Here is a 258,518-nt window from a genome sequence, read left to right as displayed (position 1 = left end):
GGACAAATACGCCCTTTGCAGTCAAAACAAAAGATCCTTTTGAGCTGCCTGGTGCATACCAAAAGGAAAACATGTGCTGAAAACCTCTGCCACGAATTAAGTAGTGATCAGCAGAATGCAAATGCACGGCTGATACAGTGTGCTTATGCTGCATTTCCATATCAAATGCTGTGATCAATTCCTTAGCCTTGTCTGAATGCTAAATGTGTTTGTTGTGTGTGTGTGTGTGTGTGTGTGTGTGTGTGTGTGTGTGTGTGTGTGTGTGTGTGTGTGCGCATAGCTTCAATATTTTAATCTGATAAATGTTCTGATGGATTTCAGTGGAAATAATTTAATAAGCATGTGCATGCTTGAGTGTTTGTGCATCTGAGTGATTGTGTGTGTGTTTTTCCAAATAGGTGTGCAAAGGCTTTTCTATAAATCTTTCATATGCAGCAAATATTGTGTCACCAATCTATGAAAAAAAAATATGTAGAAATGTGTAAACATACTCCCGAACATCTGAGGAATTTTGATTTCAAAGATAGGGGGTAACAGTTAGGCACAGGCACAGATGCTCAAAGGGTCAGATACCATACCCGAAGAAGAACAATTTTACAACCATATTTCTCATTATTTTGATGATGATGCTCGGCGGCTTTTGCCCTCACACTCACAGATTAGGCTAATTCACTCAGCATCGAGTCACCCTCAGCTCAGAATAAAACCTCTGCATGTCCTTTTTTCATAACACTGGACTCTTTCCAGTGCTGTCAGTTTGTTAGAGCAGTCACACAAAAATGTTTATGACACATAATGTGTAATCACAGTTCTAATTGTAAGAGTCTGTATGAAACGTAGACATTTCGGATCAATGAATGGTTATCTGTCAATCATGATGTGATTGGTTACACTGAAGGAACATAATTCCTAGAATATTGGAAATCATATGTTAATATTTCAAAGGGTGTGTATAGTCTGAAGGTGTTTTAACAACATGGCAGTGACTGTGTTTGACTGTAATACATTGGTTGAAGTAGCTAAAATAAAGCCACTGAATGCTATCCAAATAGATCGGGAAAAAAATACTGTATTTTAACTTTGTTGCAAACCACCAAACACATTATTACTGGTTCAGATTACTGTTGATTAATTGATTCATGTTTTTTTGTTATATACAGTATATTTTCATGAAAATCTTCAATTATATGTTTTCATCTTCAGTTCCTGGCCACTGTGTTTTGTCCAAGTCAGGTCGAAGTTAACACATGTATTGTGTAAATTGTAGCCTAATCTAGGCTACAGCCTAATGGATTCCACCACTTTATCACCCATTAAGGAAATGTAAGTCTGGTAAATGATGAAGTAATGGACAACACTGAATACAACTTCATTGTGTTAACTAATTGAGACTTTCCCCCGCTCGGAATCTTTTTTAAGCACGGTCCGCATATTCAGCATTAATGTCTGTCCACTGGATCGTATTATACATGAATCGTATTATACAGTAGCTATATAACCCCCATTTCATCTGTAAGCCATTTTATTTTAGTATTGTGTACTATGGAATTATTCTGGACCATATTACAGATGCCATAGTGAAATAAATACTAATTAGAGTAATATTACATTACATTACAGTCATTTAGCAGATGCTTTTATCCAAAGCGACAATTCAGTATCTATCTATATATCGTAGGCACAGCAATTTTTGGGGTTAGGTGTCTTGCTCAAGGACACATTGACATGAGACTAGTGGAGCAGGAGCTGGGGATCGAACCTCTGACCCTCTGATTGAAAGACACCCCTGCTCTCCAGTGATGGTACCCACACTGGGTACCAGTGCGTAAAATATTACAATTTGAGAGGTCTAAGTGGGAACCCAAGACTGACAAACAAACACAAACTATAGCCATTTGTCTGCATACATCATCGCTGTAGTGTCTAGATGTGGGATTAGCCAGTTGTGGTTTGTATTAATTTAGTCACACAATACAGCAGTGGTTGTTGAAACACCTGACAGAGATCTGCACTCTACTGAGGATACCTTTCTACTTTTGTTTTTACTTTAAAGGAACAGTGTGTAACATTCAGGGGGATCTATTGGCAGATATTGAATTCATATTCATAACTATGTTATTGTATAATCACTTCAATCTTCCTAGGGAGTGGGTTGTCCTCCACGGTGTCGGCCATCCTGCCCCGTCATGTGTCTACAGCAGCCCAAAACGGACACTGGCTCTAGCGTGTTACGAAATCTGAAGGTAGGGATGAGTTCACAATCCCGGCATTAAACGAGCCCCGGTGCTAGTATTTCAATATTATAGTATTGATAAGCCCCGACATTACTGGTCTTTTTTATTAGTATTTTTAATGTTTTGATGTAATTTATTATCACACTGCAGTGTTTATCTGCTCTGCTCTCTCTGTCGGGCTGAGCTCCTCCATCTACACACACACACACACACATAGACTTAAACACACGCACACATGAAGCGCGGGCAGAGAAGTCAGATACTGTCTAACGTTTGTTTTCTTTATGAACTTCACTCAGAAATGTTATTTATTTTATTTACATTTTACATTTGTTTCCAGTGAGATATTAATTATTTTATATAGTGATTTTGCTGTTGTAATCATAACTGTTGCTGCTCAACAATATTAATTTATATCTAAATTATAACTTCTAATTCTGTTCTTAATTTATTTGTTTTTAATTCCTATATATCTTTTTAAAAACAACAATTTTGTCCTGTAGAAAAGCAGAGTATTGATAAGAGTAGCTCCTAGTTGTACTAAAATCCTAAAGATACCTATATATATATACCTGTATGCTACCGCAGTTCTCCAACACGGAAAAGGAAGGGGTAAAGGGGGGAACCTCCGGTTCTGAGTGAAGCCAATGAGAAACTGTCTTAAAACTTGAATTCTCTCTACTGACCAGCAGGGGGCGACTCCTCTGGCTGCAAAAATAATTCAGGTTGTATAGAAGTCTATGAGAAAATGACCCTACTTCTCACTTGATATATTACCTCAGTAAACATGCGTTTATGATGTTCATTTAGTCAATGATGGTCCCTCAATACACCATTAAGTGGAGTGTGCTTTAGGGCGGGCTTACTGTGATTGACAGATCGCTGCTGCTACCAGAGCCATATACGGCGCCTCTACGTCACTCCTCATTCCAAATATGGTAACTTCTCCTCATTGGTTTACGGAAAAAAAAACATGGCAACGGGCGTAATCCAAGACGGCAACGGCAAAATCGACCAACTCAAGGCTTCATAACGTCAGTCCACAAACCAATGGATGGTGTCACAATGACTACGTCCACTTTTTATTCACAGTCTATGGTTGCAACAAGCCACAAACCACTAGATACCACTAAAACTTACACACCGTTCCTTTAAGTGTCAGTTGTGTTGCATGTTAAAACACACTTTTAGATATGCAACCTCAATGGATGACATCTGGGAAAAAGAGGAATGTTATACAGAACATTATACAGGGAAACTGAGACATCTTCTGTGATGAAGCTCTGCGGTAGGATATTTTTTTCCTTTAATTTTAGTTCAATGTTGCTGAATATTGAAACTTTTCAATACTGTTTGATCTACAACCCTACAATATCATTATCTTTGATGTCCAGAACTTCAGAATACCTGAAGCTATATTACAGCCCTTTTTTCTCCTTTTTTGGATCTCAGAGAAAAGACACAAGGTGTTAGGTGAGGAGCAGCAGACTGGATGGAGACGAGAACAACAAGGTGAGGAGAGGTGGACCTGAAAAACACTATTGTCTGTAAACTTGTGGAAAATACAACAGTCAAATGACATGCATTTTTTATTTCAATGATTGTGTAATGTTTCTTGTCGCGTCTCTGTCATCCATAAAATGCTGGTGGAGCAGAAGGGGAACCACAGGGTGCTTTATCAGAAACAGCTCAGCCACCTGCAAAATTAAATTGAAGACAACCAGAGGATGCCGGACAACTCAGCGTAAAGAAACAGCAGTTAAGCAAAATACTGTCTTCATGCTTTGATTAATGTTTAAGTAAGTATAGTAGGCAATACAATTTCACAATATAGTATGTCATAAAATATATATATATATATGGCATTAACCAGTAATTCATTGATAATTCTGAAGTTGTTTTTTTTGTCCCTGTTAATACCATAACAATTAATTTACCTGAAATAAATATCAAACCTTGATTATGTCTGATTATCATTCTTGCTACGCGCCGTGACATACTATACCACGATTCTTTTTTGTGACAAACTAAATTATGGCTTTTCATGAAAACTTTTCATGAAAAGCTTCATGAAATGTTACAGTATTTAAGCAGCTGCTAATGTGAGGCAATAACCAAAATAGGAGCTTCATGTGCTGTATAATTTAAACTAATGAAACTAATGCTGAACATGGAGGTGAAAATGAATCAACAGAATCATGTATGAAGTCTGTACAGTAACTTACAATATCACACAGCATGGGAAAAAAGCGACACCCATTAGCAGCATACATTAACACGTTAACTGCAAGCAGCTTCCTTATTTGTTTCCTTGGTTGTAGGCCTAATACCACTGAAAAGATATTTAAATTGGTAAAAAGTACTAGGTTGATTATTTTCTTCTCCATCTTCTATCTACCTAGATGGGTGATTCAGTAATATTCTAAATTGTATTTCTTTAAGATGAGTGTTTGGCACTCCGGTGAGGCACGTTTATTCTGGGAGGCACGCTATGCTGAACTAGTTTAGCAGGAAAACCAACAGCAGCACACACAATACAAACTCTCCCCGCAGCGTTTAGCTGTTTCCTACTGATTCAAACAGGGCTAAAGGTATATTTATAGCCACGGATATGAGACCCTACTCTGGAGTGGAACGACCATGTGGAGCGAACATGTGCGAACATGCTTAATGCTATTGAGCCCCATGACACTACTCCTTCACGAGCCCATTTCTCCAGACCATAATTCCTGCTTTATAAAAGAAAACAAAAGCCCAAACAGAGAATCAAATGTCCGAAGCACCCGCTGTTGCTCTGACAACAGACGGCTGGACGTTGCTGACTACACAAAGCTACCTGACTGTAACGACACATTACCTCACTGAATGGAGATGACCTGTCTGGCCTGTTGTGTGTTACCTCTATTTCCTCTGATCTCCTCTCCTCATGTGTTCTGTCATTCCCCTGTTTGTTATTGTGTGTCATGTGCTCTGTGGTTTTCCTCTGCCTCCAGACACCTCCCATGGCCACACCCCTGTTTAGTGCACAACTGCAGTAACTCCAGCCAATTACCTCCTGCAGGCTGACACTCCAGACTCTTATCCCACTAATCATCCCCATGGCACATCAACCCTGGTCCTGCAGTCTTAGGTTGTCAGTCCGTACCGTCTTTCACCCGCTTCCACCCCGTACCGTCTTCCACCCCGTACCATCTACTACCGTCATTCCTGCCTGTCAATCCGTGTCGAACCAAGGGATCCACACGGGTGAGCCTGCCTGGTTTCCGGTGTCGGTCCACGGGTAACCACACCGTCAATCCTGCCTTCTGTACAGCGTAAAATAAAGTCTGTTCTGTACCTGAATCCTGTCTCGTGGTCTGCTATTGGGTCCTGTCCTGAACTCCCTTGACAGTGCCACTGTATCGTATTGAACCAAACTAAGAATTTTGTGAACCGTTACACCCCTATTATTACAGCATAGTTTCCAAATATGAACAAGGATATTAACCGTACGGGACACATATTATCTGAAACAAAATTATATCTCATATGTAAATGCCTGATTACTACACTCTAAACAATTTCACCATACATTTATTTTTAATTTATTTTACTGTATCTTACAGTATATTCGATTACAGTATGTGATAGTAGGATAACTGGGTTTTACATAATAACTTTAACTGTACGTTAAAGTTATTATGAAATACTGTAAGATACTGTTGTAAATCCACTGTTAATTTACAGCAATTCATTACAATTATGATTGTAAACACAAATAGTAAAAGCAGCTTTAGACTTTAAACTGGGCGGTACAGCTTTAGCAGGTTTTGTGCGCTCCCAGTTTTTGGCAAACGATAATTTTTTGGCATTGAGGCAGCTGTCCCTGTTGAGTTACAGACACAACAAATGATTTCCAAAGTAGTAAATGTGTTGAGTGAAGAGACACTGGTGGACTGACTGTGCTTATTGAAATAACATGTTGAAAATAACAACAATTCAACAATGCCATTTTCTATTGAAGACGTTTACAAAGGTATATTAATATCCCAAGATCCCATGATCTTGCAACATTAGCTAACTTAATATAGAGCCTATCACATTTTGATTTTGGTGGTGCATGTTGAGTTCATTTTTGACTCAAACCAGTTGCCTTTCAACATAACAAGGTTAGGAGCTTCTCTTAAACCACACAGAGAAAGATAGATACGCGTTCCCCCTCTGGGACTCCCCCTTAATCAAATCAAACGTTTCCAATAGCAATTCATATTAGAGCATGTAAATTACCCAGGAGAGCAAAATGACATTCCCTTGATGGACACCCAGGCCCCAGCTCTAGCTCTCCTCCTTGTGTCCCTTTTCCTCAGGGGACAATGATAGTGGAGGGCTGGCTTGTTAACTGTGGCCTTTCACTATAACTCTACTTTTACCATGAACAGAGGCTGGATGGTCTCTGCTCGTCCTCACTGCCCTGCACAGCTTTAAGGGCTCTGTAGACATATGTGACTAGCTTTTGTTTACAATTTATGGTGCCCCATTTGAAGTGCTGTGTTTAGATGCTAACTGAAACTGGATTTTTGAGGTTGTAATATATGAAAATATAGTGTTGTGTTACAAATAAGACTTGAATCAAAGCCTCTCCAGAGTCACAGAAAATATTGTATTTCTTTCTGTCTGTACTCCCTGTGACTAGTAACAACAATATGTGTCCCAGTGTTAAGAGTTGTGAACAAGATATACCGAGTGGAACATTTAAAAAAAAAAAAGTATGTACAATTGTTCTGTAGCAGTCTGTAAAACTTTAAAAAAGTATAAATTGATCAATGGGTTGTGTGAGTATTATCAGCATAAAAGCTTTGCTAATCAAGCTTTTTAAATTAACAATATATGTAAAGCAGACATTTAAAGTGACAATCCCCCAACAAGAGACCCTACTCTGCAGTTTCCCTCAACTCTGTGCAGAGCTTTAGTAACTTTTCAGCTCATTGCTTTCATCAACCTTGCTGTTTTGTGTAAAATGTTCTGATACACTGTAAATTGCCATACCCAGCAGCAAACAGCAGATAGAGTTAGCAACCAGCTGATGAACAAAGTGAAACATTCTGCAGCTAGAGAGCCAGATAAAAAGAGCGCGGCCATTTGTCTTACATTAAAGAACATACAACCACTCATACAGAATATATACACCATATAATACAATACAATATAGATGTTATCAAATATCAAAGAGGAGTTTTACTGCACTGGAAAATCACATGCAACTGCCAATACAAACACATTTGATGAGGGAAGTATGGATTCCGAAGTATTGACAGGATGTGCAAACCAGCAGCAGAATCAGTATTAGCAGCATCCTAGTGGAACTACCAATGTGAGATATTTACATAATGAGAAACATGTAGCAATGTAAAATAACTACATAAATAATGTCCTCCACATGTCTGCATAGGTTTTCATATTCATATTCATATTTGTGTTTCCACATGTTATGATTCACAGGTGGACTTCATGGAGCCACAAGTCATCAGCAGGGTTGTTGACAACCTAGTCAGGTAGCTTTGTCTTCCAGGTCCCACCATTCACTGCATTTTTCCCATGAGCTGAAATTCATAAGGACTTGATCCAAGATAGAACAGAAAGACAAGGCAAGTTTATTTGTATAGCACATTTCATGGACAGAGTACCGTGGGTTTAATTCACAGTTTTTAGTGAATACAGCTGCTTGATGTGTCTGCTGATGAGCTCGGTGAGAGTGAACCGAAACAGTTAAAGGTATATTCAAGATTGGGAGCATTTCTATTGCCTCTCAACAACTCTCAACATGGCCACGGCTGAGCCTGTAGCTCGCAGCTAATGGTGCTAACAGTGCTAGCAACAGCAACAGTGCTGACAGAGCTTAGAGTGTTTACCAGACGGGGAACCAGTGGGCGCTATGTTTTTTCAGAACAACGCTGTTGGTCTGGATGGTGTTATCAGCTGTAACCACTGTATGACAGCAGAACATTAGCTAACCTGTGGGGCACGCTCACATGCAGTGCCATGCACTAAAAGACACACTCACATGCAGTGCCTTGCACTAAAAGACACGCTCACATGCAGTAACATGCACTAAAAGAAAAAATTAATGGATTCATTTGTAATTCCCCAAATCTCCACTGAGTTGAACTGCAAAGATCTCCACACACCCGATCAGTATCTTGTCATACCTGGAAAAGTTTATCTTTAAAACATGTATTTCACGTTATAGCAAGATATTTTAGGTCAGATTAGATTTCACATATATACAACATACAAACGTATCATTTACTATGTTCATTTATTTTGTTACAGGAATGATGAAACGGTGCACAGAGAATGGATACATTTAGTACACAAGTTGAAGTTCATTGTCCATGTTGGACAGTGTGATGGCAGATTTCCACTGTGACCTATCTATCTGTTTATTGTCTCAGTGCTTTGGCCCTTTTTGTTTTGTGAGATAAAACTCCAAGGTTTTAGGAACCCCAGTTCTAAACAAGGTTAATTAATGTCAGTGAGGGTCCTCTCAGGTTGAGTAATAACCACTGAATGGTCACTGTGGTTCTGTTGGTTCATTCCAGACAAAGTAAGTGACATAATTCTTGTTTTGTGCATGAAAACAGTCCCAGTTAACAACATGCAGTGCATTGATGTACTCTATGCAGAGAACTGTAGGACACATTGGTGGTTAACAGTTCAAATGTATAAGGACTCCTACATTATAAAAACATGTTGCATGTAGCAGCAGGGAATCCCTATCTTAATATAATCGATATTACACATGATGCCACTTGGGAATTCCGTTTGACAAGTATGGGATTTCTATTTTTCAGTTCAGTACAGACGTGTATTAGTTGTTTAGCAAAAGCGAAGATACCGTTTACAAAATGTTGCTTTTGAGTGTGGCTCAAAATATCAGGTCTTTAAAAATAGATAAATTGGTCAGTCCTGGGTATTCATAAATAAACATAAATACACACAGATACACATGGGCCCAATCACAATCGCCATACTCAGACTTTGAGGTGCATTCCTGAAAAGTCTGTGAGGGTTTAGTTCTGTCCCACTGTCACATCGTTGAGTTATTGAGGACTCTCTCACAGACATTTTGAGCCCTTTATGAACACTCTTCCTGAGTCTGCATTTCTGCAGACTTTGACTGAGGGAATTACCCACAATTCATAGCATTGTAATGTTAAACACAGGGTTACCAGTGGAAGGTAAATGCAGAGGAAGACACATGGGTGTTCAGCCTGGCATATTGAATTTACCCAGTGTTGGAGAAAAATAACTTTTAGAATGATCTCTTCTAATGGTTAAACATACAAGGCTCCGTGAAGTCTGTGGCTCCTGTGTGAACTCTCTTCACATCTCAGATGTTCCTCATTTAGCAGTCACTGTGACCTCCTGTAAGGGGCAATTGTAAATCTTACTAAACGTCAAGATGATGTTTGCTTGTGCGGAAGGGGAGAAGAATGTAGCTTTATGCAAATGATTCTGTGTCAATGCACTTGTGTGTTATCCGAAGTATAAATATCAGAGTCTCAGAGACAGACCTCTGAGCAGCCTTGATGCATGACTTGTATATGTTTCAACTCTATCTCCTTCTTGCAAGAATAAATGTCCTGTGATAATGATTTTTACATCGGCCTTGAGTGAATTTCTCTAACACCAGAAAGCATTTAAGATGGTACATAAAAGCACATGAATGCAGAGACTATATTACACATCTGGTTTATTCATCAATCATTTCTTTTTATTTTGTTTTTTAAGCTTTTTTGACAAAAACAAGTAAATAGATTGTTTGACAATTAACAAAGAAAGATCCTGGAAGATATTCACATCAGGGAGTGAAAAATATCAAATAAAAAGCCACAATTGTACAAAACATATGACGTTGCCAAGGTAACGTATTATGTCTCACCAAAGTGCTGTCCCATTTCAAGCCCTTGCACTCTCTCATACTCAACCATTTACCGGGTGACGTCAGTTAAGTCCTTGAGGGTTTAGGTTGTAACATTGTGACATAGGTATTGGGCCATTCTGTTCCTACAGTTTTTTGGTTTCACGGCAGAAAAGAAAGCTCAATAACTGTCAGGACCAAACTTACTGAAGGCAAACAGATGGATATCAGCTCCAAAAGTAAAAGTCTTGCGAGTTTTAGTCACTACAAACATGACAAGATATGATTATCTCATATTTTAACTAAAGTTTTCAACAAATTTAAGTCTGCTTCTGTAGTTGCTTCACTTCCCGTGGAGTCAACATGCTGAAATACAGACAGCGCCACACTGCCATTGTAACCCACATGGGGTCAAAGGGGATTTAAAGAAAAATCCTGTCATAAGGATTTAAGCACTTTGCTGCCACCCTGCGTCTACTGTAAATGAGTGCACACCTCTCTTTTACTGCAAACGTCACTCTGGTAACATGGCGACAAGCACATCAAATGAAACCAGTGACATCTGTACATCTTGTAATTTGGTTACTTTGGTTAGCACTTATCCTGGCTTATGCAAACCTCAGTAAAGACTGAAAACATCTTAACAGGGTAGTAACACATGCACACACACATATCCACAAATGACACATGCACACAGAACCCTGCAGCTACAGTAACATACTGTCCTCCTCCTGCCCTTCAATCTCAGTTTTTACTGTCCAAGCAATTAGTTCCAGCAGCGCTCTGGTCCTTGTCATTAAGCTCAGCTGTTAATTGAACATGATGTCACAAGCCATTGAATCTGACATTATCAATGGTGGCCTAAGAAATATATTGGGAAATGAAAAAGACAGTGGTTATTATAAGCTGAAGATATCTACCATAATAATAATAATAAAAAAATTGAACTAACAGGTCTGTAAAGGAGTGGAATTTGCTACATCTACAGTGAAAAAAGAAAAATACACTGAGTGGCATTTATTGTGGTATTCTTGTAGCAAAGTCTAACTTTACAGTAACTACTTCAGGCATTTTAAAACAAATGGGAAGAATTACTTGACCCTGGCGTGACACTGATCTACATAAAAGGTGGTACATCTTGTCCAGGAGAGGAAAAGTAATCAGAATAGATTAATATTTTTTGCTCCAAAACTTAAAATCACTTTTAACATAGTTTTAATTTGAATGAGACAGGTAGCTCAGGTGCACAGACGCATGCAGGAGAGACCAGTTATATAATGTAAAGGTCAAACGGATCGTTTTCTTTGTGGGCAGTTGTATATTTTTTTCCATCTTACCCGTACTGAAACTAAAACTCACGGAGGCCTTTAGTGGCTGTGTCTCTCTGCAGTCGATTGTACTCTATGTTGAGCTATTCAGGTCACGTTCTAGTAAAATCATTCAGCTTGCTCTCATGTGAATGACCAATGTAACTGCATGACAAAAAGAGGAAGACAGTTTTTACAGTATCGTACCTTACCTTAACCAAAATCATTTTAATATGAAATGTTCTGTTAGTTATTATCGGTTAATTATGAGATATGAATCTCATAATTATGATAATTATGGGGTCTTTGTCTTATATGTGATTCTATATAATTATGACGTATGAGCTAAATCGCATAATTCACATAATTCACATAATTCACATAATTCACATAATTTAATTCTCATAATTACACGGCTATAATTAAAAATATGTCTCCCTTTGTGTTCTTTGATAAATGCAATGTACTTTCACGGTATATAGCATACATGCCAAATGTTAAACACAGAATTTATGTTAAACATGTTCAAAGGAGAGAGAGAGCAAACAATACAATAGTTCCTAATATTATAAAAAAATATATATATATATTTATCCCATGAGTCTATCGACATTTTTGTATTTTTATATATTGTTACCTGAATGGTGTCTTATCAAAATAAACTTCTGTCTTCACAGGAAGTTAGGTTAAGGCAACAAAATAGTAGTTAGGTTTAGGAAAAAAAGGTTGACGTTAACTTGACTGACTAACAACTCAACTGCATTGATATGAGGCAATTAATGTGACTCACGACACAAGACTCACATGACTAATAGCCACTGTGACAAAATGTCACTTTTAGTTTTAGTTTTGCTCGGGACAAGAACATCGGTCTCCTGGACGTTTGTTTGACTCATCCACCTCCCTTTTTCACCCACCTTGTGTAAACTATCTCCCTCATTATACTGCGTCAGTAGACGCACCACACAATCATTTGTATATTATCCATGTAATCATATCTAAATAAGTTTAATGACCAAAACAGCACACACAGGGCAGGTGGGAGGGGCGGTGGATCGGTCCAAAAAACGGGAGGCTGTCTGCCAAAAGATGATCTTTTCCCTAAACCTAACTGAGTTGTATCCTGTGAAGACCAAATTTTATTTTGAAAATGCTGTATGCACGTAATGAGGGTAAAACTGGCTTTCGTAGTAAAATGCAGAAAAAAAACGAGGAGTAACTTTGTGTAAGATATACAAATCGTTTGTATGAGGATGCGTTAGATAATAACGCGTGGGTTGATATTGGAGTTAAGTGAATGTGCGTTGTTTGGAATCACACGCCGAGGGGCACTGACCAACTGTCGGTATTTGAGTAGGGAATGAGACTAAGTTGTAGTTTGATTAAATTACTCAAGGTCCACTTCTTAGCTTTTTTAGACCTTTCAACCACATCTTACTCACGTCATTAGTAAATGGAGTTGTTGGCTCAGCTGTCATAGGTCATGTGTTAACATGTACTGGTGAAGACCACAAGATGTGGCTGAAAGTCACAGAAAAAAGTTAGACAGTGGATCTTGATTTGAAATAATGTTGTTTTTATACACTTTTATTTTCTCATATACTTAAGCACTTAACTGCATGCATTGTCTGCTAAACGTATTCCATGAGTCTAGCGATATGTGTATTTTTAAACAGATTCATCTTCTCTTATTTTTTCTGTTATGATTCATATTGACAGTGTGGACTTGGTGAGGTAGCAGAGTACTTTCAGTTTTATATTGATCTGCTCTCCAGTTACGTGCAACGTGACCATACATGATATCTCAATAATTCTCATTTCTCTTTTTCTGTTGCAGTCTTAATCTAGCCTGGTGCAGCTGTAATTTAGCCATAGTAGGAGTCCCACCCTTGTTAAATTGTAGCATTCTGTGTAATTCTTCCACTATTTCCCTCTCCTCTACTCTGTGTGAGTCTCCTTCACATTAAATCCACAGTAATAGCAGCCTGTATTGGCAGCCATGGCCCACGGGGACACTGCGGTACACTACCTTGAGATGTCAGCAGAGCCAACCCTGTTTTGGAATTGATCTCTTGGTAATCTTCTCTCTCCCCCAGGCTCCCAAGCTTCTTCTGGCTGAGAACGATTAAAGAGTCCATCAACCAACTGCCACCCCACCACCCCCTCCTCAGTCCATTCCAGACCACCCTTTCTGACTCTCGTCAGCAGCAGTAGCATCAGTACACATCAGTAATGACACTGCCCTGTGGCCTCTCTCTGTCTTCTCTTTAGTTAAGGACAATAAAGTCCTCTGGATATGTGCATCAGCTGGACTGTGATGACTCGATCCCATGAGTAACATCATCATCGTTGATCAGATGATATTATGTTGTCTGAATGCTTCAACTGGCCGCATCGATATGAATCAGTCAAACGATCAGTCTGTGTTAGTTGCTGTGGCCATCATCATTATCACCACTGCTGCTCCAACCACAACCACAGCTATTTTAGGAACCACATAAATAAGCGTAAAAAAGAGCCTGCTATAATTACTTCTATTCTTTATGCACTATCACTCACTTCAGCATCATTATATTCTGCAATGAAACTTGTTAAGGTTATGTCCATGTCGAAATTAACATCTTCATCTTTAATGACTCGCACTCGGTTTCTCATCTCTATTTATAAGATTATCCTTTCTGCTCGACAAAGTTGTCCAAACTACTTTCGGCAGAGGAGGGAAAGAGAGCACAGAACTTTTTTTCTATATTCCAGTAAAATTACTGTTAGGTTGCTTAAATTTCTCCCAAGTAAGTTGTCTTTGAATAATTTAGAGAAAAATACTAGAATAGCTTATAAAAAGTGCTTGTGCGAACATTCAAACTTTTGGAGATTTTATTTTCCAAGGTTTCAGTGCTATCACCTACAAGTACAGGGATCATTTTGGCAGCATCCAACTCAATTTAAGATTCAGAGCAATATAGTTAAGCACTACTTTTGAGCAAGAGGTGGCCAGAGTTAAATATTCATTACACACACAAAGGCCATGGGGTACATTAACGAAAAAAGATCCGGCACCTGGATTCCAAATGTCTAAATAAGTTGCAGTGATGAATTTACTTCTCCTCTCTCTAGCTGTTGGGCAGTCGGTATGCCTGAATCCTCTGAATATGTTCATAAAGCTGGTTGTCCACAGCTCTCATTTTAGTTGTGTTGTGGTCCATGTTCAGTGATCTTACATGGGTGTCCGTACAATATTTCATTGAAATCTTCATTGCAAAGCTCCCTCTGAGCAATAAGTGGTAGTTGTAATTACAAACAAAGGGTTGTTACTTGATTCAAGAACAATGTCAGGGTACTATTTGGAATTCCTTTAGGTGTTCTGACTGAAATGGTGTTGATTCTTTGGAGTTAGAACCGGACCTATGCTCAGGTCTACTCAGGTTAAAAATTTAGATGCTGTTGTGCTCGACAAAAAACGTATGTGTGTGAATTTGTAATATAAGTCTTTGTAAGATAAGATAAGGTCTTGGGCTCCAAGCCGCTGCATCACACAATACACTTGCCAGCTTCACAATCCACATGCACGCATAGAACATAAATCATACATGCACTCATGCAAAAACTCATGCTGAAGTAGACATGTCTACTTTGTAACTATGTAAAGTGTCGTTACATTTTCTTTGACCAGCCTCACGTTGCATAACATTACTCTACATTACGCTGTGGCTCCAAAACAAACTAAATCGGTAAAAATTTGTGAAAACAGTCAGACAGACAGACAGATTGCAGCAGATAATGGAGAGGTGAACGGTACATGGGCTACACCGCATGAACTGTATCAGAAAATTGTGTGTGTGACACACACACACAATTTTTTTTTCAGTAAACTAATTTTAACATACAGAGGTGGAAGAGGTACTCAGATTTCTATTTAAGTAAAATTAGTAATCCTACAGTGTAGAATACTCTTACAAGAAAAAGTCCTGCATTCTAAATATTACACAAGTAAAAGTACAAAGTATTAGCATTAACACGTATTAGGCTAAAAGTACAATTATTCATTAAGTAGAACAGCCAATTGTACTTTGGCCCGCGCTTAATATATATTTCTAGAATTTCAATCACATTTCATGGATTTCTTCAGCAAAACACTTGATCTAAATGTGAATGCCGAAGCCAGCTCTGTTCTCTGAGGAGGACAACAATATGCAATGGAATGATTGTAAAAATAAACCTGAGTGGAACTTTGAGCTCAAATTGTATCGTTACATGTTTGCAAATGTCAGTATACATATGTAAGTATATTTATGTAAGTATATTTATGTGTGTAGAATAAAATACCAACACATGTTTGTTTTTTTTCTTTATAGGTTGAATATTACTTCGTCAAATACATAGTATTTCTTTACAAATGTTGTAAGAAAATGAGAACACAGTTAACAGACTTCTTTCCATTTAATAAATATGATTATAAATGCATAAAACAATTACACACAGCACAGTTGAGGTCAAACAAAAACACTGTAACACCTTACCGTCTGTTCTTATACAAAAGCTGTACAGTAATAAAACTCTTTTTTTATTATTATTAATATTTGTCTACAAAAATAATAATCTTGCTAATTCTGCAGGAGACAGGAGATAGAGAGAAAGACGGAGAGAGGGAGAGGAAAAAAGGGTAGATCAAAGCTAGTCTACAGCTCGATTCAGTTTTACTCTCAAGTGCTGTCACATCCCAGCTCCCACTAACCAGGAGGCCCCAGATCCCTCGGGTTAGCAGGACTTCCTACCAGTTTGACCTTCCCCCAATGAAACCTACAGGCAGAAGGGCTTTTATCATGACAGACCTCCTGATCTGGTCTGGCCAGTGTCATTTTTTGTTCCCTGTGGTCTGAGGTTTCAGACTACTGTATGTCTCCCTCAAGCTGTTAAATTCAGTGTCAGAACCCCTTTTCTAAATTTTAACAAAATACTACTCAGTACTTTAAATCCTTAATTTGCAAAACTTGAAAACAATTCCTTCATTTCCTTTATCATAGAAAATCTAATCATTATTGTATTGCTACATTCCTAAATCTTTCATTGATGTTGCTGAAATCACCTCCAGTCTATAAAATTACCCTTTTACACCATGCAATGGAACAAGATAAATTACTTCATAGCTGAGTGCAAAGTCATATACAGCTACAATGGAAATGAAGATGGAAGCCAGAGTTGTTACCAAAATCATCTGAGCATGCAGCTTTGAAATATAAACGCCTAATTTAAATGTAAATTGATCACACTTCATCCAAAAATTACAGTAAAAAAACCCTCTGAAATTGAGACAGACTGTTTACAATGTGCTAATAGCACTGTCCACAACCACTCAAAGACTCAAAACGTATTCAGTATTGCACAAAATTCAGAAGTTGAGAAGGTTCAACTTTATGCAAATACCACTCCACTCAACTACAAAAAATAACTTAAAACAAAGTGGAGGAAGAGCTGATCGTCACGGTCAAAGGCTTCTCAATTCTCTACAATATAACTTAAAAGCAAGGAATATGTGTGTCAGTGAAAGTGTGTGTGCGCCCGCCGTATGTCTTGAGAAGCATTCGTCTGATCTACTTCACACTTGGTGGTGTATTGCTGGGGGCCCAAGAACGTGCAGCGCTGAAGTTGGTGCAGCGTGACATATCAATATCAATAAACTTTGAGCAAACACACGATAGCGCTCTGTTAAGCAGCGGGGGCGAGGCTTCGGGGCTCTGCAGAGTCAAACATGTTGTCTGCAGCGCTGGATGCTGGACATGATAACGTTACAACCGAACTCTTCCTCACTTCCCTGAAGTCAACAGCGGTTTTTCAGAACACTGCAAGCAGCACCACTGGGAGTCAAGCAGTCGACCTGCTCCACACGGGCACGCCCCAAATGGCCACACCCCACACGGGCACTGCACTGGTAACAAGCAACAGAGACTTGAATAAGAGAAAAGTGCATGACAACACATGCCTCTGGCAATGAACTGCTTTGTTCTGCACCAATAGTGAGAACATGAGAAAATACCTGACCAGTGAGACTTCAAACATACATGGTCAAAAAAAGAGGCTGTTTGTGTCTATACGTGTGAGCACACTGCCAGGATACGCCATCATCGTACTTCTTAGCACTGATGCACATCAACAGACCAGAAGAGCAGCAATTGTGTGACATCCACTCCTTTAGCGTGACACACCCAACACAAACGTGTAAATAACAAACCAGGACATGAATAACCCACTCTGTAGTGAGTAATTAGTTGGTGGTAACTTGAAAATGTTCCATGTAGCATAATACATACTAAAATCAAAAAATGTATACTTGATTATAACTCAGGGCCCCTCTACATGATGGGGCCTTCCAATTGGTAATGATGCAAACATGGCCTTAAAGAAGTGTGAACAATTTAATTGCAGATTGCAACCAACTAAATACCCCTCCGCTCACCCCCCTTTTCCAACCATGTCGGAGAACTACGGTGGCCTTCAGGTTATGTAAAAACATGAAAAGCCCTCTCTAGAGCCAGTGTTTGGTTTGTCCATATTGTGCTACTGTAAAAACATGGCGGTGAAACATGGCAGACGTGAGGACCCGCTCCCTAAATAGATATGAAGGACTCATTCTAAGCTACGAAGACACAATTCTTAGTTTCAGGTGATTATACACTGATGAATTTTTAGATATGAATATTATAATCTATTTATTTCAATGCATCACTTACACACTTCCTTGTCATTTAAATTCATAATGAATACTAGTGGTACATACAGTAATAATAAACTCATATTGAAATAAATAGATTATCACAAACTAATTCATACACAGTAAACCTGGCATCCTCGAGTCCCCCCAAGGCTCTGGCCCAAATCCTAAATTGCCTGGTTGGTAGTCCAATCTTGTACAGTATGCAACCTTCCACTTACATCATAAATTTACGTGACTATGTGAGAAACATTACCTCATATTTCTTTGTACTGGCAATCTTAAAGTCCATCTAAGGAGCAATCCCAGGGTTTGGAATAATGATGTTTTTGACAGGTATTTTCACTACAGAGCTACCAATGAATACAGTCAACTGGATTCCTTTTTGAACTTGTGACCCCTACATATTATTTCATTACTGGGCAGTCCTAGCTCCCCTGATATCCCTTAACATCTTAAGAAGTGATTCGCTTGCGTCTCGTCTAAATTCAATCGCTGTAAACTACTCCTCACTTGGCATAGTGTTCAGTGGACCAAATGAAGCAACGCTATGCAAAGCAGCCAGTGTGTGTTGCAGGCAAGTGTCTAATCATCGCTCCTCTAGACCACAGTTACATTCTCTATTGATTGTTTTGTGGGTATATTTACTGTGGGGAATTCTGTACAGCCACGACTGAACAATCGTAGAATAGAGCATCCATAGTTGACAGAACCACACTCTCTCTGTATTTCCACATCTCCACAGAATAAAAAGAGGGAAAACTAATCCGGAAAGGCTGCCTCTGAAGACTTGAAAGGCATCAATCAGGCATTTACATCTGTCAGATTTCGCACACACAGTACCACGGGGCTTGACAGTCCTCTGAACAAGCTAACCATCTGTGTAGCCTGGTAGCATCTGCGCTCTAGTTCTCCTGCTCCTACAGTGTGATATAATGAGCTGGGATGAAGATGGGTGTTACTCGAGAGCGGGTCGGGACATTAGCCTAAATGTGTCACCAACCTTAACCAGCCTTGAGCTTGACTGCCCACATTAAGTATTCAAGAATGTAACCTCTTCTTATTCTGTCCGATAGAACACTCTTAATGCGTCTTGGCCCCAATAAGCACTCTTCCATCTCTCTTAGCACCTCTTTCTCTGTCTCTCTCTTTCTCGCTGCCATGCTCTTTGGATTCTCCCACAAAGTGGTTGTATCTCATTCCATCTGCCATCGTAAATCAGAGCTTTGATAAATTGTACTCTTCCTCTAGTAGGGATGTTGGCTTTGATCAGGGGTGTGGCTGTGAACCACTTTGGAATACTTTTCTTTTTGAGATAGTCCTACTGTTAACTCCTGTTTCTTCCTCTATTCCAAAAAAGTGTAATGCTTGTATTTGATCACTTGCAGCCTGAAGGTGCAGTGTAGCATCATAGCCATCGAGTGGTCACTTATTCTAAAGCACAAAACATTTTACAAACTGGTAAGTATCATGAATAGTACCAGAAGCATTAGATTAACAGCAAAGGTTAAATTTATCCAGAAAACCAAACCCTGTATTTTTGTTAATAAATTAAAATCTGAAAAAAAGGAAATGTTTCAGTAGAAAATGTGTATTGTGCCATTAATCAGCTTTCCAAGAGACAATGGACCAAAAGCTTTGAAGTACCCTATTCACATTTTATAACAACATTTCTGTTTAGTATGACACTTGTTATTAAAGTACACAAATTTATAACATAGACATTCATGATTCACAAAATAAATGTGTAATTCACTTCAATAACATACTTCATGAAAGTATATTCATATGAATAAATAATACACTACTGCTGTTAGCTTCATACAACAGCAAACCAATCTCGGATATGTAAGCAAAACCAAAACAGTGTTAATTATTTCATTTTTTACCCTCTAGATCATGCTGGTGTTCCCTCTGAATTATGTATCTGACTTGTATGGGTTCCTAAAATGTTTAATTTATCGCACATATGTTGAAAGAAAAAATTATAACCTGTACACAGTTTCTTCTGGTTTGAACAGAGCACAGTATGTGTCAGCAAGGTCCAACATGCACAGGTATAAAGCTCAAAACCATTGTGTCCAAAATGATAAAAAAGAAAATATCCATGATGCAGCTGGAGTGGTAATCCAATCCAAAGTTTAGACGATGTACGTAGGGAGTTCTGTGGAGAATTTCACATGTACATGAGGTTTCATACATCCTGGAGATAAACAGGACAGAGAAAGAAACAGGTGTCAGAGGATATTTTGTACTAGTAGATGAATAAATATAGAACGTATAGCCGGTCGCATTACAGTAGGTGAAACTTTAAATATGCATTCATAAATTCATTGATTTTTGGCCATGTGGGGGCAGCAGAACAAGTCGAAGACATACATCTGACATATTTCTTAAGGAAAACATGTTAGCAAACAGTTTAGACATCCAGCAAACATAGAGCAACATTAGTATTCAGTTGGAGTTGTGTTTTTGAAAACTCAATCAATGTAATATGAATCTGCATATGAATGCAGAATCTGTAGGCACCAGGGCAAGGTTTTGGTATTGGAAGCGTTCTGGTTTCTGTTTGTAGTCTGATAAGTATTGACCAGTACGTTGGAGCAGACTTCGGTTGCATGCAAGGAAACAGTCTGTGTGATGAAGATTTAGCTTTTTATAGAGTGAGACATTGTCTCTCAATGCCAACGGCATTCTCACATTGCACGTTGCAAATCGGATGGTAGATAATGACCATCGCGCTGTCCACAACAGTATATTGCTTAACTCCTGTGTCAGTACTAGTGGCCGTTTGTCTAAACTGGGGGCATGCCGACCGCCATCTACAGTAGTTAACGCACTGACTGTGGAAAGGTACCTGATACAACTCTAAGTCAACAACAACAGACTGTAGTTTATTTACTAAAGTTTGAAGGTGTTCAGACATTTTAATTCAAGATACTCTAAAAATATTTTAATGTAAGTTACACAGCAATACTAACTAACATTAAGTCTCAAAATGTGCATAGTCTCAGTTTAAAGAAACAGGACATAGAATGTGAATATGTTCTAATAACAGTATCAGTCAATGTCAATCCCTAAATTTTTATATTCATAGTGCCACAGAAATATAGCACAGTTTATCTCCCCCTGAAAAAAAGACTGTAGTTATAAATTCATGAATGAGTAACAACATCATGTTAGGCAATCACAATCAAATATCATATGAGAATAATACAGGTGTGTGACAAATTACAGGAAGAACCTGAATAAATCAGCGGAGACAGATAAATAAAATGCTAATGTTTCCACACAGGGCACACAGGTTTACTAAATGCTTCGATGAATAGGAAAATGATGAATCATGTACGATGCCTTTACAGCACTAGATTTCAACCCAGCGGCACACCTGTGAGAGACTTTTGAGCAAACGTCTTACACTTGGATTTTTGTTGAATTTGTCACTCATCTGTATTCTCAGGTGACTAAAAGGTGACAGAACTGAGGGGATCATTGGAGAAGCAGCTGTTTTTATCATCATACTCATTTTTGCTTAGCTGTTGTTCACCCCCTGACCGGACCATTTCACTTCTGAGAAACACACAACAAAAAGCACAGGATGAGTCTCATGAAACCACAAACACAATGGTATGAAATAAGCAATGGAGGAAACAAAATGGAAACGCCAGTCACCGATAACAGTCAACCCAGAGTGGATATCTACCTATGGGCCGTGAGTTAAACTCTGTGTCCAGAATCTCCAAAGAATGCACCAAGTCCCGCTGTGAACTGGGTGTGCCCTCTGTTGGATTAGCTGGACTCATCATTTCTTGTTCTTTTTCGTTCTGCATCTGCGCATAGACGTTGAGGCCTGGGATCTTCCTTGAGGAAAGATTTACAGTGAGACAAAGGGATAAAGACAGCAGCCTAACTAAGACAAAGAGAGCAAGGACACAACAACCAGGAGCCATCTGCAACCAGACAACATTTCTTATTTACTCAACTTGTTTGTAACTTCTGATGATATGATTAAGAACATATGCATGCACATACGTATTTACACAAGTCCTAAATGTGATAAGGTCTGAAAAGCTTTATATTGTCTCCGTACATCTTCATGGTCCTTCATGCCCTTTTCCCTTGAAACTGCACCTTGGACATAATTTAACATTTCCGAAAGGTCAACTGCCCACGTTTAAAGGGCTTATATTGATAACAGCTGAAGGTTGACTGACATTTCTTTTGCAAAGAATGACCTGACAAAAGAATCTCCACAGGACTCCCAAAGCCAATTCTCCACTGAGGAGCGCTGGGTTTGCCTGTTGGAGATGTTTGACAGGCAGCTATAAGCCTCACAAGCAGCTTTTGTTTACTGAGCTGTCAGGACACTATGACACCTTTCACCATCTCCCTATTACATACAGCGTGACGACTATATTGTCTACTATTTTATATATATATATATATATATATATATATATATATATATATATATATATATAAAACACATGACATTTAATGAACACCTTACCTCTTGAACTTGTAGATGACAAATACAGCTAAACCAATAACCACCACTGATAACAGCATTAGCATGGCAGAGCCACTGTGGTTCTCGCTGGTGTCCACTAGAGGCGCTGCAGAGACAGGAAGACAAGAGCCACAGAGTGTAAGCAATGCAACACATCAACACAACCTGTATTTCCACCCAGCTGAATCATGCAATAAGCAGTCAACAGGATAAATTACACCTATTGAAATCATAGATGAATCATTTTAAAATACAGTATTATGGACTTCTCTTACTCTTTATCTTATAAGCCTCTTTAGGACAGTAGCAGCATCCCCAATAGGAAGAGGCACACATACTTGTAACGATGCTCACTCTCTGAATGTCTCTGTGTAGCTACATGGTGGGAGCCAATCAGACACAGGGTTATTAGTTGACGGGGGCAGCAAAAAGAATAATATACCTGATTGTCCACTGTGGAAGCCCATAAAGGACTCTATTAACATGATAATGTAAACTAAAAAATGAAAATGTATTTCAACAATAGCATCATAATTATCTACATATGTATATGTTGTTTGAGTGAATATTTTAATGAACATGCAATAATCCATTTGAGAGCAGTTTGAGTCTTTGAAAATGTTGTTTTCATTTTCAAATTGTTAGACAATTGCACTTTGATTTTAATTGTGGCTCGATAACAGAAAACTAGGCCACATTGTTATTATTCCATTTTAATTTTCAAATTTAAAATTGAAGATTTCCAATGTGGATTTGACTCTGAAAAATGAAATGTCAAACATCTTTTCCATTGTCATGTTAATATGGTCAGAGAACGGCCATTTGGAATGTGAAAATGAAAATTGTATTATTTCATTTTCATTTGAAAAGTTTTACTCAAATAACACATACATATGTGGAAAATGATAATTCTACTGTGAAATTACATTTTCCTTTTCAAGTGTAAAATTGTAATTTTAATAAGGTCCCCAATGGGCTTCCATAGGCCACTGTATTTAGGTCTCCTGATAGTCTGCATGCTTTATATCCTGTCCCACTTACTTCATGAACTACAATGGCCCTGCTGGGCAGCTCTAAACATACACAGGCAGTTCTGTTTGTTTACCTGCAGATAAGTGTGCTGCGTACACGGTGACTTGGACCCCTGGCCGCAACGTGAACTGGACAAGGTTTTGATTTAAGGCGTTGAGCAGAACCTCAGAGAGCTGTTGAGAAACAAAATAGTTTTATTTTGTAGAAAAAAAATAATGTTATCATTGAGTAAAGTCATTGCCAAGAGCATCAAACCTCAGTCTCATCGAGCTTTGGTTTTAACTCGTCATTTAATAACTCTGTTCTGACATTTCAGAGCAAATTGGTTTGTTGTCCTGATCAATCTTCTATGGATTCATCCAATTTTTTTAATGTCAGACTGAAAAATAATTGAGTCCAAATATCACATGCCCTTGACAGCACTTCCGAAGATGTTCTAGTTTAAATGTCTGCCTAGTCAGTTGGTGAATGATTGCCAAGCACAGACGGTAGACAAATTAGAAGAAGCACATCATGAAAAAAACTGTTAGCTCAAGTCAAGGTAACAGAGGAAGCTGCATAAATCATCATTTCAAGGGATCACAAGCCAAAACAGGTTGGGTACTGAGATACACAACTGAGTCCAGCGCAACAAGCTTTTAACACAACATTGACATATTTTCCCCTCATTTAGTTGATAAGGCCAACAAGTTAGCAAACTGGATGTGTAAAGTTGCTGATTTACAAATCCACACATACAGAGCAGCGTTAGGTTTATTTGAAGTCGTGTTTCCGTTTTGCTACCAAGCCCTTCAAGAACAATCTGGCTGAGCAGCTAAATGCTCCACTATATTCCTTATCTGCTAGGTAATTTTGTTTATCTGCTGTTTGGTGCTGGGTGGGTAATTTTTTTGGTTGAAGATGATTGCCTGTTGCAGCTGGAAACAGGGACGTTAAGAAATATATTTGTGGGCCAGGAAACCAAAACAATGAGCTAAAAGGAGCTAAAATATTCTTTAGTTCTGAGGGGAAATACAAGTTGGGTGATATTATCTGTGGGTGTGTTACTATCATAGGGTGTGTATAAAAGTGGACACAGTTGACACCATGACATCACCCATTGGTTGGTGGACTATTGCTTTGAAGTGTGATATAAATCAGGATGCTAATTTTGCCTAGTGAAAAACAAAGGCTTCAAAAAAGTCTTAAAACACAATGTGCCTTCCAGCGAAAATGAATAACCAATTCCTTAGAGTGTCTTTTAGTACAACTAAATGGTATGGACATGCCCGTCAAAGCGACCACACCCTTAATTATGCGTAACTATAAGCTTTAATGAAATTCAACAGGAAAGTTGTATACAAATCCACTACGCCTACAGATTGTGAACATGTTTATTTCTGCTGTAAAGTTGTTCATTTTTAACATAGAGGTCTATGGGGAATAACTCGCTTTTGGAGCCAGACTCAAGTGGCCATTTATGGAACTGCAGCTTTTCGCTTTATTCCTCAGACCTGGAGGTTGCTGCTTTGCTCCTATAAATCACACCTTTCACATTACACATTTATTTGATCCATTGTTAATATGAAAATATCGACTATTGCAGCTTTCAGTCCTAAAATAAATGATCAAATAACATTACGCACAACAGACAAAAGACAAGACAAAGTGGTAAAGGGGTTATATATCAATAATGGCTGAAGTATATCATAGCACACAAATGACCCCTCTGCTGCACTTTAAACACTGAACATTATAAAGGTAGTATTCAACTGCATTATTTGTAAGTGCCCATAATCCAAAAAAAGTCCATCTGTGCTTTCCTGTTTACGTAAGAGTCTTTGTCTGTGGGACCTTTCCACTGTGCTGCATGATGCATAGGATGGAGCCTCACTTGATCTCTGCTTTCCAGACTGGCAACTTAACCTTTTGGACTGAGAACATCTAACTTTGATATAAATCGGGCAGATTATCCTGACCCATAGTCATAATCTATTTCCCCACACAGATGCTTCTTTTATAAATCTCTATTCATAGGCAGTAATCCTTATACGATCTAAAAATTAAATGTGCCTCTTTTTCAATGATACTCCAATACCATGAAACTGTTCTTTCTCTGTCTGTTTTCATCTGCACTCAAATATATGGAGCTGCATATATAAGACATAAAGCTAAACAAAATACTCTCTCTGCAGATACCAGTTTTTCCTCTGCAGAGGCTTCATTTATCTCATCTGCCTCATTTGCCAAATTAATAACGATATGACTAATTTCTGTAGTGCTTCATTCTCCCCTTTATATTTCTTAGCAGTTTAAATTTAGACTATGCTATGACTAATTACTTTTTCCCACAATACCAGGGTCAGTAAATCTATTATACATTCTAATAAGCAGGGCGTGCTCTACACTTTTAACATGCCAACCTTGAATGAGGATTTATCACTGGCTTGTAGGAGAGAGGATCTTTCCAGGCGATCAACCAGGTGTGAGCGGGGAGGGAAGAGGAAAATCTGATTGATTTCCTTCCCAGTTTCCTTCTCTACACATGCCCGTGGAATTCTTCCCACGGAAAGCAGATCCAGCATTGTTATCAGTCATTATCTATTAGCGAGGCTCAGAGCTAATTCGGTCCATCTTGATACGCTGGTGATTTAGTGAACCAATCAACCATGATAATTTCTTTGTCTGGCTCTTTAGGCTCGGGACTTCGGCCCGCCTCCCCCTCCCCTCTCCCACCCCAACACCCCACAGGATGTGACTTGAGGGAGTTTAAAAGCCGTTCCCCCTGATAACTTGTTAATACTTGTCAGGCTTATTGATGAGTCTATTGCAGAGATTCCTCAGGCGTATTCTCGAATTAGACTCTTTGAAAGACCTGGACATGCTTCAATAGATCGATACTGACACCTGCTGGAGGAAGGAGGAACTTAAATTTGGGATTATATTTCTGGGAGCAATTACCGGCCAAGCTGCTGCTGGAAAAGAGGATCAACCCATGATTCACAAAGACAGAGAAAAGGCAAGTGCATTTGTGCATAGTGTTATGGTAGAATTACAATGAGGATAACAAGGTGAAATCCTTCCACCTACACAAATGGTGTCTCAGGCTGGAAAAAGGAAAGACCGTTGCACACACAGCAGCAGACAGAGCAGCAGTTGTTGTCTCACCTGATCTAAATGAGCAGAGCTCTTCTCTGCTTTCCCCTCAGTTAACTGTTTGTCAGGAAGAAGAAAGAACTCTGCTGCTGTGGGTAAACCTGGGAGGATGGTGACCAGAAGCTGGTCGTCTCCTACGCCTGTGGCCTGGAGGGGAATAAGACAGAAAGAAAAAAAGAAGAGAGTTCATCCATTCATCTAGCACTGAGAATGAAAAACTGCCATCTGCTATGGAATGCTTTATTCATACTTGTCTGTACTGGAATTCTTACATGAGATAGTTCTTCATTTAAATTACAGTTTTGCCAATTTCAGACTGTCATTTATTCAGACAAAATTTTGTATCATTTCTTTTGTTTAAAGGTTCTCGAAATACAATTTACCAGGGAGTCCCTCTTGTATGTTTTGTTATATTATTAAACAAGAGACATGCATTAGAAATACATTTGAAGAGTTGTAGATTTGTTTGATGAGAACAAAAACAATAAACTATTTTAGAATAAAAAAAAAATTAAATGTTATTTGTTGAAACATGATACTTTTGCAAAAGAAAATAATAAAAAAAATGTCACGGACCCTCTGACAAAGAACAACAGACCCCACTCTGAGAATCATTAGTTTACACAAGTAAATGAGAAACGTGGGTTGAATTGTTTTATCTTCATTTCATATTTTTATAGTTTCAGTTTGACAGTAAAATGTCTCTTAAGAAAAACCAAAATCCACATGAGCGAAGCTCTGAACATTCAGTGCTTTGCTACAGAGGTATTGTGGGCCGGTGCTCATTCAAGTAAAGATGGAAATACAACAATATTTATCATAAAGTATGAATTGTCTATGAAGGTAACTAAAGATGATTATAGAGTGTTACATACTGTGTTGTTATTACAAAATTTTTTTTATTTTTCTATAAGTTCTGTTATTATGGAAAGAAAGAAAAATGAATATAAATCTGTTTGATTAATTGACATAAATCTTCCCATCAATCTTGAGTATCTTCCCATATTGAGCACATGGGCTGAGGGCTTCCATGTGTCTGTGCCCATGTGCTCACCATCTCATAATCCATCCAGGCACCAGCAGCCTGGTCTCCAGGAAATATATTCCATAATGGCGTTGTCATTAAACGCATTTTCTGCCCGACTAGTTTTGTTTTTGACGTATCACAAATAGGTTTCTAATCATAGTCCACACAGGGAGGAGGTCAACTTGGTTGATGGGTTGAATGGACACAGGACTTTCACCCCGGAGACTGTTGTTAGTGTCCCATGTGAAACGTCAACATCATTTAATTCATGACTGTAACTTAAATGACATAACAAAGTGCTTATTTTTAGCCAGACTATGATGTTTTACTTGTAGCTTTGTTTCAATTTACAACATCAATCTCATGTTTAAACTTCAACTGTATTTCCCCTCGAAACGTAATTTGTATGGTAAGTAGAATGTCAGCACATTTAAACCACACCAACCATATTCAGAGACGTTATCAGCAGCATCATGGAGCTGAACTTCGTAGCCTCTGGTTCTTGTCCCAGCTCTCATGGTTTTGCTGCAGTGACTGTGGTAAGGTATCATATTATATAATCAACTGGAAGTTTTTGGTGTGTGTGTTCTGCCTTCCAAGCTGGGGATGTCATGGAAAAATGATGTGAGTAACAAATAACAAAACAGACATGTTCACTGAAGACAGAACAGCCGGGTTTATTTTTGGCATCGATTTTGATTTTGCGGCATCAAAAAGTGTGAAAATATGATGCAAGGCCCAGATTGCTTGCTGCTAGGAATCAGAAGAGCGCCGACGTTTCGAGGATGTTGTAAAAAAACAAAGTTAATGAGGCGAAATCTGTACCTGACATAGCATGTGTGGGTTTGAATCATGTCTAACATTTGACAGGTCGCTCTGAGCGTCCTTTCAGGTCAGTGGAGAACACATTAGGCACATACTGACATTTATTCTCCTATACACAACATCCACAACCTTGTTACCACATGGCCCTGAACTCACACAGAGTGTGTGAGCCACTGCAATCAGCGCGCTCTTGAACTGTATTTTCCTCCTCTCCTCCTTCTTGCCTTGTCATTTATCATCATAAAAGTCAGAAAGATGTCTCAAAGCCTCAGCGAGGTCACACTGCACTAATAGAACGTCAAAGGTCCGGTCGAGCACCGACTGTGTTTACCAGAGTAAAGCAAAGGTTTCTATGAAAAGACCTGAGAGAGCTTTACCTGGATCAGAGAGTTCTTGATGACTCGGCTCACATCCAGCCTCCATTCTGCAACATCAGGGTTGTGGTCGTCCAGGTTTGATGAAAAGGCAAGCAGATGAGAGCGGAAATATTCTGCAGGCAGAGCAGTAAACGTGTGTGAGAAGCTTTTACTTTTCATTTGTCAATAAATGCAGAGTTCAGCCTTGAGATTCAGCTCAGCATCAAAATCTAGCACCTCCGAGAGGAACATTCTATTGATTATTTATTGCAACTTGAGTCTCATTTTCAATGTTTCATTTCAGATCTCATGTAATGGCCACAGTGACACTGATACAACGTAGCCAACATTACAACAAGCATGAGAGATCCGACCATCAGACATGTTAACAAGCCAGCAGGTAATCCATATTAGACTATCTATATAATCGCTGCATCTCTACATGAAAGAAAAACAACAGATAACTTTGTGCTTCACTGAGCCAAGCTCTAAAAGTGTTACTGTGCTTTGGTGATAAGTGCTAATATTTTATGGCAGAGGAAAACTGGGTGCATACAAGTATAATCTAGAAAACAATAAGTCAAACTTACTAAATAATTATTTACTATACTTTATACAATATTTAGAAGCCATTCATAAGAACAACCTTTTCTAAAAAGCTGACTCATTAAAAAGTGGTGCCATTTGAGAAGTGCAATATTACCAATATGTATGGAACAATGAACAACAACAATGAGACCCAGGTTATTACGAAGCAGAATTATCCTTTAATAATGATGACAGTGACATCTGTCTGATGTGATGACCTATCTTGTGTGTACAGAGAATCCCAGTGATGGAGTCTTAGAGTTGGCTCACCGTGGACAGCAATGGTTTTTCTGTCCTGCAGAATAGTATTCCCTGCAGACACCTGCACAGTGACTGTACTGATGCCTTCCCGGGAGAACGTGCACGCCACACTACCCTCTAGGGTGATTACTGGCTGCTGGGGGAGAAAGAGACAGACAGGTAGAGAAGGTAGGGGAGAGGAGGAAAGTGAGAGTCTGGGGGGTTTGGGTGAGGGACCCTTAGCTGGTCTCACACTGCTGTTATTCACACACTCACAAGCACACACTCACACATGCACAAGCATACGTTGCGAGCTTGGCAATAATCTGTGCTGTGCTGAACAGTGTGGGGGCCCACAGAGAGTTCCCTGTGGACGTCCTGTCATCACTCACGTCTCCATTTGTTCCTCAAATAGCTATAAGATGCTAATAATGTCATAATTTATTACCAACTGACATAACCGGCTGTCCTTTTGGAAGGCCACTGATGGTGTTGAACAAACACATTAACACAACTACAATTATGAAGGCAAATAGTAAGAGTGTGGCATTTGTATATACAGGGCTTCCAGCATATAACGCACCTGTTGCACCAGAGAGATGGAGTTTTTTTAGTGTCTCAATCATCTCACAGTGTTTAGAAGTAGTGCATTATATATTACAGTAATGCTTTGTTTTTTAAAACATTACATAAAGAGCAGTGATGGAGCCCTAAATATCAGGCCTGACCCAACAAGAACCCTCAGTTTCTGTCACAGTCCCAACCGAGCGCGAACCAAGCAGTTTTGGGTCCGAGCCCAATATAAAACCATGATCTCTACTGTAAATAGATAAATATACATTTTGTCATAGGCCATTGCCATATTTATTAAATAGAGATAGTATAACATTTGTGCTCAATAATGAGGATCAGGAGTCGGGAGTCCGTTCTATTTAACGACTGTCTGATTTTCTGCAACAGCAAAAAATCAATGAAACAATAGTCAATGTTGATATTCAAATTATGCAAAACTCTATGTTATTGATTATAACACAAAGCATAACGGACGAATAACGAAAACGTAAGGGTGGTGGAGGAAGCTGCAGTGGAAAAACACCATTGCCATGAGCATAACATGAGTCAGGTTATAATGGCCACACTGCTTGCATGAAGATGATTGGACATTGTACAGCTGACACAGTAAACACACCGATGGACATCGTGAACTTATATTTTGACTGGCTCCCAGAGTTTCAGCAGTTTGGATAATTTTTGCATATTCTTGCCCTGTTGTTGGATATATTTTGTATTTATTTTATAATAAAGAACTGTAAATTAAGCTACAGATGTTTCAAAAGCAGAGATCTCAAAATCTGTGCACACAAAACCAAAATTATCTGCATGGCAAGATACCATTAAGGTCCTTTAACACATTTTAACTCTGTGTGTGATTAATCAGCTTTGCCTGGCAGCTTCTGACCTTAGTTAGAGGAGTTTAGAGTAAGAAGGAATGAGGGATACACTTCACTGGCTATCAGTAATTAAATTTTGTGTCCCTGATATGTCAGCATTCTCTGGTGCCAATTAACAAGGCCAGAATGTTTGCAACCTGGATGTTCAAAAGTAGCTGAACAAAATAATGATCCTCACATTTTGGAGCAGAAGAGTCAGCAAACTACTTAATTGCAAACATGCAAAGGGAAAAATCTCAGAGCGAAGACGGAAAGTCTTGAGTGCACAGTACCTCTGTGTTATTTCCGATCCACCAGATGTAGGTGACCGTTCCCACTTGGCTGGGCCACAGAACAGCAGTCAGGTTCACTTCCTTATTCCTCACCGCCACAAAGGGAGCTGAGAGATGGATGTACTCCAGCTGACCTACTCATACACACACACACACATTACAGAGTGAACTCCATCCCAATGTACAAAAACAAGAAGAAAAAAAAGGACAAACTTTTTATTTTATTTTTTCAAATGAAGAAAAAAATGTGGGTTTATAGTTGGGTGGGGAGGCTGAGTTTGTTCAGATTTCTGTCCCTTATTGGGACCGTTGGCTGCCATATGTGTGTTATTTTTCATTCATGGCACTCCTGAGCCTAAGGTGGCTCTATTTGTTCAGCTGGCACATAGGATTGACAGATTGGACGGGGCGATGGCGCTCTCGGATCAATAAGTCAGCTCCTTTACATCTGTCACCTCCTGAATACACCAGGGGTGGTCAGCCCCGCTAGATATGAGTCTGCAGTGGCTTCTGTGGGCTGAGCGGCTGTGAAGCATAAGCTGACTTGAGTGGAGGTGTAATGGGATTTGTTCTATCTCACTTGTTCGTGTGGGTATGGGAGGGGAGCATGTTCTGTGAAGAGATAAAGCACAGAATGCGGTACACTGTGTACGAGCTGACAGTCGCAATTCTACTGAATGTGATAAAAAAATAAGTAGAAGGCAAAAAAAGCCATAGCATGAGCGCAAAAATTGGAGATTCTCCTATCTAAATAACTACATATGCACATTTATAATACAAATCTTAGAAAACTCCTTGGTATCTCACATGTTACGTGCAGGTAGAGCATGACAGTCTCTGAGCCGAGGCTGTTCTCCCCGGTGGCAGTCACCCGGTAGATTCCCACAGCTTTGTAGATGTGTTTGATCCCGTCCTCAATGGAGCTCACATTGGAGTAGGTCAGAGCGTGGCCATCTCCGAAGTCCAGCGTGATGCTTGTCCGCGCCCCATCGCCCTGCACGGGACAAACACTTTCAGGGAATCTGCAGGTTTTGCCTTTTATCGCCCACAGAGTCACTCAGGTTCCAAGTAACTCGTTGTGTTGCACTCTTCTAGCACGGAGCACTTTGTCCTTTCACTGTGGTCCTGCTCATCATAATGTATGCACTTTAGACAGATCGGTCAAAACTGGTGTTTGTAGTCAAAAACCTATCATTTGTGGTGCTGTATTTTACTGTATCTTAAGTACAACGGATGTGGGCTGGTTTCTAGCTATATTGCTGAATTACTGCTCCCTGTGAGCCAGAGTGCGTCCTTATAATTGGGTTGCACCTCCTTCTTGTAAAGTAATTTCTTAACTGCTGTTTACATGTAAAGGTGCTCAGTAAGACTAGCTAGTTTAAAACTAATGATTTACTAAATTAATTTGCAAGACTCATTGTGATACTCCTTTTAAAAAAGTCGCAGGTATTATGGAAACGCTCTATGGGCCACTGGAGATACTTTCTTTGCCATACTGCGAGTGGCCCCTGGGACATATTAGCAGCAAGAGCTCTCTTAATACATCCATGGTCAGTGGTGCAAGAAGAGCACATTTTTATCAGCTCAGTTTTACATTTAAAAATGCATTAGCCATAAAACACCAAGCACAAAAGAGGTTCAGACCACTTTATGGAACTTAACGTTTATCAAAAGGCAACATTATATGAAAAATTGTAAAGTGCCTCTGGTGTTAGAATGTGTCGCTTGGATGAGACAGTCTAATAATAGGGAATACTGTATTCTAAAATATTTACTTAAACTGCGTAATGGAGGTTCAAGTAGAAAATACTAATAATTCAGACTGTAAACTCATGTTTACATTGTGAATATAATAACATTTACTTGGTGTTCATGAGAACTTTAGACAAGAACAGAACACAGCTTACCTCCTCCAGAAAGACAAGGAAGGTGACGTTGGTGCCCAGTGTGGCTGTCAGCGTTCCCTTACTGGTGACCAGGTGGAGACCTTTGGGTGCTTGGATAGGACACTGCTGCCTCCTGGCTGTGTACTCCACACTGACTCCAGCTGTACAGTTATTAGAGACCACTTTTCTGTAGCTGGAGGAGGAAACACACAGAAAGCTTTTAGGTGCAATGCTGAATTTGAGTTTAAAATATTATCAACAGAATGTGAAGCGGTTACAGTGTTGACATTATGTCGAAGATGTCCATATTGTGTCGCAGATATATCTAATGAAACTCATACAAAGGTTTGTATGATGTCTTATGAAAAGTTACTACTAATTTTTCATGCGTTTACCTACGAAAGTCCAGCAACACATGTCAATTTAAGCTTGTTACATTCATACAGTCTTTTTTCAAAATAAACATCTGTCTTCACAGGACACAGTTTCGTTTAGGCAACAAAACTACTTAGTTAGATTTAGAAACAATGGTGGAATGAACTTCCCACTGACATGAGGACAGCGGAGTCGCTGTCCATCTTTCAGTGTAGGCTGAAAACCCACCTCTTCAGGAAGTGCTACACTGAGCCTTCCACTTAGCACTTATTGTATTCATACTAGCTTGTTGCACGTAATATATTCATATTACTTTTTGCACTTACTGTTTTTGTTTGTTTCTGCACTGTACTTTGGCTCTGAGTTATGCTCTGCTTCATGCTCTTAGATGCTTGTTTGGAAAAGGAGATGCACTTATGACTTCTGGTGACTAGTAGTTCTCTTGAATACCAATGTTGATGCACTTATTGTAAGTCGCTTTGGATAAAAGTGTCTGCTAAATGACTGTAATGTTTCAATGAAGAGCTCTGGGGCGTTCATGGGTTTCATTAGCAGGTGGAGTCTGTACAGTTCTTTTTTTATGTTCTGTAGATGTTCAAATACCACATTCTTTCTGAGCACTTTAAGGACTTTTTGACAATGTTGGCTGAAAAATTCAAATTACCAAAAGCTCCTGAACATTGACTTTGAGGTGAGTTTGTTTTGTCAGAGAGTTCAATCTAGGAAAACCATACTTTGCACATTCTTACACTGAACGGGATACATACTCTTTCATTCAGAGCTTTTTCAAACATGCCTTACAAACAATACTTCACCCACAGTAGATCACATCACTACCAGTGGTTTACGTGGTATGATCTTCAGCCTGTCCTTGTTGTTGAAGAAACTAATGAATGTACCCAGGGCTATTCAAATCAGTTGCACCGTACATCTTACCCAATGCCTGTGAGTCACAATGGAGAATACGTGTGCTGATTGTAGTCTGCACTCGTCTTGTGCTTACCCGGTGCTGTTAAGGAAAGTCATCCCTGTGGTGCAACTCCTGGACATTGTTGATGGATGGAACCAAAAGGCGGGGGTGCACTTGCCGTTGGTTCGTCTCTCGTAGCCATAATCACTGTAATGGTCAGAGCAGACAAAAAGAGAAAAAGTTATCCAATCAGAAAGCACGGAGGAAGCACTGAAAGACAAGACAGATGCCAAATATTCCTGAGGCTGTTTGGAAAAGTCAATTCTAAAATGAGAAACACTATTTCGAGTGTAGCACGTACTTTTAAAATGACCAATAATTCTGACAGACAAATCAATCAAAAGATAATAAAAAATATTCCAAGCTGAAAAAGATCTGTCGCTTTGTATTTCAGACATATTGGATATTGTTATTCTGATACAGAATTGATGGGAAAAAAGACATGTAAAATTAATGTCATTTTATTATCGACTTCACAGAAGTTACAGTGACTATTTTGTGCATCTATAAAGGTGCTTTCAAAACACAGCTCACAAGTTGTTTTGTCCTACAAATTATATCAGGCAGAGCAGCGCTGTGTCCCCAAAATGATAGGAACAAATTGCCCCAATTAGTGCGACATGCACACAGATGCAAAAGTGTTGTGATTGTTAATGAAAGCGATTAGGCTTGGTGATTTATAGTTTTTATGGTTCTTATTCCAAGAGCTGCCTTACTCGAGAGACCTGCAGATTTGGGTCCAAAGCAAGAAAAAATGAATACTGCTGATGACTCAAAGAAAGCGGGTTAAAAAATGTATTCTCTGTAACTGCACTTGTAAAAGAAAGAGTGACTGGCTGCAGCTACCAAATCATCTGTGTATTATCATTTGTATTCAGGTGAAATCAATTACCAGTTTCTGGTAATGAATAAACAGACTTGTGTATTCATTACACTGTTTGTTCTGTCTAGGTGTCAATGTGCGTGAGGAATAATGGCTTTAAACTGCTCACATGGCTCACAGTAGGATTTGGATTGAGACATAAAATTAGATAATCTATATTAAGTGTGTGAATGTGTTTTTTTAATCAATACACTTCTCAGATTTAGACATGTCTTACAGATCAGATTTACGACTTACTACTGTAAAAGTACAATGGAATGCCACTCAAAGTTGCAGTGCCACAACAATGTCAGTGCACATTAAAAAAATGGTTAAACCATCAACTAAACTTTATCTTATTAAATTAATACATATAGCATAAAGTAAAAGCTTTTCTGCATGTAAATTAATGAGAAAATATGACGCTATATTATTAGGTAACTGGTCACAGTAAACAATCTCTTCATTTGATCTTCTCTGCACAATGTTGAGGCTGCACAGCTTAGAGTTCTACTGTGCCAAAGAAACATCAATGTGTCGCGGTCAGCCATGGCTTTTGTTTATGTTTGGCGTCCTGCACTTGGAACGCGGAACGGAGGTTCAGAAGCTGAAAATTTCAACAGGAAAAAATGACGTCCGCCGAGTTGTCTGGAATGCAGCATGAGGTTTGACTTTACAACTTTAGTAGGAATTAAGGGGCTCAAGGATGGGTGCCACAGACAGGAGCTGCTGGTGAGAGAACCCCAAGAAAGTCTGAGTTTAATCTTCACAAAGCCATTCTGCTTCCTCTTTGTTTGAAGTTTTAATGGTAGCAGCATTCCAAAGTGGCTGTTTGGGTGACGTCCGTCAGCACACGTATTGCATCATTTCCTGCACATTGTTTTGTTTTTTTTATTTATAGACAGCGACTGTAAAGTTATGGGCTCACAAAAGACGGACTAAAAAAAGAATGGTAAAAATGGAGGAGCCTGAGGCCAAGACACCCTGACCATTCCCCAACAGTACAGAGAGAATGCAAATTAAACTAAATATGGGATGGAAAAAAATTATAGTATACTCACCATTCAAAGTCAGCCTCTGTACAATCACAGGGGCCCGACGTCATTGACACAGAGTACGTCTTTCCCATAACGCACCTGGACGTGGGCTTCAGCTTCCGGTAGATTCTTTTCACCCCCATGAGGCATGGCTCGCCCTGTGGGCCCGATTTCAGGAGCGAACCAGAAGGAGAGAGTTTAAAAAATGAGTTGCTTTTGCAACTTGCCACTATTAATAATTCACGCGATGCAACCAAGCATGTGTGCGAAAAGCACCGTTGCCTTGCATTCCCGTTCAGTGAATATTTACGGCCTTGTGCTGTGTGGTGTTCTAAACTCAACAACTGTTCCTGCTTCGCGAGTGTCACTCTGGAGATTGTGCCGCTTGAGTTCTTTTTTAGAGATTCATTTTTTTTTGGTGACATTGAGATGAACGAATAAGGAGCTTCAGACGCAGAAGCTGCCAGCACCCAATCCATTTTTAACCTTAAATCTATGCATACGAAGTGAATATAAAATCAGCTGGCTTACAAACAAGATGAGAAGATGAGACCAGACTGTTTCACTGCATCCTCCACATACTACACTACTACTCTGTTTTCATGGCCAGAACATTCTGTCTTTGTGCATTAGGTGTCAGTAGTGAGATGCTTAAAAGACCTGGCTGTATCTGCGAATAGACTACCAGCTCCTGCAAGTGTCCTCAACTTTCCCGTGGTCTTTAAGAAACACAAGCAATGTCCTCTGTTTTCAGGTGGTGTTTAGTTTATTCATGCAGCCTGCAGAACCTGCAGTACCTCTACATATAGGCAGGTTCCGCCTGTAATTGGCTTGGACTCTTCTCATCTTCCATGCTATATGTTTTGATCATTAGCCTGCTCTGAGCATATGGGTGTCTCAACCAATTACAGAACGGTGCCATGAATAAAGGCTCGCTGGCTCGGCTTCAGGCCCGGCCAGGTTGAGGGGTTTTGGGGCAGGTTTAATGTATGCAGGGGGCTAAGAGTCGGTTCACTCAGAGCATCAGCAGACAAGGCTGCAAAATCTGCATAAGTGCTCTGGGAACCGAGAAACGTCCAGGTTTAGTCCACTCACTATGCTGCCAGGATAAAGCAGCCAGTGATCACACATTACCCTGAGGCTGCAGCCTGGATGTCCAGTTCAATCTAACGTCTGTATCAACCCAACCTTAAGAGGCAGAGAAGACTTTAGATGATTTCATTTTCCATGAAGGGATTGACACGTTATTTTGGAATAATAAACATTAATCCACACTTTAATCCTCTTTAAGGATTTTTAATTGAAGTGCATTTATATGCCAAGACTGCTGACATTAGACACATAGACTGCATCTGAAATCAATCCCTTTATGTTACCTCGAGCACTATTTAATTTTCACAGTGTCAGGATTCTATGTGGACAATATAGAACCCTCAAAAACTCCCATGCAGAGCACAACGTTTTTGCTGTTGGTGTGTTCAACACACTCACTCCCAACACGTCAACTACTGCTATTTGGTCACAACCCCTTGGTATCGGAGATAGACGCACCAAGTACCCCTCTAGCATTGATTTTGTTCTAGGTTCTATTACCTTGAAAAAATCTTTTCAGAAATATATCTCTTCAGTGGTCCAATAATAAAGGTCATATCTGTACATGTGCTGACTTTGTTCTTCTTCACTGAATGGAAATAGCCCCTATGCATTTAATTAGACCTCCATCACTTAAGAATAGTGTGTGTTAATTGCAGTAGTTGTGTGCTATAATGGATTTACTAAGTGTGAAGAGGAGGCAACTTTAGAATAGGGAACCTGTGTGGGTTAGTAAGTGTCAAACTATTAGTGAATTAGTTATGAGCAAGAGTGCACTTTAGAATGGGGAATATATTCTGCGTTAGAAAATCATTTTGACACTATTGCACTTGACGTCCTTACTTCCTATCAATAAGCAGTAATTAGGAGGATATTGAGGGAAAATTGAGTTAATGGCCTAGTGGTTGTATGCATGCAGAAAAAGGCATTCATAAAGATTTTATATTTAAAAGAGCCAATGTGCTACTAATATGCATAATAAGGCAGCTGGTAATATTAAGTGTTACACATTTTGCATTGTGGCCTATGTTCTTGTGTATGATGTTTGCAGAGAGAAGACTCAGTGTGGATCTGCTTTGAGTCAGACAGCCTCTCTTCATCTGCAGCATGATCACAGTATTTTAACTGAAGCACAGTTTTCAACCAACAACAGAGCACAACAGTTAGGTTCAACCTGCAAAGTGTCACTGAAACAGACCTAACGTTTCGACTAGCCACTACATAAAATGGCAAAATACCGTTGACAGAAAATTCTGATCCAGAGTGGACCCTTGTGGCAAATATAAAGTTTTCCTCCAACTTTCCTGAGATCACATTCACATTAAGATGGGTTGTACAAACGGATGGATGGACGTACAGACAGACAGACAACCACAAAACATAGTTTTATATATATGTTGCCTCGGGCAACAGCTTTTCGCCGACACAGAGGCATTTTAAAACAGGTTAATCTACTTGAAGATTCTCCTCCATCTGAGCTTTAGGTGTAGATTTCTCCACCAACCATGGCGAGTGATAAACATGTCTGTGCTGGCATGTACTGTACCTGGTTGTGCAGGTGCCATGTCTGATAATCCGCCTCTGTACACCTCCTGTTGAAGATGGACCTGAAGTCGATTTTCACCAGCTGCCACTCCGAGCGATGACTGACATGGCCGAATATCCTGGAAAATAGCCATGCACGCTTGTCATATACAAAACATGCTGCAGATAAGGACCAACCAAATATATATAGATTAGGCTGGGTACATTCTAGGTTTTTCTTATTCTTAAAAAATGCTACAAGAAAGCACACCAGTGAGCCACAGTGTTGTACTGACTGACACGTTCCTTCACCACCATGAACACACACTGTAGTTTATGTCAGTGGATCCCACATACACAGTCCTGCAGCCATGAATACTCACTAGAGCACAACATGTGCGTTGATACGCTGCTAAAAATAGACCCCTACAAATGCACTACAACAAGTTCTTTACTCCCAGTGGTGGAATATAACTTAGGTATAGAACTAAGGTGCCCAACTGTAAACAGTGCTGACTGTGTGACGTCACACAGTCAGCAGTTGGCTTTTTCAAAGTTTCATCTTCTGCAGTCATTGCTCTTTGCAACATTTACTTGCAACAATAGCGGAAACCAAAAAAAACCAATACCTGCTTTGTACACAAGTGAGTTGAATAGCGAGTCTAGCGCATTAGCTCCCACATACCATCTCTGGTGAATAACCAGCTAAATGCGTGGGGTTTCTAGGGTTTCAAGAACTTTTGATTGACACTTGAGACCCCCTGAAAGCCTCAAAAGGAAAATGTTTGGGGGTCTTTGAAAAATTATTTTTCACATGCAATTTTCACAAAAAAAAAATTAAGTCTTTTAAAAGCTTTCCACACTTCAGGTTACTCCTTTTGGGTTAATCCAGCTGCTTTGGGGAATGACTGAGCATTTTTAGATGAAAAACTCAATCAGCTGAGGAAGACCTGTTTTTAAGGATTGTCGTCTCTTTGAGATCGGGTTGAGTGCTGAAAAGAGGGGTAGCTGGACAGACGGACTGAGGGCTGGGTTATGCTAGAGAAGAACTCATTTGTATGACTTGTTGCCGACCACGTTGGTGGAAGTGTTTATACCTGTTTAACTCATAGAAGTTGTAGGATGCAGCCCACCATACCCCTCCACCAGACCGGTATCAGGGGAGGACGTTTTTTTTAATCTGACAAGGAAATAATGGTTCAATGAGTGTACTGCACCTGAACACATTGTTGGTTTTGGACTTAACATGGGATTTGTTAACAGTAAATTTATATACAAAACTGACAGCTTTCCCCTTAAAGTCACAACCTGGAATATAATGCCCAATCTGGCATCTTGACATTTTGACTTTTTTGTATAGCAAGTTTGAACTGATATGTTGTTTTTGAAAAGAGTTACCTTATTTCTTGTGAAAGCTTAATCATAATAAATATCCACATATTCAATAGTCAAAAACAAAACAGAATCCAAGGTTATGAGACTAAATAAGATAAATATTCCATCTCCTGCTAAATTGAGTGGGTGTGTTTTTTTGCACTGACCCCTCTCACCATTCATACCCCAGCATATTTATCACAATCAATACGTCAATTAGCTCTCGAGGCACCCGACCATGACAGGCACTTACTGTAAAAATGAGTACAAATTGATAAGAAAACAGTGCATGATGGTCTTTTGAAAACTAATGGTGTGTCTGCAGCTGAGAGGCTCCGTGCTGGAGGAACTTGTTCTCAGTGCAAAGCTGCCAGCATTGTCTTTACACTGCCACTTTTCCCGGCTCTATTTTGTTCTCGTCGAGACTATCGCCGTGCATTTTCCTATTCTCTCCCTCCCTCCCTGTCTCTCCAGCTGCGCCCTATCACTCTCCTGTAGAGCTGACTACAGAGTCGACTGTCAGTCTCTCATGTATGGCAGGTGGCTTGAAACATTGATGTAATGGCTGCGCAAACCCTTTCGTGACACATCCCAAAGTCCTAAATCTCTGCTGCAATGTGGGAGTACTGCTGTGCATACCACATGCACGCACTCCAGCTCTGGGCTATTCAACTGATAATCGTGAAAGAACACAGAGGGAATCTTCATGATTCTGGTTTCTGAGGACATGCTGAATGAAAGGCTGCTAACTGCTCTTCCCACTTCTTAATGCTGTTAAAACTTTAGACCAAAGTTTCTTGTCGGTTTTCTCAGGCATTTTGTGATCATTTTCCTTCATGTTCTTCAAAATGGACAGTCACGCCGTCGCCGGCTGCCAACGCATTGATCTCCTGTGATCATAATCTGGAGACAGACAGTTTTGATGTTGGGAAGACCTTGAGAGAAATATTTTTTATTCATGAAAAGGAAAACAGGGAGTCAGGAATGCTTAATCGAGCCAGCTTAGATATAGATGCATGGCAGATGAGAGTGCACACACACACACACACACACACACACACACACACACACACACACACACACACACACACACACACACACAGTCTATTTGTTGTTGCTTTGATTGATAGATTACCAAGTTGACAAATCTCTGTCACTCACGTCATGATGAGAGTCTCCTCCCCAGGCTCTCCCAGCACCCCGTCCACGAACAGAGGCGTGTTGGTGAAGCTGTACTTGTTCCACTGGCGTCCTTCGTCAAAGCTCAACCTGGGAACGCAAACAGACGCTGCACAAGGCACCGATGCTGACCCAGCCCCCGACTGTGAGCACAAGCTAATGACCCAGAGAGTAGCCTAACAACTTGATTTCATATACATGAGTGAGGCGCTCTGCTCAGTGAACACCGATCAGCAGAACTAGACTCATTATGGCTTCAAACACAGAAATGTGAAATTGAACATTTGCAAAAGCAGATTTCTCCATGACTGATGGGTTTATAACTACAATATGATCATCCCCCAGTTTGAAGACAGGCTCATTTGCTTTTGTTTGACTAACTTAAGACTCGGAGCTTCCTCTGAGGGAATTAGTCATGGTGTGACAAATGGCGTCTCCATCATAATGACTCACCACAGGTGTCGGATGGGAAGCGGAGTGTGCCTTATTGCGACTAAGGCTCCTCCTTGGTCGAGATACAACAGCGCATACTCCTCGTCAAAGATCTGCAGGGACAGAAAAGAGAGTGCTCACTCTGCAGTGGCTTGTTTTTCCGTGTACGTGTCCGACACCACCCACACTGAATAATTTGAGTAAACCAAGTAATAATACACCAAACAAACACCGTATACATCATTGTTAGAACTTGCTACATCAGGCAACAAATTTTCATTGCCGTGTTTAATTAGAAACAAGCCCCAAAAATTGAAAGCTTCAGGATCCAATTGGGTAAGGGGAACCCACGGGCACTGGAGGCAGGGACTGAATCATATAACTCTTGAAATTTAGAAATTTGATTCTCAACCTTAAAAAGCTCTGGCTAGTGAATGCATATTAAAAGGCTATATGATCAAATCAGGGAGAGTGAGTGAGTAGGATATTTTTAGTGATAGCAGGTCAGTCAGTTCATGGTGCTCCATATGGTGAGTGGCTGTGATTCAATTGAGCACATCATTGAAAAAAATATTATACGGTGCAAGTCTATATTATTAATAACATTACATATTTGCTGTACATGTTTGTATATTAGCTGGAAGCTGATCTCAGCCAACAACATTGTCTTGATGAAGTCAAATTGAAATAAAAAATGAATCACTGCTAAGAAATGAGTTATGTAAAAATACTGTATGTTTCTACATGTACTGTGTTATTTTTGATCTGAGTACACTTTGTAATTATGAAACTGTATTTTATTTTACCTTTATTTAACCAGATAAGTCAATTAAGAACCAGTTTACAATGATGACCTGGCCCAAAAGGAGGCATGTCTTTACAAAACAAATAAGACATATACATCTGAAATGATCTCATACAAAAATTACAACATCATAATATGTATAATATATAAAAAACAGTGTTCCTGGTGAAGCAAATTCAGAAGCAGTTGCAGTGATTATCGTATGTAATGAGTTATTGAAGGAGGGTAACAGATATAGAAAACATAAGAATTAAGAACATCATTTAGAACATTTAAGCAGCCCTTGCAATAACGTCCTCCAGTGGTTGTGTATTTTGTGTCATCCCTGAGCGTCATAGTCTGAAGTGCAGGGCAACTCACCAAGTGTTGGTATTTGAGTGAGAATGTGTTTGACATCCACAGATATTTTTTTTTTTGTTATTTTGTCAGAGCATTTGATCTATTAATTGCTGTTGAGATGTAAAGAAAATTTCAACAAATGGAAAAATAAGGTTTCTAAAATGCATTACCTACCCTCGCTTTAATAGTTGGTATCTAATACTATGTGGGTTTATTGAAAATGGCAGAATATGGCAGTACAGTCCTTATTACTACAATAAAAAAGCACCCTCACCTGTCTCCATGTGTTTCCTGCATCCGAGGCGACGAACACACTGACATTGCTGGTGGTCAGCTCTGAGCCGATGGAGCCTGGAGGTGAGGCGGCAGACAGGCAGAGGACAAACTACTGTAAGTGGTTGAGTTGTTTATGATATAATGCAGACACAGGAAATGAATTCCATTTGAGATCAAAATGAATCCCAAATTGTATAAAGAGCCGTCAGACCAGCAGTGGTAATACAGCAGGGGGCTCCAGCCTGCAGCTGCAGACTGGGTCTGTAATTACAGGCCTCCAGAAGATCGACTGTGCAGTGCGACATTTGCCCAAACCCCTAAATTAACCAATAAATCCAGATTACTGTATTCGTCTTTCAGCATATTACGACAAGCTTTCCTAATGCTGTGCAGACTGCTGTAATTGCTTTAATTTAGCCTGTAATTGGTGCCAGGTGGTTAAACGCAAGGCTGGAAAGTACTGTAAGTGTTTCAGAGGCATGGTTGTCCCCTTGAAATAATTAGCTTTACAATCCCTACATTTAGAGAATAACCTAACACCAGCTGAAAATCTCCATTTTGCTGACCTCTAGTGTGTGATGTTCTCACTTCACTGTGGTGATGAAGAGGTTCAGTGTGTAAATGCAACCCACAACAAGTGAGTGCTGTGCAGGTTGGTGTAAAGTTACTATAAAGACAAACTGAAGAAGTGTATTAGCTTGAACATAGCCCCTTCACATATTTACAAGACAACAATTCTCGCCTTGTGGTCGTATGCCTTCGCCAACCAGGCATGTTGCAGTTTACATGTTCGTCCAAAATGTCATGCCTTCATCCTTCTGTTATATTAAACATTTGTGTGAAATTGTCATAATTAACATTTGAATTCCCGAGTTATAGCCAGTGACCTTTGGCCTTTGAAGACCAAAATGTAATCAGTTCATCCTTCAGTCCAGGTGGACATTTGTGCTTGTTCCCTCCAGACACTCCTGAGACGATACGGGACGGACGGTCGGACAGATGGATGGACAGACAGACAAACCGAAAACATAATGCCTTAAAATGCATTCAAACGCAGAGACACAGCTGGGTCAGATCGATTTAATCCGGGCTCCTACTGTCTGCATGTCTGAGCGAAACACTGAACACTGAGCTGAAAGTTGCTCTCTGGGTGCTTCACAGCAGCCCACTGCTCCTGATGCTGAGGATGGGTTCAAATGCAGAGGTCACGTTTCATGTATGTACCAGCATGTATGTGATGACTGTAATAAAGTCTAAGTTTAAGCTGTCGCAGTGGGCTAGAACTGTCAGTCATTCACTGTATTATATAGAAAAGCTAGAACCTATCCAGGCTCACATCAGACGAGAGGCATAGTCCATACACCCCTTCACTGAGCAGGGCTGACTCACATTAACACTCACATTCACACATTGTGAAAATTTGGAGTCCTCAAACCCAAAAAGTGTATGCAATCAAAATGTCAGCTACAATCACCCCTTTCAAAGAAAAACTGCGTGGGGCCAATTCACAACAGGATTGAGCAGCTGCCTGCTTCACCTGCTGCAGTAGGACAAAAAGAAGTTGTGTAATTCTCAAAGCGCCCGCAGAGGGTGCAATGCTCCCCATGTGCTGGAAAGCTCGGTGCACCTTTGCTATTTGCTCGTCTTGTCAGTAGGTGATAAATGAAGAACATTAAAAACACGCAATTTTTTTTACAGTCTGAAGGTGTGCGCTTGAAAACAGCAACATCTCATACAGATGATAATACTGAATCCTAAATACGGTTTGTTTCGTTTAAATTATTCCACCTCGTCGGTCAGGACCTGCAGCTTGCTGTCTGAACATTTCATTTTTCTTTTTCCCTCTGCCATTGTTCTGCCTGCTGTGTTCTTGGCGCTAAGGCAACATGTATACTTTGCCACATGGATAATTGCAATCTGAATCAGTAAATTCTCAGATGATCTTTATTGATGTGTTTGAGCTGTACTATCATAAGCGCAAAATCTTTTGTGAATCAGACGTTGAGATGGGACGGATAGCAAATGATGTGTAATTTATAGTGCTACCAGCTATGACTTCTGACCTTGGTGAGTAAAATTATATAATAAGCGATGGAAATTATGGTGAAAACTACCAGAATTAGGCCCAGAATGTAAAAAAAAATAGTTTTTCTTTGCCGGCAACTCAAGTGGGAGGCAAAGCCACAATAAGACAGAGATGTGTTTGTTATTTTACAAGGTAATTATACCAGATTACCTCTCACTCTTTTTGTTTTGTAGCTTGAATAATGACAGAGCTCAAACTAAATCAGTCGATTGTTTTAGTCGCATATCCCCGAAACCTGTTTAATTCACAATGTTTCACTAAGGTCCAGACACCAGAGGTGTGTGCTGATGTGTTATTGACAGTACTGGTCCATGCGGGAGTAAATATCACTGAGGTGTGAATTCACCAGAGGGGGCTGCTGATCTCATATTCCTCCATTTCTTTGTTTTCTCGCCACTGAGTATTTGCTTCCTCACCTGTGTTCTCAGGAACAACAAGAGAGCATCGTTGTTCCTGAGGGCTAAAACAGGAGGATTATATAGTTTTTTATTCTGTCATTTGCCCCTTTTCAAAGGTGAGGCGACACATGCATGTTGTCAGATGCCTGTGGGAGTTGTGTTCTGATGCTGAACAGCGACAAACTATTGGAAACAAAAGTAATGAGCAAAAACCTGCAAACAGCCAAATGTAATTGCATAGAAGAATGCAGCATTAATAGCTGCAGTACTATATTGGCAACATCACGGTGGTGAAATGTTCAGAGTCAAGAGTTGAGCTGAATAAACATTAAGCAAACTAATAGTACACCATTTCAACAGGATGCATTCTCTTGACATTCGTTTGGAGTTTGACTTTCTTCAGCATGTGCACATTCATTTATAACAGTTAATGCAAGTCTGTTTTAATTCAGTGCCTCAGAGACCAACAGGTTAGCTGGTGATCCCAGTGACATTACTGTCTTTAAGAGGCTGTAGCAGGCTTGGTTTTAAAGCTACTGACCATTTTTTTTAATCTTGACCTAACTGTATAAAATTACATGTTGTGACCTGTAGGATAATCACAGCCTCATGACATTTTAACAGCCACAAAAACCAGACTGAGAGCATTCAAAGGATGTATGGCTTCCGTAAGTATATTGACAATGTGCGGGTTTCTGAGCCGTTTCCACAACATAAGTGCTCGCCATCTAATCGCCGAAAACTGCAATTGTTGCAGAAATCTCCAAAAAGTTTTAGATTTCAAATCACAGCATGGATTTACAAATCATGGGAATGGATATCATAAGCCTCTTCAGGCTCCCAGCTTACAGATGATGTACACCATTTCTATGTGGCATATACTGTTGACCTGCTATCCCTGCCTAAAGATCCCATAGGGTTGAAAAATATACAAACTGTGAGCAACTGGTAGAGGTTCCACTATAATAGTCAAAGACAACAACAAATGCGAATATTATATAATTACTTTGTAAGAAACAAAAAAAAGCTCAGAAAGGGTTTCAATGAGGGGTTTGGTTTTTTTAAGGAAAAAACCCTCCGAACTGCAAGGAGACCAAGAAAAGAGAAACATGTTACTCAAAAGAGATTCCCTCTCACCTACCTGATGCTACAATGATCCCCGGCGCTGTGTCCCTGCTGGCTATGTTTCCAGATGTGTAGGGATTCGCAGACACGTGGAGATGGAGATGTAATGAACAGTATGGCTGCAGAGAAGAAAATCACAAACTCAGTTATCAAAACTATTATACCAAAGACCTTCAAAAGACGCTTCTGAATGAAAGGATGTTGCATCGACGTGGATGCACAACCCTCCCAAGTTGCGAGTTTGATCACAAACACCATTTCCCCATTGGCTGGTTTCACCATTAATTTTGATTGGGTTAACCTTTACCGACACAATTCTCATTACGACCCAGCAAAATGCCAGTAGTGCAGGCCATGTTGTGACGGGCTGTTTGGAGGTTTATTAAAACTCTGACATTTCCTGACAAATGACTGTATAATGTGGATAGAAGGCGAGGCATGCCACAGAATCACTAATTGGTTTATCAAAAAAATAGGTGAGTACTTTTCATATTAAGTCATGTTACAAGAAGACGAGCAGCAGAGACACAAACCATCAAATCGACATCGGTCATCTTTGTCTGGCTTCTTCTCATTCAGGTACACAGAATAGTATAGAAGAGGGAGATGGCAGTGGGTGGGCTTCACCCACACAACACCACATCCGTAGTTAAAGAGATATGCAGTTAGAATCCTTACTCTGACTGTCCCACCTTGGTCTTGGAGTGAAAGCTAGACTAGACTATGAGAAGCAACTTTCAAGGTCTTTCCGGAAGAACGAAATGTCTGCTTTTCTGTCTGACACCTCTTTGTCTTTGTTTTTTAAATGGGAGGTCAGCTTATTGGACTGAATCAAAATGGCTGACCTTTCATCTCAGCAGCCTCAGAGCACTCAGCTTTGACGGGCGCTGCTCTTTCTGAGCTCGGCCTCTCATTGCTGCTGGGATCAGTCAACTCCTGTCAAGGCCTCTCTTTGATTGAAGCACACACACATACATAACCATGTATGAACGCAGCAGAACGCTTGCAGATACGCAGACACTCACCAGCACACAGTGAATGCTGTTGCCCCTCAGGTCTTTGCTCGGCGCCTGCAGTAAACTCCAGTCTCTGCCTCTGTTGTAGGTGATGTGCGTCTTCACTTGGTTATCCGTCTTTTTGTTGGCGAGGAACATCCCCTTTATCCCCGCTACCTGGGGAATCAGAAAGAGAACAGCTCACAACTGCAAATGAAAACAGATGCACACGTCATACGTCCAAAAGATTTTATTATTGTACTTCCATATCTCCGAGTCTTGTTGCAGAAAATGTATGCAATGACTGCAAAGCAAATCATGCATGCCCTGGGGCGATGTAGCGACAAACGCCTACCTCTTCTGTATTCCCAACAAAACCAAACATTGAGTGGGGAATGATTGACTGTCTGGGGACTTTTCAGTCATCAACGTGTGCCTTAAATGAATCTGACTCCTTGTTGGAAGCCCCTCAGGAATCAGTGACAGTCGCATCAGGCGATGAAAGTTCACTTTAGTAATTGACAGATACTTCAATCTCCGTTGGAGGAGAGATTTAGCATATCCTACATTTTGGGTGGCGACCCCAATCAAGACAGCAGATTTGATTATATCGCCGAGGCCACAGCAAGACACCTGCAGCATCATCAACAGCTTAATTATCTGATTCAGAGATATAGTTTTTGCAGATGTCTGGTGCTGCTATGGATTTACAAGTTGTACATGCATGCTACAAGAGCCTCAACATTAGCCCCTAGCACACTTCTTTTTCTTTTTGGATTAGGTGCATTTTGCAAAGTAATATCAGCAGTTATTCATCAAAGAAAGAAATAATCTCAGCCTCCAAAAAATCCATATCCCTGGCACAATCCCCTCTTGCCTTTGTTGATGTCAGCACTTTGAAGCTACTTTGTATTCACACAATGTGCTCTGAAGACTGTTGGCCTACAGCAGCAGGGGCTGTTTCCAAAATGACAAAACATCATCTCTACCTCCTAGCTCTAAAATATTGATCAGTGTTCATAATAAACTTGTGGGCTGAGCTCTCATCAAGCAGGCCTTTATTTGATACTGTTACCTAAAAAGAAGAAAATGGCCAAAATGAATACTGCAGACTTGGGGGTGGAGTGGGGTATGGGGTAGACCTCATGTACAGCATACCAATGGAAAACTGGAGCAGAGTCAACAAAAAAAGAAGTCCACTTTTCCACACCAGTCTATGCAGCCTATGCAGAGCCCCCTGAGGTCGAGTGGAGTGACTTGAGTGAGAATCTTCAAGCTTTGGGCTGAAGAGTTTAGCTCTTGAATTCAAACAAACTTTAATGATGTCGACATAATTCTGCAAAAAACGTGCATTCGTCATGGCTCCGTCTTCAATATGTCTATAAATAAATAGGCTACTGTAGAAAATCCTGATTTTTGGGGACAATCTGATCCTGCTGCCCCCCACAGCAAAGCCTGGACCTGAAGGAGCAGTACTGTCAGACCTGAGCCCTAACACACCCCAAAAAGACTAATATAATGTTTACCAAAATAGGATCAACATTTTAGAATGTTCAACCAAAGAAAAAAAAAAGTGGAGAACTACAATAAACTAGGTTTAGAAATAAGTTCAACTAGACACTTTATTGAGGCAGTTCATGAGCTGAGAAACGCTAAAACTAATATCCAAACCGAATCCAATTTGAATTTTGATAAAACTCATTGAGTGTGTTATTTAACCGATTGCACTCTATGGCAGCGAGCTGTTGGGTCCACTTACAGAACAAGATGATCCTTAATGGGATAAACACCCCTTTGAGACCCTGCATGCATGGTTCTGTAAGATTCTCCTACATGTCAAGAAGACAACTTCAAATAATGCATGCAGGGCCAAAATCCACTTGTAAGAAAAAAATACCAATACAATTTTGGACATAACGTAGTGACCCCCCCACTCATATCATTACCAAGCCCTGCAGTGCCAAGAGATGAGCAGATGAGCAGATCCTGCGGCTGAGCTCACAAACCTGCTCCACCAACACACCAGCATTTAGACTCAACCACATTACAACACAGTTATAGAAAACTACATCGCCTATTGGCAAACACAAACACAAGCACAGAGCTAAATGTCGGACTTTTAAGACTTTATGTTTCAGTTTATTTTATTGATTTTAATACTTTTCAACATTTAAATATGCTTTAGCGATATGTACAATGTCACATCATGCCAATAAAGCCATTTGAATTAAATTGAAGTAATTCTACTTCCAGCACAGCATAATACTTGATGCGCAGATTTTATCATGTCCTGTCAATGTCTCGTGAACAAGACCCTGAGATACTGGCTTAGGGCAGTGACTCACTCCTAACCCGGATGGCACAATCCATCAATTTCCAGCAGAGAATCATGGCCTCAGACTTAGAGGTCTTGTTCACCAGTGAGGGTAAAACAAAGGGTGAGATGGACGAAGGTTATGATGTGGCATCAGCAGTAATGTGGGTGTTGTACTGGACCGTTGGGGTGAAAAGGAAGCTGAGCAGGAAGACAAAGCTCTTGATTTTACGTTCCGACCCTCACCTATGGTCATGAACTTTGGGTAGTGACCAAAAGAATGAGATCGCGAATACAAGCGGCTTATTAAATGAGCCTCCATCATAGGGTGGCTGGGCTCAGCCTTAGAGACAGGGTGAGGAGCTCAGACATCCGGAGGGAGCTCGGAGGAGAGCCGCTGCTCCTTCACATCGAATGGGGTCAGCTGAGGTGGTACAGATATCTAAGCGTGATGCCTCCTGGACGCCTCCCTTTAGAGGTTTTCAGGGCACGTCCAACTGGTAAGAGGCCCTGTTGTAGACCCAGACCATGCTGGAGGGATTAAATATCTCATTTCTGGGTCCCCCAAGAAGAGCTGGATAATGTAGGGACATCTGGAATACCCTGCTTAGCCTGCTGCCCCCGCTGCGGATAAGGAAGGAAGGAAAGAAGAATTGATGGAAGGATGGAAGGATGGATAGATGGAATGCTGGATGCTTACCTCGTAGAGGTCAACCATGACGTTGCCCTCAGGGCCCATGCTGCTGACCACATTCTCCAAAGCCAGGGTGTAGTAGACCCCCGACGTATCCGACACATACAGGTTGTAGGTTTCATTCTGGTTCCACTCCTGTACCGCTGCAACCACTCGGTTTTCATCTGTACTGATCACATGCAGGTCCTGAAAGAGAGGCAAAGTTAACACCAGTATTATACATAATAAATAACTCAGTAGCAGTGATTCATATTTCTATTTTATGCTCCCTTAGTCCTGTTTTTGTTTTTAGGTGCAGGCTTCGTGAATTTTAGCTGCGACCAGCAGGTCCATAACTCACTCTGTTGATCCAAAAAATACTTCCAAAATATCTCAATATGTTCATATTTTCTAAGTAAACTGCTTGATTCATTCCATCGAACGTATTTGAAAACTGTACTGACATTTAGAAGTCAGATTGGTCTTCCGAGTGTATTCTTTATTAAGTTCGACTAAATATTCACACAATTAAAATTAAGATTTTCTCTGAAATACAGTTTAATAAAATAATAATTTTATTTATTCATTATTATTTAATTAATTAATGCTTTTATTAATTCATTTTTGACAGGAGACTGACTGACTGACTGAATCATTTTGAAATTGCCGATCACATTCACCCTCTGGCCGCTTTTATTTTCAAGTCAGCTCTTACACACTTTTACCGTAAAGTCTAGTATACAAGCCTACTGCTAAAAGTGGAGGCTGGCTTCTCCTCATGTAAAAAACTTGCTTTTTTGCACATTAAAAGGAGACTTACAGCGGAAAACTGAGCAGAATGCTTATTTGGAATGTATTGTTTGTATATAATTTTCACTATAGAATTCATTATTTTCTGTAAGGGGGAAACACATTTTGTTTTTTAAATGTATTAATTCTAAAATTAATAGAATAAATAAGCACTTAACTTGAATACAATTTAATTTGTAGTTGACATTTATAAAGGTTTGAATTTGCTTTTTATAATCAAAAAACTGATTATGTCTCAATGAGAACTACAGATTGTAAAGATTGTATAGTGTTTTTACACTCTCGTTGGGCTTAATCATATTCAATAATCTGAACCGTTACATCATCTCTATTCACCTATTTTAATAAGAGGATACTACAATCATTATCACTACGTCAGGCTTATTGGACAGAGATTATGCAGTTGAGGCCATGCTGTTTGGCTGTGTGCTTCATCTACCTCTGGCTGTGCCAATAACACCTTGCAATGAGCCGACAGCAACCGGGGCGCCCAGGGCTTGATTGAATAAAACATGTCTAATTGTCAATGGGGATGTGACAAGCGAGGCCATGCGCACACGGAGCATCACGGAATAACAATTGTGAAAAACACTGTGAGTTACTTTTGGCCTTCATTTGCCCATAAATAACAAAGAGAGAGTGTCACGCAGCGCCAGCGATGAACTGGCACCTCACTGCATCTCTAGCCCACATACCAAACAGAGCTGAAAGCATATTATGTGCTTTTACATGCAGACAATTACAAAACCACAAACTGCAGCACTACCAACAACATTTTAATTGAATTTGTCTGAAAGATTATCAGTGACCCATGATAAGATATGCACTCTTACCAAAGATCAATTCACTATTTTTTAATCACACAATTAGAATGTTGTCAGCCGATTGAAGCATTAGAATGGTGAACACCTCTTCAGACGGTGAATTGAAAGAACACAACTTTAGGTTTAGTCAACAAAACTACTTGGTTCGATTTAGGAAAATATTGTAGTTTGGGTTCAAATACGTTGTTACATAAAGTATGTACGTGGAGTTAGTTAAGTATGTGATTTACATTCCAAAAGTACAGTAAAATAAGTCAATGTTGACTTTGGTTTCAAATGGGACACAAACAGCTGTCCCCTAGATGAAAGTTCTGTGTTTGTTTGACCCATTCACTCCAAACACAGACTTGTATTTTTAACGTGAATGGACTTCCTCCATTGCTCCCGTCATAATAACTACCATTAAATCGGTGGATCCGAAGCAGGTGGTTAATCATCAAGATCTCGTGCATATCTGTTAATTGAATTTGAATCAGGCGGTATATTTGTTACCTTGGGCAGCGTGTACTTGGGCAGCTTCATTGGTGTAAAGACATCCCTTTTAGCAGACACATAGTAGATCGGCCTCCCTGCGGCTGACACCTTAAGGTGATGAAATTGTTGAGTGAAAACATTTTGAAGACACGTCAAATAAAAAACAGACCAAGCATTTTTCACCACTACAGCTGCACTAATAGCACTCTCTGAGAATGACCTTGAAAAATGTCCTACAAAATCCCTTGCTTTCTTTTCTGTCTCATACGTGTCTCGAATGTTTTTCACTGAGCAAACTGGACAATTACCTACCTGGACAAAGACATACTCATCTTGTACCACCAGAGAATTGGGGTCAATGTAGCCGGGGAATGGTTTGCCCTTGTTGGCATCGGTGCAGTTCTGCAGCTTGCAGGTGACATACAGCGCCTCTGCTCCCACGCACAAAGACACACACATACACACACGTCAAGTCATGGCATCAGCGACCGTATTAGCCAATGAAGAAAAGGCAGCCTTCATCCAGAGCCAAGCGGCCTTCTTTGGCTTCCTGCATTACTCGTGTCAATAAAGTGGTCCCAGTCGGAGGGGGAGACAGATGACCACAGAGGCCAATTGCTTTCTTTGCCTTCAATTGCGGCGCCGGCAGAGAGCCTGTCCCCGCATGTTAGCCTCTGCCAAATATATGTCAGCTTCGTTCACAAGCGCATGATCAATAGTCTCTGGCTGTGTGACTGCAATATCTGACACGACTGATGATTGTTATGTGTGTTCGTATGATTGGTACTTTAGGAACAAAAACATTGACATAGACATAGGCATATATTACTGATTGAGTATTGAGTAAAGCTAAAGAACATTATTTTAGTCCGACAAATAACAATAACATAGGATAATAATATAATATATATAATATAATATATAGAACGTAGTGCTAGCTGATGAACTTATGAATGATTCTCGGTCAAAATTAGCTGTGGCACGTAGAAACAGCTGTTTGCTGCTTCTCTCTCTCTCTTCTCTTCTCTCTCTCTCTCTCTCTCTCTCTCTCTCTCTCTCTCTCTCTCTCTCTCTCTCTCTCTCTACAATCATGAAAAGCAAGTGTTCTGTCTGTCTGGCTATTGGTCTCCTCCGCTCTGTTTCAGTACTATAGACAGCGCAGTAAATGTCAAATTTCACAGAAGCAGTCAGTGGGTAACATGATGACATCATCAGGGGACATTATGACTATGGTCCAATTCCAATCCGGTCCTTCCACCCTCTCCCTACACACTTCCACTGCTTTGTGTTCGTAATGGAACACGCTTCGTACTAATGTTCTTCCATGCGACAACCTGTACAAACATTTACTCTGCTCAAACTAAGAGACATTTGATATTGCCATACAGACGTTAACAATTTAAAGGTTACCATGCGTTTAGGATCAAATGTCTAGAATTGATAGACATGTTCATTTGACTGTAAAGTGTATATTTACAGGGAGTGTTGCAAAAACCAAGCAGCTCATAAATAAGTTGAACACGAGAAGAGGTTTACAAAAAAAAGAAATAGCACCAAAGAAGCTTGTGAGTTTTATTTCTCTCCACAGGCGTAGGTTGCTGCTTCCAAAAGAAGCTGATGAAACCATGGTTGCAAAAAGTTATAAGACACTTTCTGTGTCCGCCGGTGATGGGGAAGTTTGTCCTGAAGCTTGCTGCTGTATTTATACTCTGTTTGACTACAAAGACTCACAGCTGAATGAAGCACAGAGTTCTCCGTCAGCGACTGGGAGGGTGGGGGGTCGGATTGGAATCGGATCTATCAGTGGGATTCCCCCTTATAACAGTTTGAAGTTTATCATATTTATAGAAAATGATGATGATGTGTTAAAGTTTAAAATTGCGCTGACAGATAATGTCAACTAGATAATGAAATGACAAATAATGGGGTAAATAAACAAAAAAAATGATTTTTTTCTAATTCCGATAACAGACTAAATAAGTAAATCAAATCAAATACTATATAGCAACTCATAATATCCCAGTGTTCATTGTCATTCAGGAGGACGAGTGATATTTCTCTATTCCAACGCAAGCTCCACTGAGCTAAATCACTTGCTTTTAAAAGCATTCTAATATATGCATTACTTTTCACTCTATTGCCATTGTCTGTCCTAAGACTCGGCCATTTCCGCTGTCCCTCTGCATTACCCTTCAGCAGAATTGTACACACAACTCCCAATTCCTCTCTACTTCAGCACAATGCTCATACAGTGCAAAGACAGGAGAAAGCGGAGCGTTGAACACGGAATTCAATTACTCACGTCCTTCAGAGATGCTGGTTTCCAGGTGAATTAAGCCCGGCTCTTTGTCCAAACCCAGTTTTGACCTGAAAGGCAGAGAAATGTGTTTCAGGAACATCACCATTGGTCTTTAGCCTTCAGGCAGATGCCACCCACTGTAGCTGCTGTCGGACCTGATAGATTGCACGCTGCAAAGTCACACAAATGTATAACTACAAAGAGGTTGAGTCATGTGCTCTGACAGTTGTGGTAAACATCAGCAGGAGTTGGGTGCAGGAATTGCCTTGTCTTTGTCTTCATTGATAAGAGTCTAAAGTGTGAGGAAAACGGACCTCAGGTTTACTGTGTGATATAAATGTGTAGAGCCCCCAGATCGGATGGAGGAAGAGGTTTCCTGGCATCATTAGGAGAGAAAAAGCCATTGATTTTCTCTCTACAGTAGGGATGTCCGCAGATGGAATAGCATATAATCATTAAAGCATTAACTATGTATTAAAAAGACTGGGGGATCACAGGAGAAGCAAAGACAGCACACACACGGAGGGAGAAAAGGGAGGTGGAGAGAGAGAGCCGGGGGGGGGATTTGAGTCCACAGGTAGCACACACCTAAACAGAGAGAGATATAAAAGCGGGTCTGTGTGAGGGGACCGTGAGAGACCACCATAGCATTAGACGCATTGGTTGATGATTTCACTGATGATTTTCTCATCCAAACCCTATTTCCACTTTCACTGAATAATCCCCTCTGCTACTCAAGGACAGGGTGAGGGAGGCAGAGAACAACTCTTCTAGTTTGTGGAGCTTCATGGTTTTGTTTAAACTTTACCTCTAAGCGATGGGAGGCAAAGCTCAGCTTCTACGTTGCCGGCCCACTGCAGCGGCTCTGTGCTCATGTGACACGGGCTCGGACAGCTGTGTGGTCTCTGAGGACACTTGATGTCAGAACAAGTGGAGCTGAGCTGAAATATCCCATTCAGGCAGCTCCAGATGTTTTTATAGCGATTGGTAATGTCATATGCAAAACACTTCACGGCTGTGCTAGCTAAGCTCACAAAGTGAATATAGCTGAATGCGGTGTAATTGAGAATGCCGTTTGTTCAAATCTGCACCGAGCTGCGCCCTATGACCGAGCGCTGCTCATGTTGATTAAATGAGCTGACCACTCTTCATCTCCTTCACATGTTTGGTGGCCACATGTCCACCAGACATAAACTCCCTCTGCAGCCTCATTACCAGGGCTACCACCACACCTACAGCACAGTATGCGTCCCAAAATAGAACTCTGACAGCTTCTGCAGCATCAGCCCTCCAGGCTCCCTTCACTCCTGGCTGCCCAGCTTGTTACTACCCTGACAGTTTATAGAGGTGAAAGCTTTTTGTTACAGTTAGTTACTGTGTAGAGGCCAGACATGCTAGATACCGCTGAGCTGGACCTGACACCTGTGACCTGATGATGACAAGACCATGTAGCTGAAGAGAAGACGGGAGAGCAGTGGGGCTGCACAATTAATTGAATATTAATCACAATTTTTCCTTTGACCACTCAAAGCTCTTTAACACTACATTTCATAATTCACAGCCGTCCATACACTGATGACAGGGGCTACCATGTAAGGTGCCACCTGCCTATCACGACCCTAACTAGCATTCACACACTGCAGGCACAGCCTGCAGGAACAATTTGGGGTTAAGCGTCTTGCCCAAGGACACATCGGTGGACTAGTGGAGCCGCCATACCGCTACACGTGCACCATACAGTGGCAGCCAGTGAGAAACTTTCCTGAAAATTGTGGCTGCTGTCCAAAATGGAAAAGTGATATACTTTATATAACTCGTTGTGCCCATCTGCTCTCTACAGAGAGCCTGGGGGGATTCAACTCAGGAACGGGTGCTCTGTGTGGGAGGACCTTCTCCCCAGTTCTGCCTGGCCCTTGCTAAGTGTATTTCGTCCATGTACGCTGTGACCGGCTCTCGTGGGTGGGCTTCAAAAGGCCTGGGCTGAAGGTGGCTAGCGGCCACCCCTGCCTGGATCTCGCTGCAATACAGGGCCATAGACTTGCGCTCGCTGCGCCCTCTCCTCCTGCAGGGAAGAACGGGGCTCCCGGCACGACTCAGGAGTCTGGGGCTATGTCGGCAACCCACCCAACCCGTCTTCCAACACGGATCCCGTCTCATTTACCGGCTCATCACCATTCATATCTATAACAATGTGTTTATAATGAAATTGTTTACTAGAGCAAACAACTAAACAGTTTATCTAGCCTCTTAATTTTGCTTTCAAAGTGCACCAGATTGGTGCGTTTGACTTTAAGGTGAATCTTCCTGCATGTTTTTCATATTAATAAATTTTGTAGAAAAAAGAAATATTGTAACGTCAGTTGTCCCTAAAATGTATGAATAATCATGATCTCAATATTGATTGAAATAATCATTATCATAATTTCAGCTATAATCGTGCAGCCCCAGTCAGCAGGGAACAATAAACAGTTACAATTTGGATTAGTCTTCATGTGAAAGAATTGATCCAATTCAACCCTTCACACCTTGAACTAAAACGTGTTTTGGATGATCACAATGGTTCTTGAAAGTTAATGCTCCCAAAAGAGCCGGATTGCGATCCAGTCGTTCAAACCACTTCCAGAGGTGACCAGATTGAACACAGGCGGTTGTTTGAACAGAACGACCGGATCTCAATCATATCTCAACATGGACACTGGAGACACATGTTATGACGAGGTGTAAATGTTATCAGTACAAATCATCATCATCATCTAGATACAATGTGGATGCGAGGCACATTGTAATGTGAGGTGTGAAGGGTTAACGATTATGCAACAATTCCAGATAGACACATACTATCACAATTTGGCTTTGAAGGCTTTGCTGAGAGGAACCATGAAGTTATTTCAATCATTCATATACTTTATTTCAACTCAAAGGAAAACAGTACTCAGGTTGAGTCCAAAACAGATTTTGGAGCCTCCTCCACGGCTGAACACTGTCGGTCACATAATGTAACTGTCTGCCACAGAGGAAGATCAAGTATGTCAGACACATGAATAATTAAAATCTTAAAAACCTCTTTGGCTCATCCGCTCTTACTTTGTGGAGACGCAGAGACGCATCAGGACATTTACAATGTCAGAAGTGCCCTTCATGTGATGACGTCAACACTAGTTTTACTGATAAGTTGTCACATAATTATTGTTTCGTAATATTAATGCAACAGTTTGTCTAGAACTGCATGAAATATTTGCAGTTTGTTCAAGAATTAAATAATACAGCACCTCTTAAATCATTTCATTTGTACAGTTATATAATTGTTACTAAAGACATTTAATAGTTTTCCAGAGATGGATGAATCCTATCCTGTAACTGAACCTGAAAATCCAAATCAGAATTAAAGCTGAATGATTCATTCCTTTTATATTGAAACTGCAATAGTAATAATAATATTTTATTTATAGAGCGCTTTTCAAAATTCTCAAAGACACTTTACAAACATTAAAATCATCATAAAAAAGCAATACACTGAAAACAAGAAATGTTTGTCATATTTATCATGTATGGGTAACTATGCAGCTGTTATCAATTAACATAATGCCATTTGGACCGCAGTGGCTCCCCCAGACATTTATCATCAGGGTGGCCAGATGGGTTTTTATGCTGTGGTAGTTCATAGGCTCGTTGAGATCTATGTCAATATGTCATTCCAGTGATTGATTGATGGCCGAAATGCACGTACTAAATTGGTATTATTTCTGTACAGTACTAGCTAGGTTAGGTATTAGTTAGTCAATTACTTCTATCTGACTGGTTTGAATTACACAATCTTGGGAGGATAGAAACAACAAGCAACATCATGCATCGTTATGCAACATGCATAGTTGTATCTGATTATTTTCATGGAGAAAAAGCATACACTAGCTTGAAGTTGAATTTATAGAAAACAATCATTAGGTAATTGCAAGTTAGATCTTTTTTTCAATTAGCCCTGACCTGAGTAGAACAAAATCAGTGCTGTATGGTGAATGATGCCAGATCAAGTTCTTAATTTCATATTGCCTACAACTTGTTCATCAATGTCTACGTCGCTGTACTTACCAGTAGAACCGGTTGGGGGCCACTCTCTCATGCACCACTTGCCACCTTCTCCCAAACTCCACCGAGCTGTAGAGCTGCAATAAGACAACCAGGTGAGAATTCATTCACATAGCATCTAAACAGCGAATCAGATGTACCGCGACACAAACCATCCTACTATCACATGCTGCGCATTTCCACTTTTCTCTGAGTTTTTTTCAAACTTTGAGTTACTTAGTACCTCAGTGATCCTTTTAACAGCTGCTGTGCAACGTGTGGGAGACACACACACACACACACACACACACACACACACACACACACACACACACACACACACACACACACACACACACACACACACACACACTGTATGTATGTCTTTATTTGAAGCCACTAAATTAGATTGTAATTTACATAAGATTCAAACACTGCAGAGGAATAACAAGGCTTAAGGACATTTAGGGATACAAGCATTATCTGCCTTCCAACACGACTACCTATTACTGCAGAAACCTGATTATTGCTTCACACATGGACACAATGACCACTGAGCTAAGAATGGGACCATAAAGAAAGATGTGCAGGGCGTCAGTATGCCTGCACTAAAGAAATGCACTGTGCTGTAGGAAGCCTGTGAACGGGAGGGAAGATGAGATGAGAGCAGCCCCGGCCTGGTGGGTGGTCTCAATACAGCCATTGTTCCCCAGTCAGTAAATCACTGGATTGCTCACATTATTACCACGCGACACAGAGAGGGAGGAGAACGCATGGGAAAACTCTGTGGAATGGAACCAGCTGTCCATAAAAATGTACTTGTTCCATTGTAATTTCAGACGTCCCGTTTTCCCCGTTCAATTTTAATTTTTTACCTATATAAATTATTGAGTCAATATTAAAGGATTGGTTCACTTAAATGACAAAAAATACATTCAATACTTTATTTTAAATCTCCTTTTTTGCTTGCTATTGAGTCACACCCCAAATTGACAAAAGGAAAGACTAATGAAGCTTTAAATATAATTTTATGAGCGCCACAAAAAACTCAAATCATTCCCTTTTTTATTGGGGTGGAGATAGATACCTCTTAACTTAGGCACGTAAAACTCAAACTATTTGCATGGCTGCTGTACAAGTGAGCATGTTTTTTCTCATAATTTAAATGTTCCGACCCTTCAAGTTCTAAGGGAAGCTCTGAGAGTGGGGAAAAAAAATAAGCTCTTTCCAAATTCCCCCCCCAAAAATGTTTCATCTGTGAAACAGTTGAAAAAAAAGTTTAGGCAGATGAAACAAAAAAAAATTGTAATAATGATAATACTATCTCATGTTCTATGTAGGACTAAAAGTTTCATGTTTTCTTCCAGGTGAGTTGTAATTCACAGAACTTGTTAACACACAATATACCTTGTGTTTAGATTGTGTTTAGTAATTACAACTCGTTAGTGAGCTGACAAGAAATGATGGGAGAGAGACATGACGAGCAACAAAGGCCAGGGCGTTTGCGGTCAGATCGGGCACTTTAACCCCCTAGTGCCCCAAAAGTCTCACAACCTCACTGGCATACTCACTGAAGTCCTTTTGTCTCCAAACACACCTGTATTCTCTGACAAAGCACAATGACAAACCTGTTTCCTCTGGAGCTCACAGCTGGAATGTAATGAAGCATAAAACTTATTCCACTGGTTCAAGCTGGACTTTTTCCATTTTGAGAATGATCAACCATGCAAAATGTGTAAATAATCATCTATTACTAGATAACAGACATGTGACTCTGTTTGTTTATGTTCACTTATTTTATAATTGCATTTATTTACTCCATCCCCAAGGGTGAAGTGTAGGCAGGCCTGCATTTCAAAAGCATCCCTGTTGAATCCCATACAGATGATCACGGTTTTCAAATCAATTATTCTTTTATTTTACTAATAGGGGAGTTATTCTTTGAATTTGACATTGCTTCCTTACATTTCGCTGTATTTTAACGTCACAAAAACGAAAGACAAAGATTACTGCTCTACTCCCCGGGCACATCTCAGCAGCCCACTGCTCCCAATAAGCTAGGGATGGGTTAAATGCAGAAGTTAAATTTCGTATATGTGTATATGTATATGACAACAATAAACTGAACTTTGAACTTTAATAGATTATTGCTTCAACAAAAATCATCTTAAATGCACAATATGTAGTTTCCTGCTGTCTTTGGTCATTAAAACAATGACTAAAGACAGAGTTCGCACTACCCTATTGACCATCTCGCAAAAAAGTGAAATTCACAATGGGTTTTCTACAGAGGCTTAAGTCCTGTTTTTCCATGGCATCATAAAAGCTTAGCTGCTGGCTCAGATCGATTTTGGTGATAGTACAGGTTTGCCTGACCACCCACCTACTCCAAACTTGACCCCCTGTATTACTCAGCCCTGAAATGTGTCAATGTCCCTTAAATAGCATGCTAGGATGGTCATCCCTTGTTGTGAAGTGGAGCTTCTAAAGAGGACCAAGACACGTCTGGTTTGAATGGACCATTTTACTGTCTGAACTGCAGTATTAGAAAAAGTGAACACTCGACATGTGGCTTTCTACGTATCATCATCTAGGTTAGCGTCAAGAAGCACATATCATGCTACTTCCTGGCTCTTCAAAGTAAAATCACTTCCGGTTTTATGCTTTTCACAATCTACAGCTTAACATTATATTATACAATCAAACAATTCACAACATCCCTCACTTTGCCTAGGTTATATCACAAGTACACTTTAGTCTGTAAGATCATCTCAGGCAAAAGCCATAATGTTAGGATGCACAAATGGCTTCAGTTTAAAGAGCCTTCTATCAGTACAGATAGAAGGCTCCGTATCCATTATTAAAGTAACAGATTTCTCATGTTGAAAAATTGTTTGACATTTTGGATAATGTAAGTACAAAACTCAACAAAATATATAACACAGGTCTAACTGTTTTTAGACATTGTAATGTAAAAAAAAAAAAGAAATTATATATATATATATATATATAGTGCTGGGCAACAATTACAATTTTCAATTGCGATTAATGGCATGATTTCTTTGTTATGCGCAAAGTTCAATAATGATTCAAAGATAGTGTATGGCGCACTTTTATTTTAAAAGTACAGCTGTAGAACAAAAGTGCAATAACATTTGGTTTGCAAACACTTTAAACAAATGAGGTGCTTTTTAACAGCAGTATTCCCTTTACACAGTATTTTGGTCGGACACATATGGAACGCTGATTACCTTCTAATATGTGTGGTATTTGTTATGTTAGGAAGAGATGCCTCACAAACAGCTGTTCACCGCTCGCTGCGGTTCTTGTTAAAAATATCCGCTTAATAATTTAAAAAAAACTGCGTTAACAAGTGATAAAATAATTGTCTGCGTTAATTAATGAATGTGTTAACGCGATAATAACGCGTTGACTTGCCCAGTCCTATATATATATATATATATGTATATATATATATATACATATATATATATATATATGTATATATATATATATATATATACATATATATATATATATATACATATATATATATATATATATATATATATATATACATATATATATATATATATATATATATATATACATATATATATATATACATATATATATATATATATATATATATATATATATATATATATGTATATATATATATACATATATATATATATATATATATATACATATATATATATATATATATATATATATATGTATATATATATATATACATATACATATATATATATATATATATATATATATATATATATGTATATATATATATATATATATATATGTATATATATATATATATATATATACATACATATACATACATATATGTATATATATATATATATATATATATATATATATATATACATACATATATGTATATATATATATATATATATATATATATATATATATATATATATGTATGTATATATATACATATATATATACCTTATTATACCTTTAAGACTTTATATTCCCCTCCACCTATGAGAATGATATTGCAGTCCTGACATTAAGTGACGCATATATATTTTCCTCCTCCATTGTATCTGCTTCATTGGATCGCTCCACAGTGGGCATATGCAAACTATATATTCACTGTGACTACTGCAGCTGGTGTGTGTATATTCTCATGTCAAAGAGGGAGAAACAAACTGCATGGGTGACGACATTACAATGACGTCCATGCCAAGCTGTGCTAAGCAGATGCAAGCAAAAGTGGGAGAGGCAGGGGGAGGGGTGCAGGAAATCACTTTGCCTAATTATCCTCCCGCAGCAAGTTAGTATGTAGCCAAGCAAGTGACAGTGAAGAGGCAGAGAGCGGGAGGCGGGGGAGGTGAGGGGTGGATTGGTCGACACAGACTTTACAACCTCCAAAAGTCTCTCAATCAACAAATGCAGCAGCACTGCCAAAAGGAGGTGAGGAAAGTGAAAGAGAAGCAGTTTTGGGGGGGAGATGATGTGTGAGAGAGATGGCCCCAGACATATAGGGAGTGACCACACAGACTAAATAGTTAGTGAACTGCCGTCTGTTTCCACGGGCGCATTACCAAACAGGGCCCAGGCCTAGGGGCCCAAGGGCTCAGGGGCCCCTAAGCCAGAGCCCCTGCATTAAGTTGTTGTTACTGATTTGCATTTCTTGACGCATTGTCAAAGAGCTTAGTCATTCCTGTCAAATAGCTCTAAAAGTCTGACTGAAAAAACTGGAGGAGCAGCCTAAACCTTCACTTTGAAGGAAAACAACATCGTGATGCATTTTATGTCCCTCAGCTTATCTATGGGACTTCAAGAGCGGCGTATTTTGTTAATGCACTGTTAATTGATCGTACGTGCGCTGTATATCCTGTGTTCATTAGAATCATTAGTACCATTATCTCATCATCTATCTATGCCTGATTCCCTAAAACCTTCACAATGGCCCCGAAATATGTCAAACAATGACAGTCTGTTAATCTCAATACAACAGGCATTGTATTGGCATACAACAGGTTTTGGACGAAATAAATATAAAATAAATAAATATTAGATTTACTTTATTGACACATCTTTATCTTCAGTGTTTGTCATGCAGGACTGGGAACCCCTATGAGATCACAACATATCTTTGAGGGGGTGGTGAGACACTGGATGGAAAAGCAGCACTTCTAAGTAAATGTATAAGTGCAGTTGTATTTAGTAATTGTAAATGTATAAATGTGCATTACTTCATTCATTTTAAAAAGAGACTGTGCATGTAAAGAGCGTAAACTGACAAAATGTCCCTGAAATGTCCATAACTGGCTCTAGATGGGTATGTAGAGCTGCAGAGTTTAGAGCAATGGCATCTGACCAAGCAGCAGTGTTTGACAAGCTGAGTGACAACGTGTTGGGAAAAACTGAATGGTTGCAAACAAGTTCATAACTGAAAGGCTTTATGTGACACTGAAATATGCTCCAGACTTTTGAAAGAGGACGATTCAACTATACTCAGATGGGATTTATCTCAGACGGGATTTGTCAAAATTAGAGGACAACATCGAATTACTCCATCTCTCTTTAATACAACCTGAAGACATGTGTATGTAATGTTTATAGAAAAAGTTCATAGAAAGTTGACAGAAAGAGAAGAAAGCTATTCTCCCGTCACAAGGTCTGTGAAGAGTATTCTATGTGATTTAGTATAACGTTAGTTAAGAGCTGAGTGTAGACCCAATATCCTACTTTGAATTATGTGTCTCTAAAGAGGCCGTTGTCATAGACCTAGAGGGAAAAGGGAAAAGCATTCTGATAACTTAAACTCCAAAACTATGCCAGGATACATTTCAAGGTTCAGATTCTTTTATACAATATTCTTTTAATGTAAAAAATGCTGTGATGACTTCTGAAGCCTTAAACCCATAAACCCCATCACATCATTGGTTTATGATTATCATTTAAGAGGGGTTTGAAAGCCCAGACCCTTATTTACATGTATTCATGCTCTGCATTCAGTCTGTGTCATTTAAACCAGTAAGTTGGTGGTATAGCTGAATTCTAAAACAGCTAAAATGAAGTGAAAAATGGCTGAAAACACAACTTAAAAATGGCATTCATGGCTTTCAGGCATCTCAAAGTTATCAAACAGCAAATTGTAGCACTGTGTGTAGGTATGTGTGTGTCTGTAGGTATGTATGTGTGTGTGAATGAGTGTATATGAGGGATTATACTTTGCACAATGCAAGTGTGATCTTCCTTCAAGAAGGGAAAGGAGGCATGCTCGCACACACACACATTCACGCACGCACACACACACACACACACACACACACATGTCTCGTCAGCAAAGGAGAATGCCTTCATTATTCATCACAACTGAAACATTAGACCCAAATGGGCTGAGCTGCAAGAAAAGCATTTTATTAATGCAAACGGTTATTTTAAAATGTGTATAAATTTGACCTCTCTCTTTTCTTTCTCTCTGCCTCACGTTCACAGACACAATTATTTTTGCATATATCCTGCACTGCCTCCTTAGATGAGTATCTATTTCAAAACCATTTGCACTTTGTCTCTAAGCTCCAGCTGAATAGCTTGATTGTACAGGGGTAATTTATGAGGAAACGACTGTTGTTTTGATACCTTACTTTGAGAAGTAAAAACGCTTTTTTACAAAAGCCTACCACTGGATGCCACTAAATCATACACACTGCTCCTTTAAGTCACTGTCTACTACCGAATGAGGTAAAACAATGGTGATTGAGCCAAAGTCCCACTGATGAAAGTATAGCAATTCATGTTATAAACTGGCTGTGCTGCAGCTTCACATTAAAAGCATTGAACTGGTGAAACACAAGTTGACTTTTATTATGACGTAGTCAAACAAAAAAGGAATGTGTTTGACTCTGACCGCTATCTTTCATTCAAAAATGTGACTTAAAAACAAGACAAGGGTCATTTTGTTAATTTTTGACACACGTCAGGGAGTAATGAATGGTGAGGAGCAGCCACAGAGAGCGGAGAGCGAACCAACTATATCACGTCTGATTTTGTGCGGCTCATGCAGCACAAAATCAGATCACATTTGCTCACAGAATGATGGAAAAGGGCTAGTTGGTCTTTTTTTATTAAAATGACAATAGTATTGAAACACTCTTACTATCACCACCAAATCAACCAAGACTGAACTCTTCAGGACTGACACTTTAACTTTGACCTAAAAGCCACCATTTTGAGTGGCTACCTCAAATTTACAGTAGAATCTCATAAAAATAAATTTATGGATCAAAATGTTAAAATCTTGCCATTTTGACTTGATAGGTAAACATTGTGTTGTTTTATCTAAGAATTTTTATGTAGAAAGTCAAACTTCGGATTTAGTAAGATATCAACTTCAATTATCCAATCTATGTCAGGGACGTGTGGTCAGCGGTCATGAAAAGTAAAAAACAAATAATGCTAAAATAAAATAAATATTAATATTTCTCTACTGATCTGTGGTATAAATGTAATTTCTGTATGATTCCAATCATTTCAAGCATTTTTATAATCAAAATCGCTGAATTAGCGCATGTCCTGTTCAAACAGAGGAGACACGTGAGGTGAGGCAGTGATGAGCTGTACCTCACCTCAGATTGTGAATCCCTCACTAACTGGGTTGAGCGCGTGTCTTTTGCTTTCTCATTGTTTGTCACCACTGTAATATCTGTAGACACTTTTATTATATGTCCTTTCTTTACATAGAATACTGTGTTTCACGTCTGTGTAGAACATATTTAGTGTTGCTGATCTGACAGAAACCACAGTGAAAAAGCACAGAGGGGAGGCAAACACTACTCTGTCTCAACGAAGAGGGCGAGCGAGAGCCCACGGGTCGGGTTTATGCTTGTTCTGTGGTTGCTCTTCTTCTACACTTCTCTTCTTCTTCTTATATTTTGCTTTGACCACAAAAATATAAGATTCAATATCTAAGCTTAAAAATGTCTCAAAAAACAAGGACATATGAACAAATCAACAGCAATTCAACGTCGGACAGGTAAAGTAACCTTTTATGTGTTTGTTGTTCTCTTTATACATCCGTGGTTGTTACGCAGATTATCGCGGAATCTCACGATTTTCGCGGGTGGCGCTTCTGAAACGCTCCCGGTGAGGCAGGTCGGTGGGGCAGATAGCGGCGCACACGCTCCCGGTGGAATCAAATATGTACCTTACCTATGTGTATGTAAAGAATGCTGATATGAAATGTGAAAAACAACCAGTAGTCAATGTGCAAGTTGCCAATTGAATAGTGATTTAAGCTTCTCTATTGGGTTCATATATTTGTAAATCTGATTAATGTAGTGTGCAGTCAGTGCCTCACCAGCCACGAACCTCACCGCACGTCACTGAGCTATGTGTATCCGCTTCTCTCCCAAATGAACATCATGAACTCTGTGTGCTTTGAGCCACACTCTTGTGTAACAGGATCTCACATTTATCAATGTTGTTTCTAATCTGACTTTATAATCAGCTTCTTTTGATACCTTTGAACAACCTTCTGCTACACTAGCCTTGGTGCCCGCTGTCTAACCTTTTGGTCGTGGCTGTAGGCCAAAATCCAGTCCTCCTGCTCGGGGTGGAAGAGCAGGCTGAGGATATAGAAGCTCAGCCGGTACTTCTGATAGGTAGCACCTTCATCGGAGCTGATCAGGAGACTGCTCTCCACCTCCGGATCAGTCAGCAGCATGATCTGAAGATGACAGAAGAATGAGAGATTAGCGACAATGTGGAGCTCCACTCTGTGGCTTTCAGCACTTAACAGAAGGAAGGTCTGCATCGTTAAAAAGACAGACACAAAGTGACGAGTCAGTCAAAACGTATTACCATATCTGAGATGTAAAGCGTATTATTACAAATGCAGATCAGCATGCACAGCCAGTTTTCCACTGATGTTGCCACATCAAAAATAATAATTGATATCTGTTAGGCTTGATGATATAATCAGTATGATATATATATATATACATACTGATTTTATCATGTGTGTGTGTAAGTGGAATTACTGTGTGTGCCTCATCATTCACATTTCACGTCTCTTTTCATTCTCTCTGCCGATGCTCAATCAGGCCTTGAAAGCTATAATTTCCCATGAGCTTCTTTCTTTTCTTGGAGGTCCCACTTCTTTCTTTTTTTTCCAAATTCTGGAACGGCCCCCAGAAGAAAAATCACAAAATCACAAAGAAATCCCTGGATAATATCAGATGCAAATATAATTGAATCAGTGGATGACAGAGACACACAAGAGCTCTCATCATTAGCAGAGTGCAGTGGCAGAGAGTTTGGAGAGGCACGCTTGTGGCTGTGTGGATGTGATACTGCATGCTTATGTCTTTAGTAAAGTCTGTACTGGTGCTGGAAAACACTGGCCCCTGGTTTGACCCTCATTAAAGATGCACATTGACTAAGGAACAACATACAGATGTTTAAGAGTCAGCTCATAACAGACAAAAGACCTAGTCTAATCTTTTATTCTTAGTCTCTCTTAAGGGCATAATATTCACTGGGGAATATTTGAAATTGTATTAAAAAAAATTGGCTTAGTGCAGTTGATGTAGAGAAACTGGCTGATTGTGTAAAAAAAACAAAAAAAACCTTTAACTTGTTTGATTTTACGTTAGAATTATGAAAGTGCGGCTTTGTTTTTGGTCGGAGCTGAAGTACTCTCCCTGCGGCGCACTCAGGCTTTCATGTAGTTTAGGGATGGCGTTCGGCCTGCCAATCTCTCTGTGGCCATTATGTCATCAGACAGCCGTGAGAAAGAGAATACATTGCTCTCACAGTCAATATTCTCAGTATGGCACTGCAGAGCAAAGTGGTTCTGGTCTCTCATGCTATTGAGTCATTTGTCAGCACTCGCTTGGGTAACAGCAGTTACCACTAACACCAGTTCATCAATCACAAAAGGCAGATATAATGCCACATACGTGAGCCCCATGCTGACCGATTCAATCAAATGTACTCAAACTGTCTGAACTACAAATCCCAATCAACACCGGGCTCACTCCCTGGAACTGCAACTCAGCTGGAAGAGTGGACAACTTTATTATTGACTGATGTATTTCTGGTAAATGGGGGATTACAGGCATGTACATATGATTCAGCATGCTTACAGAAATGTGTTCCACTAATATACATTGGAATAAGAAGATTAATACACCCAGGTGAAATCTATATGGAGATTGCTACAGTTCTGATGCAAGAGGCTTGTTTCTGTTTATTCCATGAAATGAAAAGCCTTATTTAACCTTTTCAATCCCAAACAAACAAGAGAAAAGGCTGGAGGACAGAAAGGATTCTAGGCTTTAGTATAATGTTATTCAGTTCAGGAACGATGGTGTGAAATCATTGGGGCTTTGCCTTGTTTGCATTCTACAGTTATTCCCTCTCCTCAGTCGCTCCACACGCAGCTTTGCTGCATGCTAAAGTGTGTCTCAAAATATAATTTTTTGCATGTTGACGTGTGCATGAGATCCCATAAATTTATTTTGTGTGGGCTTGAATGAGAATATTGGATTCCGCTGTCTAATGAAAAGGAGAATCATGCTAAAATAGAACAAAACTTAATAAAACTGGATTAGAAGGAAAATGTCACAATCCTGTCTATCCATACTTTATATCTGTACGTAGTAAACTGGCTGTGGTCATGAGAGACAATTCAAGGAAAACCATTTTTGGCAGTTGTTCTCTCTTAATTTAACGAGTATTTTAATTTAAACTCAACAAAACAATGGCTACAGCGACAGCGCTGCATCTAACCTAACAGAACGTTTGCTGCCATTACACAGGTTAGAGCATGATGACCAACATGCACCAGGCAAAAGACAAAGGTTTGTATGAAGTTGAGAGCCTAGACCACTGAAGTGAGTGAACTCATTTATGACCCAGTTGCGTCTTCCTTTCACTCGCTTCCTAAACCAATGCACATGCTGGCCAGATCAAGATGTTTAAGACACGAGGCCATGGTGCTCATAGAAACACTACAGTTCCTGTCCACAGGTTCATTCTCCCTTGAAAAAAATAAGTTGCCAAAACGATGTTGGTCCACTTAATAGATTCTTAATTTTTCAGCAACATCTGCTGGTTGAGCCCAGATTCCCCCACTGATAAAAGCAGTGAGATGTGATTAAAAAAAGCTAACAAGTGGACCATCAAATAAGATTTGTCAAAGAAATATGTTATCTTGCTGTTGATTTTGCCATAAAAGATGTTTTTATGTGCTGTTAATGCAAAAAGCTTCTTTCGCTATTTCGCCAACGTTTTTGATGTTATGAAACTATTCAAAAAAGGTATTCTGAGCCACAACTGCATAAAATCTGAATGACACTCAGTATATTATTTCTAATTTAAACTTTAAATCACATTTGTATAGCTCCACATACTGGAAAGTCTTCAGATATGGCGCTGATGACTAATCATATCAATGCTTTTCCAGTCAAAAATTTGAATTTTCAATTTGTGCTGTGTGCCATCTTAATTTACTCTTAACCAGTAACATATATACTGATATTTACACATATCAACACATCTCACAAGTGTTAGGGTTATTTTACTACCAAAAGTATTAAAATAGCCCTTACAGTTGCAACGCTACACTCATTATCGTATGGGTGTGCTATTTTCGAGCTGAGGGCCTAAAAATCGGTCTAGGGTCCAAAAGGTTAATAATGTTATATTAATGAACCCAAAACAGAATTGTAACCTGACAGATTTGGGCAAACAGAATAACCTTTGGTTAAAAAAAGTTATCTAAGAACTTCATAGAAATACAGTGGTCTTGGGAACTTGCCATAAAACTTTAGTAAGCACTGGATAAGTAAAGGATCAACATTTGAACACTCATAGAAGGAGAATAACATTTCACTCAGTGGAAGAGTAGACTGTGTGTGTGAGTGTGTGCATGTTTGTGCGTGAGAGACTGTAAATCATGAGGCCAAAAGGTTGAAAATGACAAAGGTTAATGAAGCGTATATGTGCCAGCTGGAGGACATTTAGGATATGTGTAAGGAATACTTGAATTCATTCTGCCGACGCAGTACCGTAAATACTCCAAGATAGAATATTAATGAAATTAGCTTCATACTTTCCATTTCACACAGTCCCCCAGTAATTGGATTATGACTCATCGCTATAAATCTATAACTAGTTTCCCACCCTGCAATAAATAGATTTTTTTGTTGTTGTCAGATAGTGTTCAGATTGGAAAAGTGTTCAAAAAGTGGAACAATAAAAAGAGCCTGAGATTTAATCTCTTTGGGGTGAGTCAATTTTCTAGCTTTGCCATGACACCAACTTGAACGATTAAATACAAGTAAATAAACTGGTTTCAACCAATTCCTGTTTATTTTGATTTCTGAGAACAAAAACAACTCGCAAACAATGAACGATCCACCTGAGTTTCCAGTTTTGAACTTACAGAGCTTAAGATTGACAGAGCTAGCAGAAACCCAGGAGCTATCTCACTAGCTCGTAATTGAAGCCAATTTTACATAAGTAATCAGGGACAATGAGAGTGTCAGTTCCCATTTATCCCATACACTAATGTTTGTCAGTGACTCTATGTTTCAGAACTCCTGTTGAAGCATTCAAGTATATTCCCTTTTTACTGAAAGCCCTTTTGCCTGTCTTTTTGTCGCCACTATGAATGTCCTGTGACTCTCAGGAAAAGGATCACTTTGAAAAAACACTTCTTTACAACACATCTCATTTATTGATTATATGTGTGTGATGAAGCACAATATATGTACTATAACAATAATAGGATTCTATTAGTTATTTTGTTTGAATACTCCCCAAAGCTACAGAAGCAATTGTGGACTTTATCACATCCATATCAGTAGGGACTGCAGGGAAAGGAAACGTGCACTTAAACCAGAGATACTGAAGCCAAAGGGCAGTCAAAGGGGAGCAGGTCTAGCCAGGAGAGGCTAAAGTATTCACAATAGGTTGATAAATGTCAGTAGTAAACATGTGCTGGACCGGCTAAAGGTCTCAACATCTCCTGCCGTCAATGCAAACTCCTTGGCAAAAAAAGTAACAAGGCTAGAACCCAGAGAAAACTTATAGAATCTATTCACCCACAAAATTTCATTGAGGTGCTCAAAACAAAGGTTATGATATTGTACCCCTATTTACATTAGCACAGATGGAGCCCTTCACTAGACTCTATGGGTAATACTCTCCTCCAATCACAAGCACGTGCACATAAGCAAAGCTGGACAATCAGGATGTGCCTACCCAAATACATACAGACCCCACAGTATATAAGGCAGCTTACAATGCTGTCTGCCATCCACCCTCTTCAGCCAATGGCCCCCTTGGTAGAGGGCTGTGCTTATAGAACTAGGGTTGAAATATTGTGACCTACAACTCACACAGGAACAGCGGGTGGAGTCTGCCCTGCCGTGACTTAACATAGACTCAACCACACTGATCCTGACCGATTAGAAGTTTGTTGCCAGAGGTCATCCATTTCTTTATAATGTAGACCTCCACAGAATGGCCTAACCCTGCAGTGGTCAAAAGACACCTTGCACACAACAGTACCCACTTAATCAAGCAGCACGCTGTACATATGTCCTCGACCCTCATTCCACCAAACAGGGCCGCCAACTCTGCTATGCTGTACGTAGCGTGTGAGCGGAGCACAGTGAGAGAGTTTCATCCCACCTGCCTATAGGCTTGGGAGACGCAGTCACAAAGCCATCCAGCCAGGCTTTCCTTGAATAGGGCTTTCTCAGCCACACCATCCCTGAAGCCCACAAGCAGCAATTCAGTGTGACTGATGAGGGCCATGTGTTCAACATAATATGCCAAAGCATGAACTGGGCAAAGCAAATTGCCTCCATGTCCCTCACATGGGGTGGAAGACAAAAAGGATCCAGCTGTATAACCCTCGGCATGAAAGAACTCCTTAAGTTCTTGGGAACAAAGGAGGGATTTGGTCTGAGGGTAGCCCCTCTACGGTCACCATGAAGCAGCAAGCTATTGTGGTGCACCGACAGGTCGCTCCAAAGGCTCAAAAGGACCCTTAAACGAGGCCTTGATTACCAATGGCAGTTCCCACTGTGGGGACGAGACACAGAACACTTGGCATTGCCTCTGACCCCATGGAAGAACCACTTCATGGGAGGGTAGCCAATGACTGGTCTGTTGCCAAAACTCTGATGTCTGAAAGAAATGGGTGCTACATTCACTGTAACAGTGGTATGACACAGCCCTATAACCACCAAACACTGTAAAAAGAAGAGAAAAACCCAGATGCACAGGACAGTGTTTCTAGACAGTTTTCTTCGCACCAGGGTTGGAACCCGGACCACTTTGCCTTGTAACAGGCAGTGGTGGATTCTGCTCTTGCTACCTGGATGGTCTGCACAACCTGTACAGAGAGTCCAAACCTCTTCAGTTTGTCCATCTCAGGAGCCAAGCCTGGAGACGATGGCCTAGAGTCGGTGATGCGCTTAACGCCTATATAGATGTTTAATGGGTCTGAACTCTCTCATCTTCTTGGGAACCAGAAAGTGCGTTAAGTAAAACCCTCTCTGTCTGTTGTGAGTGGGTTTTCTGTAAAAGGTTCTGGATTTCTGCTGAGAAGTAATCCATCTCCTTCTGGGAGGATAGATTCACCTCCTTGACACCCATAAACGGGGGAGGGACACTGCAGAACTAAAGAAAATAACACAGTCTCTCGGTCCCGTCCACCCATTCTGTTAACGTGCAGGTGTTAGAAGACCAGCGACCAGCTGTGGAGCAGCACTTAAAACAATGTGATATCCTGTCTCGGCCCTCTCCCCGTCAGGCCGTCCATGAACAGAAGGCTGGGCCAACAAGGAAAGTGCAGAGTCTGTGATGAGGTATGTGAACGCATCACAAATGGCTTGTCTGAATATGCAGCTACAAACATTATGTCACTGTGTATTTAATCTCTCTGGTTTCCGTGTGGAGATGGATAACGGAGGAACAGACACGTGTATACTCCCCCTCCCAGGGTTAAGCTGGAATGAGGTGTATTATCCCGATGGAGAAGTAACACAAACAAAATCCCACTGTTAACCCAGGGAGCTATTTGTACAGGCTGTTCATAGAAACAGATTAATGGCAATCGTAGCATAACAACACCAGCCACCCAGTTGAAAGTCCTGTGTTTGTTTGAGTATTCACCTCCCCTTCCACCCGCCATAAGAAGTCTTTCTCATTTCTTATAACTTGATCTAATATTTGTATTTTCACATTTATGCGTTGCATTGCACATTGCAGTCAGTACAGACTGCATGGTGTAGAAATACACGCAAACAAAAAAAATGGCGTTGTATTTAATGTTAATACCACATTCTTTTATCATGTGAAACCAAAGTAAAAACTAAGTAATGTTTGATTTCTATCTACAAACATGCAAAGCGAACAGGCTAATAAACCTGGTCTGTTGCTCCGTTTCAGTACTTTGGACTGCACCGCACCTACACACACACACACAATAGCATTGTGCATTACACTGAAACACCAGCTATGCGATCGTCACATATATCTCGCCCCCGCCCCCGAGATGTTGTTGTTTGCACTATTTTTTCTACAGACACATAACTTAAACAGAGGGGGATCAATGAGCAATAATCTACATTTTTAGTTGGGAACACCCTAACAATAAAAATGCTGCTATCAGATATAAGGGGAGGCTGGCAGTATCACTAATGAGTTAACTGTACCCCTCAAGTACCAGACGGGCCTGTGTGTCCATGTGAAACCATGTTAACTTAATAAAAGGTCTCCATCGACAGCACCTAGCAAATCACATCACTCTTGCTGCTTCTACCATAAATATTCATGACACACACCGGCTATGTGCTACATGGCTCTAAGTGGAGGACACAGAAAATAAAAAGAGTTGATGCACATATTCATAATCATTACTTCTCTTTTCCCCACTGCCTCGTTCACTACATCGACCAGGTGCTTTTCAAACTGTTTGATCAGTCTCATTAAACGCAACTCCTGTCTCTTGATCGGAGCATTTACGCTCAGCCTAATTGAACACTGCCTGACATTTTAGCTCGCCTAGACTCCTGCCAGACCTGACAAACAGTAACATGTCATGTTTCTGCCTCTGGTATAATTGGGTTTCCGTCTCAGCTACAGCGAGCTAGCTGCCCCTTATGGCAGTACATAGGTTGGAAGGCGTGCCAGCTGTGTATAAAAACACAGAGCTACACCGTCATTACTTGTGAATGAACAGAGACAAGACAAACAAGATGCGTTTAGATAATTAACCAGCAGCATTCCCTCTTTAGAAATGTTGATCCGTGTTGAGCTACTGCAATAATAAATTCTTCACAGTGATCACTCATAAATAACATAACACCATATTTAATTTTGTGCATGCCTTTATTATGAACACTTTATGTTGGCATGAGTACATGCTTTTGAAGGGGGATTCAGGTCCCTTATCCTGGCAGTGTCAGGCGCATTGAATTGCTTTTACTCTCATGCTGAAAAGTGGACAATGTCCCGTAAAGGCAAGTAAAAGATTATTGATGGAATCCACTGCTCACCTAGGTTTACCCATCCCATCTTCGTTACAACTCTTGTTCTCTCTCTCTCTCTTCCATCTCTGTGTCTCACACTCTGTCAACCTGTCTCCGTCTGCCTCTGATTCTCTGTCCATCTGTATTTGTGTCTCTCATCTTGTCTCCCCTCCTCTGTCGCTGTGTCTTCTCCCGGGGTCCAGGGCGCTTGCCTCTCTGCTCGTCGCAGCCATTTGGAGATTGTGCCTCAGGGCTGACAGATGTTGCGTCCCCCTCTCAGCGCCACCAAACCCCCCCCCCCCAACCACCACCACAAACAAAACCATCATCCGTTAGCCTGTCCTTGATTGCGTTAGCAGCGCTGCGTGCATAGCATGTTCCAGCCAGCAAAGCATGGCTGATTCCCTGTGATTCATTTGGCATGCATTGTGTCCTTAAAAAGCTGGCGGACAGAGAGACACTGCACCTCCCTTTCCCCTGCTTCGTTTCCTTCCGCGTTGTGCAGTTAAAGGATGTGTTGATAGAATGTTGTTCCTGCACCAGGTGGTATTGCTACATCTGGAGTGACGTAATGACTCTTTACTTGTTTAATTAAGAGGTGAAGTGTGTCTTTGTCCATATATATACTGTATATATAGTTTATAATAATTCATCATATTTTCATTATATTATATTGTGCGAGTCAAATCTGAATCTGCAATGTAAACAGTCACTCCGTCAGGTAAAGGTAGTACTACAATGTTTAGTATAGATTATACACTGTATATAAGTATAAATTCACAGTCAGTAGTATACGGTTGAGTTGCATATCTTTTAAGTGCTTTGGGACCATGTAAGTTATTTCAGGGTACAATGAGTTAGTAGAGTAATAGTAACGTGATTAAATTATTTTTTTTCTTCTAAACATTATAATACATTTATAGCTGTTAGGGGCCATAAGCCCAGGTTGCAGTAAAGTTGGCCCCTGGTATTATTCCCGTAAACCAATTTTTTTTTCATGGTTGGATTAAGTAATTTGAGGGTCACAGGCAAACGTTGTCGTGCTAACTGGGAATATTGGTATTTGCAGTGGTAGAAAAAATATTCAAAACGTTTTTGCTGACGTTAAATTATAAACTAGTGATAGTAAAGCTGAAAATACCACAAAGTAATAGTCCTGCATTCTAATCTTTATTTCAAGTGAAGAGTGAAATAGAGGCATTACCAGCACAATGTACTAAAATGTACTTAGCGTCTGTTTAAGGTGGAGTTTCATTTTTATATTTCTCTGTCAGGTAAATGTAATACTACAATGTTTTCCTGTAGAAGTACACAGTAACGGACTTCAGCCCATTCTGAACTGACATGGCATTTCAATTTTCAGCACACTAACAGGTATGTGTCTGTAACTCTGGTTACATAAACCTGTCAAAATGTTTTTGACTGCCTGTTTAAATATTTAATTGTAATACTGTGCAAACATTAAAAATATGTCATAGCACCAAAGTTACTTTTGTATTCTCTGTGACCAATGTTTCAAGACATTTTAACACATTAGAATTTTTCTAGCACTCAAATTCTTTCAATTTGGTGTTTGACATATTTGTTTGAGGCTCGATTCAATTTACTAGATGGTCAAAAAGTTTATTTAATAGGCTTTTTCACAGCAGGCAGTTTTTCTTGTCATAATGGAAAAAAAGCAGTCTTGGTGGCTTTTAATGTGAAGTAGCCACAGGAAACACAAGGTAATTGTCACTGCAGTTAAGATCAAAAAGTGTCTACAAAACAAGACATGTCAGACATTTTTAACATTTATTCAACAGTGAATCTGTAAATGTCTGATTTTACACATAATTGCTTTGTTTCCCCCAATAAATCATGATATATAGTCAATTAGGTATTAATGGACAATTAATAATACTGTTAATTTAAAAAAAAAATAACGTATGTGTTTCAATCTCCTTATTGTGCGTGAATAAATCCCCATGTAGACTAAGTTGCACCGTCCAAATTTGTGGGACCATAATAATTTCTCTGCTGTGACTGAGTGTCCATCTTTCCGCTTCGTTTCAGTCCTACGGACAGCGGCGCACCCACAAACACACACCTCTTACACAACAAACAGCACTGCCTCCTCATGGCGCCTGGCCTGGAGAAAATGGATGGAACACTTCCTATTATAGAATACATTCTTATGCCAAGTCAAGAAGACAAATAGTTTATATCGATGTCTCAGCTCTTTTGTCTGGTGTGGAAAGAATGGAAGCCAATCTCGCAAATGACAATATGGATCAATGAGCAAAAAAAAGAAAAGAAAACATGATTCAACGATCAGCCAACTATAGGATAGACTTCACCAATCTAACCTAATGGAAAATGTCCAAGCAAAGGCAAATATTGTAAACCTGTCAAATCCATTTAAAAAAGCTTGAGAGATATTTTGGTTATACTGAATATATATGAAGCCTAACCTTCCGTACAGTGACGCTCACCGCTACTGCAGAGAAAGGCCTCAATGTAATATAATATTGAGTTTATGTATGAAATTCCTCAAAGTATTTGCATCATACGTCTTTGGACACCCTCTTTTTTCTAATAGATTCTGTTTGTCTTTCTGGTAGACTTCTTTGTCTCTGACATTTTGTGGACAGTTCGGGGATATGAAATATTAAAGTTCACTTTTAAGTCAGAGCTTGTATCCAGAAGTGAGACAATAAACAAGAGTCTTTGAAGCTCGACAGTGGGAGAGGCCCCATCTGAGGTGAATTCATATTCCACCCACCTGCCCGTCGTTGCCGTTTGAGCCACACAAGGTCGTAATTGTTTTTGAACGCCATGCAGGCAAACACATGCAGGCACATACAGACGAGAAGGCAGACACACACAAATACAATTGAGGCCTTTGCCGGGAAAACATTTAAGGCCGGCAATTGCTGTTTTAGTCAATACGTTCTTGAGAAAAAAGCAGTTCTGTATTCCTAAAAGAGAGCTCACAGACAGTGTAAAGTAGCAGAGACTGAATCCATCTGTCACTCATATGCTTCCTCTGGAAAATTCCTCTTTGTTTTCAAACCATTAGAGGCATTACCCATTTGTAGGAGACTGTCAGTTGTTGTTTTTTTAACCAGCACTCACCATCCCCAGCCATTTACTGTAATAATGTGCTCTCACACAAAATCTCAAGCTAAAACCCTGAATCATTTTCCCTAATGTGTACTCGAGATGCGTTTTCTCATGTACGGGCTCAGTGTGAAGCCACAGTATGAAAATTGATGTAATTGCTGTGCTGTCAGACTGTTTTCTCTATGGGTGACCCCTGGGCCATTGCTCTACTTTTTTTGCTTTGTCACTTTTTTTCCTCCCCTCTCCACTTTTCCATGCTCACTTGCCCTTTGTCAGTTTATTTGTGGTCTCTTCCCCCTCTTGTATCTCCTACTCACTCTCTCTCGTTCGCTCCTTATGCCCCCCCTCCCTCAGTTCTCCAGTGCTTTACACCCTCTATACCCTGCAGCCACAGAGGCCTGATTTACTTCCACTACTGAGTGAAGAGAGGGGCTTTTGTCTGCCACTAGCAGCAGTCACATGGCGCCATGCCGGGGGTGACAACGAGAGTGACAAACCTGCAGTCCCTGCTACCCTCCCTCACCAACATGCAAGCTGTGTGCTCGGAATGAACTGCATGTGGGTGGAAGAACAGAGATTGTGCGTGTGTGTGTTTGTGTGTGTGTGTATTTGAGAGTGAGAAACTTTTATCCATGTTTGTTTTCAAATCTGTTTCTCTGAATTATGTTACCTTGTGTCCGATTTTAGCCACACTAGGATGGCAATCTCCTTCCATCAGTCGGACTCACGCTTCGAACCAGGGTGAAATATCTCAACATTTGTTAGGTGGATTGCCATTGGATTTGCAGCCCACAATCATTGTCCACACAAGATAAACGCTTAGGCTAGGGGTTCCCAAATGTTCCCATGACAAGGCTGCCCAAATAGCATATATGGACGGTCTACTAACAAACATAAAAATAATTTCTCTGGTGATCTCCTGTTCATATACCACAACAGTTTAAAATGTTCACGTCCAGCCCTTTGTTTAGTGACTAAATACCTCGAAAACTAGTTCCTGTCAGCCTCACCTCTACTTCGATATTAATGCTAATGTAGCATGTTAAAATGCTAACAGCATGCTGTATACTAATGGAAATGATAAATGGACTGTACGTCTATAGCGCATGTCTAGTCCTCCGACCACTCAAAGTGCTTTAACACTACATAATTCACCCATTCATACACTGATGGCAGGTGCTACCATGGAAGGTGCCACCTGCCCATCAGGACTATCTAACATTCATGGGTTAAGTGTCTTGGCATGGACTGGAGGAGCTGGGGATCAAACCACGAGCTTCTGATTGAAGGCAGACTAAACATAAACATTAGCAATTGTTAACACGTTAACATACCATCTGTAAACATGTTAACATGCAAACCTGTCAGCATGCTAAGCTTAACACTAAAATCTTAGCATGCTTACTGTGACCTTGTTTATAGAATGTGGTAGATTACTAGTATGCAAATACGGCAAGCATTACATGCCAAGCATCAAGCATGATAGTTGTTAATGAAGCATTGATGGGATGAATCAAGAGATGGGGAAAGATAACCATGTTTAAGATCTGCAAGCGTTCATGTGATTGCTGAGTTGGTTGTGTGAAGAAATACTTTGCATTGACATTTAACACCATTTGGGTTTAATTACATTAAACAATGGGCTTTTCTTGTTTCTTTGGCTTTCATGAAGGGGTTGGCAATATGAAGAAATATTTATGTCACAGTATTTTGGGGATTTTTTACAGTGATGGTGTAATATCATGGTGTTACAAAATTTAAAAGGAATAGTCCTCACATAACATGATTCCACCGATATCCATATGTAAGGGAACATATCTTAAGAAAGAACAAATGTATTTGTTTATTATATGGGGTCCAAATAAGAATGAAAATGAAGTATAGACCCATAATGTAAATTAAATGGCATTCATTTAGCGTTTGTAACATAGCCATTTTTTCACACATTTACTCTTGTTTTATTATTTATGTTTTCGCCACAGCCAAAGTGGGAATTACATAATACTTTAAAGAGATTACATCTCTGAAGGAACCAAAAGCTGACATAACCTTTCACATCTTAACCCACACAATAGTTTGAAAATATGCAGTGGAGACGCTGTTGGACCAGTACTGTGCAAAAGACACATGAGCCATGAGCTGGGCGCGGCTCATCTAGAGATGACACCGGTGACGGTGATGAAAGCGATACACCGCCCCTCCCCTACTTTCAGGCATTTCTTCTTCTGCATTATTAAATGGGAACAAAGCCCATTTTCAAAATTCATATATGTGATTCCTCTGGTCTAAGACAATCTTAAAATACTTCATCAACTGCTCCATAGACAATGAACTGGAAGAGATGTTCTAGATGTCACTGAGAGCACCAGGGGAATGTTCTGAGTGTGTGGCAACATGTTCAGTTCTACAACTAACACTAGAATAGAATACAGCTCATTTGGGTATAAAAAAGAACAACCAGTCCATTAAAACTAAAAGTTCTAACAACAAAAAACAAGGAGATTGTCTTCTGTCTCTAGTTGAGTGAAGCGTTTAGAGATTGACTTACTTGTGAGTCTGAGATGTCCTAAAATGAACATCGTTCAGAGGATGAACACCTTTGATTGAGGTAACAGCCTCTCCTCTACTGCCTCTGTCAAGCCACTAGGGTTAGGGATGAATAGTATTTTATCGATACTTCTTTTATCGGTTCAGTTCTTTATCGATACTCTTATTGGTTCTTTTTCATGACTAAATAGTTCCTTCTTTTTTTTAAAAAGGACCAGGATTTGAATTTATTCCTATTTTAATATAACAAAATGTTAGAGAGCTGCTAGAGTAGCCACAGCAATGTTTACAACATACATCAACATATGACCCTATACCTATACTATAAATGGTAGAGGGAGGAGGGCTGGGTTAAACAGTAAGACTACAGACAGACAAGTTAGCGTGCTGTACTGTAAACACAGCCGTGGTGAACGAGACTGTGGACAGAGCAAATTAAAAAAGGTTTCACTTTTGTTTACATGTTCATGTTTCATAAACAGCTGTATTAAAAAAGTATTGTGTTTTTACTCACTGATATTTTATCATATGTTATTGTAACAGTAGAGAGCGTAGTTAGTGTCGTAGTAATTGATCTCTTCACCTGGTTCACTTCACTGTCTCCACCATGGCCTCTCTGCTTGCTGACTTAACTTTGTGTGTGTGTGCGTGTGTGTGTGTGTGTACTGTTAGTTGGAGGAACTCAACCCTACACCGAGAGCAGATGAGTTTCTGCAGTGTGATAATAAATTACACAAACACATTAAAAAGTACAGATAAAAGAATAGATAATGTTGAGGTTGTCAATACCGCAGTCTTTAACAAATAGGTCCCTAAACGTCACCATCACATTATTAATCAGACTTGTGGTAAGAACCTGACAATAGCAAAGTTATTGTTTTATTTTTCATCCATACACCATTTTTTTTGACATGCATGTAATTATGATAGCCTCATGGGGCCGCTGGTGTAGCTGTAGACTTTTAGTCTTGTTTATATTTTTACAAATGTCAAGCTTTGGCAACATGGGGATACTCTGCATGTGAGGGAGAAATAAGACCCAGAGAGCGTGTGTGAACATGTGTAAGGCATAGATAATTGGAATTTGCTTGTGTGACTGTTCACTTAAATTACAGATCTGTTAGAGATTTAAATATTCATGTGGTGTCTTAATCAAGTTTAATTATTACCTTTTTGTTGATTTGGCACACTGATTAACAAGAAAATGATGACAGATTAAAATGACAAAGATGTTTGGACCCATTACCCCCTTATATAAACCCAAAATGGACATGGATAAAAGACAAAAAAAAACACAAATGCCCAAAAAACCTAATGGCCCAGGGCTGTAATGAAACCAGTAAATGGATCCAAATGGACCTGAGCGCAGAATTTTCTTTTAACACTCATAATTTATGAATGTGCTGCCTCTAATTTCTTTTAGCCTGCATAAGTACCTTGCCTCTGTCACCTCATCCAACTTAAAACCAGCTGAGAAATGATTAAAAACTTACTGACTTTCAATCATTACATTCATCCATCCAGGTTCGATTCACCATTAGGAAGGAGTCCTCTTTACGGACAGGCAATTTTATTTTTTCTGTGGCGATAATTTAGAACATGCAAAGGCATGTATAGAAAGGCATATTGTGAAATTCAGTTGGGTTGGCTAAGGCTGCATTCAGGCACTCTTTAGCCATCCATGAAAAACTGCAGCCCCCTTATTCATTCGAGTGGGGCCACAAAGATCCGTTACTCCAACTGGACTTCCTTGATCATATTTCATTGTCTCACCTGCAACCTAAGCAGTTGTTGGTCTGCAAAAAAAACAACAACCCCGTGGCCTGCATGGCTTCCTCTTGTCCAAATTGCAATACTCTTAAGTCACAGGCACAAATTCCAACATGACTTAGCATTTCAGTTAATAACATTCTGATTTCCAAACTAAATATGCAGCTTGTACAATCACTCTTGATTCCTCTCAGGTCATGTGAGATCCAATCTAAATGTTGCAGGCAAACTTGGTTGCAATAGAAGTTGCTGGGCCAACCCATCATTAAGGTCGCTTGTTACAGTGAACTCATTCTTTCCGACACCAAAACTCGTGACCATGTTTGGAACGGATCACTGCTGATGCCACACTCATGTTGACTTAATGCTTTATTTACCCTCTTTCACGACCAAGACCAGAAGATACTTGAACTCCTTCACTTGGGACACCAACTCACTCACTGGGCTCAGCGTTGGTGATAAGGTGCCATGCCGTTGTTCTGACTGCTCATTAGAAGTGGGAAACCCTGTTCCAAAAACAAACGGCCATTGCTGCGAAGGCCAATTGCTTCAAAAATAAACACTCCCTATGCAAAGAATAGAATGACAGCCAAGGCATGACATGCACTATACTCCATCTGATTGGTTTACCTTGATATTCTCAACCTAACCCTGACTAATCATGCCTCGTACCTAAACCTTACCCCAACCCAACCAACAAAGGCAACGAGTATTAAGAGGCAGAGGGCGGGTCAGGCCTAGGCCAGTAGAGAAAAAAAAGTTGTAAAGGTCAGATGATGTTCTTCATAACAATAAACCATGTCCTCCTGTTTGTTGCACAGAAAGGCTTTTGGTCCAATGGGACAATTTTCAGAGTATTGGGGCTTGGAAATAATGTGTCCCAGTCCCCGGAAGTAGGGTCAGGATACCAGAGAACTTCTACTTAATAAAGGAAATATGTGAATATAACTGAATCACATGTTAATATGAAAGGAAAGTAAAGGAAAGAAAAATACACCCTGGATGTGTCACACAGATAAAAGTCATTAAGATACAGAATCTGGCATATGATAATATATATATATATATATATATATATATATATATATATATATATATATATATATATATATATATATATATAAAATAATCTGTATCTATAAAAATAATAAGCATATGTAGATGGCTTTGTTTAAGTACAAAAGGTTTGGTAAGGCATTTTCTCTTTTATTGCAAAATGCATATTTGTATGTTTATTTCTCAACAGTATTCATTGTTTTTGCACTTTTTAAACAACTTTTGCTTGGACTAACTGGCTATGTTAGCCTTATGCACAATCTGCATATGAATTTGTTCAATTTGTATTTTATAGTATCCATATTAATAATTATTCTTGCACTGTTTGTACTTTTTAATTACTTTTTAATCCCCCTTACATTTGCTTGGCCTCTATTAGCATATACTCTTTTATCTCTGTATCTATCACTTCACTGATGTGTTTCTATTGTTATGTTTCTCCTCTTTATTGCCACGCGTATCGTCGTCGGCTCGATTCCTAAATTCTAAACCCTCCCCCGATAACAACATAAGGACATTCCAGCCTCCCTCTGTAGCCTCTATGTTCAGGCTCCATTCACTTACTCTGTCTCATCAGCTGGCTCCTCACCTTTAACCGACCGCAGGGATGTCCCAATCACTGACAGACCACCTAACTGGATCAGGAAGGGCAGCCGGGATTCTGATCTGAGGTGCCGCTGCGTTTCATCTTCAATATTTGACAATAATTAACTCTCAGAAAATGACCGCTTCGGATTAGAGCGGTGTAAGGGGAGAAAGGTGAAACTATTGAGGGAACCGAGCGGGATGGTTCTAACCATGAATTGACCCAAACTAAGGAAAAAGAATGGCTGCAAATATGAACCCATCTCTGTCTGTTCCCCATTTCGTCTTGCTTATAATTGATGTAGTTCTGGGAGAAAAAGAGGGACTATAGCCAAGTTATTCATTTTAGAAATTGGAGAGTTTTTCTTTTTGCTCCCAGCTAACTGTCCAGGTGGATTAATAAATGAAGTGCTGCTTAATCAGGCAGCAGCCTCCGGGTCAGAAAAGTGAAGCCAATGCTGAAGTGACTTAAACTGGCATTCTTTCGGATGTCTGATTGTACAGAAGTCTATAAGATAATGACCCTGCTTCTCACTTGATTTATTACCTCAACAAACATTGTAATTGAGTCAGGAACACTTTACTCAAAGAAAACTTTCATTTCTATTTGCAGTAAAATATATTTGGTGGTATAGCTTTGTTCCGCAAGCATGCGCTTATGTAAAAAGCCTAAGGCAGGAAAAGCAGCATCAAAGACCCCCAGAGGGTACAGAACAGAGCCGGCCTAAATGACAACATAATAACGTTAAGTCAGACACAGCATGAGGAGGAGGAGCTGGGGTGCAGACGGATTGCAATAGCGGCTTGCAGAGGAAGCAGCAAGGGTAGTTAGGCTAAAGCAGCTTAAGGTTCCTGTATGATAATTTGCCAAGAGAAGGAAATCAACTGATCCATGAACCACGTCCAGTTCTTATTTCCAGTGTTTGTGTTCAATGCATCTCACTGACATTGCCGTAAGTGACAGAGGAATGCACACAATTAATTCATCTATCAAATGCAAAGATAATAAAAGTAGAACAATACCTTTCTCTTGTTGTTGGGACTCACGTACAAATAACTGAGTATTGTCTTCGATCCTACTTTGTCATTCAACTTCTGGTACGTTGCTCCATAGTCAGTTGACCTGAAATTTAATCAGAAAGGTTGGATGAACACTTGATGAATTACTTGTTGCAATTAAAAGTCACCCTTGAGAATTCAGTGGGAGAGGGGAAAGAGCACTGACGTAATTAAGTCCCTTTTGTGCTCAACACAGCAACATGGATCCCAAAAGGAGAACAGCAGGCACATCATTATGGTCACTGTGTGGTGACTTCAGCTGCTGTGTTTGTGATGCACAAAAACAACACATCCCTGAAACCTTTCCTCCAGATGTCCATTATCAGAGTGATTCACTACAACTTAAATGATTTGATTTACTAATAGCAATGCAATCACACAAATTAAACTAAAATAGAATTTTTAAACTTAAACCTAGAAATTGAATAATTCCAGAATAATACATGACATAAAACATCATCAGTTGCAACTCTTTTTTGGCTGTTCCCATAAGGGATCGCCATTCCATCTAGTTGGTAAACCAGACCTCAACTGATCCGGTATGGAAATCTGATTTTATGATCCACATCCTTTGATTTTACATAGGATTATGCTAGATGCCCTTCCTGATGCAGCTCAAAAGGGCTGAGCGTAGGCAAACCACAATATGTAATGGTCTGAAGGACAGACAGAGGATGGACCCAAGGAGCAGAAACCTGTGATTTTCATGATTTTCAAGAAATGTTCAAAACAAAACCTACATGACAGGTGGGTCCAAAAGTGAGTAACTGAAATCCAAAAAACAGAAATGGTCAAAATGACAAACAAAACAGAATCAGGTAAAAGGGACAACTGCACGAGGGGTACAAACAGAAAAGTAGCAGATGAACCGACCACCAACAGACAAAAGACAGGACTATAAATGCACAATAAACTAATCAGACAACAAGACACAGGTGGGCAGATAGGAGGGCAGGCTGAAAGCTAATAGGGGGAAGAAACACAAGGGGTACATCCCAAGTCTCTTAATTGCATTCCTGTTTCCCTCACTTGCGTCCTTGTGAGGAGAGAGGAAACAAGGAAATATGTTTTAAGAGACATGAGACGTCCTTTCCTCTGAACCGTCACATGATAGTACTTAATAATAGTAACTAATAATAGTAAAAACTAATAAAGACACGGTAATCATCACTGTAGAGGTGTTTTCTCTCTGTAGTCTGTTACCTCTTTAACAAACTGTTCTGTGTCCTGTTTATAAGCGCAGGACCAATTACTACGGCAGAACGTGTTTGTTTTATTTATGACTTATTTGCGTATGTACATTTTGAAATTGTGATTGTGACGTCATTATTAAATAACCCAGAATATGATTATGGTTTCTCTTAAATGATATAACTCATCAAACCCGACACTCAGGAATGATCAGCCTCACGTGACTGAATGAAATGATGATAAATTATCTAAAAAGCTCTCTCTGACTTTAACTGTATTCATAATAAAAGTTGAGAGACATATCAGATCATGAAAAGACAAATCTTTTGTTGTTCAGTCTACAATGAACATATATTTAAACCAGATGGTGAATCAGAAAACTAATCAAATTGAGTCTAATCTGCAATCTGTCGTCACTGTTTACATGTTGAAAAACATCTGATCAGTCCGATCGGCTGCAGCGTCCAATCACATAACAGATGAACAATGAGGGAGCGTGTCGGCCACTCAAACACTTCCTGGAAGGCTGTTCTCGTGCGCCCTCGCTCATGGCTCCTCGGAGATCCCTCCTCGATCCTCGCTCCTCTGAGCTAAATAGGAGCTTTGGGACGGCCGTCAATATGGCAGCGCAGAACAACTTCAAGCGAGGAGCGAGGAAATGACAATTAAGAGACTTGGGATGTACCCAAGGTAACAGAGTGAGGCTGACGAGACAAATCTAACACAGGTGATCCACAGAAAAAAGTAGGGAAAACCACAAAGACAGGAAGTCAAACAAACAGGACTGGGAACTTCAAAATAAAATAGGAAACAAACTAAACCAAAACACATATGACACAATAATCCAAAGCATTTGACAATGAAAGCGATTGCCCCACCCTTATGTCCCAGTAATACAAAGCATGGCCCATGAAGAAGTGTTCCCAGTTTGGTATGGAATAACTTGACTAGTTTGACCTTAATCTCTACAAACAGATATTTGTATATGCAATGGGAAAAGATTTTGGGATCAGAAGTTTGTAGACAGAGTAAGTCAAGGCAAGTTTATTTGTATGGCACATTTCAACAACAAGACAATTCAAAGTGCTTCAGATAAAACCATTAAAAGCATCAAAACACAAGGCAAAAAAAGGAGATTTAAAAACAATTAAGAAACATTAAAAACAGTCATTCAAACACTAAAAAGCAGTGTAAGAAATAAAATACTGTAGTAAAATGCAGAAATGCAGGAAATTGATTAATATCCTTGAATCTGGTTCAAGGCAGCAGCAAACAGAAAAGTCTTCAATCTTAAGGAGCTGAGGGTCTCAGCAGACCTGCAGCTTTCTGGGACTTTGTTCCAGATATGTGGAGCAGAAAAACTGAACGCTGCTTCTCCATGTTTAGTTCTGACTCTGGGAACAGAAAGTAGACCGGTCCCAGATGAACTAAGGGGTCGGATGGTTCATAAGGTAGCAACAGATCAGAGATGTATTTTGGCCCTAAACCATTCAGTGCTTTATAAACCAACAGCAGCATTTTAAAGTCAATTCTTTGTTGGACAGGAAGCCAGTGCAAAGACCTCAGAACTGGAGTGATGTGATCCACTTTCTTGGTCTTAGTGAGGACTCGAGCTGCAGCTTTCTGATTGACTTTTTACAGAGACCTGTAAAAACATAGTTACAGTAGTTGAGTCTACTGAAGATAAATGCACGCAAGTTTTTCCATGTATTGACCAATCAGGTGTGAGCAGGCTTTTGTTGCATGTAGGAACAGTCTGTGTGGAGAGTAAAAGAGGAAGAATACATTGGCTATTGCTGACGATGACTTCGCTTTTTTTTGGCTAAAAATTATTGTAACTTGTAACTTGCAACTTGTGAAACCATCCAGTCGTAGACATCCTCTATTAACTCCAACTCTCTTCTTGCATCTCAAGTTGCTAATGGGAATTTGAACAACTCACACACGAAAGTGGAAGTCTTGGCCTGGATATTTGCTGGCTACACCGCAATCCTCGAAATATTGGACACTGCCCCCAGAAGCTAAATTGTCATCAGACCGATAGACGATGGGTTCAGAGATTGGTCTGACCTCAACCCACTTCAAAATTATTGCTCTTGTGGTTGAATAGTAGGGTATCCCTTTAGACAGGTTACAAAATCTGGCTGAAAGGCTTCCAAGTGGCCAATGAGGGTTGGTATAGTAGCATATTAATACCCATTGTTTGACTGTTCATCAATAACATAAAGTGTAATATTCAGGTATCTGCCGTATCATATCAAATTGTAATAAAATTAAGCGGCAACCTCCGGTGCTGAAATATAAAGCCAAAAACTGGAGTTCCTTTAATGGCCACTTGAGGCTGGCTCCAAAAGAGAGTCAATCTCCATAGACCTCTATGTTAAAATTAACAACTTTTACAGCCAAAATAAACTGTTTGGTGGGAGTGTGCTCACCTGTGTGTGTGCGCACGTGTCTGTGTGTGTATGTGCACATATTTAGTTTGTTTAATAAAAGTATAAGGTATATACCTGTTCTATAGGAAAGGGAAACTTAAATTACTTCTGTTGTGATCTGGCGCTATATAGAAAATAAAATTAAACCAAATTAACTAGACCTTCAAGGGGGGGCAGAGGGTGCCGTTGGGGGGTTGGGGCTCCCCCTAATATAATGGGAGGGGAAACACTGTGTTTACAACCCAGAGAAAGAAAGGTTTTGGTCTCTAGCTTATATCCCCGTTACTGATAACTGTACGGAGGGGGAATTTTTATTTAACTTACCCGTTTTATAACATATTAAGGCTTAAAGTTAGGCATAATCATAAGGTGTTGCCTCTTTGATTGACAGGTGGGTGTTGTCTCATAGCACTATCTGCCAGCTGTTTGCTCTGCTGCTTCACACGCTGCCACAGCCCCACCTACGATCCAGCTCTTTGCCCATTTTTAGAGTTAGGCGGTGTCGTCACCGCCGAGGTGGTGACAGCTGGAGACACCGACTTTGAGCTTCAAAACAGCTCTTCAGAAACTATGGACTACATCACAGATCATCCATATTTTTACAGTCTATAAATAAATATAGATAACATTTACATAATCATTAACACGTTTTACGTAGAATTATGTAAAGATACAATAATAATACAAAACAATACCAAAGATGCTGGAAAGACAAAAACCTTGAGGACGTTTACAATATCTAACCTGACAGAATAAAACTGACCAGTTTGATACACAGCTTTGTAGTCTGGAGCTGACTGTCCAATAATTTAATGGTGGAACATTGTGCATGATTTTTTTTCAATGGAGAGGCTACAGATACAATACACATAACTGTCGTGCTGCCTTCAGATTGTCACTTTAATAAGCGGTTGAGTCTTAGAAGCAGCTGTGGATGACAGATACTGCTAACAATCACTCATTAATCTGCATAAACAAAATGGTTAGAAAAATACCATCTTTTTTTAAGTTTTATGTGGGTGTAAATTCATGCAGTATACAAGTTGTTCTGTCTTTAAACTGATTCAGAAGATATGTTTCTAAATTTAGGTCACAGGAAACTGTGTTCTAGCTCTACTAAATTATTACTTGAGAAGAGTTCCAGTATCTAATTCAATCCATAAACACAAATTAATTTCAATCTTGGATGTATAGATTATTGCTTGTGAAAATAGATAGTAATAATAAATAAAACACTTTAAGAAGGTGTGATGGGATTAGGATAAAACTGAGAATACTCTCTTTGCCACATGCTTCTTCTATCCCAATAAGTAAACTATGACTATAAACCAAGACCAGCTTTGAATGAAATATTCAAATGTTGGTCAAAACGCTAATGCAAAATTTGTGTTTGGTTGAAATTCATCATTTCAGTCTCCGAAAGTTTGAACAACTTATCTGAGCTGTCACGTCTAATTTGTTTTGAGTGGACTGAGGCTCAATCAGCTCAACAAGCTATTCTAATTTCACATGAAGATAGAGAAAAAGGCCATAGCATGCACATCTTAAAAATGCAGCAAAGACACCGCAGAATGCCTTGTGTAACTTGAAATGAAGCAATCACTCACATTGACTGATGTTTTTTTCTCTCCACCTTCTTTCAGAGTAACTGTTAAATCCACACTAACGTCCTTGTTTGAAGGGTTCTGAAGGAGTTTACTGAGAGCTTCACGCTTGAAGTTTACTGCCATGAAAATACGGAAATATTCATGGCACACTAGCAATTTTGTCTCATTTACCTTTGAGATTTAGCCCAAGTAGTTTATTTCAGTCATCTTCTGTAACATATCACATTGGAATACAAAAAATTGTATAATTTGCCTAATTTAAGTAGAATTACGTAAAAATACATGTTTTGCTAAAGAGGTTGGAAAGAAAATGATGCATTAACCTGTTTCCCCCCATAACCTGGTGTTCTATTTATTACGGACTAGTTCCATACATACTCTGCTGGATCAGTCCACTATGACGTCATCAGGTTATCGATCAGCTCCTCAGAAGCCCCTGTCACAGAATCACTTGATTTAGGGGCTAATGACTTATTTTTAGTGTCACAGCAACTTTCAACATGAACCAATAAAACAGCCGAACCCCAGCAGATGAAACCCCCCGGGATGATGGTAGTTACATTTAATGGAAAATGACAGTTTCTCAAGGACGGTGATTCTGAGTGAAACTTCTCCGCCTTGCTACTGGCTTTTGAAAGGCTATTCAGTGGTTACGTGTGAGTGTAAAAAGCTGCTCTGAGTGACCGCACTGCTGTGACTTCATCTGTTGTGCGGATGTTGGCTTCACAGGGGCCGTAGGTGAGCCAATGCGGTTCACTGTCCACATGTTGAATTAAACAAGGAAGGAGTAACTGAAACATTGTACGAGGACACAATAAGGATATCAGTCCTATTACAGTGATATGGCTCACTGAGGAAAATTCTGGATATGCTAGGAGGACGATCAAAAGCCTAATACTCCTTTCTACTTTCTCTGAGATAGATAAAAATTATGTCTATGGCCACTAACAGGCTTATTAGATACAGTTTCAATTATAATTGCCAGGGTCTACTATACATTGATAGGCAGCTACGATACAGCTTTTACATTTTCCGTGAGGGATTCATCATGGTTTGGGGGATTAGAGCTGCATGCATCTCGGGATAGTTAACATGAGGTCACTCTATGGAGTGCAGAAAACCACAACAGCACTGCTTGAGACAGAAATGAAGGTGGAATTCAAATGTGGGTGTGGTCCGAGCAAGGGTGCAGGAAGTAGGGGGGTGTAAAGTGGGGAAGCCCCCCCACACACACACTCCTGGCCTGAATTGGCATAGTGGCTGGTATGATCCAAGATGTTTTCTAGTTTCTTCTTTTTCTTTTGCGTAGAGTCATGTTTTCTCATCAAGATGGCAATTTTAAATCGGTGTGCATTTTAATGTATTTTCATTCATTGTATGTAACTTAACCACTTAGTTTACCTACAATTTACTTTAGTCTGAACATACCTTTGGAAATCTGCTACCCAACCTAAAACTTTGTAAGAGCCTGTTAGGTTTGGACTGTTTTGTTGCATAAAGCTTTGGGCGATGGCTGGGTCTTGTTGATTCCAAATGTTTTGCATTGGCCTAGTAAGCTAACGGTCGGTTAAAGATGAAGGAAAGCACATATATAGCCATAGTTCTTTAGTCAAGTTTGGTTCTCAAAATTGGCAGTGTAAATTGGGATCAGCTGGGTCAGTTCATAGGACGCTTACACAAGCCATTAAACTATGTTTTAATTAAACTCGGATGAAGTTCAACCCCCGATGCGGTTTGTTTGGGCAGTTGTGAACACAATAATCATACTCTGCTGTTGACCAAAACAAACTGTTTTCAAGCAAACCCTATAATGTGGTTTGACAGCAATGAGAACATAATCTGACCAAATTGCAGGAAGCGTGCGCACAGTAGACCAGTGCAGAGCCACTCCTTAGTACATATCCCTCAGCAAATATTTTTTATTTGGTCTGTTCTGCACTGAAACCGAACAAGACTAATAGAAAACCATCCATCCATTGTCTTCTGCTTATCCGGGATCGGGTCGCAGTGGCAACAGGCCAAGCAGGCTGACCCAGACTTCCCTCTCCCCCGCAACATTTTCCAACTCATTCTGGGGGATCCCGAGGCGTTCTCAGGCCAGCTGGGAGATATAATCCCTCCAGCATGTTCTGGGTCTTCCCTGGGGTCTCCTACCAGTTGGGCGTGCCCGGAAAACCTCCAGTGGGAGGCGCCCAGGAGGCATTCTGATTAGATGCCCGAACAACCTCAGTTGACTCCTTTCAACGCGAAGGACTAGTGTTTCAACTCCAAGTTCTCATGCTGCTATTTGGGACCACAACAGGCAGAGATACCTAGTGTACCTTTAAACTCCCCTTGAGGAGTGCTGGATTTCTGGCAGACCAATTGGTTATCTTACTTGCAATTATCGGTTGCGTTGCTGCACTGTCTATCTTCATGGCTGTAAATTACTTACTAGTGTTCTGTACTGTCATTATCCTCTTTGCTCTCTCAAAATGTATATCATCTGTTCTCTCATCTGTCTTTCTGTCAATCTGCCTGCTTTTTCTGTTGCACCTTTAATCATCCATCCATCACTAGAAGCTCCTTTTTCTCAAGGCATCAGATTTATAATAACTTCAATGAAATAGCAGTAGCAGATGCACCATTACAAGGGTAATGTAGGACCTTCATTAGAGATCTCTTGTGTCTGTATGAGGTAAGTGCTGTCATATAATGCTACGTACATTTGATGGCATTTTTGGTGGGAGATGATGGGGCAACAGCTACTTTGCACAGATGCAAAACCAGAAAATGTTTTACAATTTGACATGTACTATTTCACATTTTTCACACAATTTACCACAGGCGATAATCCAATTGGGCACATACCTGTTCTCTTCAACTTGTTAAACGGCTCAATTCCCCGTTTGTATGCATTGTTTTGCTGAGCAAGCCCAATTTTACCGCGTTGTCCTGTTGCTTTGATGTTGCTGAGATTGTGAAAGCATGTTCATGACCAGGTACAATCCCTTCTGAATAACACACACGAGTAGCAAAAAGCATCCTCTCTGACAAGCTTGCAGTTTGCCATTTTTTTCTGGAAAAATAATCTTTGTTAAATTGCACATTTGTTACCGAGGGCAAGATTAAAATATTGATCCTACTCTTCTGTGTTTGAGCTGCGTGACCTAGGTCAGCATATATTTTGGCAGCAGCGTGAAACGGTGTCATTCCTATGTTCCCCGATGTAAATGGCACATAATTGGAACATAACAAAGGGTCCTATGTTGCCCCAACTCATTCTTATTCCCAACTCGTCACATATGGATGCTTGGTAAGGAACCCTTGGTGTCACCTTAGCTTTAAGCAACAAAACTACTTGGTTACCGTAACTTTAGCAAAACATCGTGGTTTGGGACCTTGGGAACATTGGACCCTGGCAACATATGACTTTGGGAACATATAATCCTGGGAACATAAGACCTTGCACAGCAACGCTCATAATTCTGCCCTTCATGTTAGAGTGAGACAGAGCTGTGCAAGATGGCAGGACAACATGGCATGCTCCACGGAGATGGCAAAATTACCCAATCATTTGTTTAATGCTGCAAAAAAAACAAATTATTTTAATATTAATCATGGATCAAAAGTGTTTGTGAAAGGGGTCACTTGCAGACAAACCCACTGAAAATTGTGACTCGATTCTGCAGTTCCCCTTAGCTCTAAGAGCTTTAAAGCAGAGTCAGGTGATTTTCTTGGTTTTACAGCCCACAAGTGTTTGATTAGTATACTGTTGGATTCACTCTCACTGCTTTCATCATTGCAGCAACTGTTTTCAGCAAACAATCTCTGAGAAACCAACTGTACGCTAGCAGCGCAGCACCAATGGATAGACAAAGTTAGCAACTGGCTGGTGACCAAAGTAGAGCACTGAGCAGCTAAATAGCTAGAAACTTTCCTCAGTAGTTGGTAGAGACAAAAACAGAGCTAAAGAAGAGTGAATATTAGTATTGTATTCGTCATGTGGACACAAACACTGCTACGAATGAATGCCAATGTTTATCTGTGCCTTTTTCATGTGTAAATGTGCCACTGGTTGGTACACCTCTGTCACCTTTAGGTGTCCATGTTGTGGACCCAAGCAACGACAAAAATCAATTGATACAGTTATAATGACTCTTCTACATATTAATTACTATAAACTAGGGCTGGGCGGTATGACCAGAAATGTATATCACGGAATTTTGTAAGATTATACCGGTTTCACGGTATTTTTTTTCCACGTTAACCCATTAACTAATTAATGTCGAAAATTATTTTATCGAGCATTTAATTATTAAGCGGACATTTTTAACACAAGATCTGGCCAGCAACGAGCGGTGAACAGCTGTTTGTGTGGCGTGTCTTCATCTCTTCCTGCTTCCTTCACCTACATTCCCCTGGGTCCTAAGACCGTCCAAGTACAGCTTATTATCACCCTCTATGTACCAACGTAACATTACATTTATAACTAATACCAGACATAGTACACGGTAATCAGAGCAAAAAAAGCAAAAAAAAAAAATTACATTTTTTTTTTTTGAGTTTGTAAAGTGTTTTTGTTTGTAATATGTATAATAAGCATATAATTTAGTTATCCTACTGATAATTTAAGAAACACAAAACTATGACATAGATAGGTTTGCAGTTTTCAAGCTTTACATTTCAGATTGCATCTATTACACACATGAAAATAACTCACATGGTCTGCTGAGGTGATGTAAGTTGCTCGTGTTACCACCAGCGGCATCAACAGTGGCTCCAAACTCACAAAACGTCGGATTTTTTAAAACCAAAACACTTCCAAACAGCAGACACAGCTCCTCTCTTGGGCACAGACTCTATTGGTGCATCTTCGGTCTCTCTTTGTTCCTCCTGCATCGCTCTTTTCTGTTCTTTAAGTAACATTACTGTAGCGACGGAGACTCTCCCAGCTGTTAGCAGATTGCTGTGCTAACGGCTAGCTATTGAACTGTACTCAGCATGCTGTTCGGCGGTGAAATTTTATAAATGTACAATTATTAGTGTCACAAATTGTTTATGTGTCACAAACTGTTGTGAGCCGTGGTGTTTCCCTGTTAAAGAGAGTTAGTTGTGGGTTATTAATTGTTGTGTTATAAAGTTATAACCATAACTTAGGGGTCCCTCTCACTACATAAGTAGCTCCAACCGTAGCGCTCACAGCGGCGAACAATATATTTTGCTTCCTGTTGAAGAGTGACAGGAGTTGTTTCGGCTATACCGGTATGACGGTGTATGAAAAATTCATGTCATACGGGAAATTAAAACCCAGCCCTACTATAAACCCTGTTAAGGGTGTATAAATTTAAGCATAAATCCCAACACATTGATTTTTTGCACAGTATTATAGCGTTTGAGCGAATTATTGTGTGACCTAATGTTTATTTTGCTGAATACAGATTAATAAAGTGAACGTTTTTCATCTCTATTTAGCTGTCTCAGTTTTCTCAAAGCACTAATACAAAATGTCAAAAATGTGTAAAAATCTATTTCCTTACAGCTTAAAATTAACTTTGGAAACAGGAATTAAATGTATAAACCTTTAATTTACAAATTTAAGCTGACAGGTATATGTATACCTGAAACAGCTATTTTACCTTCCATATCCTTAGAAGTACTCTCGACAGCAGTAAAAAATTGATGGAACTGAGACTTTACAAAATAATGAAAGGTAGTTAACTGAATGCCTTGACCTTACTGTCAGTTGTCCATGCACTGAATTAGGTATTCATACAGAATCTTGTCAATCGTAGACATCATATGAATATAATATTAACTGAATTCACTAAATTTACCTTTATATTAGCCCTCACCTTGCTCTCAGTTCATACGAAGAAAAAAATACACATTTCCAAACTGACACTCACTGACAGTATCAAATGTGCAGCATGAGCTTGTATCAGCACTTTGTTGAAGCTTCATGATGCTTATACCAAGAAAAACATTCAAATCCAAGATGCCCTGTTTTTAGGGCTGCACCATTACATCAAATGGAAATCATCTAGATGTCTTGTGCATTTTTTACATACGTGTCTCTCTCATAATTATGTTTGACATATCTGATATGTTTTTGAAGTTTGGATCCACTAGAATTTAAAACAACATCTGCGAGTTTGAATGAAACTTGCATTCGTTTTGTAGGTCACATTGTAACTTTTCTTAACTTTTTGCATACTCTTGTTGTATTGTTAGTTTTTTTCCCACTTGAGTTTTTTCTGCTTTCAGACACATTTTCAGTGATCTTGCACAGAGGTCCACATAACATGAAAATTGTGTTCGAAAGGTAACAGAGCCACAAATCTCAAGTATTTTTTTACTGGTATTTAAGGTCAATTTGAAAAATATATCATTCACTTGAAATATCTGAATGTGCCAACTATTATGACGATTAAATTAGCTTTTGTAAACATCTCTCACAAAGTAGCTTTTTGTCTCATGGTACAATATATTACAGTCAGTTATTACAAGCAATTTGCAGAGATGGCTGTCATGAATACATCTAATGTCTTTTTAGCAATTTTGAGAATTGTTCTACTTTAAAACATGTAGTGAGATTAAACACCATGAGACTGAACAGTCCTTCTCTTGAAGTTAATCTTAATTCATCCTTGCTCTGCATACTGATTTTCCAAGAGAGAACTGTTTGTGTCTGTGGAATGACAGTTCATAAGCAACAATAAAAAAAAATACAGAAAATGAATTATGATTATTACTTGTGCAGATATTCTGTGTTATGACTTTCTTTCTTCAAGACATCAATGCAGCTACATTACTCCGTAACAAGCATCTACCAAAGTTACATCAGGATCGAGTCAGAAATGACGCTCTAAGCAAGGCTATGCTAAGTTCAAGGCTGGTCAAGGTAATTTACTGGATAACTTTGCAAGCTCCAGTCATATTGATTAGTGGCTTTCATGTGAGGGATTTCTGGTGCCCACAGACATTAAACTGATTGAAGACGTTCGGCTCCTCAAACTTGCCATTTGAAAAATCTCTTTTTGACTGCCTCTTTCTCAAGCTTTGGATGTTTCTTTAATTCACAATATGAGATCCTTGTGAGCATTAGTATGTGTTATTCCTGGGAGCAGTGCTGGGAGCAGTTTAAACTACAGGAATACAAATATCAGATATATATATAAAACCATCCCATCTGGCCAATTTATCATGTCAAACTCCTGACTGCTCTAGGCCTATCTAGAAATGTCATGTAGTGTGAGAAGCTTACCTCCACAATGAACTCTCTGTCACACTGTTGAGGTTGAAGTCAAAGAGTTTGGTCAGCATCAAAATCACCTGCAGAACAAGAGAAGGTTTGCAGTCAATACACAGGCCTATTGGTCAAATGTTGCTGAGCAAGTTAAACAGTATCAAGCCAGAATTGACAAACAGCTGTCAAACAGCAAAAGACCCTTGTATCCATCAATGTAGTTTGGTCTTTGAAAAACCTTTCTCCTATAAAGTAATTGTCAGACAAAACCATGGATTGCTTTAAAATATGTCTGCATGAATATTTAAGGAGAGGTCACTCAATCCAGACATCAGACACAAAATGTTGGCAAACCACGGATACGTTGAATGTTGACGTCTCTGAACCAGAAATATGTTGCATGAATACGTTTCGTATCAGCCTTGTGTCACGCTTGCAGAAACACACAATGCCACGTGGTGAAAAGAATGGTCAGGTTTAGGAAACAAAACTACTTGGTTAAGTTAAAATAACGTAACTACCGTGAATACGTTACAACGTAGCAATAAACTCGACAATAAACAACAATAAACTCAATGTTTACTTTTGGTTGGACACAAACAGTGGTCTCCTGAGTGACAGAGCTGTGTTTGTTTGACCCATCCTCCACCCTTCCCACCAACCCTTACTGGACTTCCTCGCTCTTTATACACGTTATTATATCACATAGTTTTTAATAATCCCCTGTCCTTCACTAGCTCTGCATGTCGCTTTTTGTAATATGCCACTTGCTCTGACTGAATGCAAAAACCTCCACATTGAAGAAATAAAAAAACGTTTATATTTGACGCTTTCATGGTCTGCAGAAACCTACAATGCCAACATTTTTCCTGGCGACCAAACAGGAACCTGAATCTTTCCGGCCCCAATTTTAAAACCAAATGGTTCGGGTCAGGGTATCATCTTATTCTATGGTTCTGTTTGTCAATGGTCTGTTTTCTATCCAAATGATTCTAGAAAATTTGCAAATGAAAATCTAAATCTGCTTTTCCATCTACTACTGTTATGTGAATATTATAAGGAGTTGAGCACATAAACATGAACAGTTGGTGACGCTACCGCTGCAGAATAAGGGACGTAAGTGACACAACAAAATGTGGAAAATATTTATGAAATCATGATGCAAATATGACATTTGTTTTTGGTTTCATGAATTCATTCAAGGAGGGTTACAGTCATCATCGCTCCACACTGATCTGATGTTTACATCTAACTATCTCTTCAGTGGAGCTGGGTGACAGATTATTTAAAATGTACGGTTTATTTGTTAGTGACAGATGCAATATACATACTGTAATGACTTGTATTTTGTTCTAAGGAATTAATGCCACCTAGTGTTAAAATAAGGTCTTACGTTTTTCGCCAGTTTTCGCCCACACTGTGCAAATACTGCCGCCTAGTGTTAAGTGTAGCTAATGCAGTGTTCACCTGCGATATGTGTGACATGTGACAGGAAGTAACGTTGTATTCCTGTTCCTGATTTTGTGACAACATGGCTCCGTTGTACTAGAGTGACTGTACACCAATATCTTTATCCATCCTGCATTTTCTGGCCTTCTGAGTGGCAATGCCAGTGAGTATGATTTATGTTTATAGCTTTAGGTATTTCTGAGGGTTTATTTTGTTAGTTTGTTGTAAATATAATGACATGTGCAACATGTAACTGATTTGAATATAGGCAGATGGCACAGCAATGTACGTTTCTATTATTTTGTATCACTATACAGTATTTAAGTTTGATGAAAACTAATATGTGCTTGTATATTTTCTGTCTGTTTTGTAGTTACACACTTCTTCGTATTAAACCTGTCCAAATACAACACACTGGTCTGTTCCTTGGAGGAAGAGTATGATGAAGAGTTTAGCTGACTGCAAAGCCCAATACAGGACACAGATTCTACATTAGGTCCGAGCAGAACAGTGAAATGGCAGCACTCTGCGAGGGAGCAGAAGTCAACAACGGATAGCAACAACCTAAAGTAAAGTAAGCTACTCCATCTTCCCTCACGTCAGTTTATCCGACATCACGGAAAACATGGAGAGCACAGAGAAAGACAGAGAGGAGACCAGGTCACTCGCTGCTCACTCTACAAATTCTTCCAGATCTTCAGGAAAGCTGAGTACTAGATCATCAGCGAGGTCATCAACCAGGGCTAGTATGGCAGCAGCCCAGGCAAGAGCAGAAGCACAAGCTGCGAAAACAAGAGCGGCATTTGCGCAGAAAGAAATTGAAATTAAATTAGAAAAGGCTCGCCTAGAAGCAACTCTTGATGCACTTCAACTACAGAGGGAAGCTGAGGCTGCTAATGCAAAAGCAGAGGTAATGGAATCTGCTGCTGCTAGGTTTGACACGGGAGAAAATAGTGAAGGTTTCGATCTTTTACCTATGGAAAAATACTCAATGCAGAAGGTTAGTGACTATGTAACTCTGCACTCTAACATGGAGCCTGCTGATAAAAGGACAAATATGCATGTGTTGCATGATGATGTCACAGCTTCACACCAGCATTGGAAGCCTACGAGGCAGTTCACATCAACTCACCCTAGTGGATTAGAGGGGCAGTTTGACTTCTCACCAGCAGGGGATGTTAAAACAAGATGTAAGAGTGAAGATACATGTAAACAGCAACACTGTTATCCATCTTACGGTCCACATCCTCAACAGATAAACAACCCACAACTTACTGCCAATAACATCGCAACCACCGAGCTTGCAAGGTTTCTGGCAAAGAGCCAATTGGTAACAGAAGTACTTACTAAGTTCGATGACAAACCTGAAAACTATCTCAGCTGGAAGTCCACCTTTCAGAACGTCATAGCAGAACTGGGTCTCACAGCCAGTGAAGAAGTGAGTCTGCTCATTAAGTGGCTGGGCCCAGAGTCGGTGGAGTATGCTCGGAGAATTAAGGGAGTCAACAGTCGTCAGCCATCTGTTGGGTTGAAAATGATCTGGTCCAGACTAGAAGAATGCTATGGCTCTCCTGAGGCGATAGAGAGGTCGTTGTTCATGAAACTAGAGAATTTCCCAAAACTAAACAGCAAAGACTACCTCAAGCTCCGTGAACTGGGAGATTTGCTGCTTGAAGTGGAGACTGCAAAGTTTGATGGGTACTTACCAGGTTTAAGTTACCTAGATACTTCCAGAGGAATAGGTCCAATTGTGGAAAAGCTTCCCTTTCCCCTGCAAGACAAGTGGACAATGTTTGGGTCAAAATTTAAAGAAGAACATAAAGTGACATTTCCACCATTCTGGTTCTTTTCTGAGTTTGTAAGGAAGGAAGCCAAAGCAAGGAATGATCCAAGCTTCATTACTGCTTCTCACTACTCCATCCCAAAGAAAGAAGGTCTCTCACGCTTTTCCAATACAAAGCAATCAGTCACTGTACACAAGACCGATGTCTCTGCAGAGGCAAAATCAAAGACAGAAAAGTCAGTGGAAGATTTGAACAAGATGTGCCCCATGCATCACAAGCCGCATTCACTGAAAAAATGCAAGGGCTTCAGAAACATGCTTCTGGAGGACAGAAAGAAGTTTATTAAGGAAAATTACATCTGCTACCGCTGTCTTGCATCTTCTACTCACCAGGCAAAAAACTGTGAGGTCGCCATCAAGTGCCTTGAATGCGGGAGTGACAGGCACTTATCCGCTCTTCATCCAGGTCCACCAACGCAGTCAGTCAGCACCTTCTACGCCCCTAGACAGTATGGCGGGGAGGAGGAAGACAAAGACAAGCCAGATGCGACAACCATGTGCACGGAAGTTTGTGGAAGTAGCTTCTCAGGAAAATCCTGCTCTAAGATTTGCCTTGTTCAAGTTTTCCCCCAGGACCAGCGACAGAACATCAAACGGGTGTATGCAATCTTGGATGAACAAAGCAATGTTTCACTTGTGAAAGCTGAGTTTTTCGACATGTTCAATGTCAATAACACACCTGAACCATACACTCTGAAGACCTGTGCTGGGATCGTGGAAACATCAGGCAGAAGAGCACACGGCTTCACTGTGGAAGCCATTGATAAGACAATTAGTCTCTCTCTTCCCACCCTCACCGAGTGTAGTGCTATTCCCAACAACCGAGAGGAAATACCTACTCCTGAAGCGGCTTGGCATCACCAACATCTGAGGCCTATCGTTGAACACATACCACCTTTGGATCCAGATGCAGAAGTCCTCCTGCTCATCGGACGTGACCTACTGAGAGTTCACAAGGTGAGGAAGCAGTTAAATGGAAAACACAATGACCCATACGCACAGAAACTGGACCTGGGCTGGGTCATTGTAGGTGACGTGTGTCTTGGCAACACTCACAAGCCAGCAGAAGTTAGTGTCATGAGAACACACATCTTAAGCAGCGGACGCCCCAGCCTCTGTCCTCCATGCTTTAGTCACATCAATGTGAAGGAGAAACTCAACTTCAAGAACATTCCAAGAGCTATTCCCTCACAGCTGAATGTCTCAGCTCTTGCTACAGAGTCAATTTTGGAAAAACTAGGGGAAACTGTCTTTTACCAGACTGACAAGGACAACCAGTTAGCACCATCTGTTGAAGATGTGATGTTCTTGCAGAAGATGGAGGAAGGCTTCATCAAAGACAATGCAAATAGCTGGGTTGCCCCATTGCCGTTTCGTATACCCAGGCATCCTCTTCCAAACAACAGAGACTACGCTCACAAGCGGCTTCTGTCTCTTCGGCGCATGCTGGATAAGAAAGGAGACATGAGAGCTCAATTTCTTGAGTTTATGCAGAAGATGTCGCATAATAACCAGGCAGAGCTGGCACCACCGATCGAAGAAGGAAAAGAAAGATGGTACCTTCCGATGTTCGGAGTCTACCACCCACAGAAACCTGAACAGATACGTGTGGTATTTGACTCAAGTGCTCAGTTCGAAGGAGTGTCGCTGAACGATGTGTTACTTGCAGGACCGGACCTTAATAACAGCCTCTTAGGGGTCCTCCTCCGTTTCCGAAAAGAACCAGTGGCCATCACAGCAGACATACAACAAATGTTTTACTGTTTTGTCGTCAAAGAGGAAGACAGAGATGTGTTACGATTTCTCTGGTACAAAGACAACGACCTCAGCAAAGATGTGGTAGACTACCGCATGAGAGTACATGTCTTTGGTAACCGACCTTCTCCAGCTGTAGCAACCTTCGGATTGAGAAAGGCAGCAAGGGAAACAGAAGGGCAGTATGGTAGTGATGCAGTGCAGTTCATTGAAAGGGACTTCTATGTCGACGATGCTCTGAAGTATTTTCCAACTGAAACCGAAGCTGTTGATGTTTTGCAAAGAGCTCAAAAAATGCTTGCTCAATCCAACATTCGCCTTCACAAAATCGCATCGAACAGAATGGAGGTGATGAATGCTTTCCCCGTTGAAGACCGGGCTAAGGACATTAAAGACTTGGATCTGTCAGAAGAGGAGATTCCAGTTCAGCGTAGCTTAGGAGTCAGCTGGAATGTCAGTTCTGACACCTTCACATTTCAAGTTCCACAGAATCAGAAGCCTTTCACATGCCGTGGAGTGCTTTCAGCAATCAATAGCCTGTTTGACCCGTTAGGTTTCCTGGCCCCTGTGACAATAAGGGGAAGACTTCTTCTCAGGGAACTCAGCAGCAGTGTCCTTGAGTGGGACAGCTCCTTGCCTCAGAACATGTACAATGAATGGAGAAGATGGCAAGATTCTCTGCAAGATCTTAAAGAGCAGTTTGTGCCTCGCACATATGTATCATTCTCCATTTCACAAGCCAAGTACAGTGAACTCTGTGTGTTCGCAGATGCTTCTGTAAAAGCTATAGCTGCTGTAGCTTACCTGAAGGTAACCCACGAGACTGGTCGTAGTGAAGTTGGTTTTGTTTTAGGTAAGGCCAAGCTAGCTCCTGCACCAGAGCCTACAATTCCCAGACTCGAACTCTGTGCTGCAGTACTTGCTGTGGAGATGTCTGAGATCATTGTGCGAGAACTTGACATGCATATCGACAGAGTTACCTTCTACACTGACAGCAAGGTTGTGCTCGGATACGTTCATAATAAAAACAGACAATTCTATGTGTACGTCAACAATCGTGTGCAAAGAATAAAACAGTCTTCTCAGCCAGAGCAGTGGAAGCACGTTCCCAGCGAGTACAATCCCGCCGACCATGGCTCGCGATCAGTGGCTGCATGTAACCTACCTAAAACTAATTGGCTGTCTGGTCCAGCATTCCTGCTGAAAAATGAGAACATTACAGATGAAGAAGGGGCCCAATTCAAGCTCATCAATCCAGAGTTGGACGTTGAAATACGCCCTAAAGTGACCACACTCACTACCACGGTGTCAAAAGGAGCTTTCGGAGCACAACGCTTTCAGCACTTTTCCAAATGGGATTCTTTAGTGAAAGCAGTAGCTCACCTTCGTCACATTGCTCACAGCTATGCCAAGTCTAAGGATGACAGCAGCTGTAGTGGATGGCACTTATGTAAGAAGGCGCTCACAGAGGAGGGTCTAATCAAAGCGGAGCATGTTGTCATCAGATGTGTGCAACATGAGGAGTATGCAGAGGAAATCAAGTGTCTGCATGCAAAACAAGACTTACCATCCAATAGTTCTCTTCGAAAACTGAATCCAATCGTAGATTCTGATGGCTTGCTTCGAGTGGGAGGACGCCTCTCAAAGGCTAAGCTGCAGAGTCACGAGGCAAATCCACTGCTTATTCCGGGCAAACATCATGTGGCCTTGTTGCTCATTTGTCACCACCACGCATTAGTGGAGCATCAAGGAAGGCACATAACTGAGGGAGCAGTGAGATCAAGTGGTTTATGGATTGTAGGAGGCAAGAGAAGTATCAGTAGCGTTATACACAAATGTGTATTGTGCAGGAAATTACGGGGTCGGATGGAGCAGCAAAAGATGGCAGACCTACCCTAACAGCACTTACAGATGGATCCCCCATTCTCATATGTTGGGCTGGATGTTTTTGGTCCCTGGGAGGTAGCTGCACGTCGCACCAGAGGTGGACAAGCCTACAGTAAGAGATGGGCTGTTCTGTTCACTTGCCTGTCGACGAGAGCAGTCCACATTGAGGTGATAGAGAGTATGAATTCCTCCAGTTTCATCAACGCCCTCCGCAGATTCTTTGCTATTAGAGGACCCGCAAAACAACTGAAGTCAGACTGTGGAACAAATTTTGTCGGCGCATCCAAGGAGCTGAAGTTGGATCATCCGCACCCAGGAGAGGCTAGTGTTGAGGACTACCTGCTCAACCAGCGATGTCAGTGGGTTTTTAACCCACCCCATTCATCCCACATGGGTGGGGTGTGGGAGAGAATGATTGGGATAGCTCGACGTATCCTAGATTCCATGCTCCTGCGAGCTGGAAATCCAAAGTTGACCCACGAAGTCCTTACAACTCTGATGGCAGAGGTTTCAGCTATCCTAAATGCAAGACCACTCGTGCCTGTCTCTTGCGACCCAGACGCACCTTTTATTTTGACCCCTTCTACTCTGCTCACTCAGAAAAATGGGGTCCCTGAAGTTCCTCCTGGAGATTTCACCAAGAGTGATATGTTCCAACACCAGTGGAAGAGAGTTCAGGTCTTGGCTGACATCTTTTGGGCTCGATGGCGGAAAGAGTACCTGAGCACACTTCAAAGCCGCCAGAAATGGTTTCACAACCGGCCAAACCTTAAGGAGGGAGATGTTGTTCTGATGAAGGACAATCTAGCAAAAAGGAAAGAATGGCCGATGGGTGTTATTGTGAAGGCTCTACCAAGTGAAGACGGACTTGTCCGAAAAGTAGAGATCAAAGTGGTCAGAAACAAAGTAATCAAAACCTTCTTCAGACCTATCACAGAGTGTATACTCATTCTGTCCCCAGAAGACTAGATGATTGGTTGGCATCACCACTGATGCCAGGCGGGGAGTGTAATGACTTGTATTTTGTTCTAAGGAATTAATGCCACCTAGTGTTAAAATAAGGTCTTACGTTTTTCGCCAGTTTTCGCCCACACTGTGCAAATACTGCCGCCTAGTGTTAAGTGTAGCTAATGCAGTGTTCACCTGCGATATGTGTGACATGTGACAGGAAGTAACGTTGTATTCCTGTTCCTGATTTTGTGACAACATGGCTCCGTTGTACTAGAGTGACTGTACACCAATATCTTTATCCATCCTGCATTTTCTGGCCTTCTGAGTGGCAATGCCAGTGAGTATGATTTATGTTTATAGCTTTAGGTATTTCTGAGGGTTTATTTTGTTAGTTTGTTGTAAATATAATGACATGTGCAACATGTAACTGATTTGAATATAGGCAGATGGCACAGCAATGTACGTTTCTATTATTTTGTATCACTATACAGTATTTAAGTTTGATGAAAACTAATATGTGCTTGTATATTTTCTGTCTGTTTTGTAGTTTCACACTTCTTCGTATTAAACCTGACCAAATACAACACACTGGTCTGTTCCTTGGAGGAAGAGTATGATGAAGAGTTTAGCTGACTGCAAAGCCCAATACAGGACACAGATTCTACATTAGGTCCGAGCAGAACACATACACAACTGAACATAATGCAAGTATCACAGTGTTTACATGCTGATTTGCAACACCCGTCCTTAGAAGGGATTTTATGAAAGTAGGAGACATTGCGGTAAAAAGGTAAGACAGGCTATAGCGAGATTCAATAAAGCACACGTTGAGATCATTACATTTAACAGACATGATTACAGTTTGTTGCTAAATTAGCTCAATTTATTTTGTTGCTCTCTTAAAAGTGATTAAGTTTGCAGCAACTTTCAAATGATCAGGTAAGAAATTCCACGACATTGTTCCTTTCTTAGAAAAAGCTGTCAGAGCAAAAGATTATTTGCAGAATGGAACCTTACAGTTACCAGTTGAAGCTGCTCTGGTGGATCTGCTGCAGCTCTGTAATCTCTTGATGTATTTAATTTAAACATTTAATAAACACACGCTTCACATAATGGAAATCAATAAGGTTTGCAGAACTTAAAATGTTATATTTCCTGACAATGAGGCAATGTTGGTGGGATTTTGAAGGCCCAATTTTAAATATCCTCAATGGATCTAATTGCAAACTGGTTGACCAGGCAGCCGAACCAAGATATATTCATTCACCTCATGCACTTCATCATTATTTGTCACATTTATTGTATCGCCACATCAACCTTCCACTTCAGTCCATCATAAAAACTTGCTTACAATATTTTGACTTTTTTTTCCAATCTCACTCAAATATCCCTCCCACCTCTCTTACAGTCAGGATAAACGCTGGTAGAACAGAAACGGGGATTTATGCATATCGTCGCATACCTAACTTTAGTGGAACATATTGGGTAAGGAATTCTTCTGCAGAGGCTCCAGTTCAAAATACGACAAAACACCAAAGACAAAGACCTTGAGGGGTTGAGACTAAGTCAAGACAAAGACCAGAGCAGTGCTAGTCCCACGCTGCATGATAGACATGTGATAAAATGTGGAACACACAAACCATAAGCACTCCTCAAACTGATTGTGGTGGCGGGGCGTGTGTGGGCTCAGCTGCAGAGGGGACAGAGTGGGGGAGTGGTTCAGGGAACGGGGCCGGGAAGAGACTTAATTAGGCCCAGCTGAAATGCATCCTGATTTGGCCTCACTGTGTTGTATTTAAACCCTGCTAGTGACGGAGGCGCGAGAGGGCTCGGAAAGAGACACAGACTGGCTGTGGCACGAGCAGGACGGTAGAGCACACCAAACTCCCGCGGCGTGTGCTCGGAGGCAAGGCAGGAGAGCACACGGCCAAGTCCAGTCTGTTTATATATATATATAACAATAAAGAATGTTTGTGAACGCCTTTCCGACTCTGACAGCATCATTATGCTCCCAAGACCCACTGGGGTAGCAAGAGATTGTTACACTGGAGCCCAACGTGGGGCGAGCACAGGCAGATGGACGCCGAATTACCCTGCCTGCTCGTACGTCGGCGTGGGTCCGTTATCACCGCCCCACGACACTGGGAACCGCCATCACCCTGGCAGAGGACCACCTAGCGGTCCATCCCAGCGGCCCAGGGGACAGTGGACGCCCGCTGACTCCTGGCACGGCCCCCACTGGCTCCGCGGTCGGCACCCTTCCTCCCCTTACCCGATGCTCCGACCTCTGCAACCACCGGCACTCTTCCCAACCCACAGGGGGTCCCTCAAGCGCCAGGGCAGGAGTGTTGGAGGTGTGGGCAGCCCGGTCACTTCCGGGGGGAATATCCGCTGATGGAGGTGGGCCAGGTGGTTCGGGTTGCCGGTCCTCCAACAGACTCCCCCGGTCCAGGGGCAACGTACCGCGTTCTGGTAAGGATCCAAGGGGGTGTACATCAGGCAATGGTGGATACTGGCTGTACACAGTCTATGATTCACCAGAGCCTGGTTCGGCCCGGGGCATTGGTGGAGACATTGTGGGTGAAAATTAGGTGTGTGCATGGGGATGTTCACGAGTATCCCATAGTGTTAATAGAAATTAGATACATGGGAAAAAAACAAAGTGTAAAGGTTGCGGTTAGCTCCCACCTTATGCACCCCCTAATCTTGAGGACAGATTGGCCAGGGTTTAATAAATTAATAGGGCACAGTGCGGGGGTGCGTTCGCGACAGACAGGGTCATGCGGTATGTGTGCTGTGCTCAGCGGTGACGCAAGGTTGTCCGACGCTGCAGACGGGGAGGGGGAACCGGCGGAGCCTCCCGTGGAGACTCCACCGGGTCCCGAATTACACTCCACGGAAGATTTTCCACTTGAGCAGTCTCGGGATGATACTCTATGCTCAGCCTTTGACCAAGTGATATGAATTGATGGTCAGTTGGTGCGCCCTGACGCAGCACAGTCATATCCGCACTTTTCATTGATTAGGGACAGGCTGTATACAGTGAGTCGTGACACTCAGTTAGATCAGGAAAACACCCAGTTGCTGGTGCCGAAAAGCCATCGGGAAATTATTTTCCAGGCGGCTCACTATAACCCGATGGCTGGCCACATGGGATATGAAAAAACACTGGACCGGATAATGACCCGATTTTATTGGCCAGGTATCCGGGGGGATGAGCGCCGTTGGTGCGCATCCTGTCCGGAGTGCCAATTGGTAAACCAGCCGGCCATTCCGAGGGCGCCGTTGCGTCCTTTACCATTAATGGAGGTCCCATTCCAGCGAATCGGCATGGACCTCATCGGGCCATTTCACCGGAGTGCATGGGGATATCGCTTTGTGTTAGTCCTAGTGGATTACGCAACACGATATCACGAGGCAGTGCCATTGCGCAACATTTCTGCAAAAAGTTTCGCACAGGCTCTGTTTCAGGTCATCTCCCAAGTCGGAATCCCGAAAGACATTCTGACAGACCAGGGCACCTCGTTCATGTCACGCACACTGAGAGCACTTTACGGATTACTGGGCATTAAATCTATTCGGACCAGTGTGTATCACCCACAGACCGATGGTCTGGTGGAGCGTCTGAATAAGACTTTAAAATCCATGATTCGTAAATTTATAAACAAAGATGAACGTAATTGGGATAAATGGCTTGATCCTCTGTTGTTTGCAGTGCGGGAGGTTCCCCAGGCCTCCACTGGATTTTCTCCCTTCGAACTACTGTTTGGCAGGACACCAAAGGGGGTGCTCGACCTGATTAAAGAAAACTGGGCGGAAGGTCTGAGCACCGGGAAAAGTGAGATTCAATACGTCCTGGACCTACGAGCAAAAATCCACACACTGGGTCGGATGTCACATGAGAATTTGCTCCAGGCCCAGGAACGTCAACAACAGCTGTACAACAGAGGGGCCAAGTTGAGACAATTCACACCGGGAGAAAAGGTACTTGTATTGCTTCCTTCTTCCAGCTCTAAACTCCTCGCCAATTGGCAAGGGCCCTTTGTGGTCACATGGTGAGTGGGGGATGTTGACTACGAGGTTGTGCGTTCTGACAGGGGTGGAGCTACACAGATCTACCTCCTCAATCTCCTGTAAGCATGGAGAAAGGCGGGGTCTGTTTCTCTGGTGTCCACAGTGGCTGAGAGAGAGGAGCTGGGGCCTGAGGTTTAAAAATTCACCAATCCCACCTCACTCCTTTGTGAAGGCCCTCTCTCCGGGACCCAGAGAACAGACATCGCCCAGTTGCAGAAGCAGTTTGCTGACGTGTTCTCCCTCGGGCCAGGACGCACAAACCTAATAGAGCACCAAATCGAAACTCCCCCGGGCGTGACGGTGCGGTCACGACCCTACAGGTTACCTGACAACAAAAGAAAAATGGTTCAGAGGGAATTGGCGGCTATGCTATAGATGGTGGTAATAGAAGAGTCCCACAGTGCCTGGTGTACCCCATTGTTCTTGTGGTCAAGAAGGATGGATCTATACGGTTCTGTGTGGACTATCGCAGGGTGAATGATGTGTCACGATTCGATGCGTACCCAATGACCCGGGTCGACGAACTCCTGGACCGACTGGGCACTGCACGTTTCTTTACGACACTGGATTTGACCAAGGGCTACTGGCAGATTCCTCTGTCGCCAGAGTCCAAGGAAAAATCGTCCTTCTCCACTCCGTTTGGTTTGTACCAATTCACCACACTTCCCTTTGGGTTGTTCGGGGCCCCAGCCACGTTCCAACGCCTCATGGACCGGGTCTACCTGGATGATGGGTTCATCCACAGCACCACCTGGGCAGAGCATGTGCAGCGGGTGGGCGCGGTGCTGGAGTCCCGGCGGGGCTCACCGCCAACCCAGGGAAGTGTGCAGTTGGTCAGAGGAAGGTACGGTATCTGGGGTACCACTTGGGCGGCTATTGCAGCCCAAGACTAAAAAAGAAGTGAGGGTTTTTTTGGGGCTGGCGGGTTATTACAGACAGTTCATCCCAAACTTTGGAGAGCTGACCAGCCCCTTCACCGACCTAACCCGGAAAGGTGCCTCAGATCCGGTCCAGTGGTCGGACTCCTTCATACTCCTAACTTCTCTCTTCCTTTTACACTGCAGACTGACGCATTAAAACAGAGGGCCGTTTTGTCCCAGCAGGTACGGGGGGTTGACCGCTCTGTGCTATATATCAGCCGAACGCTGTCCGAGAGGGAGGCCAGGTACAGCACAGTGGAGGAAGAGTGCCTGGCCATCCGGTGGGCGGTCGACTCCCTGCGCTATTACCTCCTGGGGTGCTCATTCACCCTCTGTTCGGACCACGCCCCGCTCCAATGGCTCCACCGCATGAAAGATACCAACGCCCGGAACACTCGGTGGTATCTGGCGTTACAGCCATTTAAATTCTAAGTGGTCCACAGGCCGGCGGCGCAGATGGCCGTGGTCGACTTCCTCTCCCGCTCTCAAGGGGGGGAGTAGGTTAGGCCGGATGGCTCCCCGGCCTAAGTCGGGCGGTGGGGGTATGTGGCGGCAGGGCGTGTGTGGGCTCAGCTGCAGAGGGGACAGAGTGGGGAAGTGGTTCAGGGAACGGGGCCGAGAGGAGACTTAATTAGGCCCAGCTGAAACGCATCCTGATTTGGCCTCATTGTGTTGTATTTAAACCCTGCTAGTGACGGAGGCGCGAGAGGGCTCGGAAAGAGACACAGACTGGCTGTGGCACGAGCAGGACGGTAGAGCACACCAAACTCCCGCGGCGTGTGCTCGGCGGCAAGGCAGGAGAGCACACGGCCAAGTCCAGTCTGTTTATATATATAACAATAAAGAACGTTTGTGAACGCCTTTCCGACTGACAGCATCATTGTGCTCCCAAGACCCACTGGGGTAGTAAGAGATTGTTACACTGGAGCCCAACGTGGGGCGAGCACAGGCAGATGGACGCCGAATTACCGCAGACGCCGACACAGCCGATTGTGGTGCTGGGCCAATTGCTGGGAGGGATCGTGGCCATGCAGCAGGACCTGGCCGAGACGAACCGGCAGTTACTGGGGGCGCTCCAGGCCCATGTGGAGCAGCAGACCTACGCCCTGGAGCAGATCGCAGTCCAGACAGCGCCAGGCCCGGTGGTGTCGGCCCCCTCCTCGTTGGCTGGAGTGGTCCTACACAAAATGAGTGCCACGGACATCGTACAGTCATTTTTGGACACGTTTGAAGCAACGGCGACGGCATGAGGCTGGCCCGCGGCGGAGTGGGCGGTCCGGCTCCTGCCCCTCCTCACTGGGGAGGCGCAGACAGCGGCCCTGGGGCTGCCCCCGGCAGCCAGGCACAGCTACGCGGACGTGCGTAGAGCTGTCACCGATCGACTGGGCCTGTCTCCGGAGGACCACCGGCGGAGGTTTCGGGAGGCCAGACTGGGACCCGAGGACCTGCCCTTCGCATTTGCTCAGCGGCTGAGGGACGCTGCAGCCAGGTGGCTGGAACCGGAGAGTCCAGGTGGGGCGCAGGAAGTCGTGGAGAAGGTGGTCCTTCGCCGGCACCTGGCCGTGGCACGGCCCCCACTGGCTCCGCGGTCGGCACCCTTCCTCCCCTTCCCCGATGCACCGACCTCTGCAACCACCGGCACTCTTCCCAACAAGACCCACTGGGGCAGCAAGAGATTGTTACACTGATCTTAAAGATCCACATTCCCATTGTAAAAACACCCAGAGAAAACAAATGAAGACTCCTTTTCTCTCACCTCTTCTACTGTGTGTATGTATAAGTGTACCATGAGAAACGTCAGATAACCGGGGTGTTGCAGAGGTGAATTGTACGTGGGAATTCTCTTTTGTTTTCTGTGAGCAACCACAGTAATGAGACAAATAAATGAGACAACGCACAGGCAGTTTAGTGGTATTGATCAGTTGTGGTCAGGCGTCAGCGTTTCTATTTGCCAGACTGAAAGTCCCCACCAGGTGTCTACACCCACTCCACTCTGTGAGCTTCTGAAAGCTCCAATGACATTTTGCCATGTATACTACTATACATTATTGCTTAATGTGATCCCCCACTAATTGTTTCAAACTCATTACTTTATTATATCAAATTTATTCTAAACACTCCACTGTAAATATTCCTTATGTCGTTAACACCCTCAAGGTGCAAGAGATGAGGGAAAGTGGGTCAGCCAAAGTCTTGAGGGAAAAACAGAAGCAGAAACATTTTGCTTCGAGCGTAACAGAAGTAAAGCAGCGCGGAAACTCACAATCTATTTACTTTGTGACTGGAGGTGTATTTGAAATGAATACAATTTAGAAGGAGAGGAAAAGGAAATCTTCACAGGGAATGCTGCAGTTTCAGTTCAATATAGTCCTTTTTAAGAGTTGTGTAGTGCTCTTACTTCTCTTGCTCATGAGTGATGTTTCATTTTGATAACACTGTATGAAAATCACCAGAGATATTTCGCTGTGACTTTGACAGTTATCTGATGAGCCGATATGAATTGTGGATAACTTGCAGCACAATGGTCTGGTGATGTGGCGTGGGCGAAGAGATGCTGCCAATGGAGAAACATCTGTTCACATAATGCATCGCTTGTGATGCGCCGCTACATCCTTATCTCCATCTTTGCCATCGGGGGAAACGGCTGTATGTACAAGGCAGGCTGTGCACGCAGATATTTCCCAGTGCATGGAGTGAAATAAACAACCGGAGTCCATACAATTTGTACTTGTTGCCTTGAAGTCGTGCGCCACGCTGTGCACGGCCAATATCTAACTGTTTCCCCTTGGCCGAGATGCCTTTTGATACCTCCGCTACCTGTTATCGAAGCAGCAGCCGAGCCACTGTATGACTTGTGTGACTTTGTGAAACAGTTCCACCACAGTGGGGTTCCTGTGAGTACAAGCAGAACAGATGCACCTTGGGTAGTGAAATTACATTGCGAGGGTGGGGGTCCTGTGATCAAGCTTAATAACATCTGCAGCACCAAGACACACCGACTCGCGTCAGGCAGAGTTCTGGAGTGTTGTTGAGGGGTGTGTTGTGGAAAATAACCACAAGTAGTAAAAAGGCATTAAGAGTGATTCAGGAAGGAGCTGGGCGTTCTCAGTGTGGGGAGGTTTATTCTGGGGAATGAATAACCTTAAATGTCCGGACTAGACCTTTGCATGCTAATGACTGACCAAGTCCGTTTAGCTGCCCAGCTGGAGGCTGAATTCACACTCGCACCACGCAGCTTCTCTCTTTCTCTGTATACCCTCACTTTCTTTTTACCCACTCCTCTCCTTATTTCTTTCTCCCAACATATTCCAACACCATTTTCTCCTGCAAGTCTATATATGTGTGTGTGTGTGTGTGTGTGTGTGTGTGTGTGTGTGTGTGTGTGTGTGTGAGAGAGTGAGTGAGTGAGTGAGAGAGGTAGAGAGGTGTGGGGGGGGTAATGATGCAATTATGTTTTTAGCATTTCTGAGTCACTCTGCTGTGTTTGTGAATCAGCGTATCCGTCGGCATGTAGGTGAAGGTGAGGGAGCAGTTTTTACAACTCTGAGTTTTCCCTCACGGCCTCTATCTCTGTGTGTGTGTGTGTGTGTGTGTGTGTGTGTGTGTGTGTGTGTGTGTTTGTCTGTGTGCGCGCTGTGAGAGGCGGTGCTCTTGCTTCTGGAGAAAGTCCTCTAAAAGGCTGAGGTATACGTGCCGGGTGACTTGGCTTCATTAGTTGAAGGGCAGTGTGCGTACGGGCCCTTCTGTCTGCCACATATGGAGACCATGTAGGCAGTCATCAGTGAGGGATTCTGTCAGTTGGGCTCCCACTGGAAAGTGCATATGCTCCATTACTGACCATGCCAATTAGGCCAGTGGGCTTGTCCTCCTGTAAATACTTTGTTTGGGCAGCAGAGACGGCCGATGGACAGACACAGCTTGGAGATGTGCGGAGAGCATGAAGGCACCAGGAGGATGTGGCTGTGTGTTACAGTTTGAGAATAGAGACGCAGTGATTAACAGATGCTTCAAAATACTGCAGCTAAAAGCCTCATGTACAGTTTGTAAAAGATTGTAATGTACTGCTGTCCTGATTGTACAGTGAGAGTTACAATGTGAGTGTGTGTGTTTTTATGGAGGCTGCGTTGACCAAATGAGAAAAGATGGCATCATAGATGTATATGCCCCAAACAACAACCAGAATGATGCAACAGTGTATGCCATGAGTCAAAGACATCTGACTTGGAACAGTAGCTTCAGGATCACCAGTCAGCCCTACCTGCTACACTCAAGATAACAAAAGAAACAAACAGCAAGGACATTTGTTAAGTTTGTCACAAGATTCTGAAGAAAAAGTTAAAGCTGCAATCTGTGACTTTCTCCACATTCCTACTACAGCATAGATGTCAGAGCAGCTCGTGTTGCATGCATAAAGTTGGTTCACATCGTTGTTGTTGGTGTGGTGAATTGGACCAATGTACATACACAGAAGGACGGACGGTCGGTCATGACTGTCCTCTGCACCAGAGGCATAAAAAAAGCTACCTACAGCGTTAACTGGCTCACTGTGTGTTGCAGCAGCTTGAAATTTCTGTGGTGAAAAAGACAAAAGCACTCATGCTTATCTTATCAGTATGAGCATTCAGGTTATTGTTATTAATAATGAAACAATATCATTTTTAGATTATATGCGCTTGCCACAGACCATCACTGAACAAGGTGATTTATGCTCCGTTGGTCTGGAAGCTAATTTATGGATATGATCACTTAGATTAAAATACAGCATTCCACTATGTAATATGTAATATATATGTTATTAATAGTATAACTTGGAATATTCAACTTGCTACACAATAATGAGCCCATGTCATAGAAAACTGACTGTCACTCTATTGATATGATATTTATGACATCATATTGTTACAAACACATTCTGACCAGTCATCAGGACTTCTAATAGTAAGATCAGACCAGACCAGCTGATCCTAGTGCTGTGTCTGTCAGTGTCTTTCAGACTGCTGTGGAAGAGTCTTCACATTTTCACACATCTCCAGAGTCAGTAGAAGTCCACTCCATAGCAACAACATATCTCTTTTTTTTTCATGGTTGTTTGTGAACAGCTAACCTAATAGGCGCATACATTCCTCTTTACAACACTACGCACCTTTACAGACGGTTTCCAAGCGGTGACTGTATTATGTATTTCTGTTTCAACTGCTTCTGTGCGTTTCAAACAACTACGAGTGTGGGCTTGTTTGGGACTAAAAGAAATGTTTGAAACAATACAAAAATGTTTATATACACAATTCTTAAGAACACACTTGATGTTGTCCTTGTTGTTTTCTCTTAATTTTTCAGCTATAATTATTCCTTCAAAATCGAATTCATCCTTTGTTAAAAAAAACACAATTCTGATCAATTGATGAGCTTCTGCATTGCACATGATTTGGAAGGACAAAGAGCACAGTTCAAAGAAAAAAAACTTGGATGCATCTCAGGTTGTTGTTTAGAAGCTTTCCAAACGCAGAAAGAAAAAGTGCAGCGATATTAGTCATGCGAAGGGAAGCCTCCGCTCCGGGTGGGGATCAGTAACAACTGTGTCTGTGCAAAGCTTTAGGTGTTTAAAATATCTCCCCATTATTTCTTTTTAATCAAAAGTATGCCTTTGCTGCTAGCAAACACTGTTATCTCCTATACTGCTTGATAATTGTCCTTGGATGGAGGAGAGAAAATATCATCATGAATCAAAATACCCAAACATGCATATACAAACAACGATTACCATTTCCTGGGGCATAAGAAGGCAGAATAAACAAATATGAAATGCAGAATATTAGCACACATTCTGAGGCTCCCAGAACGGGGAAATGTGTTGTGTTCATGTTCTGCAAGGCATTACAGACTATTTGTTTTTGGCACATCTTATTTTTGTAATCACGTGAGACCAGATTTCTCCAGGGGACAGATCTTTTTGGCACCATTTCATTACAGGAAAGAAGAAGAGAATGATCCGAGCACAGAAGACGACGAGGAACAAAAAAAGTTTCTCGCCACAGATGCAACTGTTTGGCAGTTACATTTTTAATCAATAAATTAATTCTATAATGATGTCTCAGAAAGGGAAAACACACTGCAATACACATATAATGATGTAAACAAGTTTTACCTGCCAACATTTCCGAATACCTCTAACTGTCAGGCTCATGAGGATCATTCCTCTCTGTGGATTAGCCTGTCACATCTTCCTTTGGAAGATTCACTACTTGTGCCTATCGTTAATATAAAAGTGAAATATAGCTAGGAAACAGGTTTTTCCGGTGCTTGTCGCATATCTAAAGATAATATGTCTTCATCGGGATCAAAATTGATCAAGCCTGTCGGAGGTGTGTGTCCCAGGGAGGTTATACTGTCGCATACTAATGTTCAGCAATGTGGGCTGCTTATTAGCCAGCAAATGATTGGCCTTCTGTGGCCTCATTTAGCCTGATTTCTTTCAGTGTTCATTACAATGACAGAATCAGTAGCGAAGCACAATTTAAACATGTTCCCTGTGTTACGTTATGCCGTCATATAATCCAAATCTCATTTCTCCAATTTCTTTTTCTCGAGATAAAAGAAAAGATTTTCTATTTTTGATTCCGTTGGAGCAGATTATTTTTGGAAGTGTGATGTTTTCAGGGACGCTCATAGAATACTGAAGCTGAGCTTTTGTGACTGCTTCGTGCCGCTCGTTTGATCCATGCAGACCTGTCACCTATGTTTTCTTTGTCTTCTGTTGATGATGTGGTCTTACAGTTCCCGCTGGCTAGTTCTCTTGATCTTTAGCTATTTGCTCCTAATTGGTTGTTAACCCACTTTAGATTCAATGTGTGAAAATGATTGCAGTTAAGGAGCTGATCTCTCAAGTGTGGTGTTGCTAATGCATTTCAAAACGTGAAAGGCTTAAGGAAGACATAAAGGGGATGTCTACTGGTAATACGTATTAAAAGTATGCAGAAAAAGGATTAAATGTACATTATGATAACACATCATACGGTTTATTGGGATGTGACACAGTATGATAGAGCTACAAGTCTCCTCTTCATTGAGTTCAAGAGTTTACTATTGCATTAATTATGTACGAGAGAGAAAACTGTGTCCATGTGCAGATGTGTATAAGTTGCCATATAAGCTATACATCATGCTGGGCCTCTCAAATGAATAAACAGTCTACTTTTATACTTTCTCTCACATGCCTTTATTTTCACTTCCTTTCCACAGTAAATGTATTCAGTATTTTCACATATATATATATATATATATACACACACACACACACACACACACACATTCATTTATATATATATATATATATATATATATATATATATATACACACATCTTGTGTTGACGCACATACTGCTAAATGATTAGAAGCGCTGCCATATAAAAATCTCCCCAAATGCAATAAACCGTCTATCTCTACTTTAAGCTGCCAGAGTGAAGGTAATAGATCCAACACCCCGCGACATCGCCACTGTTAAGCGGTCTGGTATTGCTCTTTAAAACCTCATGTTTCACCGAGTGTGCTCTTCCCGTAGCAGGGGAGGAACAGGTGAAGTGAAGTCAAAGTTGTTGACAGTGACAGTGGTTACAAACTAGTGAACAACACGCTAACGTGCTGATGGATTCAGTGTTGGTGTTTTTTTTGTAAGAGCTAGACCAGAGAATATTCAGTTAAAACAGATCCTCATTGTTCTCCGTGAAGCTTGCTGGAAGTAATGTCATGTAGCCCTGATGGGTTTTATGAGGAGTCAGCACTGAGCCAGACTCCGTTTAAAAAGAGAAACTTTTAAATTCTACAGTATTTGTCAGCAACCTGTCCTATGGTAACTTGGGAGGCAGTTTGGTGTGTGTGCTCGGTGTATGCAGTGAACACACCAGTCAAAACTCAACTTCTGGTATTCTTTACCAGTTTTGGTGAACTAGCGTTAAAAGTGAGTTATTTTCTGTTTAAATAGGTGCTGTGTTGTGTGATGTGAAGAGTGCTAAATATTTGAAAAGTAATTGATACTTATTTAAATAAACTTTTAACTTTAAAAAAGTTAAATTTGAGAACAGACTTTGGTGTGGTGATTTGTTGTTGATCTGTTTCTTAAAAGGGAAATGGGTTTGTTTGAATTTTTCAGTGCAAAACAGGAAAACAGGAATAAAGAATCTTGATCTTGCTTGAAATAAATATTGCCCACTCTGATGGATGTCTTCATTTTTTGCTGACTGGTTAAGGGCAAACAGAGAACCATGTTGAAGTTTTGTCAGTTATGTCCTCTTGCCTCCATCTGTCTCAACATCAAGACAGATTATGATCCTTTAAAATTCTTTCAAACTCATTTAAATACACAGGTTGCCCTTGTGTTTCATGTCTTTCTTCCATCAGAGGCCCAGAATGTTTGCATGTGAGGCCGAAGTTTGTGAAAGGAGGAGGCCCAGATAAAATATGGACTCATATTATAAGTGTACTTGCCAGTGTAAAACATTCTCAGCCTTAAGGGGGTGTTATGTCTGGATAGAATGTATATTTAGGTGATTTATCACTGTTTAGTGCTTTGTCATAAGGGGAAGATAACACTTGACACAATTATTGAAAATAAATTCATGGACACCTGCTGATAACAGACACAACATCACTCTAAGTGAATTATGTGTTCCTGCACTGAATAAAAAGCTATAAAACAACCATGTTTAACTGGGTTACTCACCTAGAAAATCTAAATCCTGTTTCAGACAAATATTGTCTCCCTATTCTGATCATTGGAACGAACAAACAGAATACATGAATTGTAATCATGTATCAATTTAGCTGTTTCACAAGAATGTTTTTCAAAACAGTGATAAATAAAAACCCAAGTGCTGCTTGTATACACTTAACTTCTGTGAAGTTTGTGAGAAGTGCTGAGGGCACTGCTTTGCCCCACAGATAAAAAGCATGTAATGGAGAGAAGCTGCTGGAACCTGGAAAATACATTGTGACAACCAGGGAGATCTCCTTCACGTCGTCGTTTCAGCGGGATGGTACCAGAGGAATCTTGCTGCCAGACCATTATTCATTATTTAAATTGGCATTGTCAGGAGAACCTCTGGTTGGCTAATTGTTTAATAGGCCTATAAAGGAATGTGTGATAACTTCATCCAGCAAAGATACCGCGGTAACAGAGGAAAAATAAAATGTGTCAACTTTCTCAAACAGAATTAGGCCCCATTGATTTTGCTTAATTTTATCCAGTTTGGACGCTTTAGGGCTGGGTAGCTGTTGCCCAAGGCGATGCTAGATTAAAAGAAGCCCCCTTAGGACCCGCCTGAAGAGCAAACCGATGGTGGTAACTAACAAGCTCTTATGTTTCCCCACCATCTCTCCCTTTGTTCCCATTATTCTGAATTAAAGATTCCCTATTCTCACCATTTGCATTTGATTAAAGGTGATTAGACAAGGCCGTGATGAAAGAAGAAGCACTTCTTCAGAACGACTAACATTGCCTCCGCTAATGAACACAGACAACAATGCAGAACTGACACTGACCCTCTTTTGTTTTTTGCCTACTTCTCATTCTGTATCATCAAAGCACCATGTAAATTGCTCTTGCACATGCAATTATTATAGATGTAATTCACTTGCGTGGGATATCTGTGTTAAGAGAGACTGACAGTGTTTAAAGTGATCAACACGATCGACAATTAAATAGATGATAACACAAAAGACGAACAGGCTTTACAAGAAGGAAGAGTTGTTGTAGTAGAGGAATGAAAGCTGCGATCACGCTGGTCGTGACCTTGTCTCAACGCCATAATAATGAGATGATCAGACGGCATCCCCCGGCAGCCTGAGAAGCAGTCCTTTTCACACATGTACTGTAGCTGTATCAGTAGTCAGATCACCTAATGTATGTGATGCAGCTGTTGATTTTAAATACAGATACAGCTTTTAAGGTCAAAACCAAACTGTCAGACTTTACATGAGTTACCAGTAATTGAGTAGCCGTTGGCATTTGATCTATCTCCTCATGACATGAATTCAACCCAGCCCACACAGGAAGTCATTCAAGGCCAGGCTGTCGAGCCAGCCGCGGCCTTGGCTGCTGAGTGCATGTACAAGCTGAGGCAGAAGGCATGCTGGCTCCCCTATTAGAGGAATAAATCCAAGGACAAATGAGAAAGCTTGGCAGGACTGAAAGTAAAAGGAACGCAGGCAAATTAGAGGAATTGAGTCGTTTCTCTCGTTAAGTATCTGTAGAAGCTCAGTGACTTCCAACCACAGAATCCATTTGCAAACGGTGGTGTCAGAACCATTGATGTGGTGTCATTACCTGCACGTTAATGGAGACAGCACGGGTAAACATGATCAATGTCCATCTGCTGTGGTCTATCAGCATGGCGTGAATGACCAGGGGCCTACAATGTGAACCTCAGGTCAATGCAACGGATGGGCTTCTCCCACCGCTGTGATTTTATGGGGGATGTCAAATTGGTCCTCACCTCCCAAGGTAGTTATAATCCTTAAAAAATAATGATTTGATTGATTACCATTGATGGAAATATGGCTGGGAGTTTTCAGCAATAGCAATTGAATTTAAAATATTATATTCTGTAGTTGCCTTTCTCCATTTGAATTCAATTAAATTCCATTTATTTGTATAACCCAAAATCCCAAATAACAAGTTTTCCTCAGAGGTGAGGGCCTTAGTCACGTCATATTATGATAATCCTACAAAATACACTGCATTCTTAGTTATGTTTTTTTGTTTATTTTTGCTGCATTACAAATATGTTTCTAATCACAGTTCAAAAGTCAGCATAGTAAGGAGGTGCTGGTGGATGGTGGGATCAAACTAACACAGGACTTTCACCCCAGCACACCTCTGTTCATGTCCAGTGTGAAACCAAAAGTCAATATGAACTTAATTTAAATTACATCCATCACTTACGTAAAGTAACAAATGTTATTTTAAGCCATCCATGATGTTTTTACTAAATGTTTTGTATTTACTTTGTTTCAATTAACAACGTTAACTTGTTTAAAACGGCAAACGGAATCCTGGAGAAAATACATTTCCCTTGAAAAGTAATTGAAAATGCAGTTTAGTTGTATGGGGAAAATATTTTGTACGAGACAGGATTGGACAGCTGATCATGTGAGCCACATTCACAGGACAAGCTTAGCCTTACTATCAGAAAAACATCCTGTTTGTCTTGTATGTGATTCCATTTGGGGGAAAATAATACATCTTGTCATACTGATTCCAAGAATGCGTGTTTGTTTGCTCAGAATTGACTGACATATGACTATGAAGAAGGGAAGAAGTTAAATATTTAGCTTATAACTATGCACCTAAACCTAATGCTGACCTCCAGTATTACACGTATACACTACAATGAAATGATTTGAGTTAACAATAGGTTAGAAACAAACAGACAAATCCCTATCAAAAAATAACTCAAAGGAAATGAAATATGACGATGTATGGGAGGAAGCCTCATGGTCAACAAGAGAGAGTGATTGATTGTTGACCTGCTTCTGCCAGCCGCTTTATAGTTTTTAATGGTAATCCTAACACCATCCAATTACTTACTGTGGTATCATTGGAGCTTGCACAGCTGAGTGGATGCCATTGGAAAGTTCAAAATGGACTTGTTCCAAGTTAATGCATAAATTAATAAGTGGCTGACTAGGAGGGTATTGTGGAGTCTATAGCAGAACATAGAGCACAGGAGAAGACTCTAAATACAGCTTTGCCATGGACAACAATAAACCACAGAGTTATTGGTAACCATAACTTTACACTCTGTGATCTGCAAATATATTTATTGCTTACTGTGGCTTCCTATAGCCAAAAACAAAGGCTCAGCTCACCTTTGCTCACTAGAGATGAGTGGAGTGAACCAATGGGATTCTCTGTGGTCAGCTGAAACCAACCGAGGGAAAGAGTCCTCAGGGAAGCTCCATGCAGATTATGGACAGAGCCATTACCAGCTGCCACGCATATGTATAGTTTTTTTTTTTTTATCAATAATGACTTATTGAACAACTTCTAAGATCCACAATAAAATTAGGAATCTGACCTTATATCATATGTTTTATTTTTGCTCGCAAAGGTGAGGACTGAATGAATGAGTTATAGACTTGTCCGTAAAATGACTGAAAGCTCTGGACAAGATAATGTGCCTTGGTGTGACTAATGCATTGGATTCGTAGGCACAGAGCCGTCTTTTTCCATAGACTTGATGAAATTAAATGTATCCAGACTATGATCAAATCAGAAAGTGAATCTGTAAAAGGTCATCGCCTAATTTTTTCAAATAGTTATGAGCAGATTGATTTGTGGGCTTTGACAATCCCCTGGTAAATCTGCACATTTCTGCTGAGTAAATGACATTTTCAAATGTTCTCTATGGTTGGAGAAATATGAATGGAGTGGCTTTAAAATTCAGCTTCAGCACATGTATTCAGTGAAATGTAATTACTGTTGTGTATCCAGGAGATATTGTGATTAGAAAAGGACGTACGAGCGCCGAAAGGAGTAAGGGCCTGGCTCAACATTGAAATTATTTCCTTTCCTCGCCAAATTTGCCTTATCAGCATTTACGTATAATCTGCCTGATCAATTTCACCGTCTGCATATTTACCTTCAATAATTAAAAAGTGGCTCACCACTGAAGGAGGTAATTGTTACTCATGAGCAAGAATTCACAGCAAACAAGGACTTGTGTAAGACAGTTGTCAAATTTTGGAATTCCTTTTCTGATGGCTTCATAGTATCAATACGACTGTCTGCAGGATGTCCTCAATTCCAAGACATGGCACTTAAGTCCAAAACTGTTGTAAACCCTGACTAGATACACAGACAGCATCCCTCAGCAAACATAGATAATGTCCTACACGGAAAAGTCAGAGAAGGACGCGCACATCTCTTGCAATTACATTACCTCAAAGTTTAGCATTCCTGGATGACCAATAATCCTAAATCCTGGTCCCGCCGGACTAGACAAACCTGGTCCCAGACCTCTGTATTGCCAACATCTCAGAGTTTTTTTCAGGGATTGAAATAAATCTGACAAAACATGTAAAAAATACAGCGCAACAGACCTCAACATGATATAAATACATATTTTCTGTTAACTAGAGAAATCTGATTGACATAAAATCAATCACAATATATATGGAAAATGTGTTATCAAATTATTTATTTACACATCAAAAAGACACAGAGTAACGTTAGAATTCAATTGGAGTCTTGTTTCTGGCCACCTGATGATTGGAAGTCAAATATTTACCCTCCTTCTAGGTCTGTTTGGTCTTTGCTGAAGGACAAATCTGTCTTTTTAGCTGCTAACTGCTCCACTATGTTCACCAGCTAGATGGTAACTTTGTGTATCTACTGTTTGGTGCTGGGCACGGAGTGGAAAAAAGCTGCTTGCTGCCGCTGGAAACAAGGTGGAAGAGAACTGAACAGAAAACTCTCACCTGCTACTGAAAAGGTTTGCTATTACGATACATAATAAATCTGCAATTATTAATTATTATTCAGGAAGTGAATGAAAATGCAAAAAAAAATGCAGTGTAGGAAAAAAGGGAAAACCTTCCAATCTGAAAAGTGAAGCCAATGCTGTAGTGCCTTAAAGCTGCATTCTCTCTACTGTCCATCAGAGGGCGACTCCTCTGGTTGTATAGAAGTCTATGAATGACTCTTACTTCTCTCTTGATTTATTACCTCAGTAAACATTGTAAACATGAGTTTATGGTCTCAATCTCTAGTTTCAAGTCTTCTTCAATACAGCATGATGTTCATTTAGTAAATGATGGTCCATTTAGATTCAAATAGACTATAAAGCAGGGTATGCTTCAGGGCGGGGCTACTGTGATTGACAGATCACTACCACAGCGTTTTCCCGTCTGGAAGTTGTCCGTGTTTTCATCTTAATACTTTAAGTTTTCACTTCATGAAAGTTAATTGTAGCACTTTGGTCACTTAAAAATGTCTTACTCATCATTTGGTTGTACTTAGCTCTGCCCTCTCGTGTCACTTCTGGTTGCAAAAAAAGACGATGGCACAGCCAAAATGCCAAACTCAAAGCTTCAAAACCGTAGTCGAAAAACCAATGGATGACGTCACGGTCACTACGTTCACTTCTTATACAGTCTATGGTTGGACACTGTTGATTAATGATATTAACATTTGGCCTGAACTGTCAATCCTCTTCCTTTACTGAGAATACCTGACAGATGAAACTGAATGCTGTGTTTTGGGCTTTTTTGTCTTTCCCTTAGTTTGTGTGATTTGCTGAAAAATGGGTGAATGGGTGTCACCATGTCTGCTTCCAGTAACTTGTCCGAGGTAGTAACAGTAAATTCATGTGGACATAACATAACAAAATGGAAACGTGCTGCAAATGAAACAAACTTCAGCTTCAGCTTCAGAAACCTTCCCAATTCAAAAACACATAAGGAAATCCAAAACAAACCGCAAACCCACTACAATTACACAAATGTTGTAAAGTCAAAAAACACACAAACCCCGGGAAAAAAAACATAGCCGTTCAACACAACGGAAGTTGTCAAGGCCTCCAGGGGGAGCACAACAGGGAACAGCTTGATTTCTGACTGAAGAGAAAGAGAGAGAGAGAGAGAGAGCGAGAGAGAGAGAGAGAGAGAGAGAGAGAGAGAGAGCGAGAGAGAGAGAGAGAGAGAGAGAGACCGGACTGTTCATGCAAACATCCAAGAACTGACTAGAGACCAATCTTGAAAAGTTGAATGGAAAGATTAAAATGATCATATGGGGAATAGGGTTTAATGGTAATGGTAAATGGAAAAAATAGACATTGAATTAAGCAGAATTGATAATTAGATTATAAAAAGATATGATAGTTTTTTTTTTTACCAATAGTTCCAAATGCATGCTGTTTTCATTATTTTCAAAATGCAAAGTGTTTTGCTGCTGGATTAGTGTGGACAGCACTTTGGCTCACATGAACACAGTCCTCTCAATGGAGCACAAAATGCATGAGCAGCAAGCAGATGGTACAGTGTAGAGCTGTTCTTAAAGTAACTCTTTATGATAGGATGGACTTTGCATATCTAAAGTGAAGAACAAGTTGCATGCTTTGTAGGGGTGTAACGGTTCACAAAATTCTTGGTTTGGTTCAATACGATACAGTGGTGCTACGGTTCCGTACGTTTTCAATACAGCAAAAAAGCAGAAATGCCAAATCCTCGCTGGTGAGACTCTAAAGGGGGCGTGTCTGAAGAACATGGCTCTTCATCTCCATTCAGTAGTGAGCTAATGTGTCGTTACAGTCAGGTAGCTTTGTGTAGTCCGTGACGTCCAGCCGTCTGTTGTCAGAGCAACAGCGGGTGCTTCGGACATTTGATTCTCTGTTTGGGCTTTTGTTTTCTTTTACAAAGCAGTAATTATGGTCTGGAGAGATGGGCTTGTGAATGAGTAGAGTCACGGGGCTCAATAATATTAACCATGTTTGTACTGCCTGCGTTTTCCACTCCAGAGTAGGCTCTCATATCTGCAGCTATGAATATACCTTTAGCCCTGTTTGAATCAGTAGGGAATAGCTACCTAAACGCAGTGGCGGACTGTGCATTTTATACCTGGGCCTTCTGTGTTGTCCTACTAGACTTGAGCCATCTCCTAATAAGCTCATTATGATGCCGCAGCTATGGTTATTTGTTTCTAGGAGTGTAATGATACACATATTAAACCGTTCGGTACGAGGCTTAAGAACTGAACAATACGTTTGAATAATACTAGTGCATTTGGAAAATGCAGAAGCTTAAATTGTGGGAAATATAATGTTTTCGGTGGACTGCGCTCACGTAACAGACTACAGGCTTTGTGACCTCTGAACCCGGAACAATAACAAAAAACATCTGAGGCTGCGGCACCGCACGTGTCTTCAGGGGGGCTAAGCTAACTAGCTTTGCGGGGAAACAACAGCTCAAACGGATTCAATTGTCCGGACAATAACCCCGCGCATGACGGGATGCTTCGTAATTAACGGACAATACATATAGTCCAAATCAATGTAATTAACACAATGAGAAGAAAAACTCACAAGAACCAGACACATATATTTATATGACAACAAAGCAACAAATCAATCCAGCAACACTGCGTTGCTAGAGAACGAGCCATTCATATTATTCATAAAAACGACACGATAGACAAATGAACACTGTAGAAACGCTGCTGCCGATGTAAAGCCTCAACATCAGTTAACTTACCACAGCTGCTCTTCACTTAAAAAGTCCACTCAGGTCTCTCCAAAAGTTTTCAAAAGCACGTAGCTTGTGCGTGTCCTGTCGTGTAGCTGCCTTGGTTAGCGTAGCGTAGCTCCAAACAGCTCCAAACACCAACAGCTCAGTTGCAAATGAAACGCATTCTTAGCCATAAAATGTGCAACGCTTCTCCGCCGCTGTCAGCCAGAAATACCGTTCCTACAAATCCTTTTCCATGCTGGGTCAGAGCTGCTAGCTGTGGGCTTGACCGACCCTTTGATATGATGTCCAGCTTTTCTGGAAATGTCCTTCTCCAGAAATCCATTTAAAACAGTAAAAATGTCATGTCAATGTCATAACTTCTTACAAATGTTTCAACTTGAACTCTTACTAAACACTAAGATCTGTTAGCTACCTTTCTGTCACGCTGGCCCACTGACCAATCACGGCGCACCTTAACGCTGACGTACTTAGCAGGCTACCTAGGTAGCTCTGGCACATCAAAGAATACGCCCAACATGTCAAACTAAAGATCTGATTGGTTGAAGACGATGACAATCAACAATATCGTCCCCATTTACTTTAATCTGCAAAGTCTACCTAGAGGACCTCGAGCCTCTCTCCTTACATAGAGAACTAGAGGCTGAATCTGATTGGATAAGAGCTCTACTTAAAACAAGCTGCACTGGAAACAGCGCTGCAGGCTGGAAGCAGAGCAACTGAGGAAGACAGAAGCTGTGCAATGAGAAAATAAGCTAATGGGAAAAAATTATAATACTTGTAGTGTATTTGTGAAAAATTATTAAATTATAAAATAGCTATAACTTTGTGATTCTGTTTAGGCCAGCAGAGAAGGCTTAGTTGGCCCTGACGGCCTACCACTGCCTAAACGCGGCGGGGAGAGTTTGTAGTGTGTGTGCTGCTGTTGGTTTTCCTGCTAAGCTAGTTTAGCATAGCGTGCCTCCCAGAACACACGTGCCTCACCAGAGTACAATGTTTTTCTTCCGTGGTGGGAGTGTCAGACAGCAGTCTGTTACGTCGGGTGGTTTACCTTGTTGAGCGCATTATATTTCCCACAGGGACGTGCGGTCAGGGGAGGCAGAGCTTCACCTGTCATCATGACAAGTAAAAAACAAATAATGCTAAAATAAAATAAATATTAATATTTCTCTACTGATCTGTGCTATTAATGTAATTTCTGTATGATTCCAATCATTTCAAGCATTTTTATAATCAAAATCGCTGAATTAGCGCATGTCCTGTTCAGAGGAGACACGTGAGGTGAGGCAGTGATGAGCTGTGCCTCACCTCAGATTGTGAATCCCTCACTAACTGGGTTGAGCGCGTGTCTTTTGCTTTCTCATTGTTTGTCACCACTGTAATATCTGTAGACACTTTTATTATATGTCCTTTCTTTACTTAGAATAGGTACTGTGTTTCACGTCTGTGTAGAACATATTTAGTGTTGCTGATCTGACAGAAACCGCAGTGAAAAAGCACAGAGGGGAGGCAAACACTACTCTGTCTCAATGAAGAGGGCGAGCGAGAGCCCACGGGTCGGGTTTATGCTTGTTCTGTGGTTGCTCTTCTTCTACACTTCTCTTCTTCTTCTTATATTTTGCTTTGACAACAAAAATGTAAGCTTAAAAATGTCTCAAAAAACAAGGAAATATGAACAAATCAACAGCAATTCAACATAGGACAGGTAAAGTAACCTTTTACGGTAAAGCGGAATCTCACGATTTTCGCGGGGTGGTGCCCACGAGCGCTCCGCTTCTGAAACGCTCCCGGTGGGGCATGTTGGTGGGGCAGGTCGCGGCGCACACGCTCCCGGTGGAATCAAATATGCACCTTACCTATGTGTGTGTAAATAATGCTGATATGAAAAACAACGAATAGTCAATGTGCAAGCTGACAATTGAATGGTGATTTAAGCTACTCTATTGGGTTCATATATTTGTAAATCTGACTTATGTAGTGTCAGTGTCTCACCAGCCACGAACCTCACCGCACGTCACTGATTTCCCACAATTTTAGCTTCTGCATTTTCCAAATGCAATAGTATTATTCAAACGTATTGTTTGTTTCGTAATGCGTACCGAACCGAACCAATTGTGTGTGTGGTTGTGTGAGGTTCTTTTCCATAGCCAATGTATTACTACAGTAAATGGAGTTTGGAGCTCAGGAACATAGCAATGTATTGCTGTAAACGTATTTTAGACACTAAAAGAATCAATATCAGTTAAAGTGTACACTATATTTAGAATATTCTCACAGCTTTACCTTGCTGTCAGGCAGCCCTTTCTGCTTACCTGCAAAAACAGTATAGATAAGTTTAACTTTCAGTTCAGTTCCACATCAGAAACTATCCTAAGTCAAGCACATATACTGATATTGATTGTTAAGTATCTAAAATAGGTTTAGCTGTTGACCCATCCATAGCAGTACATTGCTTTGCTCCCGTGCTGGTACTTATATCTGTTTCTCCAAACTCCGTACTGTAGGTCAGTGTTTTTCAATCTTTTCTGAGCCGCGGTACATTTTTTACATTAAAACGATCCCGCGGCACACCAAGTTTTGTTTTGAAGTGACAGGTGTTTCGTTTGGAGATGACGTTTAAGCTTGCTTGGGACCATGGTTGGATAGCTTTTCCCCACACACCATGCATAACGAAGTCGGTGCAGTCTGATCCCCAGTGAAAGTAAATCCAAATGAGAGGAGATGTACTTATGACTTCTGGTGACTAGTAGTTCTTTTGATTACCAATATTGAATGCACTTATTGTAAGTCACTTTGGATAAAAGCGTCTGCTAAATGACTGTAATGTAATGTAATGAAAGATAACTTTCACTGTATAGCCTTGAGCTCACCGTTTTTTTCTTTCTTTTGACCACCACTCATACTAGGCTATTCATCTGGGTTAAAATGTTGTCCAGGGCCCAGTTCAGAGTCTGCATTTTTCCTATTCAAATATTTCTCCATCGCTGTTCGTCTTGTCACCCAACCCTCTCCCGTGCATCATTTAATTCTACTGTCTTAAATAAACAAGATCATTATTGTGCTACCTACTGCCACCCACTGGTATGGAAGAGTATTTAATTACTGAGCCAGCCACTATGTTGCAGGCTCAGACGCTCAACAATGGCAAATTATTTGCAGCAACTAAATAATATTTTTTTGGACCGATTAAGTGAAATTGGACATTTTCCCATGGCACACTTGATGATCTCTCACGGCACACTGGTGGTGGTTGAAAATCACTGTGGTAGGTTATACACAGCCTATGGTGAAGTACCTCATACAACCCCACTACTATTAATGTGAACTGTCCCTTTAAAGAGTGTGTTATATGTAATTCTCTTTTAAGGTCTGGTGAGTTCATACAGTAGAATGGACACATCTGGACTAAAGGGTTGAACATGTCAGTGCTTCCCTGGATAGTGAGCAGTAGCTCTGGGGTTTGAGGAGTGTGGTGGTGAAAGATGGGGAGGAAGTCTGTAAGTTTTTTTGGGTTCTTTCTTCGTGCTTACAATCTGCCACGTATATTCTCTGCTCTGCAATCTAGAGTCAATCTTCACAGTATGCTGCACCTCGCTCTCCCTCCATCCAATTTCATTTAAGGTGGCAGCACCTCTCCTTCTACTTGTTTCCAGCAGGTTTCCCTCCACTGTCTTCCACGATTCAGTCCAATCATCCCCATCTCTTTACACATGGGATTCAATGGCAGGACCAGGCCCATTTTTTACACTGATGCCTAGAATTAGGCAGACTTCTGTGGTGAGCTCGAGGCAAGAGCTAGTCTCTACGGTGGCCACATGTGTCGGGGCAAAAAGAGAGGCCTCATTTAGAATCCGAATAAGGTTTACGGTCAAGTATTTACAAGTGATTTGACTTGGTGTTTGGTGGATACAATAAAAATATAATAAAAAAAGTTCTGTAAATGTTAGAGGTATAGAATAGAATATACAAAGTGCAATTAAATATAAAAATATACTATAACCAACACTTTGATAAATATGTACAATATAACTGTAATATGTAAGTGTTTGTTTAATATGTGTCTCTAAAACTTGCTCTTTCAACAGTGGATCGGGATAGATTTGACATTAATTTGTCCTTTGTATTTCCTTTAGTATTTAAAGATTTACTCCCAGGGGAGATACATTACACATTACTTTAAGCACAGAGTTGGTAATGTTGAGAGCTAGAGTACACTAGATTTAATTATTTTATGTTTTTAGCATTAGCTGAAAAAGTTGCTAAATCTAGCAATAAAGTTGGCAAGTTGGCAACACTTACAGCCCATCTCTTCAGGCCTCCCTCCAAAGACACAAATGATCATTATGTAAACATATCATAATCAACGTAAACAACAAAGATGGCTACTCACAGCTGTCAAGCTATTAGCTTGTAAGTCACTCTGGTAATGAGCTATGATTGCATGCATAGATAGATAGATAGATAGATAGACAGACTTTATTTCAGACTCAGGGTCCAGAGAATACATGCAGGCAGGAAGCCCGTCCAATCATTACATTTGGGCCAAAGGAAATGATTGGACAGGCTTATTACAAACCTGCGACAGCCAAGACTTGTCAGAGCACTTCATTTATCAAATCCTTCATTAGAAATGTGTATTGTGTTGCCACATGCTCGTGCATGTGCAGCCTTGTGTGCATGCATGACATACAAACAAATCGGAGACGCATGACAATAGACCATGACATGAATCTAGGGTTGGGCGATCGTTTCTATTTTCAAATCTTCAAATTGTGGTTACTCAAGATCGCCGCGAAGTGATCCGATCGCCATGGGGCAGCAGCGTGGTTCAGCGTCTGACAGAGCTTTAATATAATAGAAAATGTATGCTTTCTGACATTTATAAAAGAGTGTGAACTTTTTTGATTTGAAATATTTTAACATAGTGCTGCTCGTGTCCAAAAACGGGGGGCCTTAAACTTTTGCAGTAACATCAACAAAGAAGATCACAAGCAAAAGGATGGTTATGACATAATTTAGCTTGCAGTGAAGATTAGATTATTGCTGCATATGTCACAGATAATAGAACAAATGCATATAAACTATAGACACTCACCATTAAAATAAATATGCTAATTTTATTGGTTTAAATAGTGTGATTAGAAACTTTTTGGAATCACAAATTAGATTGAAATTAGATTGTTTGTGATAACCTTTTATAAATCAGAAACAGAATTGACATGCCCAGCTTTGAACAATCTGTGAAAGGAATGAACCAAATTAGTCCAATTACATTCATTATTTAGACTAATAACCCTAATGAAATTATGTCATTGAAAAGGTTTCACTAGACTGCAGAAAATGTAAAATTCTACATCTCAAGGCGTTCAACCCTCTTGCAACATTCTGTAAATGTGATCTAATCACTCCAGCAATGAAGGCAGAATTAATGAGGGGATTCTCAACGCTGTCTGGCTAAAAAACACTCGCTTCTTAATTCAGGATAATTTCCAAACAAAATAACATGTAAGGAGCAATTAGCAAGCGATTAGAGGAGAAAAGACTGATGGTCTTATTACATTGTGTCTCTATTATTGCTAAGCTGCTCTCAATGCCCATGAAATGAGGCGGATAATAAAAAAAAGTGGAGGAACAAGGAGCTCTACCTTCACAGGAAACCTCCAGTTCACTAACTGATGAAAGGCGAGACACACTGATAGAGCTAACACATATATACAGTAGTTGATCATCTACAGCCTCATCCAAATTTACGAAAGAATATCTCAATTATTAATTTTTTAGGCAGCTGCTTCCTGTAACAGTAGGTTAGACAGTGGATGACCTATTCAACATCAGACACCACGGAAGCCCCTCAGCATATAATACCTTCATGCAAGATCTATTTATTTCAGCAAAATGTCATTCTTCCTCCTTAACCCTTAGAGTCTTTCTCTGCTGCCACAGCACATTTCTAAATATGTGTTGGATCCATTGGCTGTGCTTTTTGTATCGGCAGACACTCGCTTGTTTCACTGCATAGATCTCATTACCTAAAACCCTCAGCTCTGAAACAGAAGGTCAGGGATCAGCAAATCCTCACTTCTGGCCAGGCTTATGATTCCATTCTGATGCAATTTTCCCTCTCCAATTCCCTGATTATCACACTCCCACCCGCCAATTTCATATCTCATCTGTTGAAGTTCAGACACATTCACTCTGCTTCAATTTTCACCGAGCTCTGGCAGTGGCAAAGCATTCCACGGGCTGCTTTTCCAAAACAATTTAGAGCTTGACACACTCTAAACATTGTTTGTACATCTGACAAGCTGACCCATTTCATATTTCATATTTCATTCCGTATTTCATTTCTTGAGAATAAACTATTACCACCTACATCTTGGTCAAAACTATTTGGAAGACAAATATTTACTCTCTGTTCCTACCTTCGTTTATATGTGTAATTGTTTACCTTATTGTTCATTCCCAAAAGGGGGGCATGCAGCACTTGGGCTCTTTTCTGTTCTTGGACCCGGAGCAGGAGAGCTACTCCGGCTGCTACTCGCAGGAGAACGAGTGTTGCCATCTTCACCACATGGGAGCATTTAAAAAACGCAGATATTGTTCTCTGCTTTTCAGCTGGTTGACGCAACATATTTTCCGACGCGCGCTCTCTGTCCGCTGGTGGGAGTGTGCTCACCTGTGTGTGTGCGCACGTGTCTGTGTGTGTGTGTGTGTGTGTGTGTGTCTGTGCGCGCATCGGGGCGGAACTCCGCCGTGCGCGATACAGAGCGCAGAGGAGAATTGTAAACGCGCGACCATGTAGAGACAGAAATGACATGCTTGTAAATAATATAAATAACATAAGGCTACTTAGTTTTATGAGCCCTACCATTATATTAGGGGGGCGGGGCGCCCCCCTAATATAATGGTAGGGGAAACACTGCACAGTTTCATAAATGTAATAAACGCTTGAGCTTGTCATCAACGATTTTTAAAATTATTTAATAAGCCTCTAGAAAGTAGAGGTAAGAAATAATTTGTTAATACAACCTAATTTTGCATTCATTTATTTCTTGTTTTCTTCTCATGTATTTTCCAAAGGGCATCTTTATTCATTTATTTTTCATGACACAACTGTCAATGCATCCCAAAATAAATGAGTTTGAGCAGACGCTCCTTATAAATGTGCCTCAGTTCCCATCAAGTCTCTGAGGACGCTACTGTAATAGCTTCAGTGTCACTGCATGTGGCTGTTAGTGCTGACCTCTGTGAATTGGACAGTTTTTGCATAGAAAGGGACAGATGAATGTCTCATATTACCAATTTAACTACGTGCAAATATCAAAGGAGCAATGGCAGCACAGTTGGGGGTGCATTTCACCCTTTGCAACATCAATTCTTATAGCTGGTATGATATTCATCTAAGTTTAGTGGGTTAGCATTAGCTAATTAGCATAAAACACAAAGTACATCTGAGACTGATAAAGAGGTATAGTTTTAGACAAATGAAGAATTTGATGATGATGGCTCTTCAGAAAAAGTTAAGTTGTTAAGAAATCTTTGGATCAAAGTGGTGGATCAACCGACCAACATTACCAAGTAGACCTATGCTGCCAGCGTTGCTGATAACTCCACCATTAACAGGTCACATGCCAAGAGGGATTTTACTGCTGCTAACATCCTGGAAGGATGCTACCTGACACACCACAGTGCCACAGAGGCTCAATTGGGTTAAGACAAATAAGTAAGAATAACGTCAAACATGTTCTACTAGTTTCCAGCTACACAAGTAATTATTCCAAAGGAAGTAAATTATTCTCTGTGCACAAAGGCAAACGATAAACAAGCACACGTGCTATCACCACCTAAAGCTAATGCAACTCCTGGAAGCCTTTCCAACAATTCCATTATGTTATCACGGAAATAGCATCAGTTGACTCGCAATTAGGTGTCTCTGTGGTGGAAAAATACCCCAGCAGCTACATAAACAGGTGGCAAATATGATTACAATGGTGTCAAGGTGGAGGGATATCAGCTTTGAGCTGTTCTTGGAGGCACTGCAGTTATGATTTATAGTGGACCAGCTGAGGAGTGTTCACATGATATAAATTAATCCACTGATCCAGTATCAATGAGATGCTCTACCAGAGTGTAAGTTTGGGGGGTTGCTAATGGCATCGGCAGAATAAGGCTCCGTTGGTCTAAGAAAATATATATTCAGACACATTTTGCCGTTTCTGCTTCTACTTCCTCTGAGCCAGGGTAAACCGAGTAGCAGAGAACTGAACTTATAAAAAGCAGCAAAAATAGAGTTAAGGAAAACGTTCACATACATACAGGGATACATCTCCCAAACATATATGACTTTGGTAAAGCGTTGTAAGACACCCAGGTCAATAATGCATTAAAAACATATTCATAATGCATGATAATCTGCTAATAGCACTCTATAATTATCGTTATATATATATAACGATAATTATAAGCCATTATGAAGCATTTTATAGTGTCAATCATCATAATACTTCATAATTGCTGGTCACTCACTGACTCACGTTTGTTTGTAACAATCATAGTGTATTGGAATTCCCAAAGTGAAGTAAGAATGTATTCCACAACGTTTTGTGTTGTGTTGTTCTGTAAAAAAAAAATGTTTTTACTTCAAGCAAACAATGACCACTTAGAGTAACTTATAATCACATTATAGCAGTGATTAAAATACATTATTAATATGATGATATGATACTTCACCTCATAGGTCATTATAAAAATGCTTCATAATATATTATGATTATGAGTTCGTATAACGGTAATAAACACTGATTTAAGCAGATTATAATACATTATAATTATGTGTATAATGCATTATAGACATGGGCTTCATAGAAAGTGTTACAAGGAGTTTAAGCTGCTGTTTATCGTCAATCCACACTAAGAATTGCAGCATGCATAATTGTAACTTTAATGTTGCCTGTTATATCTGATTCCCTTTGATGCAGCCTCTCTTATGGACCGTTAAACAGAGCTGCTTAGTGAGAGCCATGAAGATTCAAGGGTGAATAATGTCCCGACTTTCCTTATCCGGGTCTGACACTAGCTGACGCATTACCATATCAAGCTGCAGTGAATTTTCATGACTTAGCAGAATTGTTGGTGTCAGCAAAACAAAATGTGGCGGCAACAACAGCATGCACACCCCTGATCTTAAGACATAAAAGGGAACGTATGATACAAGAGCAGCAGCCTTTGAACTTATGTTCATTATGTATTTGATGCTAATGTGTAGCCTATCGCTAACTCCTCAACAATAAGGCCATGAAAATCATGCTCCAGGATTCAAATGCGGGATAAAAAACAGTTTCTAACCACACTGGTTTCCACTTCAGTATCAGGCAAACAATCTTGAATAGCCTTCACAAGTTGGCATTTGGGGAAAATGTAGAGCATTACCTTCCCAACCCTTTCAGGGGCATCCAAAAATGAAAAGGAAGTCTTTCCCCTGTGTGCGCAGGGCGAGACATGACTAGGAGTCGTACCAGGCCTGAGCCCCTCGACAGCCATCCTTTAAGCTGCTATCAGCGCCACTACAACCGAAAGCTGCTGCTTTACATTTTCATTGATTTGAGGATTAACCTTTCTTGTGATTAAAAAAAAAAAAAAAGTCTTTCAAAGAGGGATGCCTCAGTGCGGCCATTAGGCGGTATCTTGCCTTTGGCTCCCCACCACCATCCACTGCCCCCATTAATGTCAGCAAATCTTTGATATCCATGAGCAATGCTCCACGGCAGGGCTCTGCGTCTACCACCAGCCCTGAGTGGACAGACGCTGCCCACACAGTAGCAGATGCTTCCAATACCTTAGAAGATACTTTATGTGTTTTGAAAGGCTGTTACACATTAGCAGCCTATATCTGATTATATACAGATGTCATTCTTAGAATAATTTCTGTGAACTGAATGCTGTTCTTAACAATTAGCAGGAGTTGGACTATGTTCATTATTTCCCAAAGTGCACAAACGGCTCACACCAGACAGTTGTGTGTTGGATCTTGTGAAACCCCAGAGGAAGGATTTTAATATATATGCAACCCATTTCATAGTAAGCAGGGGATGTTATTTGGAAGCTTGGAACATAAATTGCCGTTTCAAGTTAAACATGAACAAAATGAACATGGACAAGCTGGTCTTTAGCTAAAAAATGCAAAAAGAATGAAAGTAGTGCAACAAATACATTTTAAAGTTACGGTCTCCGTTTAATACTGATGCCTCTATATGACCCACATCAGTAAAGAAGACCATCAGAGAGAAGATTGGCTATTTCTATATAGTTATTCTTAATGCTTCTCATCTGTGCCACTGGGTCAGATTTCGGCGAAATCAGAGCAAATCATCAGCTCAGGCTCCAGCGGGGCCTCCAGCAGCGACCAGAACCACCGCTGATAGATCCAGATCCGCCTGGCGGCAGTGGCTTTTTTTAACCTCGCTGCTCCGCCGGTACCCACTGGGAGCCGACACCACACTGCCGGAGACCCAGGCAGTTTTGCTGGGCCCACTAGAGAGAAGGGAGGCACGGGAGATCCAGAACCAGGACTGAGCCGAGCTGACTGGCCAACCCCGCTGCAGTAAAATAAGAAGTGCTCAGAAACACCATCGCTTCTGTCCACAAAGACTGACAAAATCAACAGAGAATGAAACTTCCTCGTAGCACTTTAAATTCACGATATGCAAGCATTTCCAAATAATGTAATGCATTGTATTTAACATGCAGTTCTTTGTTTTACCTCTATGAAACATGAAAATAATCAGCAAACACACAATCTCAGAAACAAGTGTTATCATCTAAAGCTTGGATGGCTTTGTGCTGCAGAAGTTTGGGGTGCTTTTCGCTTATATTCAGATATATTACCTGCATATTATTGCTCATGAATTAAACATTGCAGTACATTTGCAAGCAATTTTATCAATTTAGGGATTATGGCTTAGTTAAAATTCTCTAACCGATCCCATAAAACAGCCACTTTACATGCATTGTATAGGGAAAGGAGACGCTGCTTTTCTGTCACTTTGCAATTTCCAGATAAACGTATAATAAAGATTAATGGCTTGCATAAAAGAAAAGCATGGAAGCTAAAGTACAGTTTTACAATAGCAGCATATCATAATGACACAAGCGTTTCAACTGTCACTGAATCACCCCATAGAACTGAGACTGCACTGCAGCACTGCTCTGCCTCATCATCACTCGCCAACATTTAAAAACAGGAATCAAAGAGGTGATTATTGAGTAATAAGTCCACTTGTTCTTTGTGTAATCTTTCCACAGGGATCAGAAATAGCAAGTCCCTTATCTTCTTAAATGCTGCAATTACAGCAATTACCAACAAGCAAGGGACTTGTGATGGAATAGCAAATAGTTAACCTAAAAGTACTCAGCAATATACAGCCCAACATAATCCCTCCCCTATGTTATCAATTTAAGGATAAACATCTCATTAGGGGCCAGCAACTCAGCCGCTGATCTCCATACAACAGCTGGCAAGGGCGCAATAAAGGGGCCACCGTGGCTGATGCTCCTCACATTAACTTTCAACTTATGGATAGTGTGGCTCTTCTCCAGCGATATCCTCCCCCCACCGTTATGACTGCCAAGGTCATGTCTGATGAAAACATGATGAAGCAGCAGTTTATCTTTCCTCTCTTTGCCTCCCCCTCCCTCTCTTCATCTACTTCTCTCTCAATCTCCCTCCCCGCCTTTCTTTCTCCTGGCACAGAGTTATTGAACAGTGGGGGACCGCTGAGTTTTAATTACAAGAAGATCCGTGGAGGTAATTGAACATAGCGCAGGCCCTAATTTCACTTTACAGCAAATCAAGATGTTAGTTATGTAAATTGTGTCCTGTGTCCCACCAGGGGACTGGGGACTTCTGCCAGACACCAAAGTCATTCTCTCCCCACTGGCAGCAAGCTGCTGTCTCTTCAACTTACCTGAAGGACTTTTTATTAGAATACTCTCTTACAGATACTTCATATACTGCAATGTTTTCTCCACCAGGGCAGAACTAGGGCCACATATTTATACAACATGTATTCAAATGAGAAGTGCGTTCACATAAAGCCCACCAAGACTGCACAGTGCCCAATAAACAAAAATGTTTAAAAAGCTTTAATCTGCATCTAGATTTGGATCTGCACCAAAATGTGATAGACAATCATGGTGATTGACTGATGGCAGTCATGGGTTTGGAAAAGAGCCTTATCCTCCAGAACCACCAAGAGGCAACCACCAGTGCTGAGAAATGCAGTTCCTCAAATGGCCGCTTGAGGCTGCTTCCAAAAGTGACACTTTGAATGCTGTCTTTGCAAGTGAAACTTGACAGCCTGCTATTATCTCTATAGCTAATATCTAATCTGGTATAAAACTGGTTTTGGTCTCTAAAGCTAATATCTAATATCTAATCATGTCTGGTACATATGGGGGGGGTTATATAACTCATTTGTTTAAATAATATTGAGGCTTTAAGTTAGGCATAACTGAGGGCGGGGTCTCTTTGTGTGACAGGTGGGTGTCGTCTCTAGTCGCTAGCTGCTAGCTGCGACTAGAAAACATGCAATGTCTGCATGTTGTTACACTGTCCAACTGTCCTATGTCTTCTTGTAATGTTATAAAGCCTTTTCTTTCTATTCCAGTGAGATTTGCCTATTCACGTAAAATCTGGCATACACATGCAGTAACTATATTTCCAGGACTGACAGCTGTTGAGAGCCAGCTGTAGCACGGCCGCGTGCTATGGAGCATTTTAATGTGATCAAATAGATTAGAAGGAATCCTTTACTGCTGACAAGGTGTTAACTGCAGCCTGCGTCTTCCAATATGCCAAGAACTTATGGGAACAAAGAGAAAGACTGAAATCTCTGATCCAATTGGGAAACAATGTGACGCAATTAAATTCTTCAGTACACAAACTTGAACATGACCTAGGTATTATGTTTGTCCAGATGATTTGATTTTAAAGCCATGAGGAGGTCTAAAGGGGACTCTTGCATTGTGAATGTAAGAGTACTGAGTTGTTAAAGGGCAGGAAGCTCTGCATGTCATGATTGAATTAATTTTTCTTTGGTGCCGATTGGTGCGATGTCCAGAAAGTTTTTTTTTAAAAGTCCCATGATACCCAGCACAGCCTACTAGTTGTTCAGGAGATTTGTTCATCCACTTCTCCATAAGGTCTGTTTGCACTCTGGGCCTTGTGGGAAATCCCGTACAGCCTCGGGCATGGTTGATAACAAAAGAAAATGTTCTGTTCCCCCCCACCCGGGCCTTATCTCAAATACCTTGAAGTAGAGGGAGGCACTGGTTTGTTGGAAGCTGTCAGTAGCGCTCCAATGAGTGGGGGCCTCTCTGGGCTTGATAGGACTGTGGGCCGCTCCGTACTCTGTATGACACAGCCGGCCTGTGCATTTTTCATCAAAAAAAGAGAAGCACTCTTATCAGATGAATATGGAAAGATGCCTCAAGAAATGATGCAGGGACTGAAAACGTAAAGCCTGCTTCTGATTGCTCCTTCATTGTGGGGACAGGTTGAGAGAACTCAGGTGGAAGAAAGTTACTACTCATTTGAAGTGGAAGAAATGCATTTCATCCGTTATCCCCAATTTCGTTCAAACCTGTGTGACCTACACACACTCTGTAGATGGCTTTCAGCCCAGCAGGATCCTTCTAAAAGCCTCAAGAACTCAATAGGACAACATGAGTCCTTGTGATTTGCCACAAGAACCGGCTTTTTAAAGGCTTGGAATAGACATGACGACCTCTCTTCCACACTGGACAAGTCTTTTTCGCCACTCTGGTGTCTCGGCATAAGTGAACGGTACATCGTGTTCCTCTGCGGATCCACTGTCAAAGCCCTCACAGTGGGGACTGTTTGCATTAGTTTCCAAGATAAGACCACGAGTGAGAGACTTGGGAGAGTAAAGTCAAGGCGAAGGCACAGCACTTACTTAAATTCCATACTGTCTATTTAATTTGCATGTGGGGAGCGTCAGGACCAGCGAGTCTGCCAAGTCGCAGACAGCGGCGTTCTCCATATTGGATCAAGTGTGATGGGAGGAGAATGTAGATCTCTGAGACAGCGAGTTGGATGAGCTATTGAATGTAAACATCACCATTTACTTCAAAAAGTCTTTAATGCTGCAGATTATCAATAAAAAGCATATTTTCTGAAGAGGATTTCTTTGCAGGTGTTTCATGCAGCTGAACATGAATCCTCTACTTTCTCTCAGTCAGAAAGCAGCACATCATCTTGGAGAATATGCCATATACAGCATTCAAAGACAAGTGTGTATTTCTTTTTTTTACATGTCATCATGTTTCTCTCAAATCAGTCAGCCCAGAGAGCGAGAGTAAATCTCACTTTCCCTTGTGCCCCCATAACGCTGTGGTTGTTGTGATAATTATGCAAACGTTAAATCAGAGCACACAGAGCCAAATATCACAAAACGCCGTCCCTGCCTTCCCTGTTCTTCATTATCATCCTTTTCTTAGTTTACATTTCTCCTTTTCCTCCTCATCCTGACAGAGACTTCTTACTTGTTAGATAATAGATTCAATTAATATATAATATACTGTATCTATACACTATGTTTTACCTGTTCCTAGTCTTATTTCTATCACATGAGAGCAATAACAATGGTCTGGTGGGATGAAAGACAGGGATGCTGGGTTGTTTTTGCTAGTTGACTGCTATCATCGGTTGTTAAGGGGCAGAAGGAGAAAGTTGTGAGAATGCATGGTGAAGTTGAGCCAATCAATACTGCGGTGCTTCCATACTCACAAGCTACTCACTCAATTCCTCCTAAAAAATATTTATAATGAAAGTATAGAAATACAAATGTGGGTGGCTGCATCACATTCAAATGTTTTCACTATACTTTTCTAAAATGTTTGTGCCAAAACAGCCACGACATATTTAGCTGGCCCGTGTCACATGACTGTGGAATGTGACATCAGAACTTAGCACACAGCGGCGCTCACTTCCACATTACGCATGTGAGCGAATGACAAAAAAAAAATGTTGCATGGTGTTACTTTTCAACTGTAGATAAAAATACAAGAGGCACAATTTTAAACCAGAGTGCCGCACAGGAACATGAGTAACCTCTTCAAACATTTGACAACACACCCTGAAACTTATAAGGAGGCTTAGTATTTAATCACAGTGTTTCCCTAAATTACTGGACTTCTGTAGTAAAATTGCTATTAATGGCCGGTATATGCCATGTGATCTGCTTTTCAATGTAATGAGCTTTTATTTGTTTTAAAAAAATGACCATCATTGTGAAAATTCACATACCCATTTCAGAAATGATCAGTATCAGTAGTGTTTAAATTGGTATTGTATAGAATTAGAGGTAGAATTATTGCACATCTCTATTGCATGGGAACTATTGCATTAATAAAAACATTATAGAAGAGGTCAGAGGATCATGTCACTGATTTCTTGTCTTTTACATCATGTTTTCATATATTCACGCTGAAGCCCCATCACTTGGCAGTGTAATCATAGTGACTGAGAACTGCAAAGATTACTGTAAATGATGACAAACTGTTCTCCCAGGGGGAAAAAAGGTAAAAAGTCGTTGTTCCTTTTTTCAATCCTGCTGTCAACACATCTCCCAGACACATGATAAGCACTGAGCCTCAAGCACACCAACATGTTTTATTTGGCTCATTCAAATTTCTAGACATGGGCAGCTTACGGATGACAAGACATATGTGTTTTCGTTTTTTATGAGAAGCACATCTCTGTTCAAAACGGGAGGCTAATTTGCATACAGGCTCCCGCAGAGGGATTCATGCTAATGATTGATAATGTTTCATTAATGCAAAATATTCTCTGCCAAGGATCTAAACAAATTGTGGCAATTTAGTCTTTCCAATGTGTGGTATCCATCATTTCCACCCAGGAAGGATCATGCATCAATGTCATTTTCCTCTCAAAAAGGTTCACAGGTCCGGAGCAGCAGACGCACATTTCTGGCAAAAGAAAATCAAAAGGTTTTTTTTACTCTTCTTTTTTCAAAGCCTGACAGCATTTTCTGAATTGTTTATGTGCTAAATGATTTACCTGGAGAGTGAGGCTTTGATTTCAACACTTGTTATGTATATGATTAACAATTTATGAACACAGAATTTTACATGGAGAATAAACCAAATGGTGGTGTATGGGTGTTTTCTACAGGCCTGCCAAAGATGCATAGCAAGGGAAGACCTTCTTATTTCTCTCAATAAAAAGGCTGTACTCCATTTAATAAGGAAGAAGTGAATGAGGTGTGCCTTTTAAATTTGTGCTCTGTATTGATCACAAAGCAACTACAAGTATATCTTCATTTTCATAGTGCATCGATATTGTCATTCCACAAGTTGATGATCATGTAACAACTAAACAAAAGAAAATCTGCACATCATGCAGTAAAGCCTGTATGATCCAGCACAGTATATGTCATATGAAAGATTTTTGTCACTAATTACTTGTACTTGTCAGCGTAATTTCTCAAGTCCAATAATAACAAGGAAAGGAGGCCTTATTGCATGTTATGTCTGAATTTGGCTGGTTGTCTATAGATATATGCAATTAATCATGCAGGCAATAGAAAATACAAATAGTACCAAGAGCAATGTATTCTACAGCTTAGGTGTGTCCCCGACTAAGGAGTTACGAAGCCAAATCTGATTGGTCAAGTCTTGCCTATTTATATTTGAATCTGGCTAGAAAAAACACCAATAATTATATATTATGAATGATATAAATGATCTGATTCTGATGAATGATAAAATATCATTCATTCTTTTTTGTCCCAGAGTTTAACAAACTCTAGCCATAGCTGTTAATACTCTGAGGAAGATATCATATCTTATTAGCTGTGTTACACCATTCAGTTATATTTAACCTCCTCTGTCAGTCTGGACACCAGCTCTCTGTTCACAAATAGTCAGCATTTTCAAGCTTGCAAAGAGTGGATTCACTAACTGCCGCCATTCCACTGAAATCGACTTCATTTGAAATGCTGGCCTCAACATCAACACCAAGCGAAAAGGGCATCATCCCTATAGGGATGAGGTAATCTTATTTTGAGTCAACCTAATGCTACACATGAATACACACTTGTCTCTATGTCACTAAAAGGTAAAAATGTTACTGATGTGTGTGAAGAACCCTCCTGGCAGTCACCTGTGAATGATGCCTGCCAGCTTGACCTTCACAAGTCTCCCTGCACATTCAGCTGGAGGATGAGGAAGAAATGGAAATATTCCATCCAGTTGCCAGTTCAGGGAGATCAATCACTTTGGACAGGTCATTGTTCTTCTCAGTGGTTAAAAGGACAGAGGTCTATCCCTGAAGTACAGAAGGTGCTTCAGGCATGAACCTGGCTGCCAGCTGGAGCACCAGTGCCCCAGGACTAATCATGAAGGTGCACAGCAGGGAGGAGATTTAGGGACACTGGGGTGGATTTTGGACTATTTCGCACAAATATGTTTATTTTCGAAATGTTGTTTTTGTCACGAATCCTTTCACACAGAAGAATATTATGTAGCAAGAAAGCAATACAATGTTTTCTTCGGGGCACGGCCAATTCTTCTGAGCTTTCACATTGTGAATAAAAACATCAACCAATCACGTGTGTACGGTGTACAGCATCACAGAGGCTCCGTAGTCTGAACACAGCAAACTTTATTATTCCTTGACCTTAACCACCCTTTCTGTTCTTACCTTTCACAAAAAAAGCCCTAAAAATATACACTGTGACAGTTTACCACAGGGACCTCAAATTCACTAAAAGGAAACCTAATAAAATAACACACAAGCATTTAAAATCAATGACTATCTGAGACAAGAATAAACACAAACGTATACATTTTTTGGTGTCGTTACTCTTTCAAGGATTATTTTCCGTTGATTTTCAATCACTTGTTTTTTCATTATTTTTATATCAACCTTAATGACCAGTGACTTTGTCCAGCTAATCAACAACCTCCACTGCAGAAATAAAAAGATGAAGCTCCATACAGAACTAAAAAAGTCACAAAGTACCAAGTGTCGGACTGAACAAGCAAACCACAGACCTTCAATCAAGTGTGTGAGGAAAAAATGTCTCTTTTAGGCTGCACTGCCTGGGTCAAAGTAAACTATAAATATAGAGCAGCAGTTCAGTTGCTATGAAGGTGGAATAAGATTTTGATGTTTAATATTTTGACAGTATACATATAATTGTTTTTTAAATATATTAGGGTGGGTTCAGTTAAAGGAATACTTTGACACCAAAATGACCGTTTCTATATCAATGACTCAACCCTGTTACTTTGAATTCTTGAAGAAAACCTTTTCTCTCATGTCTCCATGATGAAAAGAGAATCCAAAAATGGAGAAAAGTCTTGATGAATTGAAGTAAATGGGGGGTGGGTTTAACAGCATAACTATATCAAAGCATCCGTTTACAAACTCTCACACAACTGGTGCAGTATAATCCAAGTCTCATTCTTCCAGTTGCACACTCACTACTGCACAAATACATTTTCACAATACACAGGCCGGGTGTGTTCATGTATAAAACAGTGTATAGGATCCCCACTAAATGTTTGCATACGTTCAAAGGAGCAAATGCACGTACGCCACAGCATATTCAGATTTATAAAACCGTGTGTACACCTGCCAGTGATCAATTTACTATTATAAATCCCAAATCAACCTGAAAATGTGAGCAGCTCGTTCAGCCTCAAATCCCGCCCTCTACACGCTGACATTCAACCATAAATGGTCGATGCAAAGCACCTTATGAATGTTGATGCATAAACATGAGCCTGCTGATCAGTGGGTCTTCATGGTGAATCACGGCAACTACCGAGAGGAAGAACACTCGTTCAGTCCCAATTCTTCCATTTACGCAGTCCTAATGGTGCCACAGTATCTATCATGCAGCATAACACATCACGAGTCTCACCGTTGTATTTATGTTTACAGCAATCAGACTGATTGATTCCAAAATGATCGTGACAATCAGTGGTATCCGCTACCTTGGATATATGTTTTTAACAAAATGAAGTTTAATAGGTGAACACAATTCATTTACTTATGTTTTCTCATGGCATTATGATTAGTACTGATAATGAGGATATGGAGTGATTGTGCGAGAGCTGTCTTTACTGGCTTTATTTCCACATTTTGCTCCACACTTTACACAATCCTTATGTGCAAGTGATGAAGGTGAGATGACTGGAGGAAGTGTGTGAAAGTCACCGCGGTGAGCTCTGATACTTAGAGAGCTGTTTTCAGTTTGTCTGTGTACAGTAGTGCTATAGTATCTGTCACTATGGAATAAATCATGAATGAATCAACAAAGTTGTGTTCACTGCAAGGATTTTACACACACACTTAATGATAAGATTATTTCTTTAACGCTATTTGAGGTTATCTTACAGCTAATGATAATTTCATCAGCTGGTCCACAGCTGATCACGAGTGTCGATAGTTCGGTCTCTCCTCTGCGCCCCGGGATGCAGACAGCACAGATTAAATATTAACAAAATTTGATTTGAGGTTTCAGTTGGTTTATATTTTAACAATTGAAATGTGCCTACAGTAATGGCTCACTAGTACAAGCACTAAAATAACACTGCTGGTTTGACTGATGAATGATAAAGAAAATATAAAAGTGCAAAGTAATGTGTGATATGAAGTAAAATTAAATGTGAGAGGCATCATTGTACCTGTAATGACGCCTCTAACATTTCATTTCTACAGTCTGGCTTCAAATCACCATCTCACCACCTACCTCGCCAATTTCCCAGTATCACCAAAATGTCCATACACATGGGTCAGAATTTCCGTACAGGTGCACATATTCTCCCGTCAAGTTTGTTTTTATAAATCACAACGTTTGCGTGCGAAGTGACTTACACTTCTTTCAGACCCCATTTGTGCCTACGCAATGGTTATAAAATGTATAGTATAAATGAGACACCAGGTCACCTCAACATGTGGTCTGGCAGATCGGATACGAATGCAAGCAAGATCTGATCTCAGAGCATACAGACTTGACAGGTAATATGTCCTGGCATGATGAGATGAAGTCTTGTCTTGTTGTTTAGTCACGGAGTTCCACAAGGTTCTGTCCTTGAACCAATTCTATTCACCTTATATATGCTTCCTTTTGGCAATATTATCAGAAAACACTCCATAAACCGTCATTGTTATGCAGATGATACTCAATTATATCTATCGATCAAGCCAGATGAAACCAACCAGCTCATTAAACTTCAAGCATGTCTTAAGGACATAAAAACTTGGATGACCTGCAGCTTCCTGATGTTAAACTCAGACAGATTAAACTGAAGTTATTCTACTAGTCCCAGAACACCTCTGAAACCAATTATCTAGTGATATAGTTATTGTAGATGGCATTGCGCTGGCATCCAGCACCACTGTAAAGAATCTCAGAGTTACCTTTGATCAGGATATGTCTTTTAACTCCCAGATAAAACAAACTTCAAGGACTGCCTTTTTTCACCTACCTAACATTGCAAAAATCAATCAGGTACATTCTGTCTCAAAGCGATGCAGAAAAAAATATGCATGTTACCTCTAGACTAGATTACTGCAATTCCTTATCATCAGGCTGCTCTAATAAGTATCTTAAATCTCTTCAGCTGATCCAGAATGCTGCAGCTCGTGTACTAACAAAAACTAAGAAAAGAGATTATATTACTCCTGTATTAGCTTCTCTACACTGGCTCCTTGTAAAATCTAGAATATAATTTAAAATCCTTCTCCTCACCTATAAAGCCCTAATTGGTCAGGCACAATCATATATTTTAAGGAGCTTATAGTATCATATTATCCTACTAGAGAGCTGCGCTCCCTAAATTCAGGGTTACTTGTTGTTCCTAGAGTCTTAAAAAGTAGGATGGGAGCCAGAGCCTTCAGCTATCAAGATCCTCTTCTGTGCAGCTTCCAGTTTCAGTCCAGGAGGCAGACACACTCAACACATTTAAGAGTAGGCTCAAAACTTTCCTATAATGCTTATAGTTAGGGCTGGCTCAGGTTTGCCTTGGACCAGCCCCTAGATAAGCTGCTATAGGTCTATACTGCCGGGGGACCTCCTAGGATACACTGAGCTCCTCTCTCTTCTTCTCTCTCTCCTTCTGTATGAATTCATGTACTAATGCTCATTACTAACTTTGTTTCTTCCCCGGAGTCTTTGTGCTTTCTTGCCTCGCAGGTTTCCATGAATCCATGGATTGTATGCCTCCTGCCATGCTGACACCCACTGCTACTATTATTATTATTATTTTTAGTCACATTTCTATTACAATTACCGCTAACATTAATGCTTTTTATCATTCTTATTCTACTATATCAACTTCTGAGGTTATTATTAGCTGTTGTAATTTTTCCATCATTATTCTGCTTACTACTCTCATTATATAAATAATGAGAGAATAATGTCATAGGCTTGACATGTGCTGTACCTCACATGACATCTATCACACTTCTGTCCATCCTGATAGAGGGATCCTTCCTCTGTTGCTCTCCCTAAGGTTTCTTCCTTTATTCTCCCCATTAAAGGGTTTCTTTTGGGGGAGGTTTTCCTGTACTGACGTAACGGTCCTGGGACAGAGGATGTAGAGATTGTAAAGCCCTCTGATGCAAATTTGTGATTTGTGATTTTGGGCCTTACAAAATAAATTGAGATGTCTTGAAAAAAGAAGTCTAACCGTTGTTCAACAGACTCTACATCACTGGATGTAAAGGAGGCATGTAGTGTTGCAGACATGCATTTAATTAACTAGGCTGCCCGACAGGCAAATAAATGAATAGATAGGGCTGAGTGTATATAATGTAAAATAAAATACCAAATTTGTGTCTATTTTTATGGCAGGCAAAAAATGCGACAAGTGAACAGGGAGAGGAGGAAGAGAGAAACTTTCATCTGTGAAAATGAAGGGAGAGATGGAGAAACTTCCTTGTGATGAAGAAGGGGAGAAGCTATTTGTGAATCTTCACTGTTTTGACTGTCATTGATCCATTCTGACTTGTCATAGGTTCTACAGAAAAAAAGTTTTGTCTCACACACATGGCTCACACTGCAATCGTCAGGTACTGGATTGTTGTGCCACTGCTGGTGTCAGAAATACGTGAGCGGACGTCACTGAACTGGTGATAGGAGGTCTGAATGACTTTGCGAGATCAAACAGTGCTTGAGAAAACTATTGGCTGAACGATCCACAGAGGAGAAAGCAAAAATAGAGGTAAGAGGCAAGCGGATGACGAAAACTTGTACATTTAACAAGGATCAGGGATAAATCTTCCATCACAAGTTTAACTAACACAGTGTAAAACCCCGGAGACAAGCAAAAGCTTCGCATCAATACCCACCGTGCAGTAATTGCAGCAGTGACACAAATAATGACCACCTAGCCGAGAAATATCAAACAATATTGATCACTAATGGTTAGAAGGGGTGTAGAAAGTCCAACATTTCAAAAATAATTAGTATGTAAGCATTTTACAGTCAAGTGGAAGTTTTTTAGAAATATGGTATAGTTGGCTAGCCCTACAGCGGCCATGTGAGATCAATGTGAGCTGAATTAATGGGCAACTTAACAAGGCACTTAAAACCCTCTTAACAGGACAGATAAAAACCCAGTGAACTTTGAAAGGTAATGAACATTTTTTTATCCCTATGAAGCTGCTGGCTTTATTAGCTGAAACAAATGGAGCAGGCACTTAAATCAGACACTGATATTGACTTCTAAATAAATTAAGGTTGATAGAAATACAACAGAGATCTTTTTATTCAGCTTTGCAGCAAATCCAGAGGTGCAGGCAAATGCTGAAGCTGTAACATTCATGTTTTTTAATTTCTTCCCCAAGCTCTCCACAAAGACTGCTCAAAACCAACATGATCTAAGACTATCTGAGGCTTGAAGAACAGAGCTCTGATTCATCGTTGATCACGTCAGCCGGTTTACTGTCTATCAGCTTGTTTTCAATTAGGGCAATCACATCAAAGTCCAGGTATCATATTAATTTGTTTCAAAACAATGTGGCTTGGCTTCCACTAAAAGAGTTGTGAGCTCCCCAGAAATCCTCATTTGAGAAATCTAGCGGCAGCTCGAAAAAAAAGGTAAATATTGGAATTTCCCATCGTGTCTAATAAATAATTGTGTCTATTCCTGCCCTAGCCATCCATGTTGGGTGTACAGAACGCATCTTTTGAATGAATGTCTTCTGGATAATGAGTGATTGCCACCATGAGTGCCACTTGAGTAAGAAAAGGTATTTTGTTTAACACTTATACACTTTTATACACTTTTTTTCATTTAACAGCGAACCTAGCAATGATGATCCACACATTTACAAGCATCGAGACAGTTTGGCACATAAAAGAACCAGTTGATCTTTTGAGATGAGAAAAACACGTGCTCCCAAACAAGGTGATTGAAGTAAATGCTAACTTAAAACAGTTACTTAGTTCAGTTCTGCTTATATGGTTGCAAGTGAAGGATTGGCTCATAGAAAGGCCCCTGCTTTAACGTCCTTGCAAGAGCTTAATACAAAAGGTGGTAATCTTATCACTGTGCTGACAGTATTGGCCATTTTGCACATGAAATGCATGCTACGGCCCAAATCTAAGAACTCCAGTCAGTATTATATTATTAAATTATTAATGAAAGCACAGTGCATGGACCAACCAGATCCTTTCTGTGCAATGCTATTTGACAAGAGATGGTGAAGTGGATTTTTGTACTTTACGTTGATATACTTGTCTATAGAGCAATGAGGACAACAATTCAAGGATTTTTATTTTGAATGAAATGAAAATGGCTACAATATGTGCAGTATTAAATCAAATAAATTCCAGCAATAGCCCATACAAATTTATTTGCTCATATGTACCCTGTATACAAATTAATAAATTAATAGACTGTAGCCTACGTCAACATATAACATATAAGACCTGCTTTGTTAAAAAAAGTGCGGTCATTGGCAATGATGGTCCAACTGGAGTTCTGAGACTTAAACTACAAAACAGAGCGGCAGCCGCGAAAACCTTATAAAGCAGCTCTGACCCACCTGCCCACCTTATCTGAGTGAGAGAGGCTTCCCTGCCATTAATTCTACTTCAGGTCTCACAACAAGTTGTGTGAAAGCCTCTCGTCTCCTCCCCATGTGGATCTTAAAGGCTTGCATTAGAGCTGTTTGACCCCATGCCATTTATATCATTGTGGTTTAAGGCTGGCCATCGACCTTCAACATCCACGGAGAGCAAAGACGGAAGAGCCCATGCCACTCTGGTCTCTTCTCTTCTGATTTAAGGTAAGAACAGGGGATTTATATTTGATCCCTAGTCCTTTGTGTATTATTGACCTATCTTTTTATGACTTTTATGCCTGCCTATCCACCGGAGACAACGAAGGCATTATGTTTTCGGGTTGTCTGTCTGTCCGGTTTGGTCCATCCATATATCTAAGGAATGCATGCAGAGATTTCTTTTTACATTTGGCACAAACTCAAGGATGGACCAATTCGATTTTGGTGGTCAAATGTCACCGTGACCACACAAAGCATGATACAAATGCTCCGTTCATACCAGATCTATTAGTAAGATGTAGCCTGGTCCTGTTAATGTTTAGTATTCACCTGCTTCCACTTTAATGTATCCTTTGTAATATGTAATGCCATATTATGTAGGCATTATTTTGTTTCTTATTGTCTAAGGCTAAATATTCTTTGTACTGACAATATATTTTTGTATGTAAGCACATCTATGTATGCTAGCACATTCAATACCTGAAAAATAATTCCAACTTTATGCTACATCTGCCTTTGTTTAAGCGGTCTTAAGCACCTGAACAAATGACCAATGCTGTTCTTTCTTTGGCGAGGAAGGTACGAGGTAAGTGAATATTAGTGTAGAAGTATTCAATACATTATAATTTGTACTTATTACAACCCTAACAACCGTCTCATTTCTTGAATACCAGTCCAAAATGCTATCATCGCTACAGAAAAATATGCTAATGTCATCCAGAGGAGGGACCTCCAGGAGAGCCCTACAATATTACCCTTTAATGAGAAGCAAGTCAATCTCATTTCTCAGTAAGCCAATTCAATTTTGAAGAACAGATTAATAGCAAACTGCATTAATTGAATGACACAGGGAGCGCCACGGAGAACCCCATGAAAACATAATTTACATAATGTTCATTCACTGGCTATATACCAACACCTTTAGTTTAAACCTGGGCTCTACTCCTCTAGATTGCAGATTTTTGACGGGAGCGACAAACGTTGTTTGGTAAATTATACAGAGCTGTGATGGGAGCCCCACTCCCACAAGCAGATGGCTCCTTTTGCTATAATCAGTGTGCTAAACACTGGATAATACAAACTTTAATGAGTTCAATGCAAACTTTCTCTCACTCACTCACAGCTGCTTTGAGAGCTGCAAATCAATCCATTATTACAGGTAAAACAACAGCAGAGCGAGGGAACTCTGGTCATTAGTGCTGACAAATGAAAGGCCTGGGGATCCGGGGTAATTCATCCGGAGCTGAATATTATGCTTCCAAAACCAATAAGGAAGAGGTTTTGGACCAATACAGACCGCACATCCCAAGAAGATTCTACATCCATTTTCATTGGAATTAGTCCAAACACGGCAAATACTGTGTAGTTAATGTAACATTTCAAACAAACCATTGTTCAACTCCCCATTTAGAGAAAACCTTTGAACAGTTTGTCATATGCTCTTCCAACATGAACCCATGGAAAACCTATTAAGAGCACAAGACTTTTAAGGACATTCCACATGTTATTATAAAGGGAAACGTTATGATTTGATTTAGGCAACAAAACTACTTAGTTAGGTTAAGGAAAAACATCATGGTTGGGCTTAAATAAGTGCGTAAACAACAGAGAACACGTCATAAATGAGTGAACACGTATCAAACAAACCTCCAGAGACAATTCAGATAATGTCAGATATGACATTGTGAAGAAAAACTAAACAAAGAGTCATTCACAAGGACAGCTATGTATTCTATTTTTGTTTTCAACTGCTGTCCTAACTACGACAAGCACCGGCGCGTTGGGCTGAAAGTCTTGAACGGGTACTAGCGCTCACTGGTGGTATGACGGCTCTATAGCTACTGAGACACAGCGGACTGAGTGGTATGGACACTGCATGTATTTACAGATCTCTCCTACAAGAGAATAAAAAGACAAGTGAGAGGCCTGCTTTACTTGTCTGTTTCCAGGTCTTGGAGCAAAATACTTATCAGCCAATAATATCTATGTACACATTACAGATTTGACTACACATTTATAATATCACTCAATTATCCCTCCTGGCTCCCTTACAGACAATAGAACAATGAAGATGACGAAACCAAGGATTTATTATTATCTCGTATTGTGCCTAACTTCAGTGGATAACAACATATCAGGTATGGAATAAATATGCAGATGCTCCAGATTGAAATGAGATCCAACTTTTCTATGGATGTCAGTTTTTGGCTCAACAACCCTCATCTTCAGGGACTACATCAGGGATGTCAAGTCCATGAATGGAGCTAAGGTAACTGATGTTATCGACAAACTAACTACCTTTGCATCCCTGTGTATGCAAGGTCGTCATTCACCCCAAAAATATGTCGACAATCTAAACTATTGAAACATGCCGTAGAGTCCAGTGGAAAGGACATGTTTTATCTATGGTACCCCAATGACAATCAATCAGGGCTAAGGGCATTTTAGCAGACTGCTTAGCTTCCACAGCTGAATTCAATGCCGATGCACTCACCTGAACTATAGTATTATCGATAACTTTAATGTTTTCCGGGAACGGTCTGCTCTCTTTATTAAACGAGATGATCTCCATCTTAACCATCGTGGCTCAAAAATGCTGATCTCCATCACCGATTGAAGCAATATAACCGCGATTGGCTTTCACCCGTTGGCCAGTACCTTAACAGCCAGGTAACCACCAAATCCTACTCATCCTACATTCATGTTTGCATTGAGTTTTTGGAAGAAAAAAAAAAGTTTCACAGCAAAGACAAACTAAGTTAAAGAGAGTCTAAATAACTCCAAAACTTACTGTACAGCCCTGAAGTTGCACTGACTGTGCACTAAAAACCTCCATGACAGTCTGTTCCACCCCATGGACACACTGTGCTCGCATTTCTTAAACCCCCCCAAAAAATCCACATAAATCATATGAAGTACTATGTTGTGGAAAGCCCAGAAGCCCCTGGTTGAGTTGCTCTCTGTTCCAGCTTGCCCGAGTAATACAGACAGCAAATTTAGCTGAGGCCTGTAGCACTGGATCTCTTGGGCACCAAGTGACAGATTTAACAATGGCAGCTAAAGCTACTGTTATTTAGGGCTTTGTTTCGGTTGGATCCACGCTCGCTGGGAATACGTTAGGAAACCAATATCTGTTATTCAAACGCCTCCAGACTGTGTAGTCTTGTCAGTTGAAGCAAATCACATACATGTAATATTGTGTATTTCTATTCCTGTATTTAAGTTCCCCAGGATACTGTATCTCTGGCTGAAGTACAATCTTAAAAAAGCAGAGCAGTTAAAAGGGAAGTGCAGGGGAAGGTAGCTGTGACTTTTCAAAATACAGTTCAAAAGCTTCTTACTAGTGCATGACTTGATGCAACTCATACTTAGGTCCATAAATAATGAACTGTTTCTTTAAATACGATGGCTTTATGAATATATTAACATGATGTAGAGAAAGTGTTGGCAGAAATCTGGAATTTCATACATGCTACTTTCACAACCATATTTAATGAATGTGTTCTATTAAAAAAAAAAGCCTCATTATAAAGACAGGCCAATTAAAAAGGCTTTTTTCCCGGTACTTGATCCATGCTGAAGAGAAGAAAGCATTAAAGAATTACATTTTCTTTTTGATTGAGAGAAACATTGATACTTCAGTAAGTTTATAAGTACCTATCATAAATATACGTCAGCCACAGTCTGCCTAACTTTATGCAGAGTAAAAAAAATCACATTCCCTTTGTGTGAAAACACTAAAATCCTTACAAATTACTCGACAGACTTTGTTGCTCCTCTGAAAAGGGACTTGATATAATTACAAATGGCGCAACAACTGAGAGACCAAACATTTGTCTGATGAGCATTTTAGCACAGGATGAAAAATGATGGTGCATAATGTGCTGTAATTATGCAGAGTAATGCAATTCTCCATAAAGCCCTATTCTCTGCAGCCTTTTGATAGGGAAAACAAACCCAAAGCAGATTCAGCTTCAGTTCAGCACAGAGCTGTCTGTCTGGGCCAGCTGTTTAACCGGGATAACATACTCACACTGAACACCGCAAAAAGTCTGGATTTGCTTTCTCTGTTAAGTGCATGGAAAGTACTAAATAGAAAGGAATCACATTTGATGCTGAGAACCTCTTCAAAACATACTGTGCCACTAGTAATGCCACCTGATCTTGCTGATTACAACGCAATGCTGCACACAATAGACTGATACCGACACATACCAACCAAAGCATTCAGGTACTTAAAGGTAGAGGATCTTGAAAGAGTACCATCATGTGAAAATGGCCAGCCAGTCTCATTCCCAGGGTGTCACATGCCAATGGTTTGTCACCAGGCCTTTAACTAACTCCAATGTAAACCCATCCATGTCATTATTAGTCGCTCAAAGAAAATGCTCTGGAAGTCAAGTGACATAGTATGAAAAGTGAGAAACTTGAGAGTACGGGGTGGATGGGTGGTCAAAAATCATAGCACTTTCACTCAGGAGACCGCTGTTTGTGTCCTGCGATAAACCAAAAGATGTTGACTTATTTTAAGTTACGTAAGTACATTACGTAAATACTTAACTTACATCCCATATAGGAGGGAAGTTACATAACAAACACCATCTTTTACTAAACGTATCCAAGTAGTTTTGTTGCGTGAACCTAGGTGACACCAAGGGGTCCTGACCAAATATCGATATGTGGCGAGTTGGGAATGAGACAGGGTTGAAAATAGGATTGGGTGGTATGACCAAAAATGTATATCACAGTATTTTGTAAGATTATACTGGTTTCACGGTATATCACGGTATTTTTTTTGGTTTAACACATTAACTAATTAACGCCGAAAATTATTTTATCAGCGTTTAATTATTAAGCGGACATTTTTAACACAAGAACCGGCTGGCAGCAAGCGGTGAACAGCTGTTTGTGTGCAGTGTCTTCATCTCTTCTTGCTTCCTTCACCTACATTCCCCTGGGTCCTAAGACCCTCCAAGTACAGCTTTTTAATCACCCTCTATGTACCAACGTCCATTTATTTATTTATTAATACCACACATATTACACTCTAATTAGCGTTGCATATGTGTCTAACCAAAATACCCCAAAAAGCAAAAAAAAACAATTTAAATTATTTTTTTAGAGTTTTGAAAGTGTTTTTTATTTGTAATATGTATAATAAGCATATAATTCAGTTATCCTACTGATAATTTAACAAACATAAAAATATGACGTAGATAGGTTTGCAGTTTTCAAGGTGTACATTTCAGATTGCATCTATTACACACATGAAAATAACTCACGTTTTCTGCTGAGGTGATGTAAGTTGCTTGTGTTACCACCAGCGGCATCAACAGTGGCTCCAAACTCGCAAAACGTCGGATTTTTTAAAACCAAAACACTTCCAAACAGCAGACACAGCTCCTCTCTTGGGCACAGACTCTATTGGTGCATCTCCAGTCTCTCTTTGTTCCTCCTGCATCGCTCTTTTCCGTTCTTTAAGTAACGTTACTGTAGCGACGGAGCCTCTCCCAGCTGTTAGCAGACGGTTGTGCTAACGGCTAGCTACCGAGCTGTACCCAGCATGCTGTTCGGCGGTGAAATTTTATAAATGTACAATTATTAGTGTTACAAATTGTTTGTGTGTCACAAAACTGTTGTGTGTCGTGGTGTTTCCCTGTTAAAGAGCGTTAGTTGTGGGTTATTAATTGTTGTGTTATAAAGTTATAACCATAACTTAGGGGTCCCTCTCACTACATGAGTAGCTCCAACCGTAGCATTTTTCGCTGCAAACAATATATAATTTGCTGCCTGTTGAAGAGTGACAGCAGTTGTTTCGGCTATAACGGTATGACAGTATATGAAAAATTCATATCATACAGGAAATTAAAACTGGTATACTGGTTGAACCGGCCCAGCGCTAGTTAAAATGGTCCATTACAATAAACAGTCTTATATTCAAAATCCTAAACTGCATAAGGATGATAGACAGCAGAATGACTGTAAACATAAAACTGACATTCTTTTTCACATCACATCAGCATTAATTTGGAGTTGTTTGTGTCCCTAACAAAGTCCAACATTGACTCAACTCAACAGCTATTCGCTAATTGTATCTCCCATTTGGTGCTGGGCAGGTAGTTTACAGTTTATCAGAGACGTTTTCACTCAAAACAGCTGTCTGCTCGTCTAAAACGAGGTTGATAAGAGTGGTGAGATCAAACAGTATTTGTGGATGTAAAACCAAAACAATGACTGCAATGACACTAAAACACTGTAAATCTGATGGGAAGTGCAGAGGTGAGTGATTATTCTCTGGGTGTTTGTAACTGCAACAGTTCCTTCACATCATCATTGTATCTATATAAACATATTGATTAATGCAGCTAAAAGTACAGATGGATTATCAGCTAAATGTACTTAAGTATCTAAAGTGCAAATGCGACATCAACATTAATGCAGCAGTAATATTAATCCACAAATAAAACATATAATAGTAAATCACTGACAGGGAACATTTTTCTGCAGAATGACTAGTCTTTTTTTCTTATTTTGAGTCCCTTTAGCTGATAATACTCATACTTTTCATCAAGTGAGGTTTTAAATTGCAGGGATTTTACTTGTAGTGGAGTATTTTCACAATGTGGTATTGATAAATGTACTAAAGTAATAGATCTGAATACTTCTTCCACCACTGAATATAAGTTAAAACTTCATCAAGCTCTTAGTTTAGTAAACCGTGTGCAAAGATTAGTACTTCTACATCAATGTATGTAATATTTTGTCTGTCATATGCCACTAATGGACTCGGAGCTATACATTCTATTATCAATCATGTAAGGAGGAAGAGAGACAAAAACATTTGTTTCTAATTTTCACCATGACCGAAAGAAAATGGCCTTCACATGGAATCTATAGATAAAAACCTTTAGTCTCCAACTCTCCATTTTCATTCAGGAATTGCTGATGTGTGTTTTCAGGGTGGCATTTACTCGAGTTTAAGAGACTCTTGACGCATTTTCTTGTTGGTGGGCGAGTTGTAACTTTTATGTCATAATGAGGGGAAAACTGTGAAAAGAGAGACTGGAGATGCTGTGAAGAGTGGCTCAGCTAACCTCACCTGGAGAGCTTATATTCAGCTTTATCACTTGGTTTTCCTCACAACCTTGAAGCAGCTATAATTTTATCAAGACCCTTAATAAAACAAGAATTCGGTTTTACAACCAGAAACCCATGGTGACAAAGTGTTTTAGACCATGACTTGGTAAATGTGCCACATACTGATTTCAGTTTTCTTATTTCTAATGAATATGCCCATCATTCTGCAATGAAAAGATACAAAAAAATGCTTCCAAAGCCTTCTATAGTGCAACATTAATCTTACCCGATGCAACAAGGAGGTGTGAAAAAGAATTACACATTACAATATGGTGCACATCACAGTGCTGAAACTCCTACCTATTTGATGTCTGCCTTAATGTAATGACTACACTCAATGACTGATGGATATGAACAACCTGTCCTCTCTTCGGGGTGCTGACGGGCTGGAGTCAGAATAAAAAATGCCAGTGACATTATAAAGAGAGTTACGGTCCTCTTGGGGGGAGATCAGAGAGAAGCATCACACGGATGCACACTGCAGGGATCTGTACAAACATGCTATTCAAATGACAGCAAAGAGCTGGATTATCACCCCCACGCAGGGGGAACAGAAAAAGAAAAACAGCAGCATGGAAAAGAAAACAGATGTCTGTCCAATTTGCGGCTAAAAGGAGTTAGATTGCAAATTGTTCACTCTCCATTTCATCCAATTTCTCGATTTGTCACACACAATGTCTGATTGTGAAACAAAGCACGGTGCTGCTAATCACACTTCTCTGCTTCTGCGAGTTATACTTCTGCAGAGAAGTTTAATGATGGATCACAACAGCTGCTTTTCCCTGCTTCGACCTCTCAGTCTACATCTGATAAAACCTGATAAAATTAGAAAACATTAATGCGCAGCATATCAGCCGCACTGTGGAGATGTTGTTGTGACACCTCGTTGGGTTTGCCACACTGTAATTACAGCAAAACAGCGTTGACTAGGTGACAGAGGGTTCAGGTAGAGTGCCTTAATGCATAATGCACTTCACAGCATTGCTCATGTATATCTTGACTTCCACTTTCTCACACGAGATGTTGTCATTAAATATCCAAGGCCATGCTGCCGATCATACAGACATGATTCTAGCATCCTGGTACTCGTGAAGATCTGCAGCAGGTAATAAGAAGTGAGAAGCAACTCCTACACATGCTGATTATTTTCCAGCTAAGCAGCAGCAGGTCACCATGAATACCTGAAGGCAAAACATTTGTTAAATTTAGGTGGTGTTCTGCCTGTGCAACCCCCAAACAAAGAAATATAATGTATAATGCAAAGCCACCATCTGTGTCTGTATGTGTTTATTTCATCAAAATGTCTGTATTCATATATGAATTTAAACACAGGGACCTTGTGGGAAATCCTTTACAATACGTACATTCATTTTCTGAATTATTAAATTTTCTGTATTAAATTGTTTTCTACAGCTCGTTATAGTCTTTATATGAATTTAGTTGCCCACAAATTGTACAAAATAACAATATTTGAACCATCTATCAGAATTGATCAAATAATACAGAATGAAAAGAGTAATTAAAAAAAAACTGAAATAGAATGAGAATTTAACAGTTAGGAAGTACAATCAGAAAAAAAGTTGGTCTGAACAGTATATGACTAAATAGTGAGGAAGAAATTGACAATCAGCAGTCATATGTCTAATAGCTCATTGCACCACATTGTATCATTTTAAAATAATAAATAGGTAAATAGATAAATGGTAGATGAAGAAGCCCAGATGAAAACACTGTTGAAGTATCTCAAGAACGCTGACAAAAAAATGAAATGCATTCTTGGGAATTGCGCTTACACTTTTAAGATGGTCCCTAACTTCATTGCCATTTTGCAGTTTCAACCATTAATTGTGCAAATCTCTAAATATCTAACCAAAATCTATGTTGTGTCTGAGTGTGTTTTAACTTATTATTATTATTAGTTATTTTTAGATTTTGCAAATCATCTACATATGAACTTATGCTGCATTACTTCACAGTCATTTTTGTTCACGCTCGAACCAGATGTACAGATAGCAGTGAACTGGATTAGAAGTAGAAAACATCTACATCTTAAGACTTGGAGACTAAATCAAGTTAAAAGAAGTGCCTATGATTTATGTATTATTAATTTATCTTTATAAGAAATAAATGCCACCACCATCACTGGAAAGAGTGAGTAAAATATGATTTTCTGAGGTCTGTGAGTTCTGTTGTGTCTTTGAGAAATGGAGAATGGATTTGAGGCCCAGATTTTGTTCACATCTCTTAAGTGTGCATTATCTGTTTATATTCAAATATTGATATATTTGGTTAAATCCCTTGTATAAATATTCCAAGCTGGTAGCGTCTTGAATTCCAGATAAGGGATGTGAAAATCCAACCATCACTTACTAAACTATCTTTTAAAACAAACGTTTCATTTATATTTGTCAATACGTCTTAAATCACTTTCTGTTAATGAAGACTGCTAATTATGCATTCATAGTCATTTCTAGCACATTCATTTAAATGAATAAAAGCCTTAATTTCTCCTTGCTGTGACATTGCTTTGGCTGGAACCATCCCTAGGAGCTAAATATGTGTATAAAGACAGGCAGAAATAGCAAAGGAGACTGAAGCCAACATTAATCATTGGAATTAACAATTTCATGATTGATGGTAATGAAAAAAACTGCTCTCAACTCTCCTCCCCTCTGAATTATATTAGCCAAGTTCAACACCCTCATGGATCCTGGAGATATCTGTTTTATCTGTAGCGTTATTACAATAACAGGCGTTATGTTGGTTTGAGTGTCTGGATATGTAAACAGCAAACTGTCAGAAATAGAGAAATTGTCCCCAGATGTATCAAGCTGTCTGTGTGCTGTGAAACAGCCAGAAAGCTAAATAAAATTGCAAGAGTGCAATAAAATTGAGACTTTATAACAGAACAAATGAAACCTCGTGAGAGACGAGTTGCAGATTTAAAAAATGTGCCTTTGGATATCGTCAACATAGCAAGACGCAACCGCCTGCCATTCAAAGGTATGCTAATTAAAGCTGCTCTAATCATCCTTTCCATATGGGATCTGGTTGACAAGACAGAAAGTGTCTTATTCCTTCTAATGACACCAGGCCTGAATCATTCTGACCTGATCCCCGTTTGTCCAGCAATTAAAACCTGGAAATTGCTGGTAGACGCTGCATGTCTCCATCTCTCATCATCTGAGAGTGAAGCACTTTTTTATTATTTTTTTCCCCCTCAGATCAACTCATCAGTGCAGTGCTGAAGGATCAAACAGGCTGGAATTTGCTTGAGGTGTGAATCTGAAGAAGTCCTTCGATTGAGGAATACGGTAATAAGACCTCCACTTGAACTAAGCAAGGCTCCTGAAGCCCCCAGGCGAAGGGAAACAGCACAAGAAAATCTCATTAGGCACAATACTTCTTTTTACACTGCTGCCCCATCACAATGTTGAGCTTAAGGAATCCCAGCAGTCAAGTTTAAGGATGGTGAAAAAAAAAGTAGCAACCTGAAGAAACAAAGACATCCCGCTTGCCTGGATATGCCTCGGTGGCACTGAAACAGATGCTTAAAAGAAAGAAAAAAGCTGCCAAGCTGCAAATTTCCCGTCATGAGATGAAGTAAAAGCGCTCGTACCAGCAATATTTTGGATTCCCAGGTGAAGGAACGGAAGCTCTTGCATACGTAGCACATATAAACAGAAAAAAAGTCTCCACAAGATAACAGGAAGAAAGAGCTCCGGAGATAAAAATAGACAGCTTTGAACAAGTCTGATCAGTTGCTTGCTGAGGGAAGAATCCTTTCTATGAGTCGATGCTGCGGCCCTATGAGATGCTGGTGGAAGTATCTTCAAGAAAGACTTGATGGTCCTGAGAATTTCATCTGTTACAATGTATTTATAAAAGCTGTAAAAGCTATGAAACTCACCTCTACCCAAACCGAGTCACTGAATTTAAGAGTTATATGCATGACTAATCGGATTCATTTGATAAATGAATGAATAGAGCGTTGAGTATTTCTGTGCACAGAGTTGACCTTGTAGAGCTATGGAGGCTCGCTGGTTAGCAATAGTATTTTGTATTTTATTTTAATACATGTATTTGAGGGGTATTTTGTATTTTGTATCAAAATACATTTTGATGTATTTTTGCCCATCTCTGGGTCTGACGCATTGCTGTCTTGATGCAGCAGAAAGAGATTGCACCACTGACCAACAGAAACCTGGTCTAAAGTCAATGGTGCAGTATTATCTTGCTATTTAAATATAAAGGTGCTTTATTGCTTGCTGAGGGAAGAATCCTTTCTATGAGTCGATGCTGCGGCCCTATGAGATGCTGGTGGAAGTATCTTCAAGAAAGACTTGATGGTCCTGAGAATTTCATCTGTTACAATGTATTTATAAAATCTGTAATTGCTATGAAACTCACCTCTACCCAAACCGAGTCACTGAATTTAAGAGTTATATGCATGACTAATCGGATTCATTTGATAAATGAATGAATAGAGCGTTGAGTATTTCTGTGCACAGACTTGACCTTGTAGAGCTATGGAGGCTCGCTGGTTAGCAACAGTTTTGGTACTGAAACCTGTTTTTATTGGATTCATTTGTTTAACTTGTTTACAAAAAAAACAACTCCATGTTTATGTTGTCTTCTTTGTTATTTTTCATGGAATCCTGGTTATTTAGTTGTCAATAACGTCAGTCAAATTGTATCAAATGAAAGGGCTCTTAATCTTTTTGACCTGTCTCATGCCTGCAGCGTTGTCATTGCTAGTTTCAGACTGGAGCAGTTGTCATCTTCACCCCCACGTTGTGTAAGTAGCAGTGGCAGTAGCAGTAGTAGTAGTGTTGGTCTTAAAATGAGGTTTGGTCTTAAAATGAGGTTTGGTCCGACGCGTTGCTGTCTTGATGCAGCAGAAAGAGATTGCACCACTGACCAACAGAAAGCTGGTCTAAAGTCAATGGTGCAGTATTATCCTGCTATTTAAATATAAAGGTGCTTTATTCAGATATAGTACATAGCGCCTACATTCTGCTTGTTCCTCAAACACAACTGGATGCTACAGCATTTGATTTTGCAAACGTGCGCACATCAGTATGTAATTTAAAAAGCAAAATAGGCTACAAGGAATGGTGAAGGCAGAAAACCATTTTGACTGAAAGTAATGAGTAACATTTGAAAGAGTTAACTAAAACTAGAATAAAACAATTAAGGAATTATTTTGTGTAGAAAGTGAGACTAAAACGAAAAAAGCTGCCAAAATGAACACTGCCTGCAGCGCGCACTCAGCGCTCCTCTGGTCACCAGCGTGACAGCCGTGACCGGAGGAGATCACCGCCAGCAACAGAGACTCCAGTCACAAGCAGCACATGTCCGTCACAAACTCAGAGGATTCCCCGACACCATCTTTATAACCTTGTGTCATTCAACTAGCAAAGTGGAGTTGGACACACCCTAAATGCACCATGCACTATAGATCGTTCAAATTGGGCCCTGGAGCTGCAATCATTGATATGTATGGCCACCTGGGGGCAGCATAACAAGCTGAAAACATTTGATATTTTATCATCTTATGAAGTCACTGTGTTGAACAATTTCCTATTTACATATCGCACAGGCACTTGAAGAACACTACCATTCATTTTGAATCATGTTTCTGTCCACCTGACGAATATTCTGAAAGTCCTATATTCGCTCTGTTTGGTCTTCACCAAAATCTATGGCTGTAAACTCCACTAGTCCACGGACTTCGTCGGTCTGCGGTTTGTTGCTGGGTGTAATAGGTTTATCAGCGCCTGTTACAGCTGGTGAGAACCACAACACTGCCCTACATTATGCTAATCACTTGAAGCAACACTCGCTGAATCCTTCCATCGGCAACCAAACAGAGGAACGTCCACACCTGGTCAATCACACGACAACATACATAGTATTTGCCGTAGTTCTGCCATTTTTTTTTAATCTGGGTTGAGTGAATGAAAACGCCACCTATTAGTATCGACTCAGCTCGCTTGGAACCTCGACTGGAGGTGGTACCAAAAGAGTTACAGGTACTATCCAAAACTTTTGCGAATGGAAAACCTAAAAAGAGTGTGTCAGGTAGAGTAGAGCCGTGCAATACTATGCAGAGTAAGTACGGCAATAGTTAGCTGATTCATTGTTAATATAAGAAACAATGATGATGATGATGATGAGTGCCGTTTTAAAGGCCCAAGCAAGCAAGAGTGTGGTTACCATTTGAAACATCCTGAGGAACAGAAACATTTTAGTTTAAGTAAAGGAAAAGGCTAAATTCAGGCAGCAGGGGACGGTTCAAAATATAATGAAGTTATAACCTGCTCAACCGGTAGACAGTGTTGATTTAGTCAGTAAAAACTGTGACGATAAATGTTCGTCAGTGACAATTTTTAAATGACTAAAACAAAACCATGACAAGCTAAATATCTTTGATGATAAAAACTATGATGGAGAGCATGTTTTCTTTTTGTTGACAAGACGAGAGTGGAATTTATGTGGAAATGAGTAGTGGGCGAAGGTAAATTATAATGTTCTTATGATGTGTTCAAATGTAATCTCTTAAAATTTTTTATTTTTTTTGTCAAGAAATCTGAATAAATGTTCAAAGAAGATGTTTTTGCAGCAATATAAGTTACATCATTAAAACTAGTAATGCCAAGATGTTTGTTTCAATAATTTGAATTGTATGTCTTTATTTTAAAAAACACTATCAATGACAATAACAAAGTAAAGGGATAACATTTAGAACTTTTGACGGTTCACACTAACTTCAGGGCGATTCAAAATTATTTGTTGAGACGGTAGGAACAAAAAGTGAGTCTTGCTGTCAATTATAGCTCTTAGGAAAAAAAATCTGAATCGGCAAGTTAGTCTTTTCAAAAGGCTGTTTGACCATAACTTTTGAATTCATTTAAAAAGACTTGAGTGCAGTCATCAGAAGAAAACAGATTCCAGCTAATTTCCCCACTAATAATGAACCCTCTCACTCTTGCTATTTAGGTCATCTGCACTGCAAATAATGATCATGTTATTCTGAGAGGTGAAAGTCAGATTCAAGTGGAAGGTGAGCGCTCTGCTGAAAACAGGTGATGGAATGTTTCGCGGGTGAAGCTACAGACAGACAGACGGACAGACAGACAGACAGACAGACAGACAGACAGACAGACAGACAGACAGACAGACAGACAGACAGACAGACAGACAGACAGACAGACAGACAGACAGACAGACAGCTCCTTAATGTCAATACTATCTGTGCTCATTGTGTCAGACTTTGAATAACAAGTCAGTAAATGTCACAGTCACATCAAATAAAACCTGTGAAGCAGTCTGTCACCGCACCACTATCTGCAAAGCGCTTTATTACTTTTTGTCTCTGTGCTGCCCATAAATCCGAAAAGGGTTGTATTACAATATCCTTGGATTTCGTAAGTGTTACAGATTATGAACATCTCTGATTTACATAAATATTTCAGTAGTGATTGCTTGTACATTTCTAATCCATGTTTAAATCTTTTCCCCTTCCAATTACTTCTGCACACGTGCACCGCACATTTGCAGGTCTCTCTTTTTTAAATTGACAGGTTACATAAACTCATGTTTTCCTGGGGAAAGAAGCAGGTTTGTGCATCTCAATATCGAAACAGACTGGATGCATTGTCATTTTCATCAGCAATGCTTCTGTTTCTGCACCGCCCATCTCTAACCTGATTCAGTCAACATCTGACAGCAGAGAGTGAGATGGAAAAAGAAACAGTGGAAGGAGGGAGATGTAAGGAAGTACCCGCGCACAAAGCAAACACTGTTCCTGTCTTTTCTCTGCCACTGAGAAATATGAGATGCCATGTTGTATGTTGTGGGTATGTGGCTTCTTTTTAAGGGGTTTATTACACCAGAATACTGACGTACGTTCTGATTTATTAGGACCAAAACATCAAATACAACAAAGTAGAGTTTTTCTGGTACCAGTTTCAGAAATGCCTCCGATACAGCCTAACAAGCTGGATCGGTATTGGCAAGTACGAGTCTATGCACCAATCCAAAATCACGTCATCAGATCAGTTATCAGCTCATTTAGGCTACACAGGAACAACAACAACACGTGTCACTCGCTACCTGATCCGTACATCCTGCCCGATCAGTACTACATATGTACAAACTAGTACACATCTGAGGTTAAGACGCTCTCGTGCACCTTATATTTTCTCTCATAATGCTCAATTGTGAAGAACAAACTTTTGTTGAAATCGGCACGAGGGGAGCTCGTTAACGTTACGATACTCATCTGAGCAGCTGATTTATCTGCATTGGTACCATAACAAACTGTGAATGCTTTTTACAAAAAGAAATAGATAACTTAAAGTATACTATGTTTGCCAAATTTACAACAAGGCACAAGTGATGAATTTGACGTAGACTCTGTTACACAAAGTATATAAAGTTTCTCAAAAACAACTCACGAAACAGCATAATTGTTTAAGCAGTCTGGGGATTCTCTCCCTGGGCAACATAGGACCAAACTGTGGTTAGTGGCTACAGTATTTGTTAAGTTTGACGTGTTTACCGTCAGTTGAGTCTTTTTCATAAATGTGATAGTGATGAAATCAGTGGAAACTGTCTGTACGAATTTCATATTTTTACAGTCAAGGTTTCTATTGAGGGAGAGTTTTTGACCACAGTGAAAACGTTTTTTAAGGTTAAACACCAACAAATATGCATTGAAGCTTACAGCCATGGTTGAAACGGACAGTGGGAAACATAATTTGCAATTGCAAAGTAAACCCTTCACAAAATAAACTGTTCTTATCATAATTGACGTGTATCAGGGATCGTGTTTCCAAGACAGAGATGCAATGACTATTACCATAATGATCATTTTGTGATGGACATGTCATGAAAATATGATTATGCGGAAGCCTGTTTTTGCCATTTGGTCGGGTTAGATTCTCTCTCAAGCACAGGGCTGTGACCCAGTATTTTACTAGTCTCTGCTCCTTACTGAGCCCAAACACTTCATTAGCATCACAGTGTCCTTTTTGTTTGCACTTAATGGACCAGCGGTGTGTCATCCCGACACAAAGTTCTCCCTGTCCACTCTGAGTGAAGTCGCTGTTTCATGTTACTGAGACGGCGCGGACTGCAGGGGATGTTAAATCTGTCCGAAAACCAGTCAAACCCATGGGCAGCTTTAAGATGGGAGTCAGAGGGAGAGATTGAGATAGAGAAGAGAGGGAGCAAGACAAGAATATATATATACGGGACAGCCAATACGGCAGGGCGACACACACAATAGAAGCTGTTGTGTTAAACGTCACGCCTCTTTTACTCCTGTGATCGTTGTTTGGTTCAGAATGAAAAAGCTTAGCTGGCTTCACGGCGAATCTTCTGTCGGGCAGTATTGCAGAATCTCTGTGTGAAAAGGACTGAATAAAATAAAATTCTTCAGTGTACTTCAGTTGGTTTATTTGTTTTTGTAAAGGAAGCGCCGTCTCATGGTGACACCCCACCTGGGAGGGTACATTCTAGGTGGCTGCATTTGTACATTATGATGCGTTCAGGCTTCTCAGTGATCTTGAACAATTTTGTTTTTGTTGAGAAAAAGTTTGAAGGAGATGTTTTCACAGCAATAGTAAAAAATAGATGTTAGAGGGATTTATTACCTGTTTAATGAACTTTTTGTTTGTAACGCACTGGTACTGGATTGGTAGTCCGTATCAACATGCAATGTACATGTACATCAACAAGCATGTACAGGTATCAAAACTAGAGATGCACCGATCCGATATCAATATCTGTATCGGTCCCGATATAGGAAAAAATTCTAGATCGGGTATCGGTGACAATGTGACCGATCCATAAAGGCAAATCTATTCAGTCCAATTATATGCGTTGTGCTCTGCGTAACGTCATGCGCTAGCGAACTGGCCGCATAGATTGTTTTCAAAATGGAGCGAGCTAAAGGATCAGCCATCTGGAACCGGGCAGCCGCTCTCAGTTGTCGGGGATAAGGGATTCCGGCTGCTAGTTAACCACCTGGAACCACGCTACGACATGGTAAGCCGAAAATATTTGTCGGAGACGGCGCTACCTGAACTGCACGGTAAAGTGTGCAAACACATATTGAAGGAGATAAAAGATGTCAAATCGATAAGTTTCACGACAGACATCTGGAGCTCCGACGTTTCCCCTGTGTCACTTTTAAGTTTAACAGCACACTGGCTGGATGAAACTTTTGTGCCACACAGTGCAATGTTAAATGCAACAAACTTTCGTGGGTCACACACCAGCGAAGCGATAGCAGCTAGCCTGAAGGAAATGTTTGACAAGTGGCAAATTCAGTTGAGCAAAATCCACGTGATTCTGAGGGACAACGCCAGCAACATGAGAAAAGCGATGGACAACCTGGGGGCGCGTAGCGTCGGCTGCGTTTTTTAAATCGATTCAGCACTGTTTTTCTCTTTAGTATCGGCCGATACTAAACCTCAGATATCTGTATCGGTATCGGAAGTGAAAAACGTGGATCGGTGCATCCCTAATCAAAACCCGGAAGGACCATCTCTACGTCCAACATCAAATATCAAAAGATAAATCGAATCATCTCTTAAGACATCGGACTGGTTTGAAGTCAGCTACATTCGTAAGGTCAAAATAAAATTGATATTTGGATTCTGAGACTTTTAACCCTTTTTAGCACCTTGAGAAATCTTCTATTTATATTTTTATTAAAAACCATTAAACTCTCTATCCGAGCTTACAATCTCTATCTGCAGATGGATAACATTGTGTCAACAGATCGGCCGTGTGCAGCCCTGGGAGGTTTTATGTGAGCCACCGACTAAGCTGCTTTTTACAGATATGGAGTAGATATGCTTGTACAGTTTCTTCAGCCAGTAACCTTGACTTTGTTGGGGAGGGGGGGCGGGGGGAGAGTTGCATTATGTGGAGAGTGACCTGATCACTTTGAGTCCCAACTTCTCTCAGCATGCTACGCTGCAATGCAGTCTGTCATTTGACCATTGATTGTTCCTTTTTTCATTTACAGCAAGTGCCGGGAGAAGTGTTGAAAAGGGGCTACATGGCTGCTAGGTCGGAAGAGTGCATTGATAGACTTTGAATTTAAATCTGTCCTGATTGGCCATACTGTTTGAACAATTGCTGTCATTTCAATTTAAACGTACATATACATTTAAAATGAAATGACAGCAATTGTATATATATACACATACATACATACATACATACGAACATGCCGTATGCATTTGTTCATAATTTCTCTCTGCTGTGTTGTTTCTGTCTTTTTAGGATCCTTCATTTCCATGACCAGTAGTCTCCAGAAGGGCTCAGGAGGAGGGCTGAGTGAAGAAGCGCCATGGAAAGGCCATCTGGCCTGAAGAGCGCTACCTGACTCAGGCCCCTACACCGGGGCCACGGGCACCTGGTAAAGCTGGCAAGGAACGCATTGGCAGTTTGCCAGATATGGAAAGATACCACTTGTGTTTGGACGGGCCCACTCAGCATGGAGGTCCTCCGGCTGGAAGGTTACCAAATGGAGCACAGGAAGTTCAAAGGGCAACTCAGCTTGAGCTCCCAAGTCCATCTAACTGAAAAAGGGGCTGTTTTTCTGAAATGAAGCCATTTTGTAAAGAGATGAGTCCTCAAATATGAAAGAGTGAATTATTGCGGTGATGGCCCAGCGGTCAGGACAAGCAATTAACACTTAATTCACTGCGACAAATTAAAATGAAGACAGTAAAACAAAGTTGAAAGGTTTCTCTGAAACATCAACAAGCTTCTGTTAGAAAGGAGTATAAGCCCGGCAATATTCCATATCAATGTCCCATGAAAAGACCAAAATCGACATTTTCCATCTCTCATTATTTTCTGTCTATGGCATTCAAGCCACACATCATCCTACTGAAGACATATCTTTAAAAACATCATGAATATAAAATGTCATTAATTTATAAAAAGGCTGAATCATTTTCTAAAACAGCTGGACGCAGTAGATTTTTGCGTAGAGTATTGTTGCATTAGCGAGCGTTTCTGACAGCAACCTTTTTTATAAGGGAAAGATTCTAAATACAATGTATGTTCATGGTAATGAAGGGACATGTCATTTTGTTGAATTTTATTTGTCTCTAATAGTCTTTAGGTAACAATGGAGCTCTATTATGGAGAGAACAAAGCTAAATCACAGTAGGTCTTGGTCTTTTCTGACGTGTACATTACAAAAAGTAGAATATCACTGGACTAATCCTAGGGGTTATAATTGTGTGTTTCACAGGTCTAATGTTGCTATTAACAGAGAAATGTATCCTCATACAATGGTTTAGAGATGATCATGTTAAATCTTATATCTGACCATTAACCGACAACATTAGTGCCTCGCACGCAGAGGGGCTGTGGTTAAACTGGCTCACAAGCTGCCCAGCTGCAACGATAACTGATGCACAAACAGTTTGATTTCATTAGTTACCGCTAGCTGCAGTGTACAAGCCAAACAGGCATCTGAGTTCCCAGTTCATCCGTGTGGAAGAGTTCGCAGCCACAATGTTGTGTGAATTGTCATGATCACATGCAGCCACTTTCCCAGTAAGTCTCCACCGCATCAGTTAGTTTAGCTGTGAGGTTGTCAGCTGTGTGTCTGCCTGGCATAGCCAGTCCTGGGTATCATTAGAAAGTGTGCGGTGGAGAGAGAGAGCGAGAGTCTGGTGTTTTTAGACCCACTCATCCACTCCGACCTCTTCCCTACGCCGATTTTGTCACATAAAAGCCCGGGACAGAGGATGTTGTATGTGTACAGATTGTAAAGCACTCTGAGGCAAATTTGTGATGTGTGATTTTGGGCTATATAAAATAAATTGAATTGAAATTGAATAGGTAGCGCTTGCAATTGAAGACCTACTGATAAAACAATTGAATCAAATAATTAGAAAATGGAATAAATGATAGTTCTGCAAAATGATTTTATCAATTCCTGTAAACCAATGAATCAGAAAAATTGCCATAAAGAATAGTCACAGTAATTGTAATACAGAGATCAAGTGTTCATTTCTGTGTTTCAGTTTATCTTTCCACTGGTCAAACTACTGAATCTGACTTCCTCAAAACACCACTGATGTGCTCTCACATTTAGCACATTTAGGAGTTGCCTTGAAATCTATTCCTGATTTAAGTTTGTTACTTGAATGTCAAAGCAAACTCCTGTGTTTTCTTAGAATATCAGAACGTATTGTTCTGACCTTACTGAACTACTCCTCTCATGTGCCTCCCACTATCACACACCTCCACAGCACACCACTCAGGAAAGTGGTGACTCAAATATGTGAAGTGCCTACCACTGCTCACAGAATGATAATCACATGGAGCATCACCTTATCTCATACGTTTGAACTCAAGATTTCTTTTGACTCTCCGCACGTCAACCCGGCAGCAGTATGAAAAGTATGACGCACAGAAGCAGCGCTAAAAGAGGCGTGACGGCCACTCGGTTTAGTTTTTTTTTACCTGGAGTGGGGTTGAACAATATCAAGTCCATCTCAGCCTTGGGGAGAAGGTATGATATCGTCCATCTTTATAAAGGTCCTTGCTGCCCCCTGGACTTGCTCACTGCTGAGAGGATGAATTAATTAGACCTCTGTGTTCCTGACGTCCAACAGAAAGACCTGAAATACTAATGAGCTAATGCCTGATGTAGTCAGACACATGTATCCAATTTATCATCCTGCCACCTACACTCCCACTGCTTCACACAAAAAAAAATCATTTAAATACAGAAAATACATAAATAATATGTTGGTTGTGGCTTTGGATCTGATAGATGGAGGTTAAATGGAAATGAGAACAAGTGTTGTGATTAGCAGTGAGTCCAACTTTTAATTACCATAATGTCATTTCTCAAAAATAGCCTTCATCTAACTTTTTATTTAAAGGCTTGTATTTCTTCGTTTTTTATTCATGTATTACTCTCTTTAGTCCTAATTTTACTTTCTTAAACTAATTATCATATTTAAGAAAAAAAGTCTAATTCTCTGTTGATGTTTTAGGCCATTAATGCCAACTCAAAACGTCCTGTACTTGCTGTTACTAAATTCAGCGTAATGTACATTTCACAGCACTGATTCCATCAGTAGATCGACTGAGTCATGCAAACTCACCACTGCTCTGAGTTCCTCTTCTGAATCTAAAATACTGTTCACATTCTTTGATTAATAGTTCGCTCTACTTTGCCGTCCTACGAAGACGTTTCACATTAAAAGCCTTCCAGCTGCTCAGTAGGCACACAAACACTTCCTTTAGGGTTACGCTTTTAATGTGAAACATCAGAAAGAAGGATTTTGTTTCATTGTCCTAACATTGATTAAAAGAACAACAAAGTAAAAAAATTAGGTGGAATTAATAACTGAACGAAAACAGTTTATCTGTCTAAAAGAGAACCTTAGAGCTGTCACAATTCAGGACCAACAGGTTTGGACCCAAAAGCAGATGAGGAGATGAGAAGGCAACTTCAATGATTTAATTCAATTTGCAGCTGGTCCAAAAAAAAAAAGGCAGAGAAAAGGGACAATCCAAAAACCTCAGAAAACCTTCCTAACTTTTTTAAAAGAATGTACCGTATGCACTAGCTGTTAATAGGAGAGGGATATTTTCTGAATGTGATCCAGCGCTGTCGCTGTAGCTGAAGTGTCGACAGCCTAACGTTGCTACTGTCTAATGGGCTCTGATGGCTGGATGCTGGCTTCAAGAGCTGTGACACAGGGAGCTGGGCCGATCAAAGCATCATCCGAGGGAAACATGGTAATTCAAATGGTAACAACAGGGTTGAGGTAGATGTGTTTAGACGTTAGCAGATGTGGCAGGTACTGTATCTCCAGATGTCTTCATCTGTCCCCGGCGAGTCTTTTCAAGGATGACTCCATACACAGATGGGGCCTGCCAAGAAGCAGGAAGTGATTTCTTTTTCTCGGCAAGTATTCTTGGTTCATAAAACACATGGACACCTCTTGCAGGGCATTGCCAATGGCAGAAAAAAAGCTGATGTATGTTCATGCAGAGCCAGTGCCAAAAGTCAGAAAGAATGTAGGACAGTTTGATTTGCCCACATCTTTTGTACCGAACATGTAACGCCTGTCTCATTTGTAAAAATAAATAAATAAATACATAAGCGGCTGTGTAATTTTGATTCCACAGATTTCTACTTCACAAAGAGCTTTACAGCTGTCATCAGTCTTAAAACGTTAGGACAGCTCACAGAGCATTACTCTTTGAAGATGCAGCGTCATCTTTACCATCACATACTACAAAGTGATACCATTTAGAGAGGTTTAATGGGGTTGCAGAGTAACACAAATTGCTCAATGACTAGTTCAACAGGTGCTTACACTTCTGGCTTTTAAAACTTCCTTTCTGGCTTGCCGTTTGGATGAAAATCTGTCGACAGGTTTTCAGCTGTTACCTTATTACAACGAATTAAGTAATGTTTAATTTATGTATTTATTTGTTGTGCTGTAAGTTACCCCACACCCTGTTGAGTGGACATCAGTAGAATCAGAGACCACTGACTAAAATGAGCTGTGGAGAAAGAAAGTGGAATCGTCTATAATTGCACGCTTTTGACCCTCAGCTCCCGAATTACGTGTTTTGCATTGAAACCGCACCACTTTATGTCTGTGTCATGACTCAAACTGGTGATGCTCCTTTTAATGTTAGATGTGGCTTCATGAATCATCAAAACAGCTTCGAAACAGTATTTAGTATGGACACCATAGCTGTGACCCCAAATCCACACATACTAATTCTATACAATTTGTACTACATACCAATCAGCATCATATAATGTTTATAACAGTAACTGCAATTTTGGAAAGTGACAATGAAACTTCACATGTAAACATGTTGTTCTAAGATTTTATTTTTTTTCCCAAGATTTATTTGGACATGATTCCAATTCGAATTCAACCATGTGAACAGATGATGACGACCTTCTGAACCTACTAGAAGGAGTGACAGGCCCAGTCTAACTCATCACCATGACAGTGATAACTGCTGATAACCATTAAATCAGCTGATCACATTTTAACTTATGTTCAACATGTCGTATATTGCACCTTTAATTGAAGTGAACATTAATGCATGTATCTGAACTACTCCAGTAGTTTTTCTGACAAACAGACTGCTGTGAAAACATATCCTCCTTGGAGGTAATTACATGATCAGTGTCTATTTTGGATTGTACTCCGTACTCTAGCTTTTGCATAGCCAATTAAAATCCTTTGTGTTGATTTGCAGCACTAATGTGGCATCATGCACTTCCACTAAACAGAGGCTATTAGTCACACACTGAAATAAGCATTTTAAATGCCACATGTTTGATGAATTTACAGTCATCTTTCATAGATCGTAATTATAAGTAACCACAAAGACTTTGTAGCAGACAATTATTTGTAACTTTTGTAATGGTGTTAATTGACATCAAATTATAAAAAACACGAGGCGTTGATATTTAGTGTTTGTCTGCTCAGAGTTAATAATTTACTCAGTGGTTCCGCAGCAGAGGCTACGGCACACACACGCACACACAGACATAAATACTCACGCACCCACAATGGATGCCCTACACGAGCCCTTTAGAACCTTGGCAGCTTACAGAGAAAAGAATCACTGTGTGAACTTCACAACCCGGCAAGATAAGAGAAAAATTGAAAATAATGAATTCGTTGTTTGTATTGTACTTCTTCAAGCAGCAGCATTTTTGCAAAGGCGGTGGGGAAATGCATTGATCATAATGAATCGTAATGTGATATGGGCTCATTAAAAGATTTGTATTGTGCTATGTTCGGTCAGAGCCAGGAAGTGTGTGGGTTGTTGTAAAGGCAGAGAAAAAAGGCTCAGTTGCTTTTACTTTTCAACATTAAGTATTCGGTATACTAGATGTCAATTTCAAGAGCACAAGTGGGCAACACAAGATCTGTTCTTGAGTCTTACTCTGATACACTAGCGAACAGATCAGAAAAAGACAGCGGCTCAACAAAAACAACAACCGCCGTGTGTTGAGAAGCAGACATTCATCCGTCTCCTGTTCTTCTTTGTGCTATTCAGGGTCTGTCAAGGCTATTTTTACCACTCTGCGTCTCCATGTTGTATCAGACTCGGGCAATTAAGTTGACCGGCCATCTCATCTGATTCTCTCAATCACCGTGAGCCGCTCTTGAAAAACACCTTTTTCATCTTCACTTTCAGGCACGTTCCTGTGGTTTACAGATTGCCAGGGATTCAATTTGTGCCACAGAAATGTCCCATGCAATTCTGAACCTGATCAGCGGGTGAGATGGGACTCTCTGCCTCCTAAAAGGAAACCTCTGACTTCCTTGCAACAGCTGCCTGAATTATCCTTGTCGAGCTGAATTTCTACGAGGGGTAAGGAAGCAGATAATATATAAACACCATAGCCAGCAATTGAATCCTTGTGCCTCAGACCGAAAATCTGCAGTCAGGGGGTATCAGCTACATCTCCATGAACTCCATCCAGCTATTTTGACTTTTTCAGATATTCTAAATTCAATTTAACTCCTTGCTCTTACTTAATACTCTCTGCGTAGTGTATAAATTACATTTGCTCCCATAACTGTCACAAGTGTCCAGACAAAATCTGATCTGTGAGTGTGCTCCACCTTGCATCTCAGTCTCTAGCTGCGCTTCAATACTCTCCTAATAGTGTGCAGTGCTCCTCTCTCCCACAAACCAGTCACCTCGATCACCATCATTCACATCAAAGTGTCAATCACGTCACAGGGCAGCGGAGCAACAGCAGTGATGTCACCAGCTGTAGCAGCAAATACAGTGCACTGATATTTGTTAAGAGAAAATGGCACTGCAGTATAACGTACAGAGATACTAACCCGGTCATATGCAGGATACACATCAAGGCTTAGGTTAAGATTCTGATACCTGGTTTTATTTTGAATCCACAATTAGCAGCCTGAGATTATTTTAGCTCTAAAACTAACAAATCAGGAAACAGGCCTTTCATATTCCATGCCACTGACGATGTCTGTTGGAATGACAGACTTTGCTTGCAGCACATTATATCAGCTGTAGTTCCTTAATTTGGTGAGTAACTTGTCAGAAGACCAAATTGAAACTCTTGGCTACTGTTTCATTAATGTCCTTTCTGCAAAGAGCTGTCAGTGACTGATTGTTAAGGACATAGTTTGACATTTTAGGAAATATGATTCTTTGGTGTCTTGCCAAGAGTTATATGAAAAGATCAATACCACTCTCATGTTTGTGCATTAAGTTTGGAGCTGGAGCCAGGAGGTAATTAGCTTGGCGTAGCATAAAGACTGGAAGCAGAGGAAACAGTGAAACAGCCAGCCTGGCTCTGGTCGCATGCAGAGGTTAATGTCACCTGTAGAGACACATTTCAAACCGGTTTGATAATAAGCCAAACACTGTTACGGGCCGTTACAGGCTTGCAAAACACTGGCTGGTGGAACCCCGTCAGGTCTCGTCATCCCGAAATACACATATATTTCCGAGTAAACCTCTACTGACTGTCAGACACTTTGACTACATTAGTCTGTTGATAAACAAACATATTATGTTAATCACATTGTCATATTGCTTATTACTAATAAAATACAAGCTAGATTTAGCACCGTGACACCGTCAGCACAGGTTGCTGATATAGGCTTTTTAATTTGCCAGAACGTGTCATGATGAGAATTTCCATTTCAGCCGGTTTGCAAAAAATACTAGGCCAGACCAGTGCATACCAGATGTGTCTGGCCTGACAGATCAGCTCTAGGTCCTGCTGAGCAGATCGGTTACCTACACCAGCAACAGCGGAAATTGACCCAACTGTAGTCACCAGAGTGCGCTAGGTAGCAGGAAAAAGTATATTCATTTTCTTCCCATTCACAGACATCTCCCTCTGACTGCGAGCATTATGCCAAGCTATAATCTTCTTGATAAAATGGCGATATTTCTTTAAGAGGGCGTTGTACACTTTTGGGAACTCTGAAACACAGAGAACAAGCTTCTAATCTATCACAACTCGCTTTCAAAGTATGTCAAAGGTAACTGTCTTCTCATTATGTTGGTGAAAGGTCACCAACTAAGTAGGTCAAAGTTTGAAATTGATTAAACTTCATACACAGCAGCAAGGTGGAAAATCCAAGCTGCAAACAAAGCCAGAGGTAGCCCTACCACAAGGTGTGTTTGTTGAGCCTGGCTTAAGCTGTTAGGGTGCATCAAACTAAGAGCTTGTGCTTGTGGATCGACAGAATGGTCAAACACAGGACCTTCATCCAGGAGACTTGTTTTTGTGTCCCGTAACATTAACTTATCTTAAATAACGCATAACGTAACAAACGTACTTGTGTAAATCTTTCCTAAACCTGACTAGTACTTTTGTTTCCTAAACCATAATTGTTTCAGTGTTGGTGCAACCTCCACGTAATACGCTGTAAAGAAGTCATGGTCCTTTCATGGATTTCTGTGAGATCTGTGAGCCTTGAATCTGGAGATGTAACGATGTTTTTTAGCTGATCAGACAGACTGTAACGTCACACACACACCCAACATGTGTAGGTGAGAGATGAGAACATAAGGTTTGCACACACACACACACACACACACACACACACACACACACACACACACTAACCTCTCAGAAGAATTGAATGGTGAATCAGACAATTTTTGATACGTTTCAAAACCAACAATCTGATAAGCACGCCATCTTCAAACAACTATTTTCCTTCTCTTTTTGTATGTTCAATCAGGTCCAAAGCCAAGTGTGTGCTATTATCCTCATATTTATTATGAGCACAATGTGCAGACACATCTAAAGAGTTAACCACTGCACAAGATTTTCTATAAACCACCTTTGCCAGGTCCTCTATGAACCCCACTGTGAGTGAATTAAGACAAATTCACCCCACTTACTGTAAATTGAAGGGGCCACAAATTGAGTGGGTTGTGAAAAATATTGTCATTGCATGATTGAGAAAGAACTTAAGAAGGAGAAATGGAAAGGAGGGAGCAATAGGAATGATTCTCAGGAGCACCTAAGGGCACTTACTGAAATAAAGTGTGCGCACCTGAGGCTTCACAGGCTCGGCTGAGACTGCCCCGACATATTACCCACAAAGCCTGCCCACAGGAAGACTCGGACTACTCTAGAGACATTTACAGCATATAACTTCAGACTAAAAGAAATAATGACATATTTGTGAGCGTTCACATGGGCTTTAGCTTCTAGAAAGAGAGCAGGACTGGGAGCCTAGTTTGTTTATGGGCATATGCAGCCCAATGGCGAGTAAACGCTGCTCATTGGAGCGTGACAGCGTCCGCCTGCCTGATCACTCCCAGGCACATACCCGAAGGATCGCCGAGCCCACACAGTCAGGCTTTGGAGATGTTTGTTGTTTCAATGTGTCTCCTCTGTTTTTTGTATTCTTTTGAGGGATTGTTTTTCAAATTCTCTCCTCTCTGCTGGATGTGTTAAGTACCAGGTCTGAAAGCACACAGATGAGACTGCTTGCGTTGCAATGGGATGTTCACAACCTGATTTGGAAGCTTACATTGTAATTGCCGCATTACACAAGATGAGTGTGGCCAAGACACAAGGTGAATGTGAGCCAAGTGGAGGGACACAGAGAGAGAGGAGAGGCAGAAAGAAACATTGACACAGATTTAAGAAAATAAAAGCACAACAGATTGAGAACTGGCAAATGAAGGACTTTTATAAATATATCACATGTGTCAAATTATAGAGATGTTTAGAACAGAAGGATAAGACCCACATGGCCACACCGACATCTCAAGAGTGTTTGATAATGTAAATCGACCATCTATAGCAAATAGCTAGAGTAGTTAAGATTCAGATTTTCCAATTTGTACCTATTTTTTAAAAAAATGATAAGATAGAAGCAGATAATCACCTGTCTTGTGTCTACAGTAAGGGCCTCTTGCAACAAGACAGAGCTCAGACAAGAATTTGTTGTAAAAAGCAAGGAAGTAAAAAAATCTCTATATATAAATAAATAAAATAAATTAGGTGTTCAATCTAAGCATTTTTTAAATAACTAAAAAACATAATCTACTGAGTGCTTGCGGTACAAATAATCCTTTTCAGGGGGCTGGAGCCGATCCCAGCTGACATTGGTGACCTGTCCAGGTTGTACCCCGTCTTCGCCCAGACTATCACAGGCCACAATTTGTACTATTATGCATTTCTGAAAATTATAGGCCTAAATAAGTATTAGTCTGTCTTCTTAACAAATAGAAACAGAAGGCCAAAGGAATTTGCAGGTTAATTATCTGTAAACCACCTCTCATCTCTTACATCAGATTAAAAAGGATCAAGGCACTCTTCTGGGAAAAAATATAAAAAGCCTTTAATGGGAAGAAAGCTGTTTTGTGCCGCTACGTGTAACCCAGCTCTATATTAACATGAACAAGCTTTGTCTATGTTTTCACAATTTCACTATGAAAGAGCCATCTGATTAAAAGCTTTGTAACTTTTTCCCAGATGAGTAACTTCAATATACTTGTTTGAATTTCCGAGCACTCCAGATGTTTTCTTTTTTTACAGGAACATTTTTTTATATATATTAATAATCTAAGAAAAAAACTTAAATATTTATAATATAAAAATAAATAAATTTACAAGAAAAAATTGTTTTAAAATAGTGTGTTTTTTATTTTTATCAAGGAACCATATTGCTTCACAAGATTCTCATGTGATCTCATGTCAATCCAGCTTCCATGCAAGGTAACCAAAGCGGTGAGGACTGACAGTAAGCACGACTAAAAGTCTGTATGTACCTGAAGTTGTTTAGCAAATGCAGGTAATCATTACATTTTAACACAACAGTCAATCAGTGGTCCTTTTTTCAACAAGACAAATATTTTACTAACTCAACCAACTATCAGATAGTTCTGCACTGGATATCAGAGGGTGACTTGTACTGTCTTCAAATGGAACCATTTTCCCCTGGTGCTGACATTTGGCCAATTTAGCATATGTCAGTTCTGAATGGCATGCTTGATTTCTGGCATTCGGATGAGCAGGTTGTAAATGTGAATTGTGTAAATTGGGCGTTGCCATGGCTATCAGAATGCATACACAACTAGAAATAGATTTTCTCAACACCTAGAGAGGGGGTGTGAGACTGTTAACTGAGACCAGCGAGTTTCTTACAACGCTTCGAAGAGCGTCATATGATCGACTCTTCATTAATTAGTGACAACATCTTTAGATAGATCGAGACACTACTGTTCTCTCTGTAGGGTTTCAGTTTATAATTCACCTGCTTCTGTTCCAGGAGGACATGCTCTACATGTCTGCAAGCAACAAAGCTCAAGAGTAATCTTCTTAGACTGATAGACAATATGTCAGCCTGAATCCATCTGAGCGATGGAACAAAGTACTAAATGTCTGACATTTTATAATGCAAATAATACTGTCCCTGTGCATGTTGTACCTCCATTTGAGCAATATGCCACAGGCCCCACGGTGAGAGTGCTCTTTGCCTGTAACCTTTTTCTCAGAATCTCAACGCTACTCTGCCAATACCCTATCAAGAAACGTGTTTGATCAGTTGTATTTCTCTCTTTCCGTTTCCATAATTGTAGATGTGAGTTGGTTGGTTGCTGTGTATCATTCTGACATGGTGATGTAAATAGATGAAATGGTATTCAAATGTTTTCTTGGTTCTTACTGTAAGGAGGCTCAGTTGTGCCTTTATTTTCTGGACCAGAACCAGTCCTTACAAATATAATCACTGAAGACTACATGGACAACACACCATCTATACTAGGGTTGTAACGGTATACCGCTATCTGAGGTATTTACAGTGTATATTGTCTCATATTAATCAAACTTATGCCATCAGAATACATTAGAATAGTGTATCACACAATTCTACAAATAGTGGCTTTAAAAACATAATTGTAATAATGTTACATTCCGATTGTTACGCCAGTTTCCATTCAGGCCTTTTGGCTATCGTAGTACATGCCCTCCCTTGAGCCCCACCGCTAGCATGACTAAGAATCTATATGTATCGCTATAGCTGCATGATAAAGAACACCTGCCAACACTCCTGTTTTTTTTTTTTAAATAAATATGGTTATTTATTAATTTACTTATACATATCAATTATGGTACCTAAATAATTGCTGAGATTTGGAAATAGGTACATTGCTGGTGAGAAATGAACAGTGAGACAATCATTCAGGTTGTAAACAAGCAAACCATTTAGCCAGATTAGCTAGCACTTTATTTGGAGGTTAAGCAAAAAGTACCAGTGACGTCTGTAATAATCCCACTGTGAATATTTATAAAATCACTGGCCATCTGAAAAAAAGAATATGTACTGTAAATATAAAATATCATAACTAACTTTAATAACATGGATTAAGAGCACACAAGGAAAGTAGCTGGGTCAGTTACTTTCCGTGTGAACTTCAATCTTTGAATCTTTAAAGACTTAGTCTAGCCTGTAGTTTGGGAATGTCAGCTCCTTGTAATCATAAATAAATGCTGATTTTGTGAAACAGTGCAACAGAGTTTTTTGAAGTACCAAAATTAATTCAAATTTGTGAGTAAATATTTAGTCACTTGAGAAGAATGACAGAAAATGTGGGGATAAATCACAAATTAACTGTTTGATAGTTCTGGTTTTGAAGCAGATGACTCTTTATTAATCTCAACTGCAGAACAACTCATACTTTAGATCTGCCATTACGACAGTGCTGTCCGCCTACACAGCTGAATTGGGGTCAACTGCGGCTCAGTGGTAGAGCAAGGTCGTCCTTCAATCAGGGTATCGGTGGTTTGATCCCCTGCTCCACTAGTCCATGTCCATGTGTCCTTAGGCAAGACACTTAACCCCAAATTGCTCCCGTAATTGCCTGTGTATGAATGGGTATGAATGGTTAGTTAAGAGTTGTGATAGGTGATCCTGTCATCAGTGTGTGAATGAGTGGGAATGGGTGAATGCCATGTAGTGTTAAAGCGCTTTGAGTGGTCGTAAAACTAGCGCTATACAATCACAAGTCCATTTACCATTTCAACACATTCACCCCAGTTTACTTAGAGCTGTCAGATGTCTTTCCATAGACTGGAGGGAAATCAGTAGCTAAAGCGGACAGACACAAAGTAACGGTTGACAGAAAGTGGATACACCAAAAAAAGTACATTCTGACCAAATTACAAAGTAAACCCTGGAATGAAAAGAAAACACATTTTGCTGAAAACAAGTGTAGCCACATTCAGTTCAACTCTGTCTCCAACAAAATTACGTTTCCATTCAACTACACTGGACCACACGACAACCTCCCTCCACAGACTTCAGCAGACTATTAGAAACGTATTTGTGATATGTAAAAAACAAATGTAATCTGGGAGAAAATATGTTTTTTACATAAAGAGACCAGGCTGGTCAATTTAAGAGAAGGTTATGCAAGGTGCTTGGACAAACCTTGAGCTGCAATAAAAACGGTTATTACTATCGTTTCACATTTTAATTATGATTTAAACTATATTTAGGTTGGTTAGACTCCAGTGGACTCCAGTGTATTGCAAGTCCACTGGGCCTGAGCATCAGGACTTTTTTTAAATGCATTTTAAAAAACAATTTACACAAAAATGTGTTATACAAGTAGCGAACTCCTTTAAGGATATAGTTAGTGTGTAGGTTGTGTGTGTAACATGAGCGAGTGTGGGTAAGTAGACCCATAAGTAGAAGTTTCAGTAACGTTACAGCTGTGAACGTAGCAGTGTAGTGTACAGTTTGCTGGTGAATAAATGCTCCAACTCATCAAGACCCAAGCCACGTGAAGCCGATGATGAAGTGTCTTGAACTTGGATTCTCGCTATTGTACATCAGGGGGCGACTCCTCTGGTTGTATAGAAGTCTATGAGAAAATGATTCAACTTCTCACTTGATTTATTACCTCAGTAAACATTGTAAACATGAGTTTATGGTCTCAATCTCTAGTTTCAAGTCTTCTTCAATACAGCATGATGTTCATTTAGTAAACTATCCATTTAGAGTCAAATAGACCATAAAGCTTTAGGGCGGGGCTACCTTGTGACTGACAGGTCTCTACCACGGCGTTGTCCGGTCTGAAGGTTGGCTGTGGATTTGTCTTACAACTTTAACCCTTTCACAGTGCGTTTTCATTTCATGAAAGTTAAATTGTAACATATTGGTCTCCTAAAAATGTCTTATTCAGTGTTTGGTTATATTTAGCTCCACCCTCTACAGTCACTTCTGGTTGCAAAAAACCAAGATGGCAATGGCCAAAAGGCCGACCTTGAGGCTTCAAGACGGCAGTCCACAAACCAATGGGTGACGCCACAGTGACTACGTTCACTTCTTATATACAGTCTATGATGATGACATTTTGCCATCAGTACTAAATTCAGTACAGTCCTTTCAGCTGTTGTCGGCCTGTGTTTAAGTATTTTTATTCATTCTTGTTTCCCTGTATTTGACTCCTGTGGCCAATGTTTCATGAGTCATAATTATAACCTCCAATCCAGTCTGACAAACAGGCTGCCAGTAATGAGGGGTGGTTAAAAGACAAGCTTTGTAAATGCCTTAAAGGTTAAATATTAAGAACAGCGAAGCCTTTATCTAAGCTCCGTGGCATGTTGTTGACTCATCTGTTTATTTATACAGCAGCTCAGATTGTAAAGACCGAGGACGTCTGTTCCTGCTTATAGCAGCAACTCTACATATTTAATGAGAGATCCTGTATTCTCGCACGCCTCGAGTTAGTTGTTTGCATCAACTGAAAGAATAGGGGCAAATTGTTTAATAGTTATACAAGTATCACTAACTCAAACATTAATGTTTTATTTTCAGGGTAAGCGCAAATTGGCAGAAGCAGAGAAGCAAACAAAAAAGCATGAAAAACATGTTCATAACTGTATATTATTTTTGATCCCCCTTGCCTCCACTGTCAGGTCACTTTTCGTTGAGAGCTACAGTAGTTTGTCAAGCCCACAGAAAACACCTGAGGCACAGAACGGAATTTCAGTCAGAAGCAAAGTGGAGGGCATGGGAGCTGGTGATACGCGTTTGACTGTAATTGGCTTTGTTACAGACAGGGCTAAGTGGTGTGGGTGGAACACGGAGCTGTGCAGTATGGAACCAACAGGACATTGACTCACTGAAAGCAGTTTGAGGACAAACGTTCACTTTTTTTCAGGACGGCAGATTTTGGAGGCCAAAAAGACGTTTTACCCGTTTCATTGCCTTGGATTCTCAGTCCATGCTTATTATATTTTGACTCTGAAGAAGAAGAAGAAGAAGCAGGCGAGTCGAGATATCAGTGCTCGCAGCAAATGAATACTTTTTAACTGTGCTTCAGTGCTTTTCCGCCCAAAGACTTTTTTTCTTCCCATGTTAATTAAAGTTTAAAGCAATAATCTAAATTGCATTTCGGTTTAGATTATCTCTTGGGGATACAACATAAAGTATGTGTTATATAGGTTCTGATTCATGCTCAGATTTAACACAAGAAAACAGCTTTCATCTCTTTTTTCCCTCCTACGTCCAGTATTTGTTGTCTCTGCAGAATGCACAAAATGCTGCATAAAAGGCAGCTGGTCAAACAAGTAATAAAATGCATTGGACCAGAATGACACGTTCAACAGCACTGCCAGCTACAATGTAGCAGAAACACACTGCACATGAATGCTCTGAGGAGACCGACCTGAGATTTCTGCTAAATTGAAGTTCACATAAATGGCCATTAAGACATGACATAACTACCAACATTACTCCCTTTTCTCCCATTCTTTGGTCATATTTACAGAGAATTTTACGGGACGTGATAATTAAATCCAAGAACTGTGAACCCGCTTTATCTTTGGATTTTAGAATGTTGGATGTACAAAAAAAGGGTCCTCGGTTTGTCACATTCGGCATGTACATGATTTTGTACAAGCTACAAATTGAAACTAAGCTTTGAGGTTTGACACCTGCAGCTGTTGGTCATCTGATTTGGATATCTGCGCCACGTTGAACAACTCACTGCCTACTCTAGTTCTTGTCCTAACTAAAAGGGATTCACAAGAGTATTCCAATGCGCATCTAAATATGCTTACACTCCTAAAATAGAACTAAATCTTAACCTTACCTTTTGTTAAAACCTTTTGGACCCTAGACCGATTTTTAGGCCCTCAGCTCGAAAATAGCATGCCCATACAATAATGAGTGTAGCGTTGCAACTGTAAGGGCTATTTTAATACTTTTGGTAGTAAAATAACCCTAACACTTGTGAGATGTGTTGATATGTGTAAATATTAGTATATATGTTACTGGTTAAGAGTAGATTAAGATGGCACACAGCACAAATTGAAAATTCTAATTTTCGAATGGAAAAAAAAGCAATTTCAGGATATTTCTTTATTAGAAGATATAGGTCCAAGCTTTCCAGCTCTCCCAGATCATAGAACTATATGTTGAGGGTCTCTAAACAAATTTTTACTTTGATAAAGTGAAGCTTTATTTAGTACATCTTGATCTAGTACGGAGAGGTCAAACAAGGTCAACCAAAATGTAATTTTGTTCCAGCTGTTTCATTGTAATTTTATATACTATATAATTATATATTTCACTTATTTTATCACTAATAGTGTTCAAGCTATCCATATGCAGCAGTTTGGCATCATTTTGAGAGCCTGGATCCTCTCTGAGACTGTTAATGTTTGTCATCCATGGGATTTTATTGTCTGAATTCCAGTTTTTTTATCCTCCAAAGCCTTTCAGCCTGTTTGAAGGGCCGATTTGACCCAATGAACGTTCCATAGACGTGTCACAGCCTGCTTGAAACAACCTAACATGACTTTGAATGACAGAATCCGTTAGCCAATCATAAAATAAAAACTACCCAAGTGTCAAATTTCTCAAATCCGATTTGTTGAGACGTATAACCCTGCCCCTTCCGCTAGCAGGCACGCGAGGCACACGACGGCAGCGCCAGCTTTGAATTCACAGAGAGACTGATGAGCTGTGCAGATAGATAGTAAACATGAACAAATTAATTATTTTTTTTGCTGCAGAACATCTCAAAGTAAGGAGCTGGCTTATGATGTGATCGATTAAGCGGATTATGATGATGGCTTTGTTTTGTAAGTAAAACTGCAAGGCTGTGTCGTAGCGGAATGTGACAAAATGGCTGCGGCCGTCTGGTCGCTAGCGATCTCCGGAGCTAACAGGTGTTAGCATTGAATTCATTTTTTAAAACGTTATTGGCATAAATGTGGCGAGTAGGACTGCCTAGGTGGCGCTATATCGATTGTGTTACTTGGTATTATACGTAGCATTGTCATATGTTGTGTTTGGAGTGTGTACAAACAGCTGAGATGACTTTGTAGCGCAGGAGCTGCAGTTTGAGCAGGTATGCGGCATCATTATATTCGTTACTGATGAGTGCACGTTATGAGTGGATTCATTTTTGGATGCATGCTCCGCCCTGGCCGGTGGGGGCGCTCGGGCCGTATTGGTTAAGAAATATTTGTATTGCATCACAGATAGGACACACGTGTTTTTTGTGATAAAACAAAAAGCAATCATTAATAAGGTAATCATAAATCATCAGGTCCCACTGCATGAATAAATAAAAACATTTAGTTGTTTTTTACATTTACAATTCCTGTATATTTAAAATCAGGCTCTATTTTTCCCAGCTCATGTGAGGATGTCCATGATTATTTCAAAAATGGAAATTCACCATAATCAACATAAGGCCTTTACACATGGGTGGGGGGGTGACAAAGAAACCACATGAAAATGCATAAAAGTACTCGCCTGCCAATATTATACATCTAGGGCTTTTATTGTGATAGGTAAGAACAGTGTATCTCTGACTCCAGAGCTTAAATATCGTTGTTTTGTAATTCTCATAAACAAAGCTGCAACTCAACCGGTTCGGCACAACGTGATTGGTTCATAAAATTGACCTCATTCCAGAGACGCTTTTTCATCGCATAATATTCACACGCTGTGTGAAAGTATTCATGACATAAACAACTGTTCTAACATATATTGCCCCTGGTGTGTAAGAGCCCTTACTGCAAGTGCTTTTTATTGCGATTCGCGATCAATGATAATATCCCATATCGTCTGGAGCGCCTGTAAATGTGCTGCCACGCTGACAAATCCCTGATCCTCTCACTGCTGCCATTACATTAAAAGAACTTCAGGTCAACAAGCAAAGGGAGGCTACGAAGAGAGGCCGCTCTGCAGCTCCAAAGGGTGCAGGTCCTTCAGGCCTGTGGCTCCGGAAACCTGGCTTCAGGAAAAATGAAAAAGGAGAAATTGCTTCACCTCTCGCACAACCCACGGCGCTACTTGAAAAGCCTGCCCTCTGGTAAGAGATGCTCCGTGCTCAACATGACCAGCTGTAGCCGGACATCAGTTCAGCTGCTCATACACCCAAGAAGGTCCTGAGAGAAAGCCTCTTTCACTCTACAAATACAAACAAAGCCCCCACCAAAGCTGTAAGCATTTTCAGGTCTAATTCTCATTTGTATTCAAAAATACAGTGGTTTAACTAATGTCAGTCCAGCTGATAGAATTGCACCCCAGGGATTATCGTAATGCTATTAACCGTTTTATTATTCTGGAACCAAATGTTGTTAAAAACACATGTGACGTGTTTAGTGACAGATGTCCATGTCTGGCAGAGGGTGACAAGTGTGCGTCCCTCTCTCTCACTCACTCACACCAACACAGATTCATTTTAGACAGGGATGCGGCCGCTCTCTCATGAGGTGGCGCGTGCTCACCTGACGGCCAGCATAAGCGCACTTTAGGAACCCATTCACGCATATGGCCAGTGCGATGCTTAAAGTGGACGTGATGAGTCACTTACACTGCTGTTCTGCCCGGACCAGTGCACCATAGCCTGGTTGTGAGATGAATCCCCGGTCAAGGCGAATGTTGAACTGTTGAGTTTTAGCTCCTCTTGCTTCGGACCGGCAGCTCTCCGCTCCGCTCCGCTCCAGCGCAATTCAGAGCGGGTCACTCTGCTTCCAGCCGCCGAGCGCATGTCCTCTCCCGCGTCTTGACTTTGGGCTGAACCGGCGGATCTTCTTTTATCATCATCATCATCATCATCATCATCATCACTGTTCCTTCTGGCGCGCTTTCTGTAGCGGGTGGCCCCAGCGCTGGTCTTCTGCTCACCACTCGTTTTGACATTGGAAACTTTCATCTTTACGAACTCGCTCTCGCCAGTGTCGCCTTCTGCGTTCCGGGTGTCTGTATTCCGTTGCAGCCTTGGCTTCGCGTATTCCGCCCGATTCTCTGGAGCGCATTCAGCGGAACCTGCTGCGCAACGGAGCCGCCGACTTTCGGCACTTGCCGCCCCGGATCTCACTGCCCCGTCTCCGTGTCCAAAAACTTCTCTCTCTAATCCAGTTGTGGATTCACTTGTGTCGAATTTCAGCAGTAATTCCTGTGCACGCCACTTATTCCCAAGATGGCACGACCTGCAAGTTATCTCAGCTTTGGTGGCATGAAAGAAACAGAGCATCATCAAAATCAAAAACCAAAACGCACTGTGCCACTTTGGGCGAAATATGACCTCCCTCTCCATCGCTGGCGGCAGAGAAGGATGCTGAGGATGCAAGAAGATCTTTTCCCTTACTCTCTTCTCTTTGCCTTTTCGGGGTGTAAATTGCCGCTCGGCTGTGGAAGAGGAAGTGCTGCGCAAGTTGTGGCGTTGCTCAAATGCAGTGTTGTAAAAAAAAAAAAGAAAAGTGGTCCAAGTTGAAGGATTTCATCAAATGAAGCCCTGCACGCATGGGGGAGGAGCTGATCCACACAGAGATGGAGGATAATGCTGGACTGACTTTCTCCATATTTGTTATTTCCCACCATATGCTCGGCTATAATTAAAGCAGTCAGTAATATAGTCATTTTGTTCTGCTGCTCTTTTATTTCTCCTCACAGCCACATTTTCTGAGAATCTATTTCTGGTACTTTTTTCTCTCTCTCCTGATGCAGATTTTATCACCATCTTCCCTTCAGGGAGAGTAAATCGCTTCATTTTGCAAATGAAACTGCATAATTTCCTGTGATGATCCTGTTTGGATTCAATCCTTTTCGGTCTGAACAAGGCGACCAGTAATTACAACATATTACAGATTTTCCTTTTCTTTTAAATTGCCCATTTCTGAAACGAGGGCCCTCTTTGTCAAAACGCTGCATACAAAAAAAACATACACACAACACAAAATCTGCATCTCTTGCAAAAGCGAACAGACACAAAACAAGTCTACAAAATGGTGTTTTTACAAACACCAAATAAACAGCTCTTTTCACAAGCCGACTGCACACTGATGTGCTACACAACATTATTATCCAAAGCCTCTGTAGCGTGATGATAATATAGACTATGAACACATGATGCCATGGGTTTTTTCTCAGCACTTGCATTTTATAACAGTATGACACACAATTACTACAGCTATACAGGCAAAAACACTGTTCGTCAAGCACAGGTCAATTTAGAGAATTTGGCTTATTTTGATTCGATAACATGTTTCTTTAAGTGGAAAGAAGACATCCAAAATACACATAGGTGTTTATTTTACTTTGTCTATCTGCGTCTGAAGATTTCTCCTAAATTCACCAAAAGTTCGCCATAGATAATGCCTCATTTTACAGAAATCTTGCAACAAAAATATAGCTTAACAATATCACCATTCATTTATATTGTCTATTGATGTTAATGTATAACACTACAGTATAATTATGAACATCTTGTATTATTTGACCTCCCGTTGCAGTCATCGATGGCCTTGCTGTGGAGAGACGTTTTCCACATGGAACCATTTCTTCTTTATTTCAGTGACAGTACGATGCTCAGGTGACGCATCTTTAACATTAACATCATTATTTGTCCTCATTCCTCGTCTTCAGCAGATTCCCTAATTCTGTTAAGATGAGAGACTTTCCTCTCTGGATCTCTGAAAGAAGGACTTCAACATAGGACATATGGGGCAGGATGTGTAGCCTTATATGGTGTTATTGGGTTGTTAGCTATGCTAATTCACTGTCCTTATGGACGCGCTCATTTACACACAGGTGTCTCTCACCATGTTAACTCTGGTCATTCACACAGTTATCTGAAGTTCAGAGTTTGCTGAATCTGACGTGGCTCACTCGTACGAGTTCACCAAACAGAAACAAGGAAGAGAAAGTGAAGATTAGACCAGATAGTTAATGGTTTCAATAACTGTGCCACAAGTACCAGTTTTTGTGTCTTGGCAATTACAAAAAACTGTAATATATTTCTAACTATGTGCAGTGTCAGGGATGGTAGAGTATATGGCTTTTTATACAGCAATAAAGAATTCAACAGCCGACAAAGTTAGATGAGATTTTTTTTTACTCAACACACACCTCTATCTGCATGCATTTACCAACTGACGATGCTCTAAAGACCAGCTGAGGGCAACGCTGGAGAACCACCTGTAAGGGGAAGCATGCAGTCTGGACTACATAATTATTTTTTAAATACTTTGTGAACAAAGAGACACCATGTTTATCGGTATGTTTTTGCCCCAACAAGCAGCCAGAGTGTCTCAGGCGACAGGAACAAGTGTAACTGGTGGAAACATCAAGGCTGGAAGTTCATCCTTTTGATATCAGCCCTGCAGCTCTCCGTGCCTAATGACTGTAGGTTATGGTGATTGCTGATGAGCACAAAGGGATATACAAATGGTCACAGACTACTACACCAGCTGGCTGCTTTTAGGATGCTGCCGAGAGGGAATAAAATGGACAGATTGTGCCTCGGGAGCTGATTCATTTTACCACAAGGATAACTATCTATAGGCTACAAATTAAGATTAAAGAGTAAAGGATTATATAATTGGAGTGTCATACAGCCTTTTAGACCTGCGTAGACCAATGTTTCCTCCTAACACATGTTTCATCATGTGCTCTGAAGTGTGCTGGATACAAACACATTGGTTTTAATTCGTCATATGTTCATAATGACCCATCTGTGGTGATTACAGCTCAATACTGCTCATTCTCCCACATTCATTTTCCCCTCTGTGAATCTATAATCCTGCCTTTTATCTCCTTATGAATCATCATGAGGTAATTGCATTGTATTCAGATTTTTTTAATTATAACATGGGTGGAGACTATGTGAATTATAAAGAAATTTCACTAACAAAGAAAAAAAACCATTCTGTTTCTTTGAAAATGTGAATCATTTAGTTTTTGTAATTGGTGTTTTATTATCTATCAGCATTAAGTCAGCAGAAACATCCCGTTTTCTGTGTATAAAGGTGATTATTTTCCATCAAATTGGGGTGGCAGCAGAAACCTCCAGTGTCCTGATCCAGTGGTTTTTAATGGCTAAGGAGCAATCTTTGTTTCTACACCTATCAGAGGGGAGGTTACTGCCAGCGGGGTGTTCCAGCTAGTCTCGCATAGCCAGACCTCCACTATGCTGTGTCAGCGCTATAGGTCTGGGTCCGCACATTATCATTCTGTTGTAAGGAAAATATCTGGATTGTTTCTTTTTAACCAACCACAATCTTCTTGGCGCTCTGCACAGGATGTAGCCTTTTAGATGCCTAACCCTATCCATTCTTAATTTGCCAGAACCACAATATTTCCCTAACCTCAACCATACCCTAGTTATAAGTGAGAACTTTAAAAACATTGCTGTTGAACCTAAACATTCTTTTTAAATGTTGCATGGAACTTAATGTGGGGTTTTAAGGATCCAATAGTGTTCTTTTTTTGTTATACAATATCATGTATTTTAAGTTGTTCTACAGCAGACATTTTCAGACCTGTGGACAAGCATAAATACGTTTTTAGAAAAAGTGGCCCAAACTAAAGTACACCTGAGGCCAGGAATTTTTTTTTGTCATTGTACGTTTCTGCCACATACAGATACGTTGAATGTCAATGGTTTCGCATTCGGTCAAAGTAGGTGACGTAGTATATTTTGCAATTATTATTTAAAATTATGGGATTGAAGTTCACGCAGGGTGGGTGGGAGTATAGGTCAATGGGTTAAACACACAAACACAAGACTTTCACCCAGGAGACCGCTGTTCATGTTCCATGAGACCAAAAGTAAATGTTGACTTTAACCTTGTTGTGTTACTTGGTCTGCTGCGTTATGTTATTTTACGTAATATGCTATTATTTTAACACAAACCATGATGCTTTTTTGAACGTTTTTGTTGCCTAAACCTAACCAATTGTTTCACAGCTTTAAACATTTGTCGATGTGCGTTTCTGCAAGGATGCTACGAGGCTGATATGAAACATGTTTATGAAACATAGTTTTGGTTCAGAAAAGTAAACATTCAAAGTATTCAATTCCTGTGGTTTGTAGAAACGTACAATGATAACATTTCTTCTGGTAACTGAGGACAAATGTAAAGAGAACACCAATCAGGGCTGCAGCTTGACCTGCTATTAATTAACAAGCAGTCAAATAGAGTATCAGTACATTAGAGTTAGACAGATAAATTAGACAGGCTGATATATCAGCTGCTAGTAGCTTATTGAAAACTTAGCGGTTTCTGAGTGTATATTGGCTGATGAGCAAGAATTTTTTTTTTAAAAATCGCTGTACAAAATTGCCAAATTAGGTTTGAGGTAATTTAATAGATTAAATTCAACTCAATTCAATTTATTTTTGTATTGCCCAAAATCACAAATCAAATTTGCCTCAGATAATAACCAATTGTTTGTTTATGTTATCGGCGTATGTTGAGCTTATAGAGAGTCTGCTCAGATCTATTTGGGTACGACTTACGACACACAGCCCTGAGAGACATTCAAAAGGACCCTACCTGATCTGATCCAATTTAGTCCTGTGAAGATCTCTATTCTACAGGCTTCTTCGTCAAACTGCACCATTACAGCTACATAGAGCAACATCAACAGTGTCTGTACGGCTATATGGCCCAAGAGGTACGAGAGAAAATGTGTCTTTTGTTCTTAATGTGGGTGAAACGACCCTTTAAATTACGCTCTTAAAGGCAAGTCTGATTACACCCTCTCTTCTTTTTTAGGGAGCGAATCCTCCCCAGTCATGTCCTATCAGAGACATTAAAGATGATAAGTGTTGCATCTCCTCATGGCACACAGCATTAAACAGACATATTGTATTGGATTAATGGTGCTGCAATGGACAGGGACCACATGGCTCACAGACACTTATCAACCAGTTCTGTGGTGTGTGTGTGTGTGTGTGTGTGTGTGTGTGTGTGTGTGTGTGTGTGTGTGTGTGTGTGTGTGTGTCTCCTGCGGCAACCTTCTCACCGCATCCTCTCCTGTCCCCGCCTGTACTCACCATCCATTCGCAGAGAATCGATGTCCTGCCAATAGCAGAAATGGATTTTTGAGGATGTTGCAGAAGGCAATATGCAGGCCTGGGCCGTCTGATTTGTATGTACCCTCTCGGACTATGAATCCACAACAAGGTGGGAAGCTTCACAAATCAGAGGAAAATGTTCTTGTGTGCCAAAATGAGGGCAGAGAATATGACCTCTGGCTTCACAGCAACTTAACATAGTAAAAAGAGCACGTATACACACATATACCTTTTTCCCCAAAACACAATGAAATCTGCTAAAAATAAGCAATAGACTCCTTTTATTATTGTGAGTTTAACTGAAAATGCCATGGTTAATTCTTTTTTTCATATTAACGTTAGTTAATTATTCTGAAAAGTTTATTTTGTTTGAATAAAGTGTGTTTTCCGATGATCTGTGAGGTCAAATTACTGTTGTCTGACTGGAGTCTGGTGGCTTAGAGGAGTCTGTTACAATTGCATGTTTGGTACGTTAATAAATTTACATATTTGTAAACACTTTGCATTTTTGTCCAGTAGGAAAGGGTCTATACATATACTTGCAACATTTTTTTTTAAAGTGCCATTAAATTTCAGATAATCACCGTATGTGGTGATTATCAAAACTAGCAGTCCTTGTCTGACCTTTTTCTTCTTCCTAAGCCACTGCTTCATATCATTTCAATCGCTTGATTGAACCATGACACCGACTCATACAGCGTCGTTTCACAACTTTTACAACATTGTTGCCCCTCCCTGGCTCAGCTCCTGGGGTTACCCAGTAAAAGCTTTAGAGCATTAACACAAACAAGACTTGGACTCAGTGGAATAACCAGCGAAGTCCTTTATTCCCCAGCCAAAACATTCCCGTTTCTAACGAGAGACAAAAGAAACTCAATAGATGTAAGGGTTTGTAAGGCCTGTGTTTAAAGTGCTCTAGGTGAACAAGTTAGAGTTGACGAGAGGAAGGAAGTCAAAAAAAGAAAAGCCAATGCAAGAAAGGATTGAAAGTGTCTCCAGATAAATAAGTTTCCCAGTAACATAACACTTTATTGGTATTCCATCATAGCACGCAGCAGACATGGGGTCAGGAGCAATCAGTTTCACAGAGAGGAGTTTAACATCTGAGTTCAGCATCTTTCAATTTCCAAATCTTTTTGGCATGTTTGTGTCTCAGCCTGCCATTAATTGCAAAACCGTCCACCCATAACAATGTGAGCTTGTGAGATACAGACTGCAGCCTCAATCAAAGCCAGTCCTTCACAAGGCAAAAAAAAAAAAACTGCCTACAGAAATAGGCCAGTGGTTACTTAGGATTCCATTTCCAATTCATGAATTGAATTTCAAGCAGTGCCCCAAATTGGCTGAGCCTGACCACAGCTCTGCTCTGTATTGTCATTCCATTTGAAAAGCAGTAATTGGATAATCCATTTAAAGATGCCGATGGAAACCCCAAACTCACAGCAATGATGGATCTCCCAAATTCATTTGGAGAGCGAATAATATCATCTCAAACAAGATGTACAGTAACCTTGACAGCATCAATCAAGCTGCACAGTGTGTGAAAGTGTGAGAAAATCCTCCTGTTCAGGACTTCTGCTCAGAGATTTCAAGTTCACTTCTTCAATATAGAGGTTGCTTGTTATTTATTCCCCTTACACTGGACTTTATCTTGTTATTATTTATAGTTTATGCCCCTCTGCCCACTTGTCGATGGCACCTCAGTCTTTATTGCACTATCCTTAATTCACTTAATGCAAATATAAAAGCCACAAATTGACATTTTCTTGCAGTATAGCTAATCGGCCCATGAAGAAACTTGTGTGGCTTGTTAGAATTGTAGTTGTCAGTGAACAACACAGGAAGAAGGAGGGATTTCTCTGTCTGTTGAAGGAGGCATTTCACCACACAGGGACTTCATTCATAAGCTTTAGGAAATGTGCATATTTTGCACACAAAGCCGGCTCTCACCAGCAGCATTCAGATTCTTCTGAGATGAGTTCTGCCTTCCTAGAAATGGAGGAACATATTCCTGGGGTGAACTGACTCTCCCATAAAGAGCTGGTGATTGGACACATAATCAGTTGTGCTTCTAATATTTAGAGCAGAAACTGAATCTGGCTGCTGTTTATCCACCATATGGTATTCAGCCACAGAGAAGCCATTAGCTTTTTTTCATTTCCTCAAGAAGAATACAGACAGAGTGGTGAGAGTAGATATTTTAGGGGCTGTCACTGCGGTTTCCTGCTAACATCGAGAGATCTCATATCCACATCAGCAGTGATGGAAGAAAAAAAAGTTTTGAAAAGCCAGGTACAGAGGGAGAACTGGATCCTTTTTCAAAGGTCCAAATGAGTGACTGTTTTAAAAGCTTTCCTACCGGGGCTGAAATATTAATATTTGCTGCTCAGGGACATTACCAGTATCCGCAGAGTGAGTCAACGATAATTATTAATGAATCTCATTTTCAGGCCACTGTGCTGGATGTTCAAAGTGCCTGCGACCTTCAGAGGGAAAGCAAAGCACAGCGTCGCCTTCAATCAGGAGTCAGTAGAGTAGAAATGAGCAATCTGTTACAATTCGCTTATTGCAGTTGGAGCTCATCTTACTGATTTGTTTATCTCAGCAGTTGTGCTCTAGATGACTTATTCATGAACATCTGGAAACCACGTCACTCCAGAAGATGCCATCCTTGTATTTGAATAGACTGATCAGGCTCTTTTGTACTCAATGATGCTTTGGGCAACAACATCATTTGAATCAGCCAGTGTCACAGAGAGACATTCTTAGAGTAAGCATGAGGTCCTTGAAGAGAATAACGTACAGTCCATATTTACAAATGGCATCACAACGCATCAGCTCTAGTTTTCTTTTTAAACTTCAGAATAGTGTGCAATAGAACTCACAAGGACGGTAGTTCCTCTGCTTTATAGTAAGACTATGTAACTTTTGCTGAACAACGGCCACTGCGGCTAAAAGTGGCAATTACAGGACAATGGCCCACTAGATTTCCTGTCAAATGTATATTTCGTAACAATGTAAAAAATATGAAATTAGGTAGGATGGGTCAAATAAATACAGGACTTTCACCCAGAAGATCTCTTTTCATGTCCTGTGTGAAGTCAATGTTGACTCATTTTACCTCATTAGTTTTGACATTATTGTGACAGATGTCAACTAGCTTGATGTATAATTTATGTCTGGGTCTGGCTACATAGCCTATTGTATATACATGGTGATGGTTATAATATCGAGCTAGCGATCAATGCTAACATGCTAATGACGCTAGCATGCTGTCTAGGCTAGTGCCTAGCCAGTGTTTAGCAAGTTAACTCATCAGTCGAGTAGCTAGCTATAGGAAGAGGGAGATTGGGAGCTTCTATGTTCATGATAACCTTATCAAGAGACGTCTGACCATCTAATCTTGCATTGTATTACAAGTTATGCTGTATGTTCTCAATGTGAATGTCATAATGCCATATCAATTACTGGGAGATAATATAGTTCACAGTTAGCTAGGCTATGACAGTAGATGTCCATTTGTTAAAAAAACAAAAAAACATTAAATATCCAATTTATTTCATTTAAAAGGCATATTATGAAAGTATTCTTACTTTTATTATTTCATACATTCTACAGTTGGCCAGGTGGACAACATGTCTCAGTACAGTAATTTATTTAGGCTCTTTAACTGTGTACAACTGGTTTTAATTCTAGATTTTGCTTTTATAGTATACATAGGCCTAATGTGTGATGCTATTCATGTGTGATGAATATTTTCTTGTTGATACAAAGCCAAAGTTTATGGGCTGTTAAGTCCCATTAATAAAATAATATATATACATAATCAATCAAGTTGTCTTTAATAGCTTTGCTTAGTTACACTGACATTCTGTGACTGTTCTTCCTGTTTGTGGGGTTCACCAGAGCTTTGTATACATTATATATATATATATATATATATATATATATATATATATATATATTTATTGATATATCCCAAACCTGAATGCCCTGCTATACCAAATTGTGAGTAAACAGAAAATCCAGAAAAAAGTATTTCCTATATTTTAAATACAAAATACATGTATTGTATTTTGTTACATTTTTCTGGCACCAGTATTTTGTATTATATTTTAATACATTTATTTGAGGGGTATTTTGTATCAAAATACATTTTGATGTATTTTTGCCCATCTCTGGCTGAAAGTGACAAGCCGTCCCTGATACATCAAACACTGACACTAGAGGGGTGCGCAGAGCGTTGGAGTTTGAAGCTCTAATAAGCCCACTGCACACAACATAGTCAGCACAAAACTGCTGACAGTTAGCAACTAGCTGGTGAAAGAAGCATTTATCTACTAAAAAGCGAGATACTTCCCTCCAAGAGTTGGTCAAGACTAAAGCTTAATGTTTAATACGGATTGGAGTTATATCTGTGGCTAGAAACACGGCTCCAAATGAATGCAATGTTTGCACAACTGTGTCTGCTGGATGTGTAAATAGGCAACTGCTAACTGCTAAAAAGTTATTTACGCTGGTTTGAGATGGTTTTTGCTTTTGTTGAAAAAGAGTTGTGCTGTAGCAAACATTTAATTAACATGACTGATCAGCTATTTCTGCTGTTGGCATCTTCCTGGATATTCATATTGTCTTCATCTCTGGACAGCATGAACCACGGCCAATAGTAGCTGACATAAGGGGTGGGCCGCCAGGACAGAATAACAAAGTTATAGCTATTTTATAATTTTACATAAATACACTACATGTATTCTAATTGTTTTTCCCATTAGCTTGTTTTCTCATGCACAGCTACTGTCTTCCTCTGATCTGCTTCCAGCCTGCAGAGCCGCTTCCAGTGCAGCTTGTTTTAAGTAGAGCTTTTAATCCAATCAGATTTCACCCCTATGCTGTCTCTAGGTAAAAAAATCTGCCTGGAGGCCATCAGAATTACAAGTGAAACCCTTTGCTGTTTAAGTAAATGGGGACGTTATTTTGATTATCATAGTCTTCAACCAATCAGATTTTTAGTTTGACATGTTGGGCGTATTCTTTGACATGTCAAAGCCTTCCAATTGGCCTAGCCATTGGTCAGTGGGCTTGCGTGACATGTTTGGCCGTGACAATCCCAAAATCTACTGCCTCCGTTGACATTTTCAGCCCTCAAACCCCTTAAAATGTATTCAGGAAATACAACTGGGGAGGCTCGACTGTCATCACTGGCGTCCATGAATCGAGAAGGACCTCTTACTGGAACTAAAACGCACAGATGTTCTGTACAACCGTGTCATTAATAAACAACAGTTTAACAAAGAAAGGAGGATGGACTTTGTCTTTAAATAGTGAACAGCAGCTTTGGTAAGTGAACTGCTTTTGATTTTTTACATCGCAGTAGCTTTAACTGCCATAAATATTATTTGTCATTATTTAATGTTTGTTTATATATTATTATTTGTACAACTTGTTTTTATGAATATGGATTTTTGTTTGGTTTTATATGTGATAGGAACTATTGTTACGTCCTATGTTGTGCTGGGACACATTTAGTCATGGCACAGCAACAAGAAGACAGAAGTCTATATACTCCACGCAAAGTGTTAAAGTTAAGTTTTTAAGTGATCATCATTGAAGATTCATGTGTTTTCAAGGGGACTCATTTTCCCTCTCGGTGTTGACAGACAAATAAATCCGTCAGTAACAAGAACTACGGTGTCGTGTATTTCCTGGAGGGAGTGATAGGAGCGTTACTACTGTGTTCATGTGTCTATCGTGTCGTTTTTATGATATGGTTAATATTGTTCCCTCTGATATGAATAATATTTGAATGGGCCATGTTGTTTAGTGTGTGGTGTAATACGTGTTTTAGCGACGCAGTTTTGTTGAATTGATTTTGACTATATGCATTGTCTGTTAATGACGCAGCATCCCATCATGCGCATTATCATATCTGCACTCTGCAGTTAGTGTATTTGTAGATGTTGTGCTTAATTTTTACACGAAACAAATAATAAACCGTAGCTGTGGCATCATAATGAGGTTATTAGGAGGTGGTTCAACTGTAGTAGGACAGCAGTGAAGGCCCAGGTATAAAATACACAGGCTGCCACTGGCTGACATGAAAGAACCATTAAAACAAACTCCTAAAGACCTCTCTCCATGAAAATGGCTAAAGAGCAAACCTCTACTTCTTCTACTCTGTTTGCATCATATAGCATCAACTTCTGACCAAACTACGCTGTAGCCCTTTATTCGCTCCAAACTAGTTGATGGAAACACGCAAAATTTGCATTCCTCTTTTCAACATTTCGAAAGATCGCTGTTTGGAACGAAAAGGGCCGTGTTTGAGTTATCAGCAAATATGAAAAACTAAATTATTATCAATAGAATTATTAATGTCAGTAAAATGATTAACAATTATCAATAATAACGGAGCAGCACCCTGAGAACAGGGACCAATCACTAAACCAAGTCTCATTTAGTATTCACTCACAATGTCAGTAATCAAAGTACTATTCCACATTCAGAGTGAACAGTGAAGGGTTGAGTTCGAGCACAGACCACATATCCAGCTATTATCACAATACACATGCACAAAGTAATCACAGAAAGCTGCTCTTTAAAGTATAACAGAGTTTATTAAATTCTAACAACATTGATCAAAATCAAATAGTGTCTAAAACTAACAACAACTACTATATGTTTATCAGAATGCTATCTAAAATCAACAAACATTCTGTGGAGAGAGAGAGAGAGAGTGAGTGTGTGTGTGTGTGTGTGTGTGTGTGTGTGTGTGTGTGTGTGTGTGTGTGTGTGTGTGTGTGTGTGTGTGTGTGTGCATGCATGTAGTTGTGTGTGTGTGTGGGGGAGAAGCGCGAAAAAAGCTCAGACAGTGGCAGATGCAATATAAAACGTGAAACGTCCCGTGGCCCTTCACATTGAAGAGACACAAAATGGCATGAGACTGCAAATTAGCGAGAGACAATAGAGATTGTGTTATCTACACGTGTCTGAGGTAGTTAGCTCAACCCGTATTTACATGTAACTAACGCTATATGTGTGTGGGGGGGTTAGTAGACAAAGAGAGAAAGCAAATAAAGCAAAGAAATCCTTCAAAATAAAGCAGATCCTTACCACCGCGATAAAATACGTAAATCGTGATTCTACCTCACAGAAGTTTGGCTGACAAAATTTTATTTGGCTGGCCACGATCCTGATTAGTTTTACTGATAAAGCTACGACCTCCCACTCCACTCGCGGTGACTGATCTATCTCAAAACAGTTGTAACAGTATGAAATACACAGTATAACGGGACTCGGTCATCCGCGAGCATATACACAACAACATCACGTTATAACAATCCAGTAACTTAAGCAAAACAATACTTTAATTGTATATAGCGCTTTTCTAAGTACCCAAAGACGCTTTACATAGGGCAGAGACAAACAAAACAAAACATTTTGGTAAAAAAAATAAACTACATAAACACACAATGACCTAACTGAGCACAAACACCAAGTAAGCCCTTACTGTGAGATGGCTGTTTAATGGTCCTAAGCCTAAGAGTACATCCACACTACTCCGTTTTCGTTTGGAAACGCATATGTTTTGCTACGGTTACACTGAGCGTCCACACTACGCCGGCGTTTCCGAGCACCGTAAACGGAGGAGTTTAGAAACGATCCCAAAGCCGGATAACTTTGAAAACTCCGGGTAGCGTATTCGGGTGAACGGACGGAAACCATAAGTTTGGAAACGATGACGTAGACACCCGCGATCAACTACCAGGTTAATTTAACTCGGACAACTGATTACAGGCATTGCTGACCTTGTTGTCTTTACTAGCAGCTGTTGTCCAGTTAAAGTCTGCATGTCTGCGAAGGAAACAGCTGTTATTGTAGCGATCAGTGAGCGGCGTGTCAGAGAGAGAGAGAGAGAGAGAGAGAGAGAGAGAGAGAGAGAGAGAGAGAGAGAGAGAGAGAGAGAGAGAGAGACAGGCAACTGTAACTAAGTCTGAAAAATAAAACTTATTAAACTTTCCACAAACTGTATCTGTTTGAGTTTATAGAGGAAGATTTTAAAGAAGATCTTAAGTATCAAACACGTACTTACGATCATTAAAGACTACTTTATTACTCTGGTTGCTTAGTTACAAAATCCGACAATCTACTTCCTGTTTACATCGGCGCATGCCCAGTGTATGTGAAGAGTCACGTGATATTCGTTTCCAGGCGTGTGGTATGGACGGAGATCATTTCGGAAACGATGGCTGAAACGCCGTATGGACGGAGATCGTTTTCGTTTGAAAACTCCGTTTCCAAACGAAAACGGAGTAGTATGGATGTAGCCTAAGTCTTTTCCTTTGTTCAGCAGAACATGGTCAGTGCAAGCACATAGTCAGAACCCAACACCCCCCTCAATTTTCTGATATTTCAAAAGCTTGCTTAAAATCTGCTTAACAATTGAATGGAAACACGGATAACAATGTGTTACCAGCTTGTTTTTGACCTCAAGTTGCCAAAAAGGATATGGTTGGTCTTCTGTATTTTTCCTATTTGTCATCAAATCTCATGAAGAGATTTGACCAGCAATGCACTACTCATCTCTCATTATCTCGCAACTTCCCTACCCTGTCTTTGACACAACGCAAAGTCCATTTCCTTTCTGTTTTTTAAAGGCTACATCATTTCTGTCAAGGGTCTCAACTCTCTCGCAGACAAAGGGTGGCTGCATGTCTCCTACTGCTGCATCTTTTGTCAGCAGAGCAGGGCCAAAAAATCAGCTGGGTCCGGCTTACAATCAAAAAGTATTTAATAACAAACAGAAGCTAAACAATTACAAACTGAAGTACACTATCGATAGAATATGTTCCGCATATCAGAGTTAACGCGCCCCCATCCAACAGCCCACCTCTCTGGTTACCTGTAAGGTGGCCAGCAACGAGAACTGAAGAGAAATCCTCGGCAACAATGTCTTATACTTTAAAGTCCCCACCTGAAACTTTAAAAGTCCATTATCAGCTTTGTGATTGGCTGAAATCCAACTGTCCCCTCCTGGCTTCGGACAGTGTCCACTCTCGGTTGACCTCATTGGCCTGGTCCGCCCCTCCTCATCTGGAGTAAACCCCCCTCGTTCCATAGGGCTGTATTCACAAACATCTCTGCTTGTCTAATGCGTCTCCTTCCCCCGCTGTTCACACCTTCTCACATTCCTGAAGCCGGCCTCTCCAAACTCATCACCATATGGTCGCTTTTGAATCTGAAAAGCCCCTGTCTCTCCCTTACAGCTCAACACTATACTTTTAGTTTAATACATTCAATAGGTAAATATATGATACACATATACTATCTTCTTCAAGTAAATATACTGTAAACATATAATACATTCCATAAATCAATATCTTGTGACATTTTAATACATTGTAATATTTAACACATTATTCAAGGTTTGCGTCTAATCATACTAAACGTGTTTCTAAACTTAAATTCTTCACATTTCCTCAAATAGCCGTACTTTGTAGCAAACATTAACTTTTCTGATCAAGAAAAAAATGTTTAATAGTGACATATTTAAACATTTGCAAATGAAGTAAAGAGTTACATTAGCCATGAGACTGTAGCTGAGGACAATAAGTGCTTTGACCTGAGCAACAATGCCTCTCTTCTTTGGCAGGAGGATGATCAACATGTGTATATTGTCTTATTTTTCTTGGAAAATATACTGCAGTTAACAGATAACTGATTCATTTGTTCTGGAGGTTGAAATTGCACCAATTACACCACCCGCTAACATGCACCTCCATGCAAATAAGTAAATTTGTAATTGACCTCACATCTGAGCAGAGCCACCAGCCTATGAGGACAATTATGAGGGGATCCGTGCTAATTATGTCTTTAAGTTTCAGTGCCCTTCGCCACCCGGTCAACTTTGACCTGAGGAATAGTTTGCAACGGTACGATTGTGAAAAGTTAAATTAAGCTGTAATATGTGGCAGGCACCGCAGAATAATTGCAAGAGAGTGGGTGGTCTTTTAGTTGTGTTTGAGCATGCCTAATAAGCAGTCTGTCTCGCTTCTCACCAGCTATTAGCATCTGTTCCCTGATGTGAGACATTGCTGAATAATAAGAAGAATAGGCAAAAAAAATCTCACTGTGTTTATTATTTATGATGTCTGGTGTCTTCAGATTTCAGAGAAAAATAATGAAGAAATGGTGTTTGCCTGCATTGGTTGATTAACAATGCCTGAAAATAAGCAGTCCGTTTCAAAACCACCTATTTCAAATACACAGAAATCACATACAGCTTTTACCTAGAAAGGAAAAGGCTGGATGTTTACTGAAATTTACTTGCATGGTTCCTTCTACGGCAAAAATACAACTCCCTAGCTCTTGTTAAACATCAGAGACATGCTTCGAAAAAAACTCTTCCATGTCTTCCATCTTTGCTAATATATTGGCTAGAATTACTGGAAATCTGCTGGATGGGATATTAAGACACATCTGTTCTATCAAGGGGCATGTGCTCTTGGGGATTTCTATACCACTGCTTTCCTTCATCAACTCACTTAGTTGAAAATAAGATTCCATGACTACACTACATTGATGGTGAGAAAGTACACGTTGTACATGCTGTCCTATACAGTAGAGTTGATTGTTTTCAATCACCAAAATGGCACAAGCCATTACTGCCCTGAGACCACACAAAAACAAATCACTGCAAAACTGGTGACAATTACCCTTGCACCTCGGATTCATTCACCTGAGTCAAATAAATAACGTGCTTGTTTCTGAAAGGGGTTCATGGTAAACTATGGCCAGGATCGCCGTGCATATAACATGCTGAGTAATTGAGTCCACCATGTATATTTATGACTAAATAGACACCCTGACGGCTCCTGGATTTATTGGAGAGAGTTGTGGTTTTGGCAGAGGCCCTGTTCTGCAATCTATGGCTTTATAAAAGGGCTTTAGCGAGCAAAACAGTCAATCTGTCATTCCTATTAGAATGGGATATATCAGCATGCTGGCTGCACCATTAACAGATCATGTTTCTGTAGGCAAGCTCTAAACGGTCCTTGGAGAGGAGTTGATCACCATTGGCCAAATAAGGATAAAGCAGAGCTGAGTGCTTCAGTAAGGGAACAGTTATTCATAAAATACACCAAAATACAGAAATGTAATCAAATTCTTTATATTTGTATGCTTAAAAGGAAACTCTGCTGATTTTCAATTCAATAGAATCTGAATTGTAAGTTGCTTTGGATAAAAGCGTCTGCTAAATGACTGTAATGTAATTAATTTAAATTTGTAACTGGCGCCTGAAGCTTCCCGCTTATTTGCTGGCGAGGATCCAACGGATGACGTGAAACGTGCCATTTTGCATCGTCCGGCGGAATTTTGCCGGAGGGTGAGCGACGGCCTCTCGGTGCTGGCAGCATGGAGGAAGGTTGAACGTTATTTGCATATACAATCATGAAAGTTTTCCTTTAATTCATATAGTCCAATAAGTCACACTAAACATCCGGGTATCCTGAATGCATCCACCCACTACCATGTTGGTCAAATAGGAAATAAGTAGGGAGATTTCTTACTCTATTTCTTGAGTATGAAAAAAACACTCATTAAACCCTATAAATATATGTATTGTAAAATTCCATACATGCTGAAGACAAGATGAACAGGGTAAAAAATTAACGAATAGATATCACCATGAAACTTCCACAGTTGATTATTTACATTCAGACAATTATTTTCTCTATAACAAGTTTTCGGAAATTTCATGTTTAAATTTGCAAATGAAACATTTAGGCATTCAAGTGACTTTAGGAGAAACCGACAGACGCAAATCAAAGTCGTAAAATATACACTTAAATGTGTATTTTTTATGACTGGGCTACTTTCCACTAGTCTGAAAGTAGCCCAAATGCTTTAAATTGACAAGGGCTTGAAAAACAATGTTTTTGCCTGGGGTGTCTCCCATGTAGTTGATGCTGCATAACATTGTTGGGTTGAGCAGAGTTGAGTGATATATTTCAATGAGCTTCAACTACTGTGATCCCATTTAGTGAATGAGCCAATGCTCTGTTCAACTGGGTCTCACTCCCGACCCGACAAAAAGCAAGTTTGTTAAGTGTCCCTCTGCCGATGATGCACTAGGCTTTCAGCTAAAGGCGGATGGGTTCAACAAACACAGGACTATGATCCACTGTTTGTGTGCCGAGCAAAATGAAAGCTAAACGTTGACATATTGTCAAGTGAATCATTCATCTCATCTCATCTTCATCCGCTTATCCGGGATCGGGTCGCGGGGGCAACAGCTCCAGCAGGGGACCCCAAACTTCCCTTTCCCGGGCCACAACAGCCAGCTCTGACTGGGGGATCCCGAGGCGCTCCCAGGCCAGTTTGGAGATATAGTCCCTCCACCTGGTCCTGGGCCTCCCTCGGAGTCTCCTCCCAGCTGGTTGTGCCTGAAAGTGAATCATTAGTCAGTCAAATTAACGTCAACCCCGCTATTTTCTTAAACCAAACTAAGTGATTATGTTGCCTAAACCTAAGATGTTGTAAAGACGGAAGTTTATTTTGAAAGTCTCTGACATGTCCAAAACTGATGCTAGAGGGGAACCTAGAGCATCGGAGTTTGACAAGTAGGGCTACTGACCAAGCGTCTGTATTTGCCGAATTTGGAGTGAGAACATATTGGTTCTGTCAGAAATAGTTTCCATAAGAAATATGCACATATCCATAAAGACAATATAGTACACAAAACAAATTTAAGGCCATTTTCAGACATTTCTTGTGCACTCATCTTTACATATTATTACACTGTACATAATACTTGAAATGTTTCTTTTTAGCTAGTGAATGATGATGAATGTGTGTGCGCTCGAGGGCAAATGGGGGGAAGATTAAACCGAACAGTTATTATTTTGAAACTTCAGGGAAAATAATGACCTTGGGTGAAAATTATGGATACAGAAAAACAGAAAAGCTGTCTTAGACTTTATTTGCATTTTCATGAAAAGACGACTGCTGGCAGATCTCTTTTATTGATGTTCTGGTTATTATATACATTTACATTATATCAAATATAAGTAACTCAGTCCAATAAAGTTCTGCAGAAATGAGGCCTAAAACCTGGAAATGATTCAGCTTTTTTGTACCTCTGGTACAAGTCGATATGTTTTTTGAATGTGTTTTTGGTTAGATGTCTGATTTAAGGTCTGTGTTTAACACAATCTGAAGAGATTTTAATATTTTTTCTACAATATAAAATACGTCAGTAAATTCTCTGTGGAATTTAGAAGTTTTTACGCGTCTTAAAAAGGCGATTGCTAACAAGTGTCTAAATAAGACGACTAAACGTCATCACCAGACACTAGTCCTTCTTTAGCTTAATGCTGGTGATGTGAAGTCATGTGACATTGGTGTAGTTCCTTTATAGCCTCACGTTAACTGTTCAGTCCTGACAATCGCTTTTGAAATCATCAAATTGGTGTAGCAGCACTCTACTGACCTTTGGCTATGCTCCACTGCTATTCCCACAAGCTGATACAGCTACCATGGAGGTCACTAACTGTACTCACTGAAGAAATATCTAATTTTTTGAAGAAAAAAAAAAATCAATTTCAGAGGATAGCAGACTCAAGGGTCTACAATATGAGTTTGAAGGATATATCCAGAATGTCAAACTGATTGGGCAGTGCAAACAGGTTGAAAAGATGAAGATAGAAGCTAAGGTGTACAAGTGAACCACCATATCAACTGGCGATCCAGACAGAAGACAATGAAATGAAGGAACAACACTGTTCCTGTAAATGAGGTAGGTCTTTAATCACTGTTACAATCAATAAAAAGCAGCATGTGTAGACATATCTTCAGTAATGATGTACTAAGGTTAAGCTCAACGGGTTTTTAGGTAGAAAGTTAATGTTAAAGAAACATATACCTCCTTCCTACCTCTCCAAGTAAAGAGTATCACTATTACGCAACGTTTAACTATGTCGAGCTCCAAATCTACTAAACCAGCCTGAACATGAAGAACATCTGAAATTATGTAATGAGAGTATATGGAGAAGAGCCAATTAGTTGTTGGACCCAGTCTGCATCCGAGGCGGGACTTATGGGTCAATTTTCATATATTAGTATAGCATTTCAGGTTCAAAGTACTCTATGCTTCTGAATGAGTCAGGTGTAAAAAATCATAATGATATGAATACTGTATAAAACCCACCACGCCCAACATTTTAAGTATCTTGTGGCTATAAAAGCCGAATGAATCAAATTGTGCAGAAGTGATGTGCCACTGAACTGAGAGGAGAAATCCACCATCCAAGCAGGTTTGCTTTGGTGTTGAAATGATGAACAGAGCTAATTTTTTAGTGTTCACTACAGCGAAGTAATTAAAGTGATACTGTGGACATCACACCATTAAACAGCCTGGATATGACACCAGGGCAGTCAGAACCACACGACAGCAGTGATGATCATCCAGTGCTTAACAAACATGCTGCATAGAGACTGTCTGTCTATACCCTGGAGGCACCGTTAATGTGATGCCATTTACAACTCCTGGCTCAGTGACTGGATCAGAGTGAGGAGTGTGGAGTTTTCTCCCCAAACCTCTCATTGACAAAAAAAAGAAACTCAACGTTGAGAGACACATCAACAGGTCATTATCTAATGATGTAATTGTTATGATGTAATTGTTATTAACCCCGTCACGCTGTTTAAACTGGTGTAGATAAGATGACGTGTCATTGAGAAAGTTAACCCTGTAGGTGTTGTGAGGAGACTTTCAACACTAAAAGTGTGTTTTAAACTCTGGGGAATGCTTTGCTGACAGTCTGCTCCTTTTGTAAGCAGCACTGTGCTTCACATTCAATTCTGCGTAGTTACACACGTTTACACCTGCCTGCCAAGTATCTCTGACTTCTGCCTACAGAGCAGTTTCACTGGGGCAATACGTTTGCTTAAGGACAACCAGATTCAATTCATTGGAGCCTTTAACCCAATTCTCCCTGTGCACATGTGATTATACATAATGTCCATAAAATAACAGCAACTGCAAGACTCATTTTATTTATTGGTTTATTTGATAAGGGACAGTGCACATTAGGGGTGCAACGGATCACAAAACTCACAATTCAGATAATTTCTCGGATCAGCTAAGAAAAGGGGAGGAGACAAATAGAACTTTGCTTTCCATTTATAAATGAAAGAACTTCTAGAACACTTAAAGCAAAGAACTTTGGGCTATAGTCTTAAATAAAAACAAAAATATTGAAGATGTCCAATTTGAACCAAAATGAAATAAACAAATAAAAATGAAACATTCAAGAATACTCAATTCTGTTAAGTTTAAGTGCAACATGAGGTATGTTGATACCCTCGTCCTTAGATCAATATTGAAAGAAAAAAAAACAGCCAGTGTCCACAGCACAGGTGTCAAACTCAAGACCTTCTTTAAAAGTTTGATCTTTGATAGAGTAATGTGGGTTTCTTAACCCTAAATTAAAAGGATTTAACAGAACAGAAATAACAGAAATGTGCTTAAATATATTTTTACATTGATATAACTGCATGTACAATATTATTACACTTGAATAAACAATAATCAAATGCAGAGACAGTTATTTAACAATATGTTAGGGAGTAGTTACATTTACACAGTTTTACAGTTACAACCGGCCCTTTGAGGGCAGCCATGATGCTGATGTGGCCCAGGGTGAAAATGAGTTTGACAAAAAAGAAAGAAACCAGAGCAGACTGGAGCTAGCTTACACTGTTTCAACTGAACTGCTAGGTAACCATTTGGGTCTATGTTTACTTCCTGTCAGGTTATGTCATTCAAACACACTGCAATAAACTTGGAATGTTTACCATTACTGTGAAATGGTCTACAACTTTACACTTTTTTTCAAAAAGATGAGAATATCTACATTGTCCAGGGAGAGGGTAGAACTTTCTGTGGTGACTGGGATATTACTATTGGGCCTGTCTAGCTTCCACTCTACTGCTTCTATCAGCACCTGCGCCAGGTGTGTGTCTGTGTGACTCTCCCAGAGGGGGCGTGTCTGCAGCACCGGACTATGAATCTCACACTCAGCCGTGATGAAGTGAGCGGTCACAGTCACGTAGCTCTCTGTTGCCCTGGAGGTCCACCCGTCTGTGGTGATGGCAACAGAGGATGCCTTAGATAATTCGTCCACAATCCTGATATTTTCCTTTTCATAGAGGCCTGGAACGATCAAGTGGGTGCTTGAGGGGATTTCATAGCGTGGCTCAGAATGGCCTCGTGTCTGCAGCAATAAAGACCCCAATAGATGTAATAGCTTTAGCCCGGTCTGAATCTGCCACAAACGGTTTCTTAAATGCCACGATGACGTTGTTGTTGTTGTTGTTGTTGTTGTTGTTGCGCCCCCGTCGCTGACAGACTGGGGTGGTGGCGCTTTAAACTGTACTGCCGTTATAGTATGTCTTTCTCTTTAAACAACGCCTACATACCATAACGCTTTTGTCCACCACCCTTATCCCGTCATAATAAGTTACAGGAAACCAAAATGCTCCCAAACTTGCGACTTAAATGACGCCGGGGGCTTCCTCCGTTCGCCATGACTTTCACGGTTAAATGCTTTTAACCTGCTCCGTTCACGTGAACACACTACTGCTGTAAGGATTACAGATACTTGACCCCAAAAGCACAACTCAGAGACAAAATACAAGTCTAGTTCTTTAGTGTTCAGGCAAACAAATCTAATAAGGGGCAGGCAAAAATCCAAGGTCAAATCAACAGGCAGATAGGGTCGGAACAGGCAGATCAGGAACAATATATAGATACACTGGAGAGCTTGGCAATGACACATCTGGACAGGGAAGGCAAGAGAGGGGACCTAAATAGTTAGGGACTAATGAGGGAATGGGCTGCAGGTGAGATGAGCGTGGAGGACCAGGTGAGGGGAATGAGAGATGATTGGGTGTGAATGGCAGGACCTGAAATAACAGGAGCGTTAATTAAACAGGCAGCCAGGATGAAAACAATCTAATATGAACGGGAATTCATGACAACCGCTTTATATCTGTTCACTGCAACTTTGTATTGATATCCGGGGACTTGTTACTTGTTATGAATTCCAATTTCTTTACATACACTTCAAAAACAAAGGCATATTCATATAAGATACAAGGTTAGTGTTTCACTTTAAATAAAGAATTAAAATAAATTAAAACTAAAATGCAACACAACAACATATGTATACATATAAACATAGGCACCTGAGCAATGGAGCAAGTGGAGTAAATGCTTCCACATTATTCAATTATAACTCAAAGTTATAGTTTTGCTTCCCCACTTTTTCTCTTTTTAAAAATAATTGTATCATCATACATTCCCCACAATCAGGTGATTATATTTAAGCAGCCTATATCAATAATTAAGTTACTATTCTCACCAACTGAAAAAAACAAGTCATAACCAACACAAAAAAACCCACACATTTTTGGATTGGTGAACCCGTCACTGATCATTGGTCACCGCTTTGTTGTCAATCACAGTCTGTCAATCCACACAGTCAAAGGTAAGAAACATGGAACCATTTAGCTTCACTGCCACAACATGGACTGAAAACAGAACATGAAGACAAGTTTTGACTTAACTTGCAACGCATGCTGGGAAATTTTAAGGGGAGCTATATAATTTTGTATGTTGACAAGTGAATCATTGTTTAACTTTGTTGAAACCACAAAGATGTATAGAAGAATAGCAAGGGGTGTAGTAAATGTTCATTTAGCTAACAAAAGAGATAACAAAACCCTCTGGAACTTGATGGATGAAAGAAAGAAATACTCAAATGAGTGATTGCAGTGAGTTACAGAAACTAGCCTGGAGGTATTAGTAGGCACTGGAGCCAAAGTTCTTATGTCACTTTCACACTTGGCGATGTTTCACTTGCTTATGTGACTCAATACAATCTCTGATTGATTTTCATTCACTGGTCTTTCTTAAGAAGTGATCCTGGGGGTAACCATTTGTAGATAAATGAGTATCTTCACGATTTGAATTGTTTTAATCCATTTGTGTGCATTCCAAAAACTACAGAAATGATGTAAGCAATAATCACTTTTGACCCGTGCTTCTGAAGCTTAATACAAATATATATATATATATATATTTACTTTATTTTTTAATTCCTTACTGGTTTTGATGGTCTGGAGCATAACTTGGTGAGGCGTGATTTAATGATTGCAGTTAATCAAATAACATTACTGCACGGTCCCATGTGGCTTGACCGCTTCAGTCAATGCTCTGGCTGTTTTGTACAGCTAGTACAAATGGTCAAACTTCACACTGCTGTTCATTGAGTCAGTCCTGCAACATTTTATTCCATTCCTGGTGCAGAACATGTGCTTAAATACATTGGAGATTAAAATTGTAGGTTGGTCCTCATCTCAATTTAAGCATGCCCTCAAGTAACAATAAAGAAATATTGGAAACAGAGGAATATGTAATGTGAACACTATATTATGAGCGACAAAGAAAAATGTTTCCCCCGGATTTCTTTTTATCTACTTCACTATCTTCGTGTGTCTGGACCACCATCGTTATGACACCGTACAACACATACTTTTTAACGCAGCCACTTTAAATTATTCACTAGCTTTGCAATTTTCATGAGCTAGGTGATTACATACTGAAATGGTACTGCGGGCAAAACAGGAAAGTATTTCTCCACAGCATTAGCAGCACTGTGGCAAAGGCAGCAGAGGACTTCCCAACATGCTAAAAGAAAGATATTGTAATTCAGACCAAACGTCTTCCACACAAACCTTCTGTTGCATCTTCTAATGAGGGTCGTGACCTCTAGCTGGGCACATGCAGCATGAAGATGTTTTTAGTACGATGCATGAATAATGGAGATTTGCAGTCATTTTTAACTGTGCACAGAGAGTCTTCAGTTTCATGGTTTAGTCAGTGACTTCAGCTGTGGAAGTGGAACTTTTTCTTCATATGGTTGATGTGGATCAAGACTTCTGGTACTGTGTGATCGGCAGGAAAAAAAACCTAAATTGTAAAATTAGTATCGCGCCCCGGCACTGACCTGCAATTAACATTTGCCCTTTTATTAACCATATGCATGATTTTTCCTCATGCTTTGCTAGATGAAGAAGTGGTAGGGTCCTAATGTTGGGTTTTGAAAGCTAAAATTCATGTCTTCATTTTCCCTTTCCTTAAACTTTACCAAGTGTTAATCTGCCTCACCAAAACAAACCAAGATCTTTTCATAAAGATACGCAAGTTGTTTTTGTGTCTTAACATAACCAAACAATTTCACACCAAACAAAAAGAAAACTGAAAGAGTTGTTCGCTGAAAATAAATATGTCATTTGCACAGGAAGTAAAGACTACCCCATGGCCAAGCATTATGGACAGCACCATGGATGTAACCCAAACTCAGTCAGAGCAGGAGTTGTAGAGGCCCTGGAAATGTCCAGGCCTGCATGAATAACTGGACCCCTAAAACCACACTCTCTAGTTATCTCGCTCCTTTTTGCTGGTTACCAACTCCAGTAAAGCATTGGAACCAATGCTGAGGAATCATCTATATTGTACCATGATATACATATCATTTATATCTTAATATGTGTATATTTTTTTTGTGATTATTTTAACTCTGATTGTCTGTAAACATTCGATGCTGTTGATTATTTGTTAACCATAAAATCCCAACGAAACTGAAGTTGGAGCGTCTGTAGCTTCTCTGCGGTGACGTTTAGCTTAAACACGATCCCTTCACAGATTAAAAAAATCAAACATGAAAAAAATCATGAAAAGGCTTTAATTTTCTAAAACATGCAAGCATGCAAGATCTGCCCTCAAGATGTAGAAAATTAATACGCAAACAAAAATTTTAAAAATGACAAGTTGTGGTTTTACAGGGACATTTGTGTTGGAATAGTTTTTTGGCGCAGTAAGTTCTTAGCGGCAGAGACCCCAGCAAGTCAATGGCCTAGCCAAGAAATATTTCCAGCATGTAATACCTTATAAAGCTATGACTTGTCATTATTACATTTCTGTTTTTGTATGGATAAAATTAAAAAAGACATTACATGTTAATAAGAGAGCTTTGGAGCTGCTGATTGACATATTTTTTTTAACCGTTTGGACGGAGCCAGGCTGGCTGTTTCCCCGTTTCCAGGCTTTAGGGTAAGCTAAGCAACTGCTGGCAGTGCAATAGGTCTTCTTATCTAAATCTCAGCAAAGAAAGTGAATAAATGTATCTATCCCAAAACGTTGAGCTGATTTACTGGTGAATGTTCTGTCACAAATTAGTGAATAGTCAAATTACCACAAACCAACTGCCACACAACCAATACAGATACCACAGGTTGGAAAAATGTGTGCTTGAATCGAAGACTTAAGGACTGTCAGCCATGCTCTGTCTGGCTTAGGAAGTCCTTAAATCTTGCAGGTGAGGCTATCCGTCTTTGTCCACAGCCTCAACGCAAGAAAGATAGATGCATTCACTAAATGTGGTCTTGAGAAATCTGCAGGAAATGATTAAGGTGATAAATGGGGACACAGGATTTTTGCAGGACATCCATTATATCATCAATGGCAAAAAAATGAGCTTCTTAAAGCCTCAGTGAAACAGCTTAAGCAATCTGTGTAAACTCTTGCCACATTTCTGCATGTATCTTTGAAGTAGGCAGAAAAGAATATTGTGTTTGAAGCCGTTGTCTTTAAAATAGTTTGTTGACAATAATAAGAGCTCTATGATAAATGTTTCATTGAGTGAGACAATCTCTTAGCTAATTAGGCAAGAATTTGTCACATTCTTAAGAGCATGAAAAGTGCAAATGTTTTTTTACCTAGACCCTGATTAGTCATCATAGAAGTTTCATGCAAAATGTATGGGGCAGTTGACAGCGTGACTGCCAGTTATACTGTGTCTTTAAGCTGCCATTTTATTGCACCTAATCAGGAGCTAAGAAACGGGGGCTAACTCTAAATGCAGCTACGCATGACTGGAAACCGACAGACCCTGTATTCCCTTCTGTTGTTCAAATGGAGTCTTTGATACTGATGCCTATAGGGGCCACATTTGTTTCATAGTCACTGTGTTCCCTTACAAGAGATCAGAATAACTCTGATGAGATGTAGAGAGACCAAACCAAGCTGTCAAACCTCCAGAGAAAGCACAGTACCTGTAGCGGAGAAAGTGCATCAAAGCAAGTGCTCCGCTTATGAAGACACAAGTTGGTTTTTAGTGTACTTCCATGCTGATTCATCCTTTTTTGATTTTTATATTAAAAAGGTTCTTTTGGTTGGTGTGTTATTAAAGTCTATTTGATTGTAACTCTCTCATGAGATGTTTTAAATACATTGTTCTTTGTAGCACATAATATGAATGAGCATGATCTCTTCTGGTTTTGATGGTGTTTAAATTTCAGAGGTTTAAGAAAACAAGTGCCCTCCTGCAGCAAAGGCAATGCTTTCTAGGGGACATATTAATTCTCCAGCCAGATAGCTAGGCTTGATTGATTCAAAGTCTATTCTTAGTTTGGCATTTAGCTTAGCACTAAATGATTTTTGCTCAAACTGTCTCTCTGTCTCTGTTGGCCTCTCACCTCCTCTATTCCCCCCTTTTTGTGTTACTGTCTTTCTCTCTTAGTGGCTTTCTTTCTCTCCATTTCTCCCTTCTTCCCTCACCTCATCCTCTCTGTCTTGCTCCCTAATTACATATCTCCCACTCTCCTTCTCTTCACTCTCTTTCCTCCATCACTCCTACTTCTTCTGTGTAAAAAGCCATGGTCTGCATTCTGGCTGGCTGAGAACAGCTGCCTCTCCAGTTGCTCAGGCATGGACAGATCTTGTTACGGAGCTGGACAAACTACTTCTTAGTCATGCCGTCATGAGCACACCACTCTTAGAAGTTTGGGGCCATACCGTTCTTCACATCAAGTTGTAAGTTAAGGAAACGATTTTTGAACATTTGCAAAAGCTTTCAGATTTGTTTCCCCAGGTTATACCGAACCTCTGAAAATAATGCTGTTATGCTACATATTCATGAACACAATGCACACCTGCACAAACATTGTACTTGCCACATTTAAGAAGATAAATTAATGCCTGGTAGTTACTCACTCATATTGATTTCATCTCCTCCAACAGCAGGCAGGTGTGCATTACTGGGAGATCTATTGATTAGTGTAGCGCTTGATTTGCTCACTTTTATGAACTTGTTTCATTAGAGTGGTTTGAAGACCATGTCTCGTAATGTATTTCATGAACAGAATAGAAACATTACATAGCAGTTTAGAAGAGGCCCAATGCAGGACCAGTTTGGAGTTCTTTCACATCCTGTGATTCTGAGGAGTTGAAAAAATAAAAACTGCAGCGTAATAATAATAAATATAAAGGTTTAGTAGAAGAACATAGGTTGTCAACACTTCCAGCATTCACACCAAAAAAAACCTAAAGCTTGTGGTAAAGGTAACCTAAACGGACGCTTTCTTTGCTGTGACCGGTGCGGCATGCGGAAAAAATTAAAAATGAAGGATCGCGTTAGTTCATGCAGGACATGGAAGTCATACGCCCCCAGCTGCAACCAGCTGACAGCCAGCCGATTGAATCATAGCTTCCAATTGGCCACACACTAATCACAGCCCGCTCTCACTTCAAGGAGGTTCATTTAAATATGACTCCCTCCTCACTGATCCTTTCACATCTATGCTGGTGGGGGGGAGTTAATGCTCCCCATTTTGGCTTGGTAGCTGCTGGCTCCGGGAGTGGAGTGGAGCCATCAGCGCCAAGTTTAACTGTATTTCCATTCATTGCAATAAATGGTTAAAATCTCTAGAAAAGAGTCAGCCGACATGCCGGCGAGTCGTACCTGAGCCGTGCCGACCATTTCAAGGCGCCGTGCTTTAACAAACTCTTAAAGATTTAACCCAATTGACTTCAGATTTGGTCAGTATGATGAGTTAAAATTTACCAAAAGATCAAAAAGTTATCGAACTATGTATGCGTGGTGGCAAAAAAAACACCATTCTCCATGAAACAGGAAGTTGTTGTAACTCGCCCGTACATTGTCTAATCTGCTCCAAATTTCTCATATGTCATAACATTCTGACCGTGAAGACATTTATATGACAGTTTATAGTCTCTCAGATTTTGTCAAAAAAGTCTTAAAAACTTGATAATGCTTCATTGTGAAAATTGTAAGAATTCGCCGAGAACGAATAAACAAATGTAACTTGACTCCACATGGTCAGGTATTTTCCAAATTTCACATGTTTGATGAGACTCCTACAGACATCTACAGGCCAATTTGTAATCATAGTCATAGCGCCACCTACTGGTAACAGGAAGTTATAGTCTCTATACTTTGGCTTGCTTCTCTTGGTATGTAAATCAAATCGCCTTCAAATTTGTTGCCCACAATTTGTTGCAACGCAGTCTTTGCCGTGAAAAACAAAGGTGCTTTTGAGGGGATAAAAATGCTCGAAACAGCCAAACTTGGCACACAGATTTAAAAGTGTAGTTACATAATATGATATTAATGCTTCATAGTGGCAAATCGGCTTGATAGGGCCCCCTACAAAAGTTCGACGAAGCAGCCCTCGCAGTACGTTTCACATAGATTTACAAAATTTGGTAGGCACATGTAGCACAAGTCTCTTTGGGCCATGCTCTAAATCCAACCGAAAGTCTACCATTTTTAATTTTAAAGTACAGTGCCATTTCCAGGCACTGTACTTTAACAAACTCCTCCTCGGGAATTAATCAAATCAATTTAAAATGTTGTCAATACAATCTAAAGACCTTCATGATGAAAAGTTATTAAAAGTTTGTTCTTTGGTGGAACGGTGTTGCGGTGGCAATGCATTCTTCGCCAAAATGTTTTTGAGGGGCTAAAACTGCTCAAAACATAACCAGACATGGCACGCACATTTAAAGTCCCTATTTGTAGTTATCTGATGTGATTTTAATTCATCAGAGTGGCAAGTCGGCTCAATAGCGCCCCCTACTAAATTTCTACGATTTTAAATTTTTTTTATGAATTTCTCCAGTTTCTTTTTACCATTTCCAGGCGCTGTACTCCTCCTAGGAAATTACGTGGTGTGGCAGCCATTTTACATGGTTTGCTATCATACATCAAGCTGTTGTAACTCGACTGTACTTTGTCAAAACTGTTTCAAACTTGATGAGAGTCATGGCTTGAGGACTTCTGCACGCCAATATTAACTCAGTCATAGCGCTACCTACTAGTAACCACGGACATAAGCAGGATTCTATAAATACAGCGGTCTAAACACTGAACTTATTAAGGTTCGTGGGCACGCCACCAGATAAAAAGACTTGACTCTGATCTAAATATGTGCAAAGTAAGTTGTTTGGAGAGCAAACATTGGATAACAATAGTTTTCAAATCATTATGGAGGCAGGCTATAATATAAAGTAATTTCATGCAACGTGAAGTTTGTTAAATGAAATCAAACTGCACCAAACATAATTCCTGTTATAGATTATACAACATGGGCTCACCTTTTGGCTTAAATGTATTTCTCAACCAAAAGATGTTTTTTCTTTTCCAAATGGAACTAAAAATTCTGCCATTTCTCCTTGACTCTTCCCGCTTTGAGTCACTCAGCAGTGTTTGTCAGAGTTAGCTGCCCAAACAGTCGGTTTTGAGACCTGCATTTACTTTAACAGTCTGTTATGTTACAAAAACTAAAGCGCATTCACACACATTCAGCTTTTTCTCGATCTTTACAGGCTTACATTTATGATTGTATTCGGAGCTACATTCAAAACATTCGAGGACCTGGCAAAATGACCTGGCTATGCCGCGGGTCCCAGCAGGAAATACTGTTTAACACGTGCACCTAGTGCTTGATGATCACAGAAATGCATGGCCACGCCAACCAGAGTCCTGCCAGTACCCTTGATGTGCGTGAAAGTGCGAGGGCCCGATCAATGCTGCTTGCAGCTTTAATTAAAGTTCATACTTATAGACGTTAAGGCGACTGGTTTCAGTCAGCTGTTCTTATTTGTTGCTGTAGTGATGGACAGTAGTTAATCCAAGACTAACAAAGACAATGTAGTTCCAACTTAATTATTTAAGCTAATTAAAAACTAGCTGTATCTTTCTGTATTTACTTGTTAAAAACCACTACAAATATTAAATAAAAGAAAGGCTTGATTTCCATTTCTCTTGCATGACCACATGGCTGTTCATTGGAATATTGCATGAACACTCCAAAGTAAGATTGCCAGGTGCATTAACCGTTATTTCCCCCCTGCCAACATGGGGTGAGTGCTCCATAAGTGGTGACTTGAGGCAACATGGCACAAAGTACAAATGCAGGGTTTATACATTGTGCAATTCATCATCGGCCTTTGTTTCTTGTGGAAACATGTGGGGCTTTGAAAGATCATTTTCCAGTTAGATTGAAGTGATTGCTGCTAATATCTCTCTTCATGTTAGATGGCAGTAGGTTCCAAAGTGAAATGAACCAATGTGTAGCTTGTATGCAGAGTTACTCAATCCCAGACTCAGACATACATCGTTGACTCAGGGGGAATAAACTGCAGCATACATAATGCATATGATTCAACATCTAATATGATTGACTGTTTGATCAGCCTTGCTTTGTTTAATGTCATTAAGAACAATTGGTGATAAGGAGATGAAGCTTTTCATACTAAGAACTGACTGCCTGTAAGGTCTGTGTTACTGTATTATTAAGATGCATCAGTGAGCCTATAAATCATTTATGAATGATATCCCTGTGCAGTAAAACCCCATGCATTTTACCATGATATTTAATACATGCGCTTAAGGTGTCCGAGAGCTTCGTGATAATTACAATAACAGTAATACTTCCTGCAGCGTCCATTTGCAATTTATGCAGCCTGCCAGTGCTGTTGGCTTTTATATAGGTCATTCTGAGAGGCTGATTTATGAAAGCTCCAAGCGAAACTTCTTATCTGTCCAGTTTTATACCTCCATTAGGCCCTCTTTGGGTGTTATTGATGGATCTGCAGAGATACATCATTTATGTCACTGCTTCTGACATGCGTCCTCAAGATCAAAATCTGGGGCCAAGACGTTGCATCTCCACTTCCTCCAACAGTCATCTTTTTTTGTCTCCCTGACTCTTCCTGGCTATCTATCTATTTCCTCTCTCTCTCTCTCTCTCTCTCTCTCTCTCTCTCTCTCTCTCTCTCTCCACTAGTTTATAAAGATGCAAGGAGATTAAGTGTCTTGGATAATAACAATTTTAATGTCCAAAAGTGATATGCAGCACTGATGTGGCTTGCCAACATGGAAACAGCTGGTGGACAAACTTCAAATCCCAAATGCGTACTACAACATTTGGCACATGTTGGTTGGTTGACAAAACATTTCGATGATCAACAGCAAGGATTTCTTTAGTTACACATTCAGTGGAATGCATGACAAAAATAGATTTTTGAGAATTTTAATTAGTTTGTTTTTTTAATTTCAATTGCTCCACAGCTGTTAGTGGCTTTACTAGTTTTAAAGACAGCATGCCATGGACATCAGTGCTGGATTCACCAGTGTGTCTTTGTTAAAACCAATGTGTTAATGAATGCTGTTTAGATGCTCATACAGTTTTAGCACTCAAACAGTGTTTAATGAAGTTGAAGTAAAAGCTACGGAAGATTTGACTAACTGTCCAAAACAGATTTCGTCACCATACCAAGAAAGTATTTGTCAACAATTATTTTTTCTCTTATGACATCTTATATTATTGCAAATGCATCTTACTATACATAGAGAAAAACACAAACTGATCTGAAAAAGTAATGAACCAAACCTGCAATCTCTGATCAAGCACTTACATGTAAACACAGGTAGAGGCTCAGATACACATGAGACTCCATGTATGCATGCACGCAGAAACACACACACTTATACGGTAATGTAAAGTACTTTTGCCATGAATAAGAAACATACACACATACACATATGTAACGCATGTAAAATGATTGTAATGTGATCTAACTAATGACATTTTTGATCTCGTCACATGTCTGAGAATGTCATTATTTATTATGTGTTAAATTTAACTTACGTACTCTAAGTAATGATATGATATGCTACTACCTTTTTCAGCCCATGGATACGTTGAATATCAAGGTTTTGCGTTCTGGATCGGTGGGTCAAACAAACACAAGATTTTCATCCAGGAGACCGCTGACCGTGTCCTGTGTGAAACCAAAAGGGAATGTTTACTTAATGCTTGTTAAGTAACGTTACATTAAGAGTGGTTGTAATTTATTCACGCTAGTTAAGTGGTTGTTACATTTATTTATTTATTCAACACAAACCATGATATTTTTTCTAATCTTAACAAAGTAGCTTCGTTGCGTTATCGTAACCAATTGTTTTACAATGTTAACCACGTGGCATTGTGCATTTCTGCAGGCGTGATACATATCTGTGGAAATGTACGGCAACATTTTTTCTGGCGACTGGGTTGCCCTTTGAAGCAGACAAGCCTAACCAGGGACAGGGGTCGCAAATTACCCTTAGCTAGAATTCCTATCTGCAACGAACCATAAATATAATATAGTCATTTGTTTATGTTATCAGGATAACAGATTGTCAGACAAATGGGCCAATGGGACATTTTTCAGACTATTGGAGTTTCGGAATAATGGCCCATAAGAACATGGCACCACTTCAATTACCTCTCACCAACAACATGTGAAAGTTGGATTTTATTTTCAATACAACTCCCTGTGCTGAATGATCGCTCACTATTTCATAAGTAATCATTAATGTCAGTATCTCATCAGTGGTCTTTGATATCACACCTGGAAGACTCACAGCAATGGTTGCTAGGAGCTTACTACTTAAGAACAATTTATGAATGTCATTTTTCATTAACACATGTATGCTCTTCAAAGCAGTTTATTGTGTTGAAGAGCATACATGTCTTACTGAAAAATGACATTCATTAGTTTCCATATTTTCTTTTATTCACATTTTCAGTAACAATGTTTCTCTAAAGAGAACAAGCATCCAGACACACAAGAAACAGACTCAGCTATTAGATGCATACTTATGATGGATTTCTCTTCCAAAGAACATGGCCCATTCTTCTGGTACTCAATGAACACATACCAAGCACTGCCAGGAGTCTCATTGAATGCCTTTTCTCAGTTCTTTGCAGACCAGACTGCCAGAGTTATGCAAACACTGGTTTTCAGACAGTACGGAGGAGGCTCCTAACAATATCTTCTACTGTAAGGGACAAAAGACTAAAAGCATATTAACACAGTCACCTTACTTTTACACAAGTAAAGTAAAACTACTGGCGATACAGAAAGCTCGTCTACACTGCAGAGTGGGCGATGTATACAGTACATAAGTGTTTAGAGCCCAACAATTTGCTCATAGAGCTAATTTAGCCACCATTTGAAAAACAAGCTGTTAAGAAGAACCACAGGGGTAACATGATAATTGTGTATGTGCCATCTCCATCAAACCCTCTCTAGAGCCCTTTCAGGTTCTCCATCCTCTTACTCAGCTGGCAAAGGATATATTAACTCACCGATACTGCAGCACACTTACTAAAACAGCAAATTGCTAATTGTCAAATTAGTTCACATGTCAGCGTATTCTAAATAGGGCTGGTGAAGAGAAAGAAAAGCTGCTAGCACAGCCGAGAGCAGTAATAGAGGTGGGGCTGCAGTGGCCGTGGGACTGCTGGTAGCTGCCAGCTCAGTGGGGGCGGCTGGATTTTGAATAGTTCTCTTCATTGCCAGCATGGCTCTGAACGATTCAGGGAAGTCAAGATAATCACTGAGCAGTCAGAAGAAGTGAGAACACTTTTTTTTCTTTAACAAGTCTTTGTTTCCTCCCCTGGGGGATTAAGACCTTGAGCATCGAATGGCACAGACTTGTTAAACCAACGCGCTTTACTGAACCATAAGAGGTGGTGGAGAGGAGCTGTGAATCTTTCAACCCTGTCTTTGTCCAGGGGCATCACAAAACACCACTGCATTATGAGCTTTCAAGGCTGAGAACAAATGAAAAGGATAGTTTTGTGAAGAGAGCAGCTTTACCAAGAAGCAAAAGAAAATTCTGGCATTAAACAAAAAATGAAATCTTTTGAGATATACATATAATTGTTTCTTGGATACAAAAACATTACACTCAGGAGAAAACTGCGTATTTTTTTGTCATTTGCAGCATGCGATTAACCATAATAGAAATATCTATTCACACGTATGCCCGTGTACTCCTCACAGTTGCACCTAAGAACTCTTGACTTTCAATTTGAACTAAATAGTTTTCACCTGAGTAATGTTGCAGTCACCAAAAGTTTCATTTACAACGGTTAATTACTTTAATTAGGTGCTTGAGAACAAAAACACTGTGATGAGTAATGCCGTTAGCTGTGTCTGTGTGTGGTTCTGTTTACACACAATTCTAATAAAGGCCAAGATCTGGCTTAGGGGATCCATCCCAGTGCTTTCCCCTTTAATAAGACAAGAAGGATGCCAATTATGGGCCCTTTGCTGCAGACTCAACTCCCAGACCTCCCCTTTAAATTGGAGGCTTGAGCTGTCGATGCGTATGGAATGGCTTCTCTGTCCTGCACTCATGTTCCTATTTCACACAGTGTGTGTGTGTGTGTGTGTGTGTGTGTGTGTGTGTGTGTGTGTGTGTGTGTGTGTGTGTGTGTGTGGGGGTGGGGGGGGGGGGGGGGGGGGTCAGCAAGTATTGTAGAAATGTGCCATGCTGCTTGTATTTGGAAGGTTAAGATGAAATGTGTCGTTGATTCATCATCACTCGTCATTGTCGGGGGGCCTTGAGAGGAATGTGGGATGTTGCAAGAGAGGAGGTAATGGATCCTTATAAATGGGATTAGGAGGACACAAAGTGCAAGAGGGTGGAGAAGATGGAGGTCATCATCTATCACGGTGGAAATGATTTATATGATATATACTTTAATCACTTCATTGGCTTCATTCATCAGAGAATTCACTTCAAAATTCTCTGCTTGGTTTTCAAGGCACTACAGGGTTTAGCCCCCCCGGTATATTTCGGACCAGCTCACTGACCCTTATCAGACCTCTCAGGTCTTCAAACAGTGGCTTTCCTGTTGTAGAATAAGATCTAGAGCTGGTAAAGCTCAAAACCTTACTGTTTTCTCAGGCTTATGAGCAGTGTTAAAGTGTGTGTGTGTGTGTGTGTGTGTGTGTGTGTGTGTGTGTGTGTGTGTGTGTGTGTGTGTGTAAATATGTTGTTTTTACTTTTTCATTGTTATACTACTGTGTTGCAAATGCTTGATGTTTATTTTATTTAATGTATTCTCCATGTCTATTCCTTCTTTTATTTTTATTTTAAATGTAAAGTTCACTGAGTTTCCTTGCCTTGCCTATGGATGCATGTTTGAATTTATATGAGGATGTATTTTTGAACTTAGTATCAAAACGAGCTGTGATTAATGTGATTGAGAAGGAAAATCATATAAAGGTTCTAACTCACACAGGCTGTGCCCTCTATTGGACTCTATTGGTAATACTGTCCTCCAATGACGCGTGCACATCGGCCCACTGAAAAATAGCATCAGCGTAGCCAGCCATTCAGAATTATTTTGAACCTATATAAGGGAGCATACACCGCTGTCTTCTATCCTTTTTATCTTCATCGAATGGCTATTTACCAACTGACTGATGTTACATTTCGCCTTCCATGGGATAGCCTACGATTACAACAAGTTGCCATTCAGATTTATCTGCACAACAGGTACTTAGTTACCATTTCTCCCTGGGTAGAGAACGATCTCTGACAACACCTGTTGAAGGGAACCCCACTGGAAGGATGATCAACACATCAACCTATTCGAGAGGGACAAGCTGAGGAGGGCTGAACTGTCTGTACAGGCTGTACAGACCATCATGTCAGCAAGGGCAGGATCCTACATTGCTTGTCACAAGGCGAAGTAGTCCAGGTTTCAACACTGGTGTGAGGAAAGGAGGCTAGATCCCCTGTATTGTGCAGTTGGATCTAGTCTCTCCTGATGCAGTGTTTGGTGGATAAAGGGCCCCATCAGACACAATGAACAGCTGTTTGGTTGCTTCAAGGATGGTGTGGATGGGAAAGCCTTATGGTGCGTTCACACCAAACACGACTCAAATTATTCCATTTGTGTTCATTCGCGTGAATCGCGCTAGACGTGCTGGAGAGGGTACGTGGCTTATCGCCCTGGAAGCCGTGCAACTGTCCTCCATCAACCATGAAAAAAAATTACCTATATTTCTGCTTAGTACGTGTTGTGGAAGTCCCAGATAACCCGGGAAACTAAACGCCGTCATGTCTGGGTTCATAACATAGTCCGGAGGAGCTTCGTGGATTTTATCAAGCTGTATTCACTGTGTCTAGCAAGCCACCCGTCGGCTGGTCTACTACAGCTGTATGAGCACAAAATAAACACGCTGTTATTTAACTGCAATAAACATACAAATAGGGATGCCGAAATAACTACGTAATCAACGCCGATTTGTAAAAAGTCTTAATTAATGTTCTCTCTGCAGGACGACAAGCAAATAACTTTTAAAATATTTGTTTTCTCAATGGAGCTCGGATCGATCAGTGCTAGGCTATGCTAACATTGTAGCAGCTTCATCAACACTCACAATAATGTCATATAGATGTAAATACGGCAGCGTCTTTTTCATTGTTTGTACCATATAGTTTATACACACATTTATACACATAGCTTGGTCAGGTCTCTATTGATATGAGCCATCGTAGAGCTCTGAGTGAACACAGACGGATACAGTATTTATTTCCTGATTCAACAACAGCAGGATGTCAGTGATGACAGGAGAAACATCTCAACGCTGAAAGGCTATCGTGCCGCAGCGTCACGCCATTTTTTCACCGGAGTTGAAAAATTTCAACTCATGCGTTTGGGGCGTTTTGGTGATTAGAGCAAATTTGCGTCAATCGCACCGCGCCAAACACGCCGCGCCATCACAAAATCGCGTCATTCCAGTCTCATCGCGTCTGTGCATAGACTTTGTATGTATGAATAATTTGCACCGCGTTTGGTGTGAACACGGCATTATACAACAAACTTCTAGCAGGTCAGAATCAGTGGGGTTGGATGATGTTATGTCGCTGCAGGGCGTACATCTGTCGGCTACACCGTATATATCAGTGGCGGGCTGTGCATTTTATACCTGGGCTTTCAGTGCTGTCCTACTCTAGCTGAACCACCTCCTAATAACCTCATTATGACGCCACAGCTACGGGTTATTATTATTTTTTAGAGGTGTAAAGATTCGCTCAACATGGCAACCCACCACATAAGAGACACTCTGACCCCGGAAACAAAACATTGTGCCCTGGTGAGGCACGTGTGTTCTAAACTAGCTTAGCAGGAAAACCAACATCAGCACACAAGCTACAAACTCTCCCCACAGCTGTTCCCTACTGATTCAAACAGGGCTAAAGCAATTGCCACACAATCCCCATTTCTCCAGATCATAAGTCTTGCTTTGTAAAAGAAAACAACACCCCAAACAGAAAATAAAATGTCCGACCCTAACCCTGCGCATGTCGGCATTAATGGACAATGCATATAGTCAAAATCAATGTAATTAATACAATGACAAGAACAAACTCACAAGAACCAGTCACATATATTTATATGACAACAAAGCATGACAAATTAATCCAGCAACACTGCGGTGCTAAAACACGTATTCCGCTGCACACTGAAGAGCACGAGCCATTCAAATATTATTCACATCAGAGGGAACAATATTTACAATATCATAAAAACACGATAGACAAATTAACACAGTAGTAACACTACTGCAGATGTAAAACAACAAAAGCACTTTACTTACCAAAGCTGCTATTCACTTCAAGAGAAAGTATATTCTCCTTTCTTTGTTAATGAAGAGTTTAATGATGCGGTTGTACAGAACATCAGTGCGGTTCAGTTCCAGCCAGAGGTCCTCCTGCGAACGTGTTCGTTGAGTTGTAGATCCATTCGGGTCTCAGCAAAAGTTTTCAAAAGCACCGTAGCTTGTAAGTGTCCTGCCGTGCTATGGTGTCTTGTTGCTGCTTTGGTTAGCCAACTCAGGCTAGCGTAGCATAGCTCCAAACAGCTCCAAACACCAAGACGCTCAGTTGCAAATAAAACACATTCTTAGCCATAAAATGTGCAACGCTTCTCCGACACTGTCAGCCAGGAATACCGTTCGTACAAATCCTTTGGGTCAGCTCTGGGTCAGGGCTGCTAGCTGTGGGGTTGGCCGACCCTTTCTTATGATGTCCAGCTTTTCTGGAAATGTCCTTCTTGAGAAATATGTTTCTCCTCCTCCTTCAGCCATTGAGTGTTAAAAAAACAAAGCTAGGTTAAAAAAAAAAAAATTAATCTACACCAAGCAAAACGTCATGTCAATGTCATAACTTCTTACATATCTTTCAACTTGGACTCTTACTACTACTACTACTAAGTTCTGGTAGCTAGTTTCAGCTTCACAACAGTCACGCTAGCCCACTGACCAATCATGCCACACGTTAATGCTGACGTACTTGTAGGCTACCTCGGTAGTTCTGGCACGTCAAAGAATACATCCAACATGTCAAACTAAAGATCTGATTGATTGAACACTATGACAATCAACAATATCATCCCCATTTACTTTAATCTGCAAAGTCTACCTAGAGGGCCTCAGGCCTCTCTTCTTACCTAGAGACATAGAGGTGAAATCTGATTGGATAAAAGCTCTACTTAAAACAAGCTGTGCTGGAAGCAGCGCTGCAGGCTGGAAGCAGAGCAACTGAGGAAGACAGTAGCTGTGCAATGAGATAATAAGCTAATGGGAAAAATAATTAGAATACATGTAGTGTATTTATGAAATAATAAATGATAAAATAGCTGTAACTTTGTGATTCTGTTTAGGCCAGCAGAGAAGGCTTTGCTGGCCCTTTTGAGTTGGCAAATGTGTCATGGGTGAATGTGTGCTTTGGATTGGAGGAGTAGTACCATGGAGTCTAGCAGAGGGCTCAGCCTATGTTTATAAAACTAGGATTACAATATTGTGACCTTTGTTATGTAAGAGACTGCTAGATTTCGCAACATGTCAAACTTTTCCATCTAACAGTTTCATAGGATATTATTTTTTTTCTTATTTTGGAATGTTTTCAATGTTACAGTGCACTCTATGATTTTTCATTCTGTTGTAAGGTTTTAGATGTAAAGAAATTCAAGAACGGATGAGAAACAAAGTAACTGACATGAATCAGTCTGGAAAGACCACAGAACAACATCTAAAGAACTGCAGGCCTCAGTCTCCTCAGTTAAGATCAGTGTTCATGATTCAACAATAAGAAAGAGACTGGGCACAAATAGCATCATGGGAGAGTCCCAAGGCGAAAGCCACTGCTGAGCAAAAAGAACACAAAGGCTCGTCTCACATTTGCCAAAAAACATCTTGATGATCCCCAAGACTTTTGGGCAAATATTCTGTGGACTGACGAGACAAAAGTTGAACTTTTTGGAAGGTGTGCGTCCCGTTACATCTGGCGTAAAACTGACTGGACATTTCATAAAAACAACATACCAACAGTCAAACATGGTGGTGGTAGTGTGATGGTCTGGGGCTGCTTTGCAGCTTCAGGACCTGGACGACTTGCCATAATTTATGGAACCATGAATTCTGCTCTCTACCAGAACATCCTGAAAGAGAATGTCGAGCCATCAGTTCGTGACCTCAAACTCAAGCGCACTTTGGTTATGCAGCAGGACAATGATCCGAAACACACCAGCAAGTCCACCTCTGAATGGCTCGAAAAAAGCAAAATGAAGGTTTTGGAGTGGCCTAGTCAAAGTCTGGACTTAAATGTGATTGAGATGCTGTGGCATGACCTTCAACAAGCCGTTTCTGATCGAAAACCATCCAATGTGGCTGAATTAAAACAATTCTGTAAAGAAGAGTGGGCCAAAATTCTTCCACAGCGATGTGAAAGACTCATTGCCAGTTATCGCAAACGCTGGATTGCAATTGTTGCCGCCAAGGGTGACAAAACCAGTTATCAGGTTTAGGGGGCAATTCATTTTTCACAGAGGGCCGAGTAGGTTTGGATAGCTTTTCTCCCTTAATGAATTAAATCATCATTTAAAAACTGCATTTTGTATTTACTCGGGTTATCTTTGTCTAATATTACAATTTGTTTGATGATCTGAAACATTTAAGTGTGACAAATATGCAAAAAAATAAGAAACCAGGAAGGGGGCAAACTTTTTCACAGCACTGTATATACTTCATACACTGTTGAAACAAGACGATCAGCGAGAATATTGGCTATTTCTTTTTAGTTATTCTTAATGCTTGTCATCGTGTTTGATTCCCCACGAAATTAGACTAAACAATTTATGGCACAGGTTCACCAGAAACCTTTTTTTTTCTTAGCTCAGACTCCAGCGAGGCCTCCGGTGCCAATGCCCTATTGCTAGGCTGGCTGGCGAACCATAATCAGGACTGAGCAGAGAAGACTGTCAGACCATGCTGCCATAAAATGAGGTTTTCTAAAGGGTACTTAAGTTGATTATATATTGTGATCTCTTGAGAGGTCGGGATCGGCTTGTGAGGCGTGGGTGACCAAATCAAGACGACAAGCGGTCGTTTCTAACACAAAATACTGTATTCAGCTTATTTTAGCAAAAGGTAAACTTAATTCCATCAGAAAGCCGCTATCTTCAGTTTACTTCTGGTTCATTGTCTTTAACGTAACCTAAAACTATATTATTTTCGTCTACTCCTGTCCTCCCTCTCCTTCCAAACGTTTTCTCCTTTTGTTCCTCACACCAGCCTCTTCAGGGTAATTAGCCACATCTCTTTCAGCTGGGCAGCAGCCTTGGCCCCGGCTGCCCTGCTGACAATGGGAATTGTAGTCAGTTAACCAGATGCCATGATGGGTTGTAGTCTCTGCTGCAACCACTGGCAGGGGATGTATCTCCCATCAATGACACTCCCTCTCATGACATCACATTTCCCCCTCCACTGGCTTGAGGCTAGCGGGGGACCCGAAGTGGCCCACAGGACATCTCTTCATGAGAGGGCATCTGCATTCCCATGGTTCCGGCCTGCCCTGTGAACAACACAGAAGTTAAAGGCTTGTAGGCTGAGAAACCACCTTGTTACCCGACTGTTTGTTTCCTTATTTCTTGACATCCACTGCAAAGGCGCATGGTCCGTGATCAGTGTGAATTTGTGCCCAATGAGGTAATAGCGAAGGGTTTCGAGGACCCACTTAAATGCCAGACATTCTTTCTCCAGTGTAGAGTATCTTTTCTCATGGGGCAATAGTTTTCTGCTACTGTAGAGAATGGGGTGCTCCTCCCCCTGCTGTACCTGGGAGAGTACTGACCCCAGACCCACCTTTGAGGCGTCTGTCTGAACCACAAACTCCTTGTTAAAGTCCGGGACTGCGAGCATGGGGTGGGAACACAAGGCCTTGTTGAGGCTCATGAAGGCCTCCTCTGCCTTCTGGGACCACTTCATCATTCGGGGCTGTCTCTTAGCAGTTAGGTCTGTTAGAGGGGCAATAAGATCAGAAAAGTTAGGAACAAAGCGCCTGTAGTAGTTTGGAAGCCCTATAAAAGATTTCACTTGTCTCTTTGTTACAGGACGTGGCCAGTCTTGGATGGCCCTCAGTTTGGCATCTTGCGGTTTGACAAGGCCCCGGCCTATTGTGTATCTGAGGTACTTTGTTTCACTATATGCTAGCCTACACTTGCTGGGATTAGCTGTGAGACCTGCTTCATGAAGGGCATCCAGCACCTTCTGTACCTGAGGCAAATGATTCTCCCAATCCGTGCTATGTATCACTATGTCATCTAAGTAGGCAGCGGCATACTTTTTGTGGGGTCGCAGGACCCGGTCCATGAGCCGTTGGAAGGTGGCAGGGGCTCCGTGCAGCCCAAATGGTAATTTGGTGTACTGAAAAAGCCCTTCACTTGTTGCAAAGGCCGTTTTCTCCTTGGAAGCTGGGGAAAGCGGGACTTGTCAGTATCCCTTTGTGAGGTCCAGCGTTGTGATGAAGCGAGCCATTCCCAGACGATCTATTAGTTAATCTACTAGGGGCATGGGGTAAGCATCAAACTCTGATATCTCATTTAGCTTCCTAAAGTCATTGCAGAATCGACATATCAGGTTTGGGGACCAATACGATAGGGCTCGCCCAGGCACTGTGGGACTCTTCGATAACCCCTAGCTCCAGCATCTTTTTAACCTCTTCCTTATGGGCCTCTGGCACTCTATAGGGACGCTGATTCACTACTTTACCCTGCTTTGTGCGGATTTCATGTACAGCGAGGTGTCTGGTGCCGGGCTTAGCTGAGAACACATCTTGGTTATGGTCCACCAGCTCCATGCACTCCTGTCGTTGCTGGGGGGACAGATCAGGGCCCACCTTTATGATCTCTCTTGGTGGTGCTCCTGTGTCTTTTGGGGGTAAACAGCTTAATAGGACCTCTGCAGAGTGCTATTTCTTCAACAGGTTCACGTGGTACAGCTGTTCTGGTTTTCTTCTTCCTGGTTACTTTACTCTGTAGTTCACTTCTCCCACTCGTTAAATAATTTCATAGGGCCCCTGCCAAGTTGCTAAAAACGTACATTCAGTGGTTGGTACCAGTACCAGGACCTGGTCTCCTGGCCTGAACTCTCTGGGCTGCGCAGGGCGGTTGTAGGATGCTTGCTGTTCTTTCTGAGCTTTTTCCATGTGCTCTCTGACAATAGGATAAATGCCATTTACTCTGTCTTTCATGGCCTCCACATGCTCAATAACCGTGCGGTGAGGACAAGGCTGTTTTTCCCAGGATTCTTTCGCCAGGTCCAGGATCCCCCTGGGTTTGTAAGAGTACAGGAGCTCAAAGGGTGAGAAACCTGTAGAAGCTTGGGGAACCTCCCTAACTGCAAACATCAGGTAGGGGAGGAGCTGGTCCCAGTTGCACCCGTCTCTTTCAATTGACTTCCTTAGCATCATTTTGAGAGTCTTGTTGAACCTCTCAACTAGTCCATCAGTTTGAGGGTGGTATACTGATGTTCTGAGGTGTTTGATCTTCAGGAGGGAGCACAGACCTTTGGTGACACGAGACATAAAAATATACTGATGCCCCCGAGCACTCTTGCGTAGGGGCCCCACAATATCTAACCCAATCCTTTCAAAGGGGACTTCAATAATGGGGAGGGGGATCAGTGTATTTCTAAATGAGGGCTGAGGGCCCATGAGCTGACACTCTGGACAACTTCTGCAATAATTTTCGACTTTTTTGTGAATGCCGGGCCAAAAGAACCGCTGTAAAATCCTGTCTTTAGTCTTTTCCACTCCCAGATGTGCTCCAAGCAGGTGTGTATGGGTCAATTGTAACACATTCAGACGAAAGGATTTGGGCACTAACAACTGTTCTGTTACCTCCTCTTGCACTTGTATTATTTGGTACAGTAGACCATTCTTCACCGCAAAATGAGGGTAAATTAAAACGCTTCTCTGGTCTTGGTCCACCCCTTCTATTACTCTCACATTTCGCAAAGCATTTATCAATGTCGGGTCATTGAGTTGAGCAGTACCATACTGGCCTGAAAGTGGGGCCGGTCCGTCCGCAGCTGTCTGTCTGCTCTCCTCGCTTGATGATGGCTGGTGGCTTCCTTGGGGCTCCTCTTCTTCGCCTTTCGAGGCCGGGCCCACATCGCTGGCTGATTCTGCAGCGCCGAGGAAAGCATTTGCTGGAGAAGAGGTATGTGTTAAACCAGTCTTGGACACATTCTTTGGTTTGCATTTCAGTTTACTCTTACCTCGGGGCTGTCCCGACTCCCTAGACCGTCTCTCCTGTATCTCTCCAGAGCCTGAGGAACAGGGGACAATCTCTTCCAATTAAAAGTGAGACTGGTAGGGAGTCTAGCACCCCCGCCTTGACTTCACACATGCCTTGCGTTGTGATTAGCTTCACCGTACAAGTAGGATACCAGCGTGTATCACCATAGACACAAGAAACGGGTCGCGTCTCTTCCTGAAGCCAGTCTGTTCCCTCTATCAAAGGTTTGTGAACTAGTGTATAATTACTCCCCGAGTCCAGCAAAGCTTCCACATCCTGATTATTAAGCTTCACAGGGCACGTTAAAGCTTGGTGCTCTGTACCCTTCATCAAGGAGGCATAGAGGTGTGTAGGCTGGCTGCGAGCGGACTCTGCTGTCGGCATTAGTTTGTCTTCTTTTCCGCATTGCCATGAGATATGTCCCAGCTCCCCGCACCTGTAGCATCTCCAAGTATCCCCCTCCAAAATTAGTTTTCTTTGCTCTCGCTCAGTTTGGTAATGTCCCTGTATATTAATCTGCTGGGTTGTGTTACTTTGAGTGGGTCTTTGGGGCTGGGGTCGTGGATTTGCTGGGCGTCCTTGAGACATGGGTTGCTCCTTTTTCCCCATGCGGAGCATTTCATTAGTGGCCTGTACTGTTCAACTGCCACCAAGGCAACGGCTGTACTTGGAGCGCCGTGGCTAATAACCCTCTTTGCATCATAGGGCAGTGCCCGTAAGTATCGATCTACAACAATGGCTTCCACTATAGCTGCTGCAGGGTTTTTATCCGGATCAAGCCATTTCTTTGTGACACGTATTAGCTCATGCATCTGTGCCCGGGGGGGTTGGTCATTCCTAAAGCCCCAATTGTGGAACCATTGGGCCATTCCAAACTTAGTAAGTTCTATTCTACTTAACATTTCATCTTTCAGGACATCATAGTCATTGGCTATAGTGCTATCCAGGTCTTGAAAAGCTTTCTGTGACTCACCAGACAGGAACGGGGGAAGGGTACCAACCCACTGGTCTTTCGGCCATTTTTCTCTGGTTGCCGTATTTTCAAATGCATGAAGATAGGCTTCTGGGTCATCGGTGGGTCCCATTTTAGGGATAAAATCACTGGCCCGAAGTACAGGGTTGGGGTTTGGTAGCCCTGTTGTTTGAAGCTGACTTCTCTGTAGCCTGAGTTCCTCCTCCTTCAACATGTTGGCTCTTCTTTGCTCCTCCACCAGAGCCCGGTTAGCCTCCATCTGGAGCTGGGTGCTTTGCGCCAGCAGCTTAAGCATTTCCTCCATTGCGTCGTCACTGGTTCTCAATTGTGCAAAGTCAATGGTCAAATCACTGACGGACATTTGCTCTCACCCACCCCTCCGTATTTGGCATTCTCCATCACTGTGATGTCTTGAGAGGTCAGGATCGGCTTGTGAGGCGTGGGTGCACAAATCAAGATGACAAGCGGTGGTTTCTAACACAAAATACTGTATTCAGCTTATTTTAGCAAAAGGTAAACTTAATTCCATCAGAAAGCCGCTACAAAAAACAAACATAACTATCTTCAGTTTACTTCTGGTTCATCGTCTTTAACGTAACATAAAACTATATTATTTTCGTCTACTCCTGTCCTCCCTCTCCTTCCAAACGTTTTCTCCTTTTGTTCCTCACACCAGCCTCTTCAGGGTAATCAGCCACATCTCTTTCAGCTGGGCAGCAGCCTTGGCCCCGGCTGCCCTGCTGACAATGGGAATTGTAGTCAGTTAACCAGATGCCATGATGGGTTGTAGTCTCTGCTGCAACCACTGGGAGGGGATGTATCTCCCATCAATGACACTCCCTCTCATGACATCACAATATGCACCTTAAATAATGTCTTGTTTATGTAACTATACTGTATGTTATAACAATAATATGGGTCTTAATTTTGTAGTACTTTTACAAACTGTTGCAAAGTGCATTACAATTTACAGATCAATTAAACTGAATAGAATTTGATGAGAATGATATCACATTCCTAATAACATTAATGCCCGTAGTGATCATTTTTGTAAGTAATGCAAGCATATAAATAAATGAAAGTACTGTATATTACAGGCTTTACAATTTAGCTGTGTTTTTAGGAGATTTTACAGTACTGATTCCATGACACAAAGAAGAATTCCATTGAATTCACCTCATCTTGGCTTCAATAATGTATTGCTTTGTTTACTTGTCTGGCCAAATTTCTACCCAAAATCCCTCTTAGAAATACGTACGGATCAACAGTAGAGAAGTGGATAATGCTGCAGGAGTTAGGGACGTTTCTATTGAGGTAATAATACTGTTTTTGTTGTGACTCTGGGTCACCTTTGGAATCCATTGTAACTGTTGGGAATTCAATTTCACTACAGCTTCTTTTGCAGAGATACAAGCTGGTTCTGAGCCACCTTTCAAGCCTGCATGGCTATGGTTAAATATGAAGCATTAAAGTGTGCTTATTGCTGATTTAGCAAATAGTCACTCGAGCCCGAAACTTTGTTTATCAGACATTAATTCGGGGGAATGCTTTTTAACCAATTTAAGACCAATTTGACTTGTAGCATGTGACCATCATGTAGCATGTACAACACATACTGTATGTATTGCTTGAAAGAACTTTTGATATTACCCATGTTTTGTCTTCTTTCTTTTTCTTTCTTTCTAAAAGGATAAGCTTGCATGACAGCTGGATCTCTTGATTTCACGGGATCAAGAGATCACAAGAAAATCCTTTTTTTTCATCCTACAAGTAATGGGTTTGTTGTAGGACCAATCAACATCCTGTGAGGAGCTACAGGCACCTAGGGGCGTGGCTTAGGTGTGTGTGATGACACGGAAATCTAAACAACAGTGGAGGCTCCTGAAGAGGTCAGCATAGATGCTGCGATAGATGGTTCTGTGTAACATGAACTTTATTGTAAATTTAGTTAGATTTAGTTGTAAAAGTGTTGTTTTAATAAACAACTGAAGCAGGATCACTTAACCCAACAACAGAGACCAAATTTCTGTGTAAAGGCCCAATCCCTTCCATCACAGTGCATCAAGAACTCATAGACTGTTGAAAACAGAACAAATACACACCACTGATAATTTTGTGCATGCACCATCTTGATCTGTTCTAGTCCTGCCACAAACTCCTCTGAGCTGACTCGAGCCCCAACATGTTTTCAATGTGTAGACCTTTGTGTTACCTTTGAGGACAGCTAAGATACACTGTGCCCAAAGTCGTGTTTGAAAATACGGGGAGAGACGCTTATCAGAACAGGTCAGCTATCTTCACGGCCTAAACAGATAGCAAAATGATTCATTTGTTACGCTTTCTGTGTAGCTTGATACAGCACAGTTTTATGGATGGTACAAAACAGACTTGTACTTGATAGCGCCTTTCTAGTCTTTGGACCACTCAAAGCGCTTTTGTCGTTCACACCCATTCATACAGTGATGACAGGGGCAACCATGTAAGGGGCCACCCATTCACAGCCTTGGGGGGTTAAGTGTTTTGCCCAAGGACAGGACAGGAGGAGCCAGGGATCGAACCACCGATCCTCTGATTGTGGGATGACTTTCTCTATCTTCTGAGCCAAAGTTGTCCCATTGATGTGTAAATCCATTTTTTCTGACTTTTTGCTGTTATGGTCTTTGCAATTTGTGAGACTGAAGAAAGGTTGAAAAACAAGCGTACTTACTAAAACTAAACTAAAAACTACATATTTACAGGGTGGATTATTCAATGATTAATTTTTTGATAAGCAGCACATTTCAAGGTGAAACTGATATAATAATAATAATAATAATATCTACTGGGAGCACTGGGAACACTTATACGTATGAATGGTTTTAACCAGTATTGAAAATACCCATAGCTTACGGCAGAAGATCATCACTTGCATACACTATTCATATTTGTGAATAAATGTTTTGCATTTTGAATAATGCAAACTTCTGGGCATTAGTACGCTTTTAAAATACATTTTAGTGACAATTGCAAGTGACAAATGATTTGTCTTATGATTTTAGAGACCCCTGAAATATGTCACAGACTGGTTTTAACTTTTTGCTGTGCTAATGATTCATGATTAATACTCATAATTAATGATTCATATTATTGATATACTTATATTAAAGCATGATTAATGGATTTCCCTCAGCCTTGTGGGGGCGAGCTATAAACACATCAACGTATGATCACATATTAAGTTGTTGTGGTGAACTTATCAGCAAAAAATAACCTATTTACACATTCAGCAGACAGCAACATTATAATTCATTTGGATTTGTGTTCCAATATTTACTCTCTTTTTAGTTAGTTTTCATCTTCTTACCAACACCTTATGAAAATATCTGTGTCTTCTGTTTATACCTCCTTGCTAACTTCGTCTGCCTGCCGTTTGGTGCGGTAAGGTAAGGGGTAGTGTAGTGTGCAGTGGGTTTGTCAGAGTTAAGTTGCAGCCCAGAAAATCCCAACAAAGACAGCATGCTCCTGAAAGCTGGAGGAAATTACACAGTTCGGTGAAAATCCTCTGTGGGTTTATCACTTCAAGTAACCCCATTCACATTACACAGTCTTTTCACCTATTGTTAACATACAATAATTGATAGTACAGCTTTTACAGCAGGACCGTTATAAATGTTACTAGGTCATTATTAAAGGGCAAGGTCACACCTGCACACATGCATGCAGAGTAACCATCGAGGCGATAGTTTATGCTGAATGTGGACAGTGCCATGTGGTGTCCACCACGTACGTCTTTGCTATTGATTCAGTCTGTGACTTTGCAGGTCAAGGTTGACCAAAGTTGAAGTCAACACGATGCAAAGATGAAAGTTTGTTTTAATTTAATAAATGTTTTATTCGCCCTTTGGCTCCCTCAGAATGACAGTGAACAGGAGTTGAACATTTAGCAATGTTACTTACTAAATGGGTAACTTCAGAAATGTCACCAGTCACTGAAAGAGGCTGTACATAGTGTATGTTTCATGTTCTAACTATGATTGCCATCATCAGCATGCTCAAAATGTTGTACATCAGCAGTTTGTAAAGCCTGAAAAAGAAAAATTCTGTGTTGCGATTGAACTGGAGTAACGCCTCTGTGCTCCTAAAACTCAATTTCACAAAAGTATGAGATATTGATTACACACACAGATGCAGTCATGACTGAGTTGTTACATTAAGACTTGGTTAATCTCAGGCCTAGAAAAGAACTGAATGTGGTGGGCAAGCCATAAGCCATAAATCTACACCTACAAAAATCCTACCACTTTAGCTCCACACCGCCAATGTATTAAAAGCAACCAGGCGTAGACATCTCTTGATAGACTAGGGGGAGTGCAAATCAAACATAACTCTTTTTCAGTATGTAAAATCACAAACCTACTGCAGCTTGTGACACATATACACATACTTTGTCACTGAACAGAAAAAGCTGAGTTAAACACTTCAATCATCTGGGGGAGTCTCAGACCTTTATGACCTCTGAAAAAAGGAAAGTTTACCATTGCATGGCAATATAAAGGGCAGCCTATTATGTTTTTTCAGACTCCCTGTGCTGTGTCATTTCCAGTTCACAGAACATGTTGGTGGTTCTTTAAAAATAAACAGTGGAGCACGGCACTAGCAGAGCAAGGGTGAGGCACTCGGCAATGGCCATCCATGTGAGGCCCATGAAGGGTAACTAGACTGTGTATCACTACTAGCCTAAGAGAGGCAGCAGAGGGCGTTCTTAGCTTTTCTGAGTTAAAGGGATGTTTCGGATTTTTCAAAGTGGGTTTGTACGAGGTGTTGTGTTCTATGAAGAACTTCCGGAGTAACAAAGGACGTCTTGGATCAAAAGTTATAATACAGCGTATTTAATAAAGTAAAAAGCCTTGTGAATAGAGAGTACAAAGTCTCAGCTGAGGATTCACCGGCTTCCGCAATCCACAGCCTGCTGAGCAGTTTCCTGTCTCTTGCTCCACCCACGAATCCCGAGCAGAGTACAAACACAGGTATATATACACAAACAGAAAAGGTGTGATTTCATCCCATTGGAGCTCTTCTTGATGATAGGATTAAAGTTGGTGCGGAAGGCAGTGTCCACGCCCCTGGGCACGTGACGTCTTCGGTGCGTTCAATGTAACTGGATATTTGGAGTTTTCCCTTAAACCATATGGCGGTGCCATGAGGTATTACACTGACTGGTGCGTTCAATGTAACTCGTCATTTCGAATGTCTCTCTGCCAATGAATGTGGCGGTACCATCAAGTATTACACTGTATGCATTTTTTTATTAATTACATAGTTTCAAAATCATAGCGGTACAATGGAGTATTACGCTGAATGCATTTTATTAATGGTAAGATTAATGAGCCGGGTTATAAGTTTGTTTATAATATCCTTCAGAGGTACTAATCCATAGTCGGTGTATTTTGAGATTTCAGTTTTAGCTTTAGTGTATGCTATATTTAGAATATTTACACCAATTTACCTAGATATTCTGATGGGGAACTGAAGCCGTTACCTTGGCTCTCTTCAAAGCTGACATGAAGGTAAAGCAGTGAAAGTACACTCAAACTGATATTGATTCTTTTAGTGTTTAAAATACGTCCACAGCAGTACATTTGCTCCCGTGCTGGTACTCCTGTCTGTTTCTACAAATTCTACTGTAGGTAATATGCTGACTATGCATTAGTACCTCACACAACCACACAAAACATCTAGTCTAGTCTTCCAACCACTCAAAGCACTTTAACACTACATGTCATCATTCACACCCATTCATACACTGATGACAGGGGCTACCATGGAAGGTGCCACCTGCCCATCATGACTCATTCATACAACATTCACACACCGACTAGCGGAACCAGAAATCAAACCGCCAGTCATCTGATTGAAGGACGACCCTGCTCTACCACTGAGCCACAGCTGCTACAGTAGCAGAGCTTATGCATGTTGCGTTAACACAAAGTAAAATGGATAGTAATGGATAGACTGTGACTTAACAGACACAGATTTATTCAAATTAAAATCTTGTTTTTTAAAAAGCTTTTAGCAAGGAGAGTTACTGTGGAACTGTTAACGTGTGGACAGTTAGCTTGGCTGGAAAACTTAAGCATCTTATTTGGACCTTTTTCACAGCACATTTTGAGTTGTCATTGCAGTGAAAGCACAGGTACTTATGACACAAAAAATGACACCATTCCATTTAGGTGAGCTAGTTCCAGGGTCCTGGTAGCCTATTGTTTGTGCAGACCAAGTGGCAACCTCCGGATCTCAAAAGTGAAGCTGATGTGCACCTGCGTTCTCTTTAATAACCAGAAGGACTCTATAAGTAAAGAAAAAAAGAAAAGCAAAGTGACAAGTTATTTCCTGAAGTATCTCTGAGGCTGTGTAATCCCCCCCTCCGCAGTCACAAGCATAAGGGCTCTTTGACTGACAGCTTGAATACAAAATAGATAGCACTAGCAGTGCCACTTTCAGTCTGATCTTGAAACATTCATCTCCTCTCACGGAATCTTGAGATTTCCTCCCAACAGCTTCTACAATGAATGATGTTTCTATATAAAAACAAACAGTGACCCAAAAATATCTGCGTAATCGGTCGATAGTTCAGGACAGGGAGTCAGACCTCCGGTTCTGAAAAGTGAAACCAATGCTGAAGTTCCTTACACATGCATTCTCTCCTCTAGTTGTATAACGAAGTCTGGTTGTATAGAAGTCTATGAGAAAATGACTCTACTTCTCTCTTGATATATTATCTCAGTAAACACTGTAAACATGAGTTTATGGTTTCAATTATTATTATTATACCACGTAACTTTCCTATTACGGTAACTTGATATACTACGTCACTTGCTCTGACCGAATGCAAAAACCTTGACATTTAACGTATTCTAGGTTTGCAGAATTGTACAAGGCTAATATTTTTTCCTGGTGACTGGGCTGGTAAAATGAGGTTGTCAACCATGACCATTGTATATGAGAGAAATGTGTGGAGCTTAGAAAGTTCTACTCATACAGGTCAAAATATGTATATGTATTATTTGATTTTTGCGTTATAGGTTAGGGTGGTTACAGTACAGTTCACATGCTATAGTAGAGCAGATGCATGTTGAGTTAATGCCAAACAATGATATCAAAAGTGATTCTACCTATTGTCATAGAGAAACACTGTAATAAATGTGTTGCACCAGTTTGGATCCAGCGTTTCCTTCTGAGCCTGTAACACACAACGTTATTCATCGCCCTGAGAGGTTGTAGGGATAACAGTGTTCAGCATATGTTATGTTGGGTAATAATTTTATAGGACGGTGATGTCATAGGAGGTTTATAATGAACAAGTAATGGAATAACAAGCCTGCCCTGTTGATCCTGATGCATAATAATAGGACTAAATGTTCCATATTCATTAAGCAGCAATAATTGCATTACCAATCTCCTCATTAGCCAACTCACAAATGACCCTCACTCTCACTTTTTAAGTGTAAAAGCATATTCAAATTAGAGCTACTGCTCCAGACAGCAAGAAGCCTTTATCTAATACTGTGGCATCCCTACCACGCTGTGTGCCTGCCTTTCAAGGGGAAGATGATAGAGCCTATAATCTATCACAGAGAATACTAACCACTTTCCCCCAGCTGAGTTGAAGAGGTGAACTATTTCTCCCCAAAGGGATATTTTCAGAAGGCTTTAATATGGATGAAAACATTCATCTTTTTTTGTGTTGCATGAGGATATCAAGGATATCGATTTGGCGGAAGCGAATAGACAGTCATACTGAGGATGTCCTCTAAAGCTGCAGACATTTTCTGTCGGTTTGGCTGCAGCGCCAGCAGGGAGGATTCCCCAGCATTTTATAATTTGTAAAGGTGGTGGAATGGTATGATTTACAGTGTGTGTGTGTGTGTGTGTGTGTGTGTGTGTGTGTGTGTGTGTGTGTGTATTCCCATAGTCAAATACCCTGATTAGCCCTCCCACTTTTAACTACTGAGGTTTCTCTGCATTGAACTAAATGGTTTTGAATCCTGACAGCTTTGAACTGTTTTGCATGTACATGAGAATGGCTGTGCAGGAGAAAGACAGCAAGAAAAGAGGAAGTGAGAGTAAGAGTGCAAGCTAAGCCCTGGCCTAGACTGGAGTCAGATGGAATCCAATGAGGCTCATTAGTAGTATTTCTGTTCTTGAACAAAAGCAGAGGCAAAACAATACTGTAATTGATTGCTACGCTGGCTCACCCAGCCTTCTTTTAACAAATAATTACTTCAAATGAGCACTCGGCAAAAAACTGAGGTCGGGCAGCAAATTTTGTCTTTACGCAGAGTTTATTTCATTATTTTATTGCATGTCTTTTTGAGTGTCTGCTGACAACACAGCTAAACAAGCAACAGACATACATACATCAATCATTGCAGCACTGATAAACGGAGCAGAGAGGACGTGCTGCAGCTAAATGTCAGAGGACGACATCAAATAATTCAAGCTAATTAGTGACTCTCCATTGATCTCCCTTTGGAAAATAGCTCGGACACTTGTTTGTGACAGTAATACTTCTGCTTTGCAGAGTAAACTTTGGGGGAAAAAACATTTCTCTGCTTCTAAATTGCTTAGCCAATGTCAAAACCATATAACTTAGAGGCTTTGTTTTTGAAAGGGCTCTGTTAGGATGTATGAGGACAGTTCTGCAGGATTCTATAATGTTGATGTACTCATTGCTATGGATGAATGTCCATAGATAGAGTGAGATGTCAGCAGTAACTTACACATCTTGTATTAATGGTATGTTCATTCTTCTGTGTGATGTGGCTGCTTGCTCAGTTTAACTCACCCTGTACTTACCTGGGCAGGTGGTATGTTCCAGTTGGGCAAGGCAGAAGGCCCAAAAACACTGAAAGTGATAATGGACATGCCTCATTTGACACGCGTTAATGTGTGAATGACATTTGAAATGCCAACACCACAGAACCAGCACTGTTTTAGGAAAAGGTCGTTATTTCAGCAACATTTTTGTATATTAAAATAGCCCTGAACCTTTAAACTGCACCTAAATAATGAAGCTTCTCTTATCTCATAAACAATCTTTTACTGCGCACAAACCCGATAACAACTAAGTTTTATTTTGCTCTGCCATCAAGTTTCAACGGAATTTAAGTTTAGCAGGTAATGTTTTAGCGTTTCAACCAGTGAAAGCAACTGTTTAATTAGTGTTAGTGAATGATTTATTTCTATAATAAAATATCGTCCTAAGGGGGAAATCTATAGACCTTTATTCCTTTTATCTCTCTCTAAACAGGTACTGCGGCTGCAGAAAAAAACAGCTTGGGTCGCTACAGGGTCCTCATTTGACACTCCAAAACCAAAACAAGGTTGGAGTAGAGGCGTCAAAGCAGTTTGACATGTCTCATAAGGCTGCATGTTCGGCTGTTTAAAACGATTGATGCACTTCAAAACGCACACATCAGATGTTTCAGTGTGTTCGGGCCTTGAGAGGGTAAAATCTCATTCACCGGATGGGGAGGTGGGAAAAGGAGTTGGCAGCTTGCTGTGAGGCTGCAGCTTTCTTTGGTTTGGTGTTCTTTTACTTTAGTTTGATTGAAATTCGTTGGTTTCATTTTTGTCCTTTGTTTCAGTAAAAAAAAAAAATGTGTCAATAAATGCTTTCAACCTTGTGGTTCTTCAACATCTCTTTTTAAAGTTTTCCGGTGCCAAACCTCTTCTGCCCTTTATTTGTGGTGGTGGCACTGCAGGGACCATGGTGTCACACATGTTAGCGACCTACATGGTCACATAAATTGTCGCGACAGCCTTTTAATTCTCCCATGAACAAAGTGGTGCCTCTGAATGTATGAAACATGTTGCCATGATTAGAGCAAAACCCTGTTTGGCCTTCAAATATTGTGTCCTTCCATCTATTGAAATATTAATCATGTTTGTGTGTTGTTAAAAATCTCTTCACAGGAGAAGAGCTTCTCCTAGAACGTTTAACATTATCGTCTCTTTCCTCCAAACCTCCCCTCCTTGGCGGGCGAGAGGGGCTCAGTGCCAGTAAGATTAAAATCCTGGAAATGTCCCTGAGTGGCACTCAATATAACCCTACTAGACATTCCTTAAATTCAATCAAGATGGACTGAATGATTCATGATCTCCTTACATGATTGATAATGTGACAGACATTCAAGTAGCCCAATAGTCCTACACTAGGAGACTTGCTTGTGTGTCTAAAGAGCAACATTGTGCCTCACAAAGCCCTCTCAAGGAAAAATACTCAAATGCATCATTCTAGAGGAATCAATAAACTAATTTGAGACTTTTAAGAACTCCTTAGGATCCCAGAGTCACAGTTAATGGGCATTTGAAGTTATTAATTGCCTCTTTGTGTTTCATTGAACCCAGAATGGATGGTGATGTTTTGAGACCTGTGGGTTTGAGTAAGGGCTGTGATCCAAATTGTTATCCTGTGGTCTGATTTAGCAAAGCTGCTGCTCAGCAATGAATTGTATCAGCTTAATATACTATTCTTCAGATCAAATTGAATTTATTATGTATGATAATTGTTTACTTCATCTTGATAAGAAGTTTCGGTAACACGTTATAATAACTACACACTATGAAGCATTAGTTAAGTATGAGTAAACACTTAATTCATCATTTATAAAGCATTATTCCTACATTAACACTCATTAGTATGCAATTTATAACAACAGTTATAAATGTTTTATTCTTGATTAATAAGCTTGTCTATTATGTGTTTGGTGATTGTGTTTTCATATTTTATAAATGATGGATTCCCCATTTGTAAATTAAGTTTATATATTACAAACCAATTATTAAGGAGTTGTAGATGATTAATAACATCCTTTGTAAAGTGCTAGTAAATGATTAAGAACTTATTTAGATGTACATTATTCATGCATATATATATATATATATATATATATATATATATATATATATATATATATATATATATATATATATATATATATATATGATTTAGATATGCACTAATGGTTAGGGACTATGTTAATATATGCTTTATAAATGCATATTGATAGTGCAATTCATAATTCAGGTAGTCACTAGTCATTTATTAAGTATTTTGTGTGACCTCATCTAAAGTGTGGACTATCTATGCCTTACAAAGCATTTATAATTACATTGAAAGGCCATCAATGCCACAAAACCACAAAAGTCTCCGTTATCTTCTCAACAGAAAAGACAAAACGCAAAGTGATAAAGAACATATCAATATTTATTACAAGATGCAAACAATGTACTGTAAATTCAAACCTCTCAGCCATTCATCAATGTAAAAAAAAAAAAAAAACAGATTATCCTTCAGGAGAACATGGCATTTGCAAATGTACAACTGGAGCTAGCCAGGAGTTTTGCATATTAGTTCACATTTACTTATTTAATTATTAATTTTAAACAAGCATATCGATCTCCACTGTTCGCACTTTTCTTCAGTTGCATGTCCCAAATGGCAGGCGGCGAATCTGCTCATTGTTTACAACCGCGAAATAAGAAATCCCGCTTTCAAACGTCATCAACGTGGGACAAACGGTTCGCTCAGGAACTGATACGGAAGTGCCCTTACGCTATGAAAAACGCCGACTTAAATTGAGAGGACTCGCGGACCCGGGCTAGAAAGAATGACAGCTGACGGGCATTGGAGACCCGTCAGCTGTCACGTAACGTTACAGATGATGGAGGATGAGTACGTAGCTAGCCTTCCAGCTAGCAAGTCACTAACTAGAGGTCCTGAGACGCCGCACGCCACGACATTACCTCCGTTGTAAATAGAGCGATCCAGGAGACAGTTGGCTAACTAGCGGTTATATGATAGCGACAATGTTAGATGATCATTTATCCGTTCATATGAGTGGAGCGAATGTACATGTTTTATATCCAGCCATGTTCTTCTGAAAGAAAATGTTTGTTTTGTTTTTTTACATGAATGAATGAATGGCTGAGAGGTTTGTATGTACAGTACATTGTTTGCATCTTGTAATAAATATTGATATGTTCTTTATCACTTTGCGTTTTGTCTTTTCTGTTAAGACAACTGAGACTTTTGTGGTTTTGAGGCACTGATGGCCTTTCAATGTAATTATAAATGCTTTGTAAGGCATAGATAGTCCACACTTTAGATGAGGTCACACAAAATACTTAACTAATGACTAGTGACCACCTGAATTAATCATGAATTGCACTATTAATATGCATTTATAAAGAATATATTAACATAGTCCCTAACCATTAGTGCATATCTAAATCATATATAAATGCATGAATAATGTACATCTAAATAAGTTCTTAATCATTTACTAACACTTTATAAAGGATGTTATTAATCATCTACAGCTCCTTAATAATTGGTTTGTAATATATATATATATATATATATATATATATAATACTTCATTTACAAATAGGGATTCCATCATTTATAAAGTATGAAAACATAATCACTATACACATAATACACAAGCTTATCAAGAATAAAACGTTTATAACTGTTATAAATTGCATACTAATGAGTGTTAATGTAGGAACAATGCTTTATAAATGATGAATTAAGTGTTTACTCATACTTAACTAATGCTTCATAGTGTGTAGTTATTATAAAGCGTTACCGAAGTTTCTTTTTTCTAATACGCAATCTGAAAACAGTCAAGTGTACAAAATGTAACCTGAGAAATAATCTGAGAAACTATTCACAAACACTTCATTTGTCAGAATGCTTTTTTCTCTTAATCGTTAGTACACTGCTAGTGCTGATACTTGCATTGAAACCACCACTCAGCCCATTTTATTTCTGTGAAGCAGCATCGGCGTTTGACCTTTCTGATACCTGTGTGAAAGCATGCATAGCCTAACCTTATTAGCAGCCTTTTTACTGGTTAAACTGTCCATCTAGAGGAAGCTGACCGGATGTGTCAGACCTGGGCTGCATGCAGAGAACAATGTAGGACTGGTAATCGCGTTGCCGAACTGACAGTGGGCCACTGGCAATCAAATGTAATGGAACAAGCCTGAGGATCAATACAAGTCAGTGATCGCAGACAGACAAAGGTTGTTTAGTAGCAGGCAGCACTAATTGAAATCAATGGCTAATCTGATGACAGTTCTTAACCTTTACACCTGAGGATTCATAAGCAAGTGAGAATCATGGCAGAGCAGCAGGCAGACTGCCGTCTCTGTACAATTACTTTCCCCAACAATATATCTGTTTTTCTGCTGATTCACACTTTCTAAGATGCCTAACAAAGCTATTAAATGAGGTTACATTGCCCTGGATCAATACAGTAGGAGTACTAACACTCTAGTTTAATGGTGATTCTGCTGTATGAGCAATATCATCAATAAAGGGTAAATAAAATATGTGGAACCATACTGCATGTAGAGGGTCATTCAGCTGGTAATTGACTCGTTCACTGAGGAAATAGAAGTGTCAAATACGGCCATAGAATTTAAATTTAATTCATGTAGATGTGCACGGGTCAGGTGAATGGGGTGCCATCAAATAGGATTGAACCCAATTTACATGCAATTACACATAATGCCCTTAAAAGCGGTGGTTAATTGATCAAGAAGCCGTAGTGCACTTTGTATGGAGGACGAAGCCACCGGTCAGGAAGATGAGACTGAGACCGGACGTTTTAATCACCAGACGTCAATAACAAATCAGGCGGCAGGGCACTACAATAGATATCATGGGGAGTTGTCACAAACAAATTGTCAAGGAGAATCATGGGAAAACATTACAAATAGATTGGTCACTAAACGCAATGTCACTTTTGATTGAGGGATCTTTATCTGGCCAATCTCTCATATTTCAGGGCTGAAGCAAAGAGGGAAGTGATATGGTTTTATGATTGCAACCCCACTTAACAGACCACCGCTATATTTTCATTATTCAGTCCAATATTCACACAAGAGCTGCTCTCAGCTTGAATCGTAGGTGAGTAGGAGTACACTCGGAGACATCAGTGAGATAAACCCATTGTACTAATTAAGTAGATGTAATGTAGCTCTATGGAAACAGCACACATAACCAAACCGACTAAAACGTTTCTATACACATCACTGAACAATTTATAGTTGACCTACACAGTTGTGCTTTATTTAAATGCAGGAGCACTATTTCACTCTGGCCCAGTGAGAGCTTGCTTGACATGTGTGAGACGGTTAGGCACAGAATAATGTGTAAGATGAAACTTTATTGATCGCGCTGCGGGAAATCAGGCATGCAGGTAACGCAGACCAGCTGTGTTGTACCTCACTGGTGTCAGACTGGTGTGAATCAAAGCCATCTTTTATTTAGATAAAGCAGAGTCTTTTATTTCAACATCATCTGTGAAGTAAAATAATGTTTTCAAACAGGAAAATATATGCCATTTGCACCAGCTGTTGCTTGGTGACGGCTAGCTTTCCACAAGGTCCTTGGAAAACTACAAAAGAGGGATGTGTATAATACTATCAAAGCATTCTCATTTGAAATCAGAACAGTGCGCCTGTATTTGAACAAGGCTTTGATTCATGCACAGACACACTCCCTGATCCCACGCCTTAATCCCTTCATTGGCTGGGACAAGGACACGTTGACAATTTAAGACCTCTTCCCTCAAACTCTCTTAAATAGTCCTGTTGACCGATCACAACATAGTCTCCAGGATTTAGAAACATGCTTTTAATTAATCAGCTTGTAATGGGAAACCCAACTGGGTAAACATATTCTCAACAAGCTGACATTTCCTCAGAATGGCTAATAGATCCAGATGATATTCTGAGAAGTTTCAGCCACACTCAAGTTTGTTTAACAATATTTGTATAGCATGGAGTGTTTAATAGCTCCAAGTGGGATTTAGTGGTTCTCTGTTCGTTCTAGATTTATATACCCTCCAGTCTCATTCTCTCTGATAATGGCTAATGCTCTAATCTGTTATTACACTGTTAATCATATTTCATTATGTTGTCGAAATACTTTACATATTAATAACATATTACTCATCAAAAAAGTAATTACTTTATAATTTAGTCATTATTTATGTTACTTTTGCCTTTTAAACAACTTGAAAGCTTCCACAACCAAATGTTCCCTCTTCTGTATTTAACGTGTGTAGAAAATGTGACATTGTGTGTTAGCCGACAGTTCTGAGGTATGTGCCATCAGCAGCTAGGTAACGTTACCATCGGTGACTACAAGCAGCAGCACTTGAGAAATCCGGTCCTTACCGGGATCAGTGCTGCAGTGTTCTCACACCCTCCAACTGTGAACAAAACCAGCTGATTCCTGAATTTAGCCTTACTAGCAAGCCTGCTGTAATTGTATGAATAATTACAGGTTGGCTCTTGGCATTTTGCCGGTTACACTCTGTCTTTTTGCTTCCTCACAGTATATTTTGTTTGTGCTCCCCTCTCGTGCAAATAATGCCACGAACAGCACGTCGAGCACAAACGCCTTTGCTAGTTGCTTCAAAAAGACTACAGGTCTGTCCAAAATTTGTGGGATGAGAAATTGTGTGTATTATGTTTACAAAATGTATAGGAAATATCAATGTCTGATAATTTAGCCATAATTAACAATATATAGTTCATGTAACATTTTTAGAAGCCTTGTTGGAAATAGAGTACTTATAAGGCAAAAGCCAAGCCCTCCTTTAGTTTATGTTCTCAATTTTAGACCACAGAAAGAAAAAAAAAACAGTTTGATGGTGATTTTAATTATAAAGAAAATGCTCAAAACAAAACTTGCAGCAGGGGAGTCAAAAATGTGTTACCCAAAAAATACAAGGAAAACCAAAAGGCAGAGGAATACATACATGATAGCAGGGAACACAGCAGGGAAGCATAGCAAGGTCGAACAGAGCAGATAGCACAACAGACAAACCAACACACAGGGTTTAAATACACTGGGGAGGTGCAGGTGAATAGACACAGGAGGATTCAATCAGGCAGACAATCACAAAGGCGGGAAAACATACAAAGGGAAGTGAAGTGAACACAGGAGGCAGGGAAATTCAAAATCAAACAGGAGACAACCTAAACAAAACCCAAGACCGTGACAAGGTATGGATAACAGTTGAATTCTTTCTTTGAAAAGTTCGGAGAATATGTTTATTGTTACAATTTATATCTGTTTAATTCCATCCAACAACAGTAAAGGGTGTGGCATAATATTGTCACCATAACTGAAGCAGGTTTTCATAAATTTGATTAATTAATCTGGAATGTCACAAGTTAAATAATTAAATTCTTTGAAAGTAATTAGATATTCGTGTACAGGAAATTGTTCATTGAACATCATATTACCAAATTCATCAACAAGCTGAGTATGTATTTATATCTCTTTGGAATCATTTAGGAAAGAACAAGGATTAGTTTCTGATAAATATATTGACATTGTTTCAGAGAAAAGGTGTGTGAGGTAAACAATTTTGGACAAAACATAGCTTCCAAGCTAGAAGGTCTTGCTGGTGCAATATTAATAACTTGATGGGCAATCTGTTCTGCAAATGAATTAATGTCAAAAGAAAATAAAGACCTCCAATTTTGTTGAAAATTTGATTTGGAATAACATACTGAATTGAATCCAGATCTTAAGACAATTAACTACAGTGTCAATGAAGTCCAGTACTTCAAGACTTCCTCCTGCTTCACTATTATAGAGATAATGCATGGCGTATGTGATTCATTCTTCCAAATGAAATCCAGAAAAAAATCAATACACGTTGCAATTTCAGAAGATTTTAAAGCTTCTCTCCACTCTAGCTCTGAACATTCCATTCCATACACACATGTGAATATGTGAGAAGAAGATTTTTTACTATATCACATTGTATTTATTTTATAATATGTATGGAATTTGGTAGAGTATGGTAGAGTGGCTGGTGTATGACCCAGCCAAGATCTCTGTGGCGATTGTTGGCAATATGTCAGTTAGTAGGTGAAGGGACTCTCATTTGTGACTGAGACTAGTAATGTATAACTAAAGACTATAAAACACAATATATCAAAATATCAATCGCTCATGCCAGGAGCATTGCAACTAAACGGGCAAAAGACGACTGGTTTGCTTCAAGACAGCATTGCGATGAAGTCCCTGGAGCAAATGAAGTTGGCCGAGCTAGAGAATATTACAATGTTTTCGCAACGTACAAACCATACAGTGACTGTGGAAAGACATTTAACCACTAATTGCTCCCTGAATGGGTATGATTGGGTATGAATGGTTAGTTAAAGTCCTGATGGGCAGGTGGCATCTTGCATGGTAGCCCCTGCCATCAGTGTATGAATGAATGATGACATGTACTGTTAAAGTGCGTTGAGTGGTTGGAAGACTACTTACCATCCATCCATTTACCATCAGCAAGAAAGGACAACCATTCACCGATGTGTGAATTTGCAATGTGTGGATGTCTCAATGACCAGGTTTTATGAAGCAGAGAGACCAGCAGAGAAGGGACCACTCTGATGAGGATAGCTGTAAGGATGTTTCATTTATCCTTCACATTCACATTTACTCACACACACACACACACACACACACACACACACACACACACACACGAACAATGTTAAATGTTCCAAATGTCTAAATAAATTCTGAAACATTCTGGTGCTTAGTGAAAATGCTGAGTGTCTAGTAACTTTGAAAAATCACAGTGGCTGTTGAGTGAAAAAAATGAATGTCAGGCCCTGACCATAATATATGAAAGTTTGAATGGAGTTTCTATAGTTCAAAGAGTAAGTGGGTTTTAGGAATAATTCCCCAAATTGTTGAAGGAATGGAGTATTAATAGCAACTGTAATGTAATGCCTTAATGCTTAACACAGCTCACAACATAATTGTAAAGAACACAGATACATATCAACTTTAAAAGTATCAATCAAATATTAGTAGCTTTTTGCAGTTTGAGAATGAGGCGTATTACCTGGTGTAGCTGAAATGTCAAATCTGACGCTGCTAGCAGCGCATTGATTTGATGAGCAGTTGAAAATGCCAGCTTAAGTGTCTTTAAAAGAGCTCAGCATATGACAGGCTGAAATCTCAGAGCCTGCCTAAGCAATTGTCGAGTCACTGGTATTGATCAGAAAATGCCATCAACCTCTTAAAGACTAAACGCAGGCATTTGTGTTGTGAGGCAGTAAAAGTCTCACTTTCTTCCTCTTTAACCTTTTCTAATTAAGAGAAAGTCCACTGCTGTTTTGTGAATAAGGTACAGCTTCATATATACACATCCACACAATAACACTGACATGCTGCCTGATGCAATCACAGCCTTTGTGTTGTGCTGTAGAGATGGGGTGCCTTGGGTTAAGAAACGCCCAAAGTATGTGTCAAAATGTTGTAGAATTTATGTGTTTCAACTGTGGTTTCCACTAGGGGTACTATCAATAAAGGCACTGTGGCAAATAGCAATGCATTCAGCCTATTTGCCCCTATGCAATAATTACATTCAAATTCTCCACTTGGTGACTTTAAATCAATCGTTGGTGCTGTTTGGCTCATTTTGTTACCTTTAGACAGAGCCAGGTTTGCTGGTTCCCCCTGTTTCCAGTCTTAAGATACGCTACGCTAAGCTAACCAGCTGCTGGCTGTAGCTTGATATTCTGAAAGTGCTATTGATCTCCTCTAACTAAAAATATCAAAAAAATAAGCGTATTACCAAAAATGTCTAACTGTTGCTTTAATGAACATAATAGGGTCTAGAGACCTCATTATATATTTCTATACACTTCCCTTTGATCTCTTCTTTTTGAAGGTAAGTTGGTTGGCATAGTTCTAGTTAACAAACAGGTTGCAAGCGTTACCCTCTTTCCTGTGACTAAGTAATCCTGTAATGCAGTAGCGGGCCGTGTATTTTATACCTGGGCCTTCAGTGCTGTCCAACTACAGTTGAACCACCTCCTAATAACCTCATTATGACGTTACAGCTACAGGTTATTATTTTTTTCATGTAAAAACCTCATATTCACATTTGATACCTGTGGGGGCTGCAAATACACTAACTGAAGAGTGCAGATACATGAATATGCGCAAAACTATAAAGGATGCATGTCTGTCACTATAACTAAAACTGCGGTTTTGCTGGAAACACGCATTCCGCCACACACTAAAGAGCACATTCAAACATTATTCACATCAGAGGGAACAATATTAACCATATCATAAAAACAACACCATAGACAAATTAACACAGTAGTAACGCTACTGCAGATGTAAAACAACAAAAGCAGTTCAAAGCTGCTGTTCACTATTTAAAGACAAAGTCCATCCTCCTTTCTTTGATTACAAAGAGTTCAATGACATGGTTGTACAGTAGTGTTACATCGGTGCGGTTCAGTTTCAGCATGAGGTTAATCTCGATTCATTCAGTGATGACAGTCGAGTCTCCCCAGTTGCATTTCTTGAATACGTTTTAATGTGTTTGAGGGCTGAAAGCAGTAGATATTGGGATTGTCACCACCAAACATGCCAAAACACAAAAAATGTCACTTAAAAACTACTACAAAGTTCTGCTAGCTAGTTTCACAATAGTCACCCTAGCCCACTGACCAATCAAGCTGCACGTTAATGCTGACGTACTTGTAGGCCAGCTAAAGCTCTGGCATGTCAAAGAATATACCCAGCATGTCAAACTAAAAATCTGATTGGTTGAAGACTATGACAATCAACAATATCGTCTCCATTTACATAAACTGCAAAGGGATTCACTTGTAATTCTGAAGACCTTTGGGCAGATTTTTTACTTAGAGACAGCATAGGGGCAAAATCTGATTGGATAAAAGCTCTACTTAAAACAAGCAGCCCCAATGGCCCACCACTGCTGTAATGTAACTGCTTCATTCAAAGTTGACATCAGGATTTGGTTTAAAATGAGCAGCCTAGTCTTCTACAAATTACATTCCTAAACAAAACTGCATTTTCAATAACGTTTAGAGACAAACCTATTTCCTCCCAGATGAGTTTTGTTTTTGACTTATCACAAAAACTTTCGAATCAAGGACTGTGGAATTCGCATAGGGAGGAGGTTGGAGTAGATCGAGGGGTCAAACAAATGGAGGACTTTAAAGATGGGTGTTGATGAAAAACAGAATTTGACTGAACTTTTTTTTTACTTGTCCAGGTGGTGCAGTGACAAGTGCCTGAGGCTTACCGTTACAGTGGGGTCCGGGTCTTTTAAATTGTGCAATTTGGTGATTTCTGGCCATGACTTTTATCCCTGAGCAAAGGCACCAATTTATGCATGAAAAGTATAAAATAAAACATTTACCTTCGGAAAGTGCTATTATCTTTCCTTATTGATCAAAACAAGTATTTTTTACTATACAACTATTACTTTGGTATGAAAAAAAACACAAATGTCTGTTATTATTTTTATCAACTTTAAATGAAACCAGAATCTATATTTGTCATTAAAAAAAATGTTTAAGACCCTAGGCCTATTTTTAGGCCTCTGCGCGACGATTCCATAGCCATACTATAATGAGTATATTTCTGCAACTACAAGCTATATTGTAATACTTTTGGTGTTATAATAAAGTGAACACTTGTGAGATTTGTTTAGATGTGTAAATATTAGTATATATGTTACTGGTTAAGATAAGTAAATGAAGATGGCACACAGCGCAAATTGAAAATTTTAATTTCAAAAAGTACTTTCAGGATATTTATTTATTTATTTATTATGAATGATGTAGCTTCAAGGTTTAAATCTCTCCCAGATCACAGCACGATATATGAACAGTCTCTCTGCATGACTTTGACTTTGATAAAGTGAAGCAGAAAAAGGTTAGAGAGGTTTTAGTACAGAGAGGTCAGGCGAGGTCAAGCAAAATTGTCATTTTGGAACAAGCTGTTCCATTGTAATTTTATATACTATATAACTATATATTTCACTTGTTTTATCACTAATAGTGTTTAATCTATCCAAATACAGCAGTTTGGCATCATTTTGAGAGCCTGAATCCTATCTGATCCTGTTTATGTCTGTATGTATGTGGATTTTCTCATCTGAATTCCAGTTTTTATGTGTCTGTGAGGACCTCTCTCAGCCTATGATTGGTTGATTTCAGTCAATGAACCCTCCTTCGATGCTTCAGAGTCCATACAATTGAAGGGAGAAGTTGTGGGTTTGATTGACAAAATCGTTAGCCAGTCAGAATCAAAAAAGTGGCAGAATTGTCAAAAATCTAAAATCAGATTTGCTGAAACTTAAGTACCTGAGGGCTCCGGTAACGCGCAATCTCTCTGTTAAGTTGTGGCTCATCTCAAAGGTGTTCAGTGACAAGTTCACATGCATTAGTGAACTATAACTGAACACACACTCAAATATTAGACAGACTTTTTGGCTGAGATATATTAAAATGAAAGCTATAATAGTGTCGGTCAGAATCGTACGATATAACTCTTTAACTACCTGATAAAAAATAATACCCCTTCTGCCTTCGCGTGCAGATTTGTGGTAATGTGTGTTCATGTCATGGTGCTCAGAGCCATCCAGCTGTAACCGTAACTGTGATTGGCACAGCTGTTTCCGCTATGAGACCAGACATGTGACTGGCTCGCTTGCTAATCCGTTTGCGCTAACATCACACCCGTTGCTAAGGACGTACAGCTAAAAGGTTTCTGAGCAGAAGTCGCTACTCTAGTTCGTGGGGACTTGGCTTGAGATCTGGCTGGACAGCGGTTCAAGTCCACACATGGACCAAGTAGGGAGCGGGGACTGGTAGCTGGAGAGGTGCCGGTTCACCTTCTGGGCACTGCCGAGCTGCCCTTGAGCAAGACACCAGACCCATAACCTGCTCCCTGGACACAGTATAGTAGTACTTGCCCACTGCTCCTAGGCAGAGACTTAATTCCATTGCGTGTTGTGCACATGTGTGGCAATAAAAACGATTTGATTTTTGAACTATGGTTCCGCATTACCTGTACAACCTTTTTTTAGACTATGACGGAAAAGCAAAAAATTCCCTTTTGATGGAAGTCCATCTGAAGACGGACATCTGCCACCCGGGTTTTACCCAGAGACCGCTGCTCATGTCTTGTTGGAAACCCAAAGGCAGACTTATTTTTATTTACATTCGTATCTTAAATAACATAACAGACGTACTTATTTTAGGCCCGACTTTCATGTTTTACTAAACACAACCAAGTCCTTTTGTTGCGTTTTTTGTTTTGTTTCAATTTTCAACGTTAACATGTTTAAAACTTCCACTGTAACCCGGAAGAAAATTTGTTTCTCTCAAACAGACTGAGAATGCAGTTTAGTTGTATGGGAACATCATTTTGTAGGAGACATGGTTGAAAGCAGTTGAGGTAGTTCATCACTTCCGTAGTGCTGCAGGTGCTGCGAGTGTGTAGAATATTTCCATGTCAGTGCATGGCTACAGCTCAGTGATGCACTTCATGTTGTTGTGCCTCAATATTCCTTGTCCATATTCTGAGCCGACGGTCAGCATGGTGGAGCATGTGTAGGGCCTTAGCAACGGTGTCGTCTGTGCTGATTGCTTATTTTTTCATATTTGTGTGTCTGGACACAATGCCGGTGTTCACTGTGCCATTTATCTTTGTGTTTTGTAGCTGCAGGCACACGGTGATGCCACACATGCTGATGCTGTCTATTATGTGACCGTCTGCCATAAGGATTTTGTGCCTACCTCCCCTGTAAATAAAAAGCCCTCTCTGTTGATTAGCCAGAGTCACAGCGATGCAAGCTTCCATTTTGTATTCAGCAGTTGGAAATGTGCTGAGCTCCCTGTGGCGGAGATACAAGCAATTGTCAAAGCATATGTAAGCCGGACCACAGGCCTGTTTGAAGAACAAGCAGCCCTTGTATTTTAGCACACAAACAAGTTGAGATAATGATGACTTCTCCCAATGAGGAGAGATGAATGGTAGACAGTACTGGTCTTTTAAAAAAGAACACAGTGTAAAGAGTCAGAAGTCATCAACTGGAATTACAGTTCAACTTGTATTTCTCACTTCTTTTAGCTTGTGCCAATCAGAGGCAAGGAAGGGGGGGGGGGGGCACACTCCCAGAACAAACCTGCACTTCTGTACAATCAAGCTCCGAAGCTCCGAGCTCCTCAGCTCTTCAACAGTATCAAGCTAGGTAGATAGGGAAAAAGTGGCTTGATTCTGGGCACAAAACCATAAAGAGTTGATACTGGGTGGCAGTGGCTGTGCCCTCTAGGTATAAATCTGTTGCAAATTCTCTCTTCTGCTGCATTTCATTACTGGGAGACTGCTGGATGATGTTCACAAAGAAGACAGAGAAATAGGTCACGGTACGACATTGTGATCACTTGAGACACACTCCAAACAGTTACTGCAGGAGAGATATGATTTGTCCTGCCAGACAATTAGTGAACAATAATGGGCAGAGCTCGATGAACATACCTGTCATCCTTTCCCTCAAAGACATTCCATAGGAGGTCTATCAGTCACCTTTCAACTTTTGGTAAATTGAGGGGTTTGTGAGTGCATGTGTTTGGGGCCTGTGCAAGAAAATAGGCTTGCAGGCATGAAGGTTTGTGTGGGTGGTTGTTTGTTGTGAATGTTAGAGCGACTGTGTCTGTGTCTATCACTGTCTCAGTGTAAGATGTAGACATCCATCCGGTTTACTGAGAAATGAAGCACATTTTTTTTACTACATGGATTCGTCAGGTTGAAGAGTTGTTTCCTGAGAGGGTTTGATGGTGAAGCCTCCCGTCACAGGAAAACACACAGAGCCTGGGAGGAATTGCATTAGCACTTGCTAA

At 40.3% G+C, this 258,518-nt stretch overlaps 1 protein-coding gene across 4 annotated transcripts; it reads right to left on the bottom strand.

The window, feature by feature from the left end:
* Positions 1-15,859: 15,859 nt before the first annotated feature.
* On the bottom strand, positions 15,860-190,335 carry sorcs1 (sortilin-related VPS10 domain containing receptor 1). Of its 4 annotated transcripts, XM_068726873.1 has the most exons (27): positions 189,431-190,237; positions 98,949-99,016; positions 86,434-86,533; positions 68,367-68,525; positions 59,819-59,892; positions 55,736-55,800; positions 53,746-53,864; positions 53,452-53,541; positions 51,353-51,532; positions 48,369-48,515; positions 47,360-47,462; positions 43,733-43,809; positions 42,336-42,427; positions 41,865-41,972; positions 39,352-39,469; positions 36,738-36,871; positions 34,848-34,961; positions 33,491-33,662; positions 32,391-32,577; positions 31,584-31,717; positions 29,891-30,014; positions 29,054-29,166; positions 26,837-26,971; positions 23,763-23,862; positions 22,658-22,763; positions 21,851-22,008; positions 15,860-20,350 (listed from the first exon to the last, which is right to left on the bottom strand). In XM_068726873.1, exons 1-27 carry the CDS (start codon positions 190,154-190,156, stop codon positions 20,289-20,291), a joined length of 3,765 nt encoding a protein of 1,254 aa, XP_068582974.1. In that variant the 5' UTR covers positions 190,157-190,237; the 3' UTR covers positions 15,860-20,288. The 4 variants fall into 4 exon arrangements, with proteins under 4 accessions (XP_068582974.1, XP_068582975.1, XP_068582972.1 ...); XM_068726874.1 differs by having other exon boundaries at positions 29,891-30,017; positions 53,452-53,864; positions 189,431-190,335; XM_068726871.1 differs by having other exon boundaries at positions 53,452-53,864.
* Positions 190,336-258,518: the final 68,183 nt, after the last annotated feature.

The sequence above is a fragment of the Cebidichthys violaceus genome, unplaced genomic scaffold, assembly GCF_023349555.1.
Source record: "Cebidichthys violaceus isolate CVI_PGR_0920_01 unplaced genomic scaffold, fCebVio1.0.p SCAF_4, whole genome shotgun sequence".
NCBI classification, from domain to species: domain Eukaryota; kingdom Metazoa; phylum Chordata; class Actinopteri; order Perciformes; family Stichaeidae; genus Cebidichthys; species Cebidichthys violaceus.
The sequence above is the reverse complement of the archived record's forward strand: the minus strand, read 5'-3'. Positions and strand labels throughout refer to the sequence as shown.

Coding starts and splice junctions, on each gene's coding strand:
- sorcs1 (XM_068726874.1), bottom strand. CDS start 190,156: ATGGAGAGGGAGGTCATATTTCGCCCAAAGTGGCACAGTGCGTTTTGG. Junction 48,516..51,352: donor TCATGGTTGACCTCTACGAG/GTAAGCATCCAG, acceptor CTGATTCCCCAG/GTAGCGGGGATAAAGGGGAT. Junction 31,718..32,390: donor GCTCTACCTGCACGTAACAT/GTGAGATACCAA, acceptor GTGTATGAGTAG/GTCAGCTGGAGTACATCCAT.